This window comes from Pongo abelii, chromosome X, assembly GCF_028885655.2.
Source record: "Pongo abelii isolate AG06213 chromosome X, NHGRI_mPonAbe1-v2.0_pri, whole genome shotgun sequence".
In the NCBI taxonomy this organism is placed as follows: domain Eukaryota; kingdom Metazoa; phylum Chordata; class Mammalia; order Primates; family Hominidae; genus Pongo; species Pongo abelii.
Window position 1 is genome coordinate 8168697 of NC_072008.2, and position 288358 is coordinate 8457054.

The 288358-nt window shown below is 38.2% G+C and overlaps 1 protein-coding gene and 1 long non-coding RNA gene across 3 annotated transcripts; one reads left to right on the top strand and one right to left on the bottom strand.

The window, feature by feature from the left end:
• Positions 1 to 2413: 2413 nt before the first annotated feature.
• Positions 2414 to 3218, bottom strand: LOC100937424 (variable charge X-linked-like). The gene is made up of 2 exons (NM_001427492.1): positions 2980 to 3218; positions 2414 to 2789 (listed from the first exon to the last, which is right to left on the bottom strand). Exons 1-2 carry the CDS (start codon positions 3076 to 3078, stop codon positions 2502 to 2504), a joined length of 387 nt encoding a protein of 128 aa, NP_001414421.1. The 5' UTR covers positions 3079 to 3218; the 3' UTR covers positions 2414 to 2501.
• Positions 3219 to 4629: 1411 nt separating this feature from the next.
• Positions 4630 to 146386, top strand: LOC134760931 (uncharacterized). Of its 2 annotated transcripts, none has more exons than XR_010139059.1 (7): positions 4630 to 4747; positions 7902 to 7976; positions 13523 to 13580; positions 22636 to 22808; positions 64824 to 64898; positions 139541 to 139913; positions 145762 to 146386. It is a non-coding gene; the product is annotated as an uncharacterized LOC134760931 (long non-coding RNA). The 2 variants fall into 2 exon arrangements; XR_010139060.1 differs by having other exon boundaries at positions 139619 to 139913.
• Positions 146387 to 288358: the final 141972 nt, after the last annotated feature.

A 288358-nucleotide genomic window follows, 5' to 3' on the forward strand; every position in this document is an offset into this window, starting at 1 on the left:
GTAGGATTCCATAGGAGGCAGCTACAAGTTCAACTTGGAAAGCTCTGAAATCCCTTCCTAAGCTAATGCAGTGAAGCCATGACTGCACCAAGGAAAGGATGAAACAGAACCCATTTATTGTTTCTCAAATGATGCTACCATCTCTTCTAAGCCACCATTAATTTTAACATCTTTAAAGCTATAAGAACAATCTATGTAACAAGTGAAAACTGCCTATAAAATTAGTGCTTTACATCTCAAACCCTTATTATATGGAAATTCATATTTTCAGAATCACATAAAAGTTTAACGTGCTATTCATTATAAGATTAAAGGGCATGAGTTATTCTGCCTATGTAATTATTAACAACTGGAAATTAAATCGTGATAATTTTGTACTCTTTTCTTCTTAAAATGATAATTTCCTTTCTCCTTTTGCCTGAGAACCATGCTTGAACAATATTAACATCTTACCCTCTAAAATAAATGATTATATATAATATATAAATATATGTTTTATATATGTATTTATACATAAAATATATATGTAAATATTTCTATATATAATCTACAAATCATATAAAAATACATATATTAATATATATATATAGTAGATTCTAGTATATATAGAAAAGACCTGTGTTTTTCTAACAGGTATATATATATAATCTGTATCTATATATATTTATATTATATATAAATATATAATCCATATTTCTACATTTGTATTTATATATTATATATAAATATATATAATCTATATAGGTTTGTATATAGTAAATATAGTTGTATATTACATTTTGTTTACATATGTTTCTATATATTTGTATACAGTAAATTCTATATATAGAAAGGACCTGTGTATTTCTAATGCATGGAAATATGAAATGTACTTTTTGTCTCCTGAGTTGCAAATATAAAAAGACTCTTTTCAAGTAGATAGATTTTGCTCTACTTTGAATTTTTCTTCTTAATTATATTAGATTGTAGGGAGGGGACGCTGAAAGGAAAGAGATGGAAACGATTCTTCCATCGGTTTCTATAAACGAAAAGGTATTTTAACAAGGAAATATAAGTAGGTAGAATCCAGTTCTTGGTACTTGGTGTATGTGCTGGCAAGATCGCATGAAGAAACGAACGTTACAAGAAGCGGAGTCATCCTGTGAAGGGGAAATTTGTCTCCCGTGCTCAGCCATGACGAAATCCTTATGCTCCTGTCTAGCTACCTGTGACCTGTCCCTCTGACCTCAACCCCGCTGGACCCCACTTCCCTCCCTTCCCACACACCACCTATTCCTTCCTTCTGTCCTTTCTCCCTCCCCACACACCACCTCTTCCTCCTTCCCTCCCTCCCCACACACCACCTCTTCCTCCTTCCCTCCCTCCCCACACACCACCTCTTCCCCCCCTTCTTCCCTCCTTCCCTCCAAACACACCACCCCTTCCTCCTTCCCTCCCTCTCCACACACCACCTCTTCCTCCTTCCCTCCCTCTCCACACACCACCTCTTCCTCCCTCCCTCTCCACACACCACCTCTTCCTCCCTCCCTCCCCACACACCACCTCTTCCTCCCTCCCTCCCCACATACCACCTCTTCCTCCCTCCCTCCCCACATACCACCTCTTCCTCCCTCCCCTCCCCACATACCACCTCTTCCTCCCTCCCTCCCCACAAACCACCTCCTCCTCCCTCCCTCTCTCCCCACACACCACTGCTTCCTCCCTCCCTCCCCACACACCACCTCTTCTTTCCTCCCTCCCTCCCCACACACTTCTTCCTCCCTCCCTCCCACCACACGTCACCTCTTCCTCCCTCCCTCCCTCCCCACACATCACCTCTTCCTCCCTCCCTCCCCACACACCACCTCTTCCTCCCTCCCTCTCTCCCCACATACCACCTCTCCCTCCCTGCCTCCCCACACACCACCTCTTCCTCCCTCCCTTTCTCCCCACATACCACCTCTTCCTCCCTCCCTCCCCACATACCACCTCTTCCTCCCTCCCCTCCCCACATACCACCTCTCCCTCCCTCCCTCCCCACAAACCACCTCCTCCTCTCTCCCTCTCTCCCCACACACCACTGCTTCCTCCCTCCCTCCCCACACACCACCTCTTCTTTCCTCCCTCCCTCCCTCACCACACACCACCTCTTCCTCCCTCCCTCCCTCCCCACATCACCTCTTCCTCCCTCCCTCCCCACACACCTCCTCTTCTTCCCTCCCTCCCTCCACACATCACCTCTTCCTTCCTCCCTCTCTCCCCACACACCACCTCTCCCTCCCTTCCTCCCTCCCCACATACCACCTCTTCCCCCCTCCCTCCCTCTCTCCCCACACATCACCTCTTCCTTCCTCCCTCCCTCCCCACACACCACCTCTTCCTCCCTCCCTCCCTCCCTCCCTCCCCACCATCAGAGAACACGGAGTCACTCAGATCAGTTTGCAACACATTCATTTTATTGTCATCAGCAGGGGAAGCACCCTGCTGGTGAGATCTCTGAGGTCTGGCACCTGGGCCTGAACTTAGTCGCTGCTCGGGGATATAGGGGAGTACTCGGCCGTCCACACACTGGGTAGTTCTTCCAGCTGGGTCTCCTGACTCAGTGGGTCGTGCTGGGACCCCTCGCTCACTGGCTCCTCCGGTGGCAGCTCGTGCTGAGGGAGCTCCTGGCTGGGCTGGTCACTGGGGCCGGGTGCCGCTGCTCCGCTCCCCGCCTCAGGTGCCGTCACAGCCGCCATCTTTTTCGCAGCCCTTTTCTTTCCGCGTCTCCCTCTACGAGCGGCTTTTCCCTTCTCGGCCACCTGGGTAGTCTGGAAAGACAACAGGGAGATCACAGAAGGGCTCTGGTTTAGGGACGAGATGGAGGAGGCCGGGAACAGGGACGTGTCCTCAGAAGCGGTGTGGGCCGGGTTGGGGGGTTGTGCCAGGTGAGGACAGGAGAGGATTCTTGTGAGGAAGGAGGCGAGGGGAAGACGAGGAGGAGCTTGGTGGGTCACTCACCTTCTTCTTCGGGCCACTGGGGCTCGGCTGAGAGGACTTCCTCTTTTGTGTCTCCTTGGCCTCGGCGGGAGGTCCCGAGGCTCTCGGCTTTGGACTCATCTTCCGCAGCTCAAGGTCTCGCAACGGTCAACTAACTCCAGGCTCCCTGTATATACCCCTCCCGCGATCCCAGGACAATGAGGCGATCACGTCCCTGAGCTGTGATTGGTCAACATTCCACTACCCAGCCAATGGTAGCCCTGGGTGGGAAGGAAGGCCTTACACGTCACAAAGCACCATCAGGACATGGCGGAGGAAGTCGTAGGGGGGTGACATCTGATGAGGAAGGCAGGGTGCTCTGGTTGGAGAAAGGGAGATTTGGGTTAGCACCCCTAAAGATAGTTCCCAAACTGACATGTCACCCCTCCTAAACTCCCTATGCTCAATTTTGGCAGATCATGGGGCAAGGGAGGATATTTCCGCCACATGTTTCCCCCGGACCTCCCATTCAGTGGTACATTCTGTTCCTCCACACCTGCCATCATTACCCAGTTTCTGTAAGACCTTCCTAAAATCCCTCCATGCTAACTGGGGTGGATGGAGGGCTATACGAAGACGTCAATCATCCCACTCTCCTAGAAATTCCTCTGCTACACCTTGAGGATCATTCACTTCTTGGATGCCATGAAACAACTTTTCCATCTCACATACTTCTCCCAGCATCCACATAGTGCGTCACAATTTTTCATTCTCATGGTTTAAAGCACTGGCTTCCAGAGGTCAAGATCAGCAAACACACTCACTCAGCTGGGTATCTGTATCAGGCTGGGTTCCTCAGAGAAGGAGAAACTAAACCAACAGGATATTATGTGTTTGTGTGTGTGTGTGTATGTGTGTGTGTAATATTATATATCATAAATATATATTTACTATCATATAGTATTTATTTATGAATTATATATATGATACGGTTCATTCTATGCAATTGGCTCACACATTCACACAATGTGGGGGTCTAGGAAGCTGAACTATATAGGGCAAGTGAGCAGGCTGAAAACTAAAAGCTTTTGCACAGCCAACAGTCAACAAAATGAAAAGGCAGGCTATGGTTTGGGAGAAGCTATTTGCGAAGCATATATCTAATAATGAGTTAATATCCAAAATATATAAAGAACTCACACAGCTCAATAGCAAATAAATAAATAGTCTAGTTAACAAATAGGCAAAGGACTTGAATAGGCATTTCTAGAAAGAAAACACACAACTGTCCAACAGGTATATGAAAATGTGCTCAACATCGTTAATAATCAGAGAATGCAAATGAAAACCACAATGAACTATCACCTCACTGTTACACACTGTTGACAGACGTGTAATTGGTACAGCCGTTATAAAAAAACAGTATAATCGTTCCTTGGGAAATCAAAATAGATCTACCATATGACCCAGCAGTTCATCTGTTGAGTATGTACCGCACCCCCAAAATGAAGTCCACATCTCGTATAGATATCTCCAGTACTAACTCATTAATTACACAGGAAATTAGAGTTTCTATTTGAAAAGAATGTCTTTTTCACCATTCTGGTATCAAATATTTATTCTAATCATCTCTTCTTATTTCTTGCTTTGTAATTTCTTGCTTTGTAATGGGTACTCACTACCCATTGACAGAACCAACTTATTATTCCAACAAGAAATGAGAAATACTGAGGAGAATGCAATGTTATACTTCTGTCTTCAACCAGTTATTCCAGTTTTATGGAGGATTCTGTATTTAACTCTTACTCAGGTAACTCTATTTACCATATCCATAGTACCTAGTCAACAATCCTAAAAAAGTAAGTACACAGAATTGACTAGAATGGTTACTAAACTTTCTATGTTCAACCAGTTTTCCTAGTAATTGCTAGTTGTTTATTCAACTAGTACTGAGAAGAATTTGTTTATTCCAGGTACTGGCTTCATGTAGTTATCTCTAGTTAATTACTCACTTGGATAAAGTAGGTATCTACTGTATTAGGTAATATTTCTAACATGAGGTTGGAATTTTGCATTGAGGAAAATGGTTATTGAACTCCCTGGCATAGGCCAGTTATCTTCAGCTTCCTGCGATCAATTACCTGGTCTGGCTAATTCTAGCTATCTTTAGGTTGCTAATTACATGTTTACCACCAGATGTCTGTGGTAATTTATTATTCCAACAAAAAATAGTAGAATGATTAGGAAGGATTTTGCTTTTTCCAGGCATCACATAGATATTCAGATTATCTCCTGTTATCCTTTGGACCTTTTTTTTCTGGGTAACACTCAGCACCTATCCTTAAAAGTTCTTATCCCAACTTAAATGAATAATTGAGACTTGCAAAGAACATGATTTTCAGGATCAGGTTCACTTGGTATTGCAATGATTGTTAGCTGTTATTATGTAACGTGTTTCATGGGAAAGTCCAGTTAAGTAGAACTTATATATTAACTCAACACCAACAAAATTTCATCTGACCTGACTAGATCCTCTATATTCTACATTCCACTGAACTATTCTTGTTGTCTCTATTTTACTACTTACTTAGGTACATGACTTATCTGTAGTACTATTTCATTATTCCAACAATAACTCAGCAGTAAGTGGTGAGAAGAACGTGATTTTATTTTTAAAATTTATTTTTACTAAAGTAAAACATACATATATAATGCACCCTCTTTACCACTTGTAAGTGTGCAGTTCAGTGGTAATAAATACATTTATATTCTTTTATTTCCCCTTCATTCCCCGTTTCCCCTTCTGGCCTCTGGTAACCATCACTATAGTCACCATCTTCATGAGAACCACTTTTTTAGCTCCCATATATGAGTGAAAACATGCAATCTTTGTTTTTCTGTGCCTGGCTTATCTCCTTTAACATAATATCCAGTCATTCTTTTTATGCCTGGATAATATTCCATTGTGTACATATGCCACATTTGCCTAATCCATTCATCCATCGATGGGCACTTAGGCTAAATCCATATTTTGGCTATTGTGACTTGTGCTGCAATACACATGAGTATGCAGATATATCTCTTTGATGTACAGATAAATTTATCTATCCATCTCTCTCTCTCTCTCTCTCTCTCTCTCTGTCTCTGTCTCTCCCTCTCTCTCTCTTTCCCCAGCAGTGGAATACTTGGATCATATACTAGTTCTATTTTTAGGATTTTGAGGAACTCCATACTGTTCTCCATAGTGACTGTAGTAACTTACATTCCCACCAACAGTGTACACAGGTTCCCCTTTCTCCACCTCCTTGCTAGCATCTGTTCATGCCTGTCTTTTGATAAAAGCCATTTTAACTGGGGTGAGATGATATTGCATTGTGGTTTTGATTTGTATTTCTCTGATGATTCATAATAAGCATATTTTTATATGCCTGCTGGTCATTTTTGTGTCTTCTTTTGAGAAATATCTATTCAGATTGTTTGTCCATTTTTAAGTCAGATTGTTATTAAATTTTTTGAGCACCTTATGTATTCTGGTTATGAATCCCTTATCAGATGGATACTTTGCAAATATTTTCTGCCATTCTGTGGGTTGTGTCTTCACTTGGTTGATAATTTCCTTTGCTATGCAGAAGCTTTTAACTTGATGTAATCCCAATAGTTTATTTTTGCTTTGGTTCTTGTGCTTTTGAGGTCTTACTCAAGAAGTCTTTGCCCAGACCAATGTCCTGGAGCATTTCCCCAATGTTTTTTGGTGGTTTCAGTTACAGGTCATAAATTCAAGTCTTTTTTTCTTTTTCTTTTTTCAACAGAGTGTCATCTCACTCTGTTGTTCAGGCCCAGGCTGGAGTGCAGTGTCACCATCTCGGTTCACTATAACATCCACCTCCTCGGTTCAAGTGATTCTCATGCCCCAGCCTGCCAAGTAGCTGGGATTACAGGTGTGCACCACCACACCTGGCTAAGTTTTGTAGTTTTCATAGAGATAGGGTTTCACCTTACTGGCCAGGCTGGTCTCGAACCCCTGACCTCAAGTGACCCACTCACCTCGACCTCCCAAAGTGCTAGGATTACAGGCGTGAGCCACCACTCCCAGCCAGATTCAAGTCTTTAACCCATTTTTGATTTGCTTTTTGTGTGTGGTGAAACATAGGAATCTAGTTTCATTCTTCTGCATATACTTATCCAGCTTTCCTAGTACTATTTATTGAAATGTCGGTCTTTTCAGCATCATATGTTCTTTTTGTCTTTGTTGAAGTTGAGTTGGTTATAAGCATGTGGCTTTATATCTGGGTTCTCTATTCTGCTCCATTTGTCTCTGTGTCTGTTTTTAAGCCAGTACCATGCTGCTTGGTTTACTATAGCTTTGTAGTGAATTTTGAAGTCAGGTAGTGTGATGCTTCCAGCTTTTCACTTTTTGCTCAGGATTGCTTTGGCTATTTGAGGTATTTTATGGTTTCCTATGAATATTATGTTTTTTCCTATTTCTGTGAAGAATGTCATTGGTATTTTGATAGGACTTGCATTTAATCTGTTAATCGCTTTGGTGAGTATTGTGATTTATACAATATTAATCCTGTCAATCTATGAGCCTGGACTATCTTTCCGTGTTTTTGTGTCCTGAGAAGACAGTGTTTTTTAAATTTCTGTATTTAACTAGTTTTTCTAGCTATTATTACTTATTCCTAGTAAACTAATTACCTGGGTACTGGCAGGTACAGGTCGACCTCGTTTTATTGTGATGCACGTTATTGTGTTTATAGATATTATGTGTTTTTTATAAATTGAAAGTTTCTGGCAACTGTCAAGCATGTCAGTGTCATTTTTCCAACAGCATGTGCCCACTTCATGTCCCTGTGTCACATTTTGGTAATTCTCACAATATTTCCAACTTTTCCATCATTATTATATCTGTTATGATAATTTCTGATCAGTGATCTTTGATGTTATTATTGTAATTGCTTTAGGACTCCAGAAACTGGGCCCATATAAGAACACACAAGGAGGCATCGCACTACCTGACTTCAAAATATACTACAAAGGTATATTTCAAAATACACTACAGACCTACAGGAGGAGAAAGACTGCAGAATAGAATGCTTCACTGATTGTCCCCCTGACCCCCCACCAAGGACACTAATTTAACAACTGTCTACACAGAAAAAAACATCTTCATGAGAACCAAAAGTCAAGTGAACACCCATAGTACCTGGTTTTAACTTCATATAGCTTGATATGGTTTGGCTGTATCCCCACCGAAATCTCAAATTGACTTGTATCTCCCAGAATTCTGACATGTTATGGGAGGGACCTAGGGGGAGGTAATTGAATCATGGGGGCCGGTCTTTCCTGTGCTAATCTCATGATAGTGAATAAGTCTCACAAGATCTGATGGGTTTATCAGGGGTTTCTGCTTTGGCTTCTTCTAAGTATTAAGGTGGATATTGCCTGAGTTTGAATCCCTCCTGAACAATAGACAAAAGTCTCCAACTGGTTCGCAGGTGTAGGTGGTGCGTTCTTTGTCGAGCCCTGGTGCCACCTTGACCCTGGAGCAGTAAATCTACATGGAGAGGCTTTTCAGTTGAACAGCTGTCGGGGTCATAAGGAGAATTTGATATGGTCCAGTCCAAACTGGCTCCAGTGGCTTTTTGTCCTGTGGGAGAGTTTTAAGATATACCTAGTCTTCAGGCATAAGGTTAGGGTGAGTGTTTCCTGAAGAAGAGGGGCCAGGTGTTGGGCTATGAAAACTTTGATAATGATTGATGGCCTTGATGGTTTGTCCCAGGGACATAACATATTGCATGAGATAATGTCTCTTTGGGTCTAACAAAAGGTCTGTTTGGAAGAAAGATCTTCCGCAGAGAATCTCAAAAGGGCTAGATGGTTTGCAGATTTTGGGGTGATACAGGCTCTTAAGAGTATAATGGGGAGCAAAGTTGACCATAACTGTTGGGTTTCATGTATTAACTTTGTGAGGTGCTTTTTCTGGTTTGGTTAGCTCTCTCCACCTTCCCAGAAGATTGTGGATGCCAAAACGCATGCAGATAATATTTGATCTGGAGAGCTTCACTGATTCTCTGCGTTATTTAAGAAATGAAAGTGGGGCCATTGTCTGACTGTAGGGCATGAGGGAGTCTAAAACAAGGAAGAATGTGGTCTAAAAGGGCTGAGGTGACTTCTGAGGCCCGTTCAGTTTCAGTGGGAAGGGCCTTTATCCATCCAGTGAAGGTGTCTACAAAGACTAACAAATACCTGACTAACAAATACACACATTGCATGATGCATGTGTGTAAAATATATTTGCCAGTCTTCTTGTGGTAGGAATCCTCATCTTAGAATGGGTTGAAGGATTTGGGGAGGTTTGTGTGCTCCCTCTGGGTTTATTTGGCAGCAGGTGGGACATGCCTGTGAGATGGCCCATAGAGCTTGGGCTATCCCCGTGCTGGTGAACAGTGACTTATTAGATCTTGGATGGCCTTAGCCCCCAGATGAGTTGATTGGTGTATGCTATTTAGAAACTTCCATTGTGAGGCTCCTGGGAGCAAGAGTTTGCCATTAGGACTTTTTAGCCAACCGTCTGAGGTATGGGAGAAATCTCTTTCTAGAGCTCTTTGGGCTTCCCCCTGTGTATAGTGTGGAGACAGGGAAGTTAGGCTAGGAACAAAGACAGCCTGAAAGGGTGACCTGGCAGCCACTTTTACTTATTTGTCAGCCCAGGTGTTCCCGATAGAGATTTCATCATTGCTTCTCTGATGAGCTTTGCAGTGAATGATAGTTACCTGTAGGGGAAGCGTAACTGCCTCCAACAGGGCCATGATTTCAGGAACACGTTTAATTGAAGTATTTCAGGCCATTAAAAGTCCTCTTTCCTGCCAAATGGCTGCATGGGCATGCACTGCATGAAAGACATAGGCTGAGTCTGTGTAAATATTAAGCCTCACGCCTGCCCCTAATTGTAAGGCATAGGTAAGAGCAATGAGCTCAGCCTTTTGGGCTGAGGTGCTACTTCCTGGCAGAGGTCCAGATTCTGTGATTTCAGTTAGGTTAATAGTAGCATACCCTGACAGTTGGGTTCCACCTATCATAAAGACACTGCCATCTGTGTACCATGTGGCCTCTGAATCTATAAGGGGAGTATCCTGGAGGTCTGGTCTAACATTACAGGTTAGATATATGGTTTCCAAGCAAGAAAGTTTAAGTGGTCCCTCCATATTTGGGTTTGGTAACAGCATGCCAGGATTAAGGGTTGGCAGAGCCTAATACTCAATTCTGGTACCTGTAGAAAGAGTGTTGGAAATTTGCTTATATGGCTCTGTGAGATCCAGTGAAAGGCCTTTGAGTTTAGGACATTCATTACTTGATGTGGGGTGTAGACAGTTATTCCTTGGCCCAGAGTTAGCTCGGAGGCCTCCACAGCCAGGAGAGCCACACACACTAGCACTCAGAGGCATGGCAGCCATCCCCATGCCACTGGGTCAAGGGTTTTTGACAAGTAACTAATTGGCCACTGGGAGGGTCCCAGTGGCTGAGTGAGGACTCCAAGCCTGTATCCCTTCTCTCAACTACAAACAAGTAAAGATGCTGTGTAAGATCTGGCAAGGCCAGGGCAGGGGCTTGTTTGAGGGTTTTTAGAACATTGTCCATTTCAAGGCTCCAATTTAAGAGTTCCTCCCCTGATCCTTGTAGTGCCTCATAAAGAGGTTTTGCTATAAGTCCAAACCAGGTTATCCAAATGTGACAGAAACCTACCATTCGAAGAAAGGACTACAACTGATGTTTAGTGGATGGAATGTCCATGTTTAGGATAAGATTTTTGCGGTGGTCTGAAAGACCCTTGGGTCCTGGGATTAATGTTAGTCTCAAGAATCAAACCTCCTGAGAGAAGATTTGAGCTTTGGAAGGAGAGACTTAATAACCACAAGGGGCCAATGTCTAAAGAGTTGTAATAGTATTTAGGTCTGAGGCATTTTTGGTTGGATTGCAAATAAGGAGGTTATCAACATATTGAAGGACTGCTTGAAGTGAGACCCTTTCTCTACAAAAAAAGTATTATAAGCTGCGGGTGGATGCACACACCTTTGGTCCCAGCTTCTTGGCAGGCTAAGGCAGGAATGTCGCTTGGGCCCAGGAAGTGGAAGGTGCAGTGAGCTATGACCATGCCACTGCACTCCAGCCTGGATGCCAGAGTGAGACCTTGTGTCAAAGCAAACAAACAAACAAAAACCTTCAAGCCCTGTGCTAACCACTTTATGGATATATAAATGTATATGCATAGGGTAGATAATCTTCACAACAAGGGAAGTAGGTAGGAATTTTTTTTTATTTCAAATAATCTCATTTCACATAAAGATACTTGAATTTCAGGAGCTTAAAGAACTTGCTGAAAGTTACAAATTAATTATGTGACAAGGTTGGAATCTGAACTTATCTTTCACCACTACTACTATATAGCTTCCCAGGTTTATAATAGTAATTAAATCAAGGAGGGAAATAAGTAGAATTGGCCAATGAAAGGGAAGCAGCACAGGTATAAATAAACTTATCCTTCATAAAGACCTCCTTCTTATCATGCAATGTCCTGCTTAATATGTAGACATAAATAAGATCCATGTCCATTATTAGCTCAACAAGTAAAATGATTCATTTTATTTTCCTTTGAGGGTTTTTTCAAAAGGAAAAAAAGTGGGCTAGCACAGAATGTGTTCTAATCATGAGTATAGAATCGGAGATTCTTTGTTTTAGTTTTTTTGAGACGGCATCTCGCTCTGTCACCCAGGCTGGAGTGCAGTGGCGCGATCTCGGCTCACTGCAAGCTCTGCCTCCCAGGTTCCCACCATTCTCCTGCCTCAGCTTCCTGAGTAGCTGGGACTACAGGCGCCCGCCACCACGCCCGACTAATATTTTTGTATTTTTAGTAGAGACAGGGTTTCACCGTGTTAGCCAGGATGGTCTCAATCTCCTGACCTCATGATCCGCCCGCCTCGGCCTCCCAAAGTGCTGCGATTACAGGCATGAGCCATTGCACCCGGCCAGAATAGGAGATTCTTTGTAAATGAGTATATGTATTTAAGAAATATATTCATATGGTTATGTTGAGGCAGATGCCACATATCCACACAAACCACATTAGCATCTGCAGTTTTCAAATTTCAGAAATAATTTTCATGCACACATGTAAAAATATAAAAGCATTCGTGAACACATTACCTATTTCAGTAATACATATTTTAATACATAAATGATTTAGTTTATCAATAAATTAATTTATGAGTGTGATAAAGAATAGAGGACACAAGAATTTATGCAGCATTGAAAGTCTTTGGCCACTGGGTGTCATGATTTTCCCCTGTAATGATTAACCCTTCAGCAATAAAAGATCCTGAATTTTTGAAGCGGAACACTTCAGTGTTACATGGATTAGCATTGTAAATAGAAAGTTTTATTAAAATATGCCACAGTTTTTTCTCAGATTATTATATCATATTTAAACCACATTATTAGTGTAGCTTTTTACCTGAAACTGACCAAGAAATATTAAATGTTCAGATATTTAAATAACAAAGGAATACACAAGTCTGTTGGTCATCCTCGAGTTTTATTATATCCAGGTTAAATCTGAAGAATTTGTACAGTGTATTGATGTGTGTGCCTGGGTACATTTTTGGAAGAACTCTTGGTTATACAGAATTTCCATTGTACAGAAGTTAGCCCTAGATATAATTATTGTGTCTTAGTGTCCAACTGCTTTTACCCATGCCTTGTGTGTGCATATATGATTGCAGATGTATTCTAAAACTGCACCACTAATCGGAACCAGATACCTATGTTTTTTCTCTATGAATATGCTCCACTCTGCCAAGTTCGATGGAAGTGAGTGGTTGTGGCAATTCAAAACAGTTGTGCCTGTTCAACAGAAATGCTGCTGAATTTGTAGAAAAGACCTGTGCAGACAGAATGAGAAGACTTAGTCAGCTGCTCTAAGAACATCATTGGAAACTTTCTTTTATTTTATTTTCTTTATATTTATTCTGAAGACTAATTATTGCCTAAGTTGTAAAGGTGAATCTGATAAAGTGGCTGACTAGTTTAGAGGTCAATATTTAAGCCATGTGATTGAATCTGTAGAGGGCAAGAGTTGGAAAGATGAAAATGGGTTCATGGGACAGTTATATTTTATTTTTGTTGTTTTTGAAACTGAATCTGGAAAATATCCAAGTTATATTTCAATATAACTACATCTTTAAATGACAATTTTGGCATATATTGTTATGGCCATTTAATAAATTGCTTTTTATTAAACTGGTGCAAAAGTAATTGTGGTTTTTGCCATTACTTTCAGACCTCAATTACTTTTGCACCAACCTCTTACTAGTCATAAGAACATCCTTGCTTTTAACATAAAGGGATTGGTGATGTTACCATGATTCTCACTTAAGAATTACTGAGAAAAATGCAGCAGTAGGGGTTAGCAAAAACTATTAGTTAATTGAAGGCCTGTGTTTATGTGAATGAAAGGATTTTTCATTTAAATTATAAAAACAGAGCAAGTGCCCAGTTATATCAAATGCATGTTCAATTTTATTCACAGAGATGGTGACAAAAGAAGAGTAAATGAACAATGTCAGAATCAAAAGATACTCTGCCTGGTAAGAACTTGCAATGGAATTTTTTAAAAATGAGATTAAAACAAATAAAAATATGTTAAAACTCATTAAATATTTTAAAGTACTTGCTGTTTTAATGAAACTGAACAACAAAGACCCTGTCCTTAGTGAGCCTGCAAGCTAGTGGGGGACTCCAATAATAATCAAACTATCACAAAAAAATGCCTTTAAAACACATCACATTCTGTGAGACGACCTGCTAGGTGTTGAGGTTCAGAAAAGGTTTCTCTGCTGAATTGATGTTTGGCAGTCAGGCCAATGGGAATGGGGCTTGGGGCAAGGATGATGTCAGTTGTCCAGGTAGCACTCTTGAGTGGAAGGTATGTGGATGGTTGAGGGACTGAGAGAATGTTACTGCAGTTAGAACTTAAAGGATGAGGGTGGGGTTCTGGGCATTGCAGGATGGAGTCATAACACATCATGTATCAGGAGAGAAAAGGAAGGAAGGGCTATCTTGCACAATTTTTTAAAGATACACTGAGAACCTTGGCCACTTCTTAAGAGCTCACACTGGAGAGCATAAGAGCAGTTAGAAGACTGTCACAGTTACCCAGAGTAGAGATGATGATAGCTTGCATAATGGTGGTGTTGGTGAAGATGGAGAAAAACAGATAAAATGAGCGATGTGTGTGTGTGTGTATATATATATATAATATGTATATATACATATATGTATTCTAATACTCAAGTTGGTTCTGTTTCTCTGGAGAACACTGACTAATACAGATGACAATTGAGTTATTGATGTCATGGGTATAATTAAGTTGCTCAGGTAGAGTATACAGTGAGAAGACAGGAGGTCAAGGAAGGACCTTTGAGAAATTCCAGCACATAAAAGCTCATATAGCAAAGGTTTAGTATTGGGTTTACTTAGCACTCCTACTCCTCTCCCTTCATTGCAGAAAATTACTCCTGCACACACATATCTGCTTGGAAATGGACTTACACGTGTAGTTTTCTTGTCGTCTTCTGTTTTCTTCCTGGACTCCACCATTCTGGTCACGTTTGATGGGTTCAGCTGTGTAGTATGATCCAAATAGACAATATAATTTTCTTCCTGGAAAGAACAAAATATACAATCTGATACTGAGGACCTCTCAAGTCATTGAAAGGTCTTCTGAATTATTTGAGTTCAGCAAGGTCATTTCATTGAACCTTGAATTGAAATAATTATCTCTCTAATAGTAACAAACTCAGGCTAAATATAGACTATGTACAAACCTAGAATACATGTGGAATCATCAGTTATTGAAAGAAAAGGCCGGGTGCAGTGGCTCCTGCCTGTAATCCCAGTACTTTGGGAGGCCAAGGTGGGTGGATAACCTGAAGTCAGGAGTTTGAGACCAGCCTGACCAACATAGTGAAACCCCATCTCTACTAAAAGTATAAAATCAGCCGGGTGTGGTTGCACATGCCTGTAATCCCAGCTACTTGGGAGGTTGAGGCAGGAGAATCACTTGAACCCAGGAGACAGAGGTTGCATTGAGCCGAGATCACGCCATTGCACTCCAGCCTGGGCGACAGGAGTGAAATTCCGCAACCGCCTCCCCCCTAACAAAAAAAGAAAGATAAGTCATTACTTTAATGACTGTGGCAGAGTTCACATCTCATTTACCCTCACCAGCAGGGTGGGTGGGTATGAAGGCCAACACCAATTTATAAATATATTATTTTTACTTATCCAACTTCCTGGTTGTGTATTTTCCCCCCAAAATAATTATAGCCTTACTATGCAATTTGTCACATAAAGTTTGTTTTCAAGAAATGTCTTTAGGTAAAATCTTGTATGCATGTGCTAAAAACTATTGTTCCTGCCTAGTGGCCTTTAAAAATTTATTATGTATATTTGAGGTTTACAGAATAATGTTATGGGATATGTGTATCTCACTCGTGGTCTTGAAAGCAAATATACCAATTATTTTCTTCTTTTGGAATTCTAAGTGTCCAGCCACAATGAAGTCATCCACTGAGGAGTGAAAGAGTTTCACTCCACTGAGTTATTGTAAATGTGTTTGGGGCTTCCAACTGAGAAGTAACCTCATCAGACAGTTTCTACAGACTCCTATTCTATATTTCATTGCTACACAATGAATCAAAAGTAAAGATCCCAAGAATGTCTCTCCTTTCTTAGGTCATAACACCACAGGGGCAATTGCACTATTTCAAAAGGCAGACCATTCTAGTGTCTGTTCTCAGAGTTTGTTTCTGTTGAAGCAGAGCTAAGGCATTTTACAGCCCAGAAATAAATTCTAATGACAAATTAATTCATGTATTTCTTTACAACAGTGTTTCCGTGAATTGAAATAAAAACCCATTGGCACAGTAGGAAGGATGATCTTTATCAGGGAGGGTCACACTAGTGACTGACTATTACTTCTGCTGCATATCCCTTTGAAAACCAGAAGTGCAAAGTTGTTTAGATTACACCTAAATCGATTCCGCATAGGGTATGTGTAGAGAAATGAGGATCACCTGTGTGACAGGCCGTTTATCACTATACATATACATTTATAAAATGCGTGTTTTAGAACTGTCAGCTTTCCTTTTATATCATCATCGTCAAGTATTTTAAAGAGTGAAATAAAATTTATTGAAATGCACTTGACAATGATCAAGGCACAGCTTAAAGCCTGGAGAGCTGTAGTTTGCAGTGAGCCTGGGATTTTGAAGTGCTGTACTAAGCAGCTATACAGATTGACGTGTTTTAGTCCTGTGAGGTTTACCTGTTGTCTTTCCCAAATTTCCCAGAATTTTGTCCTGGAAGGCTCTGGCTGATCCTGAATTCATATTTGAGTGTACCTTGAGTCTTTCTTCCATGTCATCTAAAGTCTAGCCTCTGGAACCCAGCAGGGAAGGGCTCAGTCTGCCTAGCCCAGGCAAGGCCTGGAAGCAGACCTCAGGGAGGGCCAAACTATCCCTGGATGGCCAGGAGAACCTGGGCTGTATGGGGCCATGCTGTGAGGGTGTACTGCTTTACTGGGAGAGAGCAGACCAGGACAGACCTTCAGAGTCCAGGCATTCAACCATGTAGAAGGGAATTAGAGAAAAAAAAAAAAAAAGGGAGACAGTGAAGCATACAGAGCAGGCCGCTTCAGTGAAGCATACAGAGCAGGCCGCTTCAGTGAAGAACTGTGATGAGAATTACAAGGATTTGCTGAGGAGAGTAAAACAGTAAAAAAATAACAAGGAAACAGTGCAAGAGAAAGTGAGGGAGAAGCAGACAGAGAGAGAAGATGCAGCTATGCACACATGCAAAGGCAGAGAAAGAAAAAGATACGCTTGTGTATGTGTGTGTAAGGAGAGAGAGAAATAGAGACAGAGACAAAAAGAAGGGGTTTATGTCAGCCATCCACCAAAATATTCTTAATCCCAACACTCAAGGCTTCATTGGGAGATATTAAAAAGTTGAAAGTCCTACAGTGATACTATCCATCATATAAACAGTGAGTGGCATCTGATTATAAAATTATAATAGCAGTAATTTTTAAGTTTTAATTTTTCTTCTGTGGTATTATCCTATAGCAATTGTAAGAGTGCATAAAGTTAACAGTTTTTTATTATTTTATTAATTTAAAATTAAAGTGAGTTTCAAGGAGTTATTTTGGTGCTTAAATGAAATGTAGTTCCAAATATGTTGATTGAATGCCTGAAATGTGCAAGGCACAGAGAGATGCTGAAGTGTAAGACCCAGGGGGATCTATGAACTTCTAAGGTAATTGGACCTATAAGGCAGGTTTACTAATCATTGAAATGCAAAGGAGAATAAGCCACATGCACTTAAATGAATTCATTCAATGATTCAGGGATTGAAATTGGGAAAATCACACTTGACTCTAAAGAAACAGGTAAATACTCTGTTAAGAAGAGAAAGCTGAAGGAGATAGGAAAGGAAGCAAAATTTCTATTGGCCTAGTAGGAGCAAGGACTAAAAGCCAGACATGGGCCATGTCTGGAAAAGAGTGAACAATCCCATGTGGCTAGAGCAAGGGTGAATGCAGAATGAGGATGGAAGACTAATGCTGGAGGTGGGGATTGCAAACATCTGAGGAAGACTCCAATGCCAGTTGGAGGAATGTTCAGGTATTCAGTGGGTCAGAGGAGCTGCTGAATGGTTAGAACTGAAGAAGAATGTTGCAATGCATTGCAGAAATATGTTTGCATACACATTACAGAGATTGTTACTAACTTGATAGAAGGTGATCAAAGGCTCACCCCACACAGCAGAAACCCAAGTTTTGAGACTTATCCTCAGGTATGATTCCATCCTGTGTAGCAGCACTGCCCAACAGAACCTTCTGTGATGATCAAGAATCTGCGTATCTGTACTGTCCAATATGGTGGCCAAATGGGATTATTGACCACTTCACATGGGGCCAGTGAGACTGAGAAATTAATTTTAATTTCATCTAATTTTAACGTATTTAAATATAAATATAAATCACCTTAGGTTGCTGCTACTGATTACTGTATTAGACAGAAGATACAGCTATATAAGGATGTAGCATGAAAAGAAAAAAGCTTATAAAACATGTTAAATAATATAAGATTTTGGTCCATTGAGGTCCAGAACTTTCTCCTATTTCCATTTCCAATACACTATCAGGTTAATTATCAGAAAATTTCTGCCTCATTATGAAACTGGATGTTTAGAACATTGTCAAGGATACCCTAAAGGGTATTATGGACTGAGAGTCTAAGGTCTAATCTAATTTAACAAATCCCCAGTTTCTGTTTTCCTGTCTGTTACAGTCACTTGACCAATTTTAATTGAATGTTTTCGTGTCATGTTTATCAAATATCTTCAACCTTTTAAAACGCTTTGCTCAGTGGCAGCTCATTTTTGAGGGTGGATTTCTTTTGGTGGCTGAGAGAAAAGCAACTCCAAAAACTCATTTCATGCTCGGAGATTCGTGCAGCTATAATTGATTTAGGTGTTGGGCAAAACAGTCAAGGTGAGAAAACACATGCACAAAGAGAAGTCATTACTGTAAATGAGAGGAAATATCTTCCTTGAAATACTGTAGACAAGAACAGAAAAAAACAGAAGTACTTTTCGAGGAAAATTGGATCAGATCAAGAAATTCTTAATAGCTCAGTGAAGTCTTTCAAAATTATGCTCATAGCAGTGAACTGAACTATTATTAATAGTCTTTGAGATGAGAGTGAAAGTGATGGCTAATGGACCCAGAGATGGATTTGACTCCTTTTGTCTCCAAATTCCACTCTTTATTAGCTTTGAGGCACCTTAATGAAGCCCAAGGTCTAGAGAAAACAGAGTTGAAAAAAAAATTGTACCTTAAATTAGATTAAATGGCCTCAATGCTATGGTGGAATAATACAACAATTCCTATTCTCATCACAGTTACCCAAAATAGAGAAGGAACTGACAAAGGCCACTTGAAGATGGTAAAACAAACAAACATGCAACAACAAAAACCCGGCAATGTGGTTTGTGGATGAAAACCCAAAAGTATCCAATTGCAGTTTGAGACGTGTATGGGTTAGGTTGGCATTTGATTTCCAGGTGAAAAAAATAAAAGGAATTAAGCTCTTATAGATCAAATAAGAATGAGAATTTTTTGTCAAAACTACTTTGCTATATCAACAAAAATTTAAATATCTCCCAAACAAAGAACACTACAAACAAAGAACAACCCATCCATTTCTAATTCTAATTTAATTCTATCACAAATGGGAACTGAACTCTGATATACGGGGTTTATATTTGGGATATGTGTTTAAGCTAATGGAAGAGCTTTGACAGGAACAAATTGTGAATTCAGTTCTACATTAATCTTAGAGCTTCAGTTAGTTATATAACAGTTCCTTCTCCCAGAAGCATATTAAGAAAAAGGAACACTCGGAATGTTTCAGTGTACTTTAAATGAAAATATAATTTTGCTATTTCCACTCATTTAGTCTTGGTGCTTTGTGGTACTCAGAAAAAAAGATTATTATTTCTTCCTTTGGAAACTGTTTTAAAATGTTGAGTTTTGTTGATGAAATTCTGAGAATATAGTCGTCAGTTGCATGCCTGCTAGAGAGATAACAGGAACATTTCAAGACAAGGCACACACAGTGTCAGAAAAAAGAAAGGCTGTCTCATTGTGTGGTTCTGCTTAAGCAGCTAAGACACTTTCCTTAGAATACATTATGCAACGTCTTATTCACGTTAGCCTGAATGGGTCTCATGACATTCTGGAACCAATTGCTTTCAAAGGCAGTAGACCCAGATTTCTTCAGTTGCTTTTAAGACTTTTTAGATGTCTGGTGCATGTGGAGAATGACATCTGTGTGGCCCACTGTGGCGATCTCCAGAGATTGTTCCCAACCTCCAGCCAAAAAACCCGGAGCATCTGGCTACCCATTGCCCCTCCCAGCTGAAATCCTGGCCCGCACCAGTCCTTTTTCTGATTAGACTCATGGGTAAGCCCGGGATCTCATGCACTTCCCCTGAAGTCCAGGGCTGAGTGGAGCAAAGGTAGATATCACTGAACACACAGAAGAAATGGGGTCAATGGGAGAACAGCAGGGAAGTCAAGGGTAGGTGACGGAGTATCCATTAAATGGTTTTCTTTAGGGACTCCCTGATTTCTTTTTTCTCCCACAGTCCAAATATTATCTTTTTTCACACAAAATATAATTATGCAAATATAATTTCCTCTGCAATATTAGCTACTGTCTATATCTTACTAAAATGCATCGAGCTAGAAACAACATCATTTTGTACATAATGTGGCTGGCATCTATAAAGAAGGGAATGAGGAAGGAGGAGTGGGAAGATGGTGAGTGAAAGTGCTGCTATCTTTGGGAACTTGGTTGACAAACATTCACTAACGTTATCTATAAACCATAGGACATTTAATATTTAAAGACATATTGGAAAGGATAGCGCTTGTGAGTTGCTATCCTGTAAGACACTTTCAGTTATTTGAGTCATTTACGACTGCAAAACATTTGAGGATTTCTACTTTGTTCAAATACATTATTGTCCTACTATGAAAGTGCCTGGTGACCACAATGTCTTGGAATTGAGAATGTTTTACTTCTTTAGGGAGCCTGATACCTAACTATGCCTGAAATGTAACAGAATTCTTTTTAGTTTATAAGGAAACATAATACCCCAATGTTCTTAAGTAATATCATCATGAACATGTGTATTAAAACATACTGAATGTTTTCTTATGCAACATTAGATAACAACATAATTGTTCTACCTGGATACTGGATTATATCAGCACATGTTATAAACAGATCACTTTCTAGAAACACAAAAAGGTTTGAGATGAACTTCAGTGCCCCTACTTTAATCACCAGGGACCAAAATTGCCTTACTTCAAACTCTTGAAATCTAGTAAAAATGGCTACTCATGTGCTTAGAGAGTTATTTGTTCTAGATTTAATCTTACAGCTACTTACAGGAAAAAAGTTGAACTTAAAGGTAAAATGTCACTAGATGTATTTTCTAATCATTCTCAAAGTATGACTACTCTGCTTATGTTTAGTTATCTTGAGAATAAAGTTTTAATGCTTACCTCATGTTCCCCGAAAATTCCCCATATATTTTTCTGAGATGACCATTCTGGGTGAAAAGGCATATTTCTATTTGTCTTACAGCTAGAAAGTCAGAAATAGGCAATGGGATAATTGAAGTTGAGGTGGACAGTTGCTCCTCCAGACATCACTTTATGAAGTATAAGCCATAAAATATTAAGGTTACTCCATCAGGTGTCTATACTGCAATGCATGTCCCAGGCATAACTAAGCAGCCCCATTAATGTGAAAAATTGGCACACATCATAAACAACTGCACAAACATAACCAGTGTCCTTTACAGCAAAGAATGTAGTTATAACACAAGATGTTGAAAATCCCATGAGGTATTAGCCGGAGGAGTTCAAGTGTTCCTCCATGAGTGTTTCAAATGACTTTAATGGCACAGTCTTCTCAGTAACCTCTAAGCATGCATCTTATAATAAATGATTTGAATTATTTTTCCTTTTGAGTTGAATTGGGCACATTCCTGTACATAGCCCTGTGCATGGATGATAAAATATGAATAAAACACATTCTATGCTCTTAAGGAGAATGCAAGTGAGAACAGAGACAAAATATTCATATGAAAATGAGGTGGCGATATCAGGTTGCATGTAATACTTGACAGATGGGGGGTGCCCGAAGTATCATGTAATTCAGAGCAAGCAGGCACAAGTTGGAGGGGGTAATTAAGACTTCCTGGGAGCTGAAGGGAAAGTGAGAACTCAAAGGACCCCAAGGCAGGTGGAGGAATTATTGAGTCATGGCCTGGGAGGAGAATTTAATGATATTTTATTTTGAGATAGAAATTGGAGGAGAGAAAGTCAATACCTTTTCTTTTTATGAGTGGTTTCCATGATAATTAAACTAACGTTTTACCAAAGTAGATTTTCTACCCTGACTTCTAAATAAATAAAGGTATAAAGCAAGGGTTTGACAGGTATTTTAAGTGGTATTCTCTACCCTTCGAAAAATGGTCTTTTGCATATTAGTTCACCTTTGCACACTGCAACAAGTAGCTCTGTGGAATCTTTCCCTGTGAGAATAGTTTCCTAAACTGATAATATCTCTGGGCTTCCAGACAACTCAAGGGCTAGAGGGGGAGGAGACTAATTATGAACAAAATTGAATTGGTTTTAAATATATTTGTAATAGATTTTCAGATGAAGATGCTTACTCAAATTACCAATAAAAAAAAGAGTATTGGGATTTCGGAAATGTTGAGACTCAGTAGTTGACCATTTGACCCAGTAAGTGATAATAAGACTTTGGTTTATGGAGCTGCTTCCTGCAACAGGGTGTGCCTTAGTACTACTGACTAAAATGGCAGGAACCGAAGGAAAATAGGACGCGTTACAGGGATACCTAAGACCAACAATGAAATATGCCCTTTGTCTACAGAGTATGCTAATAGGATGTGGGGGCCATATTCAGAATGAGGTTTTTTGCATTGTGAATTTTTGGTATTTATAAAAGTAATCTTTTAACCCATCTTTATCAGGTCTTCATCTATCTTCTCAATTAAGATTCGGCTTGAGGTCAGTCAGTTGAAGCGGACACTCTAGTTCATTTGATAAAATGGTGCACTGAGGCATGAATCAGCCGCAATCTGCCCACAGTTCCTCATCCCCGCAAGGGAAAAGAAGGCCATTTCACAAGACTGTATTTATACAGGTATTTCCAAAATATGAACTCAGTGTGACCTTGGCACTTACCAGATAATTTGAACCATTATAGAAATGAGAACATGTTGTAAAAGCATACGGAAGACAGACAAGTCATAACTTCTGCAAAAGCCAATTGCTTCATCATAGCAGCATTTTCCTCATTATTTGCTGGGATAAATAAATACTGAAGCCAGGAATAACTCACTTATTTAAAATTGGTTAAATGGGCAAGTGCCATAACTAATAAGCTTTACAGTTAGGAGCTAGGTTGAAAGCTCTACATCATGCGCTGAAGTTAAGAAATAGAACACTGGAGTAACCTTTAGGCAAAAAATACCACTACTGCTACTAATATTATAACATGTCTCATATTTGTCATAGCTCTGCCATTTTTCCCATGGAGACCACATGTTTGTGAGCAGAGGGCTGTTAGGTGTTTTTATCTCTCGTAGACTTCTGAGTTCATTGCAGGCACTGGAGCGTGGGGAGGCTGAAGAGCAGGGAATGCCTGAGGGAGGTGAGTCACAGAGCAAACAGGTGGTATGACTGCAGGGAGGGGGCAAGGGTGCAGTAGAAATACTCATCCAATGGCAGGACAGTTTTGTACAGGATCCTGGAATGTTTGCGAGACTGCACGGAAACTCACTCTCCTTGCCTGCAAGAAAGCTAGAATGCCCTGTCTGGGCCAGACCTCAAGTCCGTGCGTGCTCTTAGCTTCTGGGACCTATGCTATGATCCTTGGGAAGCCTTAGGGGCTACTACCGGTTTTAGGTTATTGGTCAGGAAAGTCTAGTACTCTGCAAGGCAGACCGATACTCATTTGAATATAAAGACCAGACACTCCCTTGAAAGAGAATGCATGTGTATTTTTTTACAGCCAGCTGTAAAACTGGAGACCCCTAGAAAAACTGGAATTCAAACAAATTTGTCTTTCTTTCAAATGCTACCTTCCTTTTAAATGAGAAGTGGTTTTGCTTGTTGCCCCCTCCTCCTCCATTAACATGCTGGGATATTTAGAAGAAATATGTAAAGATTAGCTAAAGTACCCTAATGTTTATATAGGCATACCCAGAATCCTAAAAAAATTTCCTGAATTGTATCTGAAAGTTTTCTGTGAAAATTAGAACCGGTACTTGAAATGGTGCTTGAAAATTTTCTATGGTTCTTCTAAGTCATCTTCGTGTAATAGAATTACAACATAAGTCAAAATTGGATGTATCTATATAATTTTAAAATGTCTAGTAGCCACATTGAAATAGGAAAAAGAAACTAATGAAATTATTTTTATAGTTTATTTTATTGAACCCAGTATATCCCCAATATTATAATTTCAACATGCAGTCAATACAAAAATACTGATGAGATACTTTACATTCCACTTTTTAAATTTTTAGTCTTTGAGACCAGTGTGCATTTTACATTTGCGGCACATTTGGAAGTGCCACACTTCAAATGTTGAATAGCCACATGTGGCTACTGGCTACTGTATACAGACAGTGTAGCTCTACTTACAGTTGGTGTGGTTAAGCAACGTTGACAGAATGAGATTTCCTGGGCCTCCGCATCCACCCAATATCACCATTAATAGAATTGATTCTCTGTAAAATCTTAGGATTTTATACCACAGATGTAGTGCTGGTCTGGAATAGCAGGTACTTACCTAAACTAACCTTAACTAGAGACCACAAGATCTTTACCCCAAATCCCCAGTCACCTTGATCATTTCTCAGAACTACTTGGGAAGTCAAAGTTTTCAATAAACAAATGTGTACACTGAATGAATTTAACCTCAAAGACAAAGGCTGTGGTTTAAGATGAGTTGACTTGAAGTCAGTCTTCTTCAGCATGACTTCAAGTCAGCTAAGGACAAACCACAATGAAGCTTTTAATCCAAAGTTTGGTGCCAACCTCCTTGGAAATAGAGTTGGCAGGGACCTAATATATTATGTAACAAATCCTCGTCTTCTTATAGATGAAAAAAACTGAGGTTTGGGAAATGTACTCAAGTCACCTAGGACTTTGAAAACAACATTTTTAAATAAAACAAAGGTCTTCTCATCATTAGAAATATTCATTGTGATAAGATGAGGCAAAATGCATAAATAAAGTAAGGACTTCAAAGTTTACCGCTATCATGCTTTCCCCCATCTTTTCAGATCTCCTTGGATTTGTATGAGACATTCTAAAATTAATTCAGACTTTTCACTTCATGCCTATAAACAGGTTGATTACAAATTTTGGATAGGACCAAACTACATGTACTCATGCTGTTTTGTCGGGTACAGAATTCATATATGATCACTTAGTCCATCTAAAATATCCAAATACTGCAGAAACATACAGAGTGAAATGGATGAATTTCCTCTCACCCTCCATCCTTCCTGGCCCAAGTCGTATTTCCCTTTCCAAAGGCAAACATTCCCAGTTTGATGTATAACCTATGAGGTTTTTCTTAAATTCATACACACATAACACTTATTTTAAATAAGTATTTTATATTAGGAGAGTTTTAGATTTACAAGGCAGATGTGAAGATAACACAGAGAATTCCCACCTATTTCCTACCCCATTTCCCCTATTCTTTTTGTTTTAACTTTTATTTTAGGTTCAGGGGTACGTGTGCAGGTTTGTTACATAGGTAAACTCGTGTCATGGGGGGTTGTTGTGCAGATTATTTTGCCTCCTAGGTATTAAGCCCAGTAGCCATTAGCTATTTTTCCCGATCCTCTCCCTCCTCCCACCCTGCACCCTGTAGTAGGTTCCAGTGTGTGTTGTTCTCCTCTATATGTCCAACTGTTCTCATCATTTAGCTCCCACTAACAAGTGAGAATATGCAGCATTTGGTCTCCTGTTCCTGCATTAGTTGCATTAGTTTGCTAAGGATAATGGCCTCCAGCTCCATCCATGTCCCTACAAAGGACATGATATTGTTCTTTTTTATGGCTGCATAGTATTCCATGGTATGTATGTACCACATTTTCTTTACCCATTCTATCGGGCATTTAGGTTGAATCTCTGTCTTTGCTATTTTTAATTTCACCATTCTTAATATCTTACATTAATATAGTATATTTGCCACCAATAATAACCCAATATGCATACGTTCTTATTTACTGAAGTCCAAACTTGTTTTAGATTTTCCTACTTTTTTTGTAATGTATTTTATCTGGTCCAGGATAACACATTAGATGTAAGCATCATGTCTTCTTAGAATTCTCTAGACTTGTGATTGTTTCCGAGATTTTCCTTATTTTGGATGACCTTAACAGTTTTGAGAAGTACTGCGTGGGTATTTTAAAGAGTTGATGTTTTTCTCATGACTGGGGTGGGGTTATGAGTTTTAGGGAGGAAGACCCCAGATGTGAAGTGCCATTTTTAATATGTGACTCTCTTTTTAATTGTTTAGCAGCAACTCATGAATTTTCTCTAATGGAAAACCGACATAAATATCACCACATAAAAACAAAGTTTTTCCTTCTATGTGATCTTTTTCTTCAAATATTTTTAGTCATAATAGTGGAAAGATTATCTCAAAACGTGGCAGTTAAGTTAAACTTCCTGGTGATGCTTCCAGGAATTTCTCAACCATTTTCTTCCCATGCATAAGTGATGGCTGTCACCCTAGCTGATGTCCAGGGAGGTTTATTATGTGTCAAGCATGAGTTTGTTCCAAGCTGTTTCTAAAAAACAAACTTGTCACCGGAAGAATGGCATTTTCACTTTCCCTTCAGTGTCCTGTGTGATTGGCATCCCAACCAATGATAATGCTGACATCTACTGTTAGTACACACACCATTGATACTGACTCACTAAATAGCCTGAGGCACCTCTTCTCAATGCCACAAGCACTTACCCTCTGAGTTAATGAAAAGGGTAAAGGGGAAAAGAAAGATGGTAAGGCAGAATATATGGTTAACAAAATTTATAATAAAGAAATCTAAGAGTACAGAAGTAAATATTAAAAAAAGTATTGGGGAGAGGAAGTTCAGAAACCTCACCTTTCTATAATCATGCATCATTGGAACATGTTATGGAGTGTCTTAGCTCTGTGCTTCCCCTGGTGAGAGGTAAAAACTCAGTTTGGTCCACTCTACATCCCCAGAGTGATGTCTTCTGGGGAAGCCACTCCATTCTAAGATAGAGCAGGCTCAGTGAAGTTTTTCTGTAAAAGGCCATGGAGTAAACATTTTCAGGTTTGTGAACCACATGGCCTCTGTTTCAGCCACTCAACTCTACAGATGTAGTGTGAAAGCAGCCTGGGCAATATGCAAATGAGTGGGTGTGGGTATGTTCTAATAAAACTTTATTTACAAAAACAGGCAGTGGATCCATAAGCCAACCTCCGATATAGAGACAAGAATGCTAAAAAAGAATACGTCTTTCTGGTTCAAATAGGGAAAGAAAGAAAAAAAATGACAGATTGAAAAATAAATTGAAAGAGAAAAAGACAATTATTGCCCACATCTCATTTTCCTGATGTGTCAGTCCATTCTGTGTCACTATAAATAAGTACCTGAGGCTGGGTAATTTATTAAGAAAAGAGAATTAATTGGGTCAGGGTGCTGCAGGCTATACAAGCATGGCTCCAGCTTCTGCTGCTGATGGAGGCCTCAGGACACTTACAGTTATGGCAGAAGGCAAAGGAGAGCAGGCAGTGTCACATGGCAAGAACGGGAGTGGGAGGGTTGGGAGGTGCCACACTCTTAAACCACCAGATCTTGCATGAACTCAGAGCAAGAACTCTCTCATTATCTTCAGGACAGCACCAAGGCATTCATGAGGTATCCGCCCCCATGACCCAAACACCTCCCACCAGGCCCCACCTCCAACAATGGAGATTACATTTCAACACCAGATTTAGAGGGGACAACAGCCAAACCATATCACCTGATTTCTATGGTATTCATTTTTTGTTACTGCTTAACGGATCACTACAAAGGCAGCAGTTTGAAACAATACCCGTCTAATAGGTCACATAGTTCAGTAGGTCAGAAATCATGTGGGCTCACCTGGTTGTTCTAGGTAGGGTCTCAAGGGTGAAATCAAGGTGCTGGCTGGCTGGCCTCTTAGCTGAAGGCTCCGGGAAAAAAATCCACTTCTAGGCTCATTCAGGTTGTTGGTAGACTCCATTTCCTTGTAGTTGCAGGGCCCAGGTCCTTGTTTCTTTGCTGGCTGTCATTCCAGGGCTTTTCTCAACACATTAAGGTTGCTACATTACTTCTCATGTGGCTTCTTACATGTTCAAGCTACCAACAGAGAGTTGAATCCTTCTCAGGCTACAAATTTCCATGACTTCTTTTTTTTTGGTTGAGGGGGGGATGGAGTCTCTCTCTGTCACCCAGGCTGGAATGGAGTGGCACGATAAGGGCTCACTGCAAACTCCACCTCCCCGGTTAAAGCAATTCTCCGGCCTCAGCCTCCTGAGTAGCTGGGATTACAGGCACGTGCCACCATGCCCAGCTAATTTTTGTATTTTTAGTAGAGACGGGGTTTCACCATGTTGGTCAGGCTGGTCTCAAACTCCTGACCTCGTGATCCACCTGCCTCAGCCTCCCAAAGTGTTGAGATTACAAGAGTGAGCCACTGTGCCCGGCCCACAAATCTCCATGACTTCTTATGTCACTTGCCAGAGAAAGTTGTCTTCTAACAAGGGCTCGTGTGATTAGGTCAGCCCACCCAGGTAATCTCCCTGTTTCAGAATCAGCTGTGCCATATAACACAACACAATCATGGGAGTGGTATCACATCACATTCACAGGCTCCAGAGATTTGGGTGAAAGCTTTTGGGGGCCAGCTTTAGAATCTGCCTACCACATCTACCTTACAACTTTGTCATCAGAATTAAATAAAATAAACCAAATAAAATGTCCTAGCACTGAGTCTGGAAGCAGAAAGATGGCCAAAAATATTAAACGTGTCTCAAAATTTGCAACATTTAGAATTTTGTTTTGTATCTCTTGCCTGTATTTTTAAATTCTTGCTTATGTAAAATGTTATGTCCCCAAGTAAAGAGGAACTATGAATGTCATCAGCACTAAACCATTGACCATTCTTGATTTTGTTTTCCTCAGTAGTAACAAAACTCAAAAATTCCATGCAGACCAAGAAAATTATGCCATTCCTTTATAAATGGGTTTAAAGCACATTGTATCTATTACACGAGGCCTCCTATGGAGTCAGACTTGCGGCTTGTTGAAGTCCAAATATATTCATTTACTCCTTGGTCCCAAGTCTTTGACACATTTTACAAATGTTGGCTCCAGCAGGGTAGCACTCACTGGCTCTCACAGGCTAACATCCTAGGACCCCGTGGCAGAGAGCACTGGCCGTTTGTCAATCATATCACAGCATCCTCGGCGGGTGGCCAGCCCGACACTCCATCAACCAGACATCTGTGGGCTGAAATGTCTTTCTGCTTGCTTTATGATAAACAGAGATCCTTTTGTGAGCTCAGCCTGTAAACTCTTCCTTTTACCAGGCTCATGTTTAATAATATAATAGAACTGAAATGATAACATATCAGGCCTCATCATGACAATATCGATCCTGGCGGTAGCTTTGTGATGTGAGTTCTTGAGCCTGCATGGTAATTCCATGGGAGGCTGTGGGTCTCTGTCAATACGGATGTAGAATCCTCTACCAGAGGGATGATGGAGTATGTTTCTCCCAGCAGAGTTCGGGGATTCTGGGGTGACAGCATGTAGGCTGTGTAGGATTCCCATCTTGGGGACTTGTACTGCCCACCCAAATTAGTCAAGGTGTATGCATAAGAGGCTTTCCAGGCTTGCTCTGAGAAACAGGTTGAATAAACAGGTAGCAGCAGACTAAGGTGGTATATTCTCTGATTCCATGTGTCTGTTACCACCCAGAAGTTGCATAGCATACCAGAAAAATAACCAGAATTTTTGAAGGGACAGTGGATACTGTAGGACATATAAGTTATATAGTCTGTTGTTCACTAATATGGACACAATGGGTATTAATCTCTGCATAGAAATATCTGTGCGTGAGGAATTCTGCATTGCAAGTTTCTTTAAGATTATTGAATTCTGGGCCGGGCGCGGTGGCTCGTGCCTGTAATCCCAGCACTTTGGGAGGCCGAGGTGGGCAGATCATGAGGTCAGGAGTTTGAGACCAGCTTGGCCAACATGGTGAAACCCTGTCTCTACTAAAGATACAAAAAATTAACTGGGCGTGGTGGCGTGCGCCTGTAGTCTTAGCTACTCGGGAGGCTGAGGCAGGAGAATCACTTGAACCCAGGAAGTGGAGGTTGCAGTGAGCCAAGATTGCACCGTTGCACTCCAGCCTGGGCAACAGGGCGAGACTCGTCTCAAAAAAAAAAAAAGTGATTATTGAACTCTGTCTCTGAGATACTCACTCCCTTCCCACCACCATTGACTCAACCTTCACCCCCCCGCCCCCATAGAAATAAAAAATCCTATTTAATCGTAACTGGGACACTATCATCTCCAGGACTGTGCCAGGGTCCAATGGCTTTACCCAGCATCAGCACATGGGGTGGCTCTTGATGCCATGAGTCACACTGGTGGCCACAGAGGGGTCCCCTGTTCCCCTACACTGGGGTTCTCTGATCTTTTACCTGTCCATTCCTCATCGTGGGGTGACCTTCAGAGTCCTCTTGACACACTCAACACTCCTCTCTTCCTACAATTTGGAGCAATTCAGATTGTCTTCTCTTGGAGCTCACACTTTGACACTGGACATACAGAGCACTCCCACCTCAGGCAACACCTGGTTTCTCCTCTGCAAAATCTCTGAGTCAAAAAAGACCCAGCAACCTCCTGAGAATGGCAGGAGGTGGGCAGGAAATAGAGAGGGCTCACACTTTAACATCTCTATAGAGTATCTTGTCGCATAGTTAGGTGAAGGTGTTTTCCTTATTAATAGTCCTGGGAAAAGATAGGTCACACTCTTGGATGAATAAAATGGCAGTGATTCAGCGTCAACTAAGGAAGCAGAAAAAATATGAGGCATTGTGGAAACATTAGCAAGCAGTTTGCACATATATTAATACTTGTTTTTTGTTTCTTTTTTATGCTAGCATAAAGCATTTATTTAATAACCTAATTTAAAAATAGAATTTTTCATCATTATGTGTAAAATGATGGAGACATTTTACGATAGGAAAGAGATTGGGCCGCTGTAACGAATGAGAAAATAGCACTCAGGAAAGTGTAGATTGTTATAAATTTCCAAATTCTCAAGTCTACTGACACGCTACTTAATTTTCCCCAGTCTAAAATTCTCCAAATGCTTGGACCGTCATGCTAAAGGGATTCCTAATAACCACATGGAAACTACTCTTCCCAAGCTATTACATTATTAGCCATTTGCATATCATTTCGTGCAGTCAGGATGAAGGAAGGGTTATAGTCCTCATGTCTTTGTGCCTTTCTTTCCCCAAACAGTGCCTCTCAGAGAAAACTACAGTTGACTATGGACAGGTACATTTCTTATTGTTCTAGCTCTCCCATGAAGCATAAGAGAGCAAGATGGGAAGTTATGTGTTTGAAGACTTGTTGAGAAAATAGATTTTATTTGGAATTGGAGAGGGCCTGCCCCAGTTCAGGAGGCTCAGGAAAAGCTTTCTTGGTGATTAAGTTTTGAACTAGGACCTGGAGATGGGAAGAACCGGAACACATTCTGGTCACTGGCAAGGAAACACCCACTGTTAGGAAGTGGGTCCTAAACTGGCAGTGCCTGCTGGAAGAACAACAGGGACAGAGTGAGAACTGAGCAAGGAAAGCTTGGCAGAGCCCAATAAAAGTGTCCATGGAGATGGCAGGGAAGGCCTCGTGTTATTGAAATTCAAGACTGATTTGTCAGTTAAGGTTTGTGTTTTTGTTTTGTTGGGTTTTTTTTTTTTTTTTTTTTTTTTTAGAAATAGGGTCTGGCTCTGTCACCCAGGCTGGAGTGGAGTGCAGTGGCACAAGTATAGCTCAATGCAGCTTCCTTGACCTCCCAGGCTCAAGCTATCCTCCCACCTCAGCCTTCTGGTAGCTGAGACTTCAGGTGTGCACCACCATGCCCAGCTAATGTTTTGATTTTTTGTAGAGATGGGGACTCAGTATGTTACCCAGGCTGGTCTCGAACTCCTAGGCTCAAGCAGTCCTCCTGCCTTGGCTTCCCAAAGTGCTGGGATTACAGGTGTGAAGCCACTGCACCTGGCCAATTTTTTCTTTAACCTGCCCAATAAAACAAATAGTGGGCTCCCTTGAGACACATCTTTAAAAACTAATAAAATACGCAAGACATATTACAGCATATATTTAATTTTTTGTTAACACTAGGGACAGGGGACATTGGAATGTTGTGATTGTGAAGTTTTATATACTCTAGTTTTGTTGGTTTTTTTTTTTTTTTTCCTATTTGAATTGGATTTTACACCTATGCGTCTTACACTGTGGAAACTTATCAAAGGGACACAATTCAAAGAATATCGAAATGGACAGCATTTTAAAAAAATTTAAATAATATATTTTCTTTAATTCAAAACATGAAAATATATTATTTCAGTGTGTAATGAATGTGGATATAATAACATTAAATGGGTTATTTTACTTTTTTATTACTAAGTCTTTAAATTGAACTAGCTACATTTCTTTTTTATTTTTTTCTTCAACTTTTAAGTTCTGGGGTATGTGTACAAGATGTGCAGATTTGTTAAATACGTAAACGTGTGCCATGGTGGTTTGCATCACCTATCAACCCATCACCTACGTATTAAGCCCAGCATGCATCAGCTATTCTTCCTGATGCTCTCCCCCCGCCATTACACCCAAGACCCCAGTGTGTGTTGTTCCCCACTATGTGTCCATGTGTTCTCATCATTCAACTCTCACTTCTAAGTAAGAACATGAAGTATCTGGTTTTCTGTTCCTGCATTAGTTTGCTGAGGATGACAGCTTCCAGCTCCCTCCATGTCTCTGCAAAGGACATGGTCTAATTCCCTTTTATAGCTGCAGAGTATTCCACGGTGTGTATGTACCACATTTTCTTTATCCAGTCTGTCACTGATGGGCATTTGGGTTGATTCCATGTCTTTGCTATTGTGCATAGTGCTACAATGAACATATGTGTGCATGTATCTTTATAATAGAATGATTTATATTCCTTTGGGTATACCCAGTAATAGGATTGCTGGGTCAAATGGTATTTCTGCCTCTAGATTGTTGAGGAATTGCCACACTGTCTTACACAATGGTTAACCTAGTTTACACTCCCACCAACAGTGTAAAAGCGTTCCTTTTTTTCCACAACCTCGCCAGCATCTGTTATATTTTGACTTATAAATAATTGCCATTCTGACTGGCATGAGACGCTGTCTCCTTGGAAGTGACCTGCATAGGTGTTTATTCTGTTATTTTCCTGGACTTTTCTGTAATGGAAGTACTTTGTGATAGTGTTTAGGGCCAAATTGCATGGGAGAATAATTCAGGAGTAAGTTGACAACTCTTTTGAGAAGGATTACTATGAATTGGTTAGGGAGATGCTGGGGAAGTTTGAGGGGGATGTGGGGTGATGTAGGTTCAGATTGTGTGTGTGTGTGTGTGTGTGTGTGTATGTGTCTGTGTGGTGACTTAATACGGGAGATAAAGGAGTTTGTTTGTAATCTTGGGGAAATGTTTTAGAAGTGAGGAGGACCATGATATGTGTAAGCGAAAATGGAGAGCTCAGGCTCAAATCCAGCAGGTACCTTTAGGGTTACAAATAGAGTATTCAGGATTGCGTCTGGATACAGATCATGTTAATGATGCTTATAGTAGGAAGAGGAAGGAGCCCCAGGCTGATGGCTTCATATGTTCCAACTGAAGTAAGAGGCAAGGACTTCATTTGAAAATAGGTTTTAAGGAGTGTTAAAGACAAATCATTCAAAAGGATTCCAAGAGTCTCAGAAAGGGATAGGATACAGGGACAAAACAGATTGGGGCAACTGGAAAAGAAAAGTCCGAGGGATATCCACTAAATCCCTTCAGGAAATATGCATGTTTGAGGAATTGTAGAGAGATCCACAAGTAGCTACAGGCTTAACTCAAGGAGAGCCAGGAAACCCGTTCCTATTTTGGTAAAACCAATGAGACAACTGTTCCAATTCTGTGAATGGATTTCAGCCCAGGAGAAAGATAACTCTAAGTTGTTTTTCTTTTCTTTTTCCTATTTGGTTTTTATTTGAAGACATGGCTGCATACTTTTATCATTAAACCAACCCAGAGTGCTTTGCAGCTTTGTGCATTTATTTGCCTGGATGATAGCACTATTTTCTTTGGTTTGGTTGGAGTCACTGGCCTTGGCTAATGCCTGCATTTCAAGCTCTTCTTCGTTTTCCAGCCTTCCCTGACTACTTGGCCCCACAGTGCATTGTTTCAGCGCCAGTCCCATTAATCAGGCTTTTGCTAAATCTTTACAGCTTGGGAAGAATTTTTACTCAAAACATTCAAAAGCAGCATTTCACGGAATTCAGCTGTGGCTAACAATAGGAAGCCTTGTCGGTGGAGACCACATTCAAAGTTAATGGGCTTGAAGGAGCATTTCGGAGCCTATTTGAAGGCCTGGGAGCCGAGCCCAGCCTGCCCAGTTACCAGCAGCTCCCGGTGTAATTACGATGCTCGGGGCTGACTCAGGAGCCTTGCAGACAGCTCTGCCAGCTCTGAAATGGGGAAAACTCCATGCACCTTCATACAGACTATTCTCAACACTCCCCTGTAAAATGCACAGATTGGACATGAAAATAACATCAGGGATTGTGTGGCTAGGGCTTTGTACTGCCCTCAAACTGGGGTCATACTGGCCAGGTTTTCCCCCTTACCACAGACCAAACGCATGCCAATAAATTTATTAAGTCTAAGTTATTCGCAAGTCACGTGCTCTTTGCAAATCAAGAGTAGATTATGAGGATGATGCCTTCTTTACACAAGGGATTTGAAGCTTAAGGGGGAACCCAGACAGCAAAATTGAGGACAAGGTGCCCTTCCAAATATCTTAAAAGCACTTCTGGGAGGTGTTTATGCAGACCATGTATAACACCCACTTTGTCTTCACATTTTAAAAAAACTATATGCTTTTGAACCTTCTGATTGTTCAACTCAAAGTTATATTTTACACACCATGAAATACTCTGTCACTAATGTAGAATAGCTCAGCAATCTGTTGAATAAGGCATAAATTACATTTTTCTAACATCATGAACATTTCATTTTCTGAATTCTACAGGTTGAATATTTTAAATTAGTAGACTTTATTTCTTAGAGAGGTTTTCAGTTTACAGAAAAATTGAACAGGAAGTACAGAGTTCCCATATACTCTCCATCCCCACTACCCCTTCCCAAGACCAGTTTCCACTATATTAACATCTTGCGGAAGTATTGTCCATTTGTCACAATTGATGAACCAATTTTGATGCATTATTATTAACTAAAGTTTACAGTTTATATGAAGATTCACTTTTTTGTTGTCATTTTCTAAGAGTATTTTTAAGTACATAATATCTTGAATCAATTATTACAATGTCTTACAGAATAGTTTCACTGCCCTAGAAATCCTCTGAGATCCGTCTATTCATCCCTCCTCATCTTTCCCCAATCTCTGGAGACCACTGATTTTTAGTGTCGCTATGGTTTTTAAATTTTTAAATATTATACAATTGGCCCTTGAACAGCATGGGTTTGATCTATGCATATCCAGTTACACACGGATGTTTTTTCAACCAAATTCAGGATGAAAATGCAGTATTTGCAGATGTGAAACCTGGTACATGGAGGGATGAATCCACATGGATTTGGGTATAGGCAGGGGACCTGAAACCAACCCCCTACTTATACCGAGGGACTACTGTACATTTTGCCTCTGAATATCTTCTTTTATCAAACCTCTATTTTTCTCCTGAAATTGGCCAATTCCAAGAGATTGTGGCAGTAGTTTTAGATTCAAATATTGTCATATTTAACATAGTTTTTTTTAAAAAATTCAATTTCATCAAATGTTAATGGACTTCTTTGCTTTTGTATTAATAACAAAAATTATTAAATATCCCTGGACAAAATGAAAAGAAATATGTAACGAGTATTCTAGAAATAAAATATATGTTATAGGGTTGTGATTTAAATTTAAAGAAATATATTCCAAAGCACTTTGATGAAGTATGATTTGAATTATCTGTATAAACTGTCATATAAGTGTAAAACACACAATTCTAATCTACCTGAAATTTTTTAAAAAAATTATATTCAGGCACTTACAATTGACTCACAAAATGTATCATTACTTTTAAAAGTAAATATTGGCCAGGTATGGTGGCTGACACCTGTAATCTCAACACTTTGGTACGCTGAGGTGGGAGCGTACCAAACACCTGAGCCCAGGTGTTTGAGACCAGCCTGGGAAACATAGTGAGACCCCATTTCTGCAGAAAATTTTAAAAATTATCTGAGCATGGTTGTGTATGCCTGTAGTCCCAGCTACTCGGCCGGCTGAGGTGGGAGGATCACTTGAGCCCAGGAGGTCAAGGCTGCAGTGAGCTATGATCACAGCATTGCACTCCAGCCTGGGTGAAAGAGCGAGGCTCTGTCTCAAAGAAGAAAAATAAATAAATAATTTAAAAATAAAAAATTTAAAAGTAAATATTTATATACTCTTGCCTTTCCTGAGGCCATAGGTATGGGCTGAAGGCAGGTGCCTAAGTCTCACAGTTGGCTCATTGGGAGTGAAGTCGTCTTCTTCCCCAGACATCCTTATCACAATCTTCCAATCTTGTTCTTTTGAAGACAGTGAGCAGCCAGTCAAACCAGCAGGCACTTCCCATGGGCCACTTCTGGTCCATGCCTCAGGCCATCTTTCCTTCGAAGAAAAAGAGACAACTGAATGTATTGCTTCAAGTCCTGCTCACTTGGAAGTTTCTCTTCACCTTCCTGTTTCACCATTCCCATTTCATAGGGAACCCCTGCTATGCATGTCCAATGTCAAGATTTGTGGGATGGGGTGTTTTAAAATACAGGTTTGATCATTATTCAGGTATGGTGAGGCTAACAAGTCTCAGGAGATTGTTTCCATGAAAAGATAGCTTGTTACTCACAAGTCCTAGAGGACAGAGCAAGCCCGGCCATGCAGAGCCACACAAGGAAGCACTGGGGCCAGTCAGGAGGCAGAGGGAGCGATGGGAAAATGTGGATAAGAGCCTTTACTATGGTTTTCCTGGGAAAGAATGGACAAGACAGGGAAAGCAGGCTAGGCAGGTTTACAATGGACTAGTTTGAATAATTTCAGCGAGCCCTGGGGAGTATAGACTCCCCACAGTTTTCTGATTCCTGGCTCTGCGGTGATTAGTGGAGAGCAGGGGGTGGGGGACAGTCGGGGAATAATGGCGCAGAGTGTAGGAGCCCAACTGGTGAGTTTGCCTATGAAAGACATGCTCCCTGGGGAGCCATATGATATATCCAGGAATTGGCTAGTCTTGGGAGGGGCAGTCCCACAAAAATCAGTAAGGCCCCAGATGTCAAGGCCTCACGATACAGAATTAAAGGCACAATTAACATAGGGGAGTCAGATGGCACACAGTTCATGATGAACCGTTTGCGTTTCATACTCACTTGCTGTAGCGAGCCAGGGAGTGGTTCTCAAATGGAAAACTTTAGGCAGAAGAGGGCATGAGTTGGCTCTGGAACACCACTGGGCTTCTCCAGAAGCTTCATTCTGCATCCTTATCTACTGAATTGCAGAGGAGGATGGAATACATTCTGCAGAAGAGGAGGAGTGGTGCAGCCAGAGAGTGCCAGGAGAGGCATTCATGCAGCCAGGGCACCTTTCAGGCTTGGTGTTCCTCCAGGTCAGTCTGATATTATCTGGAGAAGCAGTGTGATCTACTCCACTCGGGTCACTTACCGCCCCCTGCACCTATTCAGTGTGGCCATGAGGTGGGGATGATGGAACACAAAATGCTGGCCCAGAGTGGGAAGCGTTTTATTTTTTTCAGTGATTCAGGAGAGTGTATATGTTAGAGTGTGTGTGTGTGTGTGTGTGTGTGTGTGTGTGTGTGTGTGCGTGGGCAATGCATATCGTGTATCATGAGAATTAACCTTTCCTTGTATGTTAGATTTTTAAGTACATAACAATGTCAGTATTCCACTCAGCAGTCTTGCCTTCCCATCCTCCAATATAGGACCCCTGTGCTCACTTCCACCTTGGCATGGAGCGCCTAAGTGTAGTTTGGAAAAGGCTGTGCACAGTGTCCACCACACCAGTTCTGACTCCAGGGCACAGATTCCCCATCCTCCTTTTGCTCTTACATCAGAGCACACGACTACATTCTGATCCATGGAATAGAAAGAAGGATATAGCTGCTTCCAGGCCTGCCCCATAACCTTGTCCCACAGAATGCATTAGGTCTCTTATCCCCTGCTGGATGACGTGGGAGGTCAACCTGTTCTACACCCCACAGCTGGTGGATACAGGAGGACACCCTGACTATGGTATAGGTGAGAAATTAATCTTTCTTAGGTAAAGTCATTGAAATGTGTAAGCGTGTTGGTAGCCATGTCAGTCTATTCTACGCTGACTAATCATAATATAGTTGGTATATTTTGAAGGGGTTTTTTGGGTATATATATTGTTTTTGTTTTTGTTTTTGTTTTGCTCCTCTACTGTGAGTAACTTGAGGTTAGGTGTTTGGGTCCCAGGAACTTGTAAAGTGCTTTTTTGCTTGTCACATTGTAAGGTCTCAGCAATCAATTAGTGAATAAAGCTAACAAGAGAAGGGTGATGATTAAATATGTAATATAAATGTAGATAGATACAGATATTTCAATAAACGTGTGAGAGAGATATATATATCTCACAAAGTAGGAAATATATATATATATCCCAAGGTAAAATATATATGTTTTTTATATATGTAATAAAATGGGTAGAAGTAGTATTACATATATCCATATATGTAATAAAATGGATAGAAGTTTTTTATTCATTGATTTGCTTTTCCCTCTTCTGTGTTTTCAATTATTTATTTCTAGCTCTTAGAAAAAGTTTAGATTAAATTGAACTAAATTTTAGATTACATTCCTGTTTTTACAGAAACAATTTTAACTGTAATAGATTCTTACAAAGGTAATAAACAGCAAATTGAAAATATATTGCCATGTGCATTGAAACTCATCTGCGGCCTTGACGTCTAATGCAACCCATATGGGTTATCAAATTGTGGTAATGAGATGCAGAGTAAAACAAGTTATTCATGGGGGAAGCATGGAAATGTAACAGGCATAATGTAATCTTTTATAAGGCATTTATTTTTGCATCACATCTGTGATGAGACACTTTTTAGCAACAGTAGGATCATCAACAATTGTCTTTTCTGGGGACAGTGGCAGAAGAGGAAGCTCTGCTGGCGCAAGGAAAGCTCATCACTAAAGACCAAGACTGACCTTGTCCACTTTTTCTTTACCTTAATTCTATCACAAAAGCAGGGCTCATCTTATTTGGGAAGGACATCCCCATGATGAGATAGAAAATATCACTAACTTGACAAGGAGAAGAACAAGTTAATGAGATTTCACCTATTCACACTCTATATCTCTGGGTGAAAGACTGTATGAAAATCAGATATTATAAAGATGTAGCCTCCCATCAACTCTATTGGGTAGATATGATTAGACCAATTTACAAGTCAGAAAATAGCATGCCCTGAGAGTCAAAGAACTGTCCTGAATTTACACTGTTAAAAAAACTTACTGAATATTCTCCTTATTGCTAAGGAAACAAAAATCAGAAGGAAAAACACAGACATACACCAAACTCTACAAAACGAAACAACAACTCGCAACACACAAGATGGCACAATTTAATCTCACTATCTCATGACTGTAAATGTAAATAGGTGCAGAGAAAAGAGGAGGAGTGAATGGACCTGAATCCTAACCTCTCACTCTTAAACCCAGTGCTGGGCACCCTCCTGATCCTGGGGTTCTGTTTGGCATGGGTGTGCCTGACGATGGGTGCAGATGTGATGTTTTCTCTTGGGCTGTAGCTAGGCACTAACTTCAGACCCATACTCATGGAAATTCTGAGAGCAGTCAGGTCTCAAATCATCATCTAAATAAGCCAAAAAGCATTGCAGGAGGCTTCGTTCCGCAAAGAGCTCCGTGTTTGCTTGTTTGTTTTCTTGGTTCTTGCCATTAGGTGTGAGAAGTTACTTCTCCCTGGCTTATTCCATGATGAAGTTGCCGCATTAGATTTAGTGATTGCTTCACGTTGGTTCCAATAAATTTACAATAAACCAAGCATAGCAGGCAGTTTCGAATGAGGACAAGATTTATTTTGGCTGTTTTAGAACTGAAAACAAACTTAGTGCTTACTCTGAGGCTCTTATTTCCTTAGCCAGGGTGCTTACCACAGAACTTACAGAAAGTTCTGTGCACACTAGTCTAAGCAAGGGGAAATGACAGGGGGAATGGGAGAACATGGGAGAAGGGAGGGAGGGAGACAGAGACAATAAATTTATATTTGATAAGCATAAGTGGAAATATAAAATTGCTGTAGATAGGAAAAACAACAGAACGTTGATAAGAGTATGAGGTGCATCTTTTTCTTGGTAAAATTTTAAGAAACTATAAATAGACTGATAGTCGTCTCAATTTAAAAAAAAATTGCCAACTGGGCACAGTGGCTCACGCCTGTAATCCCAGCACTTTGGGAGGCTGAGGCAGGCGGATCACCTGAAGTCAGGAGTTCGAGACCAGCTTGGCCAACATGGTGAAACCCCGTCTCTACTAAAAACACAAAAAATTAGCTGAGCGTGGTGGCGGGCACCTGTAATCCCAGCTACTCTGGAGGCTGAGTCAGGAGAATTGCTTAAACCCAGGAGGCAGAGGTTGCAGTGAGCCAAGATTGCGCCATTGAACTCCAGCCTAGGCAACAAGAGCGAAACTCTGTCTCAAAAAAAAACAAACAAACAAACAAAAACTTGCAAAAGACTCTCCCCACTCCCTGACTATCCACAAAGTGAAAGATGAAGGTTATTTCTTAGGTGATTTTTTTCCATCATATAAGGAAAGTGAAATTTCTATGCTGTTTAACTTTAAAGGAACTATTAATCCCAGTGGTATTAAACTGATGAAGGTAATATAAAAAGAAGGGATACTTGTATTACATATTATAAAGGTAGATTAACTTTGATATTAAAATCTGAGAGAGATCAGGAAGTAAAAAAGTTATATACATACATAGGTGTCATCTCAACTATATAAATATTGATGCAAGGTCTTTATTTAAGTGAACATTTAAACCAAAAATATATTAAAAACTAATACCCCATGATGAAATGGTATCTATTTCAGGAATATCAGAATGATTCAATACTAGGAAATATATTAATGTAATTTGTGAAATGATTAGGTTAAATGAAAAAGAAACAACTTTATTATATCAGTAAGTGCCAAAAAAGAATTTTATAAAATTCAGCCATTATTTCTGATAAAACTTCTAAGTAACAAAGAAACAAAAGTAATTAAAATAATTTCAGCCAAATGGCCAAATATATCTTGAGAATGATGCCATCAAGAGAAGTTCTGATGCCATCAATAAGAAGAAAGGGGTGCCTGCTATCATTTTTTCTTACAAACATCAATGTGGAAGTGCTATTTAATACAATTATTAAAATTTTGAAGTGACTCAAACTTTGAAAGGCAAAATTAACATTTTGTAAGATGGTAAAGCCAAAAGAATTAGTAATAACAATAAACTAGTAGAAAATATAGAAATGTTTACTAAAGTAGCCAGTTACAAAATCAGCATACACATGTATTTCTCCAATAGTCAAACCACATTGAATTTATAACACAATTAAAAATTTCATTTATAATAGCACAAACTATTAGCAACATTCAAGAACTGAAGCAACATTGTTCCCATAAGTCTTTCCTAACCAATGTACTAACAAACAACCTTTAAAGAACACAAATTACAAAATATGTCAGCTTAAGAATAATGCTATTAATACATTAAGTACCAAGTCACTGGTAGAACTAAGACAAAATATGGGTTTAAAAGGGAGAGAATAGATGTAATTGTCATATAATCTTACACTATAGATGTAGTATAATGATTAACGTGTGAGAGAATGGCAATAGCTTACGCCAAAAAATTAACTTTTTTTTTTTGCTATGGTAATTGGTCTTAATACTGTCTTACTGATATTGTTTTGTTTGTAATATAGGGTAAAGTATGTGAGTAATTATGAGACATTTAAATTCTCTCATCCCCTGTATCCTTGACTTTTAATGTAGATTTTCAGTGTGGAGCAAGGATGTGATTCAAGAGGTTAAGTAAAAACCTTGCACTCCTGAATTTGCGTTGGAAACATTAGTATGAACTCTCAACGTTTTATATGTTGTTTTCAACTACACCAAAAGCTCTTGAAATAATGACCAATGCAGTAGAAATGACATTCCTAGCTCCCAGATTTTGATCTTGATACACATTTTCTACTTTAAAAAAATAAGGTTTCTCAGAAAAATGACTGATTCTTGGTCAGGAGCAGAGATGTACAAGATGAGACTAATACAATGGACAAATTGAAACAAGAAAAATATCAAAGGCTTCTAGAGTCATGGAGCCAGCTTGAAGGAATTTACACTGGTCAAAGCTGTGCCAGCTTGAACTTCAGTATGGATAAGATTTGAAATGGATTTAAACCATCAAATATGTTAAGATCTATGAATTACAAAGATATTTTGAAGTAACACGAATTGTTTCCGTTGTGAAGATGAAAGATAATCAATTTATTACCTTGAGAACTTACACTTCGTTTTTCTGTATAAGCCACAGAATACTAGATGAGAGTTATAAAGTTATTAAAGTTAAATAAATGAATAAACAAAATGATCAAATTAGAACATTACCATTTTGCAGCCCTCAATAAATTAAAAAATACAGTCATTGAGCACCAGAGACTGATGACATAAACAAGAGTGAGAGTGAAAGCCAGAAAATATGTGTCTTTTGATGAGACATTTCAACTCCAGCTATGGTCGTGCCAAATGAATCATATCTGATTTTGATCAGGCCAATGAATTCAGCTGCTGATTATCAGGAAATGCAGAAAACAGAGCAACCTATTTAACCACAATATAAATGTGCAATAAGTAATATGCAGACTATGGGAAACACTACAATTTAAACAAGTCAGGTTCTTCAACAGATACATTGTAATTGGAAAAGGCAATAGAACATGTAAGACTGAAATTATAAGACACACAAACCAAACACTAACCATCTGACTCCTGAACACCAGCAGCATTCAAAGAAAGAGACTTATGATCAGCATGTTATTTATCCTGACATTTCCAAGTGTCTGCAGAGCTTAGCTTGATGCAGTTCCTTCTAGCTTGTTATTCCTTTCTTTTTGGAATCTCTATGGGAGATATTAGTAAATATAAATATTCTCAATGATCAGCAGTTACCTGCAACGTTTAAGAGTGGCCTTAGGATAGACAATGGATTTGGCCCAGGATGGAGTGAGGAAAATTTTCCAAGAAGACAAGCCCCTTTCTGAAGATCCAGGTGATATGGAAGCCATGAAAAAAGGCCAGAAGAGTACACAGGAAGAGGAGAAAATGGGAGAGGAATGTAACTACATTTCTTTCACTTTCCTTCCTTTTCTAAATATCATGAATTTAGAGAAAAGAAAGACTAAAGAGAAATCAAATCCTTCAAGATCTTTCACTAGGGCCCACTTCCCCATCCTTGGAAACTTAAAGCTGGGACCAGATAGCAATTATTACGTGCCTTTTCGTTTTCTGCTAAAGTGTGTGGAAATGGCTTAGGTGAAGCAATTGAGTCTCCCAGAAAAAACCAAGCTGGCTCTGTGATGCAAGTAAAGCTGCTAAGGTTTTCATCTGAATTCTGAGAACAACCAGATGCCCGAGAGAAGCATTGCTGTGGGGTAGAAAACATCTATGGAAAAGGGGGAAGAGCAGAATTCTGCTACCCTCCAAAATGACATGCTCTGGAGAGCACAAACCAGCCTTTCTAAATTCCAAAAGCTCGAGAAAATTTAGTATTTCAGCCACATCCATAGCAAATCCAAGGGGAAAGATGTCTAGAAAAATTTGTATATGCCATATCAGTGAAAGTGAAACCTCCAGACAAGGCTCTCTGGAGGTTTTACTTTTACTGGACCATAGATAGAACAGTAAACCTGGAGTCTGTGAAAATGTAGGCATATTAAGGAAACTTCTGTGAGGCTGAAAGAAAATTTGTGACCCATGTTATGTAGTCACAACATACTTGGTATAACTGTGGCCTGTGATAACTTTGGAAAATAGAAAAGGTACCTAACAAATTGCTGCACTAGGACAAAGAGATATTCATGTAAAATACTTCAGGCGTTGTCCCACCCATGACACATGTACATGAGAAGGCGCTGCAATAAGGCCGGGCATAGGGTTCACGCCTATAATCCCAGCACTTTGGGAGGCCGAGGTGGAAGGATCACTTGAGGTCAGGAGTCTGAGACCAGCCTGGCCAACATGGTGAAACCTCATGTCTAGTAAAACTACAAAAATTAGCCAGGCGTGGTGGCAGGTGCCTGTAGTCCTAGCTATTCAGGAGGCTGAGGCAGAAGAATCCCTGGAACGTGGGAGGCAGAGGTTGCAGCAAGCCAGCATCGCACTACTGCACTCCAGCCTGGGCTACAGAGTGAGATTCTGTCTCAAAACAAGAACAAAAAAAAAAAAAAACAGAGAGAGAGAGAAGGCACTGCAATAAAAGGAATGAATGCAGGAAGGGTCAGTCAATTTGCAGACTGAACTTAGAAAAAACATAGAAATTCTGAGAATGGGAGGTTTGGAAAATGAGCATGTGTCTTAACCCCAGGCTCTTTAAAGATGATTTGCAAAATAAGTTAAAATCTTGGGGAAAAGACCAGATCTAGTTCATTACCAGAAGTATATGGGTAAAGATCAAAGCAAGGGGGTTGCAGTAATGCCCTATATTAAGACTTTTGAAATAGTTAAGATAGAGCCTGGTAGAACCTCTCTGCTGAATGCTAAAGCATTATTCTAGCACACCTTGCATGCCCAAAGAAGCAGTGACCAAGTCTACAGATGAAGGCGTGTCTCAAAGAGAAGTGCTATTAACAATTTGATTCCAGGACTAACATAGAATTAAACTCATAGAAGACCCTTGGAAATTTTGAGACAGTTGTATAACAAAAGCGTTAGTTCAAACTGGAAATGTGATTATCTTCAGTTTCCAATTAAGTGTGGACAAGAAGCAGACTGAGAAATCTGTTTGAAGGGCATGTTTTCTTCTTATTGAGCAGCTAAAAAGAATGGTGGAAAGAGATGATAGCTTGGAAAGTGGAGCCAAGACCCTTCAAGAACAATAGACCAGGAAGTCACTCCCAGGAAACTGACTTAATCTAGGGATAGCTCTCACCCCTAGAGTGGTGCTTTCAATATACACAGTCATCTGAGTAATGAGTTGAATTTTCATAGGCTCATATTAAGGGAGGAGACCACCCTTCATATTGTCTTATGCCCAATTTCTGCCTCCAAAGAAAAAAACAAGTAAAAACTAAAAGGCAGAAATGAAACCCACAGGCAGACAGCCTGGCGCCACACCCTGGGCCTAGTAGTTAAAGATCGACCCCTGACCTAATTGGTTATGTTATCTATAGATTACAGACATTGTATGGAAAAGCACTGTGAAAATCCCTGTCCTGTTCTGTTCCGTTCTAACTACCAGTGCAGGTGCATGCAGCCCTCAGTCACGTACCCCCTGCTTGCTCAATAGATCATGACCCTGTCACACGGACACCCTTAGAGTTGTAAGCCCTTAAAAGGGACAGGAATTGCTCACTCAGGGAGCTTGGTTTTTGGAGACGTGAGTCTGCTGATGCTCCCAGCTGAATAAAGCCCTTTCCTTCTACAATTCGGTGTCTGAGGAGTTCTTGTCTGTGGCTCGTCCTGCTACAATATGGCCAACTCTTCAATCTGTGTAGTTTGTGAAACAGAAAACAAGACAGTTATAATTTGTCATTTTGTATTTTCTAATGCTTTATGAATTTTGTAAACATATGTCTTTTTTTTTAAGTATCAATGTTATCTGGATGGAGATATTAAAAATCATTTTTTATTTTCTTCATTGTGCTTTTGCATCTCAAAAAGTAAATTCAAGTTATTATTGATATAGGAGCTAAAAAGAAATTATGAGGCAGATAGTGAGGGTAACAGAGCCCTTGGTAAGATTTTCTTTTTAATAAAAAGCAGCCCCAAGTCATTGCTTTTCCAAAAAAAAAAAGCAGCCTGAAAAATCAAGCTGCAAGCATAGATAAGCAAGCTGGAAGCTTGCATAGATGAATGCCAGCAGCTATGCCAATAGAAAAGGGATACCTGGAAGCCAGGTATACTCAACATAGACATTCCCTCTTCCCTTTTCTTTGTGTGCCACGTGTGCTGTAAAAGAAGCAGGCAACATGGCTTCGAGAGACCCAATTTGCATAACAACAGATTAGGGTGGGATGGCCATCTTCTTCTCACATTATGTAAATGGCACACCTGGTCCAACCAATCCTCTGTGCCCTATGTAAATCAGATACCGCCTCCTCAAGGTTATCTATAAAACCAACGTCTGGCTGCATGAGGGGAGTTCCATCCGGAACCCATTCCCTCTGCACGAAAGAACTTTTCTATTAAACTCCCACTCTTAAACTCACTCCTTGTGTGCCCACATCCTCAATTTCCTTGGTGTGAGGCAACAAACCTCGGGTATTATCCCAGACAAATGATGCCACTTCATCATTAAAGAGCATAACTAATGTACAAGAAATTCTAATTCTAGGATCTTCTATTGAAACATTTCAGACAACTAGGTAGATTAAAGGAAAAATATCTGACATAACATTTTAGAAAAAAAAAATCCTTTATTGCCTCAAATTTGAGGACCAGAACTTTTGAATTTAAAGACTAGATATACAAACTACTCTGTAGTCATTACAGTGATCTCGATGCATTATTATTGTCATGAGTATATGTTTCTAATATCATACTAAGTAGTAAAAAGGAAGTTTATCCATTAGTACATGTAACTATGATCCAGTTTTTGAATTGTACATGTTTATAGATATGTAACTACCCAGGCAATAGTTTGGATTCACAGAAAAATGTGTAAAATCTTAAGAAGTGGTTCACTCTCAAAGAAGAAACTGTGGCCATTTACATTTTCACTTTTGGTTTTGCATATCTGTGTTTTCTAATTTTGTTACAAAACATGTAGAAACAAACGAGAAATCTTTTGTAAAGCCCCTACATTTACTTCTAAGTTAATTACATTTTATAAAAATAAATTGATGAGATAAAATGTGTTATGATGTTAGACACATTCAGCAAAAGTAAAACAAATCTAATTAAATTAACTCTCAATCTTGAACTCTGCATATAATTAGAAACCAATATGAATGTTTAATATTAAATAAATTAGAAAAAGGGGTCAGGCACAATGGCTGACGCCTGTAATCCCAGCACTTTGGGAGGCCAAGGTGGGCAGATCACCCGAGGTCAGGAGTTCAAGACCAGCCTGGATCACCCGAGGTCAGGAGTTCAAGACCAGCCTGGCCAACATGGCAAAACCCTGTCTCTACTAAAGATACAAAAAATTAGCCAGGCATGGTGGTGGGTGCCTGTAATCCCAGCTACTTGGGAGGCTGAGGCAGGAGAATCGCTTCAACTCGGGAGGTGGAGGTTTCAGTGAGCTGAGATTGTGCCACTACACTCCAGCCTGGGTGACAGTGAGACTCCATCTCAAAAAAAAAAAAAAAAAAAAAGAATTTACATGTTAATTCTACTGATGAAAATGAAAAAGAGCTTTATTTGAAAATATAAAATTTAGTGTTAGACACAATGAGTTACTAAGTAAAGGGTTTGTTGTATCTGTGCATTTATTAAAATGATTAAAGTTGTCATCTAAGTGAAGTGATTATTCATTAGACAGTGACTAATTGGTTGGGATTGTATTTGCTGCAATGTAGACTCTCCATACGTAAAGATATATGGAGACACATTTACCTATGTGAGGATATATAGCTACACATGAAAGCATATTTAAGTTTATCAAGACACGAGGAAATATATCTCCATACATGAAAATACGTCTCCGTAAATAGAGATACATTATAGTTATATCGCTGCACATTGAGATATGCCTCCATAAATAAATATACAGATTTATATTCATCCATCAACATATATGCATATACATCTCCATATATGAAATATGATTCTGTAAATATGCATGAAGATATAGCTTCATGCAGGAAGACATAACTTGCTGGAGAGAACAACAGCTCCATCCATTAGCTTCCATCTTAAAATTATTGAAAGATCCCTGGAACCAAATTTAATTAAGTGGTTTCTTCTTTAGAGTCTCAAAGGTAAAGCAAAACCAAATCTGTCATCTTAGTGTAGTGCCATCTCCCTCCAGGATAAAGGATTCCTTTTTTCTTCTAAGGGCTTGGAGAAAGAGAGAGAAAGAAAAGTGCAGATTGACATGGCCTTTGATAACCAGTACTCCGAGTGATGCTGACATCCTGACCTCCCCGTCTGGCAGGGATGTGGTTTCATAGCTTTGCCTGATAACAAAATATTGTCTCATCCATAGGCGCAGAAAGCAGGCCAAAGCCTGAATGAGGTTGGTGTAAAGCAGTCATTTTCGCTTGAGGAGATCCAATGACCTGCAATTTAGTGAACTGTGATAAGTTGTCTGAATTTTAAGTATTTGTGTTTCTGAGCATCAGTTCATTCTTGAAACTAACTGGGCAAACCTGTGATCAAGCAGGATTCTCTTATAGGGTATAAAAATAGCTTGACACTCTTAGGGGATGGCGAGCAATGCCCGCTGCAATGATTATTGTTCACCTTTAACCTAATCATGGGTAAGAAACAGTCCGTAGATGTCCACAATTACACTGCTCTCTCTCTTCTCCTGAGCAAGTCCTACATCTTCACCATCACCTCCTCCTCCTCCCCTCAGCATCCACTTTCTTCTCCTTCTTACATCCATATGATTATCATCACAATTAGTGGCTGCCTACTATGTAGATGTAATTGTGCAAGTGTGCTGTAACCTGGAAACGTCCTTTACAAAACCGACCTTTAATTCTTAGGCCAACTTAAGGCTGTGTTTGCATGAATGGGATCCTTTGAGCTCCCCGATCACCACAGGATTGATGAGCAGTTTGGCTTCCACCAAGATTATTCCAAGAGAACAGAACAGAAAGAACCCAGAATGACATCTGGTGTAGTTTCGTGATTCTGTCCCTTTGACCCCCACCATTTCCCATTCTCCTCCAAAAAAGAAATTCATTTTTATGATGACATTGGCTTTTCTTTACTTTTTTTTTTTTTTATATTTTATTTTTTCTTGAAACAGGGTGTTGCTGTCTCCCAGGCTGGAGTACAGTGGTGCAGTCATAGCTCACTGCAGCCTCAACCTCCGGGGCTCAAGCAATTCTCCCATACCAGCCCCCTGAGTATCTGGGACTATAAGTGTGTGCCACCACACCTAGCTAATTTTTGTTTATTTTTCATAGAGAGGAGGTCTCACTATGTTTCCCCGGTTTGTCTAGAATTTCCTGGACTCGATCTTCCCGACTTATCCTCCCAGAGTGCTGGGATTACAGGTGTGAGCCACTGTTCCTAGCACATGGCCACACTCCTTAGCTACTCACAAAGATTTCTAAGTCAAATAAGGCTGTGAGCGAGTCACATAGACCAATACATCCAAAGAGCTGCAGGAAGAAGCAACTGTGCTGCGTGGATATGACGGTGAGATCCATCCACTGTATTGATCCTTATTATCTCAAACAAAAGCAACAATTCACTTCTTAGTTTTCAAAGAATCGCCACCCTACTATTGTAATTCATCAAATAAAATAGCACTGTTTCTATTGATGTAGCAGATACATAAAAGTCAGATAAACGTGCCTTCTTAGTGTCAAATGCATCCATTTATTTCTCTACACTGAATTGTGTAAAGAAGACTTTTTTTTGGAACAAACAGGAAGTATTGACTGTCTTAAAGGAGCTCTATTGATAAGCTGGCACAGTCAAATGCAGACCAACAAGAAAGATTAAATTAAATAACTGTCAAAGTGTTCCTTGGAGAACCAAAGGGCAGAATGAAAGCTTGTGTTTGTGAAGAGCTGCGTGGAGAGATGCAGACCACCAGGACGGCCAAATAGAAGGCGCCCTGCACGCTGCACGTGACTTCCCCCCCCAAATGTTAACTGACAGTCAGGCTAGCTCAGAATGGTGCTGCCGACAGCAGCGAGGCTTATGTGATCATCCATTGTTAAGTACCAGGCTTCTGAGACAGGATAGGTAGTCAAGGAAGTGTCCATGTTCTCGGGACACAGCAACCGTGGTGACCATACAATCAACACAATAAACTTCAGCATTCTCATTGTCATTGAGTTCATTCAAGCTAAGCCATCTTCATAGGGACTTTCCCTTCTAGAGAGCATGTGCATTTTGACTTTACCTGTCCTCAAACTGATCCTTTGCTCATTTTAATAGTAAAAAGCATACCCCTGGGTGGAGATATAAGATGCTAATGAGACATGCAATGTATGAACAAGCATGCACAGCTACTGCACATGTGGACCCAGAGGACTACCCAGAACATGCTTATTTGTAACACCTCTCCCAACTCCTGATGAATAATCATGGAAGACTCCCTTACAGGGAGTCACCCTAGTGCCAGTCTTTGCTGTCTCATCCTTCGAGCAGCCCACCCTGAATCCTCTCTCTCAGGGTGTACTGTCCATTCTGCGCCTAACTTTCAACATATAATTTTTCTTTTACAATAAATTACTCTATGCTACACCTCCTTGGTTGTGTGTCTCTTGTTTAAATTCTTTCAAACTAAGAAGAACCAAGGTATCACGTCAGCCATCAAAACCTCCTTTCCTGAGATACAGGATTCTTGTAGGGGCTTTAGTATCCATCACCCTACCCGTCACCACATTACAAAAGGACTTTTGGTGATGCTTTTGTTTTCCTACTGGTGAATCTTATTCCATGGTTTCCAAAGCATCAATATATAATAGAACCATAGCACATAACACAAAGGTAGGCATGTTGCTTATTTGGCCATTCTTGGGAGGGATAGCCGCTGGCTTGGTAAAGCCTTTTTAGCTTTGCCCATGATGTTCCTCATACTGATATTCTTGGCCATGGGAATCTGCTGATGTGCTCCACACATGAATGAGTTTCACTGGCTCCTGACATGGGACGGTTCTACAGTGCTGACTTGGACAGGCCTACCTGCCTTCACTAAATACAAAGAAAGCCTGGGCCCTCATAAAGAGAAGTTAATGAAGGAGAACAGGCAAAGCCTGTTTTTCCTTTTCCATTGAAAATCATCTTCAGAGAAATTTATGTGTGCCATTGCTGTAGTCAGTACACGCTGCTGTAACAAACTGCCATGGAGTGGGTGGCTCAAATGCTAGACATTTATTTCTCGCAGTTCTGGAGCTGGAAAGTCCAAGATCAAGGCCCCACCAGATGCAGTGCCTGGTGAAGACCCATTTTGTTTGCACATCGTGCTCTTCTTACTGCGTTCTCATGTGGCAGAGAGTAGAAAGCAGAAAGCAAACCATTTCATGTTACTTTTTAAGGCACTCATCCCTTTCATGGGACTCCACCCTGATGACCTCATCACCTCCCAAAGGCCCCACCTTCTAATACCATCACCTTGGAGGTTAGGATTTCCACTTTTGGATTTGGTGGGGGACTCAGACATTTAGACCAGAGCAGCCATGCAGGGCCATCTCCACATGCTGCCTCACATTTCTAGACTTATTGACTTGTGGTGTCTCTGACCTATCCCTGGGCTCTTCTGATCTTCACTCAACTCAGACTATAATGAAAGCAATCTTCTACTCAGATGACAGGAGAAAGAGCAACTCATTTCATCTGGCAGGTGAAAACAAGCACACTCCTAGGTCGTGGAACTTTGAGACACTCAACATCAAAGTTCAGTTGCAGTGCTCAGAACTCCTGGTTCCTTCTATCAACCCATTTTCCTAATATTCTGGAGGTATAATTCTACATGGGTTGAGCCTGAATATTTTAGTGGTTTCAGCCAACTGATATTTTTTTCAAATAATTTTTATCCCAGTTACGTAAACCTATATTTAACGATTATGTATAATAGTTCTCTTAATGAAAATTATTTCTTTTCCTAGTTTTATTCCACTTCTTTTTAAAAAGCACATTAAAGCACAGTAGCCCTCTATGCTTTGTTTTGTTGTTATTGTTGTTGTTGTTGTTGTTTTGTTTTGTTTTTGAGAGAGTCTGTCTCTCAGGCTGGAGTGCAGTGGCACCATCTGAGCTCACTGTAACCTACCCCTCTTGGGCTCAAGTGATTCTCCTGCCTCAGCTTCCCAGGTACCTGGGACTACAGGTGTGCATCACAATGCCCAGCTAATTTTTATATTTTTAGTAGAGATGGGGTTTCACCATGTTGGCCAGGCTGGTCTCAAACTCCTGACCTCAAGTGATCCACCTGCCTCAGCCTCCCAAAGTGCTGGGATTACAGGCATGAGTCACCATGCCTACCTTTCCTGTACTGCTTAATCAAGCAAAACAGTCTGAACATTGGGTAGATGGAACCAGAAATTTTATTTTATACATTTTATATATGAAGTGTATTTTATATGAATTTTATATATGAAAAAGAGAGTATATTGTTTTTGAGCTCACAAAATAAAGAATGAATGAGAAAACCTATATTTAAAAATTTACCTCCGGAGTCAATTATGTTTTAATTTTCTGTCCTAGCAAATTTAATCCAATCTAGCCCCTACCACTAGCTGCTGCTTTAGCCAATACCATACATGAACTGCCTAGTTAAGCTCAGTTAACCCATAAAATCATGAAATAATAAAATTATTGTTTTAATAGAATGCCACTATAGTTAATAAAAATGTATCATATCATTAAAAAATGCTAAGAGAGTAGATCTGAAATGTTTTCACCACAAGAATTTGATAGGTATGTGAGATAACACATATGTAATTTAGCCATCCCACAATGTACACACATTTCAAAGCAACATGTTGTACACCACAAATATATACCATTTTTATTTGTCAGTTAGAAAAAAATAATTTTAAAAAAAGAAGGAGGAAACTTAGAAAATAATAAACACCAAGTGTTGGGCTGGATTGCAACACCACAGTTAACAAGCAAAACTTATCTTGGTTGTCTTCACTACCAAGTTATGCATGCCTAACCTCAAGCAAGACAGTATCTAAGTAGCTTTGCAGGTGCTGTTTCCTCTGCCGGAAATATACTTCCATCTTTTTTTTTGTTTGTTTGTTTGGTTGGTTTGGTTTTGTTCTGACACGGAGTCTCGCTCTGTCGCCCAGGCTGGAGTGCAGTGGTGCGATCTCGGCTCACTGCAAGCTCCGCCTCCCGGGCTCACGCCATTCTCCTGCCTTAGCCTCCCGAGTAGCTGGGACTACAGGCACACGCCACCACGCCCAGCTAATTTTTTTGTATTTTTAGTAGAGACGGGGTTTCACCGTGTGTTAGCCAGGATGATCTCGATCTCCTGACCTCGTGATCCGCCTGTCTCGGCCTCCCAAAGTGCTGGGATTACAGGCGTGAGCCACCGCGCCCAGCCTACTTCCATCTTTATCTGCATGGAAAAAGCCTGTTTGTCACTAGCATGCTGAAGCCTAACCTGACTCCCCTCTGTGCCTTTACAATCTTGATATACGTAGGTAGCTAGACAGATAGGTAGGTGGGTAGGTAGATAACTATGGATGGATGGATTGATAGATAAAAAGGATGGATAGATGATAGATAGATTTATAGATAAAGATGGATGGATACATAATACATAGAGTTATAGATAGATGATGGATAGATAGGATAGATTAGATGGATAGATAGGATATATAGATGATAGATTAGATAGATTGATAGGGTAAGTAGATGATAGATTAGATAGATAGGTAGGTAGATAGATAGATAGATAGATAGATAGAGACAGATAGATGATAGAGATATAGAGAAAGATGGATCAGTAGTAGATCTTTCTGTTGAGAATGCAGTGATCTGTTTATAGGTCTGGATGTGCTCATTTTTAACTTTTTTATCCCCACTGCTCAACAACCTTTGGTGATTAAATAAACAAACTTTGTTTTTAGAATTTTTCAGAGCCTTCATGTGGACTTATTTTGTAACAAGAAACATGCAACCTGTATTATAGAATCACTTGCTATCAAATATATGTTACAAATAGTTTAAATGTACGCTACCCATTCATTAAATATGTTTCACATCCATTTGAGGTGCCTATGAATGGAGGTGGGAATCGGTGAGGAACTTGACACAGATGTATAACCAGCTTTAACATTTAATTTAGTTGTTAAAGTCAGTTAAGTTTTTAACATCCATTTTAGTTATTTTTGGGGATAAAACATTTAAAATTAAATTAAGTCATTAATGATTTAAGTTACTAAATTAAGTAATTAATGATTCATCATTGAGGAGGTGCTGGTTCATTTCTATGATCTGAGTAAATGTTACAGTAACATACAGAATCACTTCCCATCAAATGTGTGTTACTACGTACAGGCTAACTTTAAAACATTCTCCCTATGATGTTTCGATCCCTGATGAAATCAGTCTGTGTATGTGTGTGTGCCCCTCTGTCTCTGTGTGTCTCTCTCTCCATCTTTCCTTTTCATCTCTCATTCCCTTTCTCTGTTTCTCTCCTTCTCTCTCCATCTTACTTCTCTCCCTCCACACCCTCTTTCATCTTGACAATCAGAGAGATAGGATAGGTAACTGTTTTTACCATATTACTAAGGGGCCAGTATTTTAGGTCTAAATTGTGATTCCTTTGAAACTTGCTATTTTTTGTTTATTTATTTAGACTTCCTATATTATATTTTTGACCGTTGAAACTCACTTATTTCTCCAAAGATGTTTGGATTTTCTGGAATATGAGAAACCACACATTTTCTTAACTTACATACTCTAAAGACAGAGTGCTGACTACTAATTTGTTATCCTCGGCTTGCACCCTGGCTAGCTGCAATGTATTGCATAAGAGATAGTTATTCTTAAGAAATTCATAAGAAAAATTTATAAGAACTAACAAAGTTACTCTACTACATAACATTGAGATATTTCAGTAACAAATCTTTGTTTTTTGTTTGTTTGTTTGTTTGTTTTATTATTATTATACTTTAGATTTTAGGGTACATGTGCGCAATGTGCAGGTTAGTTACATATGTATGCATGTGCCATGCTGGTGCGCTGCACCCACTAACTCGTCATCTAGCATTAGGTATATCTCCCAATGCTATCCCTCCCCCCTCCCCCCACCCCACAACAGTCCCCAGAGTGTGATGTTCCCCTTCCTGTGTCCAAGTGTTCTCATTGTTCAATTCCCACCTATAAGTGAGAATATGCGGTGTTTGGCTTTTTGTTCTTGCGATAGTTTGCTGAGAATGATGATTTCCAATTTCATCCATGTCCCTACAAAGGACATGAACTCATCATTTTTTATGGCTGCATAGTATTCCATGGTGTATATGTGCCACATTTTCTTAATCCAGTCTATCGTTGTTGGACATTTGGGTTGCTTCCAAGTCTTTGCTATTGTGAATAGTGCTGCAATAAACATACGTGTGCATGTGTCTTTATAGCAGCATGATTGATAGTCCTTTGGGTATATACCCAGTAATGGGATGGCTGGGTCAAATGGAATTTCTAGTTCTAGATCCCTGAGGAATCGCCACACTGACTTCCACAAGGGTTGAACTAGTTTACAGTCCCACCAACAGTGTAAAAGTGTTCCTATTTCTCCACATCCTCTCCAGCACCTGTTGTTTCCTGACTTTTGAATGATTGCCATTCTAACTGGTGTGAGATGGTATCTCATTGTGGTTTTGATTTGCATTTCTCTGATGGCCAGTGATGGTGAGCATTTTTTCATGTGTTTTTTGGCTGCATAAATGTCTTCTTTTGAGAAGTGTCTGTTCATGTCCTTCGCCCACTTTTTGATGGGGTTGTTTGTTTTTTTCTTGTAAATTTGTTGGAGTTCATTGTAGATTCTGGATGTTAGCCCTTTGTCAGATGAGTAGGTTGCGAAAATTTTCTCCCATTCTGTAGGTTGCCTGTTCACTCTGATGGTAGTTTCTTTTGCTGTGCAGAAGCTCTTTAGTTTAATTAGATCTCATTTGTCAATTTTGGCTTTTGTTGCCATTGCTTTTGGTGTTTTAGACATGAAGTCCTTGCCCATGCCTATGTCCTGAATGGTAATGCCTAGGTTTTCTTCTAGGGTTTTTATGGTTTTAGGTCTAACGTTTAAGTCTTTAATCCATCTTGAATTGACTTTTGTATAAGGTGTAAGGAAGGGATCCAGTTTCAGCTTTCTCCATATGGCTAGCCAGTTTTCCCAGCACCATTTATTAAATAGGGAATCCTTTCCCCATTTCTTGTTTTTGTCAGGTTTGTCAAAGATCAGATAGTTGTAGATATGCGGCGTTATTTCTGAGAGCTCTGTTCTGTTCCATTGATCTATATCTCTGTTTTGGTACCAGTACCATGCTGTTTGGGTTACTGTAGCCTTGTAGTATAGTTTGAAGTCAGGTAGCGTGATGCCTCCAGCTTTGTTCTTTTGGCTTAGGATTGACTTGGCGATGCGGGCTCTTTTTTGGTTCCATATGAACTTTGAAGTAGTTTTTTCCAATTCTGTGAAGAAAGTCATTGGTAGCTTGATGGGGATGGCATTGAATCTGTAAATTACCTTGGGCAATATGGCCATTTTCACGATATTGATTCTTCCTACCCATGAGCATGGAATGTTCTTCCATGTGTTTGTATCCTCTTTTATTTCCTTGAGCAGTGGTTTGTAGTTCTCCTTGAAGAGGTCCTTCACATCCCTTGTAAGTTGGATTCCTAGGTATTTTATTCTCTTTGAAGCAATTGTGAATGGGAGTTCACTCATGATTTGGCTCTCTGTTTGTCTGTTGTTGGTGTATAAGAATGCTTGTGATTTTTGTACATTGATTTTGTATCCTCAGACTTTGCTGAAGTTGCTTATCAGCTTAAGGAGATTTTGGGCTGAGACAATGGGGTTTTCTAGATATACAATCATGTCGTCTGCAAACAGGGACAATTTGACTTCCTCTTTTCCTAATTGAATACCCTTGATTTCCTTCTCCTGCCTAATTGCCCTGGCCAGAACTTCCAACACTATGTTAAATAGGAGTGGTGAAGGAGGGCATCCCTGTCTTGTGCCAGTTTTCAAAGGGAATGCTTCCAGTTTTTGCCCATTCAGTATGATATTGGCTGTGGGTTTGTCATAGATAGCTCTTATTATTTTGAGATACGTCCCATCAATACCTAATTTACTGAGAGTTTTTAGCATGAAGGGGTGTTGAATTTTGTCAAAGGCCTTTTCTGCATCTATTGAGATAATCATGTGGCTTTTGTCTTTGGTTCTGTTTATATGCTGGATTACATTTATTGATTTGCATATATTGAACCAGCCTTGAATCCCAGGGATGAAGCCCACTTGATCATGGTGGATAAGCTTTTTGATGTGCTGCTGGATTCGGTTTGCCAGTATTTTCTTGAGGATTTTTGCATCAATGTTCATTAAGAATATTGGTCTAAAATTCTCTTTTTTTGTTGTGTCTCTGCCTGGCTTTGGTATCAGGATGATGCTGGCCTCATAAAATGAGTTAGGGAGGATTCCCTCTTTTTCTATTGATTGGAATAGTTTCAGAAGGAATGGTACCAGTTCCTCCTTGTACCTCTGGTAGAATTCGGCTGTGAATCCATCTGGTCCTGGACTTTTTTTGGTTGGTAAGCTATTGATTATTGCCACAATTTCAGCTGCTGTTATTGTTCTATTCAGAGATTCAACCTCTTCCTGGTTTAGTCTTGGGAGAGTGTATGTGTCGAGGAATTTATCCATTTCTTCTAGATTTTCTAGTTTATTTGCATAGAGGTGTTTGTAGTATTCTCTAATGGTAGTTTGTATTTCTGTGGGATCGGTGGTGATATCCCCTTTATCATTTTTTATTGCATCTATTTTATTCTTCTCTCTTTTTTTCTGTATTAATCTTGCTAGCGGTCTATCAATTTTGTTGATCCTTTCAAAAAACCAGCTCCTGGATTCATTAATTTTTTGAAGGGTTTTTTGTGTCCCTATTTCCTTCAGTTCTGCTCTGATTTTAGTTATTTCTTGCCTTCTGCTAGCTTTTGAATGTGTTTGCTCTTGCTTTTCTAGTTCTTTTAATTGTGATGTTAGGGTGTCAATTTTGGATCTTTCCTGCTTTCTCTTGTGGGCATTTAGTGCTATAAATTTCCCTCTACACACTGCTTTGAATGCATCCCAGAGATTCTGGTATGTTGTGTCTTGGTTCTCATTGGTTTCAAAGAACATCTTTATTTCTGCCTTCATTTCGTTATGTACCCAGTAGTCATTCAGGAGCAGGTTGTTCAGTTTCCATGTAGTTGAGCGGTTTTGAGTGAGATTCTTAATCCTGAGTTCTAGCTTGATTGCACTGTGATCTGAGAGATAGTTTGTTATAATTTCTGTTCTTTTACATTTACTGAGGAGAGCTTTACTTCCAACTATGTGGTCAATTTTTGAATAGGTGTGGTGTGGTGCTGAAAAAAATGTATATTCTGTTGATTTGGGGTGGAGAGTTCTGTAGATGTCTATTAGGTCTTCCAGGGCTGATACTCTTTCTTCCATTTGATCGCATCGGCTCCTGAGGCTTCTGCATTCTTCACGTAGTTCTCGAGACTTGGTTTTCAGCTCCATCACCTCCTTTAAGCACTTCTCTCTGTATTGGTTATTCTAGTTATACATTCTTCTAAACTTTTTTCAAAGTTTTCAACTTCTTTGCCTTTGGTTTGAATATCCTCCCGTAGCTCGGAGTAATTTGATCGTCTGAAGCCTTCTTCTCTCAGCTCGTCAAAGTCATTCTCCGTCCAGCTTTGATCCGTTGCTGGTGAGGAACTGCGTTCCTTTGGAGGAGGAGAGGCGCTCTGCTTTTTAGAGTTTCCAGTTTTTCTGCTCTGTTTTTTCCCCATCTTTGTGGTTTTATCTACTTTTGGTCTTTGATGATGGTGATGTACAGATGGGTTTTTGGTGTGGATGTCCTTTCTGTTTGTTAGTTTTCCTTCTAACAGAGAGGACCCTCAGCTGCAGGTCTGTTGGAGTACCCGGACGGGCCAGCCGTGTGAGGTGTCAGTCTGCCCCTGCTGGGTGGTGCCTCCCAGTTAGGCTGCTCGGGGGTCAGGGGTCAGGGACCCACTTGAGGAGGCAGTCTGCCCGTTCTCAGATCTCCAGCTGCGTGCTGGGAGAACCACTGCTCTCTTCAAAGCTGTCAGACAGGGACATTTAAGTCTGCAGAGGTTACTGCTGTCTTTTTGTTTGTCTGCGCCCTGCCCCCAGAGGTGGAGCCTACAGAGGGAGGCAGGCCTCCTTGAGCTGTGGTGGGCTCCACCCAGTTCGAGTTTCCAGCTGCTTTGTTTACCTCAGCAAGCCTGGGCAATGGCAGGTCCCCCTCCCCCAGCCTCTCTGCTGCCTTGCAGTTTGATCTCAGACTGCTGTGCTAGGAATCAGCGAGACTCCTTGGGCGTAGGACCCTCTGAGCCAGGTGTGGGATACAATCTCCTGGTGCGCCGTTTTTTAAGCCCGTCGGAAAAGCGCAGTATTAGGGTGGGAGTGACCCGATTTTCCAGGTGCCGTCTGTCACCGCTTTCTTTGACTAGGAAAGGGAACACCCTGACCCCTTGCGCTTCCTGAGTGAGGCAATGCCTCGCCCTGCTTCGGCTCACACACAGTGCGCGCACCCACTGACCTGTGCCCACTGTCTGGCATTCCCTAGTGAGATGAACCCGGTACCTCAGGTGGAAATGCAGAAATCACCCTTCTTCTGCGTCGCTCACGCTGGGAGCTGTAGACCGGAGCTGTTCCTATTCGGCCATCTTGGCTCCTCCCCCCAGTAACAAATCTTGAGAAATTACAAAGAGAGGTACTAAATATCATCTGCTTGCCTTTGGCCTCTTTGTAAAAACAAAATTCCTACATTTTCCACATAAGCAGGATCATTGTTGAAAACAAACAAATAATTAAGTGGAAAATTATCAGCCTTTTAAATAAATCTGTTTGTATAGATGTGCACTAACTGTGCAGAAGGTAATTCTATCAGTAAAATATCAGTAAAATCTCTAAGTCCTCAGTTTTGTATTTATTGGATCCCTAAAGATAAAGGGGAGAATTTTTGTTCTCAAGGAAGACTCACAACGTAAATCAAGCAAAAACACAAATTCTTAGACTCACAGAACTTTAGAACGTATGAACACTTGAAGAAAAGTTAAAAATTTTCTAAACTAAATCAATGCCTTTGTTTGGAAATTTTCTGTTATATCCCTGTTATATGTGTATCCAACTTTGAACAGTTCCAGGAATGAGGACCTTCAAATTCCTGGAAAGTCATAACTTTAAGTGGCTAAAGAATAGAATTACTTTTCAACATATAACTGGTATTGGAAAAACAGCATCTTGTCTCACAGTTTTCAGACACAAATATGTCAGAAAATAAATTATACAAACTTTATATAAATTAGTGCAAATTATGTTTTCATAATCATTTATTTGAAATTCATAATGGCTACAATAAGATAGTCAATATTAATCCAACACTAATGGTGACATTTTCATGATATTTGAAAAAGTTCAAGAAACCACTCAGACTCCAGCAGTATAATGATTGATAACTTGGACAATAAATGCTTTGTAGACTAGTCAGTTGAAAACTGCACTGAGAATACTGTCTCTAAAGATGAAAATCAGAAAAACTAAAGTTATATCAAAGATAAAGTCATTAGGCCATCAGTTACAAAGAGAATGGGACATAAATTCTTGCATAAAACTATGTAATAGGAGGCTATTAGGGATGGCCATAAGGGAAGATTTGGAAGTCTTGAATTCATATACTTTAAGCATGTTCTTGTCTGAAAACTTGAGAATAAATTAAATCTTTACAGTTATTTTTTAAAAATTTTATGCTTATGTCACCACCGTAATACACTTATTTTAGCTCAGAGACTGACACATACTATACATTCAGAGAATATTTATTGAAACATTGAATGAAATGGATATTTACATGGTGGCAACCTCAAGGTAGATAAAATGAAGATAATATAATAAATGTTGAACTGAAATGAAAGGGTTGAGTGTCATGATTTGATATTTTAAAAGTGGTCTTTGTTGGAAGACCTACATGCAATATAATCAGTGTCCCTAAGAAGGCAAATTGAGGTAAGAGTTTGTAATTGAAGGTATCTGCTGTCGGAGAGCTTGAGGCTACTAATATAGAAGACTTATTTAGTTTTCAAATATAATTGAGGATATTAAAAATCATACCATGCTCTGCAAACTGTTAATGTGAAACTTATGTAAGTTACCCTGTTATAAATGTATTTCTCAGCCTCTTAGTTATTTCCTGTTATTTTAGTCTTCAGACAAGATGAAATTCAATCATTTAAAAATAAATTTACATCTAGGCCACTACACAAACTCAAAATTCTGAAATTACTTTTCAGAATGCTGAAAACACTTGTTCTTGGCTTCTGTTGAAAATGTGTCAAGACAATTCCTTCATGTAGGGCAAGATATTAGAATTATTTTTTACTATTATTTAGAACCTCTCAATATTACACTGAGAGGTATGGGCACCAACTTAGCCTGCACAGTTTGTAAGCCATCAAGGTAAGAGGGGAAAATTTAACTCTCATCCAATACCAAAAAGAGTTGATTAGTTCTGCAGGATACATGTGGATTGTGGCCACTAAAATGGTACCCTTTGAAGCTGTGATGTTAGCATCAGGCACACCCTTTGGCCGCACAGAATCATATTAGATGTCTTAAGTATCTATATAAGCTGTAGTTGTAATGGATGAACATAAAAAATGTTCAGAAGAGAATGATGCTGCTTATAGATAAGTTAAATCTGTCACTTGGTGTTTCTGCTTGGCATGAATATCATGAACTTGACTTGCATATTTAGTTAATGTGCAACTTGAACACAGGTGCATAGGCTATGGACTGTTCCCTTTTTAGTGTTTGCATATATAACAACTGACTACAAAAAAGGGGTTTAACACAGCAAAGGGGTTTGGAAAAATTCATTCTGGATGATACATCTCCATCCATAAGGTCATACCACACTTTTCTGGTCACTGTGTGTGCATGTGCATACATCTATATATTGCATTTATTAAATTTGCAAGAATAGTTTAAGTGTCTGAGAAAGTATGTTTAGTAATCAAAAGTTGAAGGAAACTTAACGTATTAAGTGAGGCTTAAAACATGTAATGCATGCTAAATAATTACACTTGTTAATGTAGACATAATTGAAAATCTCCTTTAAAGGTAATTATAAAATTTCCTAGATTTCTATTTTAAATAATATTTGTGATACAAATTAAAAGCATAAGGGTGCTTAAGGCAAACCAGTATTTTGAATTTATAACCATAATAAATTGAATATTAATATTTAAAATCAAAGTAACTTCTGTACAATCTATGTACAAAATTCACCCCCCGGGGCACCAAAAACTCATTATCATCTTTTCCTTTCAGTGCCTGATTTTAAGTTGCAAAGGGCCAGGGAACCTACCTACTGGTAAAAGTTTCTATTGACATAGATTAAGATGATTTTGCAATAGCTGTGGAAGTTCATTGTGGACATGCAATTGACATGTCCATTAGGAAATTTTCATATTTATAGGAATTTATAGTGCTTACAGATATTTGTCTTCTGGAATATAAAGAGTTTTGTGATTGTCATTTTAAATGGGGAGCTAAGTAATTTTACATGCTTATAATTTCAGCTGAATTATTACTGTAGTTATAGTGGAATTATAAGACAATTTGAACAGAATCAACAGTATCAAATACTGCTAAGTAAGTAAGTGAAGACTGAGAAGTGACCAAAAAATTAATGATGTGGAAGTTGTCAGTGACCTGGAAAAAGACAGTTTTGATGGAGTATTTGGTGGAAAGTCTGAAAAAAATTGTTTTAAAAAAGAGTGGGAAGAAAAGAATGGAAATAGTGAGTCCACACAACTTTTTAATTTTTATTTTCTGAAAAAGAGTAGAAATAAGGAATGGTGCTTGGTAGGGATGTGTGAATAAATTAAAAATTAACCATCGTGAGCTTTAAGTAAAATCTAGCAGATGAGCAATCATATTGGAAAGTAAATAATTCGCTTTTATAATTAAAAAAAAAGAACTGGATAAATACCTGAAATGACTTTCCTTTAAGACCTAACTGATGCCTTTCTGATATCTTCAAGGTAAATATTTTCTCGTCTTTAACATTTGACCTTTATAGAAAGCTCTCTTATCAATTAATTCATAACAATTATAAAATGACTATTAACAATGTTTAGGAATTACAAATGCTATTTTTATACCTCTGTTGGCTTGTTTTATTTGTTTTTCCTTTCCTTGGAAACCAAGCAGGATTTTCTTTTCTTTTATTTTTTTAATTTCCATAGGTTTTTGGAGAACAGGTGGTATTTGGTTACATGAAAAAGTTCTTTAGTGGTGATTTGTGAGATTTTGGTACAGCCATCATCCGAGCAGTATACACTGAACCCAATTAGTAGTCCTTTATCCCTCACCCCCTTCCCACCATTTCCCCCTGAATCCCCAAAGTCCATTGTATCATTCTTTTGCGTTTGCATCTTCAAAACTTAGCTCCTACTTATGAGAACATATGATGTTTGGTTTTCCATTTCTGAGTTACGTCGCTTAGAATAATACTATCCAATCCCATCCAGGTTGCTGTGAATGCCATTAATCCATTCCTTTTTATGGCTGAGTAGTATTCGATTATATATACACACACACACATATATATATATATCACAATTTATTTATCCATTCATTGATTGATGGGCTCTGGGCTGGTTCCACGTTTTTGCAATTGCGAATTGTGCTGCTATAAACATTCTTGTGCAAGCATCTTTTTTCAATGCTACTTTCTTTACTTCCTCTCTTCTTTCCTTCTGCCCCTTCCTCCCTCCTCTCCTTCATTCCTCTCTCCCTTCCCCTGCTCACCTTTCCTTCCTTCCTTCCTTCCCCTTCCTTCCTTCCTTTCCCTTCCTTCCTTCCTTCTCTTCCTCTTCCTCTTCCTCTTCCTCTCTCTCTCTCTCTCTCTTCATAATAACTTAGGTCAAGCACCCTGACTCAAGATAAACCTCCTCAGCAAGAGGTCACTTGAAACATGAAGATGGTTTATATGTTTCAATCAGACAGCAGGCATCTCCTGACCAAATACGTTCTGAGGACTAACTTATGTAGGGCAAAACTTATGTGGGTAAAGGAAAAACTTGAGCACCTAGAGTCCTGGATGGGATGTTATAATAAGAGTGGATCCCACGGAAGGGAGGGGAGAGATGGGGAAGTGAAGGGCAATAGAAGGAGGCATTGAAAGAGAGCTGAAAAGATGACCACTGAGAGCATTCTTAATTTATTTGGCCATATATTGAGGAGAGGTTAGCAGTGCTTCATGCGAGTTATCTGCACATCACCTTTTCCACACATACCAGGCCACCTGCAAGCCCCATCTCTTTTTTGTGGAGGTGAGAGTTCATAGGGTCCATAAGAGTTCCCCTTGGAAGCAAGCTATGCCATTAATCTATCACTAATGGGCTGAAAATTTAGTCCTAATAATCACCTGTTTAAAATGCTGCATATATCACAAAATTGATAGCTTGGCTACGTCATTTTACTATATAGATCTATAGAGAGATACTTAATTTATCTGTAGCTGAAATTTTCCAATTTCAATGTTTTTTTGATGATGTCAGTTATCATTCTGAAACTATCCTCGTATTATCATCCATAGTGCCATGCCAATGAATTTGCTTCTTATTTTCTATTTTCTTCCTAGCACTTACAAATTCATAGACTATTACCACTGAAGACAAGTTAAGAGATTGTGTCCTCCAAACTCATCATTTTTCAGGTAAGGAAACTTACGTTCAGAGATATTACCCTGACAGCTCCAAGAATGTAAAGGTTGTTTATAGCAGAAGATAGCTCACATTTTCTCTAGGCCATGTCAAATGGAAAAATCGTATATGAATGACGTTATATTTTTTCCATTATGTGATTGCAGACTGAATGGATCTCTGTTGTTTTTAAATCACATCTAAATTATAGTCTTTGAAGATTTTCGTTAAGTTCAAACTGCACACAATTCACGGTAGTAAGTTCAATGTCAAAGTTATAGAATATTTAAATTTAAAAACATCATTGTTCTCACACCCTAAGATAACTTTTTAATGTTTTTTAAATATTAACTTGGAATTATGTTTTATATACTAGAAATTATATTATTTATGAAATATTTTTGCCTGCATCTTCATTTAACACTATGTTGGCGTCATTTTCCATAATGACAAATAGGCTTCAGAATGTTAAATTATAAATTAATCCTTGTATTTTGATCAACCTTCCAGAACCTTTTTTATGAATCTCTTTTGTATGCACTTTGTAATTTTTACTGTCACAAATATATTCATACACATATCTTCTGGTTAGTTGAAGTGATTTCTTTTTGAGAAAGGCTTAGAAAGGAGATTTCTGTGATTAATGTTTCAAAACCATGGCTAGAACAGCGTGGTTTAGGACAGAGGAGCCCATCAATAAGGAAAGGCCCTCCTTTCAGCTTCATCTCATCCCTCCACCAATGTGTGACCTCAACTAATTATTTAGCTTTTTCAACTTCAGTGTTCTTCTTATTAAAGTGGGTGCAGACACACCTCTCTAATAGGAATGTTATTATGACAGTTTATAAATAAAATATTCGGTTTAGTGTCAATATATGGTAAGTGCCCAGTTGATTATGTTCAATGTTTTCTTTATGGTTCTTAAAATATTTCTTTCCAAAACTGTTATGGCATTTTCCTCTCCCACTATCCCCCTGAAATATATCTCTTTTTAAAGTATTTGGACCATTTATTGGATCTAAAATGATACTTTCAGTTTGCTTTGATTTTTGATGTCTCTAATTTTCTTTGAATTCTTTTTAAAGTAAATTGACCAGCTGTGATGTTATTTTTTTAAAATGTAATGCATAAGAAGATTGACCATTCTATTAATTAATCAAAACACCAGAATAATATTTTTATTCTTATTTATGAAACTTAAATGGTCCATTATAATCTCTAGCTGATATTTCTGTAAGAATATGAAGTATACACATATAATATTGGATCCTAGACATTTGGAATTCAGAAAAACAAAAGAAAAACAAAAACCTGAATTGAAAAACCTGGAGAATCTGAAGACATCATAGAACTTTCTCCTCTTGCATTTGGAAAAAGTTAGAGATACTATCAAATAATGGGTCAATAGTGTACTGTATCCATGTGGGGATATTTAGATCACCTATGTATAATGGCAATTTCAAGAGTCATGACTCAATTTTGTGAACTAGACAATTCTGGTAATTATAAGAGCAGTAGATGAAGCTGATGTCTCACATGCTGAACATATGCTACTTAAACACATAGCCATCATTCCTGGTGCTTTCTACAAAAATATTTCATCTCATTAAAAATGACTGTTGGCCAGGCACAGTGGCTCACACGTGTAATTCCTGCACTTTGGGAGGCTGAGTGAGGCAGGCAGATCACCTGAGTTTGGGAGTTCGAGACCAGCCTGGCCAACATGGTGAAACCCCATCTCTCCTAAAAATACAAAAATTAGCCATGTGTGGTGGCAGGTGCCTGTAATCCCAGGTACTCGGGAAGCTGAGGTGAGAGAATAGCTTGAATGCAGGAGGCAGAGGTTGCAGTGAGCCGAGATCACATCACTGTACTGCAGCCTGGGCGACAGAGCAAGACTCTGCCTCAAAAAATCAAAAATAAAAGTTACCCCGATAGTTAAATAAAGATAAGGAGAGGAATCAGAAAATCATCCATGCCCTGCCATAATTAAGATTTGTGAACATTTAGATGTCTTTCTTTTCTATTTTAAAATATGCATAGGTTTTACCAAATGGGCTCCTGTTTTACATTGTGTGGTCATAGTTATTTGTACTTCTTGGATCAGCAAAAGATGGGCATTTACAGGAACCACCATTGAGGCAAATAATGTCTGATGTGGAGAGAAAACAATACCAAGTATAGTAATTGGTCTATGTTTTGTTATTTTTTATATATTTTCTTATAAGAATATAAGGCAAAATGTGTCTCTGTATTTAGTTGGAGATGTATATACAGCAGTAAGACACATACATAGTTGCTGATTCTACTCTTCAGATATCTGAGTGTAATTTGTAATCCTTCCCATGGTCTACTGAGAGTGTTTTGTACTTTAATATATTTAATGCAATGGCGCCGTTTCACAGATTTATTTTATTTTAAAAAGATACACAGACTTCAGTATATTGTAGTAAACAAAAGTAGAAAAATTAAGGCAGCAATTGGAGAAATAATTACATATTCTTTCCCTGGGATGTAAGCATGCAAAATACATGAAGATATATGCTTTTCATTCGAAATAAGAAAAATAAAAGACTCTGCCTCATGATGCTCATGAAAACAATCATTTTTTTCTTTTTGGCAATGGCTTTGGAGTGGAAGCACATTACTGTCATCTCCTGAAAGAATTAAATATAAAGTGGAAACCCAGTGAAGAGGAAGAAAATGCCATATAAATTTCAGATGAAGATTTGGAACTGGATTATGATGAACAATGTTGCTAAACCTTATGATCTCTACCTTCTTTAGTCCCTCCTTGGGAAAAGCATAACAGTGGACCCAGCCATCTAGGATTATTTGAAGTAACTTTGGGTGGTACAGTTCAGAAGAATCAACCCTAGAGAGCCTTAAATAACAATACCGGAATGGGACATATTGCCATTAAATCTGTCCCTAACTTAAAAATGTTTAACTAGATGCCACAAAAAAAAAAAAGAAGTAATACTTTGCTAATACTTTCCAGAAAGAAGGATGGAGGGGAGAAAATAAATACACATGAAAAAGACTCCTTTGATCTTTTCCAGTAATGTGGAATGCTCACTTTAATGGAACTATGATTCAAACTGCACCTATAAGAACCAGGATCAAGATCTACGTGTTCAAATGTTTGGAAATTTTCTGAAAACATCTAATTAGGTCTTGAAAATTTTCAAACATATGATTAGCTCTTGTTCCCAACTTTTATAGGTACAGTTTAGTTATAGTACCATTAAGTCAGAATATACGAAACTTCAGTTAGAAGGAATAAGTTCAAGAGATCTATTGGAAAACAGGGTGACTATAGTTAATAACAGGGTATTGCATTCTTGAAAGTTGTTAAGAGAGTAGATTTTAAATGTTCTGGCAACAAAGAATAAGTTATATTTCATATAATAAAATATATATTCATAATAATACATATGTTAATTACCCCAATTGAACCATTCCATAATGTATACATGTTTCAAAATATGTTGTATGCAATATAAACAAATTTTATTTGGTTGGTGCAAAAGCAATTGTGGTTTTTGCCATTAAAAGTAATGGTAAATATTACTTTTTTGTAATAAAGTAATATTTAATTAAAGGATAAATAGTTTTTTAGAATTTAAATAATCTGAAATTATACCAATGCTGAGAGAGATTAGGAAGACATGAGAAAGTCACCCAATTAAATAAGAAACCCACACTGAAATGTCTGCAAAATACAGCACTGTCAAGATGATTTTATCATGGAGAAAAATATTCCAAAATCCAGAAAGTAATTACCTATTCGGAGAAGATAGATGAAAATGGGGAAACATTAGGTTGAAACACATTTTTACAAGTCCCTATAATTGAAAATAAACTTTACTTCTCTGTAATACTTGTCCAATTCTATTGATTCAAGAGAAGGCCCAATTGATTTGGAAAATGAAATTTAAAAGGAATCCAGATAGTTTCATGAGTTTTTAACTGAGCAGAATATTTGAAAACCCTTGCACTACAAAGAAATTTTAACAACATTGACATGTATGCCTGATTTTAGCTTTGCTGTGGTTTTAGGGTGGTCCAATCTTAACAATTTTAAATAGGCCCAGAGATATTCATTATGTGATTATGAATCACTTCCAAGGGTAAATTTTAGAGTAGGATTTAGTCATATCTATAACAACACTGATGGAGCATGTGTCAAGTTAAAGGCAAAATATTAAGAATAAGGGACAGTTCTCAGCTGACAGGAGTGAGGCAAATGTCAACAGTATTTCAGATATGAACCAGTTGGCCAGATAGTCCAGTATTCATTGAATAACAGGTCACATGTGTAGGATCTCTATAGCTGAGCTGCCTGAGGACAATTTTTCTTTAGCTGGGTTCCCCATTGGAATCAACTAAAAGGAGTTGTTTTTAGAAATGCTATTGGTGGAGCACCATCCCCAGAGATCCTCATTCAATGCAGGCAGAGGGTGGAAGAGTTTGGGGAAGATGATGTCTCCATTTCTTAAAGCTTCCCCAGTTGATTTCAATATGAATCTACAGCTAAAACTACCATCGTGGGTCATAACTAGAATTGTATTTGATACTTGTGTCTTTTTCTATTTCAGTTTTTATGAGACTAGCAACACCCAGTTTATAAGGTAGAATCTGCAACTACTATACAATATATTTGAAAAACTTCTTTGAATATTGAAGTTTAACATCACAGCATATCTGGTGCATTCTAAATGAGCATCTTCCCAGGGAATTGACCCACAGTCATGGTCTTAAAATGTTTCGGTCACCCCCATTTTAAATTAATAAAAGGTGGCTATGAAACTGCCAAAAAACTGGTATTGGCTTTCAACTAGAGATGTCAACTGGCTGGCTCTTGTTTCTTATAAAGTGGCCAATATGTGGTTTGGAGCTCTGATTAGGGGAAATTCTGGTAATATTAAGAAAACATTCTCCTGCTATGTAACGGGCCAGGAATGTATACTCAAAATCCAAAAATCATCTAATAAAATGTTTTAAAACAAGTACCAAGAGGAGAATCTTCTCTTTGTTGCCTCCAGCTAGTTTAAATGAATGTATACCATGTAAACCAAGGTATTCAGGCATACCTTGGAGAGATTGCAGGTTCAGTTCCAGACCACAACAATAAAGTGACTATTGCAATTAAAGCAAGTCACATTAATTTTTTGGTTTCTCAGTACATATAAAATTTATGTACTGTAGTCTATTGTACAATAGCATTAGGTCTAAATAACAATGTACATACCTTAATTAAAAATACTTTATTGCCCAAAATGCTGATCATCTGAGCCTTCAGCAAGTCACGTAATCTTTTTGCAGGAAAGATTTCTCTGTTGCTTAATATTATTCTACCCACAGTAGAACTTCTTTCACAATTGGAGTCAGTTCTCTCAAATTCTGCCTCTGCTTTATCAACTAAATTCATGTCATATTCTAAATCCTTTATTGTTGTTTCAACAATGTTCACAGCATGTTCACCATCTGAAGAGATCACTTTCTTTGCTCATCCATAAGAAGCAGCTCCTACTTCATTCAGGTTTGATATGAGATTGCAGCAATTCAGTCCCATCTTCAGGCTCCACTTCTAATTCTAGTTCTCTTGCTATTTCTGCCACATCTACCATTACTTCCTCCACTGAAGCTTTGAACCCCCCAAAATCACCCATGAGGTTTGGAATCAATTTTTTCCAAACTTCTGTTGATGTTGGTAGGTTGACCTCCTCCCATGAATCACAAATGTTCTTAATAGCATCTAGAATGGTAAATCTCTTCCAGAAGGTGTTCAGTTTACTTTGACCAGATCCAACAGATGAATCACTGTCTATGGTAGCTATAGCCTTATAAGATGTATTTCTTAAATAATATGAATTAAAAGCCAAAATTACTCCATAAGCTATGGACTGCAGAATTGATGTTGTGTTAGTAGGCATGAAAACAACATAAATCTTGTACGTCTCCATCAGAGCTCTGGGGTTACCAAGTGAATTGTCAATGAGCAGAAGTATTTTGAAATAAATCTTTTTTTTTTTCTGATTGGTGTCTTTCAACAGAGGGCTTAAAATATTCAGTAAACCATGCTGTAAACAGATGTACTGTTGTCCAGGCTTTGTTCTTCCATTTACAGAGCACAGGTAGAGTAGATTTAGCATAATTCTGAAAGACCTCAAGATTTTCAGAATGGTAAATGAGCATTGTCTTCAACTTAAAGTCACCAGCTGCCTATCAAGAGAGTCAGCCTGTCCTTTGAAACTTTGAAGCCACACATTGACTTCTCTGTAGCTGTGAAAGTCCTAGGTGCATCTTCTTCCAATAGAAGGCTGTTTCTCCTACACTGAAAATCTTTTGTTTAGTGTAGCCACCTTCATGAGTGATTTTAGCTAGGTCTTCTGGATAATGTGCTGCAGCTTCTCATCAGCACTTGCTGCTGCACCTTGTACGTTTATGTTGTAGAGACAGCTTCTTTTTTAAAACCTCATGAACCCATATATTCTAGCTTCAAACTTTTCTTCTGCAGTTTCCTCACCTCTCTCAGCCTTCATGGAATTGGAGAAAATTAGAACTTTGCCCTGGGCTAGGCTTGGTTTAAGGGAATGTTGTATGGGTTTGATCTTCTATCCTTACCTCTTGAACTATCTTCAGTTCAGCAATAAGGCTGTTTCACTTTCTTATCATTCATGTGTTCACTGGAGTCGCACTTTTAAATTCCTTCAATAACTTTTTATTTGCATTAACAACTTGGATAACTGTTTTTCAAGAGGCCTAGCTTTTGGCCTATCTTGGCTTTAAATGTGCCTTGATCACGAAGCTTAATCATGTCTAGCTTTTGATTTAAAGTGAGAAACATGAGACTCTTCTTTTTCACTTGAACACTCAGAGGCCATTACAGGGTTATTAATTGGCCTGGTTTCAACATTGTTGTGTCTCAGGGAATAGGGAAGACTGAGGAGAAAGAGAGATAGGGTAACAGCTGGTAGGTGGACCAGCCAGAACACACACAACATTTATTGATTAAGTTTGCCATCGTATATGAACATGGTTCATGGTGCCCCAAAACAATTATAATAGTAACATAAAAGATCATTTATCACAGATCACCATAGTAGATAGAATAATAATGAAAAAGTTTGAAATATTGCAGGAATTACCTAAATATGACACAGAGACACAAAGTGAGCCCATGCTGTTGGAAAAATGGTGCCTATAGACTTGCTGGACGCAGGGTTGCAACAAACCTTCAATATAGATAAAAGGAAGTGTCTGTGAAGCACAGTAAAGCAAAGCATAATAAGGTGAGATACACTTATACACAGTGATGATTAAAGTACATTAACATGCAGAAAAAGAAGGCAAGAAGCAAGTTATCAATTGAACAGAACAATAGATGTATAAAACACATCATTACAGAAACCTGGCAACTTGGTGGTACTAGTCCTTTCATGCATATATTTTTATTAGTTTTCTATTCCTGCTATAACAAATAACCATATACTTAGTGGCTTAAATCAACACAAATGTATTATCTTACTGTTCTACTGGTCTGAAGTTTGGAATGAATCTCACTGGGCTAAATGCAGTTGTCAAAGCTGCATTCCTTCTGAAGGTTCTAAGGGAAAGTCTCTTTCCGTCCCTTTTTCAGCTGCTAGACGACAACTGCATTCCTTTGTTCCTGGCCCCTTCCTCTACCTCAAAATGCACCACTGCAAACTAAGCTTCCTTCCTCATGTCACTTTTTCCCTCTAAACCTCCTGTCTCTCTCATAGGGACCCATGGGATGATAGTTCCACCTCAAAATCCTTGACTTAAGACACCTTCAAAGTCCCTTTTGCCATGTAAGCTAATATAGTCACAATGTTGGGGAGATTCGAACGAGGACATATTTAGAGGGGGATTGTTTTGTCTGCTGCAGTATTCTAAAGGTACTTATTAAGCTTTACTGATTAACTTTTGAACTCAAAATAATATATTTTTACATTTGAAAAATTTTTGATTGTCCACTAAGGTGAATTTTAGCACCCTTATGATTTTGCCAGATCTTATCTCACCTTCAACCTCTTCACCATATATATATTTATATTAAACGTATTCCTTAAATTAACATATTTAATAGAATTATAGTATTATATATTTTTATATATGTATAATTATATGGTATACATTATATGCTTATATTAATTATATATTATAATTAATATATAATATAAAAGTTAATTATATATAATATATTAATTACATGTAATTATGATATAATATAATATATAATATTGTACATGATATTATATATTATAATATATATTGCTTCATATATAATATAACAATATTTGTCATGTTTTATATTATATATGGTATATAATTATATTATATATTGTGTATATTGTTATATATGTCATATATACATTATATGATTATATAATATACATTATATATTTTATATATTATATTATATATTATATAACAATATACAATATATAATCATATATAACAGATGATAAATATATATTATATGATATATAATTATGTTACATTATAGTATATATTATGCATTTCATTATATATAATTATGATATATAACATAATATATCATATGTAATATAATGTATGATAAATATTATATGCTTCCTTCCTCACATCACTTTTTCCCTTTGATCTTTTCTCCCTTGAATATATGATAAATATTATCTATCATATTATATTATATATCATAATTATATATAATGAAATATATGACATATGTAAATATTATTATATATAATCTGTCACACATATAAATAATATAATCCATATTAATATAACATATAATAATCATATAATATATTCATGATATCAATTATTATATAATCGTACCATAGCTATGCATTACAATAATTATATATAAACATAAGAAATCATTTATGTTATGTATTTTATTATATAACATAATATAGTCAATTTTAATATATAATATACAATTGTATAATAGATAATATACAATATATAATATATGATTGTAACAGATAATATATCTATTATCTATTATATAGATATGTATTATATAATTATGTATCATGAATACATTGCTTTGCTTATGAAACTTAAATTTGTTTCTGGAAATACCATTAAATCTTTTTCTATGACTTGATTCTGAAATGTGGAAAAGCAGAAGGAAAAGAGCACCGTTCCTCAGAGCATGGCCTGACTTAGCTGGGACCCCGGCCCCTTGCCCTGCTGAGTGCCTCCCACCATCATATATTTCATTCATCCTAAAAATTTCGTATTTACTGATGTGAAAAAAACAATTAGAACATTTTATTGACTCTAAAGTTGTGGATTTTTTCTTCTGATTTTAAATAAATCCACGCATTTTCATGGGCCCCTGAGCGTCCTGCAGGCTTCAAGCACTGTGCCGACCATCAGCTCCGGTTCATACCACCATAGCTACAGAGACCTACAAAGCTTCATGCTTCAGAGTACATCCTCCATGGTTCTAATGCAGCGTGCCCAGGAAGAGAGCCTTATCAGAGTTGAAGTCCGCCTGGTGACTTTCTAGTCTCCTTCAGTTATCATGCCACTGTTTAGGTCACTTCGTATTTGAAACTTACACGTGTACCCTCACAGTGTCTTTAGTTGTAAACAGGCCCTTTTCCAGAAAATGCAATTGTCTTTGCTTCTTGTGGTAAGAATAAACATATGCTTCCTAAAACATGCACTAAATTATTTATTTTTCTCATTCATTGTATGAATTTTGTGGAAGTCGTTCCATTTTTCTTTGCCTTTTCTTCTTAAAGGCAAAAAAATCAGTGAATTTATTTAGTCCTAACTCAGACTGCTTTCTTCTAGGATGTCTTCTCAGTCAATATTTTTTTTAAGACTCCTGAGTTAGTTCAACCAGTCCTTAAAACCCATACCTTCTTACCTTTTTACTGGTCTTGTTTCCTTGAAGTATGTCTTTAAGTGATGTCACCAGAGTATGTAGGGCATACATTTAATGAAGTCACAATATATTCATGTTTTGCCTGAAACTTGATTAATAGTTTTACTGGTATCATTTCCTTTTTTTACGAACTTGGAGACATTATTCTTTATTTTCTGCAACCACAATCATCCAAGAAATATCTAAAGCAAATCTTAATCTCTCCCAATTTGTAGATCATCCACATTGACAATCTAGCTCCACGTTTAATAAGGTTAATTTTATTCGTGGTGTTCTGATTTCACAAGGACATGAACTTTTTCATTCATCTTAACTTTGACTAAAATCATGTGTTTCTCATTTTATATTCTTTGAAATAATTAATTCATTTTGTTTTCTCTTTGTAAACATCCTACTGGTGTGTTTGAAGCTTCTGGATTGAGAAACTAAATCCCTCATCTCTAGTTGCATGTATTTGTCTTTTTGCTTTATATTCTAGGATTTCCTTCTTTTGTCTTCTAGTCCTCAAATAAATTATGAATTTCGATCCTCATATTTTAAATTTTTAAGAGTTTTTCTGCCTCATTATTTCCTTTTTATATGAGTCTGATCTATGTTAACAGATGCTAAATGATTGATGCTGAGGGTGTGTGTGTGTGTGTGTGTGTGTGTGTGTGTGTGTGTGTGTGTCTGAGTCTCTCTGTGTCTGTTTTACATTCTCTTTTCCTCATCATCTCTATTTCTGTTGAGATAAGTTTTATCTTTAACATAGTATTTCCCTTACTTTCACCCTGATTTGCTTTTGACTGATGACTTGGTTTGCAGAAAGTGGAGCTGATTATACACGATGGTTTGTGTGAGTTTCTTTCACTATAATTTCGTATTCCATTAGTTTTCTCAGGTGAAATTGAAAGTTCTACAGGTATTCAGTATAAATGAGTAGATTTGTTGACTGTCAGGCTTTGCTGTATTGCATTTTTAAGGATTGCATTGAATGTTATAGATTTCCCGTATGTTGGATTAAAGGTATCCTTTATTTTGGGACAACAAAACTTGTCCGCTTACCAGTTTTCTCTAGATTGTTGTTTGGCTTTTAGGGAGAAAAGCCCTCTGTTTTTGTCTCTTTGTTTTATTTTGTTTTCTTTGCAGGCATGAGCAAGGCAGGTGGAGAAGCTAAACTGGAAATCTAATAATCACTCAGCTCCTTTCACCACCCACTGGCCTTCTTCCTCTCGTGGTGTTAGTCTGAGTGATGATTGCATAATGGACACACATCCTGGAAGGTGGTTTGCATTGTTCAGTTTCTTACATTAATATCCCTTCCAGAAACTTGTTAAAATCTATTGTTGAGAGTTGACCTTCTACATTTCCTTACCATGACGGTTCCTTTCTATTTATTTAATTTTTTAAATGGGCATCTGGAAGGGAGGAAAGGTTTATTTTTTTTAATCTACAATATAAAACCAGACAATAAATAATTGTTTAAAGAATTAAAATAATTAATTTGAATAATTGTAAATCATTTAACTTAAATGTGTTGTGATTCTATCAGCATATTTGCATATATGCAACAGAGTTTGGTGCTTCAAACCTAAGATGCAGAGAACACAATTTGCACAATAACCCCAGATTTCACTGAGTTTTGTTTATTCTTCTGTAAAATGAAGAGATTGGATAAATGATTAGTAATGTTTCTTCTATTATAGTATTTGGTATTCTCCCACTCTACTATGTTATAATACAAGGAAACAGTTTAAACATTCAATAAAATACATGTCATTTTTATAATTTTATTCACAAATAATAAAGTATAATTAGCCCATTCCTATGAAATTTTTCCATTTTTACATACCATTTTTACTAATTACTTATATTATGACTTTATTTTGTTGAAAATAAGTTTAAAAATAAAAAATATAAAATGCTTCTGAAAGGACAGAGTAAATATTTTTATAGACATTAAGAATAATATTTTGATTTTATGAATGTGAAACCACATCTCAAACAACTACTTTTTCAAGTTTTATTTTATTTTATTTATTTATTTATTTTCTTTTTGAGACGGATCTTGCTGTGTTGCCCAGGCTGGAGTACAGTGACACAATCTCGGCTCACTGCAACCTGCACCTCCTGGGTTCAAGCGATTCTCCTGCCTCGACCTCTCAAGTAGCTGGGATTACAGGCACGTGCCACCACACCTGACTAGTTTTTGTATTTTTAGTGGAGATGGGGTTTCACCACCTCAGCCAGACTGATCTCGAACTGCTGACCTCAGGTGATCCGCCTGCCTCGGCCTCCCTAAGTGCTGGGATTACTGGTGTGAGCCACCAATGCCTGGCCTCAACAGTTTTATTTTAAATGCCAATTGTTTTTACTGTCTTCTGTAATTATCTACATTGAAGGTTAGATCCTGCCTAAGAAATTCAAGACCATGGAATTATATAATATCTCTTTTTAAGCAGAAGCTAAGAAAGCCCTTTCCAAACAAAGATTCTTACAGTTTGGAGTTTGTATTCACTCTATGTTCATCAACTTTGTTTCACATCTGACCCCTACTGTTTGCCTAAATTGGATTGGAAATTAAAGAGAAAAGGATGCCTGTGGCAATGAACAACACATTTTTGGAAGTTTGAGAATAACAGCAGAGAAAACGTCAGCCGGTCATTTTGACTTGGAGGTCATTAAATTAGTCTTAGGATTGCTAAAAGAAATAGGCTTAATATGTAAAATAAGAAGAAACACTTAATTATGAAATATGTGCAACATAAAAATAAGATACAGTTAACCCTTGAACAACATGAGAATTAGAGGTACCAACTCTCCACATAGTCAAAAATCTGCATGTAACTTTTGACTCCCCAAAGAATTAACTAATAGCCTATTGTTAACTTGAAGCCTTATGAATAACAGTCAATGTTTTGTATGTTATGTGTATTATATACTTATTTTTTCAATAAAATAAGGTAGGAAAAAATATCATTAAGAAAATTATAAGGAAGAGAACATGTATTTACTATTCATTCAGTGGAAGTGGATCATCAGAAAGGTCTTCATCCTCATCATCTTCCTGTTGGGGCTGAGGAGGAGGAGGAAGAGCAGGGCTTGGTCCTGCTGTCTCAGGGGTGGCAGAGGCAGGAGAAAATCCATGTATGAGTGGACCTGTGAAGTTCAAACTCGTGTTGTTCAAGGGTGGACTGTATTTTATATTTTGTGTCTTCCCACTAACAGGAAGTATCCATATTTAGTATTTGATATTTCTATACCACATGAGTCCAATCTTCCTTTATTCTTTTCTCCTTTCTTCTAAAAATGAACAAATGAACAAACAACAACCATAACAACAAAAACTCAGATCATCTTGTGCGTTTTTTTGTTATCTAGCATGTTTTTACTTAAATGTACATGGTTTATGTATTTTGAGGAACATATATATCATTAGCTATTCTTTACTGCTTGAACAAATTCATCATTTTTGGAAATCCACAAAGCATAAAACATTGAAACAAGTGCTTTAAGGAATACAATGATGAATATAAGACAGATGTAATCTTGTAGAAGCTCATAGGGGCTACAAAAGATGTGTATTACTAGCTCAATCGGGAGACACAGACTTCCAAGGGCCATATCCTTGCACCATTGAAATTTAAAGTAGAAAAAGACACTCATACCATGCAAGAGGGCCTCAGATGGTCGGTAACATCTAACTAAGCTGTGAAGATTGACTCACATCTTGGCATGTATACCAGAAACATACCCGTGCAGAGGCACAGGTTAGAACATGCTGTAAAAAGGGCAAATGCAATCAGTTTGACGGGAAAAACAGTGTGTGATGTCAAGAGAAGGGAAATAATGCTAGAGGGATAGACTGGAGAAAGCCTTAGAGAACTTGAATTCCAACAGGAAGGTTTTTACTTCATGAAGTAGATACTGGTGAGTCATTCGTAGCTTTTGGTTAGCAGAATAACATGGTCTCAGCTGTTTCTGGGGGATGAATCTAGCCGTACAGTGGAAGAAAGAGCTCAAAGAATATGTGGAAGGGTGGGGAGGTTGGAGATCAGGAGAAGGAGATGAGGACTCTAAAGAAGTTCAAATGAAAGTCACTAGGCTGAAAATAGGAGAGGGGTGGATTTCAGAAGTATTTAGCCGGCAGAAGCAGTTTGACTTGCTACCCTGAGAGAAAGTATAGTGAATCAGTCCCTAAATGGACATTTATAGCCCCAAATAATCTCAAAATAGCAGATCCTAAGTTGTCATAGAAGGGATCAGTATTACTTGTCTATTTCTATGTAACAAATTAGCATACACGTGAAGACTTAAAACACACTTCTGTAGGACAGAAATCCAGTAAGACATTGTTGAATTCTCTGCTTAAGGTCTCACGTGGCCAAAGTCAGGATGACAGACAGCCAGGCTCTTTTCAGGACTCTGGAGAAGAATCTGTGGTTGGAAGATTTTAGTTTCTTGCAATTGTAGGGTGGAGGTCTTTGTTTTATTGCTGTTTGACCAGGGGCCAGTCTCAGATTTCTCATTTGTCGTTGCTTACCACCTCTCTATCTCCAAAGCCATCAAGGATGCATGGTCTCCTTCTCCTGCTTCTAATGTTTCTGACTTCCCCTTCTCTTATCAGCCAGAGAAAACATCGTGTTTTTAAAGGTCTCGTGTAACAGGTTTAGACCCACTAGGATAATCTTCCTTTTTACTAACTCAAAATCAAATGAATGGTAACCTTATTTACATCTTCAGATTAACCCTTTTGCCCTGGAAAGTGTATTAGTCAGGGTTCTCTAGAGGGGCAGAACTAATAGGATAGATGTATATATAAATGGGAATTTATTAAGGAATATTGGCTCACAGGATCACAAGGTGAGGCCCCTCAACAGGCAAGCTGAGGAGCAAGGAAGCTAGTCTGAGTCCCAAAGCTGAAGAACTTGGAGTCTGATGTTCAAGGGCAGGAAGCATCCCACACAGGAGAAAGATGTAGGCCAGAAGACTAAACCAGTCTAGTATTTCCACGTTCTTCTGCCTGCTTTTATTCTGGCCATGCTGGCAGCTGATGAGATGGTGCCCACCCAGATTGAGGGTGGATCTGCCTTTCCCAGTCCACTGACTCCAATGTTAATCTCCTTTCACAACATCCTCACAGACACACCCAGGAACAATACTTTGCATCCTTCAGTCCAATCAAGTTGACACTCAATATTCACCATCACAGGAGGAACATAAGTACAGTGTGAAATCTTGTATTCATATTTCCGAACATCAGGGCAAGGAATTGTGGAGTTGGACTTTCCAGATTCTGCTTATCACAGCATCTCTTAAGGAATTACTCTAATTCAGGAGTAACCTAACATTTCTGACACTTCCTCCTTCACATCATCTACTCAGTTGGTAGTTGGTTGCCTTTTACATTTTAATTCAAGAAACAAAGGCAAAGAAAATGCACAGGTGAGGAGATAAATAAAAGGGATGCGGTGACGGCAAATCAGTGTCTTAAAATCTGTCTTTGAAAAACGTGGGATAAGCACATATGCTGTGAGGTGGTGCAGAGTGGAGATTGTTTGGGGCTTGGAAGATATTCAAATATGAAGAAATCTGTCAGCACTCAAGTCATGCCAACAAAAACTTCAGACCACATCAGCAACGCGTGTGTATGAATTTAGTGGCAATAACATGATAAAAATAGAGAATTTTAAATGTGGTAGCAGATTTTAAAATTGGCTAGATCTACAACTTGAGAGTTACAGTGTTTGCTTTATGGCTACAAGATGAAAAAGGCAGTCATTTCAAATTTACAAAAGTAGCAAGGGTAAAACTGTAACTCTTTTTTGGTTATCATAGAATCCTCCCTCTCCTTGAGCTCAGTTAAAATCCATAGACTACCTACTTCCATCTGCCTGGGTTTGTGCTGATTGTGCTGCAGAATCATTGCATTTCATTGAATCCTCATTTTGTCACTTTTACTTTCTTGCTGCTTACATTAAGAAAAATTGTTGAACTGAATTCTATGATGGAGAATCAACTTGACTCCATATTTAGAAAAGCAAAAGGATTGGAGAGTCAAAACCAGAATTCATATTGAATGGAAGTGGAATTTCTAGTGGGATTTGTTCCATGGCACTATTGTTGTTTATTTAATGTATAACACCACATTGCAAAGGTGAGGCATGATGTTAGAGCCAACACCGTAAAGACAGCTATCTGGCAAGCAGATTACAGGACAGTCAAGTGGGACTCCCCAGTGACGTGGGTGAAATCAGAAAGCAGATATTCCTTGTTTATAATTCACTCTTATTCTCTCTCTGCTCCTCTTTCGTACTTCCTCTCCCTCCATGTTCTGCTATTGCAGGACTACACTTTATCATTTAATTGTTTATATTTTCTTGTAATTTTCAAAAAATCTCACAGAAGCTTCAGTTCTTTTCTTTGTTACAGAGTTATATGAAATATACTATAGTTCTTCTTTTGAACAACATGGCTAGCTTTAGTCTCAATATATTTCTTCTGGGGCCCTGAATTTCATAGCAAGCTATGGCTTACGTGACTACTGGTTATAATAATTTCAACTGTGATGCAACAATACAACTACCTGGTTTCAAATCAGCCCAAAACGTTATAAAACTCCAGGTATGATATTAATAATATCATATTAATAATTATTATCATATTAATAATAGTTAATATGATAATAATTAATATGATATTAATAATACTTAATATTATAATTATTAATATGATATTAATAATACTTAATATTATAATTATTAATATGATATTAATACTATGCCTGTTCATCATGACAGTATCATTATTTATGCACTTAAACTTAATTTACTAGAAAATAAAAATCTTTTAAGACAGAGTTATGTTAACCCAAGACACTTCTTAAGATGTGCGAATTTTTCCTTATGGGAAAATAAACCTTGCAGATATAGACAATGGAGTTAGGACATTTTTTAAATAAAATATAGCTTTATGTTCCACACTTTTTAATATGAGAATATGGTACAATTGACAGAATTGTGGCACTTTAAAATTAAGTAACATTGTTTTTTCTCATCTTAAATTACCTTTTATGCATTAAATATTTTATTGAATGAGTCCAGAAGAAAATTATTTAAATATAAATACTTTCCCTATAATCCCTAAGTAATTCATAGATGATGGCATAAAAGTGATATTTTTAGATACTATAAACATTCTACTATACCACAAAATATTTCTTAGTTATCATGAATTTGGTTTTAGAATAAAATTCCAGCATCAAAGTTGAATAATTTCCATGCTTTCTTCCACATTTTCTTCTTGGCCCAAGGGAAAATGACATTGAAATACAGTTTTGTACTTGTGTGAATGGGGAAGACGTGTGCAAGGGTATTTGCCTACATTTTTTCAAAGTAAATTTTAAGACCACAAACGTAGCCTCCAGCTAGTGGCTGTGTCAGTTTTCTAGAACTAAAGCACAGATAAATTGTGAAATCGAGAAGGATTTCTTCATGCCCAGAGATGGGCTGGCTCAACAACTTGGGAATGCCCTGGAATCCATGCTTAGATGCCTGTGGTCGGTTGACAGAACATGAAAGTGAGAACGGAGAAGGGAAAATCGCAGCCCACAGAACAACCAGCATGGGATGACCAATTAAAAGTTAACGTTTTGTCTGAGAAGTGATTTTACCACAGAGAAAAATGGAATCTCTTTTGTCTCCACACTCCACAGAACATCAAAGGGCTATGCACCATTCTCCAATTCCAGAGACAATTTTTTTTTATTCAAATGACATGACATTTGTCTTTGTATTATTCAAGGTTCTCTAGAGGGACAGAACTAATAATATATATATATCCCATATGGGATTATATATATCCTATTAGTTCTGATACATGTATATCCCTATATGGGGATATATATATATCATATGTGATATATATATATCAGATATATATCAATCATATGTGATATATATATATCAGATATATATCACATATATATATCAGATATATGCCATATATCCCATATAGGGATATATATATCAGAACTAATATATATACTAATATCAGAACTAATATATAATAAACTCCCATATATATAATATATCTCTGAGATATATATCAGATATATACATATGGGAGTTTATTAAGTAGTATTAACTCACATGATCACAAGGTCCCACAGTAGGCTGTCTGCAAGCTGAGGAGCAACGAAGGCAGTCTAAGTCCCAAGGCTGAAGAACTTGGAGTCCAATGTTCAAGAGCAGGAAGCATCCAGCATGGGAGAAAGATGTAGGTTCGGAGGCTAAGCCAGTCTAGCCTTTTCATGTTTTTCTGCCTGCTTTATATTCTGACCGAGCTGGCAGCTGATTAGATGGTGCCCACCCAGATTAAGGGTGGATCTGCCTTTCCCAGCCCACTGGCTCAAATGTTAATCTCCTTTGGCAACACCCTCACAGACACACCGGGGATCAATACTTTGCATCCTTCAATCCAATCAAGTTGACACTCAGTATTAACCATCACAGTCTTGGTAGAGATGAGAATGAAATTATGCTTTTACTGTGGAGAGAGGAGCCCACATCTAACCTCCTAGCAAAGAGGACAGACTGCACTTGGAAATCTAAGAGGCATGAGAAGGGGTGGCTGTCTCATGGAGGATCAGCACCACAGATGCTGGACAGAGCCCAGGATTTGCTTAGATCCTGAAATGATGATAGCATCTAAGATGTCAACAAGAGAGACTCAGACATACAGGAAACATAGGCACAACATAACCCAACAGGTATGCTATGTAAATAGAAATCACCCACTTAGAATTTGGAGGCATGGTCCTAACCTCAATATACAAGTAAATTACATGAATAATTCTACACCGTGTGTGGGCTTAAAATCATTTTCACCCTCAATGATTGTAGATTACTGAAATATTTTTGTGTGTGATGTCTCAGTTTGGTGCTAAAAATTTCAAAGTGTTGTCTATTCAAGAATGAACAATTGGATGTGACCAGTGTCTCATAAATAGTATTGAAGTTTCATGCATTTTAAGAGAGATAACTTGAATTTTAAATAGTCTTTGAAAGATACTTTGTAACCTGAATATTTAGTAACATATACCTCAGATTATGTAATGTCACCACCTTTTATGGACTCAAAATTAAGCCGAGGATAAATTGCATAGATGTTGGCTCTCTTCTTGGTTGTTGAATGTGCTTCTGGCCTTATAATTCTCCTGGGTAGCTCTGACATAAGCAACATGTGTTTTATACTATTTTTCCCACTTTATTTCTCCATATATTTGATTCGATATTTTTCTTACCTTTCATTAATCTTTCAAAATGTCTAATCTCTTGATACCTCTCTGTTTTTTTCAAAGCTGATATAGTGCTTTTTCTTAAAAAAAAATAACTGCTCAACTTTTTTGTTGTTTTATTTTGGCAGAGTGGGTTGATGAGTGTGTTTAGCCTATCAACATTATCCAAGCTCAGAAGAGACCACTGTAGCTCTTCTTATTCTTTATTCCTGTGCTGTAATATCTCATTTACTTGTCTATATTACTCATAATATTAGTTATCAAAGACTACATAAAAAATCACCCCACAACTTAGTGTCTTAAAACAACACCTAATTTTTATCTCACATTTTCTGCAGATCAGGATTCTGGGTGTGGTGTAATTGGGTCCTTTGTTTCAGGGTCTCCCACAGGTAGCCATCAAGGTGTTTGCCAGAGCTACAGTCATCCCAAGGCGTGACTGGGGAGGATCTGTGTCCAGGCACAAATGGTTGTTGGTAGGATTCAATTTCTACCAGGGTGTTGGGATATCAGCTTCACTTCCATGCTAATGTTGGCTGAAGGTTGCCATCAGTGCCTTGCCATGTGAGGCCCTCCAGCATGGCAGCCCCCTCTATCACTGCCTGCAGCCATGTGGGGCCCTCCAGAATGGCAGTCCACTTTATCACTGGCTGAAACCCTAAAATGTAATACAGAGCATCTGCTGGCAAGGTGGAAGTCACAATGTCTCACAGCCTGACCACAGAAATCATATCCGATCACCATTGCCACATCTTGTTCATTCGAATCAACTCACCAGGCCAAACCCACACTCAAGGGCATGAATATCAGAAGATGAGAATATTCAGGGGTCATGTACCTGTTGGCCAGCCACATTTCTATTATGCCCCCTTGCATTTCATGTTATGGTTTTACAGTAGATATCTTTTGTCATATAAGCAAATGGAATACTTTCTTAAAGTAGGTTGGGCATAAATAATAAATGCCCAAAACAAATGAGAGCAGTCAATTCTAAATACCCTTGCGTGTCCCTGAATCAGGACCTCTCTCCTCCTTCAAGGTCATTTGACTCTGCACAACTCAGCACGTGCTCTGTGGTTTACCAAGGAGTCTGTGAAAATACAGAATCACAGGTTCTACTCCAAAATGACAATCCACAGTTTAACAAGTTGCCCAGATTATTTGCGTGCACCTTAAAGTTTGAGAGACAGTGATCTTTCAAGAACCCAAGGTTCTCAGCCTTGGCTGCACATTGGATTTACCTGAGAAGCTTTAAAAGTAGAGATGCCTGGGTTATATCCCCTGAGGGTTTTTGCTATTTTAGTCGAGGGTGTGTCTTGGGCAAGTTCCCCACTGCGATTCTAATATGTAGCCGTTATTGAAAAGTGCCAATGTATCCCAGTGTGTTTAGGAACAACCTGTGATGGAAAGGAAAATGTCGAAACAATTTTGTTTATATGACTTTTCATTTTTATTTATACAAATAAGATTATTATTAAAATTATAGTCTGTTTTGCCACATAAGACAGTGGAGAGTGCCTTATCACAGTCTGATATAATTATTAATCTCAATAAAATATGAATGCAACAAGGATCTCCTGAAATCCTCGATAATTTAGCAATTTATTAAAGATTGTAAAATTCTAAGCGATACTGCCAATCACTTTGGGGAGGCATGTTTTCACTTCTTATTGTTGATATTACCTAGGGAGTGCAGAAAACCAACAAATTGAATGTATTTTTACTGGTCCCATTCCATAAGAATTATAAGTTCAATTTTAACTTGTTCCAAGGAGCATGTAAATTCAAGACTGAATTTCACTCAGTGTGAAGGAATGGAGTTGCCGTAAATTTATTTTATACAATTAATTATATAAACTGATATTATACACATCGATATCCAATTAGATAAAAATGAACACCTACTACACATCAGTGACTGAGGATTCAAAATAAAAACATGGAGAAGAACTGTATCTACTTATATAGGGCTAATAGTCAGTTTGGGGAGAGAGACATGAATTGTTATTCAGTTCTGTGTATAGTAGCACATGGTAATAAATGCTGAAAGGGAGAGGTATACAAGTACACAGACCAGGTGAACACAAAATGGGACACAGCCCACTGGTGATGGGAAAGACTGACATGAGGCACAAAGGATCAGTAGATGCCTCCCTGGTGACACAGGTGTGCAGAGAGGTGGGTCCAGCAAGAAAGAAGAGTGATTGCCTTCACTGACTTTTTGGAATGGAAAGGGGCTAGGGTGAAAGGGATCCATATCAGATGAGAATGGAGAGAGAAGGGGCGGCCAGACCACAAAGAGTCCTTTTGGTCCTTTTGGCCACTGGTAGAAATTTGGACTTTTTGTACATGGGATTAGAAACTAAGATCCCATGAAGCAAACAACCAGGAAAGAAGGGAATAAGGTATGATTCCCGTTTTGGATAACCTCAGATTTAGAAGAAAGCAAGTCATAAAAATATGTAACTCTAAAGTGAGGGGAATCCTAGTCCAATAAATGCATATGTAAAAGGAGTTAGGGACAAAGAGAAAGATGTGATAAGATGCCTCAATGGCATTTGTCCTGCAAGCATCCACTGCAAATGTGCCGCCTTTTTCAGTAATCAAAAGAAAAGTCAGGCCTGATGACATCTCAAGAAACGTTGAAAGCAACTAGAATCTCACATTTTTTGGAGAGAGCTCTTGTCTTTTGGGGGATTTATATCAACTTTTAGCTTATTTTTATAACTCTCAACTTGATTTTTATTATTCTAATTTTAAAATTAGTGTTTTACCTGCCTTGCCTTTGAATTATTATTATTATTTTTGTTCCTAACATTTTAATTTTGGAAATAAAAGAAGTGGTGAGGTCCAGGAGAAAACCATTTCTCAGAGGTAAGGTTCTTCATGAAGCAACGTCGTCAGATAGAGACCGGGGAGGACTCCGAGCCACATCTGCAAGGAGGCATTACTTTGGGCCTTGTCCTCATCATTTTCATGTGTCTTGGACTCAGTAATTCAACTAGAACACAGTAGCTTTAGACAGTTTTAGTCATGAGTGGCCTTGCACTGTAGTTGTTGCATGAACACATAAATCTCTTTGTGGATAGAGGCTGTTATTTCTTGGTGTGCCAAATTCCTGGGCATATGGCAGCCTCTCTGCAAATACTTGTCAATCAAATTTGGCCTCAGCCATGGGAATGCAGAAACAAAACTCTGTCCAACTCACTGGAGACTCCTTGGAAACCTGAGAAAAAACATCAAAATCCCAGCCCAACCGCACAAACCAGAAGGGGTGGCCCAGAATGATTCTGCTCCAAATTGTCCAGAATTTTAGGGAAGTCTCAGATATTCTTAATTGGAAAAACACGCTATAATGTATATGTACACACTGATTGACCTTCGGCTAAAAGATTATTTTCCCATTTCTCTTGTACTAGCTCAAGTTGGCTCAATATAACAAATAGCCAGAAATAAGACCAAACTTTGACTTGTACCCTTTTTAAATTAAAGAAACAAAATTCACATCACTGTTTAATGTTAAATTAGCCCACAATTTCCACATTGTATTACTTGAAATTGGAATTATTTTTAAGTCTTTATCTTTGTAGGGCTTTTTTTTTTTTCAGGGCCATGTATGCAAATGTTGCTGCCTCACTAATTAGGAGAAGATGGTCTCTTTTCAAATCTCACTTGGGAAGAGAAAAAAGGCTATTAAGTTTAAAAACCTTAGCATGACTTGGTTGGTTATACATACCAAGATAAATATATAGCATTTATTTATCAAAGGAGAAATAGATAAAGTTAGTTGTCTCACATTACTCATGTCTGTCTTGAGAAAGAAATCACATATTAGAATATAAAAAAGATAGAGTATGAGTAGATGGATAATTTTTAAATAATGCAAAAAATAAAACTAAAAGTAACGAACAAAGATATCACCAGTCACTCACCTTAGAATCTAACAGGGGGCTATTTGAAAATACAGATTCCTAAGCCATAACCCTGAGTATTCCAATTCAGACAGTCTGAGATAGAGCCTAGGAATCTATATTTTAAGGAAAAAATCACACCTCTGCCCTCATGGAACCTTGGCATACTGATAAATTTAGGTGCCACTAATGTGATTCCAAATTCCTCCTTTACAGAATAGGAAACCGAAGCCATACAGAGTCCATGCCTTGTTCAAGATCACTGACATTGTTTTTCACAAAGCACAAGGTAGGGTGTTGGAATCCTAATGTTTCCAGTTCTTCCAGCAGAATTCACTGAGCAAACATGTGATCACCTATTCTGAGAATAACATTGTGCTAACTGCTATAAAGGATATAAAAGCAATAAAAGCATGGCCCTAACAACTGTACATAACAGCAAATGGAACAGGCATGTGTGCAAAAATGTATAAGAAAATAAATATGAAATTAAATCAATCAATTAAATAAATATGAATTTATTCACAATTAAATGTGAAATTAAAACAAACTGCTGTGGGAACAAAGGATGAAGGAAGTATTGACAAGCATGGGAATTAGGTCAGTATTGTGAGAAAATGGGTTGAGCTGATCCTTGAAGAAAAAAGATGTCCATAAAGGAAGATTTAGAATGGAAATATCCAACTATGACCAGAGGAAGGTATCTGATTCTCCCTGCATTCAGGAAGATATGAATTCTAGCATACAGCAACGGGAGTTGAAACAAACAACAATGTTGGATGCCATACATTGCAACAACTGGGCTATGATGATTGAAAGCAAAGGTTGAAATTCAAGTGCCTACAGGGACCAAGGAGATAACAAAAAGAGAGGAACTAGTCAACTTGGGGATAAGACTGGAAATTACGGAGATTCTAGTAAACTAGAGACAGCATGGCCCATCGAAAACTGACCCAAGTCCTCCATTTTTATAATGCCCTGCTGAACAAAGAGAACACATCTATGAGGCATATGTAGCCCCCAGATGCCATTTTGGCCTCCTGAAAGCAAAGCCCAGGGCCAGAGCTCTCTTCCATCCTGCATTCTCTTCAGGGCAATGTCCACCATGCCCCAGGGGCTTCAACTGCCATCTAAATATCAATGTCCCCCAAATGCTTTATCTCCTTTCTTAACCTGTCTCTTGACCCTCAGAATCATATTTGCCATCTCTACTTGAATATCTCAGTGAACATCTCAATGTTACTTGGAACTTAAACAGAAGTGAATGAACTGATAATTCCCCTTAAATCAGTCCCTTCCAGCTCATCCCCCTTCTACCAGTCACATTACATCTCTTGCCTAGTCCTGTCAATTTTCCCTCCTAACTATGTCTCAAACCCATGGACTGTACACATTGCAAACACTGAATGCCAAGTTGCTATCAACTCTTTTCTGGGAGGAGCCTACTCTGGTCACAGAAAATGAATCCCTTCTCATTACTTCAGAAATAGTCATCCTTTCAGAAGTGACTATGCCCCACCGTTCTCCTCCATCATCTCAAAGATCTAGCTCTAGCCTACTTTCCTAGGCTCACCTGGAACTGATTTCCTGATCTTTCTGTCTGAGCAACAACACTGACATTTTCAGTTTCCTGAGCACATCATGCTTCCTCTGGACAAATCTCTTTGTAAACACTATTCCTTCTTGTGAAATCTCCCCTTTCTTCTCCAAGTTTAGCTGTATCCATCCTTCTGGTCTAAGTTTTAAGGTCAGGTTCCCATAAAAGTACTTCCTCGACTTCTAGATTTAGCCACTAGGCTACAGACTTTTTGTCAGTACTTTTTAGTTTCCTTTCTACTGTTTAACAGAATCTATGGGTGCTTTTTTATGGTATTTTATTTATTATTTTCCTTAGCATCTGACCTGATTATCATTATTCTATGATGGTAGTGATTGTGCCTGTAGCCACTCAAACATTTTATTTGAATGAGTTAATGAATGAATAAACAAATAAGTGAGTTGTAGGATATTGAATATTAAGCTAAAGAGTTTATATTTTATTCTTGAAGTAAAGTTATTTGTTGTCTCTGCTGCTGGTTTTTTTTTTTTTTTTTTTTTTTTTTTTTTTTTAACAGACAGGATGATGGCTTGATGTGAACCTTGGGAGGAGAACTGGGACGATGTCTTTTAAAGGATAGAGCAGAGGCTGTGGGTGTCAGAAAGTCCAGGCAGAGTTTGATGTAGGATTGATCCACAGCAATAAGCTTAAAGACAGCAGGAGAGGACAGGCTTCAATGAAATTATGAAAGTATGGTTGGTTACTGTCACTGCCACTAATAACATTTATAACAACAATGGGAAGGTTATTGTCTCATAGGCCAAGATGTAAGTATTATGATGGCTTTAGTCTTTCTAACAGTTTAACCAAAAAGTATGTAGAATTCTTCAGTTAATTGTTTTCCATTACTTGCAAAGCTTATTTTGGACATAATGCATATTTTATTTTCAAATTCCCATGTCCCAGCACAAATGCATTCATTTGTGAATTTCTTGCAATTTATTTTGTTCAGGGCATACTTTTTTTAATGTTTGGTAAAATCATAAGTAATATGCCCATGATTATTCCTTGATTATCTCCATGATTATTAGAGATCTATAAATTATTATTAGCTGGCAGGAAAATAAAACAAAACAAAATAGCACTTTATTCTAAATGTTTTATCACCAAGGTAAACATTCACTATGACCTGTACAAAATAATATTAATTGTTGCAAAAATGTATACCAGTAATAATGGGACGAATGGATCTGATTCCTAGTATTGAGACTGACAAGGCTGAAAATGAGAATAGCAACATTGCTTCTTGCCTACTGTTTCCATCCTCAATTTCAACGTATTTGAAAGGCTCTTTCCAAGGCATTTTGCAATACATTTTACTTAGTAAGTATTCACATTTTTCATGTACTTTCACAGGTTGAGAAGAAGGAAAGAAAAGGATGGTTAAACAAATCTTATGCAGTTCCCAAAAGGCACTGAGTCTGCAGTTACTTTTCTTACTCGTTTTAACTCTTTTATTTAATTAGGTTTAGTCAGCTTACCTCACTCTAAAACAATTAGTGGTAACTTGCAGAAACATTTACAATAGTCTAGGGGAAATAGATGTAATTAGAGCAAAGGCAAGTAAGGTTAGGATCATAAGCCCACGAATGAGCTAAATGCATGTTATCACAAAAGCCATGCTGTCGGATTCCCTTTCTAAAAGCAAGAACCAAGGATAACCCTCAGAGACGGATAGTTTGCATAGACTTCCATAAATCCTTCATGAATATTAATGTTCACCATCTAGTTTGGGTGAGAATTAGACAGCAGAAAGCGTAATGTTAGCTACTCGTGAAAAAATAGTTTGGAGTATTTTATGCCAACAGTTTATCATTTAAGTTGGTCAAAAGAATCCCAATCTGTATGGCATGCCTAACTGACACAGAAGGCCACATTGGCACATCCTAAAGAAAATTTATGAGCCTAGTTATAAAAACATACAACTTTAAATAAATGTCTGAGGATCATCAGATGGTATTCACGTCGGAGAAATTGTCACTTGCAATTGAATAATTTTATAATTTATTTCTCAATTACTTAAATTCATATTATAAATTATTTTCCCAATTACATGTATACATATATGTAAATAATTATTATAATTGTTTTCTATATTTTAAGAATTGTTATCCCTAATAAGGATATTCAGAAACAGCTGAAAATAAAAGTGAATTCTATGGCCTTGGATCAAAGCCAAGTTAACCACCCACTTCAGGGACTTAACCTTGACCTTGACCTTGTTAGCACAGTGTTAGAACTGACCTGCCTAATCGGCAGCAGACAGGAGATTCAGCGTGGCCCTGTCATTCGAGCTCTTTATATAACTTATCTCTCAATCTCATTTACATACGAGTCAGGACTTCTCTTTCAAACAAAGCAATCACTTCCATAATTTGGGTTGAATTTTATTTTTCCCGTTAACTGGATAATTACCTCCTTTTCTGTTCTAACCGGCGGTCAAGTGTAGATGCTGGACTCCAGAACTAATAGACCTCGGGCCACCTCCATGAAGATTTATGTGCAGAGATTGTTAGAGCAAGCAAAAGACTGCCTAAGGGTAAATGAAAAACAGGAACTTATTTGCTGTTTTTGCAAAATTTAAAAAGTGACAGTGGGGTCCATGAAGTTAAAGTTACATTAAAATATGACATTTTTGTACCTCAGAAGATGGTGTCTAACTCACTAGCTTAAATTTTAAAACCACATGATTTAAAACTTCAAGCTTATAACGTTTCTAAACATGTAAATTGAAACTAGCAATTTCTTCTTAAGAAAGGAAAGCATTGCTTTCAATATACGTATCACCAAATTGGCTGGTAAGTTTAATGAGAAGTCATTCATCATGTTAACATTCAGGAATGTTGCTTTAAAGGGCATCCAAGTTAAAACTACTGACTCAGAAAGATGCATACCACGTACTAGAGTTATAAATGTCATTTCTTTAAGGATCAAAAGTGTGAATAGTAAGTAAATATGTTTGTTCAAGCTACGGTGATCTTTTCCAAGGGATGGTGATATTTAAAAATAAAATCATAGTTTAATTCAACAATAAATATATTTTCCCACATGAGTAGAAATAGCTATTTTTGAAAGCAGATTATCTTGTTTTGGGGTTAATTTCTTCATCTATCTTGGGCAGACTTAGTTGACTTTGTCAAAATTACTTGAGCACCCAAAATCATGTAGTTTAAAGGGTTTTTTAAATTTCGATAGGTTTTTGGGGAACAGGTGGTGTTTAGTTACATGAATAAGTTCTTTGGTGGTGGTTTCTGAGATTTTGGTGTACCCACCACCCGAGCAGTGTACACTGTACACATTGTGTAGTCTTTTATCTCTCACTCACCCCCCACCCTTTCCCCTGAGTCCCCAAAGTCCATTGTATCGTTCTTATGCTCTTGCCTCCTCATAGATTAGTTCCCACTTATGGGTGAGAACATACAATGTTTGGTTCTCCATTCTAAAGGAATATCTTTTGAAGATGCAAGGTGTAACCAGGAAACTTGTAAATACAATTATGAAACCCTACTCTTAAAAAGATAGAAAACATGTTTTCCTAAGCAGTAAGGTATGGTGTGCATGTTAATCATAATAAATTTTATATGTATAAATAAAAATTTATTTTGTAGAATAAACATGTCAGCAAATTTCTGGTTGAGACACTTCCGTAAACACTGTCATTTGTGACATTTTATTTATCTGAGAACTTTCAGTGTGGATTCCACTAAATTCACATTAATCACATAAATTGAAACAATTTTCACTTCTACTTTGTACCACATCAAGAACTAGTGTTTATGTCTGCTTTGCCACTGATTGCTTTGTGACTTTACACAAATAACTTTTGACCTTGGTTTTGTCTGCAAAATGAGCTTTTGGAACTAAAGAAGCTCCAAGATCCTTTGACTCTTAAAATTTCTACAATTCTAAATGAGAGAGGGAATTGAATTCTTAGAACAATTGCCGTTAAGACAATAAAAGTCACAATAATTACCCAAAATAAATGTATTTATGAAGTGCAAAAGCAAACCTTTCAGAGTCCAGTGGGACACAGAGAAACACAAATACGCCCCAGTATAATGTGGATTATAAAATTGCAATTGCAATGACAGGGTCCCACTGGCAGTGACAAAGAAGAGAAGAAAGGAAGAGATGGATTCGAACTAAGGAGATTCATGATTGCTTTTTGGAAGACATGAGAGTTGGTTGGGGCCTAGTAATGAGGAGCTTTGAATATTGAGGTCCGGGGTTCAAATTTCACCCATCCCCATAACTTTATGGGAACAATCTCGCTGAATAGCATGACGGAATAAAAGACAGACCCCATACTTTTTATGAGAACCCGAATTGTTTAGACTGAATTGGGGCAGAGAATGGTTGGGAATATTGGGATAGATTATTTTATTTTTAATTCACACACAAAAAAATTGTGAAGATGCTGTAAGCTATTGTCTGTTCTCGTAGCTCCCAGTAGCATATACACACCAATGCCCGATAGCTCTCGAATTTCTAACTCCATCACGGAGCCCTCTAACTCTTCATCCTGATAGCCCACAAACAGTTAGACTTTTTCTGTGGTCATAAGCAAAAACCTCTTGAAATAAAGATGCTCAAAATTCAATTTATTTTTTCTTTCTAATCTTCACCTTCTTCCACTTTCCCTTCCTCAATGGAAGGCACCACCATTCATCCACGTAATGGGTTCAGCCTCATATCTTGCCTATACCTTCCATCCTACCCCTTGCATTTAATAAATTGCCATTTAATCCTTTGTCAAGTTCTGAATATTCAACTTGCTTATTATCTCTTAAAGACATACCTTTGTTCCACCAGCTTCTGGCTTTTTTTAATTAAGACAAAATCCAAAATATTTCTTCCTATACTCTTAAACTGCCTCCACACCAAGTGATACTCCAGACAACTGTTGGAGTGAACAACACGAAGAGAAATTAATGACATAAATCCCATCTGTTAGGTTCTTTCAATGGCTCTTTATTAACTTTAAGACAAAATCTAACTTCTTCAGCCCAGTAGAGAAGAGATTTTTATCATCTGGTCTCTGCCAACCTCTAAACTCCCACCTCTCCCCACTATTCTCTGTAGCCCTGTTGTGCTCTGGCCATATTCTAATGACCTGCAGTTCCCTCAGTCTGTCTATGGTAATTCTCAAATTTCCTCTTAAATCTCACCTCCTGTTGTTAACTTTCTCAGGTATCTAGATAGTCATACTTGCACCCGTATCATCATGCACATATCTCCACCAAGCATTTACAATAATGCTTTATAACTGACTTGTTTTATAATATGCAGGCATATTTACTGGCCTGTTTCTCCTCCTTTCTCATGTATCCTAAAGCTCTCCTATATCTAGAACCCTCACTAATACTGGGCATATGCTAAGCTCCCAATTAATAGTTGACAGTGAATAAATATGTAAATAAAGAATAGTCCAACAGCATCGAGATAGATCCTGAACAGGCGCTGTTAGAATAGATACAACCTAGCCGGGCACAGTGGCTCACGCCTGTAATCCCAACACTTTGGGAGGCCGAGGCGGGTGGATCACCCGAGGTCAGGAGTTCGAGACTAGCCTGGTGAAACCCTGTCTCTACTAAAAATACAAAAATTAGCCAGGTGTGGTGGTGCACGCCTGTAGTCCCAGCTAGTTGAGAGGCTGAGACAGGAGAATCACTTGAACTCAGAAGGCGGAGGTAGTAGTGAGCTGAGATTGCACCACTGCACTCCAGCCTGGGTGACAGAGCGAGACTCCGTTTCAAAAAATAATAATAATAATTAATAAAAGAATAGATACAACTCCAAATGGAGTATTTTAACTAAGTACTAATAACTTGCGTAATTTAACTAGCTAGTCAGGCTAGTTAGAAGTTGAAGGAGACAAGTAAAATTGATCCAAGCTTTTATCTTTTATGAGGAGTATTCAGTGGTGCTTGCAACCAAGGCATGCACCGAAGGAATAATATGTTTGGACAGACAAATACGGAATTTTCTCTTCAATAAAATGCATTTCAGTTCTCTATGGGACATCAATATGGAAATGCCCAGGAGGCACTTGCAAAGAAAGAGAAGTCTGGAAAAAAAAGTAAGAGATTTATAAGGGAAGACACTGGCCTGGAGATGTAGTTGACGCCATGGAAGTAGATGATCCTGCCAAGAGTTTAGAAATAAAAGATGATGACTCATTATGAAACCTGAATAAATGTCACCATAAAGTGGCAGGTGGAGGAATAAGAGGGAACGCCCAGCTGGAAAGATTTAGAAAGTGCAATCACAGAGAGAGACAGAGAGCCAGGGAGGTAAAGAATAACAGAAATCTGAAAGAAGAGTAGTCTGTGGTTTCAAATGCTGCAAAGCTAAGCAGGTTACAAACATTAAAGAAGATCACATGGTGAAGAAAATGACAGAAAGAGTTTCAATTTAATAATAGAGTTTGAATATGTATTGCAAGAAGCTGAAAGAAGTATGAGGAAGAAAAAAGAGGCATTATTGATATGAGAATGTTGTTTCATAATGTTATTTTTCCTTGAAGAGAAAAAGATGGAATGCAAACATTTAATTTAAAAAATGAAATTGAGGCAATGTCTTTGAATCAGAAAAAGATGTTCAGTGTTTCATTTTTTGAAAAAGCAGTAAAGAAATTGATTTTATTTTGTTGTTACAAAATCTGTCATTCTTAAGTCATTCCGTCAAATGATAATAGCATATTTTGGTTCATTGTTATTAGTTTGCAGAAATAATTGTGACTTAGGACAATGAGATTCAATCCCTCATTATAAAGAAAATCAATAACTTCCTACACCATGTAAACCTAACATGGAAAAAAGCAATTAGTAACAACACAGGCTGGTGCACTCTCAGAGAGAAGAGTGCTATATGTATCAGCATTCTGAGAAGGAAAAATAAAAATGCATCAAAGTAAATATTTTATGATTTAGAAAGAACAACTTCACAGTACAGGAACTTGCATCAGCAAAACACATTTCTATTAAAAATCAGAGGAAAATAAGTATGGTCCTTATTGTTTCTAAGTAGGAAGCTACCAATTTCTATCAAAACACCCCACTTTATAGCACATGGAATAATTTTATTCATCTAAAATATTCCCTCCATGGTAACTGCTTTTTTTTTTTTTTTTTTTTGACAGAGTCTCGCTCTGTCGCCCAGGCTAGAGTACAGTGGAGTGATCCTGGCTCACTGCAACCTCTGCCTCCAGGGTTCAAGCAATTCTCTGCCCCAGCCTCCCAAGCAGCTGGGATTACAGGCGCCCACCACCATGCCTGGGTAATTTTTGTATTTTTAGTAGAGACGGGGTTTCACCATCTTGGCCAAGCTGGTCTTGAACTCCTGACTTCGTGATCCACCCGCCTCGGCCTCTCAAAGTGTTGGGATTTACAGGCGTGAGCCACTGTGCCCGGCCTCATTTCTAAAATTATCTGTGAGATTATATTACAAGACAAAATGCTATACCTGCTATACTTTCATTCATGAACAAAGAAATATATAATTTACTTTCTCAACTTATCAAATCAGAAAATCCAAAAAATGTAGAAATCCACATTACATTAAAGACATTATAATCCAATATCTGCACTTTAGAAATGTTGAGTGAGACCCATTGACCTAAGGGACTTGTCAAATGTTATAATTCGACAATCAAGATGGGATTCGAATCTGTGTCTAGTTTTGAAGTATAGCAGTTGACTCGTGCATATTATATCATTTCCATGCTAAGATGTAGTACATTCACTCATTTTTTAATTCATTGAGGCAGTGTTTTTATATCTCCTTCTCTTTTTAAATGTGGTGTCACATTAGACATAATATGAACAGTTGGTGGGAATGTCCTTCCATATTATCTTGAGTATTCCAAATTGGGTGGATATGATTCCCTTATTAAAATCTGCCTGATTAAATCTTGTAGGAAGGGAAAAGTCACTAATATTTATTGAGCCCCTACTGTGTGCCTTTCAATCCTATTCTTTCAATTATGCAATTGAATATTGTGTCCCAATTTTACACATCAGAAGATCCAGGCTCCTGGAAGGTATGCTATTTACCAAACTTTATAGCCAAGAAAAGATGCAACTGGGATTAAAATCAAGATAGTCTGATTTCATAGCAATCTTCTTTCTACTATACTAATTAGGCTATTAAATTTTAACTATCTTAAAAGATAAAAGTGTATGAGATTAGAACAATTCAGGTTTCAGGAGAGTGAAGATAATGAATAGTTCCAGGCTTTATTAAAATAAACATGCAAGATAATTCTCATAAAATAACCACTAAAATAATATAAATATAATATAATTAAATATCACAGAGGTAAGAAAAAAGGAGAAAAAAGTCACAAACAATAATATAGTTTTAAGCCCATTGATAAATAATATATTGATAATTGATATTAATTATCAAACTAAATGTATGGATCTACACAAAGAAATGAAAAACTCTGGAAATAGTAACCATGCAAGTAAATATGTAACATTCTTCTTACAGCTGACTGTTTTAACCAAAATAATAAGAATGTATTGTGAGGATTTCAATTATTGTAAAAGGGAAATGTATGACAGCAACAGCATAATTCCAGGATAGGAAATGGAAGTTAACCACTGCAAGGTTCTTACACTAAATGTGAAGTGATCTCATATCATCAAAACTAGACTATAATAAGTTAATGATGCATAATATGAATACTAAAGCAATCACTGCAATAAAAAAAGTTATAGCTAATACACCAAAAAGGAGGTAAAATGGAACCATAAAAATAATTAAACCAAAATGCTATTGTTAAAACGTCAGAAAACAACAGATGTTGGCAGTGATGCAGAGGAAAGGGAATGCTTGTACCTTGTTGGTGGGAATGTAGATTAGTACAACCTCTATAGAAAACAATATGGAGATTTCTCCAAGAACTAAAAAGAGAACTATCCTTCACTTTAGCAATCTCACTACTGGGTGTCTATCCAAAGGAGAACAGATCATTTTATTAAAAAGACACCTGCATTTGTATGTCCATCGTAGCACTATTCACAATAGCAGAGTTATGGAGTCAACCTAAGTGTCTAACAATTGATTGTGTAAAGAAAATGTGATATACACCATGGAATACTATAAGACCATAGCACAGAGTGAAATCATGTCCTTTGAAGCAACATGGATGGAACTGGAGGCCATAATCTTAAGCGAAACAACTCAGAAACAGAAAACTAAATACTACATGTTCTCACTTGCAAGTGGGAGCTGGGCACACATGGAAATAATAGACACAGTGGACTCTAGAAGTGGGGAGGATGTGGTGGGGATGAAGATTGAAAAATTAGCTGCTGGGTACAATGTTCACTATTTGGGTGAAGGGTATATAGAAACCCAAACCTTACCATGAAGCAATATATCCACCGTGTGACAAGCCTGCACATGTGTCCCTGAATCTAAAATAATGATAATAGTAATAATGATAATTAAGCCAAAATGAAGTAGAAAATGAGGAAAAGGGAACAAAGAATGGATAGAGAACAAGTAGACACCAAATAGCAAGATGGTAGCCTTATACCTCAACATAGCAATAATCACATTAAGTATAAATGGCTACATGGTTGTATGTATTTGTCAAAATTCTTTGAGCTTTGCACTGCATTCAGATGTGTGAATTTTATTGCATGTGATATATGACTCAATTAACAAATGATACACACAAAAACACAAGCCACAAGCTGAGGAAATATTTGCTATCTATATTGCCAACAAAAGGATTATTCTTCAAAAATGGGTAAATAACATCTACAAACCAAAGCAGAAAATTGAAACAAACCAAGAGGAAAACAGGGAAAATACATGAGAAAGTGTTTCACAGAGGAGACACAAATTGCCAATAAATGCATGAAAAGATGCCCATTCTCATTATTAGTGGAAGAAATACAAATTAAAACTATCATGAGATACCATTTTACACTCCTGTGATTGGCCAAACTCTAAGTGTTTGATGAGTGTAAAAGAGGATGTGGAATGATGGGTCATCACTTTTGGGGGAGTAAATTATTAATAGCATTTTGGAAAACATCTGAGTTACCCAGTAAATTTGAATAGCACATGATGTACAACAAAGTTTTATTCTACTACTTACATAATTACTGTATATGTGCGTGAAAGGCATTTGCACACATTTGGTAGCATTATTTGTAATAAACATAGGAAACAACCCAGATAGCCCCTGGCAAAGAGAGTGGATGAATTGTGGTGCTTCCATAAAATGGATATTATACACTATACAGATCAACATGGACGAACCTCAGAAACATCAAAATGACTGAAAACCAAGTCAGAAGCATATATTTAATATGATCCCATTTATACAAATTTTGAAAACACACAGAGCTAAATAAAATGTTAGTAATGCGTACATTTATTGCAAAATAATTTTTTAAAATATAAGAACTGTGAGTAAAAATTTTTGAAAAAACAATTTAATCACTACTCCTAAGGAACAGGAATAAAATGATTATTTTATTTTCTATATAATTCCATTTTTGCTTCTGTGTTTGCATACACACGCATGTCTGCGTGTGCATGTTTGAGTGTGTGCTCATGTGTTCAAGACTCAGATCAGTTGTTAACGTAGATAAAAAAGCATAGTGAAATGAAAAGTTATTTAAATATTTAGCATAAAACTTTAAAAATTTCAAGTAACAGAAAATTGTAAACATGCCACAGTTATAAACTTTATAGGTGGGGCCTGTATTATAGTAAACTTTAATACAGTGTATATTTGTTTACTAAATATGTTTCTTTCTTGAAAATATACATTTAATACTTTTTATTATAAAAAACAGGAATAATTATTTAATGGTGAGCAATGTTTAGTGTGTAGAATTCATATACTTTCTATGGTACATGCTATGGTATAATGGTAATAAAGCTCAATTGATTAATGCACCAGGTGTAATATCAAGCGGATTTGATTCAAGGGATAAAAGAAAAAAAGATTACATGTTCAAGGTGCAGGTTTGGTTATATGAAATGTCTCAGGGCTGAAGACAGCAGTTTAGAGTTTCGTGTGACAACCTGCTTGTACTCGTGTGGCAGTTAGTCTTGATGATTACCTGTTGCACTATGGGAGGGGCTTGTCATAACATAGTGAAAAGAACAATCTGGCCTCACTGGTATTTGCCTACTATTGTTTTCTGTTTTATCAAAATAAATAAATTATATTTTAAATCTGGGTTGATAAGATTTGCTGCACAAAATGACTTCACATACACACACACAACCTTCAATCCACAATGCTTTTATGGCATAATCAATCGTACCTTTTCTTGACTTGGATGTCTAGTACTTAACTTGGCAGAAAAATTGAGTACATATTTAACTCATTATTGAATTTTTTAATAAGGAGGTGAAACCGTATGCTTATATGCAATGAAACCTTTATGGATTTAAGGAAAATAAAGTCATCATGTTTTGCCTTAAAAATTCCTTGGTTTTGAAATATATTCACTTTATGGATTACAACATAATAAAAGCATTTTAAAATGTAACTTTGAATTGATAAGTAGTAATACAGAGAACTCTTACTGACTAACATTGTGGTTTTCTTTGCCTATTCTGAAGTATATTAATTATATTATATGTTATAGTACATATTCTATTAATTGATTACATTTTTCATGCACTCCATTTTATCTAAGTACATCTTATGTTATATAAGCACTGCCACTTTCTAGCTGTGATAATGTCACTTCCCTACTTAAAAAGGAAAAAAAAATCCATTGCCTATAAAATGAAATCAAACTCCTTACCCAAATTCTGATCCTGTCGTGTTTTTGCATCCTCATTTTCCAAGATTGACTTAATATACTTTCAGTTCAGATTAATCAATGTGCCTTGCACACACCCAGCAATTACCTGCCTTTGCATGTTTAGCTTGTGTCCTTTACCTGGCATACCTTTACCTACACCTTTGCCCACATTCCAAAAGCAGACTGTGCAAATGCCAGCCCTCTGTTAAGATTCAATACACTCACTAATTCATTTCCGTCAGCTTGCTTCTTCCATCCTTGCCTTGTAAGCTGGCAACTAACACCTTGTGATGTTTAATTTTATGTGTCAGCTGCTCGAGGCACAGTTTTTGGTTAGACACCAGTCTAGATGTTGCCTTGAATTTATTTTTTAGATATTTTTAACATTTAAATCAGTAGAATTTGAAGAAAGTTGATTACCCTCCATAATGTGTTGAAGGCCTTATAAGAAAACACTGAGGCTCTCCAAGGAACAAGGAATTCTGCTTCCTCACAGCCACTGGACTTCAGACGGTAGCACAAATTCTTCTCTGGGTCTCCAGCCTGCCAGTCTGTCTTGCTGATTTCAAACATGCTATATATACTGCTGTTCATCTATACACACACACACACAGACACACACACACACACAAACCCTGTTCATTCTGCTTCTCTGGGAAATGCTGGTTAATAAAAATGTACCTGAGACTGTACTGTAATTTGTAAAGGAAAAAGGTTTAATAGACTCACAGTTCCACATGGCTAAGGAGGTCTCACAATCATGGTGGAAGACAAAGAAGAAGCAGAGGCACGTCTTACATGGCGGCAGACAAGAGAGCTTGTGCAGGGGAACACCTATTTATAAAACCATCAGATCTTATGAGACTTATTTACTACCACAAGAACAGTATGGGAGAAACCACCCCCATGATTCAACCCATGATTCAATTATCTCCACCTGGCTCCACCCTTGACACATGGGGATTATTAGAATTCAAGGTGAGATTTGGATGGGGACACAGCCAAGCCCTATCATCTACCCGTGTCCTTCTCTCCTTTCTGCCATATTCAATTCCCAGTCTCACAGTAGGTCTAAAATGAGTGTCGCTCTCTAAGTGGATGCTCCTCACACAGCCCTGACCAGGGCATACCCTTCCATTACATTCTACCAAAGTACCTTGAACCTCTCACTACAGGAAATTCATCATGACTGTAACTTCACGTTTGTAAGATAGTTTTATTAATGCCTGCTTTCTCTATTACACTGTAGGATCTACAAGGTGGGTGGTCCATGTCTGATTTTTTAGAACTGTATCTGCCGTGTAGTAGGTGCTATATATCTTTATGTGTGTGTGTGTGTGTGTGTGTGTGTGTGTGTGTGTGTGTGTGTGTGTAATAATGAACCATTTATTGGCATATATATTTTATTTCCTTTATAAAACTATATGCTTTATGAGTTCAATATTCATGTCTGATTTATCTCGATTCCTGGTAACATACTGTCTTTTAACACACTATCTTTTACCAAGTAGGATTGGTTAAGAAACATAAAAATTAGAAAGGTAGGCATTCAGTAAATACTTAGTAATGTAAATATTTTAGATCTAAATACTTAGATGAATGGAGGATTAATGACTTAAGGCTTTGACTTGACATTACGTTCTGAAGTGGAAGGTGATGTCACACTACTTGTAGAGACGGTGATTGAATTATTCATTAAAGGTCATCCTTATGGGGAAGAAGAACATGTTTGTCAGCCTTCATTCAACTCAACAGTGAAGAGGTTAAAGGCATTCTGAACACACCCACAACAAACCTTAATATTTCCAAATTATTCATGAAGATTTCACCCCAAAACATGGAGACAGGAGAGAGGATTTTTCAAGAAGGTAATAGTGGTCAGCAGAGATGAATCCTGCTGAAGAAATACACAAAATAACTGGGAAATGTTCTTTAAATTCAGTGAAGTGAAAGATACAGATGACTTTGAGAAGACCTGTATTGGCCTAGGCATGGAACTTGAAATCAGGTTAGGATGGAAGGTGGAAGGGAGTGCAGGAGGGCCCGGGACTGTATATACAGTTTTTAGTAATGTAGGGGTGAAGAATGAGAGTACATGTTAGTTGGAAAAAAGATGAATCTCTTTCTGGGGCTTTACTGATGCTTTGGCTTTAATTGGAACCACCACAGTGAGTTTAATTGTTCCTGTGCGGTAAGGGGATGGGGAGCAGGGAAGTTCTGGCTTATGTACCACTTTGTGACACTGGGGATAATAGGATAGGTTGTCAGAAGTATGTCAGAGGAAAGATGTTGAGGTTCACCCTGGGAAATCCATAATCTTACATAATCTTATGATGTTTTCACAAATGTGAAGAAACATTTTGTAAAGCTATGTGTAAATGTTCTTTATTTTATTTATTTATTTATTTATGCTCACAATGGCCAGGCCACAAGATAAAGCTGACATTTTGGTGAATTAATCAGTGTGTATACCTCTCCAAAGACACCAGAGTTTAAAACATGGCCTCAATATGTTTGCTCAATATGCACAAGCAAGTTTAAGATAATAGGAGAGAAGCAGATATACCTTGGAAATCTCATGAAATCTCTCTATAAATGAAAGGGATGGTCTCAAAATATCATTATCATGAAGAAATTGAGTGGATGAGCAGTTAAGCCAGCTGAAAAGGACATGTCAGCAGAAGCTGCATAATAAATTGCATATTCGCTGTATCATCACCTGAAACTGAATTATAAAACATTGCAGTATTTGCCTCAAGAACAAATGCAGTTGAAATTTTAAAGAAGGAAATCATAATTGATAAAAGACTATATTGTCACAACTTATCACTGTTTTATTTTTGTGAAAAATCTTTAAAGTCTTACTTTTGCCTACAAATAAATACCAAATATTGAATTCAAATAACTTTAAGATTTATGAAGCTGCTTAATTTCATGCAGTTGTTCCACTCCCTTAGATAATGTGAAAGCACTATTTTCATCAGAAAGCTGAGTCTAGCACTTGGATAAAAAAAAGGTAAACAGTGTTATAAAGATGTGAATTTAGAAAGCCCCCATCTGACTTTCTTTCATATTTTATATCATTTTCACTTTCTATCAGAAATAATGCAAAAACATTCTTGAATGATGACTTGTGCACATTTATGTTATCTGGAAAATATATTTTCACAAAAATCCTAAGGTCAATGAAATATTGTTGATAACAAAAATAATTAAAATATATTTATGATAAAAAATGGGCATGATGCAATAAGAATTATTCATTAGTAGTCATATTCTGGTAGCTATGGTTTTATAACAATGTTTATGTAAGTTTCATTTTAATTTAAATTATTTATGTATTTATTTATTTATTTTGAGATAGGGTGTCACTCCGTCACCCAGGCTGGAGTGCAGTAGCACGATCATGGCTCACTGCAACTAGGAACTCCTGGGCTCAATCGATCCTCCACACCTCATCCTCCCTAGTACCTAGGACTACAGGCACAAAACACTGCACCCAGATGCACTTTTGAAAATATTAAAATTTTGAAGCATTTCAAAGTCATGCGTAGTATTTATCTTTTCAGGTTATTGTAGTTAACTGAATGTGACACAGGGCAAAGGAACTGTCATATCTACTTGAACTTTGATAATTAAAACTCCCAGCTTAAATCAGTAAATGTCCCTTTATAAGTCATCCCAGTTAAGTATAAATTCAAACCACTCTATAAAAAACATAAAGGAAAAGATTAAAATTTCACCTTTTTAAAAATGTTTATGCCAATATATAATTTTATTTTTCAATCCCTCCAATCCACCTGTCAATGAGGATTGTCCTAATAGAATGAGTAAAGAGTTGAATGCCCATACCTTTTGAATGTTTATAAGCCGTTCATGTGGTATACATTTTTCAATTAAAAATAATGACAAATTCAAACATTTTTATAACACACGTTTCATTGAAATATTATAGAATTATGCTTATTTCTGTGAATTGCAGAATGACATTGAGTGGCTTGGACTTTAAGAAAATCCTAATGAGTTCATGAGAAGTAATGCAAGACAGAGTAAAATTTAAAATGTTTCAAATTAAACATAGCTACTAATATGTACAGTCTGTCTACTAGGTATCTATCTGTCTTTCTAGATAGGTAGATAGATAGATGGACAGAGAGAACACTTTACAATTGGAATATTCAGTGGTAGAAAGAAAATTGGAAAAATATACCTGGTCTCACGAGTGGTGATGTAATACTTCCATGCAAAAGAAAACAAGCCTGATCTACAGCCAGAAGTACAGGGTTAAAGACTCCAGAAGGTGCTGGAAGAGATAAGGTTTTCCTAAGAGTCTACGTGATAGCAGATAATAAACCTGATTTCCTAAGGGTCCATGTGATAGCAGGTAATAAAGCTGAGGCTGAAGGAGAGGTGAAGAAGCGTAACCTGTGAGCTCCATGCTTCGGCAAACACGTAGAGAGAAGAGGCAAGCTGGCCAAGGGTGCATTCCTCCCTGACTACAGGAGAAACAAACACTTCCACATTACGCCTGTGAGTCCTAATGATTATGGTCAACACTGAGTGCACAGTCAGAGATTATTGGGCACCTATGAAGGAAAGCCACTATCGTGGGCATCCAGAAATACAGCAAAGAGCACACTGTGTATGGATTTTTGGAACCTTCAGATGGAGAATATAGAATGCATGAGTATAAAATGCTTAAATAAGTAAGAGTCAGTTCACAAAAATAGGCATGCAATTACAGGCTATTAGAAATGAAGACAGATGTCTGGAAATTGTTAAAAAAAAAAAAAAAAAAAAAAGCTCCTAGCAATATAAAGGAATGATTGCTGAAAGTTTTTTAAGAAGCAATGGCTCGGTCACAGGTTGAAAGCAGACTTGCAACAGCTAAAGAGAAAAGATGTACACTGGAGAAGATATCTAGGAAAATTCCTTCAGAATATATCTCTAAGGGAAGAGGAAATGGAAAATATAAAACACAATTAGAGATTCTGAGAATTAAATGAGAAAGTCTAGCATATATAGACTTAGAGGCCCCAGAAGGAAGAAGTAGAGGGGAAACAATATTTAAAAATATAAAGCTATAAATTTTCCAGAACTTACTCTACAGATGCAATTTATGAAGAACTTAGTAACAGAAAGATACATTCAGAAACACACTTATATTTGGACATTAAATACATCTACACACATGCATAGACACACACACACACACACACACACACACGCATGCACACACACACCCCTAAGTTAAACAAATACCAAAAACTGTATCTAGAAGGCATCACTAAATATTCTACAAGGGCTAAGTTAATAAGAATATTATTTTTAAAATACATCATGCCAATACAATTTTCATCTTTGCTGATACAAAGAAAATCCTAAAAATATATAGCTTTCTGAAACTAAGGGAAAGGGAAAATCAGAAGCTCTGAATATTGTTCTATCTGTTAAATGAATTGAATTTTAAAATTAGGGAGTAAACCCCTCAGTTTAAAAATCCAGGTCCAGTCTTCAGAATTCTTTCTTAACGCTTAAGAAAATGATAATAGCAACAATACACACATTCTTTAAAAAAATAAAGAGTAATAACTTCCTAACTTGCTTTATGAGACTAATTAAAACTTAATACCAAAACTTAGCAACAATTTTGCAGGAAAAAATAAATTATAGACCAATACCTTTTGTGAATTTAAATGTAAACATCCTAATAAAACAACAGAAAGATGAATTCAGTGATAAATATAAAAGGACATATCAAGACCAACTGGGCTTTATCTCAGGGATATAAGGTTGGTATAGCACTTGAAAATCAATCAGGCCAGGCGCAGTGGCTCATGCCTGTAATCCCAACACTTTGGGAGTCCGAGGCAGGTGGATCACCTGAGGTTAGGAGTTCGAGACCAGCCTGCTCAACATGGTGGAACCCCGTCTCTACTAAAAATACAAAAAATTAGCCGGGCGTGGTGGCAGGTGCCTGTAATCCCAGGTACTCGGGAGGCTGAGGCAGGAGAATCACTTGAACCCGGGAAGCAGATGTTCAGTGAGCCGAGATCACGCCACTGCACTCCAGCCTGGGCAAGAGCAAAAGAAAGAAAAAGCGAGAGAGCAAGAGAGAGAGAGAGAGAAAGGAAGAAAGAGAGAGAGAGAGCACGAGAGAGAGAGGAAGGAAGGAAGGAAGGAAGAAAGGAAGGAAGGAAGGAAAGGAAAGGAAAGAGAGAGAAAGTCATTAAGAAGAAAATTATTGATAGATGAGAAAAGCAATTGACAAAAATAACTATGGTATACATTCTCAAAAAACTAGGAACAGAAGATAATTTCATCAGTCTGACAAAAGATATGTCAAAAAGCTAGGCATATATAATGTTTAAATATTAAATATTTTACTCTTAATTCAGAGAAGACAAGATGTCTACTCTCACCATTGCTAGAAAGCATTTTACTGAAAGTCCTCACCAGTGGATAAAGCAAGGAAAAAGAAATGAAAGATTAGATTTATGAAATAAGTAAAATTGTCTTAACTGTCATTACTCACAGGCATGCCATTATACCCATAAAATCCTATGAAATCTATTTTTAAAACTATTTGAAATAATTTCAAGGTCACAGGATACATGATCAATAGAAAATATCAATTGCCTGCCTATAGGACAGCCACAAACTGTCGGAAAATGGCTCTAAGATGGTATTCATAAAGAATACCATTCACCATAGCATTAGAAAACATTAAGTATTAAGGATGCAATTTCAATGAAAGATGGCAGGATTTTTACACCAAAAAATATAAAATGTTTTAGGGCTTAGAGAAGATTGAAATAAATGGAGACATATTAGAATACTCATCATTTTATAATGCAATTTCTCTTTCAGTTGATATAAAAATTCAATCCAATTCCAATACAAATTCCAAAAATTTTACTGAAATTAACAAGTTGTTGCTCAAATGTATATAGAAATGCAAAGGAATTATTTCAACCAAGACAAGGATGGAAGATAAGGAATAAAATTGGAATATTTACATTATCTAATTTCAGGACTTACTATGAAGCTACAGTAATAGACATAGTGTGGCGTTAACCTAAGGACCAAAAAATAAATCAAAGCAACAGAGTAGAGTCCAGAAATACAACTAGTCATAAATGATAACTAGTTTTTTTTCAAAGGCGCTACCAAAATTCAATGGGGATTGCAAGGTCTTTTCACCAATTATGCTATAAAAACTAGATACCTATATGGAAAGAGTATACTCTGACCAAAATTCACAATAATTGATTTGAGATGTAACCGAGAGCAAAATGCAAGAGTTAACACTATAAAGCTTCTGGAAGGATATAGGAATGTATGTAGTTAATCTCAGCATTAGTGATAATTTCTTGGTCAGGATGAAAATTGCACTATTTAATAAGTAATAAAAAGAGTAAATTGGACTACATGGAAATGAAAACCATGCCCTCAAAAAATACACAATTAAGACAGTTTGATAATTCTCATATGGTGAGAAAATATGTACAATTCATATGTCAAACAAAAGACCTTTAATCGACATTTATAATAAACTTACAAATCAAGAAAAAGACAAACAACCCTGTTTTTAGATGGGCTATTTTTTTTAAAAAATGGATAAAAGTTTTCATTAGGCAATTAATATGAGAAGATAACCAAATTTCCGTTAACATAGGAAACGATGTTCAACAGAAATATAAATTAAAATCACAATGAGATATCAGAACCTATGTAGCAGAATAGGTAAATTTTTAAAAACTGACAATATAAAGTGATAGCAAGGTGACTGGATAACTGAAACTCATATTTTGCTGGTGAGAATATAAAATGATACTTGTTGAAAAATTATTTAATGGTCTCTGATATGATGAAACATATGCCTACTAAATTGATCCAGCAATTCCGCTCCTAAATGTATACCCGAAATAAATGAGTACCTTTCTTTAGAAAGAGTTGACAAAAAATGTATAGAGAGAAACTTCATGGGTAATAGGAAGAAAAAAAAACTATTGAAATATCCATTACCTGGGCAATGAATTCAAAAACTTTCATATAGCCATACAATTAAATACCACCTAGAAATAAAGAGGAACAAACAAGCAAAACATGTGACAACATTCATAAATACCAAAAATCTTATATTGAGTAAAAGAAGACAGACACAGAACACTACATACTGATGATAGACATTCACATCAGAAACTGCAACAGGCAAAACTAATTTATGGTGACAAAATTAAGAATAGTGGTTATCATAAAAACCCTAGAAGTAAACCTAGGCAACACCATTCAGGACATAGGCATGGGCAAGGGCTTCATGTCTAAAACACCAAAAGCAATGGCAACAAAAGCCAAAACTGACAAATCGGATCTAATTAAACTAAAGAGCTTCTGCACAGCAAAAGAAACTACCATCAGAGTCAACAGGCAACCTACAGAATGGGAGAAAATTTTTGCAATCTACTCATCTCACAATGGGCTAACATCCAGAATCTACAAAGAACTCCAACAAATTTACAAGAAAAAAACAAACAACCCCATCAAAAAGTGGGCAAAGGATATGAACAGACACTTCTCAAAAGAAGACATTTATGCAGCCAACAGACACATGAAAAAATGCTCACCATCACTGGCCATCAGAGAAATGCAAATCAAAACCACAATGAGATACCATCTCACACCAGTTAGAATGGCGATCATTAAAAAGTCAGGAAACAACAGGTGCTGGAGAGGATGCAAAGAAATAGGAACACTTTTACGCTGTTGGTGGGACTGTAAACTAGTTCAACCATTGTGGAAGACAGTGTGGCGATTCCTCAAGGATCTAGAACTGGAAATACCATTTGACCCAACCATCCCATTACTGGGTATATACCCGAAGGATTATAAATCATGCTGCTATAAAGACACATGCACACGTATGTTTATTGTGGCACTATTCACAATAGCAAAGACTTGGAACCAACCCAAATGTCCAACAATGATAGACTGGATTAAGAAAATGTGGCACATGTACACCATGGAATACTATGCAGCCATAAAAAATGATGAGTTCATGTCCTTTGTAGGAACATGGATGAAGCTGGAAACCATCATTCTGAGCAAACTATCGCAAGAACAAAAAACCAAACACCGCATGTTCTCACTCATAGGTGGGAATTGAACAATGAGAACACTTGGACACAGGAAGGGGAACATCACACACCAGGGCCTGTCGTGGGGTGGGGGGAGGGGGGAGGGATAGCATTAGGAGATATACCTAATGTAAATGACGAGTTAATGGGTGCAGCACAGTAACATGGCACATGTATACATATATAGCAAACCTGCACGTTGTGCACATGTACCCTAGAACTTAAAGTATAATTAAAAAAAAAAAAAGAATAGTGATTATCTTAGGGAAGGGATTGTCGACTGGGTAGGAGCATGAGAAACCTTTTTTGATAATGGAAATGTCCTATATATCTTAATCTGGGTGATAGTTGCCTGCATATGCTCCTATGTAAAAAAAAAAATTGCTGAACATCATACTCAAAATTTCTGTTTTACCTTTCAGAAATTGTACCTCAATAACAATGCACACATTTAATAAATATAAAATAAGATGAAAGAAATACAAGGAAACATACCAGCTGTCATTCTAAACGTAAACAGAATGAAATTTTCAAAGGCAGAGGCAATTAACTAGCTTCATGTACTAAGTCCAGCAATGTTTTTTCTACCAAAACTATCACATGTAACACCAAATGACAAAGAAAGGCTAAATAGAGGGGCATGGACCAGATTGTATCAGGCAAAGGCAAAAAAAAAAAAAAAAAAAAAAAAAAAAAAACCCAAAAGAATCAATATCAGCTGAAGCAAAACCAAGCTCAAAACACTATGAAAAACAAGGAAAGAGACTGATGAAATAAAAGTAGTGTCAAAGTTGATTCAAGAAGTTAAATCCCGGAATAAATCTATAACAATAAAAGAAACAAAGAGTGAATAACGAACTCTCTTCCAAGCAAGTGCATGTCCAGTGTTAATGAAAAGATAATCTCTATGTATATAACTTGTTCTGGGAAAATAATTAAAGTGACAAAATGTTACGTATGAATTATAGAACCATCTCACATAAAAACAATCGAGCCATTTCACATATGAACATTTAAATTTTAACAGCCCATTAGTGAACTCAGGCTCCCAAACCTCCCATGCTCTCAACAATCTTCCACAAATCCTGTCTCTCGAGAGAGCCTTGAGGAGTCCCCTAGGCATATCTGTTTTCCTTTCCTTTATGTAATACATGGAATTGCCTGAGCAAGGAACTCCTACAATTTATATGTCTTCTACAAAATAGAGTAATAAAGAAAGAGAATTGCATAAGGGAAGAATGTGTGTTGCAGAATTTCTCTGGGATGTGTCTTCTTGTCAAAAGAGCATGGGGAGTTGATGTTCACTGATTCTGTTGGAGGATATAAATGTTAGTTCTTCAGTGTTAGAAGGATTCTAGCTGCTTAGAGGAATTAGAAGTAGGCTTCCAGTCTTGCTCATGGAGAGCATATGAATACCTGTAGACGAACGCTGCATAAAACATTCCTGACTTGGGTCCAGGAATACATCAATAGCAGCCTCCCACCTTCAACAGGGATGTGGAAGTGGCACAGGTACCAGTTCTTAATTCCCAAATATAAAAAGCTTCGGATTATTTTCTCACTGTGGGTATCCAGATACCTCAGTCTCAAAACATTGCAGCCTGTCTAGGAAGGGAAGGCATTCCTAATTTTGGTAGGTCCTTAAATCTCCTCATTACTAAACTATTTCAGGTGAGTAACAATTAGAACCAACAGAAGGGACTGACCTCTCACAGACTTCTCTTTGAATGTCATAAATACCAATCCCGAGTCAGCCCCATATCTACAGACAAGGTATCTGGAATACAGTCTACCTCACATGACAACTATTGAAAAAATAAGGTGAGAACTTACACATGCAAATGAGTATTTTCCTTCAAACTGGTCCCTGTGAGTGGCGACACAGGTATTTCAAAAATGTTATCACAGCCCCAACGAGTGTCAAAACCTTTTTTGTTTGTTTGTTTTAAGTGATATCAGAACTAGTTTATGAGTCACATCAAGGAAAAGATGACTGATATTCACTGGAAAAATAATGTCCCAGACACCACCGAAATACTTTCACGTAGAATATACCAGACAAAGTAAATATTATTTTTGTTTTCTATGAATGAAGAAAATGGGTCCTGAGACTTTAAATAAATTGTCCAAAAATTCAAATAGAAATATTTCAGTTATGCCTTTTCTGTTAGCAAAGTCACCAGGTAAAATCATTTTCTTCAATACCAAATGGACTCACTTACATGTGGAATCTAAAAACATCAAACTCATAGAAGCCAAGAGTAGAAAGGTGGTTGCCAGGGGCTGGAGGGAGGGAGGTAAGATCAGTGACATGTTGGCCGAAGGATACAAAATTCAGTTTGACATAAGGAATAAGTTCAAGAGACCTGTTGTACAATATATGGTGGCTATAATTAATACAATGTACCATATACTTAAAATTGCTAGAAGTAGATTTTAAGCATTTTCACCACAAACACTTGATAAGTATGTGAGGTAATGCACATGTGAATTGACTTCATCTAGCCATTTCACAATGGATACGTATTTCCAAACATCATGTCATACACCACAAACTTATACAATTTCATTTGTCAATAAATTTTTTAATTTCTTTTTTTTACTGACCTGATTGATGCCAAATTAGCTATGACTCTTTTGTAAATTTAAGATTGCCTTAAAGGAGGAAGATTTTCATGGCTTTAAGAGTCAAAAAGACTATGCCTCATATACTTCAATCATTATATTTTGCATAACCAGATATAACTTATTTAATAATTATACTGAGAGCAGAAAATGGAGTGAGGGTACAATCAGGGGAGTCTTTCTAGGGATTATGAATTTTGAAGACGAACAGAATTTATGCAGAAGGAGAATGATGGGAACATTATAGTCCAGATTCTACATGAACAATTTACTGATCATTCTTAGTTTGGAGTAATTCTTTATGTCTGGACTATATACAATGTCAGATGTGGATGCAGGAAATGACGATTAAAAGATATCTAGGCTCCATATGTTATTCTGAGCCTGGGACTTATTCACAGGCAATGGGAACCATTGAAGGATACAGGCAAGAGAGCAAGATGTGCAGTTTGATATTTCAGAAAGATGGTTCTATAGGCAAAACATGTCAACAGGATGCAAATGAGAGAGAAAGTGTTGTATTTAAGAAGTGTGTTTAGGAGGCTGTTACATTAATGCAAGTAGAAGACAATGGAAGCGCAAACTAGGGCTGTGCCTAGTAGGTTGAAAATGGAGAGGAGCGTAGATTTAAGCTATAATAGAATTATCTGGGGAATGGGTGTGAGAGAATAGAAATGGTAGAGGATGACATTTACCTTTTATACAAAATGAAAGAGAAGGTTAAAAAGGTGGGCTTGTAAAAGGTACATGTGAAACAATGGAAGTTAGATGTTAAAACCTCTAGTGACTGTAATAAAAGAAAATACACAAAATGTATTGGTTTTGTATCTTTGAACTTTTAATGAAAACGTAGTCACTTAGACAACCACCATGTGTTTTCTTATAATTATTTGGATCAACAATTAGGGCTGTGCTCACGTGCAGTGGTTCTGTGGATGGCCCCACATACTGCTGTTAGGCTGCTAGGCTCACGCGTGTTTGGGCCTCTGCTGAGATAGCTGGGACAGGAGCCATATGGGATGGCTGGAGACTTGCTCCATGTGGTCTCTCAAACCCCAGGAAGCTGGTGTCTGTTCACATAGTGGCAGATGAGTTCCTGGTGTGAGAGGAAGTTGCAAGGGCTGGGAAAATAGGCTCCGTCTATGATAAAGGAGCTGCAAAGCTGTGGGGCCATTTTGCAATCTGTAACAGTTCTAAATCTACTAACAGAACATTTCGAGGTTATCGCCAAAAAATGACACTGATGGAGATATCCATCACTGGTGTTTTTTTTAACCCACCTAATTCTATTCTTTTCTGCGGGAAAAACAAAACAAAACCAAAAACAAGGTTAAAATAATCTCCTTTATTTGGGTCATACTGTGACTAAACTATCAAGTTTCCCTAGCCTTACGTAGCATGATCATAAAACTAAAGCTATTCTAAGCATATAAAAAAGAAAATTCAAATATAAATTTTGTACAGATGTACAACATTTTCAACTAAGATAAAGTAAGTTATGTGCTCTGGTATGGTTCATCAGTTTGGAAGAGTGTCATATTTTGAGCCTTTAAATCCAAACCAATGGAATAATTGAAAGAAAGCCAACTGAATACCTTGACAAAAACAAGAAACTAACAGCCATTTATCTTTGATGCTTTCAAATCCCTGAAGATTACTTATGTTGTTTCAGAGTTATTTTGAATCATGAATACCACTTTAAACAAAGCTTAGCACTCACTTTTCAGAAACATTATTCCCTCAAATAGCTTAATATATGGAAATATTTCATGGGATTCAAACTTTATCCAGTGATAGCACTTGTATTACAATTTTTAATCCAAATTTCACATGCATGTAAAATCCAAATTTCACATGCATGTAAAATGACAAGTGATTAAAATTTTTTTGTTTCCTCCCCAATCAGCAATTTGAAAAAAAAAATGTGAAGGGTGAAAAAAATATTTATTTTTATCAGTGACTAAAAATTACTTTTAAAAAATTTAAAAGGGAGAACCAAACTGCAAAACCCTTTTGTTCTCTTATTATCCCTAGATAGAAGGGTTTGGGAAAAAAATGCTGCCCTTAAATCATTTATGATTTACTTCTTTCTTTCCACTGTGGAAGATGACGTAGTTAATCTTCAGTCATGAATGTATTTATTTTCATAATTATTGGGCATATAGCATAACTGAATGCATTCATATATTCTAAAAACATTAGCAACAATGTGTCAGGCAGAATTCTAGGATCACCTCCAAGATTCCTGCCCTCTGTTGCACACAAATCTTCTCCTCTCCTAGTTATTCAATCTAGGTGCTGTCGTGAAGGGACTTTGCAGACATAATTGATGTCCCAAATTAGTTGATTTTATGACAGGGAAATAGTGTGGGTGGGTCTGACCCAAACAGATGTGCCCTAAACAAGAATGTAAGTCTTCCTGGTGAGAAAAATTGTAAGTGTGAGAGGCCCAATGGAGACAGCCACATGGGAAGAACCTGAGAGTAGGCCCTGGAGGCTGAGAGTGGCCCCAAGGTGATGAGCTTCAAGACAACATAAACATAGTTCCTAAACAGATAACAGAGACTGGGAAGAGAGAGAAGTGGGAGGATGAAGATAAGTGGGATAACAGGTACAAACATACAGTAAGATAGAAGGAATCAATTCAATGTTTGATAGCAGAGTAGGATGACTAGACAAAAATTTATTATGCTCAGGTGATGGGGACTATAGATACCGTGATTTGACCACTATGTAGTATGTAGATGTAACAAAATTTCTCATGTTCCCCATAAACATGCACAAATAAAAAAATTTAAACCAAAATAAAATAAAGCTTGGTTCCTACAATTATGAGGAAAAAATATTATGCCAACAAGTTGAGAGAGCTTGGGATTACAGCCTTCCCCACTTTAGACATCTGATGAGGACACAGCCCTGGCCAGCATTTTTATTTCAGCGCAATGAAATGCTAGACAGAAGACCTACTCATTCCATGCCCAGATTTTTGATTTACAGAAAAACTATGAGTTAATGCATGGGTGTTTTAAGCTGCCAAGTTTGTGATGATTTGAGGGCTGATAAGAGGGCTACATAAAATGATAGCTGTATGCATCTAAAATTAATCAACTGACTGGGTGTCACTGACTAAGAGCTACATTAAACTACTAAGTTTCTAGTGCTTTCTTAGAATTTCTCCATGGTGAAGATATGTCATGGACAGGAAGATTTGTTTCAGAAGAGCAATCTATGAAATACAGTAATAATTCTTTTTCTGGATTTTCAGGGCTCAATATATATATATATATCCTTAGAAATTCTCCTAACTTAAGTCTGCTTCCAAAAGTTAGGCAGGAAGAAAGCTGTGGTGATGAACAGTGTAGCACTTTTCTAGCTATGGGTTTTGGTGTTGGAACTTGAAACCTAGGAGACGTGTACTTTTCATTCTTGATGGTGGTTGACTGCACAGTTTCCTCATGTGTTCTGGGAGTGCTTCAGGACCATGTTACTATCAAGTACACTTATAAAACATTTTGGCATAACATTCAGGATCATTTCCCAATGTCAGGTGTAGAACAGAACTACTTTGAGGTCAGAGAAACTCTCCTAAAACAACACTTGTGGACTCCTCAGCCAGGGTTGCATTATGTTCTGGCTTCTGAAGAGGAAGGTACAATTTGCCATATACATGCCCTATCCAGGAAAAAGTAGCAGCTTTGCCCCTGCTGGTCCTGAGAATTCTTTTCTTTCCTTTTTTTTTTTTTTTTTTTTAGAACTGGGGATTAGAATCTTTCCCATCAGGTTTTGTTCTTTACATTTTTAGTTTTTCCTACATTCATTCAACTAGAAACCCTTTCAGACTGAAATTTAGTTTGATATCTCAAACTTCCTCTGAGTGCCCAAGAAATCATGTAGGTGTGATAATTTACAATTTCTTGTAACAAAAATCTGCCCTGAGTACTGAATGTGCCCTCTCTGAATGGGGGTTTAGTCCAGTACTGCAAAGGATTTAATCTACATTTTACAAAAGATACTTCAGGTACTTTCCAAAATGATTATTTCTTTAATCTACAAAATCACTGAGGGCTGGTTTGGACTGGGTTACACAGATCCCAAGTGGTAGAGTTGGGATTTACTTCCTGTTTTGTCAGCACCAAAGTTAGAGTTCTTTCATCCATTGTTTAAGAGGATTTGGCTAATTCTGCATACCAGGGGAAAATCAATGATTAAGTGGAGATTCAGGAACGTAGTGGTGAGGAGAGGAGTTTGTTGAGGATGGGTGTGGTAGGTATTACACAATAGGCACTATCATCGGTAAGCTCCATTTTCTCTGGTTCGTTAGGGTTCTCTCTATAAACTTTCTGTTTTCCCCATCTTCCATTCAGTGTACTAAGGGGTAATCGATTGCTCCTACTCCTGTCAGTTCTACTCAGCAGGACACAATATCAAACCCAAGATACAGAAATTGGTCTCTGCCTGCATTGGAAACATGGGTGCCTCACTGTCTTATCCCATTTAGTGTCACAAAAAGTTCCCCCCAAAAACATCATTGATTGCATTTCAGAAGTCATATTTCACAGGATAAAACAACTTGTGACCTCCCAAAATAATGAGAAGAAAAATAATAGGAAATTAGAGGAAAAAAACATAAAATCTTTTGCAGATAATTAGGACCATTTATTATATTTTCCTAATTTTTTCTCCCTGGGAAAATTATATTTTATTTTAAAGTTAGTTTTTAAAATTTTTCATTGGTTCACATTTGTAATGTGAAGGAACTGGAAAAGGTCACTCTCAATTTTCAGTTTACATAATTTATTGAATTGAAGATTTATAAATAGTAACTGAATATGAAAGTACTACAATGTTTTTTTCTCCTAAAATGTCTTCTCTGGAAATTTTTACTTTCATATTATTTTTCCTAATTTTGTTGTCTTCTTAAAAAAGTTTTAATACCAGCAAATATCATTGAAATCATTAACATGATTCCAAAAATAGTAAAATTGAAAGTCTCACTTGTGTTGACAGGGAGAGTGGGTAGGTAATGAGTAACGAAAAGAAAACAAAGGTTTCTGTTTACATCAAAGAACACCATATGGGATGACTTCTTCAATCTAATTTTATATGTTTTCTTCATTAAATGCTAAATTGTGCTTTCCAGACACAATTATTTTATGTTCCATTTTAAGTTATACATACTTAATTTCAGGGAGTTTTAAGATTAAACCAAAGCCATAATGTGCTTTTTTTTTATTACTAATGATATTCTATAGGAGTTCCTTATGAAGATGAGACTCATTGATTTTCATACATTTGAGAAAAATGTGCATAAAATGTACTGTACAGCTATTTCAGGAAGGTCATGAAAAGCCATGAATATTCCAAAATAAATTTAATTTTTGGATCAATGTGTGTGAGAACCGGTCTTCACATTTAAAAATTCTCCCACTGATTGATTGCAGTTCCCAAAATTTGTAAGGGAATGCATTTTTGACCCTACTGATGAAAAAAGATAAGCTTCTTCTAATCTCCTATGCTAAGGAAAGTAAAATTGACCCTGTGATTCCTGGATTTGAAAAACAACATACCAATGTTTTAAGTAAAAATTAATTACAGCATTGTGAATATCAAGTGCCCTGATTTCAACAACAATCAAAATTTTATTGTGGGAAACTTTGCCTGGCATAATAATTGACTGTAAGGTTCATAGCCAAACTTTACTCTAGAAATACTAGGTCCTGCAATATAATCATCAGCTTAATTTTTGCATCTTAATCTACTTTACTTTTATACATTATTGCAGTTCAAATGTACACTCTATGAAAAAGGAATCCTATTAATTTAACATGCTTACATTTACTTTCCAAAAAAAGGGAAAAAAGTACACTTAGTAACAATCTGGTGACTCGAGTGGGAAATATAAATTGATGTGTAGTATGCAAGTCTATGTGTGTGTGTGTTGTGTGATGTATGTGGGTATGTGTATGTGTTTGACACTAAGGTTACAAGTTTGGTAAGGGCCCTCAAAACTCTTCTGAAACAACCAAGTAATAGCATTCCTTGATTTCATAGTTCATAGTCCGTAGACTACCTTAAAAATATAGCATATATATATATCGAGAGAGAGAGAGAGAGAGAACACATATATATATAGCACAATAGAGAATTCTCTCCATTTTACAAATAAAGACAAAAGGAGAGCTTCATGTCCCATGGCAATGAAATAATAATTTATTAAGTAGACAAATCTTAGCCTGTGATTGAGATTTAAGGGCCATTTAGGGGAAAACACCATCATTTTGTGAATTATTCAAAGCCTCTGTACATAGATATTTTGCTTATTTCGTGTAAGAAATGTATTGATTTTGAAAATATTTTGGATTCAATATATGCAAGTCTCTTTCTTTGACAAATTCCTCTTTGGCATTTAGCTGCAGAATCAGCCAGCAAATGTGAATATGCCAGAAACAATCACTCCAGTGTTTCACTCATTGATAATCCTGTGCAGATTATAATTTTTCTTTCCCACAAGTGGGAGGCAAACGTTGGAAGTGTTACAATCTTTAAGAAGTACAAGAATAATTAACTTCTTTTTTTCAAAAATGAGTTGCCTCTGTTAAATATGTCAGGGAATAAAGGCGGAGTGGATATTTGGTATTTGCTTATTAGTAAATATACACTATAAGGAGAGCAAGTTTGTATCATATAACCCCAGCTGACCTCAGTATGACTTTGATTGCCTGTCAGGTACAGTTGATGTGCACACTCTGCTCCTGAAATTAGTTGTTACTAAGTACTCGAATATAAAATTCTGTATAAGATAAGATAGTTTTTGATACAGATGGACGATATAACTTCTTCACTCCTCAATAGTCAGTAACTTTGCCCTGCCTATTCAAAAGAAAAAACTCTGAATAGACAGGGCAGAGAGGAATTTTAGGGCAGCAAAACTATTTTCTGTGTCCTATTACATAATAATCATTCACTCATCCCTTCACTTTTTCATTCATCCATTCAGCAAAACCTAAATTATTCAATGCACTTTTCTATCTTTGATGAAAATTACAAAAATAAAGATGAAGTGCTGCTTGCCTTAAAAGATGCTTGTTTTGATATAAGATATATAATATTTAAATAAGTATTGTATAATGCCATACCTGGCCAAAAGTAGACCCTCAGTGGTTTTGTGATTCATATTATGAGTGAGTGCACACAGTGCTATAGTAGAGAAGTGTCTAGATATTGTATGCTTTCTTCTTGGCTACTAATTAGTTTATCTACGCTATGCATTCTCAACAGAAGGAATATTGCCTCTAAGGGGATGGAAATTGGCTTTTACAGTTTTTGTTGATTTTAACCAAATTCACACTTGTCATGTATAAAACACAGATATACAATAGAATGCAGAGATATACAAAATGTCTGAGGTATTAAAATTTCATTGGAAATGGCAACTAGGAAAAATAATGCCTAAAATCCTCCTTAGGTGAATGATAATGAAAAAAAAAAGAAGGCCGAAAAATACCAAGTTAGGCACTCTCTACCTAGAATCTAAAGGTTCATTCAAAATGATATACATGAGCTAATCAAGGGTAGCCACTATGATTGTTCTAGATAAAATTGTCTTTAGGCCAGGCATGGTGGCTCATGCCTTTAATCCCAGCACTTTGGGAGGCCGAGATGGGTGGATCATTTGAGGTCAGGAGTTTGAGACCAGCCTGGCCAGCATGGTGAAATCCCATCTCTACTAAAAATACAAAAATTACCCGGGCATGGTGGTGCATCCTGTAGTTCTAGCCACTCTAGAGGCTGGGGTACGAGAATTGCTTGAACCCGGGAGGCGGAGGTTGCAGTGAGCCAAGATCACACCACTGCACTCCAGTTTGGGTGACAGGACAAGACTCTGTCTCAAAAAAAAAAAAAATTGTCTTTAATAATTTTCTTCGTCTGGATAATGGAATAAACAATTTAGCACTGCACTGGTTTTCATGATTAATAATTGTCTAATGAGTTAATCCTGCCGAAAACAATTGCTTTGCCTGAAAGACATGACCAGTAAAAGGGAATGCACACACTGGACAACCATGGGCCAGAAAGATGGGAGAGGATTTATGATTTCATGGGGGTGATAGTTACAAGACCCATTTCGTGATTATACTTATAGTTTTATTAAATTAGTTTAGTAGCTGGCATTAGTCCTGTTAATTGGAGGCACCCAAGTTTCAAGTCTTGCTGAGTACCACCTACTAAGGAAAAAATAGTTCTTATTTCAACGGTTAGCATATTTTATTTAAAGTTTGGCATACTTTAATGAAATACGTATTTACTTATGTGTTGTCTTTGATCTCTAAGAGCAAGGACTATACTCAGCTACAAGTTGCAATTTTCTCGTTTTCCTATTTTCCATGTTTCTTACATACAGTTCACTTAGTGAATTTTAGTTGAGCTGGCTATGCGTAACCAATTAGCTACAGTTTAATCCAACCCTGTTATTAACTCCATGCTTGAAGTGAAATTATTTTCATGTAACTAATTCTGTCTTTAAGTCAAATCCATCTTGAGAGTGATATATAGTTTAAGGCCTTGAGGGAATATGGTGTCTTTAATATTTGCCATCATTAAATTTGATTGAATTGACTGGCCACACCTTCTAGAGGTGGGGTCAGCTTCCTCCTGCGACTGCTATGGAAGAGTGAGGCCTATAACCCTGAATTGCTGACAACGTGTCACAAGGGTCCCTTTGAATTTCACCGAATTAGAGCTAATAACGAATAACTTACAGGAGACTTCAGAAACCTAATCCATATTATTTTCAAAATTCTGTAGATCAGAGAGATTTTTCCATTTGCAAATACATTCATAATATCTTTGCAGGAAGCAAAGGGATAATTTAATTTGACCTCTCATTTTACAATTGAGGAAACTGAGATCTAACAAGGTTTTAAAAAATAATGTAGGAGATAATATTCAAAATGGAATAACTTTGAATAGGCAGGGCAGGGGGGACTTTTAGGGCAGCAAAACTATTCTGTTTGATATTTTAATGGTGGGAACATGTCATTATACATTTATCCAAACCCATAGAATGTGCAACACCAAAAGAGAATCTTAATGTAGATACAGACATCATTAGGTGATGATGATGTGTCAATGTTGGTTCATTGATTGTAACAAATGGACCACTGTGGTGCAGGTTATTGATAGTGGCTGAGGTTGTGTGTAGAAGCAGGGGTATACGGCAACTCTCCATATTTTCTACTCAATTTTGCATTATTAGATAACCTAATACTGCTTTAAAAAATAGTGTATGGAGCATCTCATAAATTTCAAGTATTTTATACTTGGAATTGTTAAGAGATAAAAGGTAGTTGGATTTGTTGCAGACAATGAGTTAAGGAATCCTTTCACCTTCTTCCCAACTTTAAAATTAAGGATTCTCAGGGCCCTGTGTAGAGCAGTGAAAATAAGACCTCGTGTGTGTGTGTGTGTGTGTGTGTGTATGTGTGTGTGCCTGTGCCTGGAGGAGAACTGGTGTTCCACTTGGGTGAGAGGATTGGCTATGAGCTTCAGACCAGGAAATGTGTCATCTTGCCAAGCACCTGACTGAGTGTGCTGGAGTGAGGATCTTGAATAGAAACTTCCTTTTCTGTTATTATTAACTACAAAGCTAAAATGGCCAAATATATACTGTGAAAACTGGGTTCTTTTAACAAAAGATCAGATCCCTCCTTCAGCTGTACACATTTTTAAATAAAATCATATTGAACTAAAAAAATAGTCTATTTTCTAGAAAAGAAAATAATTCTTATTATGATTCATGGTTGTTTATCATCATCAGCTTCCATTAAAATAAAATTAGCTGACTTACTCTCTTTGGGTTCTTCTGAATACCAGCTGTCAAAGTTGGTTGTTGTGTGATTGTAAGTCTCTTAATTTCTCTGAGCCTCTATTTTCTCATCTATACAATGGGAACCTGGCTTGCAGAGGTGTAACATGTGAATAGTAAATAATAAACATCAAATAATTTTGAATACACATGGAAGGCACTTTTGCATAAATAGCAGTCATTTTAATTGCTATGTTTGGATTAAATATTTATGCTAAAAATGCTAACTTTCATATCGTTATTATTTATAATTCCTTTATAAAATATTTAATGTCTAAAATTTGATTCTAATGCATACTCATATTTTCTAATGTTATATTATTAAAAGTGTTTGATATTTAGTATTCAAGCTGCAGTATATGCCCCATTATATTTTTAAATTTATAATAGCAATCTTACCACACAGTGCAGAACAAAAACTATAACACTCAGTCTCACACCTTTGCCTTAAGGGTATGTGTGTGGAGCGGGGGGTATCCAATCATGAACTCTGTGTCTGGTTATTTTTTCTTTAATATTCATGATAAGAGCCTGTTGATGTATTAATAAGACCTTCCACATGATTCTGTGGGGACAGGATGAAGAAGATATGGCATAATAGCCTGCATATAAATAAACCAGGGTCCTTTGGTAATATTACTGCCATCTCTTTCCTCCCCTCTTCCCCAAGTTGGATTCATAAGAACTCCTGAGAGCACGACCCCATCATTACAGAGAGTCACAGTTAAACAAATCCCAGATCTGCTGGGTCTCTGCTCTTTCTTTTTAACCAACTAGACCAGAACAAAGGAAGGGGAAGTAAGAAATCGTCTGACAAATGTTCAGAGGCTTTTTATTAAATACTGAAGTATGAACTACCAGTAAGGCATTATTTTGCACATTCTTCTTTCACCAAAATAGCATAAAGGAAGAAAAGACAAAAGGAAAAGGATGAAAACCAGGGAGCCAAACGCTGTGCTTCCTTTCCCTTCCTGTGAGAAGATAAAACATTGTAATGATTTCTGTTTTGGGGGTTTTGTTGTTGATGATGATGATACTTTGCACAAAAAATGGAATCTTGAACTTTCTAGGACTGAATGAAAACCTGAGAATTAATTAATTTAAACATCTCTCCTTACAATGCCTTGAACATACTAATGCTTTAACAATGTTAACTCTACATTTGCAACAGTCTTACAATAATTATTCATTTTTACAGAATAAATATCTTTAAGTAATCAATTCCATTTACAAATACCTAAACATCTTAAAAGACATTCATCAATTTTAAATATTCAGTATTTGTGTGAGTTACATCAATTGCCTATGCCAGAAAATATAATACCCTAACAAGCAAAAAACCTTTCCCAAATTTTTGCATCACCTTTGAAAACTTATTTAGTTACACACAGGGCAGTGGCAAATGTATCAATCTAGCAAAATCTCATACTGTGGATCTATCCAATAAAATTCTATTACATGTTTCAAAATATAGTTACATTTTAATTTGGAATCACAAGGCTAATTTGCCAGACTGTAAAGTCATCCTAGTCTCTTAAATATAACAAATAGTTGAAACACAAAATATACAGAGATTGTCCCATTAATAAACATTTTTATCCACAAAGCTGAAAGTGTTAGTGCTCTAACTTTGATGACTCTCACTCTCCCTGTGCTGTCAAAATCCATTTCTGTTCACTTTGTTATTTCTTTCTTGCCATCTCACCCATCCTTCTAAAATTCTGTCACTGTTGTGTTATGTTGGACAGTACTTTTTGGGTATCCTTCCTGTGCTCTAGAAGATCTAGATGCTGTCTTCTTCATAATCCATTCCCTGCTGGAACATTACATGTTTCTCCGCACTGTTTCAGTAGTTTCCTACCTGCTTCAGTAGCTTCAGTGACTCCCCGTCCCCAATTTATGGAGTCCAAATTCTGTATTCTCTGATTGACGTCATTGGACTGTCTTCTCTGCTAAATCCTTCACGTGTATTCTACGTTTCCTTCACACTGGACAAATGCATCGTGCCTGTATAGTCATACTCTTCCCCATCCATCCATCTTGTCTTTGTTTGAGTAATGTTAACTGTTGTGACAAAGAGATCCCAAAGTATATGACGGCTCAAACACAATAGCAGTTCACTTGTGGATCATGTCATGGTGTTGACCAGATGAACAGACCAACACAGCAATTCTCATAGACCCTGGGTAGGTGCTTAAAGACCCTGGCTGGCAGAGAGGGTGCCGTCTTTGACATGTGGCTTCTAAGGTGGCCCTGGAAGTTGTCTCCAGCCAGCTACACAGAAAACAAAAAGAGCTTAGAGGAATAGGCAATAGGGAATTTTATGAGCCATGCCTGGGAGTAGTTACTACTTCCACTCACATACTTGATTGTGAAGACACACCACCCTGCAAGAGGACTGGCTCAGGGTATGAGGAACAGCTAGAGTTCTCTGCTATATCTTTCTGCATCTTTGAATGCTTTTCCTCTCCTTGGCTCTGCTGAACTCTGAACTGTTACCTATGGCTTGGATCCAGTGCTAGACTTTCTTTAATTCTTGCTTGCTAACACCAATTATAAATGATCTTTTCATAGGTAGATAGATATAGATTCTCCGTGTATATATACATATTTAGATGTGTGTGTGTGTATATATGTATGTATGTATGTATGTATATGTGCATGTGTACATATATTTGAGTTTTATTTATTTGGCACTTAACTTCTCTTACACACACACACACACACACACACACCTGCAAACACACTACGTCTCCTAAAGCTTGTAACTTATAAGGGTAGGGGATGGAAGTCATCCATCTCTGTCTTCCTCACATTGCATAATCTAGCAATGCATACTGTTAACTATTTTGTAAATAGTTGCTGCGATGGTTAATTCTATGTGTCAACTTGACTGGGCCACAGGGTGCCCTTTGCTTAGACATTATTCTGGTGACTGTGAGGGTGTTTCTAGATGAGAGTAACATTTGAATCTATAGACTGAGTAAAGAAGAGAGTCCTCCCCAATGTGGGTGGGCCTCATCCAACACACAAAGAATAGAACAAAAAAGCATTTGAAGGCCTGAATAGAAGAAAAGGTCAAGTAAGAGAGAATTTAGTCTGCCTGACTGGCTTTGAACTGGGGCATCAGTATTTTCCTGCCCTCAGACCCTAACTGAAATATAGGCTCTTCCTGGGTCTCAACTCTGCCGGCCTTTAGACTTGAACTATATTGTTGGCTCTCCTGGTCCTCAGGCCATTGAACTCAGACTACCAATGGCTCTCCTGAGTCTCTAGCTTGCCAACTATGGGTGTTGAGACTGGCAAATCCCAAGTTACATAATCACATGATTCAATACCTTATTATATATATGTATATATAATGTATATAGGCATCTATCTATCAATATCCCAATATCTATCTATCCAGATAGACTATGATAGAATATCTAGATAGATAGTAGATAGGTGATTGATTGATTGATAGATAAATGGATGATAGATAGATAGGTAGGTAGCTAGATATCCTATTCATTCTGTTTCTCTGGAGAACCCTTACTAATATAGTTGTTGAACAAATAATTAAGTAACTGAAGGCTGGCACAACTTTTTGTTCTTTTTTTAAAAAATGTATTCAGATTTTCGTCTTCCTCATTTGATATTAGCAAATGCACTATAAAATGAAAGGCAAAGCTTTGTTCATGAGTGATTATTCCAGACTAAAGACATCCCCTATCATCTTGGTTGCATAAATTGTAAAAGAAAGGGAAGGAACAAAACTAAGTGAGCTGTTGGGTTTCCAACAACCACCATCTTCTGAGTGAGTAATGAGGAGAAGGTGGGCTTTGTCATCACTCATTAGAGATGGCCCTTCTTTTAATGAATCCTGCGAATATGGAGGACACCAGCGTATCAAATCTTCATATGGTGAGGTAGAGCCAGGGAATATTCAGAAAGCCTTATCTCTCTGCTCATTCCTTTGAAAGTATAGACTATGTCTGCTCCTTGGTAATGACAGACAAAGACATAATAAACAAGGTAATAGTCCCATCAGGTCCTTTCAGTCACTTTGATATATGATCACTTCCCCTGCCACCAGGAACTTAAATGATGACATGCATCTTTGAAGTATTTCATTATAAAGAAGACTAGTCATTCTCATCCTGTCCTCCACAGAGGTGATCAGCCTTCTGCGAAACTCTGTGACTCACCATTGCAGGTATATGTGGACAGTAATCATCCCATAAATAGTTGAGAGAAAAAATAAGTGAGACTCAAAAATGATTATGATTCTTAAAGATATTGAAGATAAGTTTCTCATCCCCCAAGACCTTAACGGGAATTCGAAAACAACTTTTCAAAGAGCAAGAGCCCACTTTTAAATTAGCTTTGTCAATATCATTACAGAACTCATTTTTACCCATTCACCTTTATGCTGTTGACAAGAGCTATCTATAACTATACTATAAAAATGTCATCACGTTGGATTGTTCTTTGTTGCCTAAAACATCCCAAATGACATTATGACTGGGAAGAAAAAGAAGGAAAGGAAAATGAGGCTAAGCTGATGGCTAGCAGAAATGCAGAATCTGCCATAGGCATATTATGGGGTAAACCATGGTGCACATTTGCTACCTCGTCACCATACAAATGTCACAGGCATTCAAACAGTTCTTGATAATCTAGTCCCATCCTATTATGTCAATTCAGATCAGGGAAGACCCTACATCAATATAAACTCAGTACCAAGACAGAAGACAGCATGTCTTTACAACCACCTTTGCCCTTGCAGTCCTCTCTGACTTGCATTCTCTTTCCCAGAGCTGTAACTAGGAATTTAGGGCAAGCACCAGGAAGCTTGTCTTCAAATAAAATTTGTTACCCATGAAGTGGCTACTCACCACTAACAAGTCACTAAACTTCAAAGTTCATTGACCAGGGGATTAAGATGGCAGATAGGCGGTAGGACTAGCTTGCAGCTCCTGCTCCCACAGATAGCAGCATGTGGAGATTCATGTTGTGAACTTTTACTCCAAGAACTACCGTAGGAATATAACAGGAAAGCTAAGAGAATCCACAGACCTTCTGAAGGAACTAGATCACTACTGCAGGCTCCCTGAAATCCTGAAAAACTGTGAGTCAGCTTGCTTTCTCAATGAGGAGGCTTGTGGTCTGGGGCCAGCTTTCCCCCACTTCCCTGGTAACCTGTATTACTCAGCAGAGGCAACCATAATCCCCCTGGGAATATAACTCCATTGGACTGGGACCCACATCCCCATCCCCCACAGCAGCCACAGCAAGCCCCACCCAAGGAGAAGCTGAGTTCAGACATGCTTATCTTTGCCCCCACCTTGTGGTCTTTCTCTACCCACCCTGCTAGCAGAAGACAATGGTCATCATCTCTTGGGAGCTCTATGGCCCTGGCTACCACCTGAGAAACCTGAATACTTAACCAGGTGTCCCTAGGGCAAGTTTGAATCCTCGCTATAGGACTGCAGCTGATGCATTCTTGAAAGCACCATCTCCTGGCTGGAGGCCAACCAACACACTAAACAAAAACACAACCAAAAACCCTCACAGAATCTACCACACTACCCTGTTAACTCCACTGGAGCAGGTACTGGTATTCGTGGCTGCAAGATCTGCAAATGGATCACATCATGGGACTTTTTGCAGACACTCCCCAGTACCAGCCTGGAGCTTGGTAGTTCTGCTGGGTGGCGAGACCCAGAAGAGCAAAAACAGTCACTACAGTTTGGCTCTCAGGAAGCCCCATTCCTAGGGGAAGGGGAAGAACACCACTTCAAGGGAGCACCCCATGAAACAAAAAAATTTGAACAGCAGCCCTTGAATCCCAGATTTCTCCTCTGACATAGTCTACTCAAATGAGAAAGAACCAGAACAACAATTTTAGTAATATGACAAGATGAGATTCTTTAACACCCCCAAAAGATTATACCAGCTCACCAGCAATGGAACTGAACCAAGATGAAATCTCTGAGTTGCTAGAAAAAGAATTGAGAAGAAGCTAATCAAGGAGGCATCAGAGAAAGGTAAAGTCTGATTTAAGGAAATCAAAAAAGTAATAATAATACAAGAAATGAGAGGATAAATCTTCAGGGAAATACATAGCATAAGTTAAAAACAATCACAACTTCAGGAAATAAAACACACACTTAGAAAATGCAAAATGTTTTGGAAAGTCTCAGCAATAGAATTGAACAAGCAGAAGAAAGAACTTCAGAGCTCGAAAACAAGGTTTTCAAATTAACTCAATCCAAAAAAGAGTAAAAAATAAATGAATAATCCAGGCCTCCAAGAATTTTGGGATTATGTTAAACAACCAAACCTAAGAATAATTGGCATTCCTGAGGAAGAAGAGAAATCTAAAAATTTGGAAAACATATTTGGGGGAATAATCAAGGAACTCTTCCCCGGCCTTGCTAGAGGCCTAGCTATCCAAATAAAAGAAGCTCAAAGCACACCTGGAAAATTCATTGCAAAAAGATCATCACCTAGGCACATTGTCATTATGTTATCTAAAGTCAAGGTGAAGGAAACAATCTTAAGAGCTGTGAGGCAAAAGCACCAGATAACCTGTAAAAGAAAACCTATCAGATTAACAGCAGATTTCTTGGCAGAAACCCTACAAGCAAGAAGGATCTGGGCCCCTATCTTCAGCCTCTTTAAACAAAACAATTGGCCAGGTGCAGTGGCTCACACCTGTAATCCCAGCACTTTGGGAGGCCAAGGTGGGCAGATCACGAGGTCAGGAGATTGAGACCATCCTGACCAACATGGTGAAACCCTGTCTCTACTAAAAATACAAAAAATTAGCTGGGTGTGGTGGTGCATGCCTGTACTCCCAGCTACTCAGGAGGCTGAGGCAGGAGAATCACTTGAACCCAGGAAGCAGAGGTTGCAGTGAGACAAGATCACACCACTGTACTCCAGCCTGGTGACAGAGTGAGACTCTGTCTCAAAAAAAATAAAACAAAAAACAAAAAAACAATTATCAGCCAAGAATTTTGAATCCAGTGAATTTCCTTCATAAAGGAAAGATACAGTCTTTTTCAGACAAACAAATGCTGAGAGAATTTGCTACTACCAAGCCGTCACTATAAGAACTGCTAAAAAGAGCTCTAAATCTTGAAACAAATCCTGGAAATACATCAAAACAGAACCTCTTTAAAGCATAAATCTCACAGGACCTATAAACAAAAATACAATTTAAAAAGCCAAGGTATACAGGCAACAAATAGCATGATGAATGGAATAGTACCTCACATCTCAATACTAATGTTGAATGTAAATGGCCTAAATGCTCCACTTAAAAGATACAGAGTTGCAGAATGGATAAGAATTCACCAACCAACTATCTGTTGCCTTCAGGAGACTCAACTAACACATAAGAACTCATATAAACTTAAGGTAAAAGGATGGAAAAAGATATTCTATGCAAATGGACACCAAAAGTGAGTGGGAGTAGCTATTCTTATATCAGACAAAACAAATTTTAAAGCCACAGCAGTTAAAAAAGACAAAGAGGGATGTTATATAATGTTAAAACATCTAGTCCAACAGGAAAATATCACAATTCGAAACATATATGCACCCAACACTGGACCTCCCAAATTTGTAAAATAATTACTACTAGACCTAAGAAATGAGATAGATGGCGACAAAATAGTCGTGGGGGACATTAATACTCCAATGACAGCACTAGACATGTCATCAAGACAGAAAGTCAACAAAGAAACAATGGACTTAAACTATACCCTACAACAAATGGACTTAACAGATATTTACAGAACATTCTACCCAATAACTGCAGAATATACATTCTATTCATCAGGACATAGAAAATTCTCCAAGATAGACCATATGATGAGCCACAAAACAAGTCTCAGTAAATTTAAGAAAATTGAAATTATATCAAGTACTCTTTGTGGCCACAGTGGAATAAAATTGAAAATCAACTCCAAAAGGAACCCTCCAATCCATGGAAATACATGGAAATTAAATAATCTACTCCTGAATGATCATTGAGTCAACACTGAAGTCAAGATGGAAATTAAGAAATTCTTTGAACTGAGCAATAATGGTGACACAACCTATCAAAACCTCTGGGATACAGCAAGGGCAGTGCTAAGAGGAAAGTTCATAGCATTTATGTATTAAAGGCAGGTTTATCTGAATCAGTAAAAGCAGATCATTTCTAATCAATAATTTTTCCTTTAGTGAGGAAAGACCTACATCAAAAAATCTGAAACAGCACAAATAGGCAATCCAAGGTCACTTCTAATGGGACTGGAGAAACAAGAACAATTCAAAGCCAAATCCAGCAGAAGAAAATAAATAATGAAGATCAGAGCAGAACTAAATGAAATTGAAACAAAAAAATACAAAAGGTAAATAAAACAAAAAAACTGGTTCTTTGAAAAGATAAATAAAATTGATAGCCCATTAACCATTAACCAAGAAAAGAGAGAAGATTAACCAAGAAAAGAGAGAGGATCCAATAAGTTCAATTAGAAACAAAATGGGAGATATTACAACTGATACCACAGAAATACAAAAGATTATTCAAGGCTACTATGAACACCTTTACAGGCATAATCTAGAAAACCTAGAGGAGATGGATAAATTCCTGGAAGTATATAACCCTCCTAGATTAAACCAGAAAGATATAGAATATCTGAACAGACCAATAACAAGCAGTGAGAAAAAACTACCAAAAAAAAAAGTTTAGGACCAGATGGATTCACAGCTGAATTCTCTCAGACATTAAAAGAAGAATTGGTACCAATCCTATTAACACTATTCCAAAAGATAGAGAAACAGGGAATCCTCCCTAAGTCGATCATTCTCTAAAGCCATTGTCACCCTAATACCAAAACCAGGAGAGGATATAACAAAAAAAGAAAATTACAGATCAATATCCCTGACAAACATAGATGCAAAAATCCTCAACAAAGTACTGGCAAACTGAATCCAGCAGCATATCAGAAAGATAATCCACCATGATCAAATGGGTTTCATAACAGGGATGCAGGAATGATTTAACATACATAAGTCAATAAATGTGATACACCACATAAACACAATTAAAACAAAAGTCACACAATTATCTCAATAGACACAGAAAAAGCATTTTACAAAATCCAGCATCCCTTTATGATTAAAACCCTCAGAAAAATCAGCATCGAAGGGACATACTTAAAAAAAAAGTCATCTACAGCAAACCCACAGCCAACATTATACTGAACAGGGAAATGTTGAAAGCATTCCCCCTAAGAACTAGAACAAGACAAGGACGCCCACTCTCACTACTTCTATTCAACATAGTACTGGAAGTCCTAGCCAGAGCAATCAGAGAAGAGAAAGAAATAAAGGGTATCCAAATTGGTAAAGAGGAAAAATAAAAATGAAAATATTTAGGAATATACCTAGCCAAGGATGTGAAAGATCTCTACAAGGAAAACTTGTAAGATCTCTACAAGGAAAACTACAAAACACTGCTGAAAGAAATCATAGACAACACAAACAAATGGAAACACATCCCATGCTCATGGATGGGTAGAATCAATACTGTGAAAATTACCATACCACCAAAAGCAATCTACAAACTCAATGTTTTGAGTGTCAGAGAAATGAGACAGGATACCAACTCATTTAATTATGTAGCACAGTAGGTATTAAAATGGAAATATGGCAAAAATGCCATGAGGTCCAGAAAATAGAGTACCCTTAATTTGAATTATAGGAAAAGACTAAACAGAGGGAGGGGCTGTTTATTTGAGGCATTGTTTCCAGGAGAAGAAAAGAGTTAAGTTGGTTTTTTCCTTATGCCTTGCACCTAGCCTAGGGTCTGCCCTCTGGTAAATGCTGGATAGTAATTAATTAACTAGGCAACCAATTACTAGAGTTGATTGAGAATGCTCAGTCAATTACTCTGTAGTATATACTGAGACTACCATGAATAGGCTTTCCAACCACCTTGGAGATCACATACATCTTGGTGGACAATTTCTGCACAGGACCACAGATTCAAGCCTCACACTCCTGTGTCTCTGCACTCAAAAATTTTCTCTGGATGCTGGAAATGCTGGCAAGTGAAGCCCCTGGCTGAATCCCAATCTGGTTGTAATTAAAGAGAGATGGGAGTTGTTAGTCCCTAGTGGAAGACAACTCTGAAGTGTGTTCCACAGTCTTGCAGAGGTTTTGTAGTGGGACTGAGTTTCTGTAGCCCACAGCAATTTCCTATGCATCAACATATCAACTACTAACCCAACTGTTTTCCTGTCTTACCTCATTTCTTCATCATGTTTCTCATGACCACCTCCTAAATGAACTACTTGCACTCAAATCTTCGTTTCAAGATCTGCTTTGGGAAAACACCCGACTAACACAATCACTATACATTTTTCTAATCCATAGGAACTGGCAAACAGTGTTAAAATATGGGGATAATAATGACATCGAATTACATATATTATTTAGGTCTCATGTCATTGCCTCTGAAACCAGAGGGACTTGTTCCTTTGTATGTTTGGGTACCTGCAACACTCTATCATACTACTAAAATAATTTAAGAAAAATCTCAGGACTTAAGTAGTCATCTGTTAGACACTGATGCTTTGGAATATGTGACTGCAGAATAATTTGGCAGCATTAAAAAAAAAGGAAAAGCACTTGGTTGTGCTTAGGAAGCAAGTGTACGCTAACAGACTGTGTTGTGTAGAACTGCTTTGCATGTTAACTAAATGTGGAAACACATCTGTCCCTAAAAGTAGTGACTCAGGGAACTCAATCTTAATTCAGGCATTTCAAGAATAAAACATAGTACCAGCCAACCCACTTACAGAACTATCAAACCAAATAAATGCCAAAACCTCATTGATTGATTTAATGATCCAGAAGCTATAATTAAAATATTACTTTTATAATCTACTTATTACAAATAGAAAAAGTAATCGTTACATGGGCTTCTGAAATAATTTTCAATATTATTTATAGAATTCAGAAACTAAGTGGGATCTCAAAAGGTTATTCTATGTATTTCTTTGCTGCAAGGCAGAAGAATTCATCTCTTTGTATTCATCTCTTACAAGACAAATGGATATCCTCCAATTCTTGAAGATTCACAGGCTAAAAACTTTCAACAACATTGTAATTTTGCTTTTGAATTTCAGTAAACAGATGCTCAAATTTTATGATAAATGTATATAAGTATACAAGGTAATTTTTATGTCATCTCACTCTTTTAAAATACAGATGAAACATACCAGCACTCTATTTATTAATGTTTTCACTGCTACATATTTTTCATAATCTCTTGACTAATGCATGGTAACTGGAACCCTGTAGAGACAAAACATTGATAAAAACACAAAGATGCCTAATAATGATTCTTGACCTTTGGAAAATAGCATTATTCTTCCTATTTTTAGGCCATATACAAAGTTATGTCAACGCTCCTGGTCTTTGGTAGAGTCTTGAATAAACACTACATATTTGCATTCCTGTTTGAATCCTAAATTTGAAGAATAGGCCAATGATTTTTACAGTTCTTTTTATACTATTAAAAGTGACGCGATAAAAAATGTCAGAAAAGGGCATAGATTGTCACTGATGAGATAAATACATTTATGATGCCAACCAATTATACTGTGGGAATTTCTATGTGTTTTTAGTGACAATAAAAATATAGTTTTTATGTTATTTTTCTCAGTGCTGATGGTCATGGCTTAGCACTAATGGCACAGCAAACATCCCCAAAGTCTCCCTGGTCTTTGCCCTCTGCAAGTCCAGTGGGGAATCACTTCCTGTGAATGATGATTGTGAAGAAATGATCTTCAGCACATAGGCTTCATGCCAAAACGATTGACAACAGGAAAGATATCTTTCGGAAACCAAGAAATGTAATTTTCCACGTCCTTTCTTTCCAGCCTTTCCTTTGGGCAGCCACGCATCTGTCGGCCCTACCTGTGAGCCCAGATGCTGCAGCGGTGAACAGCTTCTTTCAAGTTTCAACCACTTTTCCTTGACAACATCACTCTTTAAGGGCACACTATGCATCTCATGCATTCTATCCTGGACCTTTTCCAACATGTGCTTTGTAGAACTCTGAGATGACCTCTGGGCATGCTTCATAGCTCAGGAATGAATTAAAGTAATCCTCCTGAGGCAACTCTCAGTCCACAGGCGATGGGTGCTGTTGGATAGAGGCTTCTCTCTATGGTGAAATTGCAAAGTCTTTTCGTATACTCTTAAGCAGATAGGGGAGCACTGACCTTGTGTGCCCAAACTCTTCCATTCCTTACCCCTGATTTCTGAGATCAGCAACGGAATAAACCACGTACACAAAGTTCTTGTTTGAGGCTTTGCTTTTGGGAGAGGCCTAGAATAAGATAACTAACTAACTTCCTTCCTTCCTTCCTTCCTTCCTTCTTTCCTTCCTTCTTTCCTTCCTTCCTCCCTTCCTTCCTCCCTCCCTCCCTCCCTCTCCCCCTTCCTTCCTCCCTCCCTCCCTCCCTTCCTTTCTTTCCTTCCTCCCTCTCTCCCCCTTTCCTTTTCCCTTTCCTTTCCTTTTCCTTTTCTTTTTCTCTTCCCCTTTCCTTTCCTTCCTTTTCCTTCCTTCTCTCTCTTATACTTTCTATGTCTCATCTGTCTTATCTATCATCTGCATTAAACATGATTTAAAAAAATGAATTCTAAAAAGTCATTCTAAAGAAACATTTGTGTATTAAAGGCAAGTTTATCTGAATCAGTAAAAGCAGATGATTTCTAATCAATAATTTTTCCTTTAGTGATGAAAGACCAAGTTTCTCTGTATTTGAGGAAAGATGACATGGTGGTTGTAATAGGAAAATTTGAGTAAGGTCATGAACAGAAAGTACATGATAGAGCCTCTTTAACATATAAATTAGATTACAAATGTAGTGTGTGCCTGTTTTGTTTTTTTTTAAGAAAAGACACAAATAAAGCACGATAATATAAAATACATTCTCTACCCTACCTCATTCTGATAATCTGCTATCGTTAGTGAGCTACGTAAATACTTTTCTAGATTTCCTAGTCTTATTTTCATAACAATAGCACTATGACTTGCTGCTTGTTTTTTCATTTAGCAGTATCCAGGAGATCCTTTTTTTATTTGATTTTTCTTCCAGTCATGAACTGCTTATTATAGCTATTATATACATGGAACATCAGCCAAGTCCAGTTCAAATTAGATCACCCTTGGCATTTCCCTACGTTAAATGTTATGTCTGTAAGTCCAGCGAGGAATAGTATCCAGTCTTATACTATGAGCATACATTCCTGGCTTAATCATCTCTAGAGATTTGTCACTCCTGCTTAACAATGATGGGGCAGGCAACTCCAGTGCATGAAATCATCCAGCATAAATCCATGTCCAAACTAGCCAGTAACCTCTGGGAAAGGTGAGGTACAGAAGAGACGTTCCATTTGTAACTGCTTCTACTCTACAAGCTATTTCATCAAAACATTCATTCAGCCTGTGCTGAGTGTCTTTGAAACAGGTTCACTAGAGTGGCCTTCAGAGGGCCACAGGCAGCTATGGGCGATGTCTTCTAATACTCCCTCTCAGTCAATGTGGACAAACCCTAACAAGGAGAAACACTGGAGGCATCAGAGTTTAAATGTAAATGAGTTGATGTATTGACGTTATTTGCTTGATAATGGATGATTCCCAAATCTTGAATTTTAGCTCTTTCCTTTTGTGTGGGCAACTGGGAGGGCTCAGCATTTCAAGTAATCCTGCTGTGAATCTTTCCATATAACAAAAATTCATTCTCTGAAGTATCAATATCTTTATGTGTAAACTTTGCTTTTGTTCTCCTGCATATTATTTTCTTGAAGAAGTGCCACTTCAATAATCAGTCTGATTTTAATAATCTCAAAGAACTATTTTTCATATTGGAAGAACTATAAGTTTTGGCTTGCTATATATCTCAAAGAAATAAAAAATCTCTATTTCAGCAAAGAGAGTATAATTTTAAAGATAACTAAGTTGATGGGTTTTGGTAATCATCCAAGTAATAGAGCTTGTAGGATTCCCTACCCAAGAGGCATTCACTCCCAACCTGACCCCACCAGGCCCGGATCATGCCTGCAATTTGAAAATGTGCACGTGGATACTTTAATATGGCATTATTATGAAAGTATGAAATAAATACATAGTTATCGGCAATGATAGCACAAATGCTAGGAACTTTTCAACACAGAGTACAGTATTCATGTTGAAATCAGATTTACAAAAATGATGAGATATGTGTTTTTGGGACAGTATGTATTAAAGGCAATGTCCTGACATGGGTGTAGCAGAGCTCATATGCCACACTTTGTTTATTAAAATCAAAACTCTGGCACAAACTCTAGAGCAAAACCTCTCTTTCTCTCTGTCTCATCATAACAAAATAAGTTTACAGCTCATTCATTCATTGTGTTCATGTGGATTCAGTTCAGAACTTGGTTCAACAGAGAATACACTTGACAGCTGTCTGACCTGAGATGTGTAGCTTGCTTGATCTTTTTTATTTTATTTTATTTTCCACTCTGCCATTTTGAAATCTCTTCATGACTGTGTCTGAAGCTATTCTCCTGAAGATTCTGTGCTGTGATATTTTTACATTTCACTATTCTTGTTTGGGATTAAAATATTATATAGGTTAATTCCGAACTTGAAATCTCTCACCCAAAGACATTTATCCATAAATAAAAATAGCATAATATCATTACTTTTCAATCATAGGTAGAGATATAGATATCATCCATATATTGATTTATAATTACATCTATATGTATGTATCAGTGCTCCAAAAAATATTTAAATATCTGAACAATTTCAAGTGGCTTTATTATGAGCAGAACTAAATCATATTGTTTTACATGGACATCGACTAATTCAATTCTGTAGCAAGAACTTCTGAATAATACTGATTATGGGACATGAGACTAGCCAAACCTAGCGTTGGTCCCATCAGATTACTGACTTTTCTACTGTTTATACACTGTGCTTTGCAGGGAACAACACCTCTCTTTTCTGCTTAAAACTCCCAGGGCCTCACCATCATATACAGGGTAAATCTAAAACACAGCATCATATAAGAAGTCGTATAAGAAACCACTAATAAGAAACCTAGTAGTGGTTTCTTGTCTCTATGAGCCTGCTTTCATCTCCCCCTCTTTCTTACCATGCATCATATCAGTTTTCTCAAAGAATCCGAGAACTAGATGGAAATACCATACACTATAAGACTCCTGGGACATTTTATTTGAGTTATTTCCTGCATCTGGAATATTATTCCATTCCCTTCTTTCCAAGAATCTATAAAACCCAGCTCAAAAGTCACCTGATCCTGTCGCTAGAACCTCTTAGACTGAATTAACCACTCTTTCCTGTTTCCCCATAATATTTTATACATTAATGAGGGAATAGATCTCTCCCTATTTAACACCTCCTCACAACAGGGCAAGAATTTAAGTTGGGCTTATAGCATGTATCTACATGTACAGTTCTGTTGGTTTTGCATCAAACCTAATGGTGTGATTGATTGGATTATCATGCTGCAAACCATACAAACTGAAAAAGTGATAAAAGTTAATACGGTATTGACCTCTTGTATAACGTTTTTCTCACCATGAAATGAGACCCAAATATATCATAATCAGATTTTACAGTGGTAGTATTTTAATTTCAATGAGCCCTCTTATAATTCATTGAATAAAATGTCATGAGGTACAAAATATCTACCAACTATATTATAGGTTTCGTTTTTTTCCTAAAAAATATAAAGCTATAAACATATATCACTGGCAGGACTGTCCCATGAACTAATGGAGTAGATTTTATCGCAAACTGTCAGTGGGTTGATTTGAAAGACACAGAGGAAAATCCCATAAAAATACATTTTCCCCCTTTGCTGGAATTCCACAAATATTTGAGTTTTCCTGAGTACATAGTCACCTTTCTGTTAAAATTCCAATATTCATTATGGCATTATTAACCACAAAGCTAGATTCTGAAAATGTGGGGGACATTCAGGTGTATGGATACAAGAAAAATTTTCCCCTTTTTTCACTAAACCATTTTTATGAACTGTCATATTGCACAGAACCCTAATACAGAGATATATTAAAACAGCTGTTCAGGCTGCATTAGAAGGGCTACTCCGTGGTATTCATGTAGAACCCAGTGTGGATGGTGGCCCTTCTGGGTGAGAGCAATATGGCACTCGCACTGGTGCCCACCCCCTTCTCACCCTTACCCCTTGGGTGTTCATGGGAACAACTCTCTGTGCCATAAGAGTTCCTCCATATTTAGTATGGAAAACCATTGACTCGACTCACTTCGTTATTTTACCTGAGGCAAACGGAGTAAGTGAATTACCAAAGGCATGCATTCTCAAAAAATGCTCTCAGTGGGAAGTGGCAAAAAAAAATCGTACTATATTTATATATCAAGTAAGATACAGTACAGTGCATAAACAGATGTGTTTCTGTGATATTAAAACTTTATGTTGGCTTGATTAGGAAAAAATGGTCTCAGAAGCCTCCTTGGAAGGCGATAATGAAAAAAAAAACAAAGAGATTCTTTCTTCTACATCTTAGCGGATGTTGTAAGGCTTGAAATTGCACAGAAGGGGAAGTGAAATGAGAACTCTGGCTGCTTGGAGAAGTTAGACTAATGGAGATACCAGATAGAAGAAATGTACCCGAGGATCTACTCGAATAAAAATGGATCTAGTGAATTTCACAATTCTGAACTAAGTGACCAACACAGAGGAGAAGGCTTTATTTTTCTTGAACACTGCCCTCAAACATACTGCATCTTAGGGACCTTTTTCCAACTCCCAAAGATGTCTTGACCATTCCCATGGCTTTCCAGACATTTCCAACGATGCAGGTAAGTCTTCCTGTTGTAATTAAGTCTTATTTTCTTGTATTAAAATGTGCTTTCCAGTTTAAATTTTGATTTCAAATTTGGATCTAATACTGAGCTTCTCTTTTTACCCCAAGCTGAGGCTTAGGGACATGTAGAAGAACAGAGATCATTCCACTCTTTCCTCCGCCTCCTTTTCCCACTTTGCCTCTTCCAGATTTGGGGCAAGAAAAAGAAAGGGGAGTTCGTTCTCCGAACTAGTCTTGTTATTAATATTTCAGGGTTCTCTTGGCTAAGGCTGGTTGGTGATCAGTGTGGACGCTATGGCTTGGTGATCAGTGTGGACGCTATGGCATGCGTATGAGGGTGGAGCATTGGTCTTTCCATGGGTTGGCCCAGGAGCTCTTTGGGAGGCCCACGGGGTGCTGAGCATTGCACAGCTGCCTGCTACGGCAGTATTCTCTAGATTGCCTCCCTCTGACCTTCCAACCTCCTTCCCCAAGGGTTACAGACCCAGGCTCCTACGGCTGAAGTTCTCCAGGGCTGTACCACTTTTACATACTAACTTGAACATACTAACTTTAATATAGACCTCAGCCTGGTGCCCTTTTCCATTGTCCATGTAACTAAGGAAAAACATACTCTGGCAGGGCATGGTGGATGGCTCACGCCAGCAATTTGGAAGGCCGAAGCAGGCAGATCACTTGACGTCAGGAGTTTAAGACCAACCTGGCCAATGTGGCGAAACACCATCTCTACAAAAAATAAAAAAAATTAGCCAGGCATGGTGGTGGGCGCCTGTAGTCCCAGCTACTCAGAAGGCTGAGGCAGGAAAATTTCTTGAACCGGGGAGGCGAGGTTGCAGTGAGCCGAGATTGTGCCACTGTACTCCAGCCTGGGTGACAGAGCCAGACTCCTCTATCAAAAAAAAAAAGAAAGAATGAAAAGAAAGAAAGAAAGAGAGAGAGAGAAAGAAAAAGAAAGAAAGAAATAAATAAAGAAAGAAAGAAAGAAAGAAAGAAAGGAAGGAAGAAAGAAAAACATGCTCTTATCACATCAAGTGGAGGGTGAAGGGATATAGACACTCCCCTCCCCCACCGCACACCATGCACTCTCTCCTTGCTTTTGGCTATTCCAAGCTTCTCGGGCCCTCGGGATTTTTTTTTTTTTTTCTTTGAGATGGGGTCTCACCGTAGCCCAGGCTGGAGTGCAGTGGCGCAATCACGGCTCACTGCTACCTCCACCTCCCAGGCTCAAGTGATCCTCCTGCCTCAGCCTCCTGAGTAGCTGGGACTACAGGTGCAGGACACCATGCCTGGCTAATTTTTCTATTTTTTGTAGAGATGGGGTTTCACCACGTTGCCCAGGCTGGTCTTGAACTCCTGGGCTCAAGCGATCTGCCTATCTCAGCCTTCCAACGTGCTGGGATTACAGGCGTGAGCCACTGCCCCCAGCTGGAGGATTTTGCAGTTTGTCAGTAGATACCACTCACCTTCTTCATGTAGACCCTCAAACTCTCAGGGACATATGCAAAGCCCTCCAAGAACGTTCCAAAACATATGGCCACACCCAAAAGGCAAGAAAGGAAGTCAAGTTCTGCAAATCAGTAAGCATTCAGTTAAGTAACATGCCTATCTGTCATGCCTGATCCCTTGGATCTGCCTCTTCCCTAGAATGAAATACAGGGAGCCCTCACTTCCACCCTTAATGGTGTAAGTCTTCTATTTGGATGATAACCTATTATAAGCACACATTCACTATTTTTGATCAAATTCTCTTGAATTTGTACCCTTCTTTATGGGCCACAGGTAGGTGATTGGGAGGTTGTCACAGGACATGATGTGCCATCTTTATTCTAAGTAATAAAATAATGTGTCCAGAAATTCTTTTTATGAATATAGGAATAGTTAGAGACTACTATCTTCAGCCCCTATTTAACCTCATGGTGCTATATGTTGCCAAGGTCTGTGTTTCACTCTGAGGTTTAGCAAAACGTACTTAACTCTGCATTATATAAAATATTAGCTATGAGAAAAAAAATACCACTTTGGTGTATAAACTTTTTCACTCTCTTCCATATAATTATTTAGGCCAAATGACTTCAGTATAAATTTTCAAATTTAGTTTTTTAAAAATGTTCATTATGCCACCTGGAAACATTTAAACCCACAGGGCCAAGAAATTATAAATTGGTGTAATAAAATAGCTCAAGTATGCCACAGCTAAGTAAACTTCTCTTTTAAATTGTTGAATCTAACATATCACTGAGTCTTTTTGAGTGAAAATAAAAGTGTTCTGTTCATCAAGCAAAACAGCTTAGGTTTCCATCCTGAAATGGCCAGTACTGCCGCTACAGGGCATAAATAAGACCATAAAGTCTGGCTTTCCTGATCCTAGAACTCTGGATCCATGCATTTTTTTTTTCTTCTAGCCAGCATCTGCTCAAGAACCCAATGCCTTTCAGCCAGGTTCTCTAATCAAGTCAGCTACCTCAGGCAGGCAGTACCCAGCCTTCATTCCCCGAATACTTCAAACAAAACTTTCCTAAATAGGACTTGTCCTCTCAGAACCACCATTTATCTGTCATTTGCAAAACATCCTTTAAACTTCTGCACAGAGGTTATTACTGTTTATTGCATTGCTTCTTCCAAAACCCTGTATGTTCCAATGTCTGCAGAACTGCATCTGAGAGACCCCCATCCCAATGGAAGGAAGGATATCTGAGCATGAAATTTCAGGCATCCTACCGGGGGATATCTGGGGAGCACTTTCTTCAGGGATCTTCAAATTGCATCAAAGAGTGAAACCCTGAGTCTTTCTCTGAGCACATCTCCTCCAAGAAGCTCCTTTTCCTTTCTCTGTGTTCCTGAAATGTTTTGCTTTGTTCTGTTTCTTGATCTAATTATTGAGTTTATTGATTATGCAGCAGGGTGCAATTTTCTTCTGTGCATAAGATTACTTGTTTATTTTGAAAGAAGTAAGCTTATGCTTTTGGTAGCCTGAAAAACCCCAGAAAAAGTAATGGGTTGAGTTTGGTTCACTGCTCAGCTTTCCCAGCTGTAGCATAAAGGAGAGGTGAGTTTAAGGATGCAGCTAAATGAAGACATCATGACTTCAGGCAGGGCTTTCATCCTAGATACGGTTCTCTGAAATGAAACTGGTTCTCTTAGATATGTGTTCTTTTTCTCCTCTGTAAACACAGCAGGTTATCCAAGATCCAGGAAACAGACATTCTTTTGCTCTGATTTATGGTGTGCGGGAATTCGTGTAGCTGCTGCAGAGTTGTTGCACACTGAGTAGGAGACTATCACCTATTGCGTCATTGATTCCAATAACAAGAGGAGAAATCATTTGCCCTTATTTCTGTTTCTTGATCTCTGTTGCAACATGTTGTATGCCATCTGAGGTGTTTCGTAAGCTTATTCCATTTGGAATCTACCACAAAGCTTCATTGTGGGGAATCACTTCTTGAATTCACAGGATTATTTTGGGAATATGGAAGCATGGATCTTTTCTCATGGAGATCCAGATACTGAAAGCAAGTCTATGACTCTTATTTGAGGAGGTCTGATAGAGTACGATGAATCAGAGGAAGAGGATGTGCGTGTGTTCCTGCTTTTACACAATTTGTTATTTCATATTAAACTCTGTGTTATTCTATCTCTGTAAGAAAATAAAAAGGCTACAAAAATGTCTAATCTTAAGGAGATACAAACGAGTTGTTATAGATGGGCCAATCTATAATGATTTAAAACAGACATTTTCTTTAGAGGAAAAGATATTTTACTTTCAAGTAAAAAGTGGTTTCTTTTTTGTGTGTGAAGAAAAAGAGAAAAACAAGAAATGCAGACAGAAGAGCCAAACCACTGTCACCCACCTCATCCTTGGAGAATGCCTCCCAGGACTGAGAGTGAGGCCAGGGAGGCCACCACACAGCAACAAGATCTGTGCAAGGCACAACAGAAGGGAGCACTTGGCGGACCCTGAATATGCTGTCTTCAGAGTCCTCATAAATCAAACCAGGTCTGTCTGAGATCGTGGCATGGGAGAGGCCACGCTCAAACAGACCTAATTGAAAGTGTGTTTTATAGAACTGAATCACTGCAGCTTGACCATACATCTAAACGTAAAAGTCGAATTAGACAGAAGCTGCTTTAAATTGTCCTAATGAGCAACCTGCCAAGTCTAACTGTTGATGGGATCAATGTAAGTTTTATTATAGTTTTGCTTTTTTTAATGAGCAAACAACTCGTTTATAGCTCCTTAAAATTAGACTTTTTTTAGCCACTTTTTTCCTTGAGCTTAATATGAAATAATAAATTGTGAAAAAGCAGGAACATATAGATATATAGGCTCCGTTTATGAATCTGGATCTCCGTGAGAAAAGGTCCACTCTTCTATATTCCTAAAACAAGCCTGCTAGTTTATTTATTTGACCCAACTAGAGGTCTCCCAATGGGCCAGAGATGGTGTCACCTGCATGGTGGGGGGTGTGTGTGTGTGTGTCTATGCATGCTCGCGTGTGTGTTCTTACTGTTATTTTATTTTTTAATCTCTTAAATGTTTATGGCCAAGGGTGTTGCCTCCAAATTGCAAATAGTTTCCATCAGCAGATTCTCTGCTAATTTGAGAGCTCTTCTTCCAAGTAACTATTGAAAGAGGTAAATTTCTATTTGCAGGAAAAGGCTTTTTCACTAGTCTTGGTTATTGACTTAAAAATACATAGATGTAAACTGCTACTAAGTCTTTTTCATTTTCCTATTATTCAGGTATTCTGGCATCAATAAAAGTATCCTTTTTTTCTCCCTTACTTTGGAAAGTTAACATTCTGGGAACCTCCTTTCCTCATCCAACAATGATCTTTTGTATCTTCATCCCAGTTGAAGAGTCTGGCACACAAACAGCCTAGCCTATTCATCCTGAGAGCAATTTTACATATGCAAGACTGAAGCCAAGATTAATCTCTTCATCCAGACATGCTCACTCAAATACATTCTGGTTACGTTCAAACTCTGAGATCATTAAGATGAGAACATGTTCCTGATCAATACATCTGCTCTGGCTCTCATTGCCATCCCTTTGTTGCAATGCAATCATCCAAATGGATTTTTAGTAGAATGACATTTATTTGGCCCAACTAGAGGTTTCTCAATGGGCCAGAGATGGCGTCACCTGCACGGGTGGTCATGTTGGCTCTCTGTCGGGGCAGGGATCCAGCCAAGCTTGAGAAAATCCCTCACAGTGACTCCCAGACTGCCCAGGAGGCAACTTCAGACTGGCATCCCATTGGAAAGGAAACTCTAGAACTCCACACTTTTACTGGCTAGATACTGAGAATAAACTCTATGTCCTTGGTGCTGGCAATTCTTCACAGCATTCATTCTTTGAGATTTGTGGATAGCAATGCTGGAGAAATGCCCCCTTTCATTGGCCACAAAGATGAGGCTTACACAAATGAATATCATTAAAGGTGTACAGGTGGAACCAGAAACAACATTAAATGTGACAGATGAGAACCGAAGAAGAGCGAACTAGGAGAAACAGTTGGGTTCCATCCATAAGGCTAGAGGTGACTTTGTGAAGTGTGCTAGAGATGTACCAAAGATGGGGCCATCTTCTGGGTGGGGATGTGCAGACACAGGAGCCCAAGAGAAATCACAAAGGGCAAGGGTAAGTGACAATCACAGATGTTTTTGGATTGAGTTTATGCAAGACTGCTTTTATTTTTTTTGTTTTTGCAGATAATTAATTAACTGTACTATACAGTCATGCACATTTCACAAATACTAAAGTTCACATGTACACAAATAATACTCGTAAAGCACAAAACGACATAATATATCTCATTTGGCCCTCTCTGCTCCATGCCCAGGCAGATCTTCAAGTACTTAGAGCACCCACTTGCCTGAATCAGCAACCTGAGATGGATCAGCAACCTGAGATGCCCCAAGAACACTTTTAAAAGAACAGGTAGTTATAAGCCAAAAGACAGGCGATAATAGATACTGGTGAGGATGTGGAAAAAAGGGAACCCTCCTACACTGTTGGAGGGAATGTAAATTAGTACAACCACTATGGAGAACAGTTTAGAGGTTCATCAAAAAGCTAAAAATTGAACTAGCATACAATCCAGCAATCCCTCTGCTGGGAATATAGCCCTCAAAAGAGAAGTCAGTATATAGAAGACGTATCTGCACTCCCATGTTTGTTGCAGCACTGTTTACAATAGCTAACATTTGGAAGCAACCTCAGTGTCCATCAACAGATGAATGGATAAAGAATATGTGCTACATATACACAATGAAATACTAGTCAGCCATAAAAAAGAATGAGATCCAGTGATTTACAACAACATGGATGGAACTGGAGGTCATCACGCTAAGCGAAATAAGCCAGGCACAGAAAGACAAACATTTCATGTTCTCACTTATTTGTGGTAACTATAAATCAAAACAATTGAATTCATAGACATAGAGAGTAGAAGGATGGTTACCAGAAGTTGGAAAGGGTAGTGTAGGCCTGGGGGAGGGGGAGGTGGGGATGGTTAATGGGTACATAAAAATAGTTAGAAAGAATGAATAAGACCTGCTATTTGATAGCAAAGCAGGTTGACTACAGTCAATAATAATTTTATGTTTTAAAATAACCAAAAGAGTGTAATTGGATTGTTTGTAACTCAAGGGATAAATGCTTGAGGGGATGGATACCCCATTTTTCCTGATGCGCTTATTTCACATTGCACACCTGTATTAATCCATTTTCATGCTGCTGATAAAGACATACCCGAGACTGGGTAACTTATAAGGAAAAAGAGGTTTAATGGACTCACAGTTCTACCTGGTTGGGGAGGCCTCACAAACATGGTGGAAGGCGAAAGGCACGTCTCACATGGCAGCAGGCAAGACAGAGAATGAGAACCAAGCAAAAGGGGTTTCCCCTTATAAAATCATCAGCTTTCATGACACTTACTCATTACCATAAGAACAGTAGGGGGAACTGCCACCATGATTCATTTATCTCCCACTGGGCCCTTCCCACAACAAGTGGGACTTATGGGAGCTACAATTCAAGATGAGATTTGGGTGGGGTCACAGCCAAGCCACATCAATGCCTGTATCAAAAATCTCATGTACCCCATAAATGTATACACCTATTATGTACCCAAAAAAATTTGTTTAAAAAAGAACGTGGTTCTTCAGTTTCTGTTGCCTGGGGTAGTATAAAATAAAAGTCAAATTCAATACTTAACACATTTATTTCATGTTTGTTTTTCCTTGCCAATTTATTTTGTGGTGATTTCGTAATTTTCTGTTTGTAATTTCCCTTTGTTCCAAGAAACAGTGCCACCTTTATTCTATTTAAATTTTACTTTATTATATAACTTCAAAGATAAAATTCACAGGATACACTAACCACGGCATTATTCTCTGCATCCCATTCACCTGAAGATATTAATAGTAGGTTATACAAGTTGGTTTTCCATTGTATCTTTATCTGTTTTGGTGATCTAATTTGGAATAAACTTTCTTCTCCAAAAATTATCAGAAAATGTATATGTCTCCTGATGGCATAAAATATGAAACAAAATCATAGTTGGGAAATGTTCAGCAGAGCCTTTACTTGGTGAGTATTACATTAAAAATATGTAGTTGAGCCACACAGAAATGCACTGACTGATAACAGATTTTTCTGTGCACTTTTCTCTGACATAACCCTCATTAAAAATGGGAGATGTGAAAACAAAATGTTTTGCTTCTTTAACAAATTATTTACATAAGGAATGAGAAAATAATTGTCATTTGATGCACAACATTGATGCCATGGGCTAAATCTTGCTCTACCAATATGAATCCAATCAACAATATCAAAAGTACAGGTTGCAATTACTACCTGGAATTTGGATCTTTCATTGGTTCCAAAATCAGTGTTCTCTACCTGCTGTGCAGGGGTCAGTGTGCTTTTTTGGTAAAGGGCCAGATCGTAAATATATTTGGCTTTGTGAACCATAGGATCTCCATTTCAAACTGCTCAACTCAGCTATTGTAAGAGGAAATCAGTTGGTGATGTGATATGTAGTATGTAAATAAATAGGCCAGGCATGGTGGCTCACGCCTGTAATCCCAGCACTTTTGGAGGCCAAGGCGGGTGGATCACCTGAGATCAAGAGTTCAGGACCAGCTGGGACAACGTGGTGAAACCACGTCACTACTAAAAATACAAAAAAAAATTAGCTGGGCCTGGTGGCACGTACCTGTAGTCCAAGCTACTTGGGGAGGCTGAGGCAGGAGAATTGCTTGAATCCAGGAGGCAGAGGTTGCAGTGAGCCAAGATCACACCACTGCACTCCAGCCTGGGCCACAGAGGGAGACTCCATCTCAAAAAAAAATAAAATAAAAATAAATGAATAGGTGTGCTTATGCTCCAATAAACTTTATTTACAAAACTAGGTGGTGGGTCCTATTTGGTCCAAGGGCCACGGTTATCTGTCCCCGAATTATACCATTATTTCTCCTTAAAACAATAAACATTCCCCCCCACCTCTGATAGATCCACATTTTGCATGTTTGCCATATGCCATGCTATGACTCTTCCCTCCCATGCCGTTCCTCATAAATTCCAAAATAGAAAACCACCTTCATAAGTTTCTGCTGTCATCCTACTTCATTACAAGTTAGTCTTGTTATGTCAGAAAGTTTTATTCCTGTTCAAAATTGCCTGTTAAACAGAATGTGTTGTGTGTTTATGTGGGGAGGAAGGCCTTGAGGCATCATTCCTGGAGAAATTAGAGAACTGGAAAACTCATGAAAACTCATGAAAAACCCTGTGTTTACTGGAAGTACAGGGTGAGCTCATCATACCCAAAAGTCAGAGTAATGGAAGGTGGCTACCGTTTGAGCAAAGTTTCTGAAAGATAAAGATGAAGAATTTTTCATGGCACCAGGAGTTGAGAAAGAGGAAAGATGATCTTTCTTGTCCCCAGTCACTAAGTGAAATGTGCTGCATATGCAGCTATTTTTTATTTGAATAAACACAGTTTTGTAAATCCACATAATTCAGGGAGGAATTCCAATTGGCCATATTCCACTGCTTACAAGTTTTGCATTGCGAGGTAGTTTTAAGCTTTTGCAATAAAATAAACGTTCTCTACTAAAGTAACTTGAAGTGACCAAAAAGGTTGAACTTGAAATTTCTGTCTATACAGTCATGTGTCCCTTAACGACAGAGATTTACTGTGGGAAATGCATCATTAGATGATGATTTTGTTATTGGGTGAACATTGTAGAGTACACTTACGGAAACCTAGATGGTGCAGCCTACAACACAATTAGGCTGTATGGCAGAGCCTAGGGCTCCTAGGCTACAAACCTGCACAACATCTTACTGTACTGAGTACTGTAGGCAATTATAACACAATGGTAAGTATTTGTGTATCTAAACATATATAAATGTTAATATAGTTTGATTGTGTTCCCACCCAAATCTCATCTTGAATTGTAGCTCCCACAATTCCCATGTGTTGTGGGAGGAACTTGGTGGGAGGTAATTGAATCATGGGGGCAGGTCTTTCCTGTGCTGTTCTCCTGATAGTGAATAAGTCTCATGAGATCTGATGGTTTTATAAGGGAGAGTTTCCCTGCACAAATTCTCTCTTGCCTGCAGCCATGTAAGATATTCCTTGGTCTTCCGCCAGGATTGTGAGGCCTCCCCAGCCACGTGGAACCATGAGTCCATTAAACCTCTTTTTCTTTACAAATTATCCAGTCTCAGGTATGTCTTTATCAGCAGCATGAAAACCAACTAATACAAACATAGAAAGGTACAGTAATACAAAAATATGGTATGCCTGTATAGGGCATTTACCATGAATGGCGCTTGTAGGATTGAAAGTTGTCTGGGTGGTGTCAGTGAATGAGTGGTGAGTGAATGTGAAGGCCTAGGACATTACTGTGCAACTGTAGCACTTATAAACACTGTACACTTATGCTACACTAAGATTCTTAAAAAGTAAGATAATTGCCTTATGATATTATGACAGCTATAATGTTACTAGATGATACGAGTTTTTTAGCTTTATTATAATATTATAGGACCACCATCGTATATGTAGTCCATCATTGACCGGTGAATGGCTGTATATCTCTGTTCTGTCCCCAGTGCTAGGAGAATATTCTGCTTGATGAAACTTGATGCTACAGAGACCTAATATTAAACATGAAGAAACCTAATATTCAAATAGATTTGATATCAAGAACAGAAAATCAAATATCACATGTTCTCACTTATAAGTCAGAGCTAAACACTGAGTACACATTGACACAAAGAAAGGAACAAGAGACGCCAGTGCCTACTTGAGGATGGAGGGTGGGAGGAGGGTGAGGAGTGGAAAACCACCTGTCAGATACTATGCTTATTGTCTGGGTGACAAAATAATTTGTACACCAAACCCCATATCATGCAATCTACCTATATAAAAAACCCAAACATGTACTCCAAGAACCTAAAATAAATGTTAAGAAGAATAAATAAATAAAAATAAAGAAATCGGATGGAAACAAAATACAATCATCCTTTGTGTCCAAAAATGGAATAGCTTATATGTTCCTTTAGTTTCCTTCAGTTGATCTCCTAATTGGTATGAAATACTGCTGCTGTTTCTTTTAACTTATTCTTGTTAGCTTTTATATTCATCTGCTAAGAACCATATGCTCTCTATAGCACAGAAATTCCTTTTATAAAATGTAGGTAAGCAGCAGTAACTTAATAGTAATATTCTGTGAGCACTTAAGTCCTGGGTGATACTCTGAACATGTCCATGAATTAACTTATTTAATCCTTTTTTAATATAAATATGGGATGGGTAGTATATAATCCTCATTCTATGCAAGAAGAAACAATAGCAGCAAGTTGCCCAAGGTCACTGATTTGAATCCAGGATTAATCAAGACAGTTAAACATCCTGAACCCAGAGCTGTAAAGCTTAACACCAACCACAAAGAGATGCTGAGCCTGTATTTCAGAAGTCAAGGGATCAGATAGCAGCCAAGGACAAGAGAAGCAATGAGCTTCTTTGTCTTGGGAATAAAGGGTGGGCTTTGTGCAGTGACAAAGCCACTACTGGGGATGATATTGGCTACCTATTGCTGTGTAACAAATTGCCACAAATTTAGCTGCGTAAAATGCATGTATCATCTCAAAGCTTTCATGGGTCAGGAATCACGACATAGCTTGGCTGGACCCTCTGCACAGTCTCACAAGGCTAGCATTAAGGAGTCAGGCAGGACTGTTTCTCATCTGAAGGCTTGGCCAGGGAAGGACTCACTTCCGAGCTCCCTTGAATTGTTAGTAGGATCCAGTTTCTTGCAGCTATCAACATCATGAAAGAACTGAAAAAGAGCAAAACAAAAACACCAAAGTAACAAAAAGATTGTAATTTCAGGAAGAAATCACCATTCTTGGCTGGATAACTATAGGGCAGAGATTGGGATCATCATTTTAAGCCACTCAATTGGTGGCAATTTGTGACTCCACAAATTGGTGGTAATAGATAACCAATACACATTTTCTTTAGTGGATTAAAAATTAAACATGGATTAAAAATCAAAAGCATAGTTTGGAGTGAAAATATGAACACATAATAGGACATATGCCAATATTATTTAGGTAAACATGAAACACACACATAAAACAATACACATTTCATAAGGTCAGATAAGCAAATATCTCATAATAAGTGTATTACATAGTTTCCAATGAGGCAGGAAGGAGAGTCTGGATGGAAAATGGGCCCATCACATGGACCAACTGTGATGTTGTACCATAATTGCAGCAGTGTGGGGTATCATTAACTCAATCTTCTGTGCCAGAGACCCATAATGGGGGAAATGGACGTCTTTTAAAGTATTAATCAATTTATTTTTCTCCAAAAATTGATTAAAGTAAAAATAAACAGACAAAAAATAATTCTCCCAACAGATGAGTCTGTTAGAATACAATGATTTTCATGTCCAAAATGATTATTTTATGGAAGTTTGCAGACCCTAGGAATTTTCATTAAAAAAAATACTAATGAGTTTACCTTTATTTTACTCTTCGACACAGCCAGACAAGCTTACCACTTCTCACAGCTGAGTATTTACTTTCTTCCATATTAGTGGTACTGTTTTCCTCCAGGTTGATGCAATCATGATTTCTCTGCTGTTCGTCTGGGCAGAAAAAGGCATAGAAAAACAATTTCCTTATGACAAAGCTTAATTTATAAAAAATGAAGCCATAAAAATAAAACAATGAAAAATAAGAGAAACGATTTCCTTATAAACTGAAAGTAAAGGAAAATGAATATGTGTCAGCTAATTATGAGAGGAACTTACTATCGGGAATTCCATACTCTGAAATTCAATTCTCTGTCTGGGCTTAAGTATCCTCACATATTAAAGTCATAGAAACCAAATATGTTTATGCATTTGTTATGTTGACTAAGGCTCTCTGCTCCTTCCACTATATAGGGGGAAGCCAGAGGAAGTAAAAGCAAACTCTGTCAGGAATCCCGCTTTGGTGGTAAATATATTCTTCAAGTAGATGTTCATAGTTTTCATTTTCTACTTGCAGTAAATTCCCAGGCACCACAACCCTTGTACCCATGATGGTAGAACATTATCCTCCACCCATGACCTCAAGATGGGAAGACATTTGGGAAAATGGGTGAAAAACACACACATGTGTGTTGATGAACATATTGTGACCAGAGGCTGCTGTATGTGTGTGTGTTGTGTGTATATGTGTGATATTCCTTTTATGGCTGAATAATACTCCATTGTGTGTAAGTACTGCATTTTCTTTATCTATTCATCTGTTGATAGACACTTAGGTTGCTTCCAAATCCAAATTTTTTTTTTTTTTTTTGAGACGGAGTCTCGCTGTGTCGCCCAGGCTGAAGTGCAGTGGTGCGATCTCGGCTCACTGCAAGCTCCGCCTCCTGGGCTCATGCCATTCTCCTGTCTCCCAAAAGTTATTTTTAATAAATGATAGGGTGATTACCTATTTCTTGATTTAAAATTCTCCTATTACCGTGTCCTTCATGTAGCATCTTTGCTATTTCCTCCTGATTCTAAATCTTTCACAAACATTTTCCTCTTCCCTTTACCACTACTCTCTCTTAACTGGCTAAAACGTGACTAATATATGCTCCCAAAAGAATGATCAGAGGAGGCAGAGAGGTGGAAATAGCAAAGAAATGATGCAGAGAATCGTGTGAGAACTGCAGAGATACATCTTCAACCTGAAAACCCATTGAGTGTTGAGCACAAGGAATAAAACACTTAACTGAGGTGCACTGTTGTGAAGTTTCTGAGCACTAAGAATGAAGAAAGCATACATTTGTCTACATTATTCATGACTTTCTTATTTGCAGATTCACCTATTTGTCAGTAAACATGAAAATCAATCCTTGGAGTACTTTCAAGATCATTTGTGGACGTGCGCACAGTGGTAAAAAGTTTGAGCCACCAGCACACACATTTCCAGCTGAGGTTGAACAGGGTGATCAGCTGCCTCGTTTCAGCTTTCAGACTGTAAACAACTGTTCTTTTTTTGCAGTTTATTTTCTGTCCCATTTTTAAATTTTTGTCCTTAATTTCAGTGATTTCACTCTCAAGTGCATTGTTGAAGTGCTGTCTAGGGTCCCTAAGCGCCAGAAGGCAGTGATGTTCCTATGTAAGAAATACAAACATTCTATGGGCTTTGTTGAGGCATGAGTTATAGTGCTGTTGGCCATGAGTTCAATGTTAATGGATCAGCAGTATATATTAACTAAGATGTCTTTATATAGAACTACACATAAAACAAAATTATGCATTGATTGGTTGATGAATGTATCGTGACCAGAGGCTGGTGGGAACCTAACCCTGCATTTTCCCTTGCAGGTGCAGTTTAGTATTTGCAAATTCAGTGTTTGCAGAGACTTTAATAGAACATGACTACTGTGAATAAAGAGAATTGCCTCTCTCTCTCTCTATATATATATACATACATATACATATATATAATATGTGATATATATGAGAGTGTACAATAGAACATGACTTCTGTGAATAATAAGAGTTGCCTATATATGTCGGTATATATATACATATATATGTGTGTATACATATATATATACACACACACACATTGCAGAGATACATCTTCAACCTGAAAACCCATTGAGTTTTGAGCACAAGGAATAAAACACTTAACTTAGGTGCTTAGTCATGAATAATGAAGATAAATGTATGCTTTCTTCATCCTTAGTGCTCAGAAATTTCACATATATATATATACACACACACATAAATGATATATAGAGAGAGAATTTTATATGTGTGTGTGTCGTGTGTATGTGTGTGTATTTTTGTGTGTATGTATGTATATGTTTTAAATCTAGACAAGAAGAGAACAAAACAAAAGAAAACAAAAATCCTTGCTTCTTCCAACAGAAAACAAAAGCTGAGCTTTTCACAGGCAAGACTTTATCAGAAAACAAAATGGATTAATACCTAAAATGTTCTAAATGAAAAATGGTATTTGAATTATAATGTGATACCCACTGAAGCTCCTTATTAAGAACAAGGAAAGAATAATGAATTCTGTGGTGGCTTTAAAATTATGTTCACAAATTCACTGAGACTTCTTTTTTTATTTTTTTAAATGGAAACAAGGCCTCACTCTGTTGCCCGGGCTAGAGTGCAGTGGTGTAATCGTAGCTCACTGCAGCCTGAAACTCCTGGGCTCTAGTGATCCTCCTGTCTAAGCCTCTTGAGTAGCTGGGACTACAGGGTCTCACTGTGTTCCCAAGGCTGGTCTCAAACTCATGGCCTCAAGCTATCCTCCCATCTCGGTCTCCCAAAGCATTCTGATTACAAGCACGAGCCACCATACCCAACCTCACTGATACTTCTTTCTTCAAAAAGTAGACTCTAGTTCCCCTTACCTTTAGCATGTGATGGACTTAGCTACTCGTAATGAGTCAAGGCAGAGGCGATGGTGTGTGAATTCTGAATATAGGTCATGTAGAGGAACTGCATCTTCCATCTTGGACTTTTTGATTGTCTTGGAGCCCTCGCTTAGAGGGACACCAAATGCCAGGACATGAGGCAGCCATGTGGAGCGCCCTCACAGTGAATAACTAAAGCCTTCTGCGGCCAGCCAGCCAGGGACTGAGGTCTCCAGTTATCTTACCCATGAGTGAGCCCTCTCAGAAATGGACTGTCTATCCCCAGTCAGTCCTTCAGATAACTGCAGCCCTGGCCGCCAGTTTCCAGGCAACCCCATCAGACATCTGTGCCACAACTACCCAGCTAGGCTACTCCCATATTCCCAACCTTCTGAAGCTGTGTGAGATAAAATGCATGTTGTTTTAAGCGGCTAAAATGTGCAGGTCGCTTGTTATGCAGTGATAGGAAGCTAAAACACTTCCCATGAATTCTTCACAAATACATGCTTCAGTAAAATGAGTACACTGGGAAAAAGGAAGCCCCATAATCTAAGATAACTTAAACATATTAGAGTAGTGGAGGAAAATTCTGGGATGCTAAATCACTGCCAAGCAGTTCTGATTGGAGCAGAAAGCAATGGTCTCCAGGAGGAAGAGCTTTTGTTTATTTTAAAAAATAACTCCTTATCCCTTAGCATATAATGAGAAGACATGGAAAGATATTGACATACAAGGAAACCAGTCATATCTAGAGGCACATGTCAGAAACAAAACAAAACAAGAAAACCAAGAAGTAAAGGAAAACATGTATGAACCCAGGAATATAAAATACATTCTACACACACACACACACACACACACACACACAATCAAATATATTGTCTGATGCAGAAGTAAGTAGTATTTATAATGCTAATGTTAAACAAGATTACAGATTTTTAAAAATATATAGAATTAACCTATATATATTAAGCAGAGAAAATCTAGCGAATAGTTCCTGAAATACACATAAATGCTATATCATCATTGACAGTATTCAAGTCAACAGAGAGACAATACAATTTTTAAGTGGGATTGGGAGGAGGTCAGGGAAAGGGAGCATAGGGTAGGGGCATTAATATCCATGTCTTCTGAAAAGGGAGAGTCAGAAGCCCCCACTTCAGATCTCTATATGGATTTGGGTACCGGCCAAAATTTAAAGCTCTACCAATAACCAAAGAGTTACTAAAATTATTGATGTAGCTAAATTGTGAGGATTTTTAGAGGAAAGAGGGAATGATGTCAGGCAGCTAGGAAAGCTGGAAGTTAATAGCCTGTATCTTAAGCTCATGGATCAAGACATGGCAATATAAACATATTTAGAATTAGGGATACGGAATCCTAGCTTAACTAAAAATACTCACTTTTAACAGTATTTGTTTATTGGAGTGGCATCTGTAATGGGAAGTAGAGAGCATGAGCAAGCCCACTTTACAAAGTGATTTTTTTAGAGATATCCTGGTTCCTGATGCAGCAGATTCTGTTAGATTAAAGGCCATTAACTTCTTCAGTCTGTCAAAATCAGTACGTAAACAATTCAATTAATTCCAAGTTTAACCAAGTTAAATACTTCCTTCCATAGATGCATGAAGCTCTATGAAATGCTGATAATTTTTGTCTGTGCAATTCCTATCATTGTATCTGTAACCACTTGAAAGAATTAAAATATGTATCAAAATCATACATTTTCCAACATAATGTGTAAGCCGCCATTGCAGTGCTGAAATTCCCATTGTTTTGTGTTATCTTGAAAGTACAACATGTTTTACTCCCTCAAGGAGTCAGCCAGTCTTCAATGATATCAATGTAATGTTGTTGTTTTTTTGTAGTTCAATGTACACAGTGGAATAAATGCCAGAGACACTTAGTTTAGAGCTGTGTATGCTTCCAGCAAGGTAAAAAAAAAATCATTTTTACATGTAAAGTCTATCAGAGCTCATAGAGAATTCCCTTTTGAGGTCTCTTTTTTCTCAATTAATCTCTAAATGAAGCATAGCCTAGAAATGGATTTAAATTATTAATGCATGTGTTAAACATTTTATGAAAGAAAACATTTTCTTTTTGATCATACATACAAACGAACCTAAAAATAATCAATATTTTTATTCTTTCTCTAAAATCTCAAGGATGATCAAAAAGTCTAGAGGGGAAAAATAGTGTTTTTAACAAAGAAGGAAAGACTGCTTTTATTGGGGAAATCTTTAAATTTCCTGTTGTGATTCTTGTCTCTACCGTTTGCGCACCTTCTTTGTCTGATGTCACAATTGCTCTTGCTTTTTCTGGCTTCTTGTTTTGGCCCTGCGGAAGCTCAGACAGGCTCTGTAACACCACCATCTTCCACATACACATATATGTTACACTTGCACGCACACACACACACATACACATGCACACACACACGATCTCCACCTTATGACCGTGGCCTTGGAGAAGAAAGTCATCCTACTCACATTCTAAAACCTCTCTCATCTTTTATAAGTTAGGGTAGCATTCCAGAGAATACATTTTCATAATTTCTGAGGGCCCTGAATTTCCTCCCATCTCTGGCCTGGAGATTTATGAATACAGACTTCTTGCTTGCCTTCTTGTCATCAATGATTTAGAGAAGACAAAGGGCTATTTTTTTTTCCAATTATGATGTCCATTTCCCCCCTCCCATTTTCCATAACTACACATTGGCAACACTTACCAAGATGAATTTTAACTGTACCCTCAAATTGAATGCCAAAAAGGCTTTGAAATTACGGATGCCACAACGCTATTATGATAATCACCATTATCATAATAAAGACGAGAAGCGGTGCTCCTGGGAAAAGGCTTTTTAAACTTTAGATTGCCTGAGAAGCACGATCTCAGCCCACTTGCTGCTACTGCCTGTTGCCCCAAGAGACCAGGAAGGAGATGCTGCAGTGGGACCTATCTGCTCTGTGCCTGCCGGTCAGGGAAGGGCTATTGCTGCTCTGCTGACTGCGCACCCCCAGCCTGGGATCAATGCTCCTGTAGAAAGTGTCTAAGGGCTGAGATCAGAGGCTCACAAAATCCCCATAAACCTGTGTTGCCAGCCTGTTTATTCCTCTCCATGCTGGGCAGGGAAGAGGGGCCCTCATCTTTCACCAGGAACAATAACAACTGTCTATACTGGCGTCTGAAATGCAGGTCAATATAAGTTAACATGTTCGGGTCTAGACAGTTGTCTCCATTTGGGGCTAGTTATTTTTCTTCACATATTAAGGATGCTTTTATTTGGAATTATGAGCAAATTTGAGCATGGCCAACTGGGGGTCACAAGGGAGAAAATATCTTCTGTCATTCACTTGATTTATTTTTCTATTTATAATATAGAGTTATTAAAATATTGAAAAGTGAATACTGAAGCAATCCCTTGTACTAATTTTAATCAATTTCTTGATGTGTTCCAAAAGTCAAAGCAAAACAAAAATATTAGGGTAGAATCTAACCCGATCTGAGCCAATCGGACCAATCAGAACCTCAAAATGCTGAAATTTTCCTGAAAGTTCTTTTGCAAATGTAAGACATCCATTTACCACTTGGGATAGAAAGACAAATTGTCTGCATCCTGCAGACTCCCTGACACCAGCCTAAGATGACATGGGCTGCCTTCATTCATTGTCTTCCTTTTCTGAGTTTTTCCTCCCATCACTACATCACCAATAATAAAAGCTGGAGCCCCTGCCACCCTTCGACAGAGTACAGCCATCCCCATCACATACTTGGACATTCTTTCTCTGATTATTCCCACAGCCCCAAATCAGAATTACCCCCAGATTTGGGTGCTATGCAGATGAACATATATCTTATTTAAACTTCCTTGGAGGATAGCCCCAACACCTGAAGTCACCCTTACTTTGATCATAATCCACAATGACTTACATTTTATAACCAGTTGAGACTCTGGCATTTTGCAGAAATGGGACTCATTTAAATTTTACAATTTAGACCCATCAGAAACCTCAGACGTCACTGCCTGGAACTCTTACTTGCAAGTAAAGATGATTCCAGAAAAATCAAGTAGCATGCTCTAGCTATGCCATTAATGACTCAGCAACTCATGCATTGCTGTTTTCTTAATTCCTGTCGTAGACATTTTAAAACACATATTCAGCATCAAGGATCATATTAAATATTATTAAGCAGTAAATCAGAAGAGATTCTGAAACATTAATGTTCCTTTAGCTATTCAGATGAAATATATTGAAGACACCTGTAAGAATGAAAGACCTCTTTTAAAAATATGTGAGCATTTAAGTCTGATTCTCTATAAAAAAGTATGATCATTAAAGTTTATTTCGTCACTATTTTTCTTTTACCTGACTCAAAAAAAAAAAAAAACATACAATGGGTTCAACGAAGCATAATATTATGCTACATGAATTTTATGTTTAGGGAATTTTAGGCTAGAAGAGGAATTTAAGCAGAACAATCTGATGGTAAAACACTTCAACTCTCATAACACAAAAGCAGGTGATAGAGGAAACAATTTGAAGTTCTGTCAAAGACAATGAAGTTTTGTCCTGAATTTCTGACATAGAACATTTCAAATCGTCTTGGGGATAGAAAGTCAGAATCTTCTCTTGGAAAATCTATTATGCTCATCTTGGCATAGTGATAAGAAACTTAAAAAAAAAAAAGACTTAAAAGAGAAGCCCTCGTTTGAATCATGAAGTTGATTCTTACAGACTTGGAGATATTTTCTAAATCTGATTTCTTCCTGAAATCTTTGTGGATTATTTCCAAAAGCACAAGCTAATGCTTCTGTCTTCTGTAAGTAAAAGAAGTGATTCACAATCATAGACGTCTGCATTAAAAAAAGAGAGAGAGAGAAATGCAAATATGCAAATTATTTGTCTTTTCAAATACTTTGTAAGGTTTTCTTGCAGTTCTTTTTTAAGCTGTGTTTTATTTTTAATTGACAAATAATACTTGTATATACTTATAGTACAAAGTGGTATTTTGATACTTGTACACATTGTGGAATGACCAAATTAGAATGAGTAGCATACCCATAACCTCAAATATTTATCATTTCTTCATGGTAAGAACATTTAAAATCCTGTTTTATGTATTTTGAAATATATAATACATTATTATTAACCTTAGTAAGCTTGCTGTGCAATAGAACACCAGAACTTATTCCGCTTATCGGATACCATATGATCCAGCAATCCCACTTCTCGGTATCTACCAAAGGAAATCAAATCAGTAAGCTAAAGGGATGTCTGCACTCCCATGTTTATTGCAGCATTATTCATGACAGCCAAGATGTGGAAACAACCTAAATGCTCATCAAAGATGAGTGGATTTTAAAATGTAGTACATATACACAATGGAATACTATTCAACTTAAAAAAAAAAAAAAACAGGAAATACTGTCATTTGTGACAAGATGGATGAGCCTGGAGGACATTTTGTTAAGTCAGATAAAACAGTTGAACCTCTAGAAGTGGAAAGTAGATGGTGGTTACCAGGAGCTGGGGAAGGTAGAGGAGGATGGAGAAAGGGAAGATACTTTTCTTGCAATTTTTTGGAGTGATTTTTTTTTTTTTTTGCTTTTGTTGAGTAGTAGAAAGGTGCACTATCAGCTTTTTGTACTAAAGATATGTCTGGGACATTCTTTTTATTATGATTGTCAAACCTCTATCCAAAAAATATAGTAAAATTTTTTCTAAAGGGTAAAAACTAAAACATAAAAATAGCAATACATGTAAATGAAAAAAATTAAGTTGACCAATATGGGAGTTAGGGGCACTGACCTCCTGCAGTCAAATCCATTTATAATTTTTGACTCCCCAAAAACTTAACTACTAATACCCTGCTGTTGACAGGAAGCCTTACCAATAACATAAACAGCAAACTAACACGTTTTATATGTTCTATGTATTATATACTGTATTCATAAAATAAAGTAAGCCAGAACAAAGAAAATGTTATTAAGAAAGTCATAAGGGGGCTGGGCGCTGTGGCTCATGCCTGTAATCCCAGCACTTGGGAGGCCGAGGCAGGTGGATCACGAGGTCAGGAGATCGAGACCATCCTGGCTAACACGGTGAAACCCCGTCTCTACTAAAAATACAAAAAAATTAGCTGGGCGTGGTGGCGGGCGCCTGTAGTCCCAGCTACTCTGGAGGCTGAGGCAGGAGAATGGCCTGAACCCATGAGGCGGAGCTTGCAGTGAGCCGAGATCGCACCACTGCACTCCAGCCTGGGTGACAGAGCGAGACTCCATCTCAAAAAAAAAAAGAAAGTCATAAGGAAGAGAAAATATATTTACTATTCATTGAGTGGAAGTGGATCCACATAAAAGTCTTCATCCTCATCGTCTTCACATTGAGGCTGAGGAGGAGGAGGAAGACGAGGGGTTGGTCTTGCTGTCTTGGTGATAGTGACAGGAGGCAGCCAAATGCCTAGGCAGATAGGGGCAGGTCCCCAGTGAAACCCCACCTCCAAGCTCAAGATAGTTTAAAGTCTGAAAGCCAAGCTACAAGTTAAATCCCTGGAGTGGATTGAGAACTCATCTTCCTGTTTGGCACTCTTTCCTCTGATTGATCCCCACCCTTCACCTATTTTACATATACCTACCCTTCCTTAATTGGTTTTCTATGCTCTCATGCCCATTTTTGAGTGGTGTCTTCATTTTAACCTTTTTTGCATACTCACAAACCAGTCAGCGTGCACTCCCCATCCTGTGCCTGTAAAGAACCCAGACTCATCTGACTTTGGGGAAGATGACCTTCCCTTCCCGTCCCCTCTTTAGCTCCCCTCCCATTTTCATAGCTCAATAAAATTATCTGCCTTCACCATCCTTCAATTGTCTGTGCAACTTCATTCTTCTTGGACACTAGACAAGAGCTTGGGACCTATTGACTGCAGGTACCCAGAAAGGCTGTCACACTGACCCTTTGCCCTCACCAGCAGAGGGCACCATCACCAGGGACCAACTGAGCTGCTAACATTGCTGTCCACGGATGACAGAACTAAGAGAGTACTGTAACACCCTGTCTGGGGCTTAGGGTTCATGGGCACCCTCAACTGGGTGCTGCCACATTCACCTCAAGGTGATATACCTGGTTTAGCCACGGGTCCTGCACAGAGCTTGCTCCTGTGTCGGTGCCGGTGCCCAGAGTGGCTGGCTGGATCCTGCACTTGCTCACTCACGTGCTCTCTCCTGCAAGAGGTTGAGCATGGTGAGCTGAGTAGATGGGGTGCTCCTTCTGCAATTCCTGCCAAAAGACAGAGAAAAATCCTGCATCATCAGAAGTGGCAGAGTCGTGAGAAAAATCCCTGTTTAAGTAGACCTGCACAGATCATACCCATGTTGTTCAAGGGTCTCCAGTGGGTATTTGCCTCCTGCTAAGGATGAAAGTCATAGAGATGCTGAGTCAATAACATTAAGTGTTTCCAGATATCACTGTAGAAGGATTTGAAATGCATACTAAAATACCATGGTCAAGAGTATAAGTTAATTGTATAGTCAAGTCCATTTGGGGAACATGATACAGTTTATATATTTTCACTTGAACCTACTTCTTTTCTACATAAAATCTTGAATTAGAAAATTCACCAGATATTACTAGGAAAAAAAGTACCAGAATTTCTCAACTGATTATTCCAGTCAATGTTCTGCTACATTTGTTCATAACCTATCCAGTAATTAAAGAAAAACTAATCCTAATTTCCTTGTACCTAGTACAGGCACAGCAGCCCTTTCTCCTTATGCTAAATTATTTAACTGACCCAATAAACTCATTAGTTAGATATGCTTATTGTTATTTTACAGATAAGAAAAAAAAACACTAGGGAGTTAAATAAAATACATGTCAAACAATAATTTTACTTGCCACATTGTTGGCAGTCATCTCTCAAAACATTATACAAAAACTAAAGGTTTGGATACAAGCATATCATAAAGTACTGATCACTTTCCCATAATTCTATGATATTTTCAAACACAGTCATAAGTCAGCCTCACTGGGAGCAGAGCCTGAGATGAGGATGTTGCTGCAGGTGATTGACAGTGCATGCGTTTTGGAACAAGATGGATGAGGAGAGCAGCCTAAGACAAGGATGTAGTCTCAGCTGGAGAATGGGTCAGCTAGATCCCATGGGTGCTCTGGAAGACCCACTGGAGCCCTGTCTGAAGGTCACTGGCAATTTAGCAGAGAGAGAGGTACAGTTGTGAGAAATTAACATATGTTACAGCAGCTAGAGGAGCAGACCAATAACTAAAGTTCAATGGTCTGGTGTCATGGACAGCACTATTTAGTGGTCCAGTATCACCAGGTGTTTAGATCAGTTCACAGCACAAAATAAATTTTAATCACTCTTACATTTCTGCCAATTTAACCCACAAATTCATCTCAAGTAATGATTAAAAGTATTTTGGATATGTTAATCAGCTTGATTAAATCTTTCTACAATATATACATAGATCAAAACATCGCATTGTACCCCATAGCTATGCAAAATTATTTGTCACTTGAAAATAATTTTTTGAAAGCTAAACATAAAATTAAATTTTAAAGCATAACCATAAACATGGTTACAAATTGAAATAGAAAATTTATAACAGTTATTAAAAGTAAAAATATGTGAAGCAAAAAGTAAAAGAATAATAAACCTTTCTAAAATATTTTTTTAAGTGTTACTACTTGGTCTTGAATTGTTTATTACTTATTAGTTTGAGAGGAAAAATAGTATTTTATCTTGGAAAGCTTGAAAAAATGAAATACTGTACTCAAATGAAGAGTTTACTTGTGTTCTGAAATAAAAGTAAAAGATGCATTATCTATTGGGATATTTATGCAAATATTTAATTTCCAAAACTTTGAAATATGTAAGACTGCCAGAAGAAAAGATGAAGAAAAAAGTGGAGTAAGCATTTCTCAAATAATTTTTATAAAAGAAAAGAAGCTCATGCTGAAAGTAATGAAAAAGAAGCCTATGGACTTTTTTTTTTTTTTTTGAGATAGAGATTGTGTCATAATAAGTGAAATGAAAGCGACACAGTAATGCAGGACAGGAAAGGGAGACAAGAGCAAATGCATTACAGATATTTCACTTCTCCCTCATGGCCAAATTGCCCGATAAACAGGTATTTTGCTCAGTTTCGCACACTAATTTTAGTAATTGCAGAATTTCGGACATAGAAAATGAGCACCGCCTTTCATGTTTCACCATCTTTTCATGCCCGCTATTTACCATCAGAATGTTTTCCAAATACAAAGTTAATAAGCAAAAGTATTTTTATAGAATTTATTGTATGAAAGGATAATGATAAATATGTTTCTGAAAAATTTCTCCTATGGGTCTCAATGCCATCTATATTGCCCGATAAAGTGGATTTAAAAAGCAGATGCAGACAGAAAATGAAAGTGTGTTTATGTTAGCTGGGTGTTGTAGATGCACTGTCATTTATTCAATCAAGAAACGGGTCTTGGAAGCCAACCTGAGCTGAGAAATATCAGGTATTGGAGATTCAGCAATTAGTTAGTCAGAAACTGAGACCCTGTTCTTGAGGGACCCCAGGCTAGCATTTGAGGAGAAACATCAAATAAGTAAACAAATATAAGTAAACAAATATATATACACACACATACACAGTTGCAGTAAAGACAACCACAAAGAAGAAAAAGTACAGGGCTCTAAGAACATCTTATAGGCTGAGCGTGGTGACTCACACCTGTAATCCCAGCACATTGGGAGGCCCAAGCAGGTGGATCACTTGACCCCAGGAGTTCAAGACCAGCCTAGGCAACTTGGCAAAACCCCATCTCTACAACAAATAAAAAAATCAGCCCAGCGTAGAGGTGCATGCCTGTAGTCCTAGCTACTTGGGAGTCTGAGGTGGGAGAATCGATTGAGCCCAAGAGGCAGAGGAGGTTGTGGTGATCACACCACTGCACTCCAGCTTGGGTGACAAAGCAGGACCCTATCTCAAAATACTACTACTATTAATGTATAATAGGGCATTTAATTGGGAAATTATATTCAGCTGAACATTCAAGGGAGGTTTTCTTGAGAGGATAATAAACCCCTGAAGCAATGTCTGGATGTAAGAGACAAGGCTGCAAAGTCCTGAAAACTTTGCAGAAAGGAAAACAAACTCATTTAACATAAAGAAGTATGGAGGACCTCACTCCCATCCTCTACTCTTTTCTCCATTCAGCCCAACCCTACCCACTATAAATAACTACTTTTATTTGTTTCTTTATGCTAATATAAACCATTAAACACTACTTTCTCTCCAAACTGATTAATAACAATCTTACACTTTTTTGTTTTGTTTTGTTTTGGTGCAGATGTATAATGTTTTATCATGTAGTTCACCATAGTTTATTTAGCAATCTCTGTTAAGAGATACTTGAATTGTTTCCAATCATTTACAAATTTCAAAAATCACCTACATCTAGCTATATGACATATCAAGCATTGATGACAGCTGGTAAGAAAAATGATGCCATCTCTTTTCCTTTGTCTCTAGTTGAGTATAAGAGATCCATTTCTCTACCTAGAGTAACTTTCTGTTTTGCATGTATGTGTGAGCATTTGTTCAATTCATGAGTATCATTGCTGAACTCACTACAGATTGTTTGCATGTGTCAAGTCTCTTCCCACCAGAGAAATGGTCACAAAATGAAAACACAAATAAAGCTATGCTAATGTCTCAAAAGTTTGATGCTGAGTTTGTTATTAATAAATACCTTTGATGATTTTTAAGCCCTTGCGAGCTGTTTAGAAATCACTGAGGATGTGCAATGAGAAAGGCTGTTTTGGTTCCCAAGCAAACTGAATTTTGTTGATGGTATATACATTTCTCTCACTGTTATTTTTAGATGTGAAGCTACTGAAGCAAATTAACACATTTAAATTCATCTCAATCCAATTTGGAAACAGGAAACATCTATGGTCCACATTTTCTATTGAAGTAATAAACTACTAATTTGAACCCCACTGCCTTGGATTTTGTGAAATTTGCTATCAGATAAAGAATCCCTGGATATATTTAATTCCAGGACTATCCCACCTGAATGCACCAGTCGGTGTATATCTGCTCATAGAAAATGTCATTCTGAACTAGGCAGTTCCGTTCTCATCACTGCATACCTTTATGCCACTATTCAATATTTGAAATCACGCTTGCCTACTAGCACCCATTTTTGTGAACTAACTAAACTTTCTGAACTAAGCCAGGTGTGCCCTCTGAGTCCAGAATAAATAATCGTTTGGCCGAACAAGTACCTTGAGATGGAAAAGTCTTGGAATTGGCTAACTCCTCTGAGGTGCCCACTATTTACCATCAGGATGTTTATTTTAAACAAATCAAGGAAGTTTATCATACAAATAGTTTGACTTGGTGGCTGCCATAAAATTGGCTTATGAAATAAAAATTTATTCATACCCATGACTAAGTACACACTGTGACATAATGGGATTTGGAAAGCCACAGTGTTTAGAAAGAAGGCTGTTCGGCATGAGCTTTGTCCAAAGCAAATGGGCCAGGTCAGTGGGAACCAGCAGTTTGTAAGTACTGTTTCTCCCTGCACCATCCCTGTGGAAGCACCAAGGCTCCCAAAACACAAGCAAACTTCAGTTGAGATGAGTACCCATCATTAATCTGCTTTTTGAAATAAATAATATCAGATTAAAATGATTCATAATCTAACTCTTTTCTAATTGTTTACATTTAGTAAGGACAGGCAGTCTCCTAATTTAAAAAAAATCTTGACTAATGTGACAAATTGAGTAGTATGCTATCTTAAAATTACCAACCAGATCTAGAAATATTTCAAAAGAAGAGGAAATGTTGACTTGAGGCTAAATCTTGCATTCTCCGTTATCACTATGATTTTGGAAAAGTTTCAAAGTTAAAGGAAAGCAGAAATAACAATATGTAATATATGATTACAGATATATATTGCATCTCTCCATTGTTACAAATGATCTAATATGAGTCACTGTGTTTTCAGTACCCAAAGGCCATAGCATAAAGAACACAATAGATGGAACCAGACTTGCCTGCAGGTCTTGGCTCTTCCATTCACTAGATGATTGACTTTAGGCAGGACATTTGGTTCCCTGGAAACTTGAGTTCCTCATCTGCACAACGAAGACATGTGGGGTTCAAAATAAATATATCACACCTTGAAAAAAGCACAGACTCAACACAAGTATTATCTCTGACTCAATTCTCTCGGCTCCTACTAAATATCATAATGAATTATTCCTTTCCGTGGGTTGGCCTTTTTATTTGTTATTTGTAATCCAGGCCCTTTTCTTTTAGTTCTGAAATAGATTTGAGACAATATCTAAGACAATTGAAGGGAAGAAAAATCTAGAAAATTCAGGATAAAATCTCGACATTACTATGGTGATGAAATAATTACAAAAGAAATGCAAAGGGAAGGTAAGTTATTGAAGGGCAGCTGAAAACGTGAGTTCCTAGGAGCCCTAGCAAGGAGAGAAACACAATGAGTTGAAGGTACTTGTTTTCTAATGAGATGATGACTGCTCTGTCCTCAGAGGAGACTGCTGTGTTCCTGAGTCTGCAAGGTGTTTATGGCACATACTTTTATATTAAACTGTACAAAGACAATATTGTCTCCCAGGAGTTTGAGACCAGCCTGGCCAACATGGTGAAACCCTGTCTCTACCAAAAATGCAAAAATTAGCCAGGTGTGGTGGTGCATGCCTGTAATCCCAGCTACTCGGGAGGCTGAGGCAAGAGAATCTCTTGAACTGGAAGGCGGAGGTTGCAGTGAGCCGAGACTGCACTACTGCACTTTAGCCTGGGCAACAGGGCAAGGCTGTGTCTCAAAAAAATAATAAAATAAAATAAAGACAATATTGTAATTATGGTTTTCCAAAAAGCAGGATCATATTGACTTCTATTGTCTGATAACAGATCTTTTAATGCCACATGACTTCAACTGCATAGCTCAGGTTCTGGAATGCTGATGTATAGTTTGCTCAGGCTTGAGTAGCTCTTGTATTCACAGAAGCTAGCTTCATTGGAGCTTGGTCCAGCCTGGGCAGTCATGACCAGGAAATATAGAGTAGATAGCTCCCCTGAAGCAACCCTCAGAGGCAAACACTCCCCAGTAGATCAATGCCTCCACTTCTGCATTATTTGGTTGGACAATTCTGAGGATTCTCAGAGTCTTCAGTTGGAAGAAGCTCTATATACTCACAGTGAGAATCTATTCTAGATTTTCTTCATTTCTTTTTAAAAACTTCTTATTTCCTCAGTGGTTCTTTCTAGGATGCCTTCCCAAATAAACAACCTGCCTTTAAATCCTTCACTCACGATTTCCTTTGAAGGAATCCAAACGAAGATATCTCACTAAAAGTCACGGCACATTGTTAAGTTATAGCTTTGCAAAGACCTTTCTGTGTGGGAAAATATGTGACCAGTATAGTATGTTCCACTGTTGCTGTGTATGATGCACTGTACTGCAGAAATACAGTTTCAATAATTTCAGATAATGAATTCATAGCATGCACTGTGTTCTGGCATAATTCAGTTAACTCAACAAGGCTTACGTCAAATGTTCTAGAGGAGTGAGTAGAAAGAGACATGAATGCAGCTTAAGTGGGGCTGATAGTATAACTGCCTATGCCTGCTTTATGAAATTCATGAATTTACACCATTAATTTGTTGTGAGATTCATTACTTAAAGGCCTTGATTTAAATCAGAGTTCCTTGAAGACCGATGGAGAAAATGTAATGATTTTACAGACAAGAACTGCTATAAAATCTGCACATAACGTAGTGGTGTTTTCATCCTTAGATTCCGTACAACATCTCACTTTGAGCACAGCCCACAGTCCCTTCATGGTGAATCTTTCTTTTCATCATAAATTGAATGTATAGATTGCTGAGCTTCATCGAGCCATAGCTATTGAATTCAACTATTAAACTAATCAATGATATCTTACATTTTATAGTTTTCATCTGTCCTCAAACCCTCATGTTTTAAATGACTGTTTTTTAAAACTTGGGCACTCAGTAAACTCAAAGAGGAAACACTTACTAACTCATAAAAGCCTGTGGGGTTCTGTCTCAAGATGTGTATGATGACTGAGACTTTACTGCATTCCACCTATAATTTTGAAACAAAACCTGGTTTGGAAAAGACAGATTTTAATACTTGAATTTTCAATGCTGCAATCAAGAATCATGTATTTTGATTACATGTATACATTCACACATAACATATATAATGTAATAATATATGTATAATATAAATATACATATGTGTGTATATATATAATATATTAGTCACTGAACAACATTTTCCTCCAATGAACAACAGAACACTTGAATAATTTGGCCTGATCACTGGATTTAGAAGGAGGGGAGACCTTTCTTTAATTTTCCTCTAGATCACATACACAATGAACAAGAAATTTAGCAAAATCACAGCAAAGGGAAATGCCTGGCTGTGCATTATGCATACTTGGTGCATTCAACCCCATGAGCTTTTTAGTGAATCTCTCCACAATGGATCAGGTTCTTGCAGAGGTACAAAAAAGACATAGCACAAGGAGGGAGGCGGAGTGAGCACATTACCAACAGCATGCCTAGATAGACCACCTGATCTCGCAGAGAAGGGGTGTTAGAAGGAAACTCTACTGGAGGTCAGGAAGGTCATTGCAGGCCAGAGTGGTTGAGAATGCTTCACCAAGACAGAACTACCCCTGAAAGGGAGGTTATGTTGGAATCTGGATGAGTGGTCTAACGTTGGGAGGATTCTTTATAAAGCAGGAGCACAACTGGAATAAAAATATGGAGCACATGAGAGAGCACATTGTGAGGAATTGTTGGAGGATTGTGGAAGTCAGGGAGCAGAAACCAGTTTGCTTAAATAGAGACTTCTTAGATTGGCAAAGAGGCATGAGGACTTAAGGGTCTTGAGGTCTGTGGATTCCAGTTTAGAAAAAGTTTACAGCAGTGGATTCTTGACAGAGGGGATTGCCATTCATTGACCACATCTCCTTGGCTCCTAGACCTCAGACTGGCAAAAAGCAGACCCTTAATACAAGTTTTGTGACTGAATGCATGAAATCTAATTTTATAATTTATGGGATGCTATTGCACTTAGTGGCAACAAATGATGCAAAATAGCAACAATTAAACTAATAATTAAGAACACATTAGATAAGACTGAATGCAGAAGAACTGTGAGCGGACAAGAGCAAAGGACAGAGAAAAAATTGTTAGGAGACAAGAGGGATGGATAAGGACTGAGCATTGGATCAGGAATACAAATAAAAAATGACAGAGTGAATCACAGTGAGAGAGAGAGAGAGAGAGGAAAAAGAGGAAGAAGTAGTAGCTGTATAAAATCATAGAAGCTTCCCTAGGAGGTAAACTCTGGAATGGTGCTATTTCCCACAGTAAGACTTTCTGGAAAAAACTCAAGGGATGTGTCAGTCCCAGGAGACATTTTAGAGCTCGAGTTCATCTTGAAAATCATCAAGATCACTTTGCATACTGTGTTCAGGAAATCAACTTAGAGATAAAATAGGATGTGAGCCTTTTTTTCTCAAGTTTGCCACTGGATGAATTTTGTTTTCTGCAATCTATGTGACTTACATGTCTTCCCAAAGATCAGAAAAATTATTGTATTATTTTGTAATGGGGCAATATTTGGGGGAACTATGTAAGTGCATTTATTCTGAAGAATTTTTATATTGATAGTATCATTTATATAACAAAAATATGATAAGGGTATCTGGAAGTCTGTTTTATTTTTAAACAAGAACAAAGCTTACAAATTAGCATTTTGGAAAGGCTCTAAAATTAATAGTACCCAGTATTCATTAAGCATTTATTATGTACCAGACTAGATGATATGCAAGGATGATTTCATCTAATCCTATCAACACTATCAGGGAAATATCAAGCTTTATTTTTCCAACTTTACAGAGAAGGAAACTGAGGCTTCCATGGTTTAAATAATCTACTCCAGAATAGCCAGCCAGAAAGGTTGAAGTTTGAAATCAGGGAATCTTTCTCCAGTACCCAAACTGTTACATACCAAATACTAAAGGGCCTTCTAGATTCAATAAGTGAACAGAATTGCAAACATTTGCGTGACAGTTCATAATTAATCATTGCTCTCTTGGGGTCTTTGCTGACCATACATCTGTTTCTGTTTACAAGGCTTGGGGATTTCCCATCTAAATTGGTTTCAGAACATCTTATCATATGCAGCTTAGTTACAGTATTTGATTATTGATTCTCTCATAATATGTTCCCTGTAAACCAAGTAGCGTATTTTCATAGAGATGGTCTAACTGTCCTTATCCATAACACAGATTTTTTTTTTAAGTTGGCATTTAGTTGTCTCCTTCATTGGAATCTGGTTAATTTTTTTTCCTACATAAATTTTCGATGGAAGTGGGAACTTGGTGAAATCTTCCCTCGGTTTCCTGCCACATGACTCTTTTTGGTTTTTCAAAGGGAAAAGCAAACTCGTCTTCCTCTCTGAAATGTATTTTTTTGACTGGTTCTCAGATTTCCTCTTGCCCTTTTCTTTTGCCACTCTGGGTAGCCAGGGATGTGTTTGGTCTGAGGCATCTTTTTTTTTTTTTTTTTTTTTTTTTTGAGATGGAGTCTCGCTCTGTCGCCCAGGCTGGAGTGCAGTGGCACGATCTCGGCTCACTGCAAGCTCCGCCTCCCGGGTTCACGCCATTCTCCTGCCTCAGCCTCCCGAGTAGCTGGGACTACAGGCGCCTGCCACCACGCCCGGCTAATTTTTTTGTGTTTTTAGTAGAGACGGGATTTCACCATGTTGGCCAGGATGGTCTCGATCTCCTGACCTTGTGATCCTCCCACCTCGGCCTCCCAAAGTGCTGGGATTACAGGCTTGAGCCACCGCACCCGGCAGTCTGAGGCATCTTAAGAAGAAAGCTTTTGCCTTGGAAACAGGGCAGTTTTCTACTTTCATAAAAACACAAGTAAGAATACAGAATCCTTTGTATTGAAGCACTATAATATAGAGACATCATTTCAAAAAAGAAAAATGCTTCTCAGTGGGTGTTTTGTTTTGTTTGTCTCTTTCCTTTTATTTGTGTTTTCTTGTCTGCCTTTGTTAATTGCTTAGGTATTTTTAGGTGTTTTTAAAAACAAGCAAAAAAATTGTTGTGTTTAAATCATTGTCCAAATTTTGAGTGAAACATTTACTCATTCACAGGACTCTCCTAGGTAATTCTAAAGATGTCCTTTAAAATGTAGGATAACTATATTTTTAGTACTAAGATTGTGGTTCTGATACCTGAATGCATTGGTTCATATCCTGCCTTTGTCCCTTGAGAACTGCATGACTTTGAGCAAATTAATGGAGTGTTCTGTGCCTAGGATTGTCCATCTGGAAAAGGGAAATAATGTTAGCACTTGCCCCATGGTGTTATAAGGATATATGACTTAAGTTCCTAGCATGTAATAAGTACTCAATAAATACTAGCTGCTTCTTTTAAAATTCAGGGAGAATTCCTTAGAGAGCTTCAAATATTAGAGCAATGATATGGCTTCTGTCTAGAAGATGGAAGAGAACTCACTTACATAAGAGAACCAGTTAGGCTACCCATTCAGTCAACATTGTAGTTCAAGTGGGATTACCAGTTAGGGACCTAGGACGTCAAGCCTTTTGCTACTTTGGCCATCTCAGCTCTTTAGTTATAGATAATAAAATATTCTTCTTAGTACAGAAGATCAGTTATAATTTGCCCAATCGAACTCATGGAAAAGCTACTTCCATTAAGGAAGAGTGTACCAAGAGGAAACACTTCATGATTTAGGTGAGATTTGAGAAAGTTGTCATGTACAGATAGTGCATATAGTGCAAAAATCAGACAGCTAGTTCTTTCCTGGGTGGCCCAGAAAGTCTTCAGGATAGAAATGGGTAGCAAGCTACTCTTAATAACAACAAAGACTGAGAGGGATATGATGGATTATAATATTCTTGCTATCTTTAGAAACTGAAAAAATAATAAATGGGAGAGTCATCTGGTCAACCTTATCTTGCTAAAGGCGTCACTGGAATCTGGCATCATTGAAGTTGCTGAGTCAACGGGTGAGCCTGGAACAATCTCATGTAGTACTGACTGCAAAGTCCAAGGATACCTACAAGGCAATGTGCCTACTTTATGATAGGGCAACATTCCTTTCCTGTGGCATGGCTGTCCTACCTTAAACCAGTTCAGTAGGTCTGAGGAAATCTTAACAAGATGGCAGAATGCTGTGTCAGCATGGGCTTTACCAAAGTATGTATAGTGTTTACTACACCCTGCTTTCCATGTCCTATCAGTATGATATCATTAATAGTGGATCATGGGTTGATCCTTGCTCGAGGATGGAAGATAGAGATAGAAGTAACAAAGGACCTTGTAGACCAAAGTGTGGCACAAGATCATAGATGGTGAAAGGGTATTGCTATTATACCTGAAGAGAAGGCTAAACCTGGTGATGGCATACATCTCTTAAAAGGACACCAGAGATATAGTGGGTAGTGTGAATTTACCATTTGGGTGGTAAGAGAGAGTGACAGGGGCTTATTGGACTTTTAGCATCAGGAAGCCCATGTGGGGCTTGCACCCCCAGGTTAAAATGATCTATTCCAGATATACAATTAAGAAATGGAGAAATAGACACGGGAGGCAATACTGGTCACATCTGACTTCTTGTAAAGTAGACTCATGTCAGACCTCTAGTATCAACTAACCCCATAATGTCACGCTCTGACGGTGCTGCTTCTCAGATGTAGCATCTAATAAACCTTAAAAAACTCGGGTCTATCACTTTCCTTGGTGCATAATAACTCTTCCCAGGAGGGAGATCATACTACATACATATTTGAGATATTATTGAAGGACATCTTTTCGAGGACTTTCAGCCCCCCATTCAGTCCAGGGGCTCTGAATCTAAGGACTGACACAGGTCTTGAAATTCGTGAAGGATGAGAACTCTTATGTCAGTTCACACGAGGACTCTCTTTGCCAATTTGGGATTTTTTGTTTATTTCTTTATACAAAGCAATGAAGAGTTTGGTGCACTATGCATCTTCCTTGCTGGTAGGGATTTTTCAATCATTTGCCACCTCCACATATCCTGTGGGGCAGACTCTTTCTAATTCTCATGCCTGCTCTGCTGCTACTCTGATAACCAGGTTATCTTGCTGTGGATGTCTAAGATACTTATTCCCTTAAAAGCAGGGGCCCTATTTCTGGCTCTACCACCAGCCTCTCCATTCTGCATAAAACAAGTTGTTACAGAACTATTCATGGATGATGCCACTTTCCTCGACAATTTACAAAACGAACCTACCCTACTGGTCATCTCAGGAAAGATAATTACAGGGTAGGTGGCAGTTGCTTATGATCAATCCACTCCAACAGGCATGGTCCCTACAGGCTCTCTCCCCAAAGTGGAAATGAGTGGCTGCCTTGGCTCCAAGGAGAGGCTGCAGCTTAGTGTACTCTCAACTTCCCAAACCTCCTCATAGGCCTTGATTTAAATTCTGAGGGCCCCTCATTTTCCTCTATCAGGAGCCTTACTTTCCCATAAGAAAACCGGTTAAGCTACCCATTCAATCAACATGGTTATTCAACTAAGATTGCCATTTTGTGACCTAGGAGGTCAAGCCCTTTGCTCTTTGGCCATCTCAGCATTATAGCTGCAGAGGATAAGATATTCTTCTCAGTACAGGCACAGAAACTCCCTGATAATTGACCATGCCTATGTGATAAATTATCCATAAAAATATGAAAAGTATGGGGTTAAATTTCTTCCCCCGTGACGAACAGATCCATGTGCCAGAAGGGTGGCTCATCTCAGCTGCACAGGGACAGAAGCATCTGTGCTGGGGACCCTCACCCTATGTCTCTCTTTTTCTGCCTCTTCACATGTATCCTTCATCGTATCCTTTATTAATATATTAAACTGGTAAACATGAATGTTTCCCTAAGTTCTGTGAGTCACTCTTGCAAATGTATTGAACCTGAGTAGAGGGTCATGGGAATTCTGATTTATAGGTGGTTATTCAGAAGCACAGGGGAAAAACCATTGGCCTGTAATTGGTTTCTAAAGTGAGGGTGGAGGGAGCAGTTTTGTGGGACTGAGCCCTTAACCTCTGAGACTGATACTATTTCCAGGTAGTGTCAGAATTGAGTTACATTGTAGGATGCCCTGCTGATGTTGCAGAATTGCTTCACATTTTGGTGACCAGAAGTGTGTTGTATTGGGACTATAGTAAGAGAAACAGCTGGTTATTTTTTACCTTACCCACATATACATAAATAAATTAAAAGTATTAACTCAAATGTTTTCCTTTTCTCTGGTTACCACTGTCCCGGTGGCAGAAGAAAAAAAAAAAGCTTTCTCCATCAAGAGAGCATTTATTAAACTGGTAAAATATTTTAACCTTCCTTGTAATTCTGAGTACTGAAGAGATTGCCTCAATACAGGAAGCTTTTAATCTGAATGCTTTGTTTTATGCTAAGCACATCTAATAATACTTCTGAAGCTTTTATGGATTTTATAAAGTCTGATTTTTTTTTTAAAAATGGATTGATGAACTTGAACGTTTTTCTCATTTTCCCACTCATATGGTAACAGTTGATGCATCCGGCACAGGGGTAACCAGCAAAGCAATAAACAGAAGGAAGGATGGTTCTTTGACTTTCCATTTAAAAGGAAAAAAAAAATCTTATAACAAGAAAGCACATTCATGTTCTTTACCTTATCAGTGGTGGCTGCTGTGTTTGGTTGGTTGGTTTGATAGAATGCTCCGTAAGTACTGTTTTGAGATCTGCCAAAAGATGCATGAATCCATCCACATCTCTTCATCCACTTCTGCCCCACAGAAGTCATTATCCTTATTTGCCTTGACTATTCCAATAGCTTCTTCACAAATGACTCTTCTTCTCTTGCAGCATTGCAAATCATCTTCCTCATGCCTTTCAGCATGCTTTTTAAAGCATAAATATGATCATGGCATTCCCTGTTTAAGCCCCTTTACAGGCATCTGCTGTGTGCAGAATAAGGTCAGTACATCATCACACAGCTTTCCTGGTCTCTGACCTCGTTGTGTACCGTGCTCTCCTTTGCGTATGAAGCACATGATCCTCACTCTGCTCCTCCAACATGAACTGCCAAGTGCTCTCAAGCCTCAGGAAAGTTGCATCTGCTGTTCCTTCCTTCAGGGAAGCTCTTCCTCCAGACCTTCACCTATAATACCTGGCTCCTTTATCACTAAGTTTCAATTCCAATGTCCTCTCCTCAGGGAGGGGTTCCCTGAGCATCCCATCTTAAGAGGTTCACACTCACTGTTGCATGACCCTGTCTTATTTCCTCCACAGCATTTATCCCCCTCTGAAATCATTTTTCTTTATTGACACACACAATGTGTCTGCAGGGATGCAGGCTGGAGTGCAGTGGTGCCATCATAGCTCACAGCAGCCTCGAACTCCTGGGCTCAAGGGATCCTCCTGCTTCAGCCTCCTAAGTAGCTGGTACTACAGGCATGTGCCACCACACCCAGCTACTTTTTAATTTTTATTTTTGTAGACACAAGGTCTCACTATGTTGCCCAGACTGGTCTTGAACTCCTAACCTCAAGCGATCTTCCTCCCTTGACCTCTCAAAGTGCTGGGATTATAGGTGTGACCAACTGTGCCCAGCCAGTAATGCAATATTGATAAAAGGTTAGGAATTATTGCCTTGTTCTGTAAATCACCAGGATCTAGAATATTGTTTCATACACAAACTTCAACAAGAATCTGTTGAGCTGAATTTCTTTGAGATGATTTAATAGAGCCATTCACTCTCTGAACATTTGTAAAATATCTCACACTTACCCTACTGAGTAACTGTGAGGAATAAATATACAATGTTTTGAGGGAACTTGGTGCACAACAGCTATTCAGTAAATAATTAACGTATGCAGATTTCAAGGATATCTTTTGGCGCTCTCTTTTCCATCATTTCAGTTGAGACAGAGATGATTTGCATCTTTCGTATTAGTTTCAGTCTCCAGCAAGAAGGAAAAAAAAGACCCAGCTCTGTCTATAGTCCCCACAGATGAGCAAACGTGGACTCAGATGGCTGTCTAAGATGGGACGAAAAGCAGAATAAGGGAGGAATGCACAGCTGAAGAAAACGTCACCGTTTGGTCATTCATAAGATTTTACTAGACAATTCTGGCTTTTCTTTACCATTTACCTTAAAGTATTGAGATGTGACAATTGAATGCCAGGAAGAGTTAACAGGTTCACTCATGGTTAACTATCAATAGCCTTCTATTCTGTTTGCCAAGTTAATTTGATTTCCCCATCTCCTGACTAAACGAAATTGGATTAGAGCAGGAAAATGGGTGGATATGGAACATGGAATCCCACGTATGGGTCTCCGAATGAAGGCTAGGCAGGGAGTGGACAGTGTGAGGGCAAGTGAATTTGGGGAGAAGAGAAGAGCACCCCAAAGTACAAGGCTATGTTTACAAGTCTCAAGTTTACCAATGAGATTGAGGAACAATGAAAACCAAATGACCTGCATCTGCATTTCTCCCCACAAGGACCATGAGCCCAGTGGTCCATGGAGGAGCCAGAAGTCCCAGAGACCATGGTCCTGCTCCATCCTCACTGGTCCAGCCCCTACCACCATGCTCAGACGTCCAGTCACTAGTGGATCCTGAGACATAGGGCAGATCACAGACCCCAGTGTCCGCCTCTGGGAAAATGCTCAGCAGATTATCCATGAAGAAATAATCCTGACTTAAACTGGAAGAAGAACAAATAGCTTGTTCTGTGACAGAAATTGGTGGCAGCCAAGGGCTGGAAGGAGTTTATTTGGTGAGCAACCACCCCAGCTGGCCTGGGATTGAGGGGTTTCCTGAAACCCAGGACAAAATTGAGCTAGTCACCCTTAAGCCCAAAGTAGATTTTTGAAGGGAAGTAGTGTAATTTTCTTGTAACACTTGTATAAAGTATGAGGCTAATTAGAAAGCTAACATAAAGCAGGTAAACCTGTATTTAGCATTTTTTAAAAAAAACTCTGCACTGTCCTGGATTGAATAATGCCACCCAAAATTTGTGTCTACCCAGAACCTGTGAATGGGACCTTATTTGGAAATAGGTGTTTACTAATGTAATCAAGGCAGATTGAGGTCATGCTAATGTAGGGTGGGACCTAAATTCAATGACTGATATCCTTATAAGAAGTGGGAAATATGGTCAGGTGCATTGGCTCATGCCTGTAATGCCAGCACATTGGGCGGCCAAGGCAGGAGGATGGCTTAAACCCAGGAGCTGGAGACCAGCTAGAGCAGCATGATGAAACCCAATCTCTACAATAAATAATTTTTTAAAAAATTAGCCAGGCATGGTGGCGTGTGCCTTTGGTCCCAGCTACTAGACAGGCTGAGGCAGGAGGATCACCTGAGCCCAGGAGTTGAAAGCTACAGTGAATCGTGTTCACTGCACTCCAGCCTGGGCAAAATTTGAGCAAGAGCCTGTCAAAAAAAAAAAAAAAGAAAAAGAAAGAAGAGGGAAATATGGACACAGAGATACAGACGGAGGAGCATACCTTATAATAATAGACACAGAGATTGAAGTGATACATCTACAAACCAATGAATGTCAAGGACTTCTAGCAACCACGAAGATTTAGAAGAGGCAAGGAAGGATTGTCCCAAAAGCCTTCAGAGAGAGCACAGCTCTGCTGACACCTTGATTTTAGACTTCTAGCCTCCAGAAATGTGAGAGAACACATTTAGTTTGCTTTAAGTCACCCCATTTGTGATAATGTATTACAGCAGCCACTGGAAACAAATACAAATACAAAAGAAGTTTTCATTCCTGTGCCTCTAACAGAGACATCAAATATAAGAAGCAAGGGATCTGGACTAGTCTGTCATCATTCACAGTGCCCTGTCTTCCAGGCATCCATGGAGCGTAATGCGCTGTTGCTTAATTAAATGCTACATCCAGGCACTGTCAAGACGATTAGTGTATTTTCTTGCATTGCTATAAAGAAATACCAGAGACTGGGTAATTTATAAAGAAAGGGGCTTTAATTGGCTCATGGTTCCGCAAGCTGTACAGGAAGCATAGCAGCTTCTGCTCAGCTTCTGGGGAGGCCTCAGGGTACTTACGATCGTGGCAGAAGGCGAAGGGGGAAAAGGAGCGTCTTACATGGCTGGAGCAGGAGCAAGTTGCGGGACATTGCCACACACTTTTAAAAAACCAGATCTCATGAGAATTCACTCTTTATCACAAGAACAGCACCAAGGGGGAAATTCGCCCCTATGACTCAGTCCCCTCCCACCAGGCCCCACCTCCAATATTGGGGATTACAAAGGGACATCAAATTTGGGTGGGGGGACACAGATCCAAACCATACCAATAAGTTACTTTCTCTAGAAGTCTTAATAATTTCTTTTTTTGAGATAAAGTCTTGCTCTGTCGCCCAGGCTGGAGTGCAGTGGCGTGATCTCGGCTCACTGCAACCTCCACTTCCCGAGTTCAAGTGATTCTCCTGCCTCAGCCTCCCAAGTAGCTGGGATTACAGGCATGCACCATCACACCTGGCTAATTTTTGTATTTTTAGTAGAGATGGGGGTTTCACCATGTTGGGCAGGCTGGTCTCAAACCCCTGACCTCAGGTGATCTGCCTGCCTCGGCCTCCCAAAGTGCTGGGACTACAGGTGTGAGCCACTGGACTGGCCTTAGAAGTCTTGCTAACTTCTTGATTCCATTCTATTAGCTCTGCTAGAAGCCCAGACCCTTCTGAATCCAATGAGGTAACACTGAGTTGATGCTATATCCTTGAATGATACCTACTTTTTTTTTAAGTGACCTTAATCAAAATATAGAACTTTTCAGGCAAAACACACAGTATCAAAACGACTGGGGCACACCTTGGGGTGAGACGTATACACAGTGTAAAGTTTTTGAAAACTGGATCCTCTAACACTGGACATCTGAGAAAGATGCTCTTTTCAAAGATCACGATTTACATCCAACTATGGGCAGGAACCATTTCCTGTTCATTTTTGCAAGTCAATGCCATCTATTAGGATCTCAAGGGATATTTGCGAAATGAATGCATATGTGGTCAAAAATGATTTCGGAGAGTTTAGCAAAGCCATTGTGATAGCGACCTCTATCAGGAGCTGTCCCTGATACCCCAGATGGGTTCCTATGTCTGTAAGTCTCTCTATAACTAGAGCACAACATGGTATAATTTTTTGTGTGGTTCTTTGAAGACTTCTAAAGGGCAGGAACTAAGTCTTTCCTTCTTTCTTTCTTTCTTTCTTTCTATCCTTTCTTTCCTTCTTTCTTTCACCCCTAGTGCCTAACAGTATCAAGGATGTAGAATGTGATTTATATAACCATTTGTTGAATAAATCAACTAATAAATGACTAAATAAATGAAGCCTACAATTTTGACTCTGCATCATCCTTACATTCCAAGATTATGAGTGTAAAGAAGAAGTTCTAAGTCTTGCTTGTTCTTTTGTTATTTCCAAATTGGACAAGAGTGTTGGTAACTCTGCATAGAAATAAATATCTAAGCTGGAAATGTTTCTAACAACTCAGCATGCTGCATACATTTAGCCATGGGACTTCTCGTCTTCTTCATTTCAGGAAACCATAAATAACCCGGGAGAGGGGGGTATTACTGCTCTGCACCCATAGGATGCCAAATTGTGTTGTCTGACTTGAATAGCTGCTTGCAAGCACATTGCCTTGAATCATTGCCTCCTTCCTCCTGCTTCTCCTCCTCCTCTTCCTCTTCCTCCTCTTTTTCTTTTAATTTCTTGAATCTCTTGCCACCAGTACTACCTCCACCTCTGTGATTTCTTCAATTCCTCCATTTCCTGATTTCCTGTCTGCTTTCAGGCTTTCTAATTAATGTCCCAAGATGGCTTCCATGCCACCCTGGATGGAGTTTAGGTTTTCTCCCTGTGCTTTCACGATCTGTGCCAGGTCTTTGTGACTCATCAGACTTCCCTTTTCCACCTACGTAAGTGTGTCCTCGGTACACATTACCCGAGCAAATTATCCTGTAGTTAGCTAATCCTCCTACCCTCTCCAGAGTTTCCCCCTGGGGTTACACCCACCCAAGGCTGGAACAGACTCCAGCATATTATGATTGTTATTTAGTCACCTGAGATGTGTAGGCTCCAGTGGAAGCTCTGATGCTACTGCAGCAAGAGTATGGTACATGTCCTGGCTTGTCTGGGCTGCCCCAGCAGCACTGGGGACCAGATTCTAAACAGAGAATATATTTCTGGGGATATCTTAACCCATGCCCTGCCTTGGACTGAATAAATAGCATGACTGTATTTGATGGAACCTAGGAAGGTAAATAAAGATCCAAAGCAATTCATTTATTTATACGATTAATGTCTAGCAAGTGCCTACTATTTGCCAGGCAGCAGGCCCTGTGCTAGGTATACTGCAATAACCCTGAGATTTGCTATTTCTTCTTTCCTTGTGCTTATAACTTACCGGGAGTCAAAATGTAACTATTTAAACAGGCTGGGCACAGCGGTTTATGCCTGTAATCACAGCACTGTGGGAGGCCAAGGTGGGAGGATCACTTGAGCCCAAGAGTTCAAGACCAGCTGGGGCAACATAATGAGATCCCGGGCTATAAAAAGTAATTAAAAATAGCAAGCTGTGATGATACCTGCCTTTCTTTGGTCTCAGCTACTTGGGGGGCTAGAGTGGGAGGATCATGGGCCCGGGAGGTCGAGGCTGCAGTGAGCAGTGATCATGCCACTGCCACTGCACTTCAACCTGGGAGATAGAGGAAGACCCTGTTTCAAAAAAAAAAAGAAAGAAAGAAAAAGAAAACTGTATAATAAACTATTTAAACAAATACACAAGTACAAAATGGGATAAAGCTAATAGTTGAAGGACAAGGAACGAGCCATGCTGAGATACAGAGAGAGAGCATTTCAGGTAGAGGTTAAAAGCATATGCAAGGGCCCTGTGGTAAGAGAGTCATTTTATATATTTTATTTGAAGCAAAGGAAAATATGGTGATTGGGTTGAGAGACAATAGGTTGGGGAAGGGGACCAGCTTGAATTCCATAAATTACTTATTTTCTCAGACTCATTCAGTGACCATTCATATTTTAATTTGAGGTTATCTGTGTTGACATACCCTTAAAGTAATTGATTACAACAAACATATCGGCTCCAAAGGTTTTTTTTTTTTTTCCTGTGTCTTACTTTGGTTTTATTTTAATTTATTTATTTACTTATTTATTTTGAGACAAGGTCTCCCTCTATTCCCCAGGCTGGAATGCAGTGATGTGATCATAACTCATTGCAGCCTCAAACACCTAGGCTCAAAGCCATCCTCTTGCCTCAGCCTGGCAAGTAGCTGGGACTATAAGCATGTGCTACCACACCCAGGTAATTCTTTAATTCTTTGTAAAGATTGGGTATCACCATGTTGCCCGGGTTGGTCTCAAACTCCTGGGCTCAAGCTATCCTCCCTCCTTGGCCTTCCAAGGTGCTGGAATTACAGGAGTGAGCCACTGCACCTAAACTATTTTGTTTTGTTTTTTCATGAGATAGTTGAACAACTAATTTATATAATACAAAGACTCCTGTCTCAATAGAAAAGGAAAGATAACTAATACCATTGTAAACCTTCTGTATATCGGGCATAGAAATCAGTGATTTACATGGGATTTATCAAACTAGCCACAGAAATTGTTCATTCAAAATCAGGACAAGGCTGGGCACAGTGGCTCACACCTATAATCCCAGCACTCTGGGAGGCCGAGGCGGGCGGATCACTTGAGGTCAGGAGTTTGAGATCAGTCTGCCTAACGTGGCGAAACCCCATCTCTACTAAAACTACAAAAATTAGCCGGGTGTGGTGGCAGGCACCTGTAATCCCAACTACTTGGGAGGCCGAGGCAGGAGAATCGCTTGAGCCCAGGAAGTAGAGGTTGCAGTGAGCCAAGATCACACCACTGTGCTCCACCCTGGGAGACAGAGTGAGACTCTGTCTCAAACAAAACAAAACAAATCAGTACAAGCTCAGGTGTGCTTGTTTAACACACAAGTAATTCGTTTCAAGATAGGTAGGTAGATAGATATTAGATAGATTAATAGATAATACACAGATGATAGATAATAGATAGGTGGATAGATCAGTGGGCTCTGCATGCAAAATTTTGGGGAAGGCAGATAGTTCATTCTTCTCTCTTATTTCCCTATGCATGAATAAGTCTATCTGATTTGGCATGCTCTGGTTTGTTGAAATAGTAAAATTGTATAATGTGTAAATTCACCATAAATTAAGGTCCCCAGGAAGTTAGAAATATGTCCCCCAAGGAATGGAATTTTGTTCCAATTTTTCCAGCTATCCAATTCATCTTCCAAGATACTTGAGGCTTATCATCAAATTTGATGTTATACTCTTCTCTATGCATCAGATGACATTCAGAAATAAAGTTTTTTTAAAAAAAAATCTTTGTCCTTTAGACAACTAAGCATTTTGAAAGCTGTAATTCTTTACCCTTCCTCATACAATTTGCCTCTCTGCCGAGTACTTCACCCAAACTTCGTGATGTACGGCGAATAGTACTAATTTCATGTTGGTCGAATTATTCATGCATTTTAGTGATTCATTTTATTCCTCAAAATGAAGGCACATAAGGGAAATTCCCAGCCTTCTGAAGGGGGCATTCGAGCTCCCCAGATTCAGCAGAAAATGTGTAGGTTTTTCATCCATAATTCATCATTATAAGGCGGCCTCCTGCCCAGGCATATTCGAGCACTGTGACTCGCTCGCACAAGATCAGACAAGGTTGTTAAATCACGGTTTATTTTTCTGTGAACCAAAATCATCCTTCAGGCTAATCTGGGCTGCAGTTGGTTTATTTGTACCTTCCACATCTAAGCTTCCAACTTGGAGGATATTTTAAAGATGTCGGTGGACCCCAAGGTATGCAATGGCTTAAGTTTAACAGACCAAAGAAGCACGGGAAATTAATTAGAGTCTTTCATGGCAGGAAATATTTCTGTGATTAATACTGTGTAATGGGAATGTAAACACAATCGAGAAAATGAACTAGATCCTGAGGGCTGGTATGAAAATACCAGCTGGGAAAGTTTAATTCGGGGCCAGACTCCAACTAAAGGCTCTCCACTGTGGTGTCTGTGGTTTTTATTGGCTCCTGGAGGAGAAGGAAGGAGCACTGGATTCTCCATTGAGAAACCAGGGTCCCAGTCCTGGCCGGAGCCAACTGTGTGATCCTAAGAAAGCCCCATGACTCACCTGGAACTCAGATGCACCATCAGTGAGATGAGTCATCTGGTGAGACTCTTTGATCTCCTCTGCATGACTTGATGCATAGCTTAGCCTGCAATGATTAAGCAGTGTCCACCTCTTCATGCTCAGCACCCATGGGCACCTAAAAGGTACTGAATTAATGGATTTTAACTGAAGACAAGCTGACCAGTCCATACACCAACACACTCGGTTCCTGATTCAGGATTAGGGGTTTCTCCATCACCCCACATAGCCTCTGCCATTTGGGATGTGAGGCGGAAGTCGGTAGACCAGGATCTGACAACTCAGTAAGCTAAATCTAGGGCCAGACCAGACCTCCCAGCATCTCAACAACATGTTTCTCCCAATAAAGGTCTAGTTGTTTCCTATGGAGAGTCACCTCAACATTCCACTCCACCATCTGAATTTATAGATCTTTATTGGTGCAGAAGGATGGTATAGAAATGGCTAGGCCAAAAACCTCAGGTTAAGACCCTGCTACTGAAAGTGAGGTCCCCAGACCCACTGCATCAGCATCTCCCGGAAGCATGCTAGAAATACAGTGACTCAGACTTCACTCAGGCCTGCTCAATCAGCATGCCCGTTTTAATACCACAGTGGTTAACTTCATGTGTCAACCTGACTGGGCCACTTTATGCCTGCGTAAATGGTTAAACATTATTTCTTGGTGTGTCTGTGAGGGTATTTCCACAGTACATTAGCATTTGACATGGTAGGCTGATAAAGAACACACACCCTCCCCAATATGGGGGTGGGCACCATCCAATCTCCTGATGGCCTCTAGAACAGAAAGGCAGAGAATGGTTGGATTCTCCTTCTCTTTCCCCGGCTGCTTGAGCTGGGACATCAGTCTTTGAATCTTTGAGCCCTGGGTGCTCCTGGTTCTCAGGCTTTCAGACCCAGACTGGAATCTACACCATTGGCTCTTGGGTTCTCAGACCTTCGAACTACATCACCAGCTTTCCTGGGTCTCCAGGCTGCAGAAGGCAGATTGTGGGCCTTCTCAGCCTCCATAATTGCATGAGCCAATATCTTATAATAACTCTCTTTATGTGTGTGTGTATTCTAAATATATGTACACAGGCATACGCGCACACACACACACACACATTAGGCATCTAAAATATGTAGATATGGATATGTATGTAGATCGTATTAGCTCTGTTTCTCTGAAGAACACCAAATGGTTCGAGTCTGAGAAACACTACCTTAGATCACTCCATTGGTTCATTAGGGGAGGGTCATTGCCTAGCTTACCACCAATTTTTGTGATTACGATCAATTTGTTGCAACCAATTTTTATGATTACAGTTACATTGGGATCAATTTGCATAAACTTCTCAGTCCAGCTCTGCCTCCTACTTAACTTGGATGAGAGTAACTGTATGGAGGAGGAGTGTGTATGTGTCTCTGTGTGCACATGGGTGTGTCCATGTATACACATGCCAGAGCAGGGGAGGCTGGGATGAGTAACTGCTTTCTTCCAAGTAGCTTAATAGACTTCTTAGCCATTTGCAAAGGTGCCCACGTTGTCCACCTTACAGCAGGCACCCCAAATGAATCCTTCTCACACAGTGAAGACAGGCTTACCTGGCAGATGGGAGGGTTGCCCATACTGACGCAGCACTGCATTTTAATGATGCTGCCTGAGGCTGCATGTTTTTATAACTTGTATGCAGAAAAACGTGCTTCCTCATAACACCCCTGTGTCTCAGAAATACCTTGCTTGCCTACAGTAAATGCAATTCTAGTGTAGTGTAACAATTCTAGCATAACATGCTAACTATTTTAACAAGTAGGTATGGAGGAGAGGAAGCCTGTCCCGAAACTGCAAGATGGTTATGCGTCCCTGTTAAGTATCTCAAAACACATTTTTTACTTCACCTTTTTTTCTACTTAAAACAGTCTTGTTATTATCTTTTTGTGTTCCTGTTAAATCTGTAATATGATGAAGTCTGGGAAGGCAGAGATTATGCCAGCTTCTTGTTACAAATCTAGCATTGTCAGATTTGGCAAATAGAAGTACAGGATTGAGTTAAATTTGAATTTCGTGAAACAATGATTTTACTTTTTTGTATAGGTATACCCCATACAGTATTTGAACCATACTTATATTTTAAATATGTTCATTGTTTCTCTGAAGTTCTAATTTAATATGGCATCTTGTATTTAATCTGGCAACCTTATCCAGATGTCAGCATTCAACATAGTAGCCAGTCCAGATTAGATGTTCTATAAATCTGAACATTTGTGTTATCACTGTACATACAAGGCAGAGGACTGAATATGTAAAATATATAAAGGAAACAGATAATGGGGGAGAAAAGTACACTGAGCAATGAGAAATCAGGACATAGCTTGTTTTAACCAACCTGGAAAACCATTAGGAAAAGCTTATAAAAGGACAGCATTAATGGATGAGTTACTCCAGTGAGAAGAAAGGGGGCAGGCACCCTTAGGGAAGTTAAACTGTGGCTTCGATCTCCTACAAGAGTCAACCTTACTTAAGGGGGATTTCTGCAAATAAATCATACAAAGTGAATTAGATCATAAAATGTTTTGGTGGCTTCTTACGTGACGTATGACATTGTTTACTGGCAAAACTGAAGACACTAACAATATATACCTGTTTCTTCAGGAAATTCAGTCAATTTAGACATACAAAGAGTGAAGGTAGATGTCTTAGTCTGTTCAGGCTGCTGTAACAAAATACCATAGCTTGGGTGGCTTATAAACAACAGACATTTCTCACAGTTCTGGATGCTGGAAGTCCAAGATTGAAGTGTGGCAGATTTAATGTCTGGTGAAGACCTGCTTCCTGTTTCATAGTGCGTTTTCTCTGTGTCTTCACATGGTGGAAGGGGTGAGGGAGCTCTCTGGGGTCTCTTCTATAAGGGCACTAATCCCATTCATGAGGCTCTACCCTCATGATCTCATCACCTCCCAAAGGACCAACTCCTGATGCCATCACTTTGGGGGTTAGGATTTCAATATATGCATTTTGGTGGGAGGGACATAGACGTTTAGACCATAGCAATAGAGATAAAACAAACATCAAGAAATAACTTTCATGTTAAAACAGAAAGATGGCTGTAAATGAATGTATTAAATAATGTAATAAATATATTTAATAACAAATAACATAATTTATTACATTAGGTAATATAAGCAACTATTAAATTCAGGGAAACTAACCATCCAATCCAGTGTAATATTTAATATTTAACCCACAGGTAGTAGGTTGCTTCCTTATCCCCAACTTCTCACCCTTCCCTATGTCCTTGTCTTTATCATGTAGCTATGTGGCTCTACTCTGTGGTCATGGTGTTCTTTCTAACTCTGGTCTCTGATCTCTGCCACGTGACTTACTTCGGCAAATGAGATGTTACCAGCCTCTATGCAAGTGGAACATTGGGAAGTTCTTGCCTGATCAGGCTGGAGTTCTCTTTTGTATCTCTGCAAATGGTATAAGACTATGTCCAACCTAGTGAAAGAGGTATTAGTGCATTTTCATACTGCCATGAAGAAATATCCAAGACTGGGTAATTTATAGAGAAAAAGAGGTTTAATGGACTCACGGTTCCGTATGGTCCCTTACAATCATGGTGGAAGGTGAAGGAGGAGCAAAGGCACTTCTTACATGGTGGCAGGCAAGAGAGCATATACAGGGGAACTGCCGTTTATAAAACCATCAGCTATCATAAGACTTATTCACTATCATGAGAACAGCATGGGAAAAACCTGCCCCCATAATTCAGCTACCTCCCACCAGGTCCCTCCTGTGACACATGGGGATTGTGGAAGTTACAATTCAAGATAAAGTTTGGGTGGGAACATAGCCAAACCATAACAAAGGGCTAAGAAAATATTTTCCCTTTGCCCTCTGAAGCTTTACTGAAAAAAATCACTGACAAGATGCAGACTAATAGAAAAAAAAAACATACAAAGTTATTAATGTGTACACAGGAGCCTTTAGAATGAAGACCCAAAGACACAGGGGAAGTTGACCATTTTTATGCTTAGGTTCAACAAAGTATGGACAGCCGTGTAGAAATAGGGTTGGACCAAAAGGGTCTAACCTAATGCTAATCAGATGAGTGGGCAAACCCAGCAAGGCCTGTCTGTCTGAATTCTTCTTGGCCTCTCTGAGCAACACTTCTTCCTTCTGGGTATGGGATGGGACCCTCTCTGGAATGGGGGTCTTAGGACCTGCAGTCAAACCCTGTAGGTCAGATCATTCTTTGTGACCTGTTTCTACACAAACAGGTGAAACAAAAGTAGAGTTGTATTTTTAGGTTTTATGGCTGGCTGTTGGGAAAGAGGGTTCTGGTTTCTAGGACCTACCTTGTGGAAGAGAAATTCTAGTTTTTATGACGCCTGTCAGGAGGATGGAACTGAGAGATAGGAGGGCAAGAGGAGGTCAGAGAGAAACTTTTGCTTTTGAGGCTGCCTCTGAGGCCTTTGTTTTGGGGTATCATTTTCTGAGTCCCAATGCTGGCCTACTCAAGGATTAGAGGGACCTGCAGCACTGCAAAGCCAGTCAACAAGGAAACCTCTCTATGGTTATGAGTAAGCTCAGCTGACCTCCACAGAACCACCTTGCTGACTCCCTGCAGGCTCCAGATAGGTAAGTAATACACACTCTTGTCTTCCCCTGAGCCATGTGGTTGTTTGTTATGCAGCAGCAGCATGGCAATAGGTAACTGATAGTAGAACAGAACAAACTGGAAATAAACTTAGGAACACAGTTAGAGTTACAACATCCTATTTCTCTGCTCCTCCCCCTCCCACACTGTAGGAAATCTAATTCCTGTTGCCTATCACCCAGTAATTCTTGTCATCCTCAGTAAAGTGTTCCTGTGTGATTGGTAAGCTAGTCCTGCCGGCTTTTAGAGCACATCCACTTTGATTCTCCTCCTTGAGTTAGCTGTGGTGAGGTTTCCTAATGCTGAAAATACTGAGGTTCCTTCTCTGTAACCAATACCTCCCCAAAGATCCTCAGTACTTCCCAGTGATGATACCATCACCACTGATGCCAATGTCCATGATGACACTGCCCTTGCCTGTTTCCAAGAGCACAGAGGCCACTTTGCCTAACAAAGGTCTCCCCATCACCTGTGATGCCCATTAGTGTCCACATAGATTTTACTAAAGCTCACGAACAACTCCCCACTTAGATTTTTCTGTTTAGCTTTATCAAGAATAAAGTGGGCTAGGCATGGTGGCACATGCCTGTAGTTCCAGCTGCTTGAGAGGCTTGTTTGAGCCAGGAGTTCAAGACCACACTGGACAACACAGCTAGACCATATCTTTTTAAAATACATTTTTAATTAGCTGGGTGTGGTGGATGCACCTATCATCCTGACTACTTAGGCTGGAGAATCACCTGAGCCCAAGAACTTGAGGCTGCAGTGAGCTATGATCGTACTACTGCACTCAAGCTTGGACAACAGAGCAAGAACCCTTCTCAAAAAAAAAAAAAAAAACAAGGAGAATGAAGTGGTGGTGTGCTTCAACTTTCTTACATGCATTGAGATAATATATTCAGCATAAATTTAATAACCTTGTATGATGGTGGCTGCTGTTACATATTACCACAAATTCAGTGGCTTAAAACAAGACACATTTATTCCCTCCAGTTCTGAAGTTTACAAGTACAAAATCAGCATCACTGAGCTGAAATCAAGCTGCTGGCAGGGCCACCCTCCCCTCTAAGGCTGTAGGGGGAGAATCTGTTCCTTGCCTATTCCAGAGTCTGGTGGCTGATGGAATTCCTTGGCTTGTGCCACATGACTTCAATCTCTGCCTCTGGCATTACATTACCTTTCTCCTCTTCTGTGTGTGCCCAACCTCGCTCTACCTCTCTCCTTGGTGTGGCCATTGCTAATATCCATTTTAAGTTGCTTCCCCCTTACATTCAGTCATGGCATGATTCACTTCTTGTATCAAGTATCTATTGCCACATTGCTGCTGTGTAACAACCAATGTCTCCCTGTTGTAGCTTTATTCTTCAGTAAAGTGTTTTATCTGTAATTAATGCTCAGATCAATATGTTTTTAAAGGGAAAAATAAATGGCTCCTGGTGAATGAACTAGATTTAATCCTTTTATTCTCTGAATTAGTATGTCTCTATTGCATTCACATGTACCTTGGCTATGCAAAGTTCTTTCATCAAAGTCCTGTACATTGATTTTTTTTCTTCTGACATTTTTGCTGTTTATGGATTACAGGGAGAGGCCAGCTTCATTTCATACTGTCATAAACCTGTTTATTTTACTTGATATTTGAGGCATTGCCTTTCTTTATACTTCAATTTTTAAAAGATTCATAGAGAATGTGCATCTATTTTTGTTAATTTTGTCAAGAATTCAATGGACCTACTAATTATATATATACTTTTCATGTTTAAGCACAAGAATTTTTTTAAATTACAGTATTGATATTTTCTTTCATTCCCATTGCTCTCATCTTTCATTAAGAACACTGTTGGTTCTTGCCAGGGGTAGTGGTGTGCACCTATAGTCCTAGCTGCTCCAGAAGCTGAGGCAAGAGCATGGTTTTAGCCCAGGAGTTCGAGACCAGCTCAGGCAACATAGTGAGACGTGTCTCTAAAACAAAAACCAAAAATCACGAAAGAACACTATTGATTCTTAGACTCAGTCCTTAGGATGAGAATACACACAAACAAAGACACATGCACACACGCAGTGCAGCTTAAACTTGTCCTCTGTTGAAGCGATTTGAAAGCTGGATGTGGTATTTTCTGGCTTTATCCAATCCTGTGTGTGTGTTGCTCAGGGAGGGGTTGTGGCAGGAGGGAGACTCCTTTGGGTCAATATGTGACTTTTTTTGTTGTTTTTTTTAAGAATCTGGGATTTACTCTCTCCTCTGAGATTTTCTTAAAAGCCCATACTAGATTCATCCATCTGTCCAAACATGAAGACTGTCATCTCCTGTTATAGAGGAGATAACTTCCGATTTCAGAGCATCATTCTCTTGATTTTTTTTTTTTTTTTTTTTTTTTTTTGAGACAGGGTCTCACTCTGTTGCCCAGGCTGGAGCAAAGCAGTGCAATCACAGCTCACTGCACCTGCCTTCTGGGCTCAGGTGATTCTCCTGCCTCAGCCTCCCAAGTAGCTGGGATTACAGGTGCATGTCACCACACCTGGCTAATTTTTGTATTTTTTGTAAAGACAGGGTTTCTCCATGTTGCCCAGGCTGGCCTCGAACTCCTGAACTCAAGCAATCCACCCACCTCGGTCTCCAAAAGTGTGTTATCTTGATTTAGCAAGTCCTGAAAAGTGGCAAGCCCTAATAATTGTTATTGCTTATGCTTCAGAGACAGATAGGTAACCTCCGCCACTCTTCATTTTTTTTTAATGATTTTTTTTATTTAATTCACCTACTTTTTCTGTACAATCCTCTACAAGCTGGTAAAATTCCCAGGACCTTTACCAATGCAAAACTGTTAGGGCTTGACACTTTCCCTTTTTGCAACTGTCTGAAGTTTTGGAATGTGTGTTCGTATTTTTTGTTTATCAGCACTCATTCTACTGGTTTTCACTTTTGTTTGCTTTCTGTTTATGGTGCTCAATATTCGCTTCCTTCTCCTAAATATCTCCCATATTTAACCTAAATAATGCATGATTAAAATAACAAGATGTTCCTTACTCTAATAAAATAAATAATGAAATAGATAACATAAAAGAAGGCCATGCAAGCAATAATTATATACTTACACTAGTCACACACTTATATTTTATAACTCTATACAAGCATATATACTTATATCATTATAAGTCTGTTAACTGTATACTTACATCATTAATGGTAGTTACATAATGGTAGTCCTTTGGGAACAAAGACTATAATTATTCTGGTGTGTGCTCTTAAGATTCAAGACGTGAATCTTGCTTAGTAAACTGTTAACAAAATGTTGTCTCAGAGATACATTTAAATACTGTCTAGCCAGCCCATCACTCAGATTTAATATAATTATTCATCTCTCATTTTTATTGTAGTTGGAGTATGCAAGATTCATACAAAATTGACATAAAATGCGTGGTAATTTCCCTTCCACTGAAGTCATAACTAAGAATATATGATAAGCACATGCATTGTGAAGATAGAGCATTACGCTAAGTAATTAGCAAGCAAGCTAGCCAGAGTGAAGAGACTGCATTCTGAAATGACACAGAACCTACTTAGCACTATAATTTATTCTTATGCCGTACTCTGCACTGTTTGAATTTGTTCCTGGCCTATAAGTATAATGACTAAAAATCATTAATCAAATTATGAAAATCATAATTTCATGCTTACTAAGCAGGAATTGTTTCTTAAACAGACCCTAAGTTCTTTTTGGTTGACCTTGTGGTGAAATCAGAAGAGCTCACATTTTCTGGCCAAATCAAATCCAGCTTCATGACCTACCCATATCTCTTACTAATTTGCTTAACTTTGGGATTTTTTGTTTTTTTGTTTCTTTGTTTTGTTTTTTTGGAGACAGAGTCTCGCTCTATTGCCCTGGCTGCAGTTTAGTGGTGCAATCCTGACTTACTACATCCTCAAACTCCTGAATTCAAGTGATCCTCCCAGCTCAGCCTCCTGAGTAGCTGGGACTACAGGTGTGCACCACCACAACTGGCTAATTTATTTTACATTTTTTTTGTAGAGATGGAGTCTCACTATGTTGCCCAGGCTGATCTCAAACTCCTGAGCTCAAGTGATCCTCCCACCTTGGCCTCCCAAAGTTCTGGGATTACAGGCATGAACCACTGTGCCTGGCTGACTTTCGGAATATTTTTTAGCATCTCTTGAATTCAAAGTTCTTATCTGTAGAATGGTCGTGAAATCAGACTACCAGTGGTTCTAGATCTTAAGTGTGCACTAAGGGCTTGTGAAACACAGAATTCCTGGACTCCACACTGATCTGTAAGCCTCGGCTGAGGCTCAAGGTTTGCCTTTCTACTGAGTATCCAGGCAATGATGAGATTGCTGGTAGAGAGACCACACTTCCAATCAATGGCCTATGTTTTAGGGTGGTTGGAACATTAGAAGAGATAACCTTTTAGTGGTTTTGAAGCCTGATGGGGAGCTTTAAATTATAACCCTACCCATGTGGCCAGTGCATTAATATGCCACAGGCTGGAAACCCATCAATTGTGTAAAGCTTTTAGCTCAGTGTGTGGTGATGTGGGTCACTCAATACATTTTAGTTCTATTTCTTTGTGCATGCATTTGGTTTTATTCTATTTTTTATAGTTGACATATTCTAAGTCTCTGAATGACCCAAATTTGTCAACAGGTGTTTGCTTATTTGTTTAATGATTGCATACATTTGAGTCTTGACTAATTCAATTTAAATTTAGGTTCCATCTCCCTGTAGAGTTCAGTGTAATTGTCTAAGTCAATGGACTGTTCTGTTTTTTTTTCCCCCACACCTGCTGTCTGTATGGGCCCACTTTTGTGGGTCAATATAGTGCTGGAATTGGATAAAGGCAGTCTTTAGGCAAAATTCACTTTAAAAAAGCCTTTTATTATAATTTTAGTTGGGATTTCAGGATAATCAGTTTCTACTTAAGATTTTATCTTTATACATGTTTCATATTTATAATAAATCCAAGTTCTGTGGGTCTGATCATTATTTGCACAAGCATTAAAGTGCACTCAAATACTTATGCAAATAGACCACCAGAAGGGCTTTGAAAAGGGAAAACAAACAAGCAAACAAGCTTCCTAAGTCATTATTCACTTTTGAAATTGCAAACAATTCTCCCAAGGCTGACCTAGTCCTATTTTCTTAAAATGTAAAGAAATCTCCAGGTAAACAACCCTTTAGGAAATAAAGACTTTATATTTCTTTTGACATTAACAAATTTTGGAGAAAGTTTTTTTCTTATAATTAATAATCATGGGAGAGTTGGATTTCTAGAAAGAAGAATATTAAATTGTTTTCAAAGATACTCATAATGCCTCTTGAATATTAACTCAACATGCTTTTCTTCAATAAACATGTAATAGATGCTGATGTTTTAGGTACTACTGTGTTAGGTTTGGGTTACAAAAATCAACAAAACACTGACTCTGGACTCAAAACTGTGAAAAGTGACTTGAAAATAGTCATTTAGTTTGGGCTAATGAGTGGGACACTGAAAAGGGAGGGTGGAAACAAAGTTGATGGTGTCGTAGGATAATAGTTGAAATATTTAGGAAGAATCCAGACATTTAGAGCTTAAGAAATCTGAAAAATCATTTAGAACACTTTTTCTATGGATGACAGGATTAGATGAAAATGGTTTTATTAAATTCATACATAACAGTTATATTCAAATGGTTGACAAACTGTCCTGTTTGTCATGTGCGTCCATATGAAGAGACCACCAAACAGACTTTGTGTGAACAACAAGGCTGTTTATTTCACCTGGGTGCAGGCGGGCTGAGTCCGAAAAGAGTCAGCGAAGGGAGATGGGGTGGGGCCGTTTTATAGGATTTGGGTGGGTAATGGAAAATTACAGTCAAAGGGGGTTTTTCTCTTGCAGGCAGGGGCGGGGGTCACAAGGTGCTCAGTGGGGAGCTTCTGAGCCAGGAGAAGGAATTTCACAAGGTTAATCGCTCAGTTAAGGTGGGGCAGGAACAAATCACAATGGTGGAATGTCATCAGTTAAGGCAGGAACTGGCCATTTTCATTTCTTTTGTGATTCTTCACTTGCTTCAGGCCATCTGGATGTATACATGCAGATCACAGGGGATATGATGGCTTGGCTTGGGCTTAGAGGCCTGACACTGTTGACAAAGATTATACCATAGCTGGTGAGGATTCTAAAGTTTAACTTGGCTGGGCACAGTGGCTCACACCTGTAATCCCAACACTTTCGGAGGCCGAGCCAGGAGAATCACTTAAGCCAGGAGTTTGAGACCAGCCTGAGCACCATAGTGACATCCCATCTCCACAAGAAAATTAAAAAATTATCCGTTTGTGGTGGTACATGCCTGTAGTACCAGCTACTCAGGAGGCTGAGGTGGGAGGATCACTTGAGCCCTTGAGGTCAAGGTTGCAGTGAGCTATGTTTGCACCACTGCACCGTGGCCTGCGCAACAGAGTGAGACCCTGCCTCAAATAGAAGATAGATAGATAGATAGATAGATAGATAGATAGATAGATAGATAGATAAAGTTTAACTTCCATGATGATGGGAGGGACCAGATTTTGCAATTAAGTTAAACCGCTTTAATGATAGGGAAGGAAATCTAGTCTAGTTCTTCAGGGACAACAGGGTCTCATATTTCCATAAGAAAATAATAGGTAGTAGAAGATTACCTTGAGAGGTTATTGCCTGAAAAAAGTGAGGCATCATGAAACCAGTAAAGCAAAGCTAAAGCCAAGAAATGGGCAACAGACAGTTGTAAGCTAGGCAGAAGTTAACCCCAGTGAAACATTTTAGCAGGATGCAGGGTCCAATTTTCTGTGATAGACTCATAGCTGGCATACCAGGCCCTGTATGCTGACTGAGCAGAGCAAATTGATCAGCAATACTAAGCAGACTATGGTGTCAGGTGGCTGTCAGGGCCAATGCAGCAACTAAGCAACTTGGTGGAGACCTCAGAGCATTGAACAGGTGCTCCTTAAACCCCTTAGATCTGAGGTCTACATTAGTGCTAGACACTAGGACAGCTGGACCTGCAGCTAGACGTCAAGATTTCCAATAAGAGCATAGAAGTAGAATATAGGAACCAGACAAGGGCACAGGGGTTTTTCTTATTGTATGTGCCTCTGTAAAGATCCAAAACTGAAGTGGACAAGTTGCAGACCTCTATTTTGACTCAATATAAGCTATTTTCTTATATATTGGCTCTAAAAATACCTACTAACCTCATTGAGTAGAAAAGTCATAATCATTTTCCATGTCAAAAAAAATCACAGGAGTGCAATCTCATGCATGAATTTCATCTCAGGGGGCTCAGGGACACCTGTAGTTTATTTATATATTTCAGCAGAATCCAAGGGCCCCAGGATAAACAACCCTGTTCTAAAATTTAGAGCAGTCTCATATTATCCACAGAGCTAGTGTCAGAGGTAGATGTCCCCTAGCACCATATTTAAGTATAGGCTGAGTGACCCCTGGAAGGAATGGTGGAGAGAATTTCCAAGCATCTGGAAGAGGCACTGGGCTCATTTACCTCCAAAAGACCTTCTAAGCCTGAAATTGTCTATGATTAAAGTAATGCGAAGCATTAAAAACAGACATCTGCCTCTTCAGAACCAACCAGTCACTCTTTACAGCCCAAACTCCCCTTGAGCTTAAAGAGAAAACGGAGAGCATATCTCAGACATCTTAGATGGAGCCACATAAATAGGATAGCAAGTATTTCAGTGGAAAAATCAATAGGAGAAAGTAAGTAAGTGACTTAGCAACAGGGAACAAGTTTGAGGGTTGTTTTTCTTGAAAAATAAAAATAATTTGTAGGATGATTCTTATCATATAAAGTGTGACTGCAATAGTTATCTATTAATTATGTAACAAATGATCCTACTACTTCACATTTTAAAGCAATAAAGATATACCATTTTTTCATGAGTCTGGGATTTTGGAGTGGCTTAGTTGGGAGGTTCAGGCTCAAAGTCCCTCATGAGCTTGAAGTCAGGTTGTCCATCAGGGCTTTAGTCTCGAAAGGTTCTATGTGGCTGGAGGATCTGCTGGCAAGATGGCTCAGCCACATGGCTACTGGCCTGCCTTCTCAGTTACTCATCACATGGATCTCTCCACAGGGCTGCTTGAGTATCCTTACAACATGGTGTTGGCTTTCTCCCAAGTGAGTTAGCCAAAAGAATGCAAGAAGGAAACCCAAATGTCTCTTATGACCTATGCTTCAAAGTCACGTGCCATCATTACCTCAGTATCCTATTGCTTATACAAGTCAGCCCAGTCATTAGGGGCCATCTTGGAGGCTGGATACCATACTGATATTATAGCCAAGGGGGAAAGGATTTCAGCTCACTTTTAGGCTATTGCAGTGACTTTGAAAATAAGTACACAAAGCAATTGTATATTTTGAAAGACAATAAAGCCTATGCCATTCAGAGTCTTTACACATAAAGCATATCGGCCAAGAACTTTGGAGAATGTCACCAATAAAAAACCACATGCAGCATTAACTTGACTTTGGACGTTGCTAGCTCGGATGCTTATATACGTATCATTTCTAACTTAGAACTGGCTTTTCAAAGTATGAAAGGCAAACTTGGTGTTATCCAACTAGGATTTGAAAAGTAAGTTATTGTGTAAGTTTTAAAATCTTTACATTACATGTCATCAAGGAAATTCAAAATGGATTAAGCCAGTGTTTTCTAATAGAACTACATCCAGAGCCACAGATACAAGCCAATCATGTAATTTCATGTTTTCTTGGAGAAATGGGTGAAAGTCATTTTAATAGCATAGTTATTGACCCAGTGCTATGGCTTGAATGCGTCTCCTTGGAAATTCAGGTGTCGAAACTAAATGACCAATGTGATAGTGCTAGAAGGTAGAGTTATATAAAAAGCTTCACCCAGCACTCAGCTAACTTGCTCTTCCACCTTCTGCCCTGTGAAGATACAGTGTTCCTCCCCTCCTGGGGTTGCAGCAAAAGATGTCAACTTGGAAGCAGAGAGTAGCCCTCACCAGATAAGCAAACCTGTGATGCCTTGATCTTGAACTTCCCAGCTACCAGAACTGTAAAAAAATTCATTTCTGTTCTTTGTAAACTACCCAGTCTCAATATTTTATTATAAGAATGCAAATTGACCAATACACCTGCTATGTCTAAATTCAACATTACAATTTCAACATGAGGTCAATATAAAAATGTTTGTTGTACTAAGTTTCAAATCCAGTGCGTATTTTATATTTATGGCACACCTCAGTTGGAGGAGCCATATTTCAAATGTCCGATATGCACATGAGATTAGTGGCTACTGTACTGGATAACAAAGGTAAATTACTGGGTTCATTGGGAAAAAAATCCATTGGGCTAGACCTGATCAAGAAACTTGCTCAAATCAAGTAACCAAGGACCCATTGCTGTCTCACTGCTGTCTTCTCCAGGCCTGACTCAAACCACAGGCTCCAACAGGCAGCTCCACAGTAGATGGGGCTCTACATTGTCATCACTGAATAGTTAATGTCTAGTACAAGCCTCAAGTTCTCATCCTGGTCACGGAAGAAATGAACATCTCTTGTAGATAATGGCTGGTAGATGCACTGTAGTGTTCATATTCTCCCAGTGCCCTGAACTGGGTAACCTGACCATTCCAAGACTGGTCATTGTGCTTAGTATCACAAGATCTCTTGATCATACAAGGCAATTAAAATCTCCTAGAATACAGTAGTGGGCTCAAGACTCCCATATCACATTCTTAAGCAAGGGAGAGTAATTCATTGCACAAAGGAAAATCAGGGTACTTTTAGCAAGAGACGAAGGGGGGAGCAGATGAAAACAGACAAAAGCAAACTCATGTCCACAACCCACTTGTCCATAATGAAGTGTATAGGCAGATATCTTGAATTCCATCTTTGATTTCCCAACCACAAAAGGAGAGGCAAATCAGAGGCCATGACTAGCTCTGGATCTGCAGCTAGGACCACCTACATAACTCATGGCTGGGGTTCATTCAATTATTTGTAGTTTCAATCATCTGTGACCCACTTGTAATTCACTAATGCTGTGCCAGTGGCCAACTTGAATTTCTACAGACAGCAGTAGCACCTTCAATTAGCAGAATAATTGAAAATGGACACACTAGTATGTGACAAGAAAATAATTTTCAATGGAATGTATAATGTATGTTTGTCCACGAAAGCATTACTCAAACCTTTGTATTAAATTTGAAATGCTTACTATAACCTTAAAATGGTTTCTGTTTTTAAGACAGAATACAAATTCGTTTTTTTCCTGATGTTTGAGTTAAATAATCTTTTTAGGGAGTATTAAATGAATATTATCAGATTTGATAGATCTAACAAAATTATTTGAGTAAAATTTTCAGTTCTGTACAAGGGCAAATCAAGTAAAATAATTCCGTCCTCAAAATAGTTTGTACTACATGTTTTACTATAATTGAACCATTTAAAAAAATATGTACTTATATGGACAAGAACAAAGAAGGGACTTTTTTAAAAATTAAAGAAGGAAGATGCTAAGGTTGAAACATTTAGGGTGTTATTTTTTCCTCAGAAGGCTTATGTGGATGTATAACAGCATTTGTGCACGTTCTAAAATAAATTGTGTTTCTAAAATGAATGACTCACAACATATTTTAGCAGCCTGCACAGAGCGTTTGAGACTGAAAAGGAAGGTGTTTACACAGAGATAGGGAGGAGAAAGACTTTCTCTCCACTGTCTTACCATATCACGTGAGTCCTTACCCAGAACTTTCTCAGGAAACAGAGTAAAGTCATCCAAAGATGTCTGCAGCAAGGAATAGCACAGAAACATCAACCATATGAGAGAATTGAGGGTCTTCTAATCCAAAGGAAATAGGAGGAATATATTCTATTTAAGAGATGAAGAACATTTCAGCTACCAATTTAAAGCTCAAATCACTTGTATACGAGTAAGACCTCCTATTTCCTTTATTCTAAGTTACCAAATTCTTCTTCCTAAAGCAACTTTTCTCTAAAAGAGCTTAAAAAAAATCATCTTTCTATTTCAGCAACAGGACTAGATTCTCATACTGCTAGTAACTCAACCAAAACTTTCCCAAGCAGAGCCAAAATAGCTCCCATAAAATTTCTAAAGATGAGAATCAGCCCCAGATGGTCCAGACTGAAATGTTAAATATGATGCTAATACTATGGTCAAGTGAAATGACATATTTGCATTGTTCTGAATCTATCTAAAATTAGTCTTTTAAAGAGGTTGATCTGCTTCAAAATATCTTTTTCCACGGCCTGTCTTGTACATGATGTTTCCACCCCAAGTCAAGCAACTGGGTAAAGAAGTTGTATCTTTAGAAGGCCTGTGTTAAATAACAAATATATCTGTGGAGTAGATGTCGCAGTAACCAAAAAGGGCCCAGCACTACATTCACATGAAGTGTTTACTGGATGGGCAAGAGGTACTGAGAGAACAGCATTTGCATAGTCTATTTAGGTAGACTTGGAAAGAAAAGAAAAGGGAAAGACCTCTCCACTTTTCATGAGTCCTGATTTTCTGGTGCTAAAATAACAGGTAAGTTATATGTCTGCTTCCTTCTCAGTCTACTCTGGGTTTGTTCTTAATCGATAATGAGCAGCCCTCTGTTTTTCTAAAGTCTAGTCAGGCCAGCGGGGTATTTGTCTTTTACTTGAGTCATAAGCTTTGCACCCTGTGTATCTGAGTTTCCAGGTATCTTCTCATATCATCTTCTTTGCATCAGGACAATCTTTCTGCAAGTCTTTCTCAAATCTCAGTTTTTCTTACTCTATGTCTGAATTTTGGCCCTCTGAACAAAGATTCCATGCTCACATTCCAAGGTTGCTAATCTAATTGCCCAAGACATAGACAAAACCCTCCCTGTTCTTCTTCAACTTAGAAATGGAAGGATGACTATGGATCCAAGTCTCTTTATTTTTTCCCTTCTCTTGGTGAATTTCAAAGAATAAGATGTTTTGCTGGCTGCAGAGGCAGAGGAGAGAGTGGAAATAAAATGAGTATACTGTGCTCCAAGAGGTGACCTCTGGACATGAGTTCTGACCCAGGACAGACCTGGTGACTTGAGCAACATCCTTCTTTCCCAGGCACAATGCACAGCAGGTGGCCTCCTAAATGAAGTGCCATGCTAATAATTCTCCTCTCACCTTGGTTCATAATAGGGAAATGGATTTTTGACCCATTAGCATCTTACCCCCATTCATTTTGTGCTCTTTATTCACAAAATCAGCATCCCATGTCTGCAGTGATAAAAAGACCAAACAGAAGTAATTCACATGGTTACGGGCAGCCTAGCCAGCCTTAATAAGCTACTCCTGCAAAATGGAAATGAAGAAATCTATTATGGGAATTAGAAACACATCGCAATCAATTCTGTGTGGCAAAACAGAGGTTTAATATTGATAAATATAAGAATCCAATAATATATAGCAGGTGTGATGCATGGTCTATCTGTCCCTGTCCTCTTTATCTGCATATCAGGCCACACTGCTGCAAAATTTAGACTGCACACACCAGAACATGTGCATCTGATTGGATTTGGGTTTGTTGCAGGATGGAATTGGACCAAACAGTCACTCCTGTGGGTCAGTTTTTATTAATTACAGTGAACCTCCCTTCTCCTAGTCTAACGTGGCCCTTTGCAGTTGTCAGTCAGTGTAAAGCCTTTCTTCTGCCTGTAAATGGGATATGATGGAAAGACTAAGCTCACACCTAAGTGAAAAAGGATGGATAAAAGGCAAGATGGCCTTTTACTGTTGTCACTCCATGTGCCAACCCTTTTACTTCAGGAACACTCTCAAAACGAGTTACAGATTTAGATTTCTCCTATTTTCAGTGTGTACTATTAAGCTAGGGAGAAAAGATCCAGAAGAGGAAAGATGACTTAATGGAAATTAATATGTTGAGTCCAGAGATTTGTGCCATATAAATATCTAACTATTAAAAAGAGGTAACAGCAAAAAAAAAAGACCAGAAATAAAATTAGAATTTAGTCACATTGCAAGCAAATAAATGTAGAGTCATCATGACTTCTAAAACTATTATAATTATCCAAATCTAGCTGACACAAAATTCTGAACACTAACTAAATAATTTTTCTCGATGCTACCAACTCCTCTCTTCTTTGGGTTAAGAGCAACACAACATGGTCAATTCAAACACAGCGGCGTCTCATAAAAAGTTTTTTTTTTTTTTTTTTTTTTTTTTTAAAGGCTCAGCATCACTAATCATCAGAGAAGTGCAAATTAAAACTACAATGAAATGCCATCTTACACCAGTCAGAATGGCTATTATTAAAAAGTAAAGAAACAGCAGATATTGGTGTGGGTGTAGAGAAAAGGGAACACTTATACACCATTGGTGGGAATGTAAATTAATACAACCTCTATGGAAAATAGTATGGAGAGTTCTCAAAGAGCTAACAATAAAATTACCATTTGACCCAGCAATCCTACTACTGGGTGTCTACCCAAAATAAGTCATTATATAAAAAGACATCTGCACTCATATGTTTACTGCAGCACTATTCACAATAGCAAAGTCACAGAATCAACCTACCTGCCCTTTAACAGATGATTGGATAAAGAAAATGTAGTACATAGACACCATGGAATACTGCTCAGCCATAAAAATGAATGGAATTATATATTTTGCAGCAACAGGGATGGAATTGGAGGCCATTTTCCCAAGTGAAATGACTCAAAAAGTCAAATGCTGCACGTTCTCACAAGTGGGAGCTAAATAATGGTGCACATGGACATACAAAATGAAATGATAGACATTGGAGACTCCAAAGGGAGGGTAGGAAAGGGGTTAAGGGATGAAATTCTACCTATTTGGTACAATGTACACTATTTGGATGATGGTTACAGTAAAAGCCCAGACTTTACCACTACACAATATATCAATGTAACAAAATTGCACTTGTACCCTCAAATCTGCAAAAATGAAAATAAATATTTAAAAATAAAAAATTTTACATAGTGAATTCGTCTAACAGCTTTATGAAGATGTAATTTATATACCATCAAATTCACCCCTTTGAAGAGTACATTTTAATGTTTTTTCAGTATATTTACAGAGTTGTGCAACCATCACCATAATCTACTTTTAAAGTATTTTCATCACTCCAAAAAGAAACCCTGCACCCTTTATTACTCACACCCTATTCTTTCTCCCTGCAGCCCCTGGCAAACACTCATCTACTCTCTGCCTTCATGCATTTGCTTATTCTGGACATTTTGCATAAATCGGATCCTACAGGATGTGGTTTTATGTGACTGGCTTGTTTCGCTCAGGATCATGCTTTGGTTTCATCCATGTTGTAGGAGGTGCCAATGCTTTTTTCCTTTTTTATAAATTGCTGGATAGAATTTTTCTGTTATCAATGTGTTGATAACATTGATATCAGCTCCCCATGCACCCCTTAGTATATTTTCAGATAAGCAAGGGAATCCCTTGAAGCTCTGCTCCTTTAACGTGAGCACCACGTTAAGCTTCCCCAGCAGAGGGTGCTGGAGAGAGTGCAAAAGAAAGGCTGCAATTTTCGGCTCGGGGGCGAAATCGGAAGTGCGGTTATGACGACATCTGGTAGCACCTCTTCCAGCCATAGGCCCAGGTTGCAGCCTTTCAGCGACTCTGACACCTAAGCCTGGCAATATTATTTCCCCAGCTTTCTCAGCTGAGAAACCAGAGTTCCCTTCCGAGTCTGACACATCAAGCTGTTGTCCTTCTTCAAACTTCCCACATGGCTGCGTCCCTTTGAACCTCCTGTCCACTCCAATGCACAGACTCCCTAACACAGTGGTTGCCGATCACCTGCCCTCTCACCTGCACTCTAGAATGTGGCCCACAGTTTGCCCAGCAACTGAATACCAACTCTGGCCTGGCCAAATCTCCAAACATCTCCACTCTTTTTTTTTTTTTTTTTTTGAGACGGAGTCTCGCTCTGTCGCCGAGGCTGGAGTGCAGTGGCGCAGTCTCCGCTCCACCTCCCAGGTTCATGCCATTCTCCTGCCTCAGCCTCCCGAGTAGCTGGGACTACAGGTGTCCGCCACCATGCCCTGCTAATTTTTTGTATTTTTTAGTAGAGATGGGGTTTCACTGTGTTAGCCAGGATGGTCTCGATCTCCTGACCTCGTGATTCTCCCGCCTCGGCCTCCCAAAGTGCTGGGATTACAAGCGTGAGCCACTGCGCCTGGCCAAACATCTCCACTCTGAGGTGGCAGTGCCATATACCTTTTCGAGGAAAGTCTAAACCCTTTCCTAGTGTGTCTCTCCCTGAGATCTAAAATACCAAACGGAGTTGAGTCTATGCATGTCTTATAGTTACTCTTTCATAACTGTTCGTAATTCTTCACATTAAACTCTCCCTGTTTAATCCCAATGCATGGTTTGTCTCTTGCCTGGACTCAAACTTCCACAGTATGTCGTTGTATAGGTATACCACATATTGTTCATCCATGCATCAACTGATGGTCATTTGGGTTGTTTCCATTTGTTTGGCTCTTAGCAATAATGCTGCTGTGAACATTTATGTGCAAGTCACATGTTTTATTTCTCCAGGGTAGCTACGTAGGAGTTGAATTGCTGGAGCACATGGTACATTTGTCTTTAACTTTGTAAGAAACTGCCAAACTATTTTCCAAAGTGGCTGCACCATTTGTCCTTCCCATTAGCAATGTGTGAAGGTTTCAATTTGTCTACATCCACATCAACACTTATTATGTTCCATCTTTTATGATTATAGCCATTCTAGTATATTTTATACTACAAATTCAAGTTATTGAAGCCAAAAATGAAGGTTGAGTTAAAAAAAAAAAAAAAAAATCAGAATTGTGTCCAGTACTCAAGAAGAAATAGGAAAGTGATGTCTATTATTTTGTTCTTGTTCTTATCAAAAGTTAAGAAGGGACCAATTCTTTCTGGGCTGCAATTATGGTAATGTGTTCTTTTTTGGATGCTGTGACAGCAGGGTAAATGAAAAGAAACTCACAGTTTTTGGAACAAAAGCCATAGAACATTTTATTTCAAGAAAAAGTTAATACAAACTTCAGTAAAATAATGTGAAGAAAATGTTAAGCCAAAAAGACAATTTGATTCTGTGACTTTTTATATGTAGGTAATTTTCTCTTTATTTTTTTTTCTGGTAGAAACTTTAAAACTAACTCAACAGTTGGTCCAAAAACAACATTTAACCATTATTTTCTAGGCTACACATTTGGGCCCAGCACAACTCCAAGAAATGGAGAAATGCTCTGTTTCCGTTTGGAATTCAGAGAATCTTTCTGGCTGTGGTACAGATTTCCTGTGTTTTCCTCCAGGATGGTTGAAATTTGGGCAGCTCAATCAGGTTCAAATTATGTTAGAATAGCATTTGCATTCTAGTTACAAAGCAAGGCTTTGAATTCCCACCCACACTTTCTTGGCTTGAATCACCATCCTCATCAGTCTAAAGAAATTGAAATCTTTTAAACAAGACAGGATGAAAGAAAAGTTGGGCTGAAAAAGAAAAACTTAGAAACTTTCCTGATTAAGTTAGCTCTTCCTAAAATGTTCAGATCACAAGCCACCTCCCAGCACCTCGTTTGAGATTCCACTGAGTAAAGTACATACCTTCAAGGTGATTAGAATGAGTTAGCAAACATCACGGATTAAAAAAAACACTTTGGAAGCTGTTTGTTAAATCTTGCAGAATTTTTAGCTGGTTTAAATATCAGACACCAAGTCCAGATATGAAGACATATGAGGTTTTGTGGTGGTGGAAACTACTCAATCCACTGATGTCTCCGGTTCCATGAAGAGCCATGTTAGTCTGTGATATTAAAGTATGATGTCAATTCTTTGAGCCTTTTGGGCTTCAATATGTATATTTAACAATACAGGGGCTTCAGCATAGGGTACACTACCTTATGAATGTATGGAACTTTGGTTTTATGACACATAAAAAAGACAGTGCATATATAACTGGTTAGTCCAGTATATGTACATTTTAAATAATTATGATTCTAACAGTATGGTCTCCGATGTTTGAATATATTGTTTAAGCAAAAATAGTCCTTGGAAAGGTTGCAACGTGATAGAGGAAGAGACACAGGAACCCTATTTTGGAGACAAATTTCCATTCAGGGAAGAACTTTTATAGATACTCACTGAAGAGTGTCTAAAAGCATCATGCTTGCACCTATTTATCTGGGTTTTTTTTCCCCCAGATCTCCATTGCCAAATGATGTCATCAACCAATCTTTGTATAAACAGAAAATGAAAGAGACCTATAATTTCTATATTTTGTCTTTTGATTCCAGCAGCATTATTATTTTAGGAGAGAGGTCTAGAGCAACAGCTCTAAAATGACACCAACAGAATGGCAGTGAAGAAGGCATTCTCGGAGGCTGCGCATTTCTGGAAGACAGCATGACAGTGTGCCTCAAGTGCAAACAAATATTTGGTTTGGACTTAGCAATTCTATTTCAAAGTATTCGGCCCTACACAATAAAAAAAAAAAGCCAAGATTTAAATGCAGATATTACCTACATAAAACTTTATAACTAAAAAAAGTAAGCCAAGCAAAATATCTAACATCATAGAACTCATTAACTAAATCATAGAAATGACTTTATTGTGTATAGAAAAATTATTCAATTGTACAAAATTTAAAGTACTTGGGGGAAAAGGCATTGAAATGACATACCCAAAGTTCACCTCAAATGTAACCAGTCTAGAGGACATGATTGCAGATTTTTGATATATGGATACCAGGATATGCAGATAGACAGAGATCAGATAGAAATGTTTTAAGGACCATGTGTTTAAAGTAAGAACTAGTAAATGCATTTTTCTTAAATTTAGCTATCGAAAAAAAACAGAAGTGATACCAAAGGGATTGCTGATCTTCAAATATTTGAGGCTGGAGTGTCTAGGAATACAGTAGGACATGAATCCTTAAAAAGTGAGATAGGGTCAACTGCATAAGTAATGTGTTGCAAATTCACTTTACATATATAGCATTTTAACCATGCTATTCAGTAAAAACCAAGAGTAGGTGATAAAATGCAGTCTGTTCCTGGATTAAAATAGAAACTCTGTTGTCTTTCTATCTGCACTTCTGACACTTTTGATGTTCTCATTTGTTATGCTCTCAAGCCATCTCAACCTAACTTGTCCTTCCCTCAACCCCAAAAATTGGCTGGGAAAGAGGAGAAATTAGGGCATCCTCAAACTATACCTCCTAGACTAGAGGAATCGTACAATACTAAGGCTAATTTTCCCAGTTAGAAAAAGTGAACAGAAACTGAATGACTGGCTGCCTGCCGGCCAAAGAGGGAAACATCCAAAGCCTAAGAATGAACCAGGCCAGGCGCAGTGGCTCATGCTTGTAATTCCAGAACTTTGGGAGGCTGAGGCAGGCAGATCACTTGAGGCCAGGAGTTTGAGACCAGCCTGGGCAATATGGTGAAACCTCATCTCTATAAATAAATAAATACATAAATACATAAATAAGCTCCTAGTTCAACTCCTGAACCAGATTAAGAATAAATGACAGGCCGGGCACGGTGGCTCATACCTGTAATCCCAGCACTTTGGAAGGCCTAGGAGGGTGGATCACTTGAGGTCAGGAGTTCAAGACCAGCCTAGCCAACATGGTGAAACCCCGTCTCTAGTAAAAATACAAAAATTAGCTGGATGTGGTGGGGGACGCCTGTAATACCAGCTATTTGGGAGGCTGAGGCACGAGAATCGTTTGAACCCCAGAGGCGGAGGTTGCAGTGAGCCGAGATCGCACCACTGCACTCCAGCCTGGGTGACAGGGCGAGACTCCATCTCAAAAAATATTAATAATTATAAAAATTAAAAAAGAATGAACCAGCCTGGGGCCATTCCTGAAGAGCTGTTTATGGCATTAAAATAAACTACCAAAAGTTGATATGAATCGTATGATACATGATTACCAGTATATGCAGGTCATATTATAGCCCTGAAATCAAGAACAGTAACTGTAACCTGAAACTGGGATCCACAACTTATTAATTCCGGTGAGTCACTCATGTTCACTCATATTTATTGATGAATTCAATATTTATTCATAACTAATAATTTATTATGAAAATATTTGGTGAATAAGACTCTTCTTTACCAGGAAAAGTGTATCCTGGAATAGAAATGTTAGAAAGTTTTTTATACTGAAAACAATTTTTTAAGTATTTCTTTTGGTACTTAGCTCCACATTTTAAAAAATGTTCTTCTTCTCTTTTTTAAAAAATAGACAAATAATAATTGTACATATTCATTGGGTACATAGTGATGTATGCCAAGAAGTGAATTTCAAAATTCTTAAGAGGAAGAACAGCAATGAAAAAGACAAAGTGAGAATCCTATCCCCAAAGTAACTCCTTAGAAGTTTTCCAAATAAGTGAAATATGTATACGAAAATTTGAAATTAACACAGGTAATTCTTCTTCAGTATATCCATCTATACATAATGAAACTGAAGAAGATAAAGCTGTTTGTTCCTTGGGACAGTCTAAGAATAAATAAACAATAAAACATTTTTAAAAAGAAAGAAAAAGGTGAGCCACGATTTTTGTTTTTGAAATAAAATTTATAATTTTGTTACAATAAAAAGTTGGACTTCCATTTCCCCTCAAAATATAATGTTTTAAACATGTCTTCTGCAGTTAAATACTGAAATACCAGTATTCTCAGTTGACTCTGTTATTGCAATCACTAAATGTCACCATTGGCATGTGGGCCTGTCGAATGGTGATGTGAATAACATGACACTTCCTTTCCTTCATTTCCCTACAATACAGTATTGTGAAGCAAACTTTAGTGGAAGTTGAAGAATATCTAGAGCTAATTTTAGTGACCAAAAAAAAACCTTCCCCACAACTGAATGTCAAATATTACTGTCCAGGGGAAATGAAAAAAAAAATTCACATGGCATCAGTACTTAATATATTCCAGTTCTAGCTATGTGCAGTGATCCCAAAGACTACTCATTTTCTCTTTGAATCAGGGGCAGAGATAGACAAAGGTAGAGTTAATGTAAAAACAAAAGCTGGAAACCAGTGAGAGAAAGATAAAGAGACAGAATAACAGTTCTCAGCCCTCTACCAACCCAAACATCAACTCAAAGTCAAGACAACATTACCTCCAACTTGCCAAACTTGCTTCCACCTCCAAATTGACCATTATTTCTCTAGGAGTGAAATTCATATAATACAAGGTTTTGAAACTTTGCCTTTTCTAAAATTTGAGTTATGGTCAATCAGGTATTAGCAGAAGGGGCTTGGTAACCCAACTCTTGAGAACAGTTCAGAAACACGACATTCATCATCTTTCTGCCATGATGGCAAAGCTCCATGACCCTGTGCTTTCCAATATGGTAGTCCTAGCCTCACATGGATATGAGCACTTGAAATGTGCTGAGACAGAGGAACTGAATTTCTCATTTTATTGATTTCTAACTAGTCTGAATTTAAGCTGCTGCATGCAGCGAGTGGCTACCGTATGTATTGAGCAGAAGAACTCCAGTTGAAATAAATAAATACTCTATGGTTAAGTCCCTTCCAGGTTGCCTTGGCACTGTGAGGGGAAGTTTTATCTCCTCAATCTTTTTGGTCTTTAACCAGATAATTATTAGAAAACTTAATATCAAGTGCGCGCATACACACACGCACACACACACACATACACACACACAAACACGTGCATGCTTTCAAAGATTAACAACAAGCTAATGCAACCTAAATCATGGTCAAAAAGAGAAATTGTTTCCTAAGTGGAACATAACCCCCTAAGAAAGCATTGCCAATTTTTTTTAAGCTCTTCTTTTGTTTCCATGCCAAGCCTCTACCTCTACCAGTGCTTAAGGAACCAACCCATTCCCATGCATTTTCAAATTACTGACCCACCTTTTGCTCAAATAGACATTAAACTTGCTAAAACTTTGCATTTACTCACCTTCTTTATTTTATGCCAAATTACATTCTTAAACTAAGCAAGCCTTATAAGCCTTTACTGTTCACCTCTAGTCAGAGCAGGATTCCAGGGAGTTTAGACATTTGTTCAGTTACAAAGATACTTTTAGAAGAAAATATTTTGATTATATAAAATTGAGCAATGGCATTGGAAATATTTTAAAGTAGAATAAAGTGAAACGAAAGGCCTCAAGTGTAAAAATAAATAAAATTAAGATATTTTTCTTCCTCTGTACAAGGGCCAAATTTTCATTTTCTTGGCAATTAGGATATTTTGTCAAAATATAATAGAACTCTTTTGAGTTGTATGCATATTAATGTATAATAAAATCACACACCATAAATATACATCAAATTGAAAAGAAAAAATACTCAACACAGATTCTTGAAACTATAGAGTAGATCAGGGGTAAGCAATTTATTTTTTCTTAATGGTCAAAAGTAATGTTTTAGGCTTTGCATACTGTATGTTCTTTGTCACAGCTACTCTGCCCTTTTACACAAAAGCAGCCATAGACAGTACATAAACAAATGAGCATGACTGTGTTCCAATAAAACTTTACTTACAAAAACTAACCAGTGGGCCTCAATTTGGCGTGAAGGGGTGGGCACTGTAGTTTGCTGAGCAATGAGGTAGATAAAAAATATGAACCTATACTTTTGGTAAATACTGACTGCACAGCAACTAGAAAAATAAACATATAGATATCTCATTAATCAAGTTGAAAACCTATTACTGTGAACAATGGTGTACTAATTTGTTCTCACGCTGCTATAAAGAACTGCTCGAAACTGGGTAATTTATAAAGGAAAGAGGTTTAATTGACTCACAGTTCTGCGTGGCTGGGAAGGCCTCAGAAAACGTATAATCATGGCAGAAGGGGAAGCAAACACGTCCTTCTTAATATGGTGGCAGGAGAGAAGTGCTAGCAGGGGAAATGCAAGACACTTGTAAAACCATCAGATCTTGTGAGAACTCACTATCACGAGAACAGCATGGGAGAAACCACCCCCATAATCCAATCACTTTCCACTGGGTCCCTCCCATGACACGTGGGGATTATGGGAACTGCAATTCAAGATGAGATTTGGGTGGGGACACAGTCAAACCATATCAAATGGGAAAAATTAAAGATTTTAAAGGAAATAAGCAACATTTTTTGAACTCTGTTCTTGGCAGGAAACAGTAACTATGCCAAGGTGGAATTGAAGAACTAAGAAAGGAATCAAGACAGACACTAGTAGTTTGCAGGACATTCAGCACCACATCAGGACAAGACAACAGCTGGCTTTGCAATATGACACCTTATTGCAAAGGTGCACCTTAACATCCAGAACCCTCCAATTATCTTAATAGCCCACAAAATGCTGTGTCTAGCTCCCTCACTTATAAATGATGAGTGTCATTTATATAAATGTGACACATATATATCCTTAAAGGCCACTTTTACAAATATCATGATGAGATGAATTTGGGGCACATCTAAAATAGACTAAATAGTATAATGGGAGTCTTTGCTCCCATCACTTCGCCTCAGACTGTCAGTCCTGCCACAGCCTCATCCTATCCCCATCACAGTAGGTGGAAGAGATTCTCAGACATCACATTGTTTCATCTGTAAATATTTCCACCGGAGTCACTCTAAGATAAGGATCAAAACAACACATGTTTATTTAGGGTCACCATTGTATGTCTAGGCATTTGACTAAAATCTATCTTTTTACCCTATGCATTAAAATAATTAGAGAAAATTTTTGTTGGATGGAAGTTAAAGTGGTATAAAGCAAGAAAACAGATTGCTTCCTTTGAAGAACATTGTCATCATGAAAATAAATGTGATTTTCTGTTATATCTCTTATTATTAGGTTAGATTTGTTGGGAGAAAAGCTGATACAGGGCTTGCATGTCTGACATAATGTAAAAGAGTCTTGGAAGATGTCCGGGGTCCAGGGCCTAAAACCCCTCGTGGCCTTTGGAACACCAGGCTCTGTGCCAAAGGGTGGAAGGCTGCCCTGCTGCACCATAATCTAAGCCCAGGGCATAAAACCCCTCTTGGCTTGAATGGAATCCAGGGCTCAGGGCATAAAACCCCTCGTGGCCTCTGGAATGTGTCTAGACTTGCTGGCTCCTTGCTTCTAGCACTCCCAGGCTCATAAAACGATTGTATCTTAAACTAGAACATGTTCCCCATTATCTCAAGTAGCAGAACATGTTCCATATGCTTCAAAGGAAATGCTAAACCATCACAGCTATAGATCATGTGCTTGATGCACCACTTCCTTTCAACCCCCACATCCTCACCACCTGCTTCTTTGTTTGATTACCAATAAATAGTGTGGGCTCCCAGAGCTCGGGGTCTTCGCAGATTCCATACTAGCGTTGGCCCCCTGGACCCACTTTATGCACTCTTAAACTTGTTTTTTCTCATTCCTTTGACTCTGCCAGACTTCGTAGCCCCCACGGCCTGGTGTTGGATCTGGCCGACCCAACAGGGTTTTATATGATCAGGGAGCAGTAGTGGTTGCCATAGCATGAAGAAACTTGTGGCAAAGTTCCCTAACTCTTAGAAAGTGCAGCATGGGCTGGGCATGGTGGCTTATGTCTGTAATCTCAACCCTTTGGGAGGCCAAGGTGGGCGGATTGCCTGAGGTCAGGAGATCGAGATCAGCCTGGCCAATATGGCAAAACCACATCTCTACTAAAAATACAAGAGTTAGCTGGGTGTGGTGGTGCACACCTGTAGTCTCAGATACTCAGGAGGCTGAGGCAGAAGAATTGCTTGAACCCTGGAAGCAGAGGTTGTAGTGAGCGGAGATCATGCCAATGCACTCCAGCCTGGGTGAAAGAGCGAGACTCCATCTCAAAAAAGAAAAAAAGAAAAAAAGAAAGTGCAGCATGTGTTCAATGAAAGAGCATTATCGTGACTCATCTTCCTACACTCTCTCAGGAATTTTGAGCTGATTCAAATAACAGAGGAGAAGAAAATAACCTGTGAATGCAATCTGATGAAGCATTGCCGCATCCTGCTTTCAACAAATAAAAATAATCTTGTCATACCTTTGCATCTTCAGAAAAACGTAGCGAGCAACTTCAAAAAAATGGGCTTGAGTTCAAGCCACATGAATTATTACAGATATCAGAAAATAAAACAATTAAAAATAAAGTATACTTACGTTGCCCCATTTATGTGTGATTAGCCACTCATTCATAAGACAGTGCAATCAATACTAATTTTTTCAGACAGGAGGGTAAAGTTTCTAACAGGATTGCAGTAAAATATGTTAACTTTTCTAGAAGTAGAGCTTTAGTCATCTGCGCTGGGCTCACCTTGGTGTCAATGTGTTGGTCTGTTGTCTTCACTGAGAACTGTGCTGAGATCATCAGCAAAGCATGCATAGCATTTCTAGGACTAGGGTAATTGGCCAAAAAAAATTGAAGGTGGAAAAAAACTGAAAATACTGATACCAACCCTATAAATCTTATAAAATTAAGCAGGGAAGGAGGGAAGGAGGGAAGAGGAGAAATGAAAATAAACCAAGCTTGCAGCTCACTCAGCATTAATGACTGGTCAGCCTGCTCTCCAACACCCTTCCTCACAGGTGTTTGCTGCCTATGGCCCCCGGATCACATACACCATTTAAGACATTATAGCGCCCCTTGACTGCTCTATAGGTAGCATCTTAAGTATTGTGAAGTGTTACATTTTGCATTTGAGATACTCTTTCAGGTCTTGAGTATCAATGAAACCACTGACATCAGCTAGTCTAAAGAACCCCATGCGGAGCCTACTCACCAAGGAATGCAGCTTCCACACCCCCATGATTTAATTCCTCTTACCTTGACCAATCAACAATCCCAATTTTCCAGCCCCTTACCCTCCAAGATCCCCTTAAAACTCCAGTCAAGAAGTCCCCAGTGAGGTGGAATTGAGGGTCCCTCTCATCATTTGTCATCCTTACTCAGCTGCCCCGTAATAATTGAACTCTTTCTCTGCTGCAAATCCTGTGGTCTTGGTGGATTGGTCTGTTACTAGGCAGTAGGCATATGGACCTATTGGTCCTGTAACAACACAAAATAAGAAATAATGCAAAATATCCAAGATGCTTTAAAAAAAACAAAAACTATTGGTAAAATAGGTTAAAAAACTTTTTTTGAAAGGTAAGGATTATTTTGTGTGTGTGTGGTGTTTTTTCTTTGTTTTGGGTGGAGTTTCTCATCTTTGTCACTACAGAATTTGGAGGGCCAGATGACTCTTTTGTGTGAGGGCCTGCCCTGTACATTGTATGGGGTTTTGCAGCATCCCCACTCTCTGTCCACTGGATGCCAGCAGCACCCTTATCCCCCAATGGTGGCAACTGAAATTGCTTCTAGACATGTTATAGAAATGAGGGAGGAGACCTAACTCATAATCTCCCCCTGGTTGAGAGCCATCATTTTAGGAGACCAAAAGGAATGGAGATGTGCATTTGTGTGCACATGTGTGCATGTGTGTGTGTGTGTGTTTTAGAAGAGATTATCTCAAGCATACCTTACATTTAGATATCATAACTTTACCTCATATGCATAGGCTTAAGATAAGTTTCAACCAAGAGGATTCTTATTTTTAGTCATTAGTTAGAAAAGTCATATTAATAACTAGTTTGTGTAATGTTAACCAAAAAAATTAAGTGTCATAAATCAAGGGGTGGTGATAAGTTTTCTAATAAAGCAGGCTATGCAGTTTGGTGGTGCACCTGTAGTCCCAGCTACTCAGGAAGCTGAGGCAGGAGGATAGCTTCAGCCAAGGAGTTCAAGGCTGCAGTAAGCTGTGATTGCACCACTGCATTCCAGCCTGGGTGACAGGGCCCAACTCTGAAAGTAAAAAAGAAGGCAATTCCAGTGAGTGATACAGTCCACTATGAATAACAATGACTGGAATTTATGGATGATCTTATACTAGCAAAAAGAAATTCTCAACACAGTCACATGACACGTAATGGTTGACTGCACATACAATGGTAGTCCCATAAAATTATAATGTAGCTGAAAAATTCTTATCACTTGGTGACACTATAGCTGTCAATAGTGTCACAGTGCAATGCATTACCTTTTCTATGTTTAGCTATATTTAGATATAAAAATACTTATCATTATGTTACAATTTCCTACAATATTCAGTACAATCACATGCTGCACAGGTTTGTAGTCCAGGAGCACTAGGCTACACCATCTTGCCTAGGTGTGGAGTAGGCTGTACCACGTAGGTTTGTGAAAGTCCATTCTATCATGTTTGTATAACAACAAAGTCACCTGATGAAGCATTTCTCACAAGTGTTCCTGTCATTAAGTAACACATGGCTCTATGACTTGAAGCTAAATTCCTGCTTTAGAAAAGACAAAGCATTTCTTCCTCATTTGAAAAACATAAATACATGCCAACTTTAGACAGACTCAATGACCAGCTAGGAAGATGATGGGTCCAAAAGCTCAGCAGAGTATCTGTGGGTAGCTGTAGTGATGATTCAGTGGCCACAGTGACTTTTGGTAATCTAGGCAGGAATTGCACAGGATGAAGACATGTCTATTTTATTTATTTTTTAATGCTAGAGTCAAAAATCCAAAAAAGTTTAATATCCTGTGGATAAAGTATAGTTTTCTTAACCTCTTTTTTCCATGTATCTTTAGCTTTTGACATCATGGACCTATAGCTATTTTTGTTTGTTTACTTAATGAGGTTTTTCTTTTTTATTCTCCTGACCATTATAATGGAATTACTAATAACTGTTTAGCAGCATAAAAGACTGTCCCATGGTCACAGTAGACATCTTGAAACTTGTATTAAATTAACACAGATGTGGTGCTACTTGAAGTTAAATAGAAAGATTTTATTGGCACACTATAAACTGAAAGTAGACCTGCGCAAGATTGGAAGGAAATCCAGTCCAAATGGTTCCTCTTATAGATGAAGCAGCTGAAATACACGGAAGAGAGGGAGAGCATCCAAGATAGTTCAACTAGGCAGTAACATTCCTGCATTCTTATTCTTAAATCATCTTTGCATTGAAATTGCTTTAACCAATTTGCCAGACAAATGGTAAAATCGTATAATTCACATGATTGCAAAAAGAAACAATGCTTGAATCACTGTTGTAATTCAAGCTAAAGAAAACATATGGAAAATAATATAATTCTTTCTAATTTTTCCCCCACATTCAGAGTCCTACCTCTTTTCAGCAAGTGCAGGACAACAGAAAGAAAAACCAGAGGCCAGGTTGGGAGGAGATATGAAAAGATTTCCCCAGAAAATGAAGTAGAAGATCCTAGGAAGGTACACATTTTGTTACTTTCTTTCCAGTCATTGAGGTGGTAATGATAGTGTTCTGAGGACCAAGAGGGACGAGGGGAGGCAAACTGTGGAAAACCAGAACCAGTGCCAATGACTTAAAGTCTCAGTTGAGCTTGTTATGTATAAAGCACAGGCCAGATGCAACAAGACTAATGAAAACATGCTGTGTCCAGTTTACCATCAATTAGAAAAATGGGAGACACTGAATCTGCTCTAAATTGGGGCCATCTCAAATGATATGTAAAATACAGAGTTATGGCCTACCATTCCTGAGTGACAATTCTTGATTATGTGCTGAATATTTTGGTGGGATTTGTGTTGTATTTGTATTCAGCTGCCCTAGATGGTCTCACCATATATTCATTCATGACACAAACATTTACTGGGTGCCCATGATGTGCATGGAACTATTGTAGAAGCTCAGAGTTAGTCCTTAGCCCTAGAGAGTGAAGGGGTGACAAAGAAGAAATACATACATCTTGTAGTGACACAAACTACACAAGTCAAAATAGGCTGGCTTGAGAATGATGGAAGTAGGGACATGAGGATGGGGAAATCTAAGGTTTTCCAGGAATGGCAAGGAGGTAAGCCAGGATAGAGGGGTGCCAGGGCAAAGAAAAGGAGAACCCATCAGAGAGTATAGAGGGACAGATTGTGTAGGGGCAGGGGCCATATTAGGGGATTTGGCTTTTACACTGAATTGGTTGAGAAGTCACTGGGAGGTTTTGAACAGGGAAGGAATAAGATTTGACTTGTATTTTAATAAGTTTACTCTGACTTCGGGGTGGGGATAAGTTGAAAGGGGTGAGAATGGGAGGAGAGTTAAGAGCCTGTTGCCTTAGACCAGGTGAATGATTTGGCCAGCGTGGACTCATCTTGCCAGGCAACCCTTCCAGTGGTGTAGGAATTTCTGTTAAAAACCAGAAAATTAACAATCCAGGTTAACTTGAAAGCAGGAGATCAACGTTCCTTGAGCAGGCTTGAGATATTAAGACAGAAGGTTAAAAATTCTAATGATTTACATTTCTGCTGTATCTCCTCTTATATGAGACACATACACACACATAGGTTAAACATAAGCTATGTTTCTATATAATTTAAACTATCTATAGTTTTAACCTAAGCTATGAAAACCAACATGCCTACAAATGTCTGGAGTTCCATCATTTGAATTCATTTAACTCTTTATTAACTATTATACATCCTGTGTGTGGCTCTTTTGGCTTCCAGAATAAACTTTTGTTGAGTAGATGCTGAGATTAAGGTGCTAGCAGACTGCTTATGAGAAGTGACATCTTAGGCCCGGCACAGTGGCTCATGCCTGTAACTCCAACACTTTGAGAGGCAGAGGCAGGTAGATTGCTTGAGGCCAGGAGTTTGAGACCAGCCTGGCCAACATGGCGAAACCTCGTCTCTACAAAAAATACAAAAATTAGTCGAGCATGGTGTCACATGCCTGTAGTCCCAGCTCCTCAGGAGGCTGAGGCACAAGAAGCACTCAAACCCAGGAGGTGGATGTTGCAGTGAGCCGAGATCACACCACTGCACTCCAGCCTGGGCGATTGAGTGGAAACACCATCTCAAAAAAAAAAAAAGAGAGAGAGAGAGAAATGACATCTTAGAAGACGTACCATTCCACCCAGAGTCATATTCCTAGCCACTGGGCTTAGATGAGCATGGTTAAAGCGAGATTGGTGTAAAAATATTGTCTCCGTCACACTGGAGGGAGGCCACACTTTCCATCCTCACCTAGCTCTCTTCTCCCCACACACAGTCCTACTCTAAACAACTGATAAGAAGCTTCATTGTAATTTCACTCATGGTGGTTTATCTACATGCCCTTACATCAAAGCATGGACAATAAAGCTGATTTCTTGCAAAAAAGAATTTTCAACTCTAATTAAAAAGAACACAAGTGGAGTTATTTTAATGAATGAGGCAGCCACAGAGGGGAAAAGTATGGGCTTTGTGGTTCTGGGATATTAAATGCTGCTTCCCTAACCATGGCCCCTTCAGTAAGATAGTCAATCACTTTGAAATTCAGTTTTCTTCTAGGTCAAGTGCAGATGTTATGAGTATACCTCACATAGGTTTGTTGTGAGGTTTAAATGAAATAACCCATACTCAGCATTTAGCATGCCATAGATCAAGTGTGCGTCCATTAAATTGCATCACTCATGCTATTTTTCCAAGGTAGTGCCATTCTTTTTCATTGTTTCCTCATTTTTTTGGGTTATTTAAGCCTTCAAAGAAGAGAAAGTTGTGTAGGTCATCATACATTGATATTATCAGATAACCTGAAGCATATTACTATTTGTAACTATGCATTAATCAGTGAGCCATAACATTTTTTAAAAATATCAAGTGTTTTTTTTAACAGCAAAAGGGCTTAACCATGAAATATAAATATAGGCATAGCACTGTGCTACACTGGAAATATATTACACAGGAGTGTTCTTGTTTGAGGTATGCTGGTATTTCTGATTAACATCTAGAATAGTGGCTCATAAACATCATCACACATTACAGTCACACATTAGAATTGCCTTGCTAATCATCTAAAACTGTGTGCCCACCTTACAGGAACCAAATAATTTATTTTTAAGAGCTCCCCAGGGGATGCTGATGCTACTCGTCTGGAAACCACATTTTGAGAACCATTCATTAATCTAGAGAAATCTGTTTTACTCCCATCACTGTGTATCAACGTTGGTAGTTATTGAAAGAAAAACTAAATTCAATCAAATACAGAAAATTATTATTGCCATCAAAAGTGTATTTTTTCATTTATTTTGTTGTCTGCATTTCCTAAAATGTGCAAGGAAAAAAAAATTAAGAGGAAGGTCAAAGGGAGATGGGAACACCAGATAAAGAATGCACCTGACTTCCAGTAAGCCAGTCCACTCAATACCACCGTGGGCATCGAACTTGAAGGGAACACGTATTTTGACACCAGTAGCACACTGAAGGCTCAAGATGTGCAGAAATCTCTAAATTATGAACTTTCCTTCTTGGGCAGAAGTGGAAGGAATGTCTGTTTTCATGGCTGTGGTTTACTAATATCTCACAGCAAACATGAGAAGTAATGAAGTAACCGAGTGCTGCTTCGTTCAAGGGGATTTATCTGCCTCCAGAAATGAGAGGGAAAATCCCAATTGCTTTGGAGGTATTTGATGCTCTTTAGTAAATATATAGCTTTAAGATTCCTCAGGATATTAGCCAAATTGAAAGAGATTTAAATGCCTCTGTTCTATGTTAAAGAGCCTCTCGCTGTAGACACACTTCTTCATGAATGTGTTTACTTTGGAAGCAGAGTGAGTCCTCCACTGACGAAGATGGAAATGTTTCCTAACTTGCTAACAGTTTAGAAACTGGAAAATAACAGAGAAGGTACACATCCGGCTGACACTGGGGACACATTTATCTTGTATTCATTATTTTTCATAATTTCACATGTCCCTGGCGGCCACTTGAGATCAAATTATTAGAGAATCATTTTAATTTAAACTGCATCATGAACTGATTTGTTTTGTATTTGTTTTTCTGTTGCTATTTTCTAATTTCTAATTATTTACTGCTATTTAAGCAATTTTATTTGTACCTGATTGAACAGCTGTGGTTGGATTCATCTACCTCAGAACTTTCTGTCTGAATCTTTGAGAGAGCAGATCTGCAGTCCTCTCACTGCTATTTGATGTCCACTTTGTATGTATTAAAGACAAGCTGGTTTCTTGTGTCCTTGGATTGATTGCACTAACAATGATATTTGGTGAATGGGCATGTATATATGTATTTACATGAGGGTGATTTATTACAAATGAGATAATAGGGCATGTTGGTCAGTTCAACTAGTACAATTAGGAGATATTGATAAAACTCTGTCAACCAATTTTAATCCTGATAGAAAAGTAGTTATTTGTCCCTTTTCTGAAAGATCCACAGAAAAAAATATTTTTTTCATAGATATTTTCACATGTTAATTAAGTTTTTCCACTGGAACATCCATCTAATTTCTTCCTGTTTACTTAATTTCCACCCATACATAATCCTCAACTCTGAATCTCAACTTCTCTAAAAATGATTTTTCTCTGAACTCATGTGAATCTCTTTCTCCAACCCCCAACTTTCTTCTCTTCTCTTTACGTCCTTATACAACAGTTAGTCTTAAACACCATTTTAAGTTAATTTGTAATCATCCCATGGGTTTGTCCTGCCCACTGCACAGACAAAATCAATTCACTGAGATCATGGTATTGCAGTAAAGAAAGACTTTAATTGACTGGAGGCTGGCCATGCAGGAGACGGAGTCATTACTCAAATCAGTCTCCCTGAAGGCTGGGAGGGTTTTTAAGGACAATTTGGTGGGCAAAGAGCTAGGGAGTGAGGAGTGCTGATTGGTTGGGTTGGGGATTAAATCATTGTGGGTGGAGGTGGAAGGGGGTTCTTCTGCATGCCTTCTGTTCCTGGGTGGGGTTGCAGAACTAGGTGGGCCAGTTTACTGGTGTTGGTGGCGCCAGCTGGTTCATCAGGATACAGGGTCTGAAAAATACCCTGAACACCAATTATAGGCTTTACAATAGTGATGTTATTATCCCTAGGAGCAATTGGGGAGGTTAGGAATCTTGTGGCCTCTGGCTGCGTGATTCCTGAGCCATAATTTCTACTCTTGTGGCTAACTCTTTAGTTTTACTAAGGAGGTCTGATCCTCAGTCAAGGAGGGGGTTTGTTTCAGTAAGGGGTTGTTATCATCTTTGTTCCAAAGTTAAAGTATAAACTAAATTCCTCCTAAAGTTAGATTTCCCTGTGCCAAGGAATGAAAAATGGCAGGTTGGAGGTTAAAAGCAAGACAGAGTCAGTTAGGTCAGATCTCTTTCACTGCCACAGTTTTCTTGTCAGATTTTTCTCACTCTCATAATTTTTGTAAAGGTGATTTCACTTTTACGACTTGCACCCAGCAAAAATGTAAATGTCTGGAGGAAAGAAAATCTCCATTTTACTTTTTTATAATCTGCCCCAATTCTGTACAGAAGAAAACCAGTAGTATATAGTGTATTATATATTAATAGAAAAAAAGAAAGTTAAAAACATTGTAAGACATACATTGTAAAAAAGTTCAAAAAGGTACTCCCTTAAAATATGTACTATTCTGAGATTTTTGTCTCTTAATAGATTTTGGTCATCCTCTGTCTTTCACTCTATATTTAGTTATTCCTTCTGTTTTACAGCTAAAAATCATACCATTTTATGAATATGTCCTAAAGTACTTAACCATGGCATTTATGTTATTACCAGTGTTCAGCTATGACAACCAGTAATGGAAATATCAGAATACACTCAGGTGGGAAGTCCTGTAAAATAGATGTAAAGAGGTGGGAGAGTGCGTTCCAAGTGTTTAACACATTTAAATTTTGATTGCTAAGTTTTAAATCACCCATTGTAGAAACAGAGAATATCCACTTGGATACACAGTAATTTCTAGATCTACTCACACCAACGATTTTAGAACTATGTGTATATTATGGAATCCGGAAATCTTATTATTATCTGAGATTTTCTGTTAAAAAAAAAATACAATCACGCTATGTACGTGTGTGTGCAAGTCAACCCCACTCTACACCTCAGGGGTGGTGAATTAGCATTGAAAGGATTTTTATCAGGAATTCCCAATTCAGGGGTGATTTCCAATGGAAGCCCCCCACTGGGAATCCACAGTCCAGAGGTGGCTACTTAGCCCTTCAAATACTGTTGTTTTATATTATACCAGTTAATTTGCCAAATGGCTTCAGTGATATTGAAAAACTAATTGTGAAATCAATTATGTTCGTTTAGAAAACCTGTATAGGTCCAATTGCCCCTGAATGAATGCATTGCTGTGGGTGGAGGAGGAGGCAGGGTTGCAAGCAACTGTTTAAGCAAAGAAATTAATTCTCTTCTCTGTGCCCAATTGCAGCCAAATGGCCTAGCATGTACGGGGTCATCTGTGCTAATAAAAGTAAAGATCTGAGATATGTTGCTGGAATTCCAAAACACAAGGGTGTCCAACATCGACCATTTCTCAAGATGGCTTTTAGATTAGTTACATAACCTCAAAAAAAAAAAAAAAAAGCCAGAGAATAAAATAAACAAGCTGATTGTGCCTATACCATTTGCCTTCTTAGAGAGCTTGGATTTTTTTTTTTTTCAAAGTCTGCCTCTGTTGCCCAGGCTGGAGGGCAGTGGTAGTGGCTGGATGTCAGCTTACTGCAACCTCTGCCTCCCAGGTTCAAGCAATTCTCCTGCCTCAACCTCCTGAGTAGCTGGGATTACAGGTGCGCACCACCATGCCCAGCTAATTTTTTTTTTTTTTTTTTTGATTTTTAGTAGAGACAGGGTTTCACCATGTTGGCCAGGCTGGTCTCGAACTCCTGACCTCAGGTGATCCACCCGCCTCAGCCTCCCAAAGTGCTGGGATTACAGGCGTGAGCCACTGCGCCCAGCCAAAGTGCTCGGATTTTAAAGGAACAACTCATTTGTGGATTAGATAGGGAAGAGCCTACCAGCATTAAGAATGGGCAGACTAGTCAAAACAGACATTTCTCTGGAACATCCTTCAGGGGAATTCATTTTTATTCTTAAGAAAGTTAAAATAATCTAATGTTTAAAGAATAGTGGACTATATTCTTTGTAAAGAGGATGATTCTTCTGAATCATATAGTCAGCTACTAACCTGGCAGCTTGAGCTCAGTTTTCTCTGTGCTCTGTTTTCCTAAGAAGCGCACAACTTGATAAAAGGTAGATTGTTAGGAGATTAGTTTTGGTCCCTGGATCACCAGGATCATATTTGATCACTTTCAAAGTCTACGTCATCAGAAAAAATTTACATTTCCTTTGCTAGTTTGAGAAATGTTTCTCATTATTTTAAAACTATTCCTGTGAACGTCTTTTATCTTATTTTTAAAGAAGGTGAGGCAGTTTGGTTGATCTTGAGTTATAATCAAAATTTTTCAAAGCAAGGAACAAAAGCAACATAGAAATTAGGTTTTTTGTTTCCCTCTTGGAATGAGTTGTTTCAGGTAAAACTGTTCTAATTTCCAATTTATCTTCTTGGGGGGTGGGAATATGTTTTTTACTCCTTGATAGGCATATTCTTAAAATGAGCACATTTCTTTTTAATTTCATTTCCACATCAATAAACATAAATCCCATGTATGTTAAGGTGTATTAAAATACCTAATTATGTTCTTAAATCTGTATTTAAAATGAGGAGAATATGAATCCTAGAGATATGGTTTTTATTTTAATAGAACTTGCTATCAAGCCCAGGGTAGGTTGATACAATATTGGAGTTGAGCCTATAGCTTAATGAAAGAGAGTGGGCGATTATGTTTTTCCTTTTGTTTAGAAATCACGGTTTATTAGACTTTTTCTTTCTTTTTTTCTCCCAGTGCATGTTTGGCAATGTAGGGAGGCCTTTTTGGTTTTGGTAGGGAGTTCCCACTGGCATCTGTGGGTAGAGGCTGCGAAAGCCTGGACCAGGGGTAGGCTGGTTTTTGACCTTATGGAACTTTGAAATTTTTGTTGGCAAGGCGTCCTTCCAGCTGGGACTCAATGCTTCAGTCTTCCCAGGAAAGAGACCTGTGTGAACCCAGCCCTACCTGCTTTTCAGCTGAACCACAGCATGAAATGCCCCGCCGGAATGCTCCGCTGTAACTAGTGTCTGATGTCACACCAGTTTAGCCCCAGAAATCTGTGCCAGGAAGCCCACCTGAGCAGAGCTGCCTTCTGCACGGGCATGCCTGGCCAGACAGTGTGTTGTACAGTTGTGTTTTCACTCAGTTCTTTTGTTCTCAGCCATTGGCCACTTGTAAAATCACTCCAAAAGATGGAAAAATACTTAGGTGTGTAGAAATGCAATGGGATCTGGTATTACTGTATAATTTTTATACAGAAGGACATTGTTGCTGGAAAAATGGGCTTTCCTAGCAGACCAGATTTAATTTTTTTTTTTAATAAGGATGATTGACAGTCCTTTCCAATGTGTCATGAATGTTGAGGATCTAGGGCAAAATAAGGAATTTCTTTCTGCTTTCTGCAGACACTACTCTCTAGTACTTTTGTACAAGCATGCAGCATAGTTTATTGGAAATGTATTGCTGTATAATGAGTTACCACAAATTTCTAAAAGTTGCTGAGACTCACAGTTGATTGCATAATTCACCTACAGATTTGGGTTTGAAACCTAGCTCCTTGGACAGGAAATTCTGTGTCTTTCCAGGTTACTGTTGTGGTAGTCAGAATTCCCACTGCTGCCACACATGCCCCATAAGAGTCCTTTCTCCTGAGTTGGTTGGGACCTATGACTATGATGGAATGATACTTCCTCCATTAGGTTACTTTACTTTGTATGACAAAGGTAATGGGGTGGGCATAATGGACATGATTCCATTATATTCTATATACCTGTATTGTAGCTGTCAGAAGAAAGGTCCTCCTACTGGCTTTGAGTAAGTCAGTCATCATGCTGAGAGAGGACCCTGTGGCTAGGCCCTAAGGACAGACTCCAGGAGCTGACAGCAATCCCTGGCCAACAGCCAGCAAGCAAAGGGAGACCCCAGTCCCATAACCACAAGGACTTAGGTGCTGCCAACAACCCAAGTGAGCCTAGAAAAGGACTTCAAGCTCCAGAAAAGACTGCATCCCAGCCAACATCTTGAAGGATGTGTCATTACACTCTGTGAGCCTCAGTAACCTGGTCTCTACACTGATGCTTAACTCTGAGGGTTGTTGTGAACACTCAATGAAATGATGCCTAAAGAGATTGACAGATTGGACACTCAGTAAATGCTAATTCCTTGCTGCCCCCAATTCTCTTTACTTCTGTGTCCCTCATAAATGGGAAAAGGAGAGGGAGAGCAATGGAAGTGCTGGGCTAGGGAAGTAGTTGATGCAATTTGTTTTCCAAGCCTTAAAAGTGCTGCAATGTGCATAGATCACAAGGACTGGCTTAAGTGCCAACACATGGGGCATTAATTTTTTTTGTAGAGGATTCCAGGTTTAGAGGATATCAGAAGTGCTGACTTGGCAGCAAAATCCCATTTGTAACATGTTAGATGTTTATTAAATTTATTTATTGACTACCTCCTAGAGCACCTCTATAATGGGATTTAAAAATAGGACAGCATTCAAGTGAGTATCATGATCTTCTGGACCTCACAACCTAAACAGAGAACTCCATCGGTCCGCAGGCAGTGGCTGTAGAGTGGGTGGAACATGATGAACATTACATAGATGGCATAAAAGGAGAAGCCATTCACTAGGTTTATGTGGGTTGGTGACAGCTTCCTATATAAGCTGAGGTTTGAAGATGCAGAAAGTTGGCAAAAGAAAGAGGTGGAGGGTTAGAGAGAGGAAGGCATTTAGGCAGAAGGAACAACCAGTGCAGAGCCTTGTTGGGGGGGGGAGAGAGATGGTGCTTTTTTGGCAACTATAAATAGATCCATCCCATAGAGGATGAGATTTTATGAAAGAAACCTCGATGAGGTAAACCATTAAAGATGAGAATTAAGCAGCGGCCATGTCATAGAGTGCTTTGCAAGCCATGCTTTAGATTGTGCACTTTATCCTAAGGACATTGAAAGATGTTGAGATCTGAAGGTATTTGCATGGCATTGGACAGCTTGAACTTTAATGTAATCACTCTGGTTGCATTTGGACTAATGAATGTTTAAAGCAAATGTTTGCAAGGCAAGATATACTTTAGGAAGCTGTTGCACTTATAGAATGCACAGAGGATGCTAGAGAAAAATGGTAGAGGTGTGGAGAAAGAGAGAAGAAGCTCTGGGTTAAGGAAATGGAATCTAAGAGACTTGATGCCGGAGTAGATGTGGGATAAGGGAGGCACCCATGTCCTACCTTGAGAAATATCATGGAAGATAGTGCTATTTATTGAGGTCAGAAATCTCAGAGAACAAACAGACAAGTTAGCAGTAAAAGACAAGTTTCAGTGTGGGGAATGGTAAACTTATTTTCCTGTGCTTTTAGGACAGCTCCATGGAATTATCAAACAGGATTGAAGAATCTGGTATGGAGGAGAAAGGCCTAGGCTGATGATATAAACATGAAAATGCTTAGTTATGGATTATAGTGTTGATACTAATGAAAGGGATAGAGAGTGTGTAAACAGTGGAACTCAATCAGGGGTGGTTTTCCTCCCAGGGGACACTTGGTGATATAGTTGGGATGTTTGTTCTTGCCAAATCTCATGTTGAAGTATGATCCCCAGTGTCGGAGGTGGGGCCTGGTGGGAGGTGATTGGGTACCGGGGGGGTGGATCCCTCATGAATGGCTTGGTGTTGGCGATAGTGAGTCAGTTATCTTGAGATCTGGCTGTTTAAAAAAGTACGACACCTCCCTTCACTGTCTCTTGCTCCCAGTCTCACCATGTGACATACTGGCTCCCTGTCACCTTCCACCATGATTGGAAGCTTCCTGAAGCCTCACCAGAAGCAGATGCCAGCACCATGCTTCCTGTATAGCCTGCAGAACCCCAAGCCAATTAAACCTCTTTTCTTTAAAAGTACCCAGTCTCAGGTTATTTCTTTATAGCAATGCAAAAAATCCTGACACACTTGGCAATGCCGGGGGACATTGTTAGTCTTACAGTCAGAGGGAAGGATGTTGCTAGCATGTAGTGAGTGCAGGTCGGGGATGCTGCTAAACACCCTACAATGCACCCAGCACAACTCCACAACAAAGAATTAAAGAATTACACAGTTTGAAAAGGTCAATAGTATTAAGGTTGAGAAACCATGATACAGAGCAATCAGAGGAGAGGACTGAGGTTCAAGAATGACATCTTGTTATGTGCCAGCATTGAAAGGAAAAGTATTAGGAAAGGAGCCCACAAAACTATCTGTGGAGAAACAACCAGAGACATAGAAAATCAAGACATTGAGGTGTCAGAGAAGCTAAGGAAAGATACATAGACAACAGGGGAAAATGTCACAGAGATATCAAGTACAAAAAGACCAAGAAAGCGTTTGCTGGGTCACACAAGTGGAAGGTCAAGGGGACTTTAGCAGGAACAACTGTATCAATGTCATGGTGACAGTGTCATGCTGAAGTGAGTTTACTACTGAACAGGATGTGAGAAAGGTGAGATGGAAAATGAAGACACATCTTTTAAGAAATGTGACCCTGAGCTGGGCGTGGTGGCTCACGCCTGTAATCCCAGCACTTTGGGAGGCAGAGGGGGAGGATTGCCTGAGCCCAGGAGTTGGAAACCAGCCTGGGCAACACGGTGTGACCTCATATCAAAAAAAAAAAGAGAGAGAGAAAATAAATAGAAATATGACCCTGAAAGGAGGGTGAGGCATTAATTGGTTGATCCAAGGAGAGACAGAGTTGAGGGAAGACTTTGCAGAAAATACTTGACATGTGGATGTTCATGGAAAGAGACCAGAAGAGGGGAGAGGTTGAAGATACAGGAAAGGCAACCTGGTCCCTAAAGTCCTAAAGTGGGTTAAACAGGTTAGAGTCATGAGCCCTGGTGGGAGAGCTGTCTTCTAAAAGAAGTGGTGTGTCTTCTCTGTTGGAGAAGGAGGGAAGTTACAAAGAGAATGCACTGACAGCTTTAAGTTAAGGAAACACCCAGGGTTTCAATTTCCGGCTCCACCCATTTCAAGATGCCTACCCTGGAGCAGGGGATTTAACTTCTGTCAGCCTCCCTTCCTTTAGCTATGAAATGAAAAAATAAGAGGGGCCTGGTGCAGTGGCTTACTCCTATGATCCCAGCATGGGAAGCGGGGATGGGAGGATTGTTTGAGCCCAGGAGTATGAGATCTGCCTGGGCAATGTAGTGAAATGCTACCGCTACAAATAATAATCATTATCAACATTAAAAAATTAGCCAAGCATGGTGGTGTGTGCCTGTAGTCCCAGCTACTCGGGAGGCTGAAGTGGGAGGATCACCTGAGCCTGGGAGGTTAAGGCTGCAGCGAGCCATGATCACACCACTGCCCTCCAGCTTGGGTGACAGAATGAGACCCAGGCTTAGGTTGATGATATAAACATGAAAATGCTTAGTTATGGATTGTAGTGTAGACACTAATTAAAGGGATGAAGAGTGTGTAAACAGTGGAACTCAGTCAGGGGTGTTTTTACTCCCAGGTATAGTTTGAACGTTTCTTCCTATCAAATGTTCCTGTCTCAAAAACAAACAAACAAACAAACAAACAACAACAAAAAACCACCAGAGTAATCAATTCATACAATTACTGTGATGATTGAATAAGTAAATTTATTAAAAGTGCTTAGACTGGCTCTTAACATTTCGTAAGAACTCAATAAACGTTTGCTCATTCTCTCTCTCAACTCAGACTGAGAAAGTTTAAACATAATAATAGAAAGTTTAAAGAGAGTAGAACAGTTTTAAAACGGCCTCTGGTGAATAGAGGAGATAGGTAAATGGGGAAAGTAAATAACCGGGTGGCTATGGGTTTAGTTTTGGCTTCACTCAACCGGAAACTGGCAGACAGACACTAAACCCATAGCATCAGCTCCATTACTTGAATGTTCTTTCTTGTTCTCTCTCTAATTTCCTTCCTGGTATTTCTGTTCACTTTCTCCTGGTTCTGAAGTCAAGCAGGTAGATTCTAGATCACAATCACCCACTTCTAAAAAGAAGATACGATTTGAAGTTGGAGGCTTGGCTTTGCCAGCTTACGTAAATGGCTTCCTGCCAGGCGCGTTCCTTCTTGGAACAAATAGATTTGATACACCTAGAATGTACCAGGCAGAGGGAGAAGAACAGCCATCAATACAGACAACTTTTCTGATAACAAGCATCTTACCATCTAGTAGCCATGGCAGAGGAATGGACAGTGGAAAACAGACAATGAAAACATAAGGAGGAAAGAAGTTACAGGTTGTGAGGATGGGTGATTTGCATCTGGGCTCAGGGAAATGGTTGCTGCCCTACTGACCCTGAAGGGATTTGAGGAGAATCCTATCACATGATGTCTGTGTGAGAGCTTTGCAAATGCTAAGGCATTATAGGAATGAGAGTGTTCAGGATTCCCCTCCGTGCAGCATCAGGGTCACTCCGACTGCCCTCATTTCCTCTCCCCAACACACATTCATCTCAGCCATTCACTAATCTGAAGGATGCTGGCCCTGCCACTCCCTAAACTCCAAGACTTGGCCAATCACAGGAATATCCAACCTACCCGAGACATATTTTAATTTAGGTAAAGCCTGATTAAGGAGGGCATGGATCTAGGATTTGGGGCTTTCTCCTGGAAGAACAGTGGTATAGGATGTGAATTTGTAGGGGCATTTAAGAAACAGGACACTACTGTGATTGAGAGAATCAGGTTGCCACTCTCTGATTTTACACTACTTGAACAGACATGGCCATTTATATTTACCACTTTCTGACATTAAATATTTAAAAGATAGACATTTGGCACCTGATAGAAAAAGACTAGTGATATGAAGTTAAAAGAAATAAAGAAATAAATGAAAGTCATGAATTTGACTATTGTTTTGCCTCCAACATAAGCATATAGATAACTATTGAATTTTTGTATGCAGCGACCTCGTGGGCAGTCAATGAATACTGCTTTCCTGACAGCTTACATAGTTCTTACAATCATAATAACAATTGCAAATCTGCACCATGAAGTCGACTTTCATCATGAACATATTTTCTCTTTTGCAACACGTATCGGTATTTTGTTGGCAAATTAGGGTGATATATTGATGCTGATGTCATGGTCTGGAAGTTAAATCCAGACTCAATATATAAAGTAATAGTATATACTCAGGGGTGAAAGGAGCAGATTTTTAAAAATTATTTATTATTATTATGTTTATGACTGTTAGAATAGTCCAAGTTTCTAGATTTTGCTGGCAACAATCACCAAAAATCAGGCTTCATACTGAGATGGTCAGGGCTATTTATTTAGTTTACTTATTAGCTCTCAATTATATTCAAGCTCTTTTCCTTCTGCTGGTTGATCTCAACAGATGTTGGGTTCACTCCTCTAGAGGAAGCATTCTTTCAGCGTTCAGTGCTTTCAGGGGGAGGGAACAATTAAATCACCCCAGGGTCCAATTTAATAAAACCTCATTCACAACAATTCATCAAAGGTGGGATGGACACACATAGACCTCCATTTAAACAGGATGCAGAGAGTTGCAACATTTGCCATTGTGTTCTGCAGACCCTGACCTCAAGCATCAGCTGTTTCCCCATCTCTTCAGGAAAAGCAACGTTTCAGCTCAAGGCTGCCATTTTTCATTGCTGCTGGTTTCAACACAGACTGACATTTTAAAAAACATATGCACTTAACTCAACTTTTTTTTTTTTTTTTTGGTCTGAGGCTGAATGCTAGACATTGAGAAACACCGTCAAGAACTTAACAGGGACACTAATGTTAATCTCTTTGTTTACCTCTAAAACAGAGCTTTGCCCTAAAGTAGTAACATTCAATTAAATGCCATTTCTGTTATTCCTGGTGCAATGTGGATTAAGGGCCATCAAGAGGACTTCACAGAAAGCCCAGAATTGTCCTTACTTTGCAGAAAGTAATCCTCAGGGGAAAAAATGTTAATAAAACTATCATAAAGTTATGAAAAACACAAGGAAAAAATTAAAGGATAATATTTTCGAGCTTAACATACAATATTCTTCCTTATGAAATATATGCCATTATTTCTTATATTACTCAGAAAAAAAAAATTTTAGCTACCAAATGGGTAAACCACAAACGTGTAGATAATTTAGGCTGGAGAGACAGTATGTTGTTTTTCACTTGATTAGACTCACATGTAACCTCTAGCATTATTAGTGTGAAATGTTACATCAGAATAACTAGTTCTTATGTAAAAGTGTCATTCAACATTTATAAAACACTGTATAATCTCCACAGCACTTATCTACAAAAGGCAAAACGTGTTTTTACTTGCACTGCTCTAATTGCATTTGTCTGTCTAATCTTTGACTTTCTTTAATTGAAAACGTTTGTTTATTTGTTTGTTTGTTCATTTGTTTTGGAAGTTTGACTCCCTCTTTAAGAAAAGGCAACTTTCACAAAACATTCTGAATTTCTGTTACCTAAAGTAACAAAGAAGTGTCTATTCATGCCCTTTGACCACTTTTCAATGGGGTTGTTTGTTGCTTTCTTGTAAATTTGTTTAAGTTCCTTGTAGATTCTGGATATTTGACCTTTGTCAGGTGGATAGATTGCAAAAATTTATGCAGCCAACAAACATGAAAAAAAGCTCAACATCACTAATCATTAGAGAAATGCAAATCAAAACTGCAATGAGATACCATCTCATGCCAGTCAGAATGGTGATTATTAAAAAGTCAAGAAACAACAGATGCTAATGAGGTTGTGGAGAAATGGGAACACTTTTACACTATTGGCAGGAGTGTAAATTAGTTCAACCATTGTGGAAGATGGTGTGGCGATTCCTCAAAGACCTAGAACCAGAAATAGCATTTGACCCAGCAATCCCATTACCAAGTATATACCCAAAGGAATATAAATTATTCCGTTATAAAATACGTGCATGCGTATGTTCACTGCAGCACTATTCACAATAGCAAAGACATGCAATCAATCCAAATATCCATCAATGATAGACTGGATAAAGAAAATGTGGTACATATACACCAGGGAATACTATGCAGCCATAAAAAGGAATGAGATCATGTCCTTTGCAGAGACATGGATGGAGTTGGAAGCTGTTACCCTCAGCAAACTAACCCACGAACAGAAAGCCAAACACTGCATGTTCTCACTCATAAGTGGGAACTGAACAATGAGAACACATGGACACAGAGAGGGGAACAACGGACACCAGGGCCAATCGGGGGAAGGTGGAGGGAGAGCATCAGGAAAAATAGCTAATGCATGTGGGGCTTAATACCTAGGTGATGGGATGATAGGTGCAGCAAACCACCATGGCACATGTTTACCAATGAAACAAACCTGCAGGTCCTGCACATGTATCCCAGAACTTAAAATAAAATAACATTTTTTCAAAAAGTAACAGGCTATTCCATTTTCTCTTTTACATTTGTATGGCATTCTGGCACGTGTGATGCTGTTTAACAAGAAGAGATGTAGGTACAAAATTTGGACACATGTATAGGTTTAGGTCTAGGTATAGGCAAACAGACATGCACATAGACATTGTTATATACAAAAAATTCATATTTGACTGTTTCACCTTTAAGAAAGCAAGAAATTGTCCACTGTCCACATAGTTTACTGTATTTAACACTCAAACTTCCTTCCCTATGTTAGCTTTCCAGCAGCTCTGCTCTAGATTTAAAGGAGAGGCAACAGTGCAGCAGGTCAGAGCACAGATTGTGGGATAAGACTCACATCTCATTTGCTGTGTGACCTCAAGCAAGTTTCTTAACCTTTCCGTGCATCTGTTTCTCATTTGTAAGATGGGGTTGACAACAGTACCCTACATGTGAGATTGATGCGAAAATTACACACCAATAAAATAAAAGTTAATGGAACAATTCATGACGCTTAATAAGTGCAATGGAAGTGTGAGCTATTACTATTATTACATTCATCAATATGGGAAACAGTATTCTAAGGCATTAATTTATGTTACAGAGGCCACAACAGATTGGTGGTTTAAATGCAGGTCTAGCTTCAAGGCTGTCTCTCCTAAGGACATCGTTGCTGGTGGGACTTTGAGTCCGATGCCCTATTTCCCCAGCTTTCTGGAGCTCCAATCCCATAAACTAGGATGTGTTCCTCTCAGGTCTCAGTTTCCTTCTTTGTGCACTCTGACAATAGGGACCTCTTCCTAATATAATTCCTATGCTTCTCATACTTAGGGTAAGAAGCAGATAATTTAAAAGTGGGTTAAAATTATGGAGAACCAAAAAGGGTTCAGTGGTATTGTAGACCTTCAATTTTAAGTAAAAATTCCTCATTCTAAAGATGAAAATAGACAATGGAAACATTGCCCAACATTGAGGTCCTAAAAAATAATGATTCATTTTTTATTCCTTACATTTATTTTTATAGGAATTTATGTTTCTAGATTGATTTGCATATTCTTTTTATGGTTTTATTTTGATTGTGTTTTACTTATGTTATAACTAATGAACAGACATCTAGGTATTTAGGAAGAGTCTTCAAAGGAAGCAAAATTAAATTTTTAAAATGTTGAACCAACATCATATTTTCCAAGCAGGTAGAAAATGTAAACCATACTCCAAACGGCAGACATATAACTTAATATACTCCTGGTAAACATGGCTTCCTGTCCCTAAGAAATGAGGCAGGAACAACTTTTGGACATTAAGTAGCTTATAAAAGAAATATTTAATAAGTTGAATAAAAGAATGAACAATGCCATATGACTTAAATTTGTAAACGTTCTCTAGATTTTAAAGTAAAAGGTATTTTGACCTTGGCACAATGTACCTCAGAGTTGGCTGAATCAAACGTATTTCAAAGACAGTTTGAACTTTCAGTTGAGCTTAAAACGTTTCTTGTTTCCACAAGCCTTAAAACCATGCCTTATTTTATCCAGAAATGTTGTATCTTTATATTAGAAGAAAAAAATAAAAATTTGGATATCTGTGAGAAGAAATAAGAGGTTTTTACATGTAGGTGATCTGTTAAGATATGTTTATAAACTGGGGTAGCTTGTCTTCAAGACATTCCCAGTGAACTTGGCCTCCTATTAGTCACACTGTTGTGTAGTTCCCTCTCTCAGTGCACCACAAAATGGTCTGTGTCGCCAAAACTAATGACAGTATGTGTCCGCTTCCATGTTTCTCTATTAGAGAGTGGCTTGTTTCCAGACAAGAGGGACAAGTGTTTCCAGATCAAACACCTCAAAGGATCAAGTTCTTTTACATTTTTAAAACTGGTGTGACATATAGACAAAGCAATACAAAGACAAACCATAGCTTTTTTTTTAAATAAATAAATAATATATCAGTTTGGCAGTCTTATTCTTGTGTGGACTTTGTGAAGTTTCAATATTTTAAAAATTCACACATTGGGAGGCCAAGGTGGGAGGATAGCTTGAGCCCAGGAGGTTGAGACCAGCCTAGGCAATATGGTGAGACCCCATCTCTACAAAAAGTTAAAAAATTAGCCAGGTGTGGTGGCACATGTCTGTCATCTCAGCTACTCAGGAGGCTGAGGCAGGAGGATCACTTGAGCACAGGTCAAGGCTGCAGTGAGTGATGGTCTTACCACTGCATTCCAGCCCATGGAACAGAGTGAGACCCTGTCTCAAAAAACAAAACAAAACAGAAAACAAACAAAAAGATCTCAATCCACCTATATCTTTTGCTTCTGTTTTACAAATATTAGAAAATACTGTCTCTCAAAATGGATACTCCCTTTTGTATTTTACGTTTATGAAACTGGGGAAGATGTAAAAGATGTAGCTGGCCGGACACAGTGGCTCAAGCCTGTAATCTCAGAATTTTGGGAGGCCGAGATGGGCAGATCACCTGAAGTCAGGAGTTCGAGACCAGCCTGACCAACATAGTGAAACCCCATCTCTACGAAAAATACAAAAATTAGCTGGGCGTGGTGGCGGGCGCCTGTAATCCCAGCTACTCAGGAGGCTGAGGCATGAGAATCGCTTGAACCTGAAAGGCAGAGGTTGCAGTGAGCCGAGATCATGCCACTGCACTCCACCCTGGGCAACAGACTGAGACTCTGTCTCAAAAAACATAAATAAATAAATAAAAAAAAGTTAGGCTTCTGCCTATAAATATTCCCTATATATCTCCTATATCTCCTAAATCTCCTAAATCCCCAGTTTGAAACAACCTTTCAAGGAAATCTTTCATTGGCCATAACTTTGCATAAACATAATATACAATCCTAATCCACAGCATTGGAATTGGAATCACATTCTTGCTAGGCGGTTGAACATTTTGAAATCACTGGATGGCAGCAAGAAGAAAAAGTAACAGCTTAACTTAAATGACTACTTTGTAGAAATGAATATATTCATTGTCTTCTTGACTTCAAACACATGACATAGTTGTTCTGTACCTTTGAAGTCAGATTAATCTTTGGCACCATTTATAAGGTAGCCACTGGGAAAGTTTATGTGGTCATGTAGACACAACTGTAATACTCAAAATTATGGTTTTTGCTGGACAGGGTTTCCTCAGAAATATGCATACCCCCACCACTTCAAGGAAGGACTGTGAACACTTGCCCCTCTTTAATTTTATATCCAAAGTTTTCTCCGTTTGCCTTTGTTTCTGTTACAGCTCTTTGGCAAGCATCTGTTGTTTTTTGTTTCCTCATTTGGAAGGGCATTTTGTTGATGCTATTCATTAATGAAATTTGTGTTTTTCACTTTTACTATGGAAAATTACATTCACCCAACTTGCTCATCATAAAACTTACATTAAAGAAAATCTCATTTACGATAGTAAAAGGTTACATACATTTTCAGAGACTGGAAGGCAGAATTTAACACAGAACTGTCTCAGTACTGCAAACATACTAACTTTTAAGTGGCTGCTTTATTTGCTTATTAGGGGAATAATTGAAACTCTCTCCTACTCAATTTTATTACCCTATGGGATACGAGAAGACTTTCCAGCTCCGTGTGATGCTGCATTTTTAACACTAAGAATATATTTCCCAGCAGGTGAAATCTACTCAACTTTACATATTCAGGTGCTTTATTTTCATCATCAAGCAAACAGCTTATATCCCATCAGTATAAAATATGCATACAAGGTAATTTAACTAATATGTATTGGCATCATTGTTATATGAAGGTCCCATTGTGGATTTTAAAACCTATCCTGCTGAAAATGATACCCACCAACCAAATAATAAGGAAATAATTTATGTTGCTCTTTAGACAACATTATCCTGAATTGCCAATTTTTGGCCATCAAGTCAAACTTTATAATGTCACTATTCTTAACATCTGTTGAACTCTAGGCAGAAAAATTACTCCTGAAAACACAGTAAAGCTCTGGAAAAGTGGATATTGAATGTCCTTTCACTGGCTATTTCCCATCTGACATGTTGGAAATATATTTTTAAGGTTTGGGTTTTCATCTTTCAGTTTTATTCACGCAAGTGCACATTTTAAGTATATATTTACTTTCATAAATCAGTCTTTTCTTTTTATTCAGTGTCTCACTTTGTCACCCAGGCTGGAGTGCAGTGGTAAGATCATAGCTCACTGCAGCCTTGAACTCCTGGGCTCAAGTTCCTGCCACCTTGGCTTCCCAAAGCACTGGGATTACAAGTCTGAGTTACTGTGTCCAGCCAGTCTTTTTGCTTCTTTGTTTGTTTTAACATCATTTGAAACACTTCTCTCTGCTGCCTCCTTGACATCTAGCTTATTCACAAATACAAGGAAGGGTGAGTTCGTTTGTCTGTTGACTATACCCAGCTTCCACAGCTCCAGAGTCGAGAGGAACACAGTATCATAGTACCTATTTTGACCACTGCATATCAGACCTATCTAGTTGAAGGTGTTTTTACACTTTTGTTTTGAGGGTATCACTGTTCCCTCAAGGACAACTTCAATTTATGTCATTTTAATCAGAACTATACTAATATTTATGGCTTTTTACCAACAAAGCATTTTTTAGAAAAGCTGTACAGAGAAACTGTACTACAATTCTTAGACTATTTTCTGGTGCATATCCAACATGCAATGGAATCCCTTGATCAATTTTCTATACAATATGATTAAACTGGTTCCATTGTTTACTTTTCATTTTTATTTCAATGATTATTTAAGACATATCAAATTTTCCAAATTATTATTTTTACTTTTTAAGCAAATATTATTGTGTATACTAAGGTATACAGCACAATGTTATGAGATAGTGAAAAGGTTACTATAGTGAAACGAATTAACAGATTCATCATCTCACACAGATACCCATTCCCCAACTATCCCATGGCAAGAGCAGCTAAAATCTGTTCATTTAGCATGAATCCTAAATACAGCACAATTTTTTACCCATAATTATAGAATCTAATGTTGTACATTAAATTGTAGACATGTTCACGCCGTATTTTGCTACTTTGTATCCTCTGATCAATTATTAATTCTAATTTTTTGGATGTTCATTTGTGTCAACTGTTTCTACTGGGTTCAATTTCCTTTGTCAATATTTTTCAGATCTAAATTTTGTCAAGAAGATTGAATATGTCTGTCAATTTTTAGTCTGTTACAACTTTGACATTAGGCAGTTTTAGCCAATATCAATAAACAGGTATGTAGATAGGTAGGTAGATACACAGAGAGAGGAGGATAGATAGAAAGACAGATGGATGGATAGTTGGATAGATGAATATCCTATATATCTCCTAAATCCCCAGTTTGAAACAACCTTCCAAGGAAATATAATAAAAAGTTGAATAAATCATTTCAAATTGTAAGAATTGTTTGATTTCATGGCATTTGGAATATCTTTCCTACAAAGAGCAGAAGTTACTGAGAGAAAGGTAGAATTCTTAACGAATCTTAAGATTCAAGGTCATTGCATTCTTGATATTTGTTGTAAGGCAGAGATTGAGCCAACTGACCTCTCCCAGTCCCTCCTGATGCTTCCTAGAATATTTGTAATTTTGTGAAATGTTTTTCTTCACTGTGTGCTTTTTCAATTAACCACCAGCATGTTAAAGGCAAGCATGAATAAAGAAAATTGCACTTTGCCTGTCCTCTGTTTGCTTCTTATAATATACTGGGGCTGAAATGTACATTTCTTAACACACTTCCATTCAGCATTAGCAACTGATGAACAAAAAATCCAAACAGAATCATATACTACCATTGCATTTCACAAAACTACAATCAGTGAAACTTTATCCCTATTCACTTAGTTTATTATCAAATTGGCTACTTTCAAATTCCCAGTGAGCTTTATAACTAGTAACCATGACCATAAATGCATGTACTTAGGAGGACAGGAAGTGGGATTTATTTCAATTTACACACTTACCTTCTCTTTACTCATGGCGTAAGAGTCACTGGGCCGGAACTTCAAACTCAGCTTAAGCATAGACGTTTGTGCTGTGTTCACTCCCTTGGCACAGTGCCTTCTTTAAAACTGAAGGGGTCTGGTAAGAAAAAAAAAATTGTAAGGTCCTCATTTACAAAATAAAAAGTGCCAACTTCCTTAGAAAGTTCCAGATTTCATCCAAAAAGTCCTCAGACATAGGTCACTAAGCCAAGGTCGGAGAGAATAGAATGGACTAAAGATTGGGGAACTGAAAGTTCAAGTTTGAAAGATTCACTTGAACATCTGGAAGAGATGACTGGAGTAATAGAACTCAATAAATGACAGTCTTAGGTGGAGACCAAAATGTGCATGCTCCCAAAATCTGTGGATGGAAATTCCTGATGATATGATTGACTTTGGAAGGAAAAATGGAAATGTTATGGCAGGGTGTGGACTTTGAGAAACTTCTTTTTCTTGTAATAATTTGACCCTTGATTCAAAACCACTTTGTTAGGCAAATAAAGTTTTTGGGAAAAAATACATTTTTTATAACTAGATGGAATTCTACAATATGCAAAGCTCATATTTTAGTATTATTCTCCTCCTTTTGAGCCAAGCATTGTGGTCTTTATAGAGAAAGTTCTGAATGAATTATTTTCGACTGATAGAAGTTTCTCATCACTCACATTCCTTCAGAGAAGACGGCACAAGGACGCCCTAAATGAATGGGTTTTCCAAAATGTCATATGTTCCCTGCTACTGTTCTAAGACAAATATAAAATTAATGTCCAAAATAAAATATTGTCTGGTTCCTGGTCATTATTTTTGTCGTTTAGCTGTCAAATCTGAACCCTAAATCTCATAACAACATAAGACAGAAATGACTGTTGTGAATTCATAGAATGACCTAGAAGCCTAGCCAATAGGTTTTAAAGGAAGTTAAGCATTTTGTAAAGCTTGATAGGGGAAGATAAGGCATATAGCATGAGAGGTATTTTAAAATTATTTCCTAGCCTCAGCAAATTCCATCAACTTTAATTCTAGAATATCTTCTCAAATCCACCTCCTTCTATTCAACTTCGTCTCTACCATTCACCCCAAGTGCAAACTACAGTAGATCCCTAAAAGTTTCTGATTGTACTTCAGTCAGTCACTGTTTAGCAGCCCTAGTGATCTTTTAAAACATAAATCAGATTATGTGACCACCACCTTCTGTTTTAAATAAATTATTGACTTCCCCTGAAAACTTCTTAGTATGTCCTTAGTATGTCCTCAAAATCATATAACGTTTTCTCTGAACAGTCTTGTCCTATCAGACCAGACCCTGAGATTACAGACCACCACAATGTATCCCACGTTGAAAAGATGTGGGATTTTTTTTAAGTGACTTGGAATTTGCCCATGTATGAGATTCTAACCCAAGCACTAAGAGCATGTTTTTATAAGTAGAATTTATTATGTACTGTTTTATGTATCCAAATAACGTATGTATGCATAAATTATGAAACATAATAAAAGTAACCCCATGGACCCTCCAAATACCTATGAAGCTAAATATATCTCTATACTCCTTTGTAACGGGGTTTAGGGCATGCTACCCCAATATAGGCACCTGGGCATTTGTGGAAACAGCAGAAGCAGGAAGCAGGAAGGTCACCTTCCTTTCACCCTTCTGCCCTGATGCAGCTCATAAAAGAAGTCTCTGACCCTTCTCTGACATAGGTCATAAGACCTTCATTTCAGAGATATCCTCCCGATATCTGGAGAAAAGGAACATCCGTATCCTTCAAGACACAGAGAGGCCAAGAGTCTGAATAAATAGGACTTGCTGAGTTGCCCCCAGTTTATCACCATTAGCCCAAACCTTTGTATCCTCTGATTATACTCTTCTATGACTTCCCATAAAAATACAGTGTTCCTGTTTCTTTGAGCCTTCATTTATGAAGGCCCCCATGTGACATAAAGCTTATATTGAACTGTAAACTAGTTCAACCATTGTGGAAGTCAGTGTGGCGATTCCTCAGGGATCTAGAACTAGAAATACCATTTGACCCAGCCATCCCATTACTGGGTATATACCCAAAGGATTAGAAATCATGCTGCTATAAAGACACATGCACACGTATGTTTATTGCGGCACTATTCACAATAGCAAAGACTTGGAACCAACCCAAATATCCAACAATGATAGACTGGATTAAGAAAATGTGGCACATATACACCATGGAGTACTATGCAGACATAAAAAATGATGAGTTCATGTCCTTTGTAGGGACATGGATGAAGCTGGAAACCATCATTCTCAGCAAACTATCGCAAGGACAAAAAAACAAAACACTGCATGCTCTCACTCATAGGTGGGAATTGAACAATGAGAACACATGGACACAGGAAGGAGAACATCACACACTGGGGCCTGTTGTGGGGTGGGGGGAGGGGGGAGGGGGGAGGGATAGCTTTAGGAGATATACCTAATGCTAAATGACGAGTTAATGGGTGCAGCACACCAACATGGCACATGTATGCATGTGTAACAAGCCTGCACATTGTGCACATGTACCCTAAAACTTAAAGTATAATAAAAATAAATAAATAAATAAATAAGCTTATATTAAATAAATTAGTGTGCTTTTCTCTTGCTAGTCTCTCTTTTATGATAGGTGTTTCCATCAGAAACCCTTTGATGGATAAGAAATCTTTTCTCTCCTGCCTTCTTTTATCTTATCACTTTTTCTCTTTCCAGAAACAACCACTACTCTGAAATTTGTGCTCTTCATTCTCTTGATTTTAAGTAAATAAATATAACTTTTTATTATATATATCATTTTATTACGTGCATATTTGTCCCTAAATATGTTTTGTTTGGTGGGGTTTTCAAATCAACTTAGCATATTTATATTTGTTTTGTTGAGGTTATTTTATGAACAGTTATGGGCATCTTTTTTTCTTGATTTTGTACTCATATAACAATCACCATCATAAGATAGAGAATATTTTCATCACCCTAAAATGTTATTTAATCCCCCTTTAGACTTAATGGCTGCCATTCCTCTATATCTCAAGGCAACTATTGACAGAGAATTCTCATTATTATTAATCATCAGAAAAATGCAAATTAAAACCACAGCAAAACATCAATACACACTGAGCAAGATGATGAAAATGGAAAAGACTGATCATACCAAGTGTTGATGAAGATATGGAGCAACTGGAATGCTCACATAGCTGTGGGGGGATGAAAATGGCACAACCACTTTGCAAAACAATTTAGCATTTTCTTTTTAAAAGTCAAATGTACCACCTGGAGTACTACACAGCAATTTCGCTTATAGGATTTATCCCAAAGAAATGATAACTTATGTCCATAAAGCAATGTTTACACAAAAGTTCCTAGCAACTTTATTAATGAAAGTCCCAAACTAGAAGCAACAACGATGTCGAACAACAGGAGAATAGATTAACAAATTGTGGTGTATTGATAGACTAATACTCAGCAATAAAAATGAAACTATTATTACATGCAACAGTATGGATATATCTCAAAATTATGACTTTAAGGAAAAGAAACCAGATGAAAAAGAGAAAAAACTACATGTTTTCATTTCTTTTTAATTACAACAGGCAAGACTAATGTACGGTAACAACAAAGCACATCAATTTTATTTGCTTCCATGCTTTACGAAAAGTGATATTGTAGTAGCTTTATTTTTTCAGTTAGTGTCAAGTTTCTAACATATTGTTAGGTGTTGATATAGTTCACTGTAGTTCATTTACTCTGCTTGTTGTATAACATTTCACTGGATAAACTGCTAAGACTTGGTCAGCAGGACAGATATGGCCCACCATCTGTAGTTTGCTAACTCCTGCTTTAAGCTATTACCCCAAAGTTACTGACCCCAGGCTCTGCACATCTGGACTACATCAGCTTCTAGAGGGGTCAGCAAACTGACAGCAAAAAAAAAAATGGTCTGTGGGTCGATCTGGCCTAGTACCTGTTTTTATAAATAAAGTTTTATTGGAACACAGCCACATTAGTTTTTATGTTGTCTATGTCTGTTTCCACACTACAAAGAGAGAGTTGAGTACTGACATCAGAGACCCTGAGGCCTGCAAAGCCTAAACTATTTACTATCTACAACTTTACAGAAAAAAAAAATTTTTTTTCTTCCAAGCCCTGCATCAGCGTATGAACAAAGCTCTTAACCTAAAAGTCTGAGCTGAACAAATACAAGCAAAGCTACCTTTCAAGACGGTAGCTGAGAAAAATAAAGGAAAAATAAATTACTTAAAAATATCCCAGACTGAGACTACTGTTCACACTGAAAAACATTCCATTACTTTCAAAATAGTTAGAATTTTTTTAGCCTGCGTGCACAGTGTAAGTCTCAGGGGCTTTGTGATAGTCATACCCTTTATTGCCTAGATAGCCTTCTTGGCCTCCACTACAGCTTGTAATGATTTAGCCTATCTTCTCAGGAATGTTCAAGGATTGAATGAAGTCAGAAGACCCCAAATAGACCCTCATCTGTCCTGAGGCTGGCATTCAAGAAGAGATTGTGTCCCAGGGGAAGGGAAGGAAGATGTGTCCTCCATTCATAATGTGTTTCTGTTCTAAACATTGAATTTATTTGCAGAAAACTAACCTATCCAGGACTTGGTTTTCTTTCTCTTTTTTTTTTCCTTTAATTTTACACAGACAAACTTTTATTCATATCAGTGAATATTTCCATTTTCTAAGCCATCTTCCGGGAATAGGAAACTGTGTACGTTTGTCAAGGTGTAAAGAGGATTTACTTTCAGCACCGCAAACACTTCTTCCCTTAAACCTTTGAAATAAACTATTAGCTAACGTTATCCTTAAAACACCCCCTTTTTTTCCCCCTGGCTTAATAGCAAAACCACCTACTACTCACTCTCTTTCTATGGCCCCAAAAGAGGCATTCTCTAAGAAAGGAGGTGGCTGGCATTTGGCCAGAAAAGTCCCAAGATGACAGGAAACATACTCCGAGGCATTTCTCTCAAGATCACAGACTCATGGTCGAGTCCCTCCTGGGAAATTTTCAAGATGAGGGTTTTCCTATTCAGAAACCCCTTTCTTAAACATAACCTAAAAGGTAGCCTCTGAAACAAATATTATTTAGGAAAGAAAAGACCCAGGTTCTTGTTTGAAAACTCTCATTTTCAGTCTGCCAGCCTACAGTGTACAACAATGTGTATCTTGATTTAACTTGATTTCCACCCAGTGATTTGTGCAGCCCCACGTGATCTGCAGAGTCTTAGAACCAGGCAAAGTCTCTATTGAAGTTGCTGGCTGTGTTTGCTGAACTGAAAGGGAATCCAGATTAAGAGGTGAAACTATTCCAAGCTCTGTGCCAAGAAGACACCGAAGAATGTGCCCAAGTTTCCTGAGTCTCCTGATAACACACGCTTGGAGCTGGCAGTGCTGTGCACGTAAACTGAGACTGCAAGCTCTGACACAGAAGGAAAACTTGCTTATTGTTGCTGCCTGCCATTTGGATCACAATAACAAAAATTGCTGGCGGTTGTTGACATTCTTAAATTACAGGCCACAGCTTTATACATTTTTATTAATCACCTTTTGCAAGTTCCAAGGGTCACGCCAAAGAAAATAAGAATTTTCCTGTTCTGTTTGGATAGAGCTTTCTAGGTTGACATTTTGGCTCCCAAAAATCTCACTCAAAACTCACAATTCACCTGTGAGGTAGGTAGAAAGTATATCCCTGCTTCCAAAGGAGGAAAGCCAGACTCAGAGAAAAGGAGGTTTGTGCCTGCTATTGAGAGCTTCAGAATAAAGATCATCTACCTTCCAGCTCAAAATGTAATTAGCCAAGCAAATCCAAGCCTTTTATTTGGCAGGAAGTTTTCTGCTTCTTGTGTGTGTTAAGAAAAGGTTGTGAAATGCTAGTTTGGCTGCTGGAAGAAAGGGCAGTGCAGAATGATCTTTCCCCTTGGTTAAAGCTGAGGTACGGAATATCTGAACTGTTATTTCTCTAAACAGCCTGAGCAAGGGAGCTGGAATCTTGATCAAACAAGGAGGATTGATTCACAGGGTAGATGGGGGAGCCCAGGGGACATAGTTGGAATAAGTCCAATATATGTTGTATTAAAGCCTAAAGGTTATTATTGATTCTGTTCTGTCAACACTTTATTTTTCTTCACTAGAGGAGTTTCTCCTAGAAATATGGACTCCTTGGTCGCTATAGTTCCATTTAAACCATTAAAGCATAAGCCTGGCTTGTATAGTTTCTGTACTTTCTTTAATAATTATCTTATGACTATGAAACTTTTCTATAAAGAGAGTATCTGCTCTTCCTTTTTTCTGTTTATTGGACAGCAAGCCAACCTACCTCCCACCTTTCTCATCTACAACACAGAAGACAGGATCGCTTTGTTTACCTGGACATGAGCATACCATGTTGATTTAGGAATCTACGTAGGGTGGAGGTAGGCAGGAACAGGCTGCCAACATCTTTTGGCTCGACCTTGAGCTGCCTCAGAATGCAATTCACACTATTTCACCAGGAAGTGGTTAACATGGCTTGTCTTAAACATGAAACCACCAGAGAAGTGTTGCTAATACTCAACATTATGTATAACTTCCTCTGGGCACGAGACCCTGGTAGGATGTGGTTCTGTTTCCAGGCTCCAAAGTATGTGGCTGTGATTTTGTTTCTCACCTCTCATTAGGAAGGAAAATTACTATGGAGCCACCCTTTGTCTGCAGGAGAATATTAGTCTCTCGACTAGAGAGGAAGCCATCACCTACGCCCTACAAATGTCTGTCCATCTTTTTCATGCAATTTATTACAACCTAAGACTGCCTTAACGTGGGGGATGTTTCTTAGGTCATTCTTTTTTATTCCTATGTCATTTTCAGGAAATTTCCTGCTGAGCAGGCAAATAGAATCTTACATGTGTGTGCTTGTGTGTATGTGTGTATAGTCATGTGTGGATACTTATGTGTGTGTATGTGTGTGTGTACTTATGTGTGTTAGTATGTGTGTGTGTGTGCGTGCATGCATTCCTTTTGCTTAACAGAATTTATTCTGCACTCTGAATGCAATCTGATACTGTCTCTTTAAATATTTTTTGTTGCTTGAATGGTCCCCATTCTGATTTGGAGTTTTGAAACAAAATGAAATCAAATAGTGTGAAATACTCTTCACCACCTTCTCATTCACATTTGCCCCCAGTTAAAAAATTTATTGGCCTTTATATTTTGTTATTTCAAGGTCCAAAATTGGACTGTGACATAATTAAATAATTAAAAAATAGAAAAGTATAGATCACTATGGGAGATGCTTGAGACATTTAGGTGTGAGGAGTCATAGTGAGTCCTATGACTCCAAATTCCGGTGACTGTGCACCTTTGCAGAGATTCCCTCTCAACGAGATATTGACTGCTGGTTAATTGAAAGGAATTTCAGCATCTTAAAAGACTCACACCTGTCCTAAAAATGATCTGAGCTGAGTGCCAACAGTAATTAGGCTCCCGAGGAGTTTGGGCAAATTTTGACACATTGAATTTTTAGGGACTTAAAAGGTGAGTGTTAAAAAACTTACCTCTAGTTCAAAGTAGTGAATTTTTAGAAAGTTGTGTCAATATAAACTTGAATCAAAATTTTACAGAGAAAGGGTTATGCGTATGATAAAATTGCACTGAAGTACACACAAACATATACACTAACACACAGATGAGGGCATGAAAAACCAGGGAAATGTGAATGAGGTTGGCGGATGTCAGCTTCCTGGTTGTGACATTGTACTGTAGTTCTTTCTTCAAGAGGTTATCTTGGGGAAAACTGGATGAAGGATACTTGAGATCTCTCTGTATTATTTCTTACACCTACGTGTAAAACTAAAATTATCTCAAAAAATTTTTTTAATTACTTAAAGAAACCATATGAAAAAGGCAGAAAAATAGCGGAAGAAAGCATTTGTAATATTCCAAGGAGGGAAGGCAGGCAGAGAGGACAGGTATAATCTTTAGGGTCCAGGAAATAAAGCATAGCAGGGTAAAGGAAGGTTGAAAAAGTCTATGCATTCCTGCAGAGAGAAATTGAATACAAAGTACCTGATCATACCAAGGAAAAGTCATAATCTCCAGGGTTTTCCTTTCTTGATTGCAAACACCCAGACATAGAATGTTGTGCCTGGATTGAGTAGAAGCCACCAGCAGTTGTCTCAGCTACCAGATAAACCATCAAAATGGAATCATAACTCTCCTTTGTTGCTTTCCTTTATAACCGTGAAAGCTGAAATCTGGCTTCTAGACTTATCAAAACTAAATTGAAAAATTGTGGTTTGCTCCTCCTTTGGAAAAACCAACCCTTAGGTTAAAATGCTAACTAGGCTTCATTTTAAATCATGAAGAGCAGGGGGAAAAAAGACACAGTCACCACAGACAAGCTGACCAATTTATGTTCCATCATATTTCACAGCCTGGCGTCACTATTTTGCCCTTCCATAAGGAATCTGACATCTTTCATCTCTTTTTCCTAAAGATCTTTCTTCTGCAGGCAATGCTGGAGTGCTAGAGAACTTCCATCTGCCCTCTAGACGTACTTTCCACCCAGGGCTCTTTACCCTCATGGGCTACAAGAACAGGCTCTTTTTCTCAACATGACGTTTTGGAGATTCAGTCATATTTGTGCTTCTGTCTGTCATATGTGCTTTTTGTTTGTTGGTACCAACATGTGTACACTCCATTCTATGAGCATGCCATACTGTGTTCATCCATTTTCCTTTGAATGGATATTTACATTGAAATTAAACTCCTAGATATAGACCTAAGAGAAATGAGTGCATATATACACAAAAGACTTGTACAAATATGTTCACAGCAGCTTTATACATATATATAATATATGTGTGTGTATATATATATATAGTCTTGCTCTAACAACATGTCAACAACAGACTGCATATACGACAGTGCTCCCATGAGATTATAATACTGTATTTTTACTGTACTGTGCCTTTTCCGTATTTAGATACCCAACTTCTTATCATTGGGTTACAATTGCCTACAGTATGTATTACAGGATCAGGCTGTTCAGGTTTGTAGCCTAGGAGCAATAGGTTATACCGTATAGTCCAGGTATATAGTGGGCTATACCATCTAAGTTTGTGTAAGTCCACTCTGTGATGTTCGCATGATGACAAAATCATCTAAGGACACATTTCTCAGAACCTCTCACTATTGCTAAGCAACACATGACTGTGTATGATAGAAAAACATGAGGATACATGCAGGTATTAAGGAAAGAAGAGAGCATCTTTGGGAAGTGAGGGGTAGGAATTGCAGGAGGATGAGCTAAAAATTTTGAAGCATAGGTCCAAATGGCAATTTTAGTGTTAGGAGGCATTTTGCATTCTGCAGCCTCAGTTCAAATTCTACATAACTTCATTTCTGCCTCCCTTAGTTCACAGCTCTCTGATTCTATAAAAACATCAATATTCCTGATATCAAGGGCACTTAACTTCAGCAATGCAAGTGTCTGAGTTAAAGACGATTAAAATACGCTGACTCCAAGTTTCTCTAGTTGAATTACAGCCCATTCTACGGTATTGGGCCTTAAAGATCACATTCCTCACCTCACCTTCCAAAACACTGATACCATGGACACCAAATAGCAAACAAATTACTAGAAGCAATGCAGTTTAGTAGACATGCCATTGGAATGGATATCATAATGCCTAGATTTTTACTGTAGTACTGCTACAGGAGTGCTGAATCCACTTAAATAAACCCTTGTCATAGCACTTTTGACTATAAAATAATAGCATTTGACTGCATGACTGTAAGATTGTCTCACCTTCACTAACCTACAAGGTATTTGAAGTTCTCTTATTTCCTAAATTAGTAGTTTCACATCTCCCTTTAGTTCTCTATTTTCCCTCGTGTCTCTTGAAGAGCATCTCCAAGGCTCATTCATTTTCCTTTTCAGGATTACGCACTTCACACAGAATCAAGAGGCTGGTTTCCCTGCACAGGGAGCAGCTTTTCTCTGTATTTGTTTATAAAAGACCCCAAGAAAGCAACCACATTTTCTTTCCATAAATCAAAGCCAAAAGGTAGCTGCCAACACCTGACTTCATGGGTACCAACCAGCTGCAGTTACATACCAAGAGGAAATTTAATGAGTCATCTCCTTAAGATGACGTGCTGGTTGTTTAGAGTTCTCAATGATTCCGTAGTGAAATCATCACTTTCCTGCTGTCATATTTTTTTGTTTGTTTGTTTTAGAGACAGAGTCACTGTCGCCCAGGCTGGAGTGTAGTGGCATGATCTCGGCTCACTGCAACCTCTGCCTCCTGGGTTAAAGTGAATCTTCCGCCTCAGCCTCCCCAGTAGCTGGGATTACAGGCACGTGCCCCCACTCCCGGCTAATTTTTGTATTTTCTGTAGAGACGTGGTTTTACCATGTTGGCCAGTCTGGTCTCAAACTCCTGGCCTCAAGTGATCCACTCGCCTCAGCCTCCCAAAGTGCTGGGATTACAGGCGTGAGCCACCGCACCTGGTCCCTGGAGTCATTTTATGAACATTAACAGTGTCAATGTTGCCCAGATTTTCCACACAATATCATATCTGTGTAAAACATGATGCAGGCAGGGAAGCAGAACTACAAAGATAGCTAAAGCTATAGATATAAATGCAGATATGGATACAGATGGATATACACATATATATCCTCTTTATACATGTATGATTGATAAAAATATATGAAATCTATTTATCTTTCTAGAGGAAGCAAGAGAGAAAAAGCTAGAGAGCTATCATCTGTCTGTATATGTGTTTATTCCATCCATCCATCCATCCATCCATCTATCCATCCATCCACGTATTCATCTATCCATGTGCATTAGTCCATTTTCACACTGCTATAAAGAACTGCCCGAGACTGGGTAATTTATTTAAAAAAAAAAAAAAAAAAGAGGTTTAATTGACTCACAGTTCCACATGGCTGGGGAGGCTTCAGGAAACTTATAATCATGGCGGAAGGTGAAAGGGAAGCAAGGCACCTTCTTCACAAGGTGGCAGGAAGGAGAAATGCCCAGGGAAGGGGGAAGAGGCCCTTATAAAACCATTAGATCTCATGAGAACTCACTATCATGAGAACAGCATGGGGGAAACCAACCCAATGATACAATTACCTCCACCTAGTCTCTCCCTTGACATGTGGGAATTATGGTGATTACAATTCAAGATGAGAATTGGGGTTGACACAAAGCCTAACCATATCACCATCTATCTATCTTGATCTATTCCATCCATTTATCTATCCATCTCTCCACTCATTCATCCATCCATCTGTATCTCTTCCAGCTATCTTTCCGTCCATCCATCTACCTATTCATCTATTCATCTATCTACCTAGATCTATTCAATCTGTCTGTCTATTCATCTATCTATATCTATTCCAGCTATCTATCTTTCTGTCCATCCATACATATATTCATCTATCCATCTATCTAGATCTATTCCACCTATCATCTATCTATCCATCTATCTATTCATCTATCTATTCATCTATCCATCCATCTATTTATATCTAGTCCAGCTATCTTTCTGTTCACCTATACATTCCATACATCTGTTCAACTATCCATCTATCTATCTAGATCTATTCTACCTATCATCTATCTATCCATCTATTCATCCATACATCTATTCATCTATCCATCTATCTAGAACTATTTCAGGTAGCTGTCTATTTATTTGAGAGAGAGAGAGAGAAAGAGAGAGAGAGAGAGAAGCAGGTCCAAATCCCACAGGGCAAGCTAGCAGGAAGTACAGCCTGAAACTCACCACATAGACTGAGGCTGCTCCCCAGAGGCAGAGTTTCTTCTTCTCTACATGTTTTTAAGCATCAGTCCTGCTTTGAAAGCCTTTCCCCAGAATAAACAAGGACCACAAGGTTAACGGGATAATCTGCCTTACTTAAAGTCAACTGATTATGGACTTTAATTACATATGACAATGCCTACGTTAGTTTAAATAACTGGACACCATAGCTTAGCAAAGCTGGCATGTCAAAAAGATCATCACAGAATTGGAAAAAGGTGGAAAAGGTCAAGGGAGTCAGAAATAACAAGTAACGACCAGCAACTTGTGTGCATAAAGGTGTGCTGGGCGCTATTGCACAAATCATGTTCTCCCTAGTCCTGTGTACTCATCTGTAAAAAGCAGACAGTATGTTGCCCTTGGAGTATTGTCAGAAACATAATAAGATAATGTGTATAACTTAATAAAATTGCCCCTCCCCTTACTTATAAAACGTTGTTCAGAAGAATTTTATTTCACAGGGATATTGTTTTATGTGCATATTTGGGGGTCCTCTCTTTAGTGATTCTGCTGTATTAGGTCTTTTTTAGGAAGGGGTGAACATGTGCATGTTTAACCAACATTTAAATAATACTGGGCTGATGGAAAGGGACTACAATCTTTGAAATTAAGCCATAGAGAAAGTCAAAAGAACTTAAGTGCTTATTATATTTTTAAAGGTCTTCAAAGAAAGACAGTAGTCAGATTAGTGAGGAACTATAATTAGTGAAAGAAGACTTTCTATTGATTAATCTATATTGTAATTACAAATGAATATGGTATCTCTTGGATTGCAATAAAGATTTCCATTCTAAAGATAAAGGGCCGGGCGCGGTGGCTCACACCTGTAATCCCAGCACTTTAGGAGGCCGAGGTGGGCGGATCACGAGGTCAGGAGATTGAGACCATCCTGGCTAACATGGTGAAAGCCCGTCTCTACTAAAAATACAAAAAAAATTAGCCGAGCATGGTGGCGGCTGCCTGTAGTCCCAGCTACTCAGGAGGCTGAGGCAGAATGGCGTGAACCCGGGAGGCAGAGCTTGCAGTGAGTGGAGATGGCGCCACTGCTCCAGCCTGGGCGACAGAGCGAGACTCTGTCACCAAAAAAAAAAAAAAAAAAAAAAACATAATGGATTGCCAGTCATGGTGGCTCATGCCTGTAACCCCAACACTTTGGGAGGCCAAGGCAGGCAGATTGCTTGGGCAATAAGCCAAAACCCTGTCTCTACAAAAACTACAAAAATTGCCAGGCATAGTGGTGTATGTCTGTAGTCTCAGCTACTCAGGAAGCTGAGGTGGGAGGATCACCTGAGCCCAGGGAGGTAGAGGCTGCAGTAAGCCATGATCACACCACTGCACTCCAGCCTGGGCGACAGAGCAAAACCTTGTCTCAAAAATAATAATAAAATAATGACTTTCTTCTATCAAGTTTTAAAATGAATAAGATGTGCTTTCAAATTAGTAACTTTTAAGTATTTTAAAATGCATTCATAAAGTTTAATAAATGAAACATGAATTTGCCAAGCCCTAAAAGGCAAGAGAGTAAATAGTCAACTGATAAGCATCATGCCTCCTGAAGCTGTGTAAGACTGCTCCAGAAAATAAAACATATTAAATATTAGAAATGGTCTCTTCTTTCAAAAGTTTAAAACTTGAAACATCCTGCTACCTGCACATTGGTGATGTGAAGGAGATGTTTATTACTGGGCGTGTACAACTGCCAATGTGGAAAATCGCAAAGGTGGTGTGGGCACCAACACTAAAAATCAACCCGAAGAATCTTTGTGCCTCAAGAAATAAGTAACTGTACAAGTGGTGGGTTCTCTCAACACCTGGAAAGGCCCAGCCAGTATTCATGACAAGTGCCCTTCTAAGTGGAGTACATGTTTGTAAAGCTTGATTTTAAATTCCTAAATTTGAACTCATAAAATTGCTAGCATATTTCTTCTCAGCCCCAAGTATTCTTGCTAGGCAAAGTTCAGTAGCACAAGCACACCCACATTTCATCTGGGCCACATCCCAAGCCTACCCTCAGCTAAATCTTGGCATTCCATTGCATCGCTCTCTACAGGCCAGGCCTGAGGTAAAAAAAACATCTGCTAAGGCAATGAGGAATGATGAGACTTCCCACATGTCCCTCCTCCAGCTTCCCAAAACCCCACCTTAGACTCTGACTTAAATTGAAATCCACAATGTATACTTTAAAAATATGCACTTTGGCCTGAGCCAAGTGACTCACGCCTCTAATCCCAGCACTTTTGGAGGCTGAGGCAGGCGGATCACCTGAGGTCAGGAGTTCGAGATCAGCCTGGCCAACATGGTAAAACCCCATCTCTACTAAAAACACACAAAAAAATTAGCCAGGCATGGTGGTGGGTGCCTGTTGTCCCAGCTACTAGGGAGGCTGAGGCAGAAGAATCGCTTGAACCCAGGCGGTGGAGGTTGCAGTGAGCCGAAATCGCACCACTGCACTCCAGCCTGGGTGGCAGAGTAAGACTCCAACTCCAAAAACAAAACAAAACAAAACAAAAGCGCATTGAAAAAGAAAAGATGTTTCCTGCTTCCTCAGTCTTCTCTGAATGTGTGTGTATTATCCAAAACACTTTTTTTTGTTATGTTTTGTCTTGTCTTGTTTTCATGTTTAGTGAAGTGATTTCATTGGAAGGCACAAGAGTGAGAAGAATTTTAAGCAACAGAATGAAGGTAGATGTCATAGAATTGTTCTGAGAGGCCAATGCAGTCCCAGGACCAGGATGGAGTGCCCGGTAAGAGCCTTGGTCTTGGTGCAGAAGAAAGACAGCATGTCATACATGCTTGAGTGTCCAGGTCCCCAGAGGATGATTGGGAGAATAAGCTCCCTGTGCCATGAATATTGCCAGGGGTCCACACAGACCTGCATGGAGCAAGAACGAGGAGACATTGACCAACACTATTGAATGCCTATTGCATACTAAACACTGTAGATAGGCTTGCAATAGAGAAAAATGAGAAAGTGGGGAAGGAACATGTCAATGATCAGACCCAGACCTTGTTTCTTAATTGTTGATTGTTTAAGAGACCAACAGGGGGAAATGCACTCAGAACAAGTGACTACACTGTTATACACTATTGGTGGGAATATAAATTAGTTCAACCTCAATAGAAATCAGTATGGAGATTTCCCAAACAACTAAAAATAGGACTACCATCCAACCCAACAATCCCACTACTGGGTATCTACTCAAAGCAAAACAAATCATTATATAAAAAATACATTTGCACTAGGATGTTCATTGCAGCACAATTCACAGTAGCAAAGTCAGGGAACCAATCTAACTGCTCATCAAGGGTTGATTGGATAAAGAAAATGTGATACATATAATCTATGGAATACTACACAGCCATAAAAAAAGAATGAAACCATGTCCTTTGAAGCAACATAAATGGAGCTGGAGGCCATAATCCTAAGCAAATTCAAGCAGAAACAGAAAATCAAATATTTCGTGTTCTCACTGATAAGTGGGAGTTAAACAATGGGTACACATGGACATAAAGATGGAAATAATAGAACACCATGAGACATGCTCAGTGTCATAACTGAAATACATGCAAAGTGCTGTGAGACTGTGGAGAATTCATGACTGATAACAGAGGAATGGTGGAGGAATGGCAAACATGTGCAGCCAGGATCTGGTGTAGCCCAAACAAGGAGAGATGCAGACTTTAACGTTTAGAATTGAAAGTCTCTGACCTGGTGCTTCCCCACAGCTCTGAGGATAGGCTTGGTTAGAGATCTTTGTCCTCCAAGGACTGTTTTTCTTTCATAACATATAAAAAGTATAACTAGCTCTATATTCTTTTTCAAAAGACATTTTTTTTTTATTAGCGTGAACCTCCCAAGCTTGGGAAAATTACCTGAAGTTTTAAAAATACAGCCTTTCCTTTCAGATGACTTCCTGCTGACTTTAAAATAGCCATAAAGGAAAAGATTGTGCTGAATATCCAAAATAAATACCCAGGCGCATCTTTCTTTCTTTAATTGCATGAAGCGGCAAGAGATAGGCCCTTTTTTTGTGACTGAAGAGGCAGAAAGTAGATATTTTGTTTATGCCAGTGAATAGTGTAGGTCCTTCTGATTCCTCTCCAAGTATTAAGCTTTTTGCTTCAAAGTATGTAATACACATGGCAATATTTCCTTCTCTTGCTAGCTAAAGTGGCCATTAAAAGTCTTAAAATTGTTACTTATAAATAGACATATGAACATACATTCAGCAGGGTTTTAAAATTCTTTTTCTTAAATTATAACTGAAAACTTTTAGATGCCTGATTCTTTGTGGATGAGGTTTTTTGTCAACTGATCCCCAAACCTTAAAAGTTGGTTCTGAAATGAGTTTAATTTTTCCTAGTTTAATCATTCTAATCCTAGAATTCCCTTTTAGGATGAGGTATTCCTTTCCTACTGTTCCTTTGCCATTAATCACAAATTTAATTTCTTAAAACAATGCAAACATTATTTCTGCACGTTAGGAGTCCAAAATCAGTCTTGGAAGGCTAAAACTGATATTTTGACAACGTTGTGTCTCCTCTGAAGGCTCCTGGGGAGAATTCATTTTCTTGCCTTTTCCAGCTTCTAGAGGCCACCTGCCTTCCTTAGCTTGTGGCTTCCTCCTCCATCACTCCAACCTCTGCTTCCCTTGTCCCATCTCCTTCTCTGATTCTGATTCTTAAAGGACATTAATGATTATTTTGAACACAGGCAGATAATCCAAGATCATCTCCCCTTCTCAAAGTCCTTAACTTAATCACAACTGAAAAGTCCCTTTTGCCATATGAGGTGACACAGGTATGGGCTCTGGTGATTAAGGACATGGACATATTTGGAAAGCCATTCATTATTCACTCAGCATAGCTGAAAACACTTATGCATATTGATATGATTTGGTTGTGTCCCCACTCAAATCTCATCTGGAATTGTACCTCCCACAATTCCCACTTGTGGGAGGGACAGGGTGGGAGGTAATTGGATCATGGGGGCAGGTCTTTCCTGTGCTGTTCTTGCGATAGTGAATAAGTCTCATGAGATCTGATGGTTTTACAAAGGGGAGTTTCCCTGCACACGTTCTCTTCTCTTGTCTGTCACCATGTGAGACGTGCCTTTCACCTTATATCATGATTGTGAGGCCTTCCCAGCCATGTGGAACTGTGAGTCCGTTAAACCTCTTTTTTTTGTAAATTGCCCAGTCTCGGGTATGTCTCTATCAGCAGCGTGAAAATAAACGAATACATATATATGCCTGTGAATGTATAATTTTCACATGTGAGAAAACTTAGTTGATAATTCTTGTAAGAGTACTATTGTGTTTATACGAATCTGTTCAGGCTATCTTAACAAGACACTACACACTACATGGCTTAAGCAACAGAATTCCATTTCTCACAGTACTGGAGGATAGGAAGTTTAGGATCAAGGTCTAGCAAGGTGAAGGTTCTGGTAAAGCGTCTCTTGCTGGCTTCAGGCAGCCACATTCTAACATGGTAGAGAGAGAGAGTGCTGGTGTCTCTTCCCCTTCTTATAAGAGCACCAGATCTATTGAGTGAGGGCCCACTCTTATGACTTCATTTTAGGATTTCCTCAAAGGTCCTGTCTTCAGACACACTCATATTGGGGGTTAGGGTTCCAAATTATTAATTTTGAGGGACACAATTCAGTCCATAGCAGTGTTTATATCCATTTAGGTTGTTGGGTGCAAGAGTGCACATGCAAAGATTGAAAACCACAGATTTGAAAACTGTAAAGCTTAGTAAAGAAATGAATCTAAGATTTGAATATGTAGTTTCAGAAAAGTTTTCAAACTAGAAGGCCAAGGACCAAACCACCCCACTCATGGCTGTAAGAACTTTGCCTAACTGTATAATCTGTCTGATTATATTTTGTTTTCAAATATGGAGATAATAGCATCTGTTTTTCCTTCTTTAAGGGGTCGTTTCGAGGATAAAGTAGGACAACCATTGTCAAAGTGCTTCAAGGGCTCTGAAGTGCTTTATGAAAATCTGTTGTTTATCCATATCATTTGAAAGAGCAATGAACAGAGTGAGTGCTAAGAAATGCTTGTCCACTGTGGAAAGAATCCATGGAGGGCATGAGAACCATATGTTACAGATTTGCAAAGGTATTGGTGTTTTCATTGTTCCATAATTTTTTAAAGGAAAGGCGGGCCAGACATGGTGGTTCATGCCTGTAACCCCAACATTTGGGGAGGCCAAGGTGGGAGGATCTCTTGAGCCCAAGAGTGTGAGACCAGCCTGGACAACATAGTGAGACATTGTCTCTACAAAAAAATCTAAAAAGTAGCCAGACATGGTGGTGCATGCCCATAGTCCCAGCTACTTGGAGGCTGAGGTGGGACGATTGCTTGAGGCCAGGAGTTTCAGGCTGCAGTAAGCTATGGTCGTGCCACTGCACTTTAGCCTGAGGGACAGAGATCGTGTCTCAAATAAGTGAATAAATAAAGTATAGGCAGAAAAAGAGCAAAAAAAAATAGTTACTAAATACAAATAAATTGCTCTCCTTTATAGAGAAAGCCCTAGAAAACTTGGGTGGGTACCACCTATGATATAAGTTAATGGTTAATCAGAAGAAGAAAAGAAAACCAGAATAAAGTTAAGAATGAGTTATAAAAATTTGAATTTGGGCTAATTTTCCCTGTATGTAGGTACATAAATGTGTTTTTTCCTCACTTTGCATATGCCCAGCAAATACAGGGTTTAGGTAAATTTTATCCTGTCATCTTAATAAAAAATAATTTTTGTAGGAAGCACATGATTAGCTAACCCTGGTGCCAAATTTCCAGGAACAACCTGAGGAAGTCAAAGAAACCCATGGCCAGTGCTGTTGCTCCTCCAATGACAGCTACTGGAATTATTAAAGACAAGTTCTAGGGAAAGAACCAGTCCCTTAAAAGGTGATCTTTAAAACCCTAAGCCTATGAAATATGAGTTAATGTCACAGCCTACATTTTATCAAAAGTTGGATCTGTGAACTATCTTCTTAAACACTTTACTACGGGTGATGCCTCTTAAAATGTGTCTGTACATTGTCTCACGAAATCCAGATTTAGATGAGAAAGGAATCTTAATGTCATCATAATCTTGTTAGGAGGAACCATGGTATTGTGTGACATGGAACAAATTTAAGCTTTATTTCATTATTGTCCCCTATTCCAACAGCTTAGCCTTTTCCAATATGTGTCAAAACACACAGCTTTTAATCAGCTTAATCAGAGTAACATTATATTAGTTCAACGTCTGCCATGTCAGCATACAATGTGCACTCCGAGAAACATTTTGCAAACACAATGAAACCCGAAATTTCCACGAGTCTCTAAAACATAATCAGGGTGGCTAATACACTGTGTCAGCAACAGCAGAGCAAATCTGGGAACTGTAATTAAAAAGATGATATTTTTTCTCTCAAATGAATTCTGTAGAAAATTCTTACAAGAGAATTGCATTATGCTGCACTGTGTGTGTGTGTGTGTGTGTGTGTGTGTGTGTGTGGTGGCTATGTTGAATCTTGATTTAGTATCTCTTCTTCAAGATTTTTTATTCCTGCTGCTCAAAACAATTGAACCTAATCTCCACTAGGTTGAATAGTATGGTCAAAGCAAGCCTAAAGAATTGTGGTTCTGTATGAATTGGCTACCAAACCACTGTATGAAAAGAATAATGACTCAATAACAAAACCATCCAGTAACTTTCGTGGAAAACACTATTTATCTGAGTAAACTATAGCTCTCTATAAAGTATCTGGTATGGTGTCAATCTGTCTTGCACTTTGGGAAAAAACTCTTAAATTGACATTTATCAGGTTTCCAATAATGCCATCCTATCATTCAAATCTCTTGTAAACAGCACACAGCAGTAACAATTTATGGCTTGCTGATTTAGGTTTTATTTTGCAAATTACAGATAAATCATACATTGGGTTGCGAAAATGGCAGGCTTTCTACATTTGCCTACCATGATGAAGTGATTAGCTGTCACATTCAGAATACATATTGGAAAATGGCGTGGTATGAAGGTTGTTGGCAGATCCAACAGTTTTAGCTTGTCTGGTCAAAACAAGGAAATCTACAGAGATGACAGAAAGAAAATATGATGGTGGCTTCAAGTAAAGGCTTGGTTTCCTCTACATGCTCTTCAATATCAGAAAGATCATACAGCCCTTCTCCTCCTGACACTTACAGGCTCCAGTGATCACCCATTAGGTTGGTGCCTCCACTGTGGTCTGAAGTCACAAGGAAGCCATAGCCACTTGCTGCCTGAGGAGCGATGGCAGTATCATCCCATGATCTGACATAGACGTTCTCTCAACTCCTCAGAGATTCAGCTCTACTTTGAAAATGTATCTTCAATATATCCTCAACTTCTCCCAGGTCTAGGCTCAAATGTCACTTGATCAGAAGGGCTTTCCTGGCTGCACCCTGTTAAGGAGACTGTCCTCTTCTCTACAAAAGTTGCTGTTCTCTTACCTGTTGCAATTTTTCTCCTTGGTTTTCTTCACTATCTCTGTGGGGTGTGTGTGTGTCCCCTCCCTATTGCATCTTTCTTTGTGATACTTTTACAAAATATTTAAACTGTCATCTCTGAGTGTTGGACTATATCATTGTAATAAAGTACAAGTTGAATCTCTTCAAAACAGCACAGCACAAACTCATTTAATTTATTGGTAATACGAGGACACTATTATTTACCTCCCCACATTTTCTTACTGATTTCGTAATATCATATCTGTGAAATGCTCAGGAAGTATTTGCCATGTAACGGGTAGTTAAGATTTTATTATTCAGCATTAGCAAAAGCATTCAGTGTGCTTCTCTCAACATCTAAGACTAGGTCAGGCACAGTGGCTCATGCCTGTAATCCCGGCACTTTGGGAGGCTGAGGTGAGAGGATTGCTTGATTCCAGGAATTCAAGACCAGCCTGGGCAACATAGTGAGACCCCATCTATACAAAACAAATTAAGAATTAGCCAGGCATGGTTGTTTGTGCCTGTAGTTCCAGCTACTCGGGAAATGGAAGCGGAAAGATTGCTTCAGCTCGGAGGTCAAGGCTATAGTGAGCTATGATTGCACCACTTTACTCCAGCCTAGGTGACAGAATAAGACTCCATCTCAAAAGTAAAAATCTAATGATAAACTGTTTTTTTGTTTGCTTGTTTTTTGGGGGTTTTTTTGCCATAGAATAGTTTTATTTTATTTTATTTTATTTTATTATTATTATACTTTAAGTTTCAGGGTACATGTGCACAATGTGCAGGTTAGTTACATATGTATACATGTGCCATGCTGGTGTGCTGCACCCATTAACTCGTCATTTAGCATTAGGTATATCTCCTAAAGCTATCCCTCCCCCCTCCCCCCACCCCACAACAGTCCCCAGAGTGTGATGTTCCCCTTCCTGTGTCCATGTGTTCTTATTGTTCAATTCCCACCTATAAGTGAGAATATGTGGTGTTTGGTTTTTTGTCCTTGCGATAGTTTACTGAGAATGATGATTTCCAATTTCATCCATGTCCCTATAAAGGACATGAACTCATCATTTTTTATGGCTGCATAGTATTCCATGGTGTATATGTGCCACATTTTCTTAATCCAGTCTATCATTGTTGGACATTTGGGTTGGTTCCAAGTCTTTGCTATTGTGAATAGTGCCGCAATAAACATACGTGTGCATGTGTCTTTATAGCAGCATGATTTATAGTCCTTTGGGTATATACCCAGTAATGGGATGGCTGGGTCAAATGGTATTTCTAGTTCCAGATCCCTAAGGAATCACCACACTGACTTCCACAATGGTTGAACTAGTTTACAGTCCCACCAACAGTGTAAAAGTGTTCCTATTTCTCCACATCCTCTCCAGCACCTGTTGTTTCCTGACTTTTTAATGATTGCCATTCTAACTGGTGTGAGATGGATAAACTGTTAAGATGATCTACAGACAGATAAAGAGGCAGCTTACATCTCCAGTGTCTCACCAGCCATTCAGCATGGTCGCATGAGCTTATAACAACTGAACTACAGGATGTGCCCAAGTTTAGAGAAACCCGGAATTGTTACGACAGTCAAATCTGCCCCACAACCCCTCATTGCAAACGTGGTTGGGTAATAAATATGACTTACTTTTATAGAGCCCTCACTGCTGTGGTCTGAATGTTGATGTCCCTCCAAAATTTATGGTTGATACTTAATCTCCAATGCAATAGTATTAGGAGGATTTGAGGGATGATTAGGTCATGAGAGCTCCAGCCTCCTGAATGGGATGAGTACCCTTATGAAAGAAATTGAGAGGATCTCTTTGGCCCTTTCACCCTTTATCCAGGTGAGGACACAATGAGAGGTACCATCTACAAAGCAGAGAGCAGACTTCACCATATACCAAATCTGTCTGTGCCTTGATCTTGGATTTCTCAGCCTCCAGAATTGTGAGAAATAAATTTATATTATGTATAAATTATACCATCTAAGATGTTTGGCTATAGCCGCAGATAGGGATTGAGACTCTCACCATTGGCAGGGCACTGCACCCCGGACTTGTCACGTATCATGATGTTTGATTTTTGTGATAACTGAGTGAGGTTGGCATTGATGTTGGCCAACCAACCGTTGACCAACTAATTTGAGTCTGCTCAAGGTCCCCAGAGTGAGTGAGTGGCAGAACTGTGAAGGAAACCCATTTTCCTTCAATTCCATAGTCTGGGATCTTGGTGGCCATGCCATTTTGCCCTCTGATATTATTTGGAAACAGGGGAAGATCATAGGTTTTAGACCCAGAAAGAGATGTGTTTGAATCTTGGCTCTGCTTCTAATGCAAATTCTGACCCAAACTTACTATATCTGAAGTGCTCGCACATGGGAAGCACCCCATTACCATGTGCTTCTTTAAATATCAAATTATATTTGTTTAGACATTAGGAGGTGGTGTTTATGTATGGCAAGATATTTGTGTAATATATTTATTCAAAATACAAAATATTTCCAGGACCCAGAAGGCTCATTCATTTTATACTAAAAACTACTGACCAATGGAGATATTCCAAATACACAATTGCATCTCACATCGTGACTTATATGCTTTAAATGAGTTAAACTTGAATCACTTTAGAATATGAACATTTTGATCAGCCAGTGAATCTTTCCATAAATGCTATCAGATGCTAGACTGGTGAAAAGGTATAGACATTAGAGTGAGTATTGGCCTATATACTTGAAACGTATTATGTTATTATGAATTTATTCTCATCAAAATTACCCCTCTTTGCAAATTCAGCACATGATGTCACATATATTACCAGAGGGCCATTTTCTTTCCAGAGATAACTATAAGATAGATCAGAAATAAAATGAGAGTTGTGAGCGGTCAGGTACAGTATAATTCTATTGGGTAACATTTCTTTTGAAACACGAGTATATAATGTGATCAGGGCAATCATTTTTATAAACGAAGATAGTTTCATTTTTATGCTTCCAATCGTTGCTATGCTTCTTAATAGCCTTGGGGTTATTTTTTTCTTTCTAAAGTGAAGAAAATGTATTTCTTCTCCATTGTTTTACTGAAATGCATAATATGTGGAAATGTGTAGGTCAATAAGATTCTGGGAAAAAAATAAACGTAATAGATTTTTGCCTCCTTTCTTAAAAATGCCTTTACAATTGTTTTGTTGTTGCTAAAATGGAACATTTTACAACATTCTACATAAAGGATAAAGTAAGTTTTCAAAATTATCATCACGTTTTAGACATAGCATGCATATACTGTACAAATCTTTTAAGTAAAATTCGTTTTATTGCTGCTTCAATAAAGCTGTTTTCTTCTACCCTACCACTGGCTTACCTTTGAATCCTTGGCAAAGCCTAAAATCCTGAAAGGGTAAGCCCCACTTTGGGTCTCGCCTGTCCTGCATCAAATTCACTCTCCCAGTAGCCATATATGAGAATTTCAGTCACTCCACAGACATGTGCAAATACTTGGGATTGTCAATTGTTTCACAGTTTCATTCATTGTGGTAGCTGGGCAGTAGCATGTCATTATGGCTTTAACTTACATTTTCCTGATAAGGAATGCTGTTGAGTAACTTTCCATATGCTTATGGGCCAGTCAGAAATCTTTATTTGGAAATGGTCTGTCTAAATCTTCTGAAAATGTTTAATTGAGTTGTCTTTTTTGTACTAATTTATAGGATTTCTTAATATATTCTAAATATCAGTCCTCTGGAGACTATAATGTCTCATTCTTTATCATATCCTTTAACTCTCTTAGTGACGTCTAGTGATGAGCAAAATTTTTTAATTTTAGTGATAACCAATTCATCAGTTTTTCATGCCTAGTAATTTTTGTGTTCTCTTTAAAAATTGTTGTATATCCCAAGCTCATAAACATATTCTTCTTGTTTTTTCTATAAGTTTTATAATTCATATTTTACAGATCATCTGTGACCTATTTCATATTAATTTATTTGAGGTAGAGGTAAAACTTTATTTTTAAAATGTTGAAATCCAATGGAACCAACATCACCTATCTAAGCTACCATTCTTTCCCGCCAATGAATTGCTGTAACACTTTTTCATAAATATGTCGACTGCATATATGGGATGTACTCTAGATTCTAGACTCTGTTTTCTGTGTATCTTTTAGTGTATTCTTGTGCTACTATCTTGATTACCACAGCTTCATTGTAATTCTTGATATCTGGTAAAATAAGTATTTGGCCTTTGTTTTTCTTCAAGGCTACCTTAGCTGCTTTTTAGGTACTTTGGCTTTGGATATAAATTTTACAAGTCAGTTTCACAATTTCCACAAAATCTTTGGTAAAATATTGATAGGGATTGCACAAGCTTGGAAAAATGGGTATCATAAAAATATTGAGTCCTCCAGACTATAAACATGATATATTTCCGTATGTAGGCCTTTAATTTCTCTGAGCATTTTTTTTGTTGTTTCCGGTGTAGAAGTGTTCACATAATTAACTAGATCGATTTATGTGTACATGTGAATTCATTTATTTATTTGTTCCCTTACATTTAAATTTCTAACTCATTGTTCCTTGTATCATTGTCAGCTTTTACTAAATTATGAAAAAACTATTTGACCCCAATCCTTGGTCAAGCCAATAATAGCAGAAGTAATTTTTAAACTCTTTCCTCACTCCACAAACACTTACCAACGTATATAGATAACATTCTACATCCATCTTCTTTTCCATTCTCACATGTTTTCCCATGCATTTCAGATACAACTGTTTCTCAGCAATTTTTTACCATACTCCCATGATGGAACTTCAGTCATATCCCTCACCAATTCGACCATACACCATTTCAGGATTAACCATTATTAAATATCACCTTCAGCATAGCATTTTCTTATCAGATCTTCATCTCTTCCTCATATTTTCTATCAATTATGTGTCAAAGCTGCACTCTTTCCAGCCCTGCATCTTCCTCTTCCTCTTCCTCTATGTGTACTTTGGACACCAAGTCAAACCAGCCACCTTAACAGACCTTAAACATTACCTTTGCTTAGGCTGCTTAGTGCCTCTGGACTCCCCCTTCTCCCTTGATTCCTGTCTCTTCCAGTATCCATCCCTCAAGAAACATTGAAGTCAAAATTGGGTTTTAAATAAGATAATTTACTAGCCCTCAACCGAACACAATCAATTGATTCTTTGAAACCGTATTGTTCTTTTGAGGGTACATTTTTTTAGTATACCCTGGTAGGCTACTATTTGAGGAGATATTTCCCTTCAACCTTCTTCTGACGTTGTTTGGTTTATCTTTGTATCCTTAAAAGCATTCAGCACAGTCTTTGGTTCACGGTTGATACTTAATAAATATATGTTGACTTAAATCTAATTTTAATAGATCCAAGTAGAAAAGCATAATGCAGTCGTGCTATCTTTTCTGCTTGAGTTATGTCAGCCATGGGATCCTGACAAGACCTTTTGAAGTGCTAAAATGAAAAATAGGCAAAACTCCATTCTTCTCTAGCTAGAGGATCATTAAAAAATTCAGACCCTTCACTTTTTTAAAGCATATAATTTATGTGCATTATAAAGCAACCCTTTGTTTTCACAAGTCAACATTCATAATGCAGTCTGTCAAAGTGCATTCTCAGTAAATTGCTGTGATAAATATGCCAGCTCAGTCCATTTCTTTTAACCTGAAGAGAGAAAGAAAGATTTTTAAAAAGACTTTTGCAGCAGCAAAAAAGAAAGTAAATAAAACAGATCTAGACTTTGCTGCATATTTTTATGTCCAAGCTTGCAAATAATTTCCCTTAACACTCCTCATGAGCCAGAACTCTGCCTCCAAATTTGTAATTCAAAAGCCTTGTTTTTGTTTTAGAACAGATAGAGAGTGCCAGTTTCTGCTTCTGCCCCACACACTCACCCATGAACAGGTCCTGAACATGCACAGACTTGATATGGTTTTTAAAACACAGATGGGAAAGCCATCCTCAGTTTGACACACCTAAGCTCCAGCACTTCAAGGTAGTAAGTAAGCAATTCTTTCTTTTCTAGAGACCCTCACTGCAAAATCTCACCCGGAAGACTTCAAGGACTGGATATTGGTTAGTTTGGAACTGACTTTTTTCTATGTAGCAGTTGGTGTAGCTAATAGAATGTAATAACACTTCCTGCACATATTTTCCTTGAATATTTAAAATGGATTTCTTAGTTTTCCTCCCCCACCAGGGGTGGTGGAGTTTTATGTAATGATGTAGGAAAACAGAGTAGTAGAGAGACACTTTTTGTCTTAATGGGAGCTTTTGATGAAGTGAGACTTAATCCAAAACATGTTGATTCAAACACAATGTAACCACACTGTCTTGTTATAGATCTTTATAAATATGTGTCTGTGTGCAAATATTCACTCTCAAACACACATACACTCTTTTAGGGAAAACAACTTGTACCTCACTTTGATACGTATTCAACTACAGAAAGGCTGCCACTTCGTTCAATTAACGCCAAACTCTCCACAGAATTTGATCAGGTTTAGGGGGAGATGCTCTCTTTTGGATTTCCTCACACTTCCCTTGAGTCATAACTATTGTTTCCTTGGGCAGAAAGATGAAAGTAGGGTTTACTACAGAAAGCTACAAAATTCTTCTAAAACATAATGTCAAATAAATAATAAAAGAAAATAACATGTGAGTACTGTATTTCTTATTGTGTGTACACAATTTCTCACTGTGATTTTTTTCTACTTTACGACTGGGTATCAATACCAACCAGACATTCATTTTCATCAGGTATTATCTGGGTAAAAAACACCCCTCTGGTAAATCAGCTGTCAGAATGTCCTCGGTCTGAAAGATATTACTCAGGATTCCTTTCAAAAGCTTAGGAAATGGCCTCAGATTGACACTCCTGACTTGTTGAGCATCAATAGGAAATGTGGCAGGGAAAGAGTAAGAGCTTGGGACCCAGGCAGTGGAGGGGTAAGAGGATGTGGCTTATATGGAAGAGCTTGGGACCCAAGCATTTGGAGAGATAAGAGGATGTGGCTTGTAAGTGTCCTTCCTGGAAACCCCACAGATGACAAACCGCACAGGTGCATTCCGCCTATGCTGATGCTCTGACCACTTCTGAGTTGTCATTTATGTCTCCCCAGTATCCCCAGAAGAAACTCGCCAACCTCAAGTTGGAAGTCAACGCTTCCAAAACCAGCGTGAGAGAGGGGAGAAGTAGATAGAGTCTAACTCTCAACACTTACACAGGTTGGCTAAACCAGTTATCCACTCTCTCCTCCCACTACCCTTCACCAGGAACTCACTTTTCTGGTGTTGATTCCCTGGAGCAGCCTTTCTGAACTCCAAGGTCATGGTCAACCTATTCCACTTCCCAAGCATGTCCTTTTCCAGCCCTATGACACACAGAAGCCTATGGACTTCTCATCATACATCATAAGGGCTTCTTCTTTGAGTCCTGGGTCACCCATCTCATATTAGTAAACTAAGACAACCAAATATCTTCAATCACCATGGGGTTTTTTTGGTGGGGGAAGGGAAGGGGCAAAAAAAATGTGGAGTGTCTAAGTCTCACCTTTCTGAAGATTCAGTTAGTTCCAATAGAGGAAGGGACTTGCATGGCTCATAATGATTTTTCAAAGTAGCAACTCGAAGGCAGCACATTGGAGCATTTCACAGCTGCATCCCCGCTTGACAATCCTGCCTCTTCTACAAAGCTAAGAATACTCCTCAGCTAACCCTCAGTCCTTGAGGAGGAGAAGCCTGAGAAGATAGAATTTGATCCTGCAGAATACATGGCAGGAATTGGTTGAGTCACAGCTATGTCTCTCCGAAATGTTTTTTTTTTCATGAGGATGTTGCTTTTCTCAACATGAATATAAAATACAGTCCAGGAACAGTGGCTCACACCTGTAATCCCAGCACTTTTAGAGGACTGCTTGATGCCAGGAGTTCCAGACTAGCCTGGGCAACATAGCAAGACTCTGTCTCTACAACAACAACAAAAAATGTAAAAATAAGCCAGGTGTCATGGTGTGCACCTGTAGTCTGAGCTACTTGGGAGACTGAGGCAGGAGAATTTCTTGAGACCATGGGTTCAAGGCTGCAGTGAACTATGATTACACCACTGCACTCCAACATTGGTGACAGAGCAGGATCCTGCCTCCAAATATATATATATTTTATATATATATTATATATTATATATATAAAATATATATTTTATATATATTATATATATTATATATAAAATATATATTTTATATGTATATTATATATATTATATATAAAATATATATAATATATAAATGTATATATTATATATAAAATATATGATATATATAATATATATAAAATATATAAATATATAATAGAAATATATATAAAATATATATAAAATATATATATAATATATATAAATATATATAAAATATATATAAAATATATATAATATATAAATATATATAAAATATATATAAACAGCATGGTACTGGTACCAAAACAGAGATATAGATCAATGGAACAGAACAGAGCCGTCAGAAATAATGCCACATATCTACAAGTATCTGATCTTTGACAAACCTGACAAAAACAAGAAATGGGGAAAGGATTCCCTATTTAATAAATGGTGCTGGGAAAACTGGCTAGCCATATGTAGAAAGCTGAAACTGGATCCCTTCCTTACACCTTATACAAAAATCAATTCAAGATGGATTAAAGACTTAAATGTTAGACCTAAAACCATAAAAACCCTAGAAGAAAACCTAGGCATTACCATTCAGGACATAGGCATGGGCAAGGACTTCATGTCTAAAACACCAAAAGCAATGGCAACAAAAGCCAAAATTGACAAATGGGATCTAATTAAACTAAAGAGCTTCTGCACAGCAAAGGAAACTACCATCAGAGTGAACAGGCAACCTACAAAATGGGAGAAAATTTTCGCAACCTACTCATCTGACAAAGGGCTAATATCCAGAATCTACAATGAACTCCAACAAATTTACAAGAAAAAAACAAACAACCCCATCAAAAAGTGGGCGAAGGACATGAACAGACACTTCTCAAAAGAAGACATTTATGCAGCCAAAAAACACATGAAAAAATGCTCACCATCACCGGCCATCAGAGAAATGCAAATCAAAACCACAATGAGATACCATCTCACACCAGTTAGGATGGCAATCATTAAAAAGTCAGGAAACAACAGGTGCTGGAGAGGATGTGGAGAAATAGGAACACTTTTACACTGTTGGTGGGACTGTAAACTAGTTCAACCCTTGTGTAAGTCAGTGTGGCGATTCCTCAGGGATCTAGAACTAGAAATTCCATTCGACCCAGCCATCCCATTACTGGGTATATACCCAAAGGACTATAAATCATGCTGCTATAAAGACACATGCACACGTATGTTTATTGCCGCATTATTCACAATAGCAAAGACTTGGAACCAACCCAAATGTCCAACAATGATAGACTGGATTAAGAAAATGTGGCACATATACACCATGGAATACTATGCAGCCATAAAAAAGGATGAGTTCATGTCCTTTGTAGGGACATGGATGAAATTGGAAATCATCATTCTCAGTAAACTATCGCAAGAACAAAAAACCAAACACCGCATATTCTCACTCATAGGTGGGAATTGAACAATGAGATTACATGGACACAGGAAGGGGAACATCACACTCTGGGGACTGTTGTGGGGTGGGGGGAGGGGGGAGGGATAGCATTGGGAGATATACCTAATGCTAGATGACGAGTTGGTGGGTGCAGCGCACCAGCATGGCACATGTATACATATGTAACTTACCTGCACATTGCGCACATGTACCATAAAACCTAAAGTATAATAATAATAATAATAATAAAATAAAATAAAAATAAAATAATAAAATAATAAAAAATATATATATGTAAATATATATAAAATACATATATAATATATAAATATATATAAAATATATAATATATAAATATATATAAAATATATAATATATGTAAATATATATAAAATATACATAAAATATATATATAATATATAAATATATATAATATATAATATATAAATATATATAATATATAAATATATATAATATATAAATATATATAATATATATAAATATATATAATATATAAATATATATTATATATAAAATATATATATACACACACATATGTATGTATACGTATATGTATATGTATATGTATATGTATATGTATATGTATATATGGCAATTAAAAAATACTTAGTTGTCTTATTTCAGTCATGTTTATCCTTGTGTGTGTGAGCAGGTATTTTGAAAGATGAAGACCTAAGATGGATGTACAGGACCGTAAAGTTTTGGCTCAGAACATATGCACCTATTTAAGCCTGGATGAGCCCAACTTTACACCTTGGAATGAGTAGTGATGTGCAAAATACCTGAGGTCAGGAACCAGGCCTGTCTAGTTCAGCACTGTGCTTGTAAAACCCAGTGTTGGAATTGAGCTTTTCCACTCAAATATTTACTAAATACTCAAATAAATGAGTGGATATGAATCAATAGATGAGGAAACTATGATGTTGTGATAAGATTATTCTGTAGGAACCAGAAGCAAAGGTGACCCACTGGTGTGTAGCAGGAGGCATTTCTCCTAAGGAGAGGAGCAACTCCCATTTCCAACTGCCCATGAGAGGTGTAGATTCAGGAGCAGAGATTGGGAGGCAGAGGAGGAGCCTTTGGCTCAGGTGAGCAGAGGATTTCCCTCTACTTTTAGCTTTAGAGAATTGAGATTGAAGGGCACTCCTCTTGGTGACTTTAACATGTTCTTGACAATGAACTGCCATTGAGTTGCTACCTTAAAAAATCATTACCAGCTATGCAAGTTTCTTCCCGGATTGGGACTAACTTAATCTTCAGAAAGGGAAGATTTAGATGCTCTACATTTCTTGCTCCATGCCCCAAGCCTCAAGAGATTGAACTCAAGGCTGTCTGTTGTATCAATTCCCAGCTTGTTATTTAATGCCTATGTGGTCAATGTGAGGTCCATTCTGGTAGGGCGTGATGGCTCACACCTGTAATCCCAGCCACGAGGCAGGTGGACCATTTGAGGTCGGGAGTTCGAGACCAGCCTGGCCAACGTGGCAAAACCCTGTCTCTACTAAAAATACAAAAATTAGCTGGAAGTGGTAGTGCACACCTGTAGTTCCAGCTACTCAGGAGGCTGAGGCAGGAGAATCGCTTGAACCTGGGAGGCGGAGGTTGCAGTGAGCCGAGATCTTGCCACTGCACTCCAGCCTGGGCGACAGAGTGATTCTGTCTCAAAAAAAAAACAAAAACAAAAACAAAAACAAAAAATGAGGTCCATTCTTTCTATTTAGCGGCAAACTTCTAAAGGCAAGAGTCATAGTTAATTCTTTATCGTCCATAATGCCTAACAAAGATAGGCCTTGTTCCCATACATATTCAGATGTACAGTTGACTTTTGAACAACGCAGGGGTTGGGGTGTCAGACCCCATGCACTTAAAAAAATCTATGTACAACTTTTGATTCCCTAAAAACTTAACTACTAATAGCCTACTGTTGACTGGAAGCCTTACTGGTAACATAAATAGCCAACTGACACATATTTTGTGTGCTATATATATATTATATGCTGTATTCTTACAGTAAAGTAAGCTAGAGAAAAGAAAATGTTATTAAGAAAACTATGAAGAAGAGAAAATATATTTAGTATTCATTAAGTAGAAGTGGATCATCATAAAGGTCTTCATTCTTGTCGTCTTCATGTTGAGGAGGTTGAGGAGCAGGAGGAAGAGGAGGGGTTGGTCTTGCTGTCTCAAGGGTGACAGAGGTGGAAGAAAATCCTCATATAAGTGGAGTATCACAGTTCAAGCTCATGTTGTTCAAGGATCAATTGTATTCGTTTTACTGTATTTGTTTAGGTTTCATAGTTTGCTTGTGATGGGCCCCCTATTCCAGGAAATTAAGAGAGTTAGACTCTGCATCTGTATTAATTTTCACAAACAACATCTGAACACATGAGTATGTGGCTCATTGTTATCAATTTCTGAAGACAGACTCAGGCAGAATTTACTGAAAGTCGATCTATAATCTTAATAGTTATTTGACAACTCAATTCTAAGTAAGTTGAACTTAATCTTAATAGTTATTTGACTTCTCAATTCTAAGTAACTTTTTACAGTTACCTAGCACTTTGTACAGTACTGAAATAGAGCTTTGCCATAATTATTTTCACAAGCTAATGAGGAAAGCCAGCAACATTGTGAATCTAGTTGATAAAGGCATGTGGGTGCCACCGCCCAGCTCCAGAGATCTGGCATAAGTATGGGTAGCCTCTACATCTTACTTGACATCACGATCAAGTGGGGCTAATATTTATCTTCCTCAAGTTTGCTCTCTTACATGCTTCACATACTTACATGTAATTAGTGTTTGCAACATGCTTGAAGTTCCTGAGATGCCTGTGAAAATCAGAAGTATGTCAAAGAATAGTTTGAATACAGTGAGTGTGGAGAGCTTTGTAAACTTGCAACCCATGGACGCTTCAAAGGCATAGCTTCAAAGGCATATTAGCAATAGCACATATCTAAGATGATTTAAAAGCTTCTGCATATAGCTTTTACATCCTTTTATTGGAACACGAGTAAACTCAAGGAGTCTCAGGTCCTTAAAATTAAAGGGATGGAATGATATTTCCTTTATTATTTTTTCCAGTTTATGGATACATGACTTATTTGTGAACAGTAAAAAAGCCTAAATGTTATCTGCTTTGGAATACAAAACATCTATTCTTATCAGATAATACAACTCTCCTTACAAACCCCATGGTTTCAGGAAATAAGCTGAATTTTTCTCCTTTCATAGAATATTTGAAAACTACATATGACCTTAGCAGATCCTAAATAGGTGACATTTGAGTCTACTGTAACACTGAGACCTAAAGATATAGTATTTTAATGTTCAATTTAAATGATTATTTTTCCAGGCATTTAGATATAAGTGGTACTATAAGGTAAGTAAATACAGGTTCACAAACATTATGTTATCTTGGATTTTCTGCCACTTCACAAGATGACTCACATAAAGTTAACTATGGGCTCGAGTAAATATTCTTATTAAACAGAATATGTTATTGTGTAGATTTGTACTGAGTGCCTAAAATTGTATTAGTTATGAATACAACGAACACTAAACACTTACATACTTATACCATAAAAAAATCTCTCTTTTAGACTAGGGCAAGTGAATTGCTGTGGAGCTTCACCACATTCCCAGGGACATACACACTGGGGCAAGTGAGTTGCTGGGGAGTTTTACCGCATTCCTGGGGACTGCACACATCATGGTTTCATTCAAATGGGTTTTGTTTCTTCAAAATATTGCAAGCAAAACCCAAGTAAACAAGAAAAAAGACTTGCACCGTGTTCACATTTCTTGCATGAATAATGCAGACCATCAAAAGATAGATGTGTGCTATAAGCAGGCAGATAAAGATAGATAGATACATAGAGGAATGGATAGATAGAAATAGATGACAGGTAGATAGATAGATACATACATACATGATGCATACATACATGCATAGATGATGGGTGGATAGAGATCAATGATAGAAGATAGATACATACATACATACATACATAAAAACATATGATAGATAGCTAGGTAGATATATAGATGATAGATACATACATAGATACATAGATAGAGATTAATGATGGATAGATAGATACATAGATGGATGTAGATGATAGACGGATAGACTGATAGATATAGAGATTAGATAGATATAAATAGATGATAGATGATAGACACAGAGATTAGATAGATATGATAGATATGTAGATAGTGAGAGAGATAAATAGAAATGGATGATAGATGATAGATAGATACATCCACACATGGATGAATAGATAGATAGATAGATACACATAGAGATTAGATAGATAGATAGATAGATAGATAGATAGAATTTTATTTCTGGTAACCAGCAAGATAGATAGACAAAAGAAAAGATCAATGATTATTAAAAGCCAAGTATATTTTCATCTCCCATAACTTGCTGAAAGATAAGTTGTTTCCTGGCATCAGAACATGTGCAAAGTTTAACTTTTCTGTAATCCTGGATTCCTTGCTGTAGGTTCAACCCTCAAATTTTAGGTCACATACCTTCCATTGAATAGCATGATGCATTTCTTTACAGCAAGTAGTTTAGCTTATCTCCACTCTTTGTGGACAGAGGCTGTAGCACCAGAGAAACACAACCATTTCTATGTGAAATGTGGTCTAAGTTAATGAGACTTTAGCCAACTCTTCCTGTGAAAATAGAGTCTGTCTAAAATATATGCTTATCCAGAGAATGGAAGCCAAGGAGAAGCTCAATGCTTTATATAATGTTGGAATCCTGGTTGTAGGTAACAGAACTACAAGATAGGAAACACGTTCTTGTTTCCTGATATTTACCATAAACATGAGAAAAAGGTTCCTGAAGTTTATGCAGAGCACTTTTCATTGTGGGTTTATAGGAGATGAGCAGATGATAGAATTCCGTGATCCTCTCTCATGGAGTCACATTGTTTAGGCCGGCATTTCTCCCAGAACATTAGATTTGTGAAAGGGGATGGTGTGCTCCAGGCAGCTTCTGGGGCCACTGGGTCTATGGGAACCCTTTCTCATGCAGCCCTTATAGCAAAGAAAAGCTGAGCTGGCAGACATATGTGAACTCTTGGCTACATCACCCTGATTCTCTGCCAGGACCAGGGACTAAATATGTTGAAAACTTCATTTAGTTGGTGTTGACACAGATTAAGGTCTAATTTTGCTTCATTTTACATTATCAAACCTCAAGCATTTAAACACAGTCCTCTTGTAACTCCACACAGGGGTGAGTTATAAGATAAAAATGTGTGGAAAGCCCTCCCAAAGACCTCCTACATGGATAATTATGTTAGTGGCAGAGTTTGGTGTAGGTCTCCTTAAATCACGCATCTGAACTGATTATGGGGGCTCACTCCTCCCTAATGAGGCTCCATATATAGCAGAGATTATTACTTCCAGGAGACTATGTTACCAAATGATTCCTGATGGGAAAAGGGCATTTGAGATCCTGACTGGACAAATTTACAATTTGTGGTGAAATCGTCATTTCAATACCAGCTGTTATATATTAGACATGTTCACACTGCAAAGAGCTCAGGAATTACATGAAACTAAGAATTATGAGTGATGTTTTCTAGGAGAGGTAACATCATTGAGTTTATTATAAGAGTGCCTGGGAAGTGAGACAGCTTGGAGTAAAGAAAAATGCACTCAACTAGGATCCTAGAATCCGAAAATCATCATTTCTAGAGGCTTGTAATTACCTGCTTGTAATATAATCTCTTGCAATTCACTTTACCTGCCCAAAGGACAAGGTGAATGACAAAATACCAAGCAGAGGAAATCTACTATTATCTATTTTATTTGAATTTATCTATTTTATTTGCATTTCAAGTTAAAAAAAAACTCTATAATTTTAAAAAGTGTAAGAACAGCTTAGTCTATAGATTACCCAGTGCTAGGCATGATGCTGTTTCCACTGGAACAAGGATGAGAAATGTCTGTGTCCTACACTGAGAAGCTCACAGTCTATTGCAGATGACACACTCACATCCTCATCATTTGTTGACTTCCATATTTGCAAGTTTGCTTACTTACTAAAATTGATTTGTAATCTAGCACTTCCGTAGTCATCCAGAGACATGCACAGAGTGATGACAATTTTCAATAACTGACACCCACATTGCTCACATTTTTGTGCTTTTTGTTGGTGATGTCACTCTCAAATGGCACCCAAGCCTGGTGCTGAAGTGCTGTCTAATGTTGCTAAGCACAAAAAAGCTCTGATGTGTCCTACAGAGAAGAGGGGTGTGTTCAATTAGCTTTTCTCAGGCATGAGTCATAGTGCTGTTGGCTGTGCATTCAGCGTTAATAAATCAACTATATGTATTAAATACAGTGTCTTTAAACAGAGATACACAAACCAAGGTCATGTATTGACCAGTTGATGAAAATGTTGTGACCAGAGACTTCATAGACTCCCTAAGCCTGTGTTTCTCCTAAGAGCAATGGTATTATGATAATTCAGCATTCACAGTGGCTTTATAGAGCATTACTATCATAAATAACAAGAATCAACTGTGTGTGTATGTATGTCTATGTGTATATATATATGGTATGTGTGTATGTATATGTGTGTATATATATATGGTATGTGTGTATGTATATGTGTGTATATATATATGGTGTGTATATATATGTATATATATATGGTATGTGTGTATGTATATGTGTGTATATATATATGGTATGTGTGTATGTATATGTGTGTATATATATATGGTGTGTATATATATGTATATATATATGGTATGTGTGTATGTATATGTGTATATATACATATAGTGTGTGTGTATGTATATGTATGTACGTACATTATTGTGCTGCAGGAAGTATGCACAGGCATCACAAGAGCCCATAAAACAGCCACACCTAGAAAAGGAAGAGCACTGTGAAAACCCCAATATAGATCTACATAAACAGTGAAAAAGAGGTTAAAGGGGTTCTCTTGGATACTCTGGTGCCAAAGATCTTAATGGACAGTTTTGTTTTGGCAAAAAGGCTGAAAATTCCAACTTTCAAAAGATTTTTAAAATGCCAAATCTGACAAAATTCAGAAGAGTTTACTACTTTCTTGATCTGAAAGATGACATAAGACAAATACCATCTTCATGCTAAGCACTGAAGCAATGAAAATCTTTTTAAGCATAATCAGAATAAATAAATATGTTCTGCTATCATAAAAATGATTAAATAATCTCATGAAGGTGCTTGTTTTTAAAAAACCTTATAGAAGAGTTTGAAAAGAATTCGACAAAACACATGAATTCAGAAGAATTCAGAAAGATACTTATATAAACAGGTTTCTACATCCAAATGACACTCAGACAATATTATATGAGAAAAATCACATTCTTAGTAGCAAACAAAATAATTACATTCTCCGGAGCCAATTTAGTAAGTAGCAGGAATGAAAAATGTGAAGAAAAGCATAAAGCTTAAGAAAAAGTGCTTCAGAAAATTGAAACATAAATTGTCAGTAAGTGAGATGACACAATATTGTAGAAATGTTGAAGCTGCCTAAATTAATTAATAAAAACTCAAAATGACTCCAAACAAACTCCTTTGTTGACTTTTAAAATTCATCTGTAGTGAAAAACATAGCCAGAAAAATAATGAAATGGGAAATCATGGGGGAAGGGGGCACTGGAACATGTAGGGTTTTAAAAATTGTAACAAAAGGCAGAATACACAGAATCTGGAATAAACCGAGAACTCAAAAGTCAGGAAACTATATCAGATAGATAGACTGCAGTAGCTCACAAAGCTAGTATGCTAAACCAGTTGTGAAAAGATGAATTATTCCAATGAAAATCTGACTCCTACCTCACCCAGCACGGCAAACTATAATTTAGGTACACATAAGAAATTCATGTGTAGTAAACAAGACTGTAACTGTACAAAAAAATGAGTGACTTTTTATGTAATATTCCAGTTGTGAAAGGCATTTTTAGGTATGATAATAAGAAAACTGAAGAAAAATCCTGACCTGTCACTCATTTTCTATGGAAAATGCACTATATACAAGCCAAAATGACACTATTATCTGGTAACAAATGGTCATACTATGTCCGTAAGCAAGAAGTTAACATCTGTTCCTTACCCTCAAAATAGGCTTTATGGTTGAAACAATAGTGGGTAAAGTTATAAACAGGAAATTTCCAGAAGAGAGAAAAATAGTTAGTAAACATAAAAATGTTTCAGCCTCACTACTATCCCTTCCACACACATACACAAAAAAGATCCAGGGAGGTTCTTGTTTTTTCCCTATGATTTTGGCATATATTTGACAACGTGATAATTCATGTTTATTTAAAGGGGCTAAAATGGAAACCTATATATAATCTTAGTGGTGTTATAAATGTGTCAATTTATACAAATTTTCACAATATACTTATTCACTTTATAAATGTAATTTTAAAGAGTATATATCTCTTGGCAATGTAATTTTCAAATAAACTAGTCTATGAAAAATGTTGGAGGTAATGTACAAAGACATGGCTATTTAGAAAATATGAATAGAGGCCAAGCAAGGTGGTTCAAGTCTGTAATCCCAGAACTTTGGGAGGCCGAGGCAGGTGGACCACTTGAGCACAAGAGTTCAAGACCAGCCTGGGAAACATGGCAAAATCCCATGGCAAAACATTGGCAAAATTACCAAAAAAATACAAAAATTAGACAATGTGGTGGTGCACACCTGTAGTCCCAGCTACTCGGGAGGCTGAGGTGGGAGGATCACCTGAGCCCAGGAGGTCTAGGCTACAGTGAGCCATGATCATGCCACTGCACTCCAGCCTGGGTGACAAAGTGAGACCCTGTCTCAAAAAACAAAAAAACAAACAAACAAAAAAGAATGAGTAGATATAAACATATAGATACACAAATTCAAGTGTTCATTTTCATGTAGTGTAAAATAAAAACATAATTGCTCATCGAATATAAAATGATTAAATAACTTAGCTTACATTATTTTACAAAGGAATAGTGCTTTGAAGTATTGCTATAAAAATGAAAATGTTAGGAAAGAGGGTAATAATATATTGCTAGGCGATTGTATAATAAAATCCAGTGTTTCCAGATAGATATCTCCAACACGTCCTGTGGCTCACTTATTATAAAATGTGCAGTTAAACCAAAGCAACTTAATAACAAAAAAAAATCATCTATTATAGAAGTATGGTTTTGGAGGTAGGATATATCTGAGCAAAATGGACAATTAATACTGAGACTAAGCATTTTGCGTTCAAATTTCAATCATTTTACATGGTTTCTCTAGGTCAAATGTGAGATGCCTCCTTCACAGAGGGAGAGTCAAGCTCAATGGTTTAGGTGCTTACAACGCCATCTCTCCAAATGTGTTAAGATGCGCATGCTTGTGCATCTGGAGAACAGCAATCAGTACGCCCCACTAGGCCACACCCTTTCCCCAATTCAAATCAAGAGAAGGGGTATTCACATCCATCAAGGCTTAATTAATTGCATTATGAGATAAGGAGTTGACATCTTTTTTCTGAATAAATGCTGTTTTATATTCATATTCTTGCCATAAAAACAATGGCATGTCTGGGGAATGTCTTTAAGAACTGTCATAATTTTTCGATGGTATGAAACCAAGTCTCTAAGATCTCGCATCTGACTCAAAAGTTGGCCCGTGGTATGGCTGAGTAACGTTTGCTTGAGGACATTGTGCTTGTAAATCAACTTTGTGAAAGCTGCCTATCTGGAAGAAATATCACCAGTCTCAGAGTTGAGGTTTGAAAGATAACAGCAGATGAGTGACTACATATTTTATTGTGTTAGGAGCAGCAAATCCATACAGGTCTGTGGCAACCTCAATTCTTGCTTCTTCGGAAGAAAGAATTCAACCAAGGGGGCATAAAGCACATGAGAGACTGAGGCAAGCTTGAAACCAGTAGTGAAAGTTTATTAAAAAGTTTTAGAGTAGGAATGAAAAGAAGTAAATTACACTTGGAAGAGGGTCAAGCGGGCAACTTGAGAGATTCAAGTGTACAGTTGACCTTTGACTTGGGGTTTTACAATGGCATGGTTCAGGGGTCTTCCGTCTCTTCTCCTCTGATTCTTCCCTTGGGGTGGGCTGTCTGCATGTGCAGTGGCATTGCTAGCACTTGGGAGGGGCTGCATGCGCAGTGTGTTTACTGAAGTTGTGCACATGCTCACTTGAGGTGCTTTTCCCCTTACCAGTCGAGCATTCCTAGAGGAAGGTCATAGACCAGTTAAAGTCCACCATTTTGCCTTGCACTGCACATCCTTGAGCCCACTCACCCAACTCCTGAGATCTTATCGGGAAGCTGCTAATCACCAGATTCTACCTATTAGGAGACTGACCTTTCCCTGGATTTGGCTGTGACCAATTACTATTTTAGAGAGACAGTTTAACAACCTCCTGAACATCACCTGATGGTCCTCTGACATTCCTTGGGAGGTGAGAGGGCCGTCTCCCATCCTGCTCATGTTTGCCTAACTATCTACTGTAACAGTTAGGTGCCTACATTTCCTAAGTACTGGTTACTCAGTTTCTCCCGGATTCCCATGAAATTGAGAGCTAGATTGATGTGGCTTCCATTCCTTGAAACCAAAAGAATTCTCACCATTCATTTTCACATGTCTACAGCAAGGCAGAAATATTCCATCCTAGGACAGATGGATAACAAATCTCAGTAAATGAGTCAGGCAAAAATCAAACCATTCTCTTGGCTGTGGGTCAATTTTATTATGTACCAAATACATATTCTAGGCACGGTGGGAGCAAATAAAGCATTGCAAGCAACTGGTAATGCTACATAAGGAAATGGTAGCTGCATGGCAGCCGAAGGATGTAGGTTCTATTGTTTGTGGCTAAATAACATTCAATCTGTTTTGTGATTTTTAACGGTTGAGAATATTTTTCAAAGAATGACTGATTCTACCCAAAAGTATTTATGCAGGGAAATTCAGAACAAGCTAGTGATTAAAAGTCCACCTCTATAACCCCAGCTTGATTTGTTTTATTATTTTATGCATGATGGGATATTGGAAAGCATGGGTTACTACTATGCATTGAATCACCACTCTAAATGTGTTTGGAGTTTTCTGTTGTACAGTTACAGGAAACCGGAAAAATGGAAAACCTTTCTCATTTTTGTTTTGTTTTGTTTTTTTCCTCTTCGACTCAATTCAATGTGGATCAATCAGATCAAACCCCAAAACAATGTTGGGTGTTCTTGTAGGTGTCTCACTTTTGGGAATGTCTAGATGCCCCTACATTGTGTTCAAACAGATGTCTGGGAGTATGGACCTGACATTATGCAAGGAATGTAGCAGGCAGGGTTACAAGAGGTGACTTCTATCACAGCAAAAATATATTCTTTTCTTGTTCCTTGAAAATGATACTTACAAGTTGCTTTCCAATGATAGATAAACTAAGGGAGGGCCCACAGCAATGACAGATGACATAAAAACACTTCTTGACATAGAAAACATCTCTTCTTGCTAAATATAAGAGGATGACAGCAAGTCAGATTTCTTTAGATGTCAGGCAGAGGAAGTATTAAGGCATTCTGCAAAGTATATTATGCTCAGGTTAGGTGTTACTAATGTCAGTATGCATATTGGAAGTATTAATTTTATTACCTACTGTATTCGTTTGTTTTCACACTGCTATAAAGAACTACGTGAGACTGGGTAATTTATGAAGAAAAGAGATTTAATTGACTCACAGTTCCACAAGCTTAACAAGAAGCTTGACTGGGAGGCCTCAGAAAATTTACCATCATGGCAGAAGGGGAAGGGGAAGCAAGCACCTTCTTCATATGATGGCAGGAGAGACAGAGAGAGCGAGAGCAAGCGGGGAGGTGCCACACACTTTTAAACCATCAGATCTCGTGAGAACTCACTCACTATCACGAGAACAGCAAGGGGGAAATCTGCCGCCATGATCCAATCACCTCCCACCTGGCCCCCTCCTCCAATTGGACATGAGATTTGGGCAGAGACACAAATCCAAACTCTATCACCTATATATTGTTTGGTCAGTTTTATTTTTAAAAAATGTATCCTCAACTGCACCTACTTCTTATGATATCACCAGTGTTAGTTTAGAATGTGGGAAAAGGTAGGACAGTAGTTCTGTCTGCACTAAAAATAGCCTGTTTGTTTTCATTAGTTAAGAAATTTATATTTCATATGAGTTGACAGTTACCCATAGGTGAGACAGGACACTAAACAATGCTTATCCTCCGTTTACCTGCAGGTCTCCTATGTGAGATTTGAAAACCATATCTTAATTGGAGTCTTTGAAATTTTCCTTCATCATTCTATAAATTTGACTTGTTGTATTTCAGGTAAAAATACATAAAAATTCAACACTTTTCTCCACTCCTAACAATGATGTGGACACAAGGGACAAGCAATGTAGATTATAAAATTAAATATAAAATTTATAATTATTCTTACTTATACAATTATGTAAAAAAACTCATAGATCCATAGGAAAGCCACAAACCCAGCAGGAAAAAGGAATAAGGAATATAACAGACAATTCTGAGAATTATAAATTGCGTTTAGAATGCTTGTAGAAAAAATACTTTATATATAAAAAGATACCATTTGACTCTATCAGACTACAGATAAATTAGCAAAGGTAATATAAAATATTGGAAATAGTGTGAAGAAACTTGTATTTTTGTACAACCAGTAGTGAGAGTGCAAAGTACAATTTGAGAGAATATGAATTTAACATTTTCATAACTGGAACCAAAAAATTCCATCATATTTTTTCAGAAATTGTATCACAATCCTACAAGACAAATGCACAAGATAATTATTCAAATCACTGAGAGTACAATCTATAATCTTCCTAAACAACAAACACTATAGCACTGGTTAAGGAAATCATATATCAGCATAAAGAAATGTCAACAAGAACTAAGAAGAAGGGTATGTATCTCCATTGTTTTATCGATTTTTTTAATATATGTTTTTAAATGAAAAAAGTGAGTAGTACAGAAAATGTGTGTACTTAATGCAGTCATTTGTATTTTGACATGTGTGCCATGTGTATTTTGACATGTACCAAAAATAATATGTATGAGGCTATACACGTTGGTTACCATCAGGAGAGTAGAGGGATAGAAGGATAGGGTAGGAAGAGCTATTTTCCCTTTATTCTCTATTTCATACTCATTGAACTTGTGGATTAATAAAAATATGTGTTATTTTCAATATTTTATGAAGAACACAAAATTGTACAAACCTTTTATTTAACTCTTCAGCCCTCCTCTAACCTATGAAAATATGATAAATACATTCCAACCTCACTACATTATTGGGAAAAAAAATTAGATAACATAATTAGGCAATGATTTTTTGATTTCTAAGATGCAACACAAATTTCACCCCATATGACTTTAGGTATTAATTCTTGTTACTATCTACTTAAAATAATGCTAACAAGCTTCAAAAATAGCCTATTACATAAAACTTGATGTTGTTGCTGCTCAAAATATTTTGAAGAAACATCTTAGGGACGTGATTTTAAAGACTAGAACTGAAGTGCTCACAAAAATGCCTATTTATCTTAGCATAAGATTGTGCCTATTAGGTACGTGTCAATCAACAGTAACCTATCATCTTCCTATTTTTACTCCCCTTCCTTTGCCACAGGAGTCAACAGCATGTTTCCCTGTTAGTGGTCTCATTATTTGGGCTTTAAGCAGTCTTCATCTGATATTACCCATGGGAACAGATTACAATTGGAGAGTCTCTTACTGGTGTGGTACTGCACAACCCAACAACCATAGTTCTATCACCAATACCAAAGGGAGTCATCCACAAATATTGCCTGGGTTCACTCCATCCCATGAACTAGACTTTTTTAAAAGTGTGCAGGATTGATCAATCCATGGGTGAATTGACCTAAGTCCACCTGGCTAACAGGTGATTTTAAAGTAATTTACCAAAACTTTGTCCACTTACATTGTTTTTGACTGCTTATTCTGGGTGACTTTTGTGTTCTCATGCTGGCTTCTTAAGGCGAATTCATATATCTCCTTTAAAAATGAACTGATAGAAACAAATTTAGTAAAGATCTAGAGTTTGGCTCAAAGCTAGCGTATACATTAGCTAGAATTGTGGATAGCATTAGTTTTGAGAGCAGATTTGAGAACAGGTTCTCAGCCATGCTAAAAAGCTAAATGAATGTTGGAAAGACAAATGTGGTTTTGTAATGCCTGTTTTTAAACAAAATGAATTTAATTTTATTATGTTATAAAATCAATACCTATTACTTATAAGCAATTTAAAAATATATGTATAGTCCTCTAGCTATTGGCAATTATTATCTAGTGTATGGCCTTCCCGTATATTATCTTGTATGAGTCCATATTTACCAATGGTATTGCTTTCTATTTGTCCTGTATTTATTAAAATGTGTTAGCCCATTTTTCATTTTATGTTTTCATATCCATGTCAAACATTTTAACAATTGCATGCTATGCCATCTTGTTTTTTACTTACACACTTTTCTGTCACTGGTTTTGGCTATTTTGACTAAGATTTGACAAATATTGTTTCAATTTTGTTGACATTCGTTAATATTTGATGCTTTGATAGCTGCTTATGTTCAATATCTTTAGGATAAATTTTCAGATATGAAATTGCCAAATGAAGAGTATACATATATTTTAGATATTTGATACATATTGTCAAAAAGCTCACCAAATGACAATTTACATCCACTGCACACACTCTCACAAACCATAAGCAATCTTCTCAAACGTTTTATGAATTTAACAAATTGGAAGCCTGGTAATTTTTTTTTACAAGGTGTGTTTCTTTTGATAGTGAGTTGAATATTTTCCCATACATTTTTGACCACATCTACTTCTCACTTTCTGTGACAGATTTATTTGAACAAATAGAACCAGTTATTTTCTCCATAGTTGTCTGAAGATAAACAATGTATTTGCTACTCTCAGCTAGACATTTTGCCAAATATTGTTGCTTAAGAATATGGAAATATATGACAATCAAACATTACTACATTATTGTCCCCCAGTGTAATAAATGCTAAGCTAATAAGACATAAAGGTGCATTGTACATACAAGAAAATGCCAACTAATTGGATTGGAGCAGTGGATGGTAGAGTGTTTAGTTTAAGTTATGCAATTATTTCTATGATACTTAGATGACCCACAATGTCTCTTGGGTCTTGTCTTAGAATTTTCTTCGAAAATCAGACACATTTATTACAATAAACATTTTATAAATAAACATTCTTATAAAGATGGGTTCAGAATCTGAAAACTGCCATAAGTTATCTGGAGACCATTCCAGTAGGGAAATATGGTGAGAATTATCACCCAGCAAATATAAGTTTTCAGTATCACAAAATAGGGCTTTTACATGTCATCAGGAGAAATCTTTGGTATACATTAACCATTGTATTACCTAGTTAGCAAAGCTAAACTCCCAGGATAATGTCTGAGTGTTAGGGGGCCACCTATAATTACAAAATTCTTGATAGTGAGAATTGAAAAGAACCATAGAAACAATCTATAGCTCTAGTTCCTCACTTTAGATGAAGGAACTGAAGTTCAAGGAGTGGAATGCATTTACTAGGTTGGCGCAAAAGTAATTGCGATTTTGCCATTAAAGTAAAAACCGCAATTACTTTTACACCAACCTAATACAAAGGCCCAAACTAAGTAAGTCATTGTTGTCAGGTGAAACTAAAATCTGCAGTCTCTCAATTCAGTCTTTCATGGAAACGTGGAGGCTATTTCCATAGTAAAGAAATGGATATGCACAGTAATGAACTAAAATGAAATACCCTAACCATCAATCCTGAGGGATGTATAGTTTATATATCTTTGAGTTTCAAATGTCAGGCAAAGTACCCAACTCATGAAAAGTTCTCAAAACTGTAGTTGAAAAACTGCCTAACAATTTCATGAATTGTTAATAAACTATCAGGATGAGTTGCCATAATCATTTTTCTTCTTCAAAAGTAGAAACTGAGGGAGGTGGGTACCAGCCATATTGGGCAGCGTGGGCTTAAATCTGCAAATACAGCTGGAGTATTTGAAATGCCAGGACTGATTTTACATCCCAACAAATTCTCGTATAGCAACATGAATTGTACTGAAAAAAACACTTCTATTCAACATTATATAACTTCCAATCAGGAAAATTACCTTTGGTCAAATACAAGAAGAGAGAAATTTGGAGACTCATAGGCAGACCCAAAACATTTGGAATCCTTTTTGTACATGTCATGTAGATTAAGTGTAGGTCCCACTCAAAGTTGAACTTTTTTGTTCTCATAGAATTTCCTGGTCAAAAGCTCAGGTGTCCCTGAAGTATATGTCTAGGTAGTGCTGGTCCCAGTGGCAGTTTTGCGGCAATCAGCTGATTATTTTGTACATGTCTGATACATCCCAGATCTCCTCGAGGTTCCTGCATTGTTCACTTTCAGGAACTAGGGAGCTGAGCTTTCCATTCCTGGTGTCAGCTTTCATGTGTTTTCAGTAAGAGAAACCAGATGCAGGTGCAGTTGTCTTTTGCAGCCCATAAATTTCATAAAGAATACATTCTACTTTTCTCTTCCCCAGAAAGCGCTGCCGAGGTTTGCCAGGCATCCAAGACCTTGCTGTTGAAGCATAACCTCTGACCCCCGTGCAACCCACAGCAAGACAACCGAAACCCACCCCCTAAACAATGCACCTGTTTAAACCATCTGCAGAGCCCTGATTGAACAAATTTCCCTTGCACTTCATTTATACCAACAGAATTCTCATGGCTGAAGCTAAATTCTGCAATGAAGTCATCTATGGAAATATTGCTGGTTCCACCCCAACTTATCTAGGCAGGTAGTGCTAATGAACATCTATGCATTACGTGGAAATGCTTTAGAAATCTGTTGATTAGTTCATTTCAGAAATGAAGAAATCTAAGCATCTGATTGGATAAATGACCTGTCGCTTATAAGATCACTGAAATACTGGCAGGCACAACCAAAAAGAAGGTTTTCTTTCTTTCACTCCGAGGTCACTTGTAAAGCTCATTCAGAACACTCAAGTTTGATTCTGTTCAATGCAGTTTTCACCTGTTACACATGTTCATTTGGATAAGGAATATTAGATATTGCTTGAGGAGATACACAGTTTGTTTTTAAGGATCTTTTTCAGTGCAAAAAAAAAAAAATGAACCGACCCGTGGTTGAAAACACTATGATGATGGTGTGCCATTGTGTAACTGTTGTTAAAATATCAGCCAACTTTTCGAACCTTTCATTTATAAAGTCAAGTCATATATTTGAGTTCTTTTTTGGACAAATGCATTCACTCATGCATTCATATATTTCTACTTATTGTGCTCTTTCCTATTTACAGATTTTCTGTCCACGGGCAGCAAAAAATATGAGCTACAATTCAGGTTCTCACACAAGCAGCAGTCATATTCATCTTTCCAGCAAGCGATACTCCATCCCTTTTTTCAGCTGCCTCCTTCCTTCTTGTGTTTGAGGCAATTTTACCAATTTAACTCTTGCAGAAAGCCATGTGTGCATCCTCAAGCTGTTTTTCCCCTCTTTGGAGGGGAAATAAGTACATGAATTTTAAAATATTAATAATCAGTGACTTTTTTTTTTTACTGGATTTCACTTGTATAACCTCACTTTCTGTATGGGTTTTACATGCTCTACATACCAAAAAATGTAAATTATGTTCTGTCTTGCTTTATAAGTTGAAGCATTATACTGTTTAATGCCTGTATTAGTAATTCACTAATGTGTAGTTTAAAAATGAAAATGGATGTGCACCCATCAACATGAACACCTTTTCAAAAGAGTCATCCAGAAATAAATATTTAATATTTCTTCAAGGGACAGGTAATTTGATTTCATCTAATAACTGATCATATGCATTTTTCTTTTGTTTCTTCCTATTTTTAAAATTCTCTTGTGAAGTAGAAAAACATGGCCTGAAAGACAGCACTCCTGAAATTGAGATATTATTTAATATTTTATTGGGCTTCAGTAATGTAATTTGGCTTAGATGATGCAGGTGTACACTTTTCGTTTGACTCTGAACTCATTAATTTGACATTGATTTCTAAAGTACAGAAGTGTCTGTCACCTGCTGTAGTTTCGAAAATAATGATATCAGCACTCATGGCTTATTTATTGATAAGGCAGGTCTCTTTGGGGAATTTCTGACCCAGGTCATGCCAGCCCACTGAGGTTGATGGGGCAATAAGGTCAAGCCATGCTTTAATTAACCTGAAATCATTTGAGCATCACTTCTGATTTACAATAATTGCTGTCTCCCTAAATTGACTCATGGGCTCTACTGTTTCTCAAAGATTTAATGTAACCATGTCATTGTTATTTCTCAACTGTATTTCAAAATGCAAATTTTTCTATTTTAAAATTAAATGTCATTCTTTTCAGACCTACAGGTTTGCATATGAGCACATACATGCACACACACAAATTAATTATTATTAATCTGGAAAGTGTAATGTGTCTTAGTTGATGAGAAATAAAGCCCTACAGCACAACAATGTATGTTGTTGTCCATGATGGTTTCAAAAAGACCATTTAAGTGGAAATACCTTATAAACCCACAGAGTTCTGTAAGTGTGTGCTTAAAATGGAGCCTTGATTTTTGCAAGGGATATGTTTTCAAATCTTTGCAAATTTCAAAATTAATGGGATCCAGCAGAGTGCATACTCTAACCCATACAGATGGTGGAGGTGGCTATCAGTATCTTTTGTCAGTATCTAGACAGCAAAGATAAAGTGAGGATGTCCCATAGGAAAAACAGCCTTTGCCATGATGAGTAGAGAACAACAAAAAACCACGGAAGTCCAGAGTTAGTGCTCACATCACCATGAAGCTATGGAATGTGTTTCTGCAGACCATACTTGCCCAGAATTTGAATCAATGCCTTGGCAAAATTCATACTCATTCCTTGCTGTGGAATTTGAAGGTCACTTATGAATAGACCAAAAGGAGGACTCGAGTCCGGGAATGCCATGAGCCCACTGTGTTGTTTGTACAATCTAGAAGGGAGGTCAGCCTCCCAACACATGGCACAGGACCAACTACACACACCTTTCCTGAGTTCAATATAAGAACTGTAAACTTAAAGAATTAATAAGGAATGGAATTCATGGATACAACAAGTCTCTAGGGAATCAAAATAACATGTCTCCCTGTCTTGAACATGACTCTGTTTTGGGTTTCCCAATATGGGAGAGAGTTTCTTCCACGTGAAAAATGTTAAGTATTTCACTATCAGTCGATATTCTTTTGATGTGGCAGAAAAATGGTGCTATTAAAAAAATTCCAAGAACATGTCAAATATGGAAAGATCAACAGGTCAATGTCTATATATCCCTTTAGCTTTAAAATTATTTGATTTTGACATGGATGATGAAAACATTCAATCATTTGTCAAACAGATACAAGGTTAGGGAGGTTAGGCATATTATTTTGAAACGTAGTAACCAGCATCATGCAAGCAAGCCCTCAATAAATGTGTTTGTCCACCTCAATTCTTTATTTTTATTTTTATTTTTAGTTCTGGGGTACATGTGCAGGATGTGCAGATATGATACATAGGTAAATATGTGCCATGGTGGTTTACTGCACCTATCAACCTATCACCTAAGTATTAAGCTCAGCAATTATTTATTGGAAATACATGATGCACATATCCTAAAGTGGGGGAAAATGTTTTCTGACCACTAAAGGAAACAAGCTACTCATTTCCTGATTTATTTTGACTATGTGTATTTTTCAAGTATTAGTTTCTACTCAATTTATATGTGCAACATTATTAGAAAGATCATTTGTCAGTGGTTTAGAGGGTTAGTAATGTACTTAAATTAATGAAATATGTAATATCCCCGAAAGGAATCCATTTCTGAAAATTCAGTACTTGGTTTTGATCCTGTAAGTTCCCTCAATATTTTTTGTGCATGTAAATTTTATTTACACAGTAAAATACTGCCCTCAGATACATATCAGGATATATATATATATATATATATATATATATAGAGAGAGAGAGAGAGAGAGAGAGAGAGAGAGAGAGAGAGAGAGAATTTTTGCTATCCAAATATTATGTCTTG

Bases quoted from the DNA above. Each gene is read 5' to 3' on its own strand.
- LOC100937424 (NM_001427492.1), bottom strand. From the start codon at position 3,078: ATGAGTCCAAAGCCGAGAGCCTCGGGACCTCCCGCCGAGGCCAAGGAG. The intron at 2,790-2,979 runs GTGAGTGACCCA...TTGTCTTTCCAG, and splicing joins CCAGTGGCCCGAAGAAGAAG to ACTACCCAGGTGGCCGAGAA.